The sequence below is a fragment of the Myotis myotis genome, unplaced genomic scaffold, assembly GCF_014108235.1.
Source record: "Myotis myotis isolate mMyoMyo1 unplaced genomic scaffold, mMyoMyo1.p scaffold_m19_p_7, whole genome shotgun sequence".
NCBI lineage: Eukaryota > Metazoa > Chordata > Mammalia > Chiroptera > Vespertilionidae > Myotis > Myotis myotis.
In genome coordinates, this window is record NW_023416379.1 from 28,775,940 (window position 1) to 29,038,293 (window position 262,354).

The 262,354-nt window shown below is 39.4% G+C and overlaps 1 protein-coding gene and 2 long non-coding RNA genes across 6 annotated transcripts; 2 read left to right on the forward strand and 1 right to left on the reverse strand.

Annotated features, from left to right (window-relative positions):
- Positions 1–17,007: 17,007 nt before the first annotated feature.
- On the reverse strand, positions 17,008–198,720 carry HIVEP2 (HIVEP zinc finger 2). Of its 4 annotated transcripts, none has more exons than XM_036316683.1 (10): positions 198,399–198,720; positions 97,946–98,056; positions 45,568–45,661; positions 41,806–41,850; positions 35,580–41,134; positions 33,751–33,905; positions 30,159–30,334; positions 26,477–26,578; positions 24,787–25,682; positions 17,008–19,488 (listed from the first exon to the last, which is right to left on the reverse strand). In XM_036316683.1, the coding sequence occupies exons 5-10, from the start codon at positions 40,746–40,748 to the stop codon at positions 18,664–18,666; spliced, it is 7,323 nt and encodes a 2,440-aa protein (XP_036172576.1). In that variant the 5' UTR covers positions 40,749–41,134; positions 41,806–41,850; positions 45,568–45,661; positions 97,946–98,056; positions 198,399–198,720; the 3' UTR covers positions 17,008–18,663. The 4 variants fall into 4 exon arrangements, with proteins under 4 accessions (XP_036172576.1, XP_036172573.1, XP_036172574.1 ...); XM_036316680.1 differs by lacking the exon at positions 198,399–198,720 and adding an exon at positions 198,013–198,081 and having other exon boundaries at positions 18,664–19,488; XM_036316681.1 differs by lacking the exon at positions 198,399–198,720 and adding an exon at positions 155,648–157,387 and having other exon boundaries at positions 18,664–19,488.
- On the forward strand, positions 198,720–208,257 carry LOC118659950. Its single transcript, XR_004968759.1, has 4 exons — positions 198,720–199,017; positions 200,889–200,969; positions 202,022–202,136; positions 208,202–208,257. It is a non-coding gene; the product is annotated as an uncharacterized LOC118659950 (long non-coding RNA).
- Positions 208,258–236,381: 28,124 nt separating this feature from the next.
- LOC118660051 lies at positions 236,382–237,782 on the forward strand. Its single transcript, XR_004968798.1, has 3 exons — positions 236,382–236,464; positions 237,425–237,546; positions 237,631–237,782. It is a non-coding gene; the product is annotated as an uncharacterized LOC118660051 (long non-coding RNA).
- The last annotated feature ends 24,572 nt before the right edge of the window (positions 237,783–262,354 follow it).

Sequence of the window (262,354 nt, forward strand, 5' to 3'; positions counted from 1 at the left end):
TTTAAACACAATTGGGTTTCAATTCTGTGCTGCTTCCCTTGCCTCAACTTCCTCCTCATTTCAGTAAACCCCTATCGGATTACTCAAGCGATCAAAGGTCAACATACCTACCCCCTCACCTAAAGAATCTTGCTTTACATGTTCTTGGTGAGCACATCATAGGTCTTAATGCTTCTCCCTAAACAGAGATCAACAGTCATGCAGACTGTCTGGGGCTTTGGCGATGCATGAGGTGTACCATGAAACAGCTAATATAAATCATATTTTCCGTGTTTCCTATTCCTGTAAGGCAGGAAGTGCTGGTTCCACAGGCCCTTGTGCTTTCAGAGATAAGAAAGGTTCTGCACCATTCAGAGTTTTTAGATAGCCCATTGGAATTTTGTAGGAGATACGGAGTTTGCAGTCCTGTACCAAATAGACAAGAAACTGTTCTTAAGGTGTCATCACCCACTGGAACTGTATTAGGTGCTAGGAAATGTGGATAGCTGCAATTCCTGGCTGGGCTTGCTACAGGCTATTGTGTATATGTACAGATAAACTTATATCTAAGTGCCTAGCCAGCCATTGCTATGGAATTTGGTTCCATTCATGGTAACAATGTCCAGAATAAAAGAAGCAGATCAACTGTGTATGGTAGGTTTGTAAAAGAAAGCAGGTGTAGATTTGACAGCCCAGATTCTGGTTAAGGATCAAATGAATCAGTCAATAAATTATTAATCATTTTTTTATGGAACTTGAAACACATTCCTGCCCTGAAGCAAAGTAGGATATAAGCCATGAGGTAAAGCATGATAATGAAAGCTCTGATGTCTGCATTCTGGGAGCTTTATTTATTTAGAGGGTTATGGGGGCGGGGTGTAGTGGGAATAGGGGTACAATAGTGAATATGTTATGAGAACATGACATGAATAATCTCAAACAGGGGATAGTCAGAAACATTAAAATGTTTCTCTTATAATCTTCAATGAAATAAGAGCAGTAAACAAAAGTGACACATGTTATAAAGCATGCAATGGTGACTTCAGTACTTCAGTGCAGCAATTATATCTATTAACATAGCTGATGGAAAACATCAAGAAAAAAAAGCATTTATATTCTTGATGGCCAGGGGGTCGGTCTTTTGTTCCCCGATTGTCTTACATATGGCACACAACTATTATAACAGTGGACAATGTAATTGCTGATTTTATATTGTTTTTGCATTTTTTTGGTATGTACATTGAATGTGTTCTGCTGTTAGTGAATTATTTAGAGAGCTGCTGTATAATGTTGTTCCTATAGGCAACAATACCACATTGTACACTTAAATTTGTTGAGAGGATAGACCTCGTGTTAAGTCTTACCACAATAATATACATATATATTAGAGGCCCGATACACGAAATTTGTGCAAGGGGCTTGGCCCTCACAGTCCCAACTGCCTCAGCCAGCCCTTGCAGACCTGGCTTCACCCAGAAGGTCATCCGGAAGGTCATTCAGCTGTTCAGTCTAATTAGCATATTAGCTCTTTATTATATAGGATATATTTAAATATTTTTTATTGATTTCAGAGAGGAAGAGAGAGAGAGAAAGAAACATCAACGATGAGAGAGAATCATTGATCAGCTGCTTCCTGCACACCCCCTGCTGGGGATTGAGCCCACAACCCAGGCATGTGCCCTGACCAGGAATCGAACTGTGACCTCGTAGTTCAGTGATGGCGAACCTATGACACGCGAACTCATTTTTTTGGTTGATTTTTCTTTGTTAAATGGCATTTAAATATATAAAATAAATATAAAAAATATAAATCTTTGTTTTACTATGGTTGCAAATATCAAAAAGTTTCTATATGTGACACGGCACCAGATTTAAGTTAGGGTTTTTCAAAATGCTGACATGCCGAGCTCAAAAGGTTCACCATCACTGTCCTAGTTCATAGGTCACTGCTTAACCCCTGAGACACACCGGCAGGGCTATCTCTCTATATATTTAAAAATATATATATATATTTATATATATGTAAATATTTATATAAATCTCTCTCTCTCTCTCTCTCTCTCTCTCTCTCTATATATATATATATATATATATATATATATATTTAAAAATAAGATAAAATTAAGGAATACCTAGAAAACAGGCTGGTTTTCTTACTTTTCTTCCAGAACTTGTTCGTATTGGAAATACTGACATATTTCCCTTGGCCATAGAGCCATCCCTCTAGGATTTCTGTATTCCAAATATTTCCCTAAAGTAAAGGAAATATTTAAATGTTGTACTTTTAAAATATTTTTCTAATAATAGAGACTGGGTTTCTGGGGACTTCATTGGCTATTTCAAACATGCGCACACTTCCACATTCTATAGGGATCTGACTGAAGAACACCATTTTTCTGGTCATTAATAGTATCTAATCAATTACACTAAAAATTTTGCCAATTAAATCATACTCATTGCTAAGGTTAAAATCCCAGGAGTAATATATGAGGTCTCTCCTTTTCTCCCACAGCATATCCTGCCCTTACAGTATTATCTATACCTTAAAAATACAAGTATGACCATTCCTCATGACTTCCACCATTATCCCTAAGTCCCAGTCACCATCATTTCTTCCCCCAACTGTTACAATGGTTCCAAGTTGGTCTCCCTGCTGCCACGGTTGCCCACCTAGTGTACATGGTCTATAGAATAGCAAGAAAGATCGTTCAGTATCCCATCACTACTCTGTTAAAGGCAAGAGAAAACTTTGAGAGAATAATTGGAATGAGAGGTATTGATATGCATTTATAATTTCTAAAATGTGTTCTTGAGTATATGTAAGTAGCCATATGCATGTATGCATACAAATACATACACACATACATTTCTTAGGTCTATCTGTTGAGTAAACCTTGGAGCAATTGATACCCCCAGTAACAAAATGAATACATTTAGCATTTAGATCTTGACTTCTATACCATCTCCACTAAAAGGGATTCTCAGAGAAATGATTGTTTTCCAGGCTGGGTTATGGTAAGTGCAACACGTAATGAAAAATTCCTTTAAGAAACAGCCTTATAGATACAGAGAACAAACTGATGGCTGCCAGATGGGAGGGGAGTTGGAGACCTGAGTGAAAAAGATGAAGGGATTAAAAAGTACAAATCGGTAGTTACAAAATAGTTATGGGATGTAAAGTACAGCATAGGAAATATAATCAGTTATATTGTAATAACTATGTATGGTGCCAGAAGGGTATTTGAAATATTGGGGATCACTCCATAAATTATACAAATGTCTATCAACTATGCTGTACATCTGAAACTAATATAAAATAATATTGAATGCCAACTGTAATTAATTTTTTAAATTAAAAATAATAAAAGGAAAAAAGATTGAGGATATATGCCCCAAACATGATGGGGACTTGTCACAAGGACAAAATGAACAGCTTGAAGGAGCTCCCACTGGAACAATTTGAGAAATAAAGTAATTAAGAGCAGTAATTAATCACAAGCCATTTTTAAAAAGCCACACGTGTGTACTAATAATAAGTAATGAAAGAAAAAATGGGGTGAACATTGAATTTGGAAAAGCATCATTTTGCAAACATCACAGTAAAGAGGAATTCAGGCAAAGATCAGAAAGAAATGTTAAATTTAGGGAGTAAATTTTGGTAAGGTCGGGCTATTTGCCTGATTGCTTATTAGTACTAAGGAGAAATTGAATAACACCTTGACTGGGTGATTAAAATTACTATAATGAACAGATGGACATTGTGTGTCTCCTGATGGGATATTCTAAGGACAAACATCAGTTCTATGTTGTTCTTGCCAAGAATGCATAACCTGATCATGAAGAAATGTTAGACAAACCCAAAATGGTGATTGAACTATAAAAAAGAGGTGGTAGGAGCAGGGATAGTGAGAGGGAAACAGCATGCTTCAAAACTGTCCATAGTCATAAAAGAAAAAATAAGGCTAAGGAACTGCTCCAGCTTAAAGGAATGAAAAGACCTAAAAACTAAATTCAATATGTCATCCTACACTGAATCTTATACTAAAAGAGGAAAAAATTGCTATAAAGGGCATTATTGATTCAACTGACACAACTGGAATACAGATGGTAGTTTGGATAGAAGAACTATATTAATGATAAATTCCACTTAACTTGATAAATATTCTGTGGTTGTGTAAGAAGTATTAGTCAGTGTTCTTCAGAGAAACAAAACCAGTAGGAGTAGGAGAGAGAGAGAGAGACAGAGAGAGACAGAGAGAGAGAGAGAGAGAATAAGAAATTGAAACACACAGTTGTGGAAGTTGGCAAGTCCCAAGAACTTCAGGATAAGTCATCAAGCTAAAGACCTAGGAGATCTGATGATGTAGTTGTAGGCTAAAGGACAACAAGGTTAATAAGACCCAGGAAGAGCCAGTGTTTCAGTTTGAATCTGAAAGCAGGAAAAAATAAATGATGTTCCAGTTCTAAGGCCATCAAGCAAATAATTTTCTCTTATTCAGGCAGGAGAAGATCAGCCTTTTTGTTTTATGCATGCCTTTAGCTGATTGGATGAGGCCCACCCACATTACAGAGGGCAATCTGCTTTACTCAGTATATTAATTTAAATGTTAATCTCATCCAAAACACCCTAATGGCAATGCTCAGAGTAATGTTTGACCAAATATCTGGGCACCCCAATGATCCAGTCAAACTAGCACACACAATTTACCTTTATACAAATGAATAACCTTTTAATCGGGAAATACACATTGGAGTGTTTAGAGTTTAAGAACCATGATGTATACAATTTACTCTCAAATGGCTCAGATACAAAAGTTTTTAAGAGACAAAGAGATATTAAATGATAAAGGAAATTAAGCCAAACATTAACAGTAAGTGAATCTGAGTAAAGAGTATAGAAATATTTTCATACTCTTTAACCTAAATTTTCTGTAAATTTGAAATTATTTCCAAAGTTTTCTTAAAAGCCTTCCAATGTTCTGCTAAAAGTACTCCTGCAGTTTCCCATGCATGAAAAGTGACTCCAACTGTCCTCACTTGGCCTTCTGGGCTGCCAAAGGCCCAGGGTTTGCCACTTCTAACCTCAGCTAGTCCTACTCACCTCCCTATATACCCCCAGTCACCCTGCATGCTTTCTGCTCCTGGAATAGGCCAAGTTCATTCTCTCCGTAGAACTTTGACGCTTCTGTTCTCTCCTCTGAAAGCTCTTCCCCAGGCTTCACATGGCCACTCCTTCTCATTGCTCAGGTGTTTTGTCAGCTATCACTTCCTCAGAGAGGTCTCTGCTTGAAGGAGCCATCTTCAATCATATCGCCTTATCTCACTTTACTCTCTGAACTTATCATGTTTACTTCCTCCTTCACTTGTCTATTATACTAGTACTCAAAACGGTCTGAATTTCAGAAAGGCAGTCTCCTCATCCATCCCGTCTGCTCCTATATCTTTGACACCTAAAACATTACTTGACATATGGTAACTTCTATGGAAATGTTTTGGGATCAATAAATAAATATTTAAGTGCTTATAGTGCGGAAAACCTTTGCAATTAAAACACAAATCTATTAGCTATTTGTCTTTCATTTATATATCGGCTTTTCTAGTTTATGACAAGAATTTAATGATTAATATTATGATGTTACAGGTGAGTATCAGATATAAAGTGTTATTATAGAGAATGTACAGGTAAGTACAAGTGGATGAATAGAAACATTTTAAAAGTAATCCTGATTATCTAAAAATTGTAGTTGGTGGACATAATGTAAAAAATCTCACAGACATAATAGTAATAAGAAAATCTTTGGTAGCAGATTTGAATTCCAAATATCTAGCACAATACCCAGGAAATAATAGAGGATTCATAAATGTTTAACAAATGCAAGAAATAGTCTATCAATAGCAGGTTGATCCAAGGAAAATAAAAAGAGAGAGATGGCTAGTTTTGCACCTTTAACAAACATTAAAACAAATATAGATTTTAGCTAGAAAAATAGTTCATGATAATAAGATGTAAGGTTTCCCCAATGAAATAGAAACAACATTAGAAATAATAATCACAGCATCTGCCTCAGGGTAGTTACCACCTTCTTCATATTTTTGTTTTGTTTTGTTTTGTTTTGTTATTTTGGCACATCTGGTTCAATTGATGACTCATACTTCCCAAGAAGCCATATGTTTCTGCACAAAGTATTCACTCTCTGCACTCAGTAGGGATGAGAGCCAAGCAAATATCATAAATCCTCTTTTTATCCATCAAAACTAAGAATGAAATTCCATCTGCAGCAAGATTTAATTAGCAGACCATAAGTCATTTTAGTATTGAAAGCATGAACTGTGTAGTGATGGTGTGTTTTACACCTCCATACTCCATCCCATTGTCACCACGTAAATGTGCTCTCATCGTTTTTACAAAAAAAAAATCTAGAATTTTCCAAATTCTATGCATTTAGGTAAAACTACAGTCTCTCAGTGGTCCTCTTTAGATGCTGTGCTTTGCACTTTCACCTCCCCTGTTCCCCACTTTCCAACATTCGGTTCACTGCCTCTGAGGCAAGGGCATTTACTTAAGAACAACTGAGCTATTTTGTAATTAGTTTTAAAACTTGATGGAGTTTTAGATTGTAGTTTTGTAAATGTACAAATATATTACTCTGACCTCTTCAGTAATGAAAAACCAATGTCATTATTAACATTTCCAAATCTTAAGAGAAAACGGAATTATTGACCCAATCTTTTCCCCCCCTGAAATTGAAGTGCAATTTGCATAGGGTAAAATCCACCTTTTTAATGTACTATTATTGGGGGGATGTCCTCCGTGTCCCCACCTGTCACTGGTGGAAGTGGCCTTTTTCGGGTGCTGAGGATGAGGTATTGTGGAAAGCTTTATTGATGATGTCACATTCAGGGAGTTCCCCTCCAAGGTCCCATCTCCCTCCGTCTGGCCATGGGGGAAGTCCCATTTTGTCTTCAGTAGAGCTAGGATTAAAGTTACTGCCCAGGTTCTTTGCTCCATATTAAAGCTAGCTCAGCTTGTGTTCCCGGTTGCAGTCCATTGCATGTGGAGTCTGCATGGCCATGAGCCATGCAGCTTATAGGGCCACATGGCATGGGCGAGTGTGGTCACACAGAGCCAGGAGAAACTGGGCACAAGAGCAAGCAAGTGAGGGAGAGAATTCTTTGTGGGGGGGATTTTACCCTTTCAGGATTTCACACCCTTGCAGTGGCTCCCCGCTCCCAGCCAATCCATGTTCCCCTGGCTGGACTGCCACAAGTACCTTCCCTCTGTCATCCTGACCTCACTGTGCATGTGCCCATCTTCCCTTTTGTTTAATCCCCTTTCCCCGGTGATTTGCAGGGAATAGACCCCTGGTTCCCTGGGGAATGTAAATTGGCAGCTTCCTGGTGAAGTTGCCCAGATGACCAGGCTTATAATGTCTAGTCTCTTTTTGCTTTCTTCCTATTATTAATATTAATAACTAGCTAGTTATAACGCTACCAGTACAACTCCATGAGTTTTGACAAATGCATGCAGTTATATAACCACCCCTACAATCAAGATTTAGAACACTTCTATCACCTTCCAAAATTCCCTCGTGGCCCTTTGTAGTTAAACCTCTCTGCTACCAACTCCTAGCAACCACTGATAAATACAATCTTTGTATATGAACATGTTCATCAGACTTTACTCTTTTACCCTAATAATAGGAAGGCTTTATTAGAAATTAAAGGTCAAAATGAAATTTCATCTACAGGGAAAAGGCAATTTAATAATGATACCCTTACATTTGCCTCTATCATATCTTATTTTTAATTATGTTCTCTTCATTATGTTACCAATATGTAGAATTCTTAGATAATAAAAAAGGATGATGTTATATATCATGGTAGGTAAGTAAAATAACCTTTTTTGGTGAACAGGGTGAGCAAATGTCATTTCCATAGCACTATGTAAATTATTAATTAGCTTACATTGACCTTCTGAAATGAGATAATTATTAACACACCATTATTCTAATCAGAAATGTGACAATAGTCTCAGTTTGAATTCTAATTGCTAGTAGCTGCCAAGAGTTCTGGGTGACAAACAATTATGAAACTTAATAGGAATAATTACATATATAACATTTAAGTCTTAGAAATTATTAAATATTACATATGCATTTTCCTATTTAATCATGACAAAATGCCCAGGAGAATATTCCTATTGATATCCCTATGCTATGAAAGGGGAAACTGAATCTTAGATAAAAAAAAATCTCATTCAAGGTCAAACAGGGGAAAAGTGATGAAGCTGACCCATGTAGTCTGGTTGTCAAGGCTCTGCTTACTGACAATGCATGAGGCTGACTTTGAGAAAGAGGACAAGTTTGATTATTGACCTTTGCTGAGGGGTGGGAAGAGGCTGAGGAGGCTCATGCATTTCATATTGTCATCCTAAATCTTCAGTTAGAAGATGCACAAAGGCAAGCAGTAATAATTCTACTTTAAGTTAACGGGTCTTGAAAACCCACTGGATATCCAATTTTGATCAAGGGGAACTCATTTAATAATGTCAAGAATAATGGCCTGTTACTGTTCCTTCAAAGAGTAGAACTAATATTTTGCATTTTATAATTACCCGTAAGTGCCATTTCTTCCAGCTCCAATTCTACCCAGCGCCTTCTCAGAGTCTGGAAGCATAATGGCTTTCTGCTGGAAGGAGTGGAGTGAAGATATGTTTAAGGCCTGGAACTGGGATCATTCCATACTTCCCAAAGTCTACCTCCCTTAGAGAGGTGTGACACCTTATTTAAAATGACTAAGGAAACAAACAATGTATTTGTTTCTGGAACTTTACAGGAAGTACAAATGAAAGGAGGAACCATGGATGTGACCATGTCCACATCCCAAATGTTGGATGATATATAGAGTACCTAAAAAACAAGCAGTTCTTAAATTTGGAAAGGAATAAATTGGCCTTCAAAAAAATACCTCTCCCGCTCATTCTTGCCATCTTTCCCCATCAGGCAGGATTTGTTTATACTGGTGTTTATAGTTACGGGTTGGCCTCAAAATAGATATTTTAATTCTGAGATCTCACTCATGGATAAAGAATGTGAAAAGAAGGTTTGTGTGGTGATGTTTGAATTTTTAAATTAAGGGTGCAGTTAATTAATCTCTACCACCCATCTCAGGAAAAAGAAGATGATTAATATGAAAACAAAGGTTGTTAGAAGAGAAAACAGTTCATAACTACTCATTTTGGAATTTTCCTTAGACTCTGTTCTTGTTTTTAGTTCATGAAGGTAGAAGAGAGCAGTTATTTTTATTTATCCTGAACCCAAGGTTACAAAGACAAACAAATGAGGATCTATATTTATATACTTTTCCCTATTTGTGAATAATCCATTATTAGTTGTGGTGGTTTGGTTCTATCATGCCAAATTCTAGAAGTTCAATACATAGTATAAGTTGTCTTACCCAATGCAAGCAGAACTAGTAATTGATTGGTTAATTTTAAAAAGCCAAATATAAAAATTTAATATATTCATCTTTAATTATTTTCTTATAACATAAAAGTTTAAACTGCCTGTAAATTTGTCATCATTTTGTGTAGTGTAGCACACCATCTTTTTTTTAAGCATGAGTTTGTGATTAGGATTTAGTCAGGTAGCTTAAATAAAACCAACTAAATCCCAATATCACTTTATTTAAAGAGGGGTGAGAATTTAAAGACATTCAAAAATCAATTAGAGGGCAGAATCATTTATTTTATTTTTGAATCTTTTACAGTTGTATCACCCACACATAATTCAATGGCCGATTTTAATGACTCATTTATTAAGTCTTTCTAAATCATTTAACTTAGTAGTCATAGATATAAATACTCTCTTTTAGCAATCATACTTCATAGGTTTACAGGATATTTAAATTATGTAGCTTAGACACAAAACTTGGGATTAAAGTCAACTGCATATAATTCAACTGGTAACAGCAAAAACGCACAGACGTATGGAGAGTGGCTTTGAGCATTCAGCCTTGTTTGTAAAGAGAAGGAAGAAATGCAATTACTCTTATGAATCTATTAGTAGAGGTCGATTTGAAGATCTTTGAATGTGTGTGTATGTAAGGTGATGTTTGCATGTTCATAGGTTTTACAAATCTCCTGTTGTAATTTAATAAAGATGGTAATAATGAGACTAAATGAACTATAACAGTGTAATACAAACAGTAATGATTTTGGTGTCTGACTTACTTGGATTTGAACTTGATCATCTTAATAATAATGGCAACACAGTAGCAAAAATGCAGTTATTGCCATCACTATTTTTAAATTGACTTAAAATAGCAGTAGTCTTCTTAACACACTATGGGTTTCCTTACGTTTCAACTACTCTATTCAGAATAAACTTCCAAAAACTGTCAAAGGCGTTGAAATATTTTCTCAGACATAAAACCAAAAATATTTGATTTTATAATATTAAGGATGAGCTTTTTAGGGTAAATACATTTTTGTCTGATGAATTTCTATTCATCTTTATCTCCTTCCCCCCAGCTTCAAACCTACCAGTAGTTCTCATCTGGGGCAGTATATTTCCAGGGCATTTTAGAAATTTATAAAATTTCTATGATTGATGCTATGATTGTAGGATGCCACTGACATTTATTGGATGGGGTTCTGGGGATGGGGTTCTGGTACTGGAGTTCCAGAAATGCTTAAGACAGTTTAGTCCATCTTTCTAATGACCCTTCAAACAAGACACCCCTGAAAGTGAACAATCTATTTAGATTGAAATGAACCTAGAACTGAACTCTGTGTCATTATAAAGACATATTTTTGATGGGGGGAGGTATAAAATTTAATAAGTAATTCTGCTATAAGAAGACATGTGCTTTCCTAAAAATCTCTGTGCTACCAAAATCATGTAATAAAATCTACAGGGCTTACGAGAAAAACAGAGTTGAGACATAATACTCAGAAATTTCATGGTGACACGTAAAGATAGGACCCCAGTAACAGTAGTCGCACAGTGTTGAATGGTTAAGAAATACACAAGTATTACAATAAATAGAGCACTTAATGTGAAAAAGACCTAAAGTTTGCTAGTAGAAGTGGTGATAGAGAGAAGCAATTAATGAGTTATTGTGAAGTAGTGGTAGGCGGGTTCTACGAAATGATCCAGAAAGTCAGGACACCATGCACTATGTGTGCGAACGTGGCTCATAATGCAGGTGGTGAAATGAGGTCTCTGGTAGGTGTTAGTGTGTGCAGCTGTATATTCCTACACACGTGTTCAGCTAAGTGCAGTTTTCTCGGTTCAAAAAAGTGTTTCTCACTGAAAAAGTCATCCAATAGAAATGTGGTATGAGCCACATATGCAACAGTCAATTTTCTGTAGCAATATTTAGAAAAGAAAACATGGGAAATCAATTGTAATAACATTTTATGTAACCTACTATATCCAAAATGGAATCTTTTCAACATGTTTTCAATATGAAAATTACTAATGAGATAGCTGGCATTCTCCTTGTGCTATGTCTTCAAAATCTGGCATATCCTTTGCATTTATAGGACATATAAACTTGAAGTAGCATTTAAAGTACAATTTGAAAGAATTTTATGCTGACCTGTGATACTAAAGGTATAATATCTGGTAAATCAGATGTGACAATGTGGCCGGGCTTGAGTTGAGGCGGGAAAGTATACTATGGCGCATCACTTCACCAATAGGATTCCATAAGAATAAGGAGGCTTGAGAAAATAGTTAAATCGTCTTTTGATGAGCTTAATTCTTTCCAGAAATGGCTGCGATGTCCAATTATTTACCTAAGTTGCAGTTATTTTATTTCTTTGTCCAGTTTGTGTCAGTTTAATATTACTTGATTTATAATCTCACTGATTTCAAGAGGATAACATGGAGACACAGAATGTGTTTTAGGGGGAGCAGTGGGTCCGTGGTGATGGTAGGTTTTCTACAAAAGGTGGAAGATTCCCAGTATGGTTGCCCTTGAGTGGCTAGTAAACCGATGGGGAATGTTTGAAAGAGAAGCCTTTTCCCCCAGGTTCCTCACTTAAGAGGAAGGAGCACTCTCCATTTCTTCCGAATCTCCACCCCTTTTGTTATTGTGGAAGGAGAGCTGTCCTATGAGTTCAAGACACCCCCCCCCCTCCAGCTGATTCTTTTCTTCTGCTTCCCTCCAGTTTACTTACGTGTGCTATTCAGAAATGCAAGGCGGGACTTCCAGGAGCACAGGGCAGACAGCTCTTTCCCACAGATCTCTGCTTCCTGGGCAGGAGCTGTAGGCTGTCAGGCCCTTCCTGGAGCCCAGTCCTGCCTCTCTCCTCATAGGCCTGCTGGAGCGTGTGCATTTACACCAAGGCAGGAAGTGGGGACCCACATCTGTCCTGTGACTATGATGTAGCCTTCACCCTAGCTTGTACGAGAGACTTCCAGCAGGGGAGGAGGAGTTGCATCAGGGGCTTGTTTACCTCTTCATAAAATCATGCTTTGGTTGTTGTTAATCCTTGGGTGAGTTCCAAGGTCTGAAACTCAACAGAAAGAGGAGCAATCAGTAGAACTGCATTACCAAAATCCTTAACTGGATGTTTAATGGTAAGCACTGAACACAAGTTTTATCATGGCATAGTTTTGTTCTATTTCTTGTTGTTCATTCCTATATACCCAGTACCAAGAAGGGAGCCTGGCACATAATAGGAGTTCAATATTTGTCAAATGACTGAACATATATAGAAATATGTGGTACAGCTTGTGTCAAAAGTAAGTATACAACCTCTCAAGCTGTGCAGTCCAATTCAGAAACCAGTGGCTACATATGGTCACTAAATTACATATCCTGTCTAATAAAAGAGAAACATGGTAATTAGCACATGTCCGCTACACTTCCCATTGGCTAATCAGTGAAATATGCAAATTAACTGCCAGCCAAGATGGCAGCCGGCAGCCAGGCAGCTTGAAGATAACATGAGGTTTGCTTGTTTCAGTGACGGAGGAAACCAACATTCCCCACCTGCCTTGCTGGCCTCTGAGTTTGCAGTTTGAAACATAGTTACAATTATAGAAGCTAAACAAAACCCCAGAAACCTGCTTTCAGCGAGCCGGGATCTCAGAGCTGGAGTTGATACAGTGTTTCGATTATAGAACCGAAACAAACCAGATACCTGCTTTCAGCAGCAGAGGCCTCAGAGCTGGAGTCAGAGCTAAAGCTGGCCCAGAATAAAAAAAAAAGAAAAAAAGGAGAAGTTGGGAGCTTCAGTAACCCGCCAGCCTGAAAACAGCCCTCAGCCCCTCACCCAGACTGGCCAGGCACCATGATCCAGGACACCCTTCAGGGCAAACCAGCCGGCCCCCACCCATGCACCAGGCCTCTATCCTATATAGTAAAAGGGTAATATGCCTCCCAGCACCGGAATCAGCGGAGCCAAGAGGCCTCCCGGCACCGGGATCAGCGTGACAGGGGGCAGCACCCAAACCCCCTGATTGCCCTGCGGCTCTGTGTGTGACGGGGTGGGGCCACAATCTCCCTATACGCCCTGCTCTGTTCGTGACAGGGGAAGGCGCCCCAACCCCCTGATCAGCCCTGCTCTGTGGGTGATAGAGAGTGGTGCCCCAACCCCCTGATCAGCCCTGCTCTGTGTGTGACAGGGGGCAGTGCCCCAACTCCCCTATCGGCCCCACTCTCTGAGTGACAGGGGGGAGCTCCTCAACCCCCTGATCGGCCATGCTCTGTGCGTGACAGGGGGGAGCTCCCCAACCCCCTGATGGGCCCTGCTCTGTGCGTGACACGGGGGAGCTCCCCAACCCCCTGATTGACCCTGCTCTGTGCATGACAGGGTACAGAGCCCCAACCCCCCTGATGGGCCCTGCTTTGTGCGTAACAGGGGGCAGCGCCCCAATCCCCTGATTGGCCCTACCCTGAGCGTGACTGAGGGTGGCATCGCAACCTCCCAATCCACCCTGCTCTGTGCATGACAGGGGGCGGCGCCCCAACTCCCCAATCGGCCCTGCTCTGAGCCCGACCAGGGGCTGCACCTAGGGATTGGGCCTGCCCTCTGCCACCCGGGAGCAGGCCTAAGCCAGCAGGTCGTTATCTCCCGAGGGGTCCCAGACTGCGAGAGGGCACAGGCCGGGCTGAGGGACCCCTCCCTCCCCCCCGAGTGCACAAATTTTTGTGCACTGGGCCTCTAGTCTATACTAATAAAAGGGTAATATGCTAATTAGACCAGGTCAACTGGCCATCTTCCAGACATCTGACTTCCTTCTGGACAAAGCCACGGTGGCGGGGGCTGAGGCAGAGGTGGTTAGGAGTGATCAGGCCAGCAGGGGAGAGCAGTTAGGCAGTTAGGGGGGTCAGGCTGGTAGGGGAGAGCAGTTAGGCAGTCAGGGGGATCAGGCCCTCAGGGGAGAACAGTTAGGCAGTTAGGGGGATCAGGCCAGCAGGAGAGGGCAGTTGGGGGCCTTTAGGCTGGCAGGGGAGGGCAGCTGGGGGCCATCAGGTCAACAGGGGAGCGGTTAGGAGGCAATCAGGCCAGCAGAGGTGGTTAGGGGTGATTCAGCAAGCAGGCAGGTGAGTGGTTAGCAGCCCGCTGTCCCAGATTGTGAGAGGGATGTCCCAGATTGGAAAGGATGCAAGCTGGGCTGAGGGACACCCCCTTCCCTCTGCTGCACGAATATCGTGCATTGGGCCTCTAGTAATTAAATAAAATTTTAAAAACCTGTCTCTCAATTACACTTGAACATCTCAGGTACTCAGTAGCCACAGGTAGCTAGAGAGGATTGTATTGGAAAAGGCAGATAGCAGGACATTTTTATCATTGCAGAACATTCTATTGGATAGTTTTCTCTAGAACTCAATTGCCTGCTCTCTGCTACATACTAGCTGTGTAAACACAAGCAATTAATTCTTTCAGTTTTGTGACCATTAAATGAGCGAATACTCTAAAGCACTGAAAACAGGGTTGGCATATAGTTCTTAATTGTTAGCTAAAAATGCTTTCATATTGGAATGCTGTCCCAATTCAAGGAACTGGCTCCCTAGACAATATACAGTGTGTGTATGGGGTATAATAATAAGGTGAGACTGACAAGGATAACAATTTTGAGTCCGCAAAATCTAAAGCCACCATCCACCCTTAAATCACGACAAGGGGTATTCATACAATTGAAGGTTATCTTATAATCAGACCTGCACCTCAAGACAAATTATTGCTAAGGGTAGAGATGCTCAAGACTAAAGGATTCACGTGGCCTTTGCCCTTCTTCACGCTGGGAACTTGGCTGTAAAATGCAATGCCTGTGAGGATTTAGATGTCGAGGGGCTTCGATAGACAGGCCAAGTGCTCAGAGTGAAGCGCCCCAGTCCACTGCTGCCGCCACACTTTCTGTTTGATCTACCACAGTTACTGAGGTAATCCCACATCTTGCTCTCCTTGGAGAAGTCCTGTTGCACCTTTTTAATTTTTCTCTTTTCATTATCCACAGGACTGCTTGAACTTTTCACTTTGCTTTGGAGATATGGCTTGATCACTGATATCATATAAGACTCCTTAGGAATTTTTTAATAGAAGTTATTATTTTTTAATATTTTATCCATTAACATAATGTTCAATGAATTACTAAAATGTATTAAGCATTATATTTTTTTTTGCCAAAAATAAATCTTGTTCACATCAAACCATAATTGTTAAATGTATACTTTAAGAAGATAACAAAGCTTGGCATCTGCTTGAAGTATAAAACACGCCAGTCATCTGTAGCCGAATTTAAAATACACTTTAGGTATTTAACAAACAGAGAGAGGACATCTGATGGTTTGGCTCATTTTGATGACCAACGTATATTTCTGAATGCGATCCTAGTTGTTGCTAAGCAATGGATGTGCACATATAAAATGATCCATAGTGTTCTGGAATATTGAAGATTTATACATTGTGCTTGTTATTCCTTGGCACTTTTAAATGCCAAATAAAGTATTTTCTGACATTTTCCCTGTGCTTCAGTACGTCTGCTACATGACCAAATGTGCTTTATTGCTGAATCTGGAGTATGGGTACGCAGAGGTTTCTCTACACTCAAGAATCAAGGGGAACATTTTCAAGCTCTGATGTCAAACAGCCTGGGGAGGGAGGGACAGTATACTGTGACAAAGTAGATGCCAACATCTTTAGTAATAATAACCTTGGTGGGCTTTCTGTTACTTTGAGATCATTCAACCCTAGCATTTTACTGTAAATTGTCATTATTGTAATATGGTCTAAATGAGAACAGCATACATAATCAGAAACTGTTCTTTAAGCAAATCTGGACAGGGAGATCTTGGTTTAGAGTAAGACACACATTACTCTAAGTAACTGAATGTTTCAAGGATTCTTCTCCATGACAGACAGATATTAGGCTGGCTGGCTTTGTTGACCTTTAATTCACCTTTGTAAAACATAGTTTAAAAAGACAGTCTAGCTCACAAAAGAAAATAGTTGAGTTGTAAATCCACCAATTTGAGATTTTTATAATGGCAATACTGATAGATTTTGACCTTTAATAAACTTCTACTTTCATTATTTAAAAGGTTCTACTCTTTTGTAATAAAAGAACTGTGATATGTAGATATTTTATGATGTACTTATTTCAGTTGGCTTTTTGCCTTCAGTCACTGACAAAATTTAAAAAAAGAGGTTTCCCCAGTGAAATTTCAGACATGTAAGCATACTGAGAGGAGGCCTAAGGGGAAATGATAATTTGCTTTACCCATGACTCTTTTCAGATACAATATACTCTGCAAGTGCCCATGCTGACATTCCGATGAGTCCATTTTTGGGCCCACACTGTGGTGACCACTATCTGTCTTAATGGAAGACATATGGAAGCCAATGACTGTCTTCTCACTTGTTAAGAGCATTCATATTAGCATTCTGCAAGATGGGCAGAGCCTGGCAATTAAAGGCACAGATGGTATGTTGGTAGCATCAAAATTTTTTTAGAAACCAAAATGGGCAAACTTAAAATGTAGAACAACACATAAAAACTAGACACCTCAAGCATGTAATTGTATATTTATTTCTCTTTTTAAAGAACACTCCTTAATGTAATTCAATATACAAACTTGGTTTCACAGAATTATAATCCACTATATAGCACAAAGATAACCCAGATTGTGTGTGTGTGTGTGTGTGTGTGTGCGCGCGTGTGCACACACAGGGGTGTGTGTGCACATGTGGTACCCTCCCTTTCTGCCATTCCTCTGGACCTACAAAGGCTCTGCCCACCTATGCCACCAACCAAAGCCCACTTTGAATGTCATATACAAAAAACATCCTGCTCCCACAAGTTCTTTCCCCTGGAAAGCTTCTTCCTCCCATTCCCCCTGAGATAGCCAGAAGTGTGACACTCTTCCCCTCTTCCAAAGGGTAAAGTGGCTTCTCCTAAAGCTGATGCCAACCCTGTTACCATGTGGACTGGCTGACAGGAAGGGCTGTGAGCAGGTAGGTCTCCATGCCTCTTCCCCGCTTCCACACCCACTCCTCAGAGTCCAAGAATAACCCTTCCATAGTAGCCTTAGCTCAGTCACCATCGTGTGCAGCAAGAACCAAGATTTCTAAGCCCAGGTCTTCTCCACAGGCAGCGCCCAGCACTACCTGCCAAGCCACCGGGCCGGCCGATAACCAAGCTCTACAAAGTTCCATGTGCTTTGTCACTTTAATTTTTAAAGACACCCTAGCATAGGTCTGTGGCAACCTAGTGTCCAACTGAGTTACATAAAATTGTACCAGTGATGCACTTGTACATATTTACATGGGGCGGAATGTTTTCCCATATTTTTCGATGAGTATATAGATCAACATGTTCACATAAGACCAAATACTTTTAATATTATTTATAACTGATTTATAAAGCTTTGAAAAAACTCACAATAGCACATTGTTTACTTTAATGCTTTACGGTACTATCAGTTTAAAATCACAATCAGCACTTAAGTTATAGTCAACCCAGCAAACAAGAGACAAAAAAATTTACAAGAGTTAAGAACTGACTGATACATCCTTTATCTTTTTTGTAACTAATGCATAAGTGCAGAATAAGATACTCTAGTTTAAATATCTTGTTTACAATATACATTTTTGTTCTAGTTATGCAACAGTAAATCCCATGCTTCACATAGAAAAGCAATCCACAACATTAAGAAAAAATGTACAATTTATGAAACAAGGTAAATAAATATTAGTATTACAGAATCAGAGCTGTACATAAAAGCTGTTCAGTTTTAATCATATAAAAATATGTTTTAGTGCAACCTCACATATATATTGATGCTGTTTTGCTTTACATCATTTAGATCCAAGTGTCCAAAAAAGGAAAGAAATTACATTTATTACAAAGCAGATACACAAATTCTAAAATATGTACAAATTACTGCTAAAAAATGCTTATAAGAATATAAGCAAAGTAAAGAAAAGGCACAAACATCTGTACAGTTTTAAAAGTACCAGACCCAATAGGTTAATTTCAAATTTTGTTTTGGTCAGGCTCATGATGACTTGTTAATTTACCTATTCTTTTGCTATAACAAAAGTATATATAATAGCAAACTACTGTAACTCAGGACAGGCATGCTATAAACTTGATTACCTCTATTTCTAGAAAAAACAAAACAAAATAAGAAAATGTGGAAATGAAAGTCTCCATGCATCTGAGATCAATGTAGCTGACTCTTTTCCGACGAAGGTTCTTTGCTTTCCTCTGTGCTTGAAGATAATTCTTTGCTGCCGTGAAAGCCCGACTGTTTGTCATCCATACAACTCTTGCTGTAAAATGTGGAGTGAGCTAATGCAGTCTGTGATGTACCAAAGTTGTCCTTTTCACCATCATGCAAGTCAGTGTGGGTAGCTGAGGAACAGGGCTGGCCTACCTCAGGTCCACTAAAGTGTCTAATGCTAACATGTGCACTTTCCGAGGGTTTCTGGAGGGGCTCCTGCACCCGTGCTGGCTGGTCTGCCCCAAGCAGAGCGGCCTCTTCTGTGGCAATCCGGAGAGAGGCAATGGCTTTTGTACAAGTCTGTATGTTTTCCTCCTGTTCCCTCTCTGTTGCATTTAAGCTGTCTTCCGAAGTGCTCTGTTTCATCAATAGCCGAGGAGAGGAGGGCATGCTGGGTGGACCAGATGACTGCAAAAGGTGAGGCGATGGCTTCTCGTGCTGCTTAGAAATAACGTAGGGATCCTTAGCGAAGGATTCCCCGGAAGCTCCTTTCTTCTCCTCAGAGCCCTCCATTGGCAGAGGCAATGTGGGTGGAGGATGTAAACCAGAGAGGAGCGGCGGCATGGAGTGAACCATCTGGATCCCACCAACGGGCACCATGGGGATAGGAGCTCGCACTTGTTGCTGAGAGTGGAGTGGAAGATGACTGAAGACATAGTCATTAGGTCCCTCAGGGAAGAGGCTGGAGCCCGGATGTTCATAAGCACCTTCTTGGTCTCCGTAGAGACTGAAGTAAGGAACCTGAGGTAATCCTCTTCTTAGATTCTGGTTGGAAACAGAGAGCACAACAGTTAGGACCCGCTGTTCTTCATGCTTAGGTCAAGCTTTTTCATCCATTCACGCTTTCACTGGTTCATTCAAAACACTTTAAAACTACCTGATCCTTTGATTAATTTTTCATTTTCAATCCAAAAGAGGTATCTCAGTTGTCATTTAGAATACTTGAATGAAGCTGCCCTTCTTTGGAAAGTTATTTTACTTTATAAACAGCAATGTGATAAAACATGCATGTGTTTTATACTAGGTTACAATTTTAACTCTGCTTTTTTTTTTTTTCATAAGAAAGAATGAAAAGGAAATAATGGAAAATTACTAGAAAAAGTTTTCCAAGCAAAATGACACAATTAATAGATTTTTAAATTCAAAAGAAATTAAAAATATTGCCATCCATTTATATACTATGTAGAATTTTAACATTTTTCTGAAGTGTTAATAAGTATAATCAAAGTAACAAGCCTGTTTACCAAGTAGATGACAAAATGATGGCAATACATAAACTGGTTGCTCCAAAGTGCAAGTTATTAGTCTAATGAAATACATTCCTGCTCAAGAGACACCCCAGACAGATGACCAGAGTCTTCACCAAATCAAGGGTGGGTTTTATAAGGAAACTATCAATCCATCAGATAAGCAATTAACTACACAGGTGGGAACCAAAGACAACTGCGTCTTAAGTCCTCTGTTTATATTATTACTTCCATTTACGTATCTTCTCATAAATTAATGAATTACAGATACTTAAAATTTTTGGCCAGAATTCCAGATTTCATGGTTTCCAGCCCAGAAAATGGAAAACTTATTTTCTACAAATGTTTCTGTAGCAAAACACAATTTAGACTGTGAGATTATCAGGTTTTAATGAGATTATGTGGTTTTAATGACTGAGATTCATTCTTTTAATGGATTATCATCAGTTAATTGTTATTTTTTTTAGAACTTAAAATCAAATGGAGATTAAACATGTCAAGTATGGTAGTAATCCAGGAGACAGACAAAAAAAATGTTTTCATTCATTTCATGAATGTTTCAGTTCTAAAACTCAAGGTATGCTTTATACCATTAATGATTCATCCAGTTCTATTTAGATTGTGAGATCGGCTCAGGAATGATAAATTATGCATCATCTCTACTACTCTGTGCCATACTTGGCCCTAACCCTGCTCCAGGCTCCAACTTATTCAAGCTAAAAACAAATGATTTGTCCTGGAAGTGCATGAGAAATCATGTAATCATCAACCCTATAATCACAAGGGCCTAATAAGTTAGATAAGGAGAGAATTTTATGGCATGAAAGAGTCATTATATGCTACCAAAAAAATCCTACTTGTATTTGCTTTGGTTCTGAAAAAGGCACATTTCCTTTATCAAACACCAATTAAGGTTGAAGAACTATAATGCCTACAATAATACTTGAAAATAATCAAATGAATCTTCTTTTAGTCACAGTTGTTACAGATTCGAAGTTTAAGGTGAAATGTGGTTGGTTATTTTTCCATTTTGCTTTGGGTTGCTATTCCGTGATGGCCACTGCATACCCCTAATCAGAATGGGGTCTGGGAGGGAGCCTGAGAGAGAGAGAGAGAGAGAGAGAGAGAGAGAGAGCGAGCTCCCATTGCATGAGGTCTCTCACTCAAGGCTCTTGAAGGGAATGATGAACTTGTAAAACTAAAATTTATTCATTGTGTTCAAACTCCAACAAAACTGGATTTGTGTTAAGAATAGAAGTGTCACATTTAGACCTTTACTGATCAGAAAATCAATGATTACAACCACAGAAGTTAGTACACAAGCAGAATTCCTATCAGGTAACCACACATCCTCTCTCTGCCTATTCACCCCTTCTTCACCCTCCTAATAAATTCTCAATAAGGTGTTTCTACTTCGGTTTTTACTCCATTTGCAGCCCTATTGTGTTCTGTAATTTATGTTTTGTTGTTGTGATATGTGAACAAACTCGCAACTTATTTAAATCAAAGTAAGAAAAATCTTGATGTGAAAATACAAATAATGAATTCCTGTGTGGGTTGTATTATATATATCTCCCATGTGCCAGATTATCCCACTCATCTTTTCAACAGTGTCAGTAGGCCCTCTGGAAACAAATGCTAAGAAGGAAGGATTGCAAGGTTTCACTGGTTGGTGTGTGTGTGGAGGTGGGGGCAGGAGCAGAGGAGCTAATGCAGGGGAAGATAAGGGGGAAAGGAAACAAGTGCTCAGCTTAGCTGTGACCCATCTGGGCTCAGGCATTGGCTGGGGGCTCCAGAACAAAGCATGGCCTTGGCTTAAAAACTGAGGTGTACCCTGAAGAAGCTAACAGCAGGAAGTTTTCAGTTGACTACATTCCTTACAGTTGAATGGTAAGTTCTTTCCAGGACCAAAATCTGCTTGGATCACCTCTCTGGCTGCCACAAACAGATTAGGAAACTATGACCAAAGAGGTTAATTGACTTGCCCAAGATCATAGAGACAGCAAAGGAAAGAACCGAATGTGGACTCTTTCACTGGACACAATGTTCATCTACACTATGTACTGAGGACCAAGACACTCTTTTGTCTCCTTGCTATTGATCTACCAAATCTTTAAAAATGGAAATGTTTTTTATTTGGAAAAGATGAGGACAGAAACATCAAACATTTCACCCTTATCTTTGAGCCTCATATAGTAGACTTTTAAGAAATATTTACTAACTGAAAAAAAGACTTACCTTCTTATTCTATGTATTATGTGTCTGTCTGTCTATCTATCTATCTAGTCATCCATTCATCCTAAAATTGAAACTAACCAGGGGGCATTAGGGCAGAAACAGCAGGGTAATAGAGTCCCAGTGATTGCATATCATCTCCTCCAAACCTGCTCCCTGGGGCCTACCACTCAGACTAATAATGAGTGTAATATGCTGGGCTACAAGGTCCTTTCACACCACAGTCACTGTCTTGTGAGCCCTTGGTCAAGGTTAAGCAACCACAAAGGTATTGCTAATAGCATTTCCATAAAAAACAAAACAAAACAAAAACACCAAAAACTATTTTAGGGGTAATGCAATTTAATATTTTCAAACATTACTCAGAAGGGTGAAGTACTCATCAAATACAGCAATCAGGAGAAATACTTCTCATAGTATTGCCAATTTTATTTTGTCTGGTAACAAGAAGCTAATGTATACATCACAGAAAGATGCAAATCCTCCTTTGCTCCTCAGAAACTGTGTGATAAAGCATAAAAGTGTTTGGGATCAAATGCTTCTCCTTCAGGGAGGATTCCCAGATCTGTTCCATCATATCATGTGACCAAAGAAGTGGGCTATCAATTCTCTCAAGATAGTTACACTGGGTAATAGACCAAAGGCTCAGCACTTGGGCTTCATAAATGGCAATGTTTAATAATGCTATTAAATATCTAGGTGAATTGGGCATTCTAGTATATGCAAAAGTTAGATGAACTCCCTTAGCCTACTTCTTCAGTTCCTTTGCCCCAGTTCATGGTGAGTGCTATTATTTTTTAATAACAAAACTGTGTCAGCACTAAAAGCTTATTTTTTGTTGTTGTTGTTAATCCTCATTCAAGGATATTTTTATATTGACATTTTAGAGAGAGTGGAAGGGAGGGGGAGAGACAGAGAGAGAGAAACATCGATGTGAGAGAGACACACATCTATTGGTTGTGCCTCAAACCAGGGCTAGGGATCGAGCCTACAATTGAGGTACATGCCCTTGACCAGAGTCAAACCTGAGTCTGAGGGCTTTATCCACTGAGCTAAACTGCATGAGCAAGGCTTATTTTTTGGGTGACTACAATTGATTGAATATGCGCCAACATCTTACTAATACCACAGTCTCAGTCCACCTGACCAATTCAGAACAGGAGAGTCATATCTCACACATACCACCAGCATCACTGGGTCTAAACCAGAGAAAGCATTTTACACCCAGATGCAGTGTCCTGGCACCTAAGGGCTTTATCACTCTTTATGCTGCAATGGCGTTAACTTCAGATTCCTCCTTTCTACTTAACAGCACCAAGACACAAACACCAGTAGAAACTTATCTCTTTTTTCTTAGCTAGCTAGTTTATTAGCCTGGCAAATAAATTCCATCCTATTTGCTTTACATGTTTCTGCAATAGTTACAGCTTGAAAACTAGGTTGATGGCAGGCTTGTGAAAAGAGGATGTTGGTGGCAGGGGACTAAAAAGCAACACCAGAGAGCTTTCCTAAAGTTGAAAAATTCAACAACCTAAGCTTATGATTCAGGCTGGTGAAATGGTAGTAACAGGGAGGCAGCTGGCCTCCCTCAGTGCATTTGCATTAAACCTTCTGCCTAAATTTAATTCATGATTGTACTATTGTTCTCTTAATTTACACTGAGGGCATATCCTAGAAATCTCCTCTGATACTTTCTCTTTTAGCTCTCCCAAATTCCCACTCTCTTTGGGCCCCCATCTCACTAAGCATGTGCCCTTGGTTAGCAGGAGATGGAAGTAATGGTAAAACACACACATATATGTTGATGCCTTTGATTTACAAACATACAGCAGGGATCATTCTCTTTTCTCCCAGTCCCTCATTAGTGCCACATGTTCACTCATTGTGAGCAAGGTCGTGCTCAAGGTAATGAGTTTATTTTTCAAAAAGTTATTGAAAGTCAAGACTAATACCTGAATCAGAATCCTTATCTAGCAAAGAGTTTTATAACTATGACAACCAAATACCCACAAGAGTGTCTGTCTAAGCCAGTGGTTCTCAACCTTGGCCCTTTACATACAGTTCCTCATGTTGTGACCCAACCATAAAATTATTTTCGTTGCTACTTCATAACTGTAATTTTTCTACTGTTATGAATCATAATGTAAATATCTGATATGCAGGATAGTCTTTGGGGACCCCCGTGAAAGGGTTGTTCGACCACCAAAAGGGTCGCGACCCACAGGTTGAGAACCGCTGGTCTAAGCATTCATGACAGTCCAAAGACTTTATCTTTTCTATTCATGTCGAAGTTTCAGCTCATGTTTATAATTAGTTAAGCTTAGAAAGCATTTAGGAAGGCCTCACCTGTTACCAGCTGGAATGCACCACTGCTCTGATGCAATACTACTACACTTGGGGTAATGCCACAGCCATGTTACTGACAATAGCTGTGATAAAAATGTCTTCCTGCTATTTTCAGTAACCGAGTTCACTCCTCCCCATAAGAGAGACTCATGTTATATTCCACACTACTGTGTTATCAAGAGATTCTCATGCGCTATGACTTATATATTAAAAAGAGAAAGCTACTCATACTCACAGGAGGCCCCAATACGATTGGCTCTGCTTGCAAATACTGCCCCATGGACAACGGTGGGTTGTGGTATAAAGCCCTTCTGGGAGATGGTGCTCTTATGGAAGTCATGTATCTTCTCTCTCTTCTGGGAGAGAGGTCTCTTCTTGCCATGATATCTTTCCCAGGTGACAATGGCCTCCTTGGGGACAGATGCCTTCTTGGTGAAACATCTCTTTGTGACATCTCTCTTCTCAATGCAGCTTCCTTTCTTGGTGAAAGATGTCTCATGGGTGATAGATCTCTCCTAGGTGATAAATGTCTTCTGGGTGATAAATCTCCTTTGGGTATCAGATACCTCTTTGGTGAATTATCCCGACAGGGTGAAGAATCATATCCCGGTGAGGAATGGTGGCTTGAGGGAGAGAAGTCCCTCGGAGAGGAGCTGGGCTCTGAAGACAGCATGCACTCTTCATCCATATAACTGGGTATGTCTAACCTGTCTTTGTCTGGTTCTGAGTCTGTACTTTTGCTCTGGAATAACCTCTGGTATTCTGTCATCTGGGTATCTTCACATGAGTCACTTGGTGTCATAAGCTGAGTAACCTGAATACTTGGCAAAGTAACCAAATAGCTGATCAATGAAGAATGTCCCAGGGAACTATCTGAGGGAACCCCATGGGGTACGGCACCAACATTCACAGGCAAGGAGGAGAATCTAGGGGGCTGAGGACTGGTGCTTCTTGATCTGGTTTTTGGTGTCAAATCTCCCTGGTCATCAAAGTCATCATCATCTTCATCATCATCATCATTATCATCTGCATCCTCACCATCCGATTCTTCAGCATCTGAGAACTGATGATCAGTTGAAATGCTGGACATGCTATGCTTTTCAGCTGCTTTGTGCAAATCTTCCATAGTTTCTGAAACAATTGAACAAAGATAGTGGAGTTCCAGATCCAAACATCAATATTAGGAGTTAATTTAGGCCCCATCTCTTTCCAAAAGCTTTCCTCAACCCTCCAGCCCCTGCAGATAGTTCCATCTCTGAACTCCTGTAACACTCACTGGACACATACCTCTGTAAACCTGCACTGGTTCTTATCTTTTAGGTACCTGTCCTATGTCAACCCACCTTATAGTAAAAACTCCAGAGTAGGACCTTATATCTCAGATATCACACCACTGATAGGAAACCCCCAACAAATATGTATGTAATGTTGTAAATGATAATGTTAGAAAAAATAAATAAAAGCAACAACCTATCTCTACAGGTATAAGCTTATGTGTAAGGAGAGTATCTCAGGAGGTTTGGCTGAGCCTCAGGCTTTCTATTGAGGTTAATGATGTTTTCTTTTCCTATTTTATTTCCTCTTAATAGGAAAAATAAGACATTCAAATTTTCAAATTTCCCAGAAAGTTTTATAAAATGTACATCCCTAACACAACAAAAGTACAGCTGGATTTCCTTTATGGTTCTAGATAGAAATATTTTCTTGGTAAGACCTTTCTCCCTTCCTACTTATAAAATGAAATGTATTTGCTTCTTCTTAGTAGGTTTCAAGCAATTCAATATGTCAGACTTCTTTTCTAAATTTGTATTTATAAAATAAAATGTGATCATTTTTAAAAAAACACACATCTAAACTTATTTTACCACTGGCCACAAAGCTGAAGCATATGTAGTGCAACAGTCCACCAACTAAATGATAAATACCTGCTTCCTCGGTTTCTGTATCATCCACTGAAGTCATTGAGACGCCCAACTCCAGGCATTTTTTCATGTGCGCTTTAGATTTCATATGCTTCGTCAGGTTTCCTAGAAAACACACACGGTAAAATAATTAATGCTACCAAAATGTGATGATTGTTCCAAAATTCACTTGAGATGACAGGGATTTGTTTCTACCCATGATCCCTTGATTCAAACAGAAGAGGGACAATCTGGTTTGTGAAGATATTAAGCCCTGATGGCTATAGCCCAATCTCAGGTTTTCTTCATTCTAGAGGATGTGTCGACACCTAGGGTCACATCTTTTCAAGGGTAGGCTCCAAGGAAAACTGGGAATCCCAAGCTTTCCTGGCTGAGAAGGGATCTAATATCTTTGGCCCAAATGGGTCAGCCTCCTAATCTACACTAATAAAAGAGAAATATGCAAATTGGTGTCACTCCGCTATGCCAACCAGCCAATCAGATGAGTATGCAAACTAACCCAACAAAGATGGCGGTTAATTTGCATACACAGGCGCAGAGTGAAGACTGAAGACAACGTAGAAGGAAGCCAACTGCTGCAGAAGGGAGTGAAGCTGCGGAGAAGCAAGCAGGGCGGCGGAGACGGGGGGTTGGGGGAAGCAAGCAGGGTGGCGGAGGCAGGAGTGAAGCCCACCTCAGCGGGTTTGGCTCCCTTCTCTGCTTCGCTCCAGCCACAGGAAGCCCTATTCTTTCAGGAATCTTCCTGCAACGGGCCTCTAGTACTTCATAAAAAGCCAAATTGGGTCACACATCTCAGAGAAACTTCCCAATGAAATATTATACAGTCAGCCTCCTGGCACTGATCTGATATAGATTAGACTTACAGGATCCTAACTAATCAGAAGAAAAAAAATCCAAACTAATGTTAGGGGCAACCCTGTAGTTAATTCAAAGAACAATATGAATATTTAGCTAACTCCTTATAGGGAATCGTATTCTCAGTATTGAGCATCTATCTGTCTGACATATGTTGGCATACTTTATGACAGCAGTTTCTTCTGGGGCAGCAATACTGCCTTTTTACCTATCTTGAAATTCCCATTATTCTTATAAAAAAAGAAAGAATTTTATGTCACATATGTATGATGATGACAGAGAGATATACAATTATGTATAAACATACAAATGTGTATGTAAGTTTCTGTAGATTTATATAATTGCTATATATAATGTGAAAAATTATGAAGACACTGATCTAATCACTCTTGACTTAGGATCTATGAAATGTCATATATAGCTTATCAAAAGAGATCCAGAAATTAATTGTTGTAAAGGCCATAATATTGTCTAAGCCCTTTGATGCTGCATTAGCAGTGTACCAGCAAATACCTTATTTTAAAGAATAGGCTCATTGAATCTAGGTGGAAACCCTCAGCCTGCTGACTTAGTTTGTTCCCCTTGTAAGGGTGTTTAGTTTGCTATTAATGTAATATATGAGTCACAATTCTAAGCTAGGACACTGTTGTTTATTATTTTACTTATATTATTATAATTTTTTAAAAAAGCTCAAACATTTTTGTAGACAAATCATCAAGAACTCTAAAATCTGAAAATTAATTAAATATAAGTATAAATTAATAAAACCATCTACTTCTGCAAGGGAGCTAGGAATCCTGTATGTGGATGGGTGTGGATGTTAAGTGGGTCAAGATAATTTATTTAGATCTTAATATGTGTTTCTTCTTCTGTATTTTTCTCTCCACCCGTTTCAAGCAGGTGGTCAGGCTCTGAGCTTTTATCTTTAGGGAAGGTGTGTTGTTAGAAATCTGGCTCTGAAACAACCCCACCTTGGCTTTGGTTTATGGGATTCTTGAACTTCTGAAGGGCTTAGAGCAAGAAGAGGGGAGCTGAGTGGCAGAGGGAGGGCACTGAAGGAGTGGCCCGGGCCTGGAGGAAGTATTGGTCCTATGAGTGTGCTCCTGATCTGAGCGCAGGTGTCTGGGGTTTGGATAAAAGGATCTCAGCAAGAGGTGAAAACTGGAAGGGATTCCCAGAATGTTTTGCTCATTTTAAGATTCTGAGAAATTTTCAAAGGATGCATAGTAAACTAAAATAATGACCAAGAATAAGTTATTTCCTTCTAAACTCCAAGACAATGGTTCAAAGTCAAATTTAATTTGATTTCAAAAATATCTTTAAAATGTTTCTTTCCCCAGTGTTTCACACAGCTGTACCTGCAGACAAATCATACGTCCAGTGAAGATATATCTGTTGTAATGACTGTCAGCTTTGCAGTATATTTTAAAACTAAAGTTTATATTTTCTTATCTCCCAGGAAGTCTCTTCGTGAAATTCTAAATGAAAGTCTTGATGGTGCAAAAGTGAATGATATTTAAAGGACCTTATGTGTATTTCTTTTGAAACGCAAATGAACATTCTCTTCCCCCTTTTCTGGCTTGTTAATAAAGAAGAAACAGGTATATTGAGAGGCTACACATTTATAGTTCTGACAAACCACTGAAACAATTCAGGAGTTTAACTATAAAAGAAAATAAGTACACATTTCTCTAGCAAAGACTATCTTTTCTCTGATATTTACTTTTCTTGATGTGGAGTGGAGCAGATCAATTGGAATGCAAATTTAAAGTTAAAACTTTGGAAAATGATGTGAGGCTCCTGAAGGGTGAGGGGTATCTAGAGCAGAGGTTCTCAATTTGTGGGTCGCGACCCCTTTGGCAGTCCAATGACCCTTTCACAGGGGTCGCCTAAGACCATCCTGCATATCAGATATTTACATTACGATTCATAACAGTAGCAAAATTACAGTTATAAAGTAGCAACGAAAATAATTTTATGGTTGGGTCACAACATGAGGAACTGTATTTAAAGGGCCAGAAGGTTGAGAACCACTGGTCTAGAGGATCCATTAGTACTTCTACAAAAAAACAGTAAAATGTGCTTCTACAAAAGTCAAACCACCTCTAATTCACTATTGTTTGTATTCTGAGAATACTGGGCTTATGAACACTTTCATGATTCTATAAAATGATAGAAACATAGTCAAAGCAACCTTCTCCTGTAAAATGCTTTCATATGAAACTACCTGTTAAAAACATATTTAGAAAACACACAGAATGTCATTTCAAGGCAAGTCCTAGTTATGACCCGAGAGTAAGAGATTGTCTCTGTGCTGATAAATACACAGATCCAAAAGCTATCAAATTTCTATGCATAATTAATGCTACTGTGGATGGAGAGGCCCACCTGGGAGTCTGTGGATTTCTACATTATTTATAATCTTGAAACTGACCATGGGCACATGTTTTTTCCCTAGCTGCTGCTTTGCTTTCCTAATGCCACTGCATGGATTGTCTCCTTGCAGTATTTCAATACTGGTGCAAAGGTTCTCTAGACCACATAACATTTCCAACATGAAGTAATAGCTATCCAGGCAATTCTGAGCCACTTCCTTCAGAGACTACTGGCCTGGGCCTCACTCTATATAGCTCTTAAGTCATAAAAGGAGTCTCACCGTCTCATACATCCTTTGATCACTTACATGAGAGAGGAAACACATTTCATGGGGTCATATTTTCACAAACAAAACCATCTTATTGTCGATGAAAGTTAGTTGTAAAATGGGATTTGGAATCCATGATAGTCATAAAATAGTGATTTTCCTCTAAAAAAAAAATCAGACCCATACCTTTTGTCTTGAAAGCGAAGTTACATAACTTGCACACATAAGGCCGGACATCAGTATGAGTGCGGATATGCTTTTTGAGCATGCTTGGCTTCTTGCAGCGAATCCCACATTCTTCACAAATGTACTTCCCACGTCCACGTCCTCTGACATATACATAATCTTCATTTGACTTATACCTGTTTAAAAAAGGGGAATCCAGTGTGTTTTCAAATAATTTAGCACGCGCTATATATAATCAAACCCAAAGCTAATTATTTGCATGGCAAAATTTTATGAGGGGCTTTTACAATTATTCAACCTTACTGCTACAAAACCTATGAAATTTATGCAATAAATGCCTGAAAGAGCTAGGTAATAGATTTGGTATTGTAAACAAAATGGACTTTCTTCTACATTTAGTTCAACATGGAATTTCCTCTTTTCTATTAAGTATAATATATGGACTTGCTATAGACGTTCAAATGGGCTTATAGAAGCCTAAAAGAGTTGCAGAGCTGTGCCTTACTACTTTTGGATTCTAGTAAAACTTCCAAACAAGAAACATCCAAAAAGTTCTCCCAACATATTCAAATCATCATATATCATTCAGTAATATTACATAATCTAAGATGTACATGCACAACACACATACCCCTCCAAATTTGCTAAAATTAATGTAACTGATAATAGAATTCTTCTTTGCAAGTTTCTACTCTATTTTTACAATCCTGGCACGAGAGTGCCTTGGAAATTTCTAGCTTACACAGGCTGAGCTGAGCTCACCAACTGTTGTCTACAGATTTTATCTGCTCTTCCCAAGGACTGAGAGTCTGTATACAAATGGAGTCTAAATTTCAAGTGGCTTCTGAGAGATAATGTCACATAATGAAAACTAGAGATTCAATTTTTCAATCAAATTTGCATTGGTGTCCTGGAGGATTTAGTTGAGAAGTTTGAAAGGATGTCTAATGAAATCAGTTCAATGAATAAAGTCTTAGGTATTCACTGTGATAATCTACAGAAGAAACCTACCCAGTGCTCAAACATCATATTTTGTGTAGAATACAAAGAAACATAATCTGCCATGGAGTAGGGTGACATTCTATTGAATAAATCTGTGAATATTATTACTTCCTTATTCTCTCCTAAATCACAGCGAGGCTAGAATTATGGTTCTAAATGTCATTCTTGGGAAGATATTCCTTTTGAAGTATTATTTATAACTTCAAAAGGTAAACTGACATAAAAATGCCCTTGTTCATTGGGGATTGACTTAAAGGCACTAGATTTCTAATTTTCTACATTCTCAGAGCACTGTAAACTTCTCTATTTGTCCCAGGTCCCAGCTAATCCATCGTCAGGAATAAAAGCAAGTTCAATTTCATTCATCCAATGCACTGAAGAATTTTTAGGAAAGAAAAATCCACACACGTATTTAAATACCAGATCTGCTATAGATACTATTTAATCTTAATATGATCTACTTTTTGGTTAGTGCCAATCCAGGTGAGATTTAAAAAATTATTGGTTAATTTTGCATGCTTTCTGCTCCTTTAAATCTGTCCTCTTTCACAAAAAATTTCCAGTATCAACGTGTTCTTCAAAACTGTTTTAGACCTTATCTTTTATCTCACATTGTGTTTTGTCATAAAGTAGATAAGAACCTACAGATGCAAAATACCTTTCACCTTTTAATTTCACTACTCTCTCCCACTAACTAGGTGAAATTATCTAAGAAATACAGAATAAAAGAATTTCATAGAAAGCTAATTTTCTTTGGAGAAGGGTACTTTAAACTTATTGTAGCCCATCATCATAGTGGATGGGAATACATTTTTCCTTCAAATAATATCATTTTATTTTTAATGTCTTAACTGATTAAGTTGACTCCAGAATGGAAATATAGTAAAGTTCTGTATAAACTATTATTCTATATTAGAAAAATCTATACAAGTAAAATATGTACCAACCTACCATTCTGCACACCCATGAATCTACTTGATGTGAGAATTAATAGATGTTTGAAAAAAATAATTAAAGGATATGTTTAATTAAATTCTAAATCTATAAATTAGATTAAAAAACACATACCCTTAAACAACTGGTCAGTAATACTTTTTTTAAGTTATCAGTTTGTAATCACCAAAATAAGAGTTGGTACTACACTGCTTGGAATGAACCTGGTCACCACCAAGCAGAAAATGGACCACAGATTAAGGAATGATTGGGACATAGCCTATAAAACTGGGCAATGAAAGGCAGAAGAAATGAAATATGGGCACAATCCTTTTGGATCATCAAAGCACAGCAATAAAATGTTCACATACGCTTTTTCATTCGTGTCCTTCGTTAGTGGAGATGGGCTCCCCAAAGCACACAGTAACTGTGAAGGTCTCTCTAATCTAGTACAAGTGCACTGCTATGAAGACTGCTGAATGTAATAGGGTTGATTCAGTCACAGGGACCTCTCAGTCTCTGAGGAAAGATGAAATCTATATTTCTCTCGTTTGTATTAAAGGATGAGGGATGTCAAAAAATAGCGAGACAAGCTTCATGACTATATATGCAACTACGGTTTTAGTGAAAATACTCGACATCCATCAAAAGAAGGCCAAACCTAAGAGGGAATCAATTTTAATCATCCATCTCCAAACTGGTAATCTATGTGAAAAATCAATATTTCATTTCACTAAACATTCAACATTTTATAGTCAAACAGATAACATTATTTTGTCCTGTAAATATAATTGGAATAAATTCACGCATATGGAAATATGTAAGTTATAGATCTGTTATACAGATAAGGCTGGTTACATCATAATCTCCTAAATGTGGTTAATGTGCTTTAAATATTTTTAAAATTTTTAAAGCAAAAATCTGGGCTTTTCTCCCTTTGACTGGATCAAAGATACATTTCCATCAAAATCTAAACCTAGACGTTACACATATGTGTACTTTTTATTAACTATACAGATAACAAAGTCATTGGGCCTTATAACATGTTTCTACCACTCAGAATTTAACATTTAAAAAGAAATTCCTAAAGACAGAGAACTGTCACAGACCAGAGGACTTTGGGGAAGCATGACAACTAAATGCAGTGTGGCCCCTGGCTTGGATCCTGGAGCAGAAAAAGGACATTGTGGAACTGGTGAAATCCCAATGAAATCTAGAGTGTAGGTAATAAAAGCAATAAAACAAACAAATTAACTAGTGCCTAGGATTATACGTGAGTGTGCAGGATTGCATTTCTGTAAGCATAGAATAAAAAATGCCCTCTAATAGCACACAAATGCCCATAAAAATAATATAGAATAATAAAACTTTGAAGATTCCACCAACTTAGTCAATTTCATACTAAATTAGAGGCATAAAGATTTAAAGCAGAGGCTCCAACCATTTACAATAGGGACATGTTCATCAAAAGCTAGTCATGAATGCAAGGACATGAACTCATTATCTATTACCAGCCAGGCTTCAGAAATGTCAATAGAAAAGGAATTCGCTTTACCCTTCCAACCCAAGTAGATACCACTTTTCCCATGCAGGCACTCAGGACCGTTTCCTCTGACTTAACACTGAATCTTTTCCATTTGCACTTATGTTTCCTTACCCTCCTTCAAAGATTTTAATTCGGATTGGCTCAGCTTGTTTGGATCCGATATCTTTATCTCCGTGAATATCTCCTTTCCCTCTTTCCTTTAAGATATTTCCCACTAGTTTCCTTTCTAGTTTGCTGCCAAATAAAAAGGACGCATCAGGCTTCATCTGTAGGACAAGAAGAGAGAATCATTTCATATGCTTTCTCTAAGACAAAGGGGAAGCCCACATTCTCTGCTCTTCTTTGATCTCTAAAAATTAGCCTCAATTCCACACTAAAAGGCCATGGGCTGGTTACATAAAATAAGGGATAAAATCAGAAAAGAATGACGTTGTCTACTGAATAAATTTAACATTTTGCTTTAAAAAAATACTCCTCGCCTGGCCAGTGTGGCTCAGTGGTTGAACATTGACCTATGAACCAAGAGGTCACAGTCCAATTCCTGGTCAGGGCTCATGCCTCGGATGTGGCTCGATCCCCAGTAGGGGGTGTGCAGGAGGCACTAGATCAATGATTCTGTCCCATCATTGATGTTTCTATCTCTCTCTCCCTTCTTCCTCTCTGCAATCAATAAAAACATATTTTTAAAAAACACTCCTGCCGAACTGGTTTGGCTCAGTGGATAGAGCATCGGCCTGCGGACTCAGGGGTCCCAGGTTCGATTCCGGTCAAGGGCATGTACCTTGGTTTCGGGCACATCCCCACTAGGGGGCGTGCAGGAGGCAGCTGATCAATCTCTCTCATCGATGTTTCTGGCTCTCTATCCCTCTCCTTTCTTCTCTGTAAAAAATCAATAAAATATATTAAAAAAAACAAACAAACAAACAAACAAACAAAAAAAACACTCCTTTGGTACTTAATATTGTGGAGCACTAAGAAAAACTTTAAAAACAAGTTTTATATTCCGAAGTAGCAATTAAAGCTATCTTTATTAATTAGGGAGATATTTTCAAAACTTAATGAAGGGAAATGGTAACTGAAATAACTAAAATATTTAAAAACCCCTATGTACTTCTTTAATAATTTAGCATTAAATTCCCAAATGTCCGTTGTTAATAATTTTTTTTTGTAATTTCACATGTAAGGCATTCATTGTTCATTTTTTAAACAAACCAGCTAGTCATTTGGGAAAATGAGATTTGAGAGAAATACATAGAAAAGAAATTTTAGTAACAAATATTGTCAGTGGGAACCAGTGCTCCGAAGTTTGCAAAGTTCAGTTCTGACAACCTGTCCATCTGCTGTTTGATCGCTCCTTCCACTCCCTGCTCTATGCCCCCATTTCACAATTTCCTGAATTCCTCGCATGAAAAGAAAAGTCAATCTGCTAGGTCAGTGGTCGGCAAACTCATTAGTCAACAGAGCCAAATATCAACAGTACAACGATTGAAATTTCTTTTGAGAGCCAGATTTTTTAAACTTAAACTATATAGGTAGGTACATTGTTATTAACTTAATTAGGGTACTCCTAAGGCTTAGGAAGAGCCACACTCAAGGGGCCAAAGAGCCGCATGTGGCTCGTGAGCTGCAGTTTGCCAGGTCATTAACACAAGTCATTAACACAAGTCAGAAGGGAGAAGAACCCAAAGGAATCAGTCTCGGAGGTAGAATTTCCTGGCACTTGGGTGGAGGGGATACTTGTGGTTTGGACTTTTCCTGGGATGCTTATAACTGAGCTCACACCAATGGTTTCTCTTACTCAGGGCCAAGCCTAATGCTGCACAGGACTCCCCCAACTCAAACCTTCATTTTATTTGCAATTTTTAGAATGCCCTTCACTATGTATCCTGCTCAGCAATCAAATCCACAATGCAGAATGCTTTCAGAACAACATCCATTACCTGAGCGAACTGCTTCCAAGCACTCGATGACGTCAGCTTGCCGGTTCCGGGCCTGTGCATAGCAGCCAGAGTATAAATTTCTGCGGTGATTTTTTGCTTGGACCTCAGAAGAGCCAGAGTGGTCTTGGTATTCAATCCTGATGGGTTTGGATTACAGGAACTAATGCACCATGAAGCATAAACCGAGGATTTGAAGGTGGCCTGTTGCACATAATTGGGTTTTGTATAATTCAAGAAGCACCAACTCACAGTAGTTGTTGTCCGCAGACTGGGGAACTGAAGAATCTGCTGGAAATCTGCCACATCGGTGAAAAGAAGTGTCGAGTTTGCTACTTTCCTGCTTGGGCCGGAGGCCATGTGGACCAGCATGCCAACGGGCAGCTTCTGGCCCCTTCCCTGCTCTTCGAGCTGACTGTCTCCCAGCGGCAATGAGGAACTCTGTGGGCTCAAGCTCATATCGGAGGCTGTCTCATCAATATCTAATTCATCTGAGGACTCTTTGCTCTCAGAAGGCCCACTGGACTTCTGTGAGAGAGAGGGCGCCCTGGAGCTGGGAGGGAATGGCTCCCTCAGGGGCGCACTAGCAGAGGGATGGTCTTGAGATGAGGAGGGGGACAGAGAGGAGAAGGAAGATGACCCCGACTGCAAGCCGTCCTTTGGCTCAGAAGCACAGCCTTGTCGAACCAGCTGGGGTTTCTGCGGGCGGGAGAGATCCTTTTTGATATCTGAGTTGGTTAGCTCCACAGCACTGAGCTCCTCCACAATCTGTCCGTACATCTTTTCTTCCTTGACCCTTTTCTGCTGCTTCGTTTCCATGAAGAGTTCTAAGCTGCTGGCTGGAGAGAGCATCCGCTTGCTCCCTCCCAGGGAGGCGGCACTGTCCGAGGTGGAAGGTAAGCACAAGGGGATTGAGGATTCTAACCCGAGGGGTAAGGTTTGAGGTACTTTCCAGATGGGGTATTTTTCCAAGCCTGCATGCTGCCCCAACACCTGGGCAATGTTAAACCCTATCCCTTGCATGGCCGCATTGGTTACCAGTGTTCTTTGGGTCATATTCTCGTCGACTTTGCATATGACAATCGCAGGACTGTTCTGCCCAAGTATCTGAGAGATGCTTGTGTACATGACACTCCCATAGGACGGGACGTGGGTCTGGATCCTAACAGGAACCACTGTTCCCGGTAAGGACTGCAAAGGCCCAGCGGCTGCCGAGGTGAAATCTTCTTGAAGAACCTGCTCGGAGGGAGTATCCACTGACTTGGTGCTCTGGTCCGATGGAAACTTTGGAAGGAGGTTCTTTGAGTGGAGGCCTGATGTTCCTGAATAACACGGGTAAGCTTGCTCTTTTGTGTGCGCATAATCAGCGGCTTTCTTTCCAGTGTGCTCTGCGGCGTGCTCCAGGGGGTAGCTAGGATGGATTTCTGCCTGGAAAGGAGGCTTGCCGTAGCTCTTCGGGGGGTGTGGCGCCAGGGGAGGTGGGAAATGGGCCTGCCACCAAGGAGGCTGCGGAGCAGGTAAGTGAACCATGCAGACGGTTGGATACTGGAACTGAAACAAGGCATTCTGGATGGGAGAAAACGGGATGGTCTCTTGGTGTGGAAATAAATGTGGCTGTTCAGACAAGTGCTTGCTTGTCAAATAGGATGTTGGTTGTAGCAAGGGATTCCTCAGAGCTTCTTGGCTGTCCATGTGCATGAGCTGTGGTTGGGCCAGGTGCAGTGGCCCTGAGCTCAGCTGGGCACAAGGACCCACCAGCTGCTTCCCTGGGTCCTCTGCCTGGAGAGGGGGCAGCACAGAGGACGGGGAGTGGGGCCACGTGGACCTCAGGCCGGCGTGTAGGTGCTCCATCTGCTCCTGCTTCACGCCCAGGTCCGCGCCCGCCTCGCCCTGGGCGATCTCGGGAGAGCCGCTGAAGGAAGCCTGCCGCACCAGGAAGCACTTCTTCCTCTCCCGGGACGGGGATAACGTGGAGGCCGGCGCCCCGGCTCCCGGGGCGTGGGACAGGTTCCCATAATCAAAGGATTTGCTCCGAATTTCTGGGACTTCCGTTGGGTGCGGGCAAGGCATCTGCTCGGAGGAGCAGCGCCGCATCTCTTTCTGGTGGTGGTGGCCGGGCACAGACAGCGAGTAGGAACCAGGGGGGACCGTCAGGAACTCCGAATGCTTCCCAAACTCATCCTGCTTCCCCGGGGCGGCAAGCTTCATGGCGTCTTCCCTCTCGAAAGACATGGAGAAGCTGGAGCTATGGGACAGGTTGCTTTCCTGGCTGGGGCTGCGAGAGAGGCCGGTGCCCGTGGACTCGAAGCTGGACTCCCCGGAGGAGTGCTCCATGTCCGCCAGGCGCAGCCGCTTCTTCTTGGGCGGCAGTTTCTCGGCGGGCAGCTGGGACAGCGTCTCGCTCCTCTGCGGCCACTGAAATTCCTCCACCGGCTTCTCCGGCTCCTTGCTCTGCGCTTCTTTATCCTTGTCCGGCTTATCGGGCTCCTCCGTCACGCGAATCTCCGGAACCTGGATGTTGTGCTGGCGGACCAGCCGGGGCTGCGCGTGGTAGGCCTGCGGGGGCGCCTGCTGGCCCGGGGACGGCTTCCCCCCACTTTCCGCGCCGTCCCCGGGGGGAGCCCACTCGGGACTCACCGGGGCCTCGGAAACCTCGCTGTCACCGGCCTCCGACGGCGAAGAGGCCTTCTCCTGGGCGCTGGCCACCAGCTCGGACGACTCGGACCTTTCGAAGGAATTGGGTCGGCTCAGAGAGTTGGTGTGCTGGATCACAGAAATCACGTTCCCCGGGGGCTTCCTGCCCCCGGGGTCTGACACCTTTTCTGGATCAGTGGCTGCAGGTAACTCCTCTGACCCGAGAGACGGGCTTCCTCCCGCTGGCAGGTGGGGCCGACCCGGGTCAAAGCGCTCGGCGTGGCCGTGGGGAGCGCCCTCGTGCCCAGCCAGGGCGAAGCCGCTTCGCGCGCCTTCCTGCACCTGCACCTTGGGGTCGTACTCTGCAGCCATGAGGCCCATGGGCGCGCTGACCACGCTGCTGCAGATCATGGGGGTGTCCTCCTCGTCTCCCACACTCTTCTCCTTCCGGCGCTTCCTGTTTTCACACGTGGTTCCGAACATGCTTGGCACGCCCTGCGACGGCCCCGAGGGATCCACGAAATACTCTCCGCCGTGCTTTAGGGAGCTCACGCAGGGCATGTCCCTGTAGCTTGGCTTTGGTGTTTCAGAGTCGTCCCACTTCTTGTAAGGTTTCCGGCCGACGTCGTAGTCATAGCCTCCCCTGTCCCCGGGAATCAGTTTCTTCTCCTTCAAGGATGAACCTGAGATGCTCTTCAGCATCCTGCCGTGGTGCTCCGCCTCCACGTGCCCCTCCTGGACCGAAGGCAGCTCGAACGCAGCTTGCCTGCGGAGCATGCGCTGAGGGGGGATTCCCACGGTCCCTGGGTAGAACACGTCATCGGAACCCGTCATCCTCTCATCGAATGAGTGGCTTCCTCTCAAAGAAGGGGGGACACTTAGATTCGTTGCTGAAGAAGTTGGCATCGAGTTGCTTCGAATTAGGGGTGAAGAGTCCACAGGAGCTTCCAAGAGAACCGGGTTGCTGCCTTGGAAGTTTGCAGGGTAAAGTTTTCCTTCATTCCTGACAGATGGGATAGCCTGGGATTGTCTGGACTCATGGTTGAATTTAGTGGATTTCAGCATGCTCGTCTGACTGGGATCCATCTCTCCTTTGCTGGGGATCAGCTGTGAAGCAGGATCTTCAAACATCGTGACGTCTAACCTGGTGTTGACGTGAGGTAATGGCTCCATCATCCCCTTCCTACCCATCGTGGCGCGCTCCTGACTTGTGGTTGTAACACTGAGTGTGTTTCTGGGACTAAGCCGACCGTATTTTCCAAAGATGATTTCTTCATAAGACTTCGCGTTTGTGTTTGGGGGGCTTATCTGCTGCTCTGCACTTTCTGAGCGAGAAAAATAACCAGAGTCAGTGCTTCCTTTACTGTGCGGGCTCAGAAGGTTTAGCGATGGCTCAGAATCTTGTCCTTTCTTCTCTGACAGCCTGAGTGCAAGTTTCTGTTTCACCGTGTGAGAGTCATCAGCCTTAGTATTTAAAGACAGATTGGGGAGCATATCAGAGCCAATATACTGAGAGCTTTCATTAGGCAAAGGAAGCCCGCTTTTAGGAATAATCAGAATCGGCACCTTCATGGGGCCTCCCAGTGACTCTTCCAATGACCCGTGGTAGCCCCCTCTGCTGGCAATGTCCAAAGGGAGGGGTGGGCCCGGACTCATTTTGTCAGAAGCCTCAACGAATAAAGAACTCTCCTCATCGGTGTCTGTACTCTGCTCACCATCTGAATGTATTTCTGCTTCTACATCAATAAAACCAGCCTCTAGGTCCAATTTAGAGACAGCTGACTCTGTGAAAGGGACCAAGCCTGCCTTAATTGCATGGGCATGCGACTTCCTGTGCTTGTACAAATTGCTCTTTGTCTTGAAAGAGAAGCCACACGGTATACATGGATAGGGCCGCTCCCCGGTATGGGACCTGATGTGCTTTTTCAGCACGCTGGGTTTGGCACATGCCCTGCTGCAGTAAGGGCAAATGTACTTGCCGGGCTTCTTGGGTTTGTGCTCTTTCTTGTGAGCATCTTCTGACTGTTCGATACTTTTCTGGGAGTACTGGCTAAAAGCAGGGTTCAAACTTGAGATCTTTTTTCTCGGATAACCGCCACTGTGGCCATGGATCGGAAAAGGAAATAAGTCCTCGGAGGCGACAGACGGCAAAGGGCCAGGGAAAAACCACGGAGGGCCTTCGAGGCTCTGGCGTGGCTTGCTGCTGTGCGTGACACCCTGTGGCACTGAGTGCTGAGGGAAGGAGAGTGAATGTTGGCATGAGTAAGGACTCGGACGGCGCAGCGGGTATTGCTTCTCTGTGACGTGCTGGGCCACCTCGCTAGGGGAGGCCAGTTTCCCAGAACCGAAGAGTTGTGCTGATGCTGTGTTTGCGATTTGCTCCGGATCTATTTGTGGTTGCCGCTGTCCTTCTTGACTGCCAAAAGTGCTCATCTTAATAACAGCTGATTGCTCCTGTCTCCATCTACCCGACGCTTTATCGGTTTCTCCAGACCTTGAGGTAGCTTTTTGTCCTAGAGCTGTGTCCCCAGTGTCCATTTTGTTACACAAGATCTTAAGGGCTAATTTGCGTGAAAGCCCTGCAGACTCATGGAGTGTCACCAAAGCTGTGCGTTTCAAAGCTTGCTTGCTTCCATGTTCCAGGGTGTCTGCAAACTTGCCAAATGCTCCTTCTCTTTGGAGACTTTCACCCTCACCCCACAGTCTATGGGCAATAAATGGTAATGTCCTTGGACCAGGGCTATAACACAGTTCTCTCCATTGTAGCAAAGTCCACCCAAAAGCTAATGTAAATCTCTAAAAATTTCTTATGGCATTTGAATATTTTCAACTAGGATGAAATTGGGATGGTGAATAGTCTAGGAGGAATTTTGCCCATCAACTAGAGCAAAGTTCAATTGTCAGTTTCACTGAGATAAAATGATCTGGGGGAAAAAGAAATACAAAGAGATTGTCAAAACAGTTATCAAGTAAAAAACACAACACAAAATCATTCCGAAATATCCAGACTGAAATTGCATAAATTGAAAATGGCTTTCACTTTAATAAATTCTTTTTATGGCTGCTACATAATTTCCACAATTAAAAGATATTAATAGGAAACTTAGCATTAAGTCATAAGCATAAATCTCTTCAATGCTTGAATTGTGGTCATTCTTTTAAATACACCTTAATTTTGTTAGAAAAGAATTTAAAGAAAAATTTTGATAAATATTATTTATGAAATCATAAAAATGTTTAAAGCCTCCATTAATATAAATTTATAGCTATTTCTAACCAAGTTCTTGTATGCTGGTGTACATAGTTCTCTATGTAGATGTATTTTATAGATTAATATAAAATGTATATTTATAAATATTTAATATAACACTATACATATGTATAAATATATAACATAATATATAATATATACTATAGATATAGTTATAGCTTAAAAACAGTGAATTAGTAGAGTTAGATGAAGTCTATAAGAATCAAATATTGTCACAGAACTTTAGAAAGAGCAGGTAAGTCAAGACAAATAAATAACTATAAAATGTTCATAATGTGGGAGACAAATCATATTTTTGGAACTGTTTAAAAAGGTAATGATTACCTGAATGGATTGGAGTTCTCATGGGCATGATTGTCTTGATGCTTCCTGTGTAGAAAATAAATGCAGTTAGGAAAGATTGTCCCATTAGACCACAACACTGCTGCAAACAAATGTCAATTTAAAGTTCATTATCTATAGAACTCACATGGCTATGTGCCTAAAGAATAAAAGCAAGTAACTTTTTAGAATACAGTGCATTAAAGCAGTAAACCTTATATTGACATGGTGTCCAAAAATATTTCAAAGAGAAGTTATAAAAACTTCAGAGTAACCTTTTCTAAGATATAAAATTATATGAAAAAAATTTAGTTTTTTGACACAATTAGCCTGGTTCCAATCCCTTAGATAGTAAAAAGTGGAGAATAGTAGGGGTTTTTATGAACCTAGAGGTTTGAACATTTAAAAGAATACATTTCCTTTTTAGGAAATTTACATCACAAGCAAGTAAAGGAGTCCTCCAGATGACTGTGAGAACTTGACAACTTAGAAACCAGTAAATTTTAAGTGATATTCAACTTTCAAATGGTCAATGTAGTACCCAGAGGATTCTGAGAACCTCAATGCTCAATTGTACCAGTTATGATGAAAGCTGAGAGAATTGTTGGGTAGGCAATGTGGCAGTGCTTATCAAAGTAAGAAAACATGCTGTTGTTTACTGTGCATCCAATATAATTTATTATCCAGAACATTTTTAAAATTCAAAACTTTGATCCCAGTAAAAACCACATTGACTCAATTATGCAAATAGCTTCTGTCAGAAAAATCTCTTCATTTTAAATTTCTAAGATTCCTACCTAATATGTCCTTCCATTTGATCACAAAATCAGATGGTCCCCCCAGCCATGTTCCCTTCTCCTGGACGTTCAGGAAAAGCTCTGTGTGTTTCTGAGCTGGAGGTCCCGGCAGTTCTGGGGGTACCTCTGGTCTACATTCATCTGAGCTGCAGTGTCTAAATTTGCACTTCAGTAAAAGGCTTAAGAATATTACTCAGGAAATGGAAATCATTCCTATTTCACAGGAACCTTTTACATTAGATTTTAAACATATTTGAGGATATTCTCTCCATCACCAACAAACTGTTACCCATAAAATCAGTTTCCTTCCTGCTGAGACATATAGAAAAAGGTTAAGTAGGAGAGAAAATGAGTGATGAGTCCTTTGGGGAATTTACTGATCATATTCATTAACCATGAAAAATGGGGATATTTTCATTAATCTCTTGTCTACCATTGCTTTCTCTTGGAAACTTAAAAAAACAAACAAACCAACAAAAAAACCCTCTGCCATGTACATTGTGTTCACAGATGTATGACTGTCTCTTCACCAAGCAGGAGCTGGGAGTGTTCAAAGTCTCTTTACTGCTTTCCTCAACTTACATTTAGGAAAGAAAATTCAACCTCAAAACCATAAGGCTTTCAAAGTTTAATCCAAGATTTGATAATGACATTTGTCATTTTTTTGTGAGGTGAAACTTTTTACTTAGTAATCTACCTCTACCAACAATGGTATAAATTCCCAAGCTTGTATTTTATTACTTAAGTGTGTAAAGATGCTTATAGGCTAGGAAACAGTTTCTTTGGACCTTATTAATATCATCACAAGCCATCAAATGTACCATTATACACACCTGCAGTTTTAGTTTAATTTCTCAATATGGAGCTCCCTAGTGCTGTAAAGACCTACAGTAATGTGGTTAGCTATATCTACCTAGATTCATTTCACTTTTCATCTCTAATTGCATGTTAAAAGTAAATTTCCAGTTTCCCCACTCATCTGATATGTTTAAAAGAAAAGCAGTATGAAAGCAATCCTCACATGAAAACAGCCAGCTATCATTTCATTCTCTGCGATTTCTTTTTATGGTAACCAAACCCATGCGAAGTCATTTTTTGGCACTCATCGCCAACAAAGAAGAGGTATTCCAAACATGGTTTCACATTCCCATTTAAAATTTTCCCGAATGTCTTTGAGTGCTACGGGAGGAGTAAGATGTTTTGCCAGAGGATATGACTTTTGGGTTTTCTGTGGAAGGTGCTCCAGCCCATAGGAGTCCACCAGTCAGTAAAGACAGGCGGTATCTAGCAGGCTCAGCACATTTTTCAGAGAGGTAGTGATGAAAAAGATACTACCCTCTGCATGGCTACTTCAGTGGTAATGGAACTAAAGGGACTGAGCAAAGGAAAAGAAAATGAGCCCAGCTGGCATGGCTCAGTGGTTGAGCGTTGACCTATGAACCAGGAGGTCATGGTCCAATTCCTGGCCAGGGCACATGCCTGGGTTGCAGGCTTGATCCCCAAAGCGGGTTGTGCAGGAGGCAGCCAATCAATGATTCTCTCTCATCATTGATGTTTCTATCTCTCTCTCCCCCTCTCCCTTCTTCACAGAAATCAATAAAAGCATTTAAAAAAAAAAAAGAAAGAAAAGAAAAGAAAATGATATACTTCATGGAAGAGTTGCCAATTTCCTAAAAGTGTGCCCTGTCCTTTGGCCCCTCTTCACAGTCCCACTCAAACAAATTTGGCAAGCAGTTCAATCATTTCCTCACACAGGGCCTGAAAGGAAAGGCACAGAACAGCCTCCCGTACAGACCCTGACAGAGGTCTCCTCAGGATAGCGGCTGGGTGGGATTGGCAGGAAGGCAGGCTCGCTCTGCAGATGAATAAAGGCCCACAGTGTCCAGGGTTGTCAATCTGGGATCTTTTGCTTAGAAAAACACTATCTTAGAAAAAAACTTCACCTCAGGAAATTAATCATTACTTGAGTGGTGGCAAAAGTCAAGTGAGCATTAAATAATAACATCTAGTATAAAATGACTGGCCACAGACACCACTTCAATACTTCCAATATTTTAATACTGAAACATTTAGAAAAATTAAAATGGTTATTTGGTCTTTTTTTGTGTGTGAGAATTTAGTGTTACCATTTCACTTGTAAACAAACATAGGTCTTATGATAATTAGTGAACAAAATTTTAGAGGCCATTTCTGCACATTTGCTTTTCAAATGCTAGAGATCAATCACAAAATATTTTAAGAAATAGATGAGTATCTCAGAGCACCGTTGCTTTAACAATGATAGCCCACAAGTCACTGCCACATATGAGGGGGAAAAGGATCTATTAAAAACTGTGACCAGTGCCAGAGTCCAGCTGAATACAGACTTATTTCCTCAGAAGGATTAAAAAAGGCACCTTCCTGAGAGCCAAAGTCATTACAAACGCTTCTTTTATTAGCAAAAATTCCCATAATAACCCAGTTCTCCCTAAAATGAGCAAGTCACCAATATGAGGAAGATACTGGATATTTCGTAAACCCTGCCAAGCAATTCAGATAACTTTTGGAGAAAAGAAAAAATATTATTATTTGACTGTGGCTTGCGAATCTTCATATTTTGTCATACATTTTTTGCAATATTTTTACATCTGCAATTTTGTTTTTCTAGTGAAATGTTTTCCCATTATAAAGCAAAAGTAATTAGGAGTTACTACTAAGTCGAATTTGACATGAAAATAAACTTTGCCAGAAAGAAATTCTCCTACATGAGGCTATCTCATTCAAAAATTATAATTAAACCTAGTCTCTCATGAAAAACAAAATAAAGTCAAACCTAATCTTCATGACACTTTTCTCTCTAAATAGCATATACATCATTCCCCCAGATTTGATGACAAAGTAAGTTTATATATGGATGCAACATAGCCAAACTGCTTTTTAAGTTAAATGTAAAAACAGTAGAATAAAAGAATAAATTTTAGTTATTAACCTGTTATCCTCATATCACCAAACTGCATCACAATTGTCTTTGCCTTCCACAGTTCCAACTCTCCCACAGCAACTCATGCACAACTTCTGGGAATCTAAAAGATGAACAAGAAGGTTTAAACAATGATGACACTTGTAGTGAACTCAATAGGCATGTTTATTCTTTACTCACAGAAACTGCCTTCCCTGAGGAGGGCGGGGAGAGGAATTGAACTGTATCTCTCAAGAAGACTTACTTTTTTCCCTAAGCAAAAGAAAATTCCTGTCTTTTAATATAGTTTAAATCTTTGGAATTATTACTTGTATTAAAAGAGAAGTTGCAGTAACAGCAAAAGTGGAGGCCGTTAGGAAAATAAGGCTAGAGTTAAAAGTTAACATAGAAATTATGCCACCAGAGTCCAGGATACAATTCTGCACTATAGCTGAGATTCTCACAAAACTAAACTCCACAGGATGAAGTCTCAGGTCCTTGTAGCAAATTCTTTTCTATAGTTTACATCAGCAATGTTATGTTCTGTGCTAAAATTAATTTCTAAAATAGGAAGCCAAAACCAACCAAAGTAAAATCCTGATACTTAACAAACCCTAGTAAGTAGCAAAGAAAGGGACTTTCTCATACTTAGAATTAATATTTATCCAAGTCTGACCCAAAGAAAGGCATGGAAGGTCACTCATACTATTTAATCCAAACAGATTAATCAGTTAAGCATCTTAAGATGGTTTAGCACCAAGTATGAAAGGCCTATATATATGTTTTAAACTCCCCTAGATGGTTATGTATATTTGCTCTTTTAAAAATATATATTTTTTTATTGATTTCAGAGAGAAAGGGAGAGGGATAGAGAGTTAGAAATATCAATAATAAGAGAGAGAATCATTGATATCTGCCTCCTGCACACCCACACCGGGGGTCAAGCCTGCAACCTGGGCATATGTCCCAACCAGGAATGTTTGAACGGTGACCTTCTGGTTCATAGGTCAATGCTCAACCACTGAGCCATGCTGGCTGGGCTTTTCTCATTTTTTAAAAATATTGCTCTTTCTTCCAGAAAAGCTACTGTCTCATAGGAAGGACTAAAGCATCAATACATGACAACTAAAATGGGCCTTAATCTAGTACCAGTTCATGAGAACATTCAAAGTGCTTAAAGGAAGAAGCTTGCTTAATTGTCCCCCTTCCATTCTGCTCATCACTGCAGTAGCACTTTGGGACACCCTGTACACATTGAGACATGAATCATTATAAGCAAGCAGGCCCACTCAGTTCCTCAAAAGACACAAAAGGTGCAAAAATAGCTTCTGCAATTGAAGCAAGAACCACATCAGCAACCAGATGAATGTGGGTGGTCAGATAAGATTGTGTTGCTGCAAAGGGCAAATTATTAAGCGAATGCTAGATTTATTTTCTTTCTTACACTTTGTTCTTCTTGCCTCAAATCAACCATTTGCTGGCACTTAAAATGACACTTGACAAGTTCTACTATTTTCAAAACTGAAAGCTTCATTGAACCAAAGAGCATGATTGATTAAACACCAAGGGAATAGTGGCAGTGTCCTAAAAAAAGAGAAAGAAAGGACATATATGTTCTATAAGATAATAAATAATTAACTATAAGTATATTTTTAACAAACCAAGTAGCACCTCTTTTTTGGAAAAAAAATCAAGTTATAAAACTTAAAAAATACACACCACAATTACACCTTGGCAATATGACTCGCTAAAGTAAAGCATGGCATCCTTCAGAAAACAAATAAGTCACCAAGCTACTTTACACTCTGAGCAAAATTCACCAGGACAAAAATGGGCCAAGATTCTATAAATAGTGCTCTATATATGGAACCATAACTTGCACTATTGAGTCACTACCTATGATTGGCAATCCTATAGTCACTGAACTAAGGGGTAAGAAGGGAAATGGAGAACATAATTCTCAGGATGCTAGCCCACAACTTCTAACTGTGGAGCAACTATAGACAGGCTCCCAACCATTCCCTAACCCAGAAATCATCATTCCCACTAACAAGCTCCACAGGCAAAGCAGAGCACGTGAGAACCCCCCATACAAGTGGTGACAGGGCGATGTTTTCAGTTTCTGACTCTGTTTTTCTAGCCCTACTCTCCAGGGCTCTGGTTACTGGCAACAGAAAACACTTGTCTCACAACATGCATATGTATCTGGAATTTTCTTTTTTATATCCTCACTAGAGGATATTTTTTCCATTGATTTTTGTTTTTAGAGAATGTGAAAGGGACAGGGAGAGGGAGGGGGGAGAGAGAGAGAAATATAGATGTGAGAGAGACACATCAAGTGGTTGCTTCCCAAAAGCACCCTGACTGGGGGAGGGGAACAAGTCCACAACCCAGGTACCTGCCTGTGAGGGGAATCAAACCCTCGACCCTTCAGTGTGCTGGCTGATGCTTTAACCACTGAGAAACACTGGCAAGGATTATTTCTGGAATTTTAGAATACAAAAAGTCCTTTTCACTCAAAAGAGGATCCAGAATTTGTTTCTGTCATATGACTTACAACTCATGACTTTGTCAATGTCTGATTTTCCCTTAATGAACTTAAAAAACAGTGATAATGATGTCCTTATATTTTACCTCATAGAAACTTCCAGGTAATTAGTGTGATTTTAAAGCAAAGATTTAGACAATATTTTATTTTATTATATTGTTTAATGTATTACATATGTGTACTTAGACAATATTAACATGAGAGATATGACAACAATTTCTGAGATTTTGCACAAATCATTTTGTTGCAAATTGGAATCAGTAATAGCCTCTCCAAGGGCGGTAATTATTGGTACTATTATAATAAAGACATGGTGATAATCATCATCTCAGAAAAGTATTTATGCATTAGTTTTAGATGAGTTTTTGTGCCTTAGTTTCTCTAACAAAATAAAAGAAAAATATTTCCCCCAACAGCTCCTGAGAATGTGGTATGACAACTCATGCTTCTGTTCCATAGAAATCAACAGTTCACACAGTACACTATTTAACAATGGAACAAAAGAAAGAGAAGAGATTTTCATTTCTTTAACTTTACTTTTAGCTTATTCAAAAAATCACCATGCAATGAAAATTTAATCTTCAATAAAACTAACAAGTTTTCAGGAAATAGTGTAAACAGATCTTGTTAAATATCCCCAGGCATTTAAAATCCATTCCTCAGTGTGAGGTGAAAATTACCTTTCAATTTAATAACCACATACAGCCTGAGTCTTCTGTTACCTGCAGTTTTGTGGAAGAGTTCCTTAAAAATATTTTCCAACCCTCTACCTCTTCTTTGTAACAAACACTTGAAAAGTTCGAGTATTCTTGTTTCTCAGTGGCTTCTCAGCCTTTCTACTTTAGAAAAAAATTCTTGGCACTAGATATTTATTCTTGGATTCTTAAAGGTTATTATCACTAAATCACTAAGCTAAGCAAGGGTCAGAGGTTATATTGCGCTATGATTAGATAGATGGATAGATGATAGGCAGGCAGAGAGAGGGATTTTTAAACTATCCATTGTTGGCAGTGTGCTTTATTATTTTAAGTCTTTATTACTTCAAATTATTTTAAGACAAGTTGTGGTTTAATAATTTAATATGACTTTTTGATGAATCTTGCAAGATATTGAAGTCTCATTAGCAAACTTCTCATGCAAATATAAGTACCTTGAGTCATTCTTATTTTTTTCTGAAGTTAAACAAATACACACTAGATAATAATTTTAATAGAAGAGCTGATAAGATAAACCAGTTACACTTTAGATGAGAGTTGTCACAATTAAAAATAATAATTATTTTGCATAACTCTATGAAAAATGGCATAGGAGCTGGAAACAAGATGGGATCCATATGTTTCTTGGTTAAAAGGAGTGTTTAAGTATTACATATAAAGGAATGAATGCTACTCTTCATACATTAGAGAAGAGCTATTTTTATTTTATAGAATATAGAAGAGATTTAAAAGTAGTAGGTAAAGATGGGTACTGAAAAATAAATCAATGCTCGAAGCATAACAAAATGCGGAGACAAAGAAACAGGACAAAATTGTCAATGGAAGATATAGAGTTCAGAACCACACTTTTAAGGTCTCTTAAGAACTGTCTAGAAGCCGCCGATAAATGTAGTGAGATCCTCAAGAAATCTAATGAGACCCTCGATCTTATATTGGGGAACCAACTAGAAATTAAGCATACACGGACTGAAATAACGAATATTATACAGACTCCCAACAGCAGACCAGAGGAGCGCAAGAATCAAGTCAATGATTTGAAATGCGAGGAAGCAAAAAACACCCAACCGGAAAAGCAAAATGAAAAAAGAATCCAAAAATGCGAGGATAGTGTAAGGAGCCTCTGGGACAGCTTCAAGCGTACCAACATCAGAATTATAGGGGTGCCAGAAGATGAGAGAGACCAAGATATTGAAAACCTATTTGAAGAAATAATGACAGAAAACTTCCCCCACCTGGTGAAAGAAATGGACTTACAGGTCCAAGAAGCGCGGAGAACCCCAAACAAAAGGAATCCAAAGAGGACCACACCAAGACACATCATCATTAAAATGCCAAGAGCAAAAGATAAAGAGAGAATCTTAAAAACAGCAAGAGAAAGAAACTCAGTTACCTACAAGGGAATACCCATACGACTGTCAGCTGATTTCTCAACAGAAACTTTGCAGGCCAGAAGGGAGTGGCAAGAAATATTCAAAGTGATGAATACCAAGAACCTACAACCAAGATTACTTTATCCAGCAAAGCTATCATTCAGAATTGAAGGTCAGATAAAGAGCTTCACAGATAAGGAAAAGCTAAAGGAGTTCATCACCACCAAACCAGGATTATATGAAATGCTGAAAGGTATCCTTTAAGAAGAGGAAGAGGAAGAAAAAGGTAAAGATACAAATTATGAACAACAAATATGCGTCTATCAACAAGTGAATCTAAGAATCAAGTGAATAAATAATCTGATGAACAGAATGAACTGTTGATTATAATAGAATCAGGGACATAGAAAGGGAATGGACTGACTATTCCTGGGGGGGAAAGGGGTGTGGGAGATGCGGGAAGAGACTGGACAAAAATCGTGCACCTATGGATGAGGACAGTGGGTGGGGAGTGAGGGCGGAGGGTGGGGCGGGAACTGGGAGGAGGGGAGTTATGGGGGGAAAAAAAGAGGAACAAATGTAATAATCTGAACAATAAAGATTTAATTAAAAAAAAAAAAAAAAAAAAAAAAAAAAAATAAATCAATGCTCAAGAATACACTTTATCAATTCCACCAGAAAAAGAAAAAGAAAAAAGGTTCTAAATTGGCCCATCGATCCACTTTGCAATGTCTAGAATGGTAAGGTAAGAGACACTTGGTAGGTGGCTCGACCCCTGAGCCACATCCGCCAGGCCTACTTCCTTTTATTTAAAGCTTATTAACCTGGCCTTATTGTAGGCACTGATTGAGTAAAGGAATGAGAAATGAATAATAAATGATATTGAACTTAAGATAAGCAAGACATTTACCATCCGTACTTTAAAGCTAATCATAGAAAATAACAGTAGCTAAAACCTGTGCTCCTTTGAACTGTTTGTCCATTTTTATAGAAAATAAAATGAAAATTTTATAAAATGAAATTTTTAATTTTTCAAAAATGAGTACATGGTAGCAAAATTAGCTGTCAAAGCAATCAATTTCTACAAGCAATAAATTATTTAGTATCCAAAACAAAACTATTTCATTCTCAACCATTTTTCAACATAACCTATTTTCCATTATCAAGCTTTTTTATGCTCAAATAATTAAAAACTTTTTAAAGTAAATATTTTAAGTCAAGTCATGAGATCATCTCCAAAGCAAGGGCAGTTCTTTTATTGACAGTCAATAGAGGCAAACACTTTGGATCATAATATCCAGAATTTACCACGGAGGTGATCACCTGGTCACCCCATCTCCACAGGCACTAGTTCTGCAGAATGATGTAAGCTGTCTTGTTTTTGCAAAAAGTCAAGGCCAATTAGACGTTTCATATAATTAAAAATATTTTCTGTTTTCTCATTTGTGATGCATCTTTATTTTTACATTCCCATTTTTATTTTTATTTTCCTTCCTTTCAATTCCCTCTACTCTATCCCTTAATGTTATTGTGGCAGGTAAATAACTACATCTTGCAAAGCTATCCTAAATATTTACTCTTTAATTAAATATCTGGAGGAGAAGACCAAAGGAGCGATATTTGACTACTACCCTAATGAGAAATATGCCATAACTAAGTCCTAACTCCAAAGTATTGTTTTCTCATGTTTTATCTTTTAAGTGCTTATGTTTACTATTTTGGTTGCTCCAGGTGTACGTAAACAAGGTCATGATTCTTTCTCCAATTTTTCTTTTACTCCTGGATATGCCAAATTAGCATAAAGAAAGGCCAAAGTTAACTTTGGATTATGTAAACAAAGAAAATAGAGAAATCAAATCATCAAATATGTATTATATTCATAAGAATACACAAAACAGGCTGACCTTGTCTGAAGAAAAATCCATCTCTTAGAAAATAGCAGCCTCCCACATCAATGTAAATAATACAAAAAGCAATAAAAGCACAGCTGAAACTTGGACTGCATTCCCTATTTCATGCTACAAGTGATTCTCAGATGTGATGAAAAAGAATTGCCCTCAGTCTTCCTACAGTAGGCCTACACACAATAAATATCCTTCAAAAAGAAATCAAGGTGAGGCCTATGACATATAATCTAACCAGATAGGCATAACCACCTGTAATAATTGAGCTTCTGAAATCATCAATTCTTTCTCCTCCGGTAAAAATTTTAACAGAGTTGGGAAACTGACCAGTATGCCTGCCAGTGAAGAGACATACAACCTTCGTAAATCAAAGAGAAAATCTTGATTCAACACCGGCCCAGGACTGGTGCAGCACAAAGAATAAATAAATGACAGGGTACTATCCTTCCAGACTTTAGAAATGGACATAAAGTTAGCACACAGCAAATAACCTGAACATCAGTTATTGTCAGAGTTTTAGAAAGCATATGATCAAACAGGGCTTGAACAACCAGGAAAGACCCAATAGGTAGTTCAAATGGAAGCCATACTTTACCCAAATGAAATAACCAGAAAAGCTGTATAATTACCTGTGCTTCCTGGTTATTCAGGGACTCCCTGGCATACTGATAAACTCTGAATGGCATTCATATTTTCAGACTCATCTTGGACTATATCATTGCCTACAAAGTTTAAGGCTAGAAAAATACTCATTTCAAGCAGGTGTTTATAAGATCCCACTGGACAAACTCTGTTAGACAATTCAGAATTCCATCTATTGGTCCATTCATTCATTCAAATCACATCTTTTCCAAAGCTCATATATTAACGAAATAAAGTCAAATATTATTAATATGCAAATTTCATTTTTATTTGAGTTTGAATCCAGATATTATTGTCTCATTTACCAAATGTATACATTTGTATAAGTTTATATGTAATTAAATATAAATATATGCAATTTAAGTCAATTTCAATGACACCAACTAGGACTTGAGAATAATGCACACACATGAAACTAAAATATAAATAAGATATAATTCATGCCTGTTAATGGGTGAAAAAACATATAAACAATCAGCTGTAAAAGCAATAGAGGCATAAATGGGAGTTCAAAAACAAGTGAAACAAGAGGTTGCTAGGGAATACTTCATTTTAGATCTTGAAAGAAGGCTAGGATTTGGCAACTAGAAATGCAGAGGAAAAGTATTTAATGTGAACATATCCTGCAATAAAGAGCAGCAGGGGATGTTGAAGAAACAGTCAGTGTGATTAAAACATTCAGCATACTCAGGCAACTTGAGTTAGGGTTGAGGAAGAAAGGAGGTGGCTTGATTTGGTTCATAATGAGAGCCACCAGAAGTTCTAAGCAAATGACTGCCACAGTCATAGAGACACATTAGAAAGTTTATGTTTATATCTCATCTCTTTCCATCCCCTTTTCGGGCCAGCTTCTGCAAATGTTTAGCCTGAAAAAGAATCAAATTGAGAGGACATTTGTTTTAAGAAAAAGAAAGCTTGAAGTTAAGAGGGAAAAGATACAAGTTATAATTAGTAAAAACCTCTTGTAAAAGTGAGAAAGAAAAGAGAACTCAAAAATATAGATTAAAGGATCAGTTTCAGAAGAAAGAATGAAAAATTTTCTGTTTTAGAATGGAAGGAAGAAAATAATAAAGCAAGATAACCTTTTCAATAGAAAATAAATTCAGAAGTTCTCTTAAGGTGTTCTGAATTAATTGAGTAAAGGGGCTAGAATTAATTGAGGGGCCTGATGAGTTTAAACAGTCATTGCCCTGAGTAATTAATGCATTTAACAGTTTTAGGTAGAACACTATTCTTATTGTGCTATTTAAAAAGGATATTTGTTGCCTGGTCGGGTGTGGCTCAGTGGTTGAGCACTGATCCAGGAACCAAGAAGTCACTGGTTTGATTCTGGGTCAGGACACATGCCTGGGTTGGGGGCTTGATCCCTAGTATGGGGCATGCAGGAGGCAGCGGTTCAATGATTCTCTCATCATTGATGTTTCTCTTACCCTCTCCTTTCCTATCTCCCTAAAACTCAATAAAAACATATTGAAAAAATAAATAAGTAAGAATACTTGCAAAATTTATCTAAGTTGATAAATATATGCAAATAATATATTATCATATCAAATAATACAATAAAATATATAAATTTACCTGTTTTTTAAATAAAACTCTGTAGATAATGAATTATAAACCAGTACATTTAAGACAATTTAAAAAATCTTTATATCCTGTATAAATATTCTTTGAAGCATAGTTGCAGAGGTTTCCTTTTTACTATAAATGTAAACAGTGATCTACACTAATTTTAGAAATGTTACTGAGTCTTGGAAGATCAAACTCTTAGTTAATATCCAAAATACAGATTCCTTACCTTACTGAATTAACTACTTATATTCATCACACACGAACTATATTGAAAGTTAAAACGCCAATTGAATGTCACATAGGACATAAGACAATGGCTGGCAGAGTAGAAAGTCAACAGATATTTGTCAGCTGAGTGATTGAATGAATAACATAAATGTGAATACATGAATCAATGAACTAAGAAATGAATGTGAATATACCATGTGTGTATGTCCAGAACCTGGGAAAACACTCTTTTGGCTTAATGACTGAGAAAGAGCATCATATATCTTCAGACATGGAGCTTGTAAGGGATCTAGTCAAGTCTAACACCATACCCAACAGTCAGGGATACTGAAACCCATCGGATCTAAGTGACTCATGTAAGTGAACTTCGGAAAACTTGAGCAACCCCAATCTCAAAAAGGATTCATTTTAGAATTTCTAGAACATTTTCAGCTACCAAACACAAAAGGAAACTTTTCATACATTTTAAATGCTATACACTTACGTAGAAAAAAAACACACAAAACAGAAGTATGTATTTTTTGTAACCAAATAATAAGTTTAAACATCCAAACACTTTACTCTTCGTTAAGGATCTCAGTTCAACACAGTAATTAAATTAAACAATTGAGAGTAGGCTTATATCTCTTTACCCAAAATGTGAACAATAAACTATTGATTTAACTTGGACTCTACAATTTCTCACGCTTTCTTTCCTGTCTCCTTATTGATTGGAGTGGTCATTTTAATTGCTAAAGACCAGTGATGTGTTTTACTGAGTCTATGTGCTTTACTTATTCCAAACATAGAAATGTGAAGATACTAGAAAACCAGGGAAAATGAAAGATGACTCCTGGATTAGAACTTGAAGCATCAGGGCAATGCTTCAGCCACAAACTTCTGCCTCTGCTCTCAGTGATGGTGAAGACAAGTAGGACAACGCTGACATCAATGGCTCACGAGATATAAAAAGCCATCCCTTGGGTTTGCTCATGAATATGCCTATCTTTTGCAGTCTTAGAGCACATTTACCTCACTGACTATCAAGATCCTGGCCTACTTGCTAGCTTGAAGGGCAGAATGGGGTAGTATTTAAGGCACCTAGGTTTAAATAAATCAGGAATCAAGCATTCACCAGCTACGTGACCATGAACTCTTAGTATAAAGGAAGTAACAATATCAAATATCACCTATCAATCTCATTCAATTGTGAGACTTCAATAAAACAATAAAACACATTAAATTCAAAGAACCCAAAACACTTAGCCGAAAGTAACTGGTACATGGCGATTGTTCAAGTATTATTGTGGTTGTTATTATTATGGGTTATAGCTGCCCTCAGAGATTTAGCCTGGGCCTTGGTCACTACAATTCCAGATAATACCAGGATATAGAGCCAACTTAGAGTTTGAGGCAACTGTACAAGATGACAATGGTTCACTCAAGCCTGGCTTAGAACAAACCTAAGCCCTTATATCTAGGTTGAGAGCCTCACCTACACCCCAGGCACAGGAATGAGGAAGGAGTGCCTGGTTGCATTCCTCGACATGCATTTTTCTCATAATTGATATGGGCTGAATGTTTGTGTTCTCCCAAAATTCAGATATGATGCCCTAGCCCCAATATGGCTATATTTGGATGGGGCTTCTAAGGAAGTAACTAAGGTTTAATGAGGTCATAAGAGTGGTGCCCTGATCGCACAGGTTTAGTATCTTCATAAGTAGAGACCTCAGAGAGCTCTCGCTCACTTTCTCCCTCTACATGCACACAGTGAGGTGGCGGCTGCCAGAAAGCCAAGTTAGGTTTCAGAATGGGACTATGAGAAATACTTTTCTGTTAAACCACCAAGTCTGTGGCTTTTTTAAAACGGCAGACTGAGAAGACTAATATAATAATTTAACACAATTTTGCAAAGGACATAAAATTGTTGGAATGAGGGAGAAAAGGTGCAAAGAAAAGAATATTGGATTTTGAGTCAGGAAATCCATACTCCTGTACTGGTTCTAATACCTTGGAGCTGTATAATCTTGGACAATTTATTTAATCTTTTTTACCCTTTTTTCTTCACTCAGAAATAAAAACAGTAATTTCTCCCAATCATGGTTGTTGTAACCAGGATGTCTACTGGTGTTTTTTTGTTTGTTTGTTTGTTTGTTTGTTTGTTTGTTTTTTAAAGATAATGGAATGAAGGGGGACTCCTGTGGGGGAAGAAATTACAACAATTAAAGATATTGTATCTCATAATTCTATATTACTACACCAAGGAAGACATTGTAATAGTCATGCTGTGCTAAATTCTATCAACACTTAAATATTTACTGATGGCCTGAATATTCACTTTTTATGGTATCATTAGTGAGCAAGGTGATTTTTTTCAGTGTTTTAGCAAATAATTTATCAAAAAAAATTGTTGATGATTCTATACCACATTCAGCCCGCTACCCCCAATTCAATGGTTATCAAAATATGCATTGATTGCTACTATGGTCAAGGTAATATAACTATTCTAGTTTATTTAGCATTAAAAAGGAGCCATGTGGCATACAATTTTTAATTGTCTATTTAAAATTAATCCTCATGGGAGAAATTTATCTGGTGTGTCAAATCAAGAATAATTTTATTCTAGCCCTAGCTGGTTTGGCTCAGTGGATACAAGAGTGTCGACCTGTGGACTGAAGGGTCCCAGGTTCGATTCCAGTCAAGAGCACATGCCCGAGTTGTGGGCTTAATCCCCAGTGTGGGATGTGCAGGAGGCAGCAGATCAATGATTCTCTCTCATCACTGATGTTTCTATCTCTCTCTCCCTCTCTCTACCTCTCTGAAATCAATAAAAATATATTTTTAAAAAGAATAATTTTATTCTAACTGAAAACTGGCTTTATAGGTCCGACATTTGAAGCCTTTTAAGTGTCCCCATTTAGGTTGGCTGCTGGAAAGCTAAGGTGTTTATTCCGAGCCTCCCTCTAGGACAGTGGTTCTCAACCTTAGCTGCACATTAGAATCACCTGGGAATCTTTTTAAAATCCTGATTTCTGGGCTTCATCCTCCAGAAATTCTGTTTCTTTGTTATGGGGTGGGGCCACAACATTAGTAACAAAGAAACAGAATTTCCGGAGGATGAGGCCCAGAAAACAGGATTTTAAAAAGATTCCCAGGTGATTCTAATGTGCAGCCAAGGTTGAGAACCACTGCTCTAGGAAGTACCCAGGCCTTCTTGGCATATATTTTGATCACTAACATCATTTCTAGTTTCAAGTACTATTCCTACTTTTGGTTCCCATCATATTCAGGCTTACTAATATGTATACATATATACCTCAAGAATGGGGACTGTTACAAAAAAACACACAACAAATGTTGCTGGAAACTGTTTTGAAAATTGAACATATATTTACATTTCAATCGTGATTGGGCAGCACAACTGTGAAAACTAATTGGTTCCAGGTATATAAAAGGAATGTGAAAACTCCCCAAATATTTGTCTTTTCTTTCAGCCTTCAACTGTATTGATTCCAAGGAAAGGGAGGATTTCATAAATATAACAGAAAAGGTACATACAATACAACTCAAGAGAAACTAATCATTTTCCTTCTCTAAGGAATTGCATATGAATAATATGGAAATAATAGGGTCAGATTATATTATCTTTGAGACATGGTCGAATTTTCAGTTACTGTCAAAGCTCAGCAGCACACATGGTAAATACACCTGACATATTCTTGGACACAGATAACTTATACTGGCAGATCCTACACACAAATCCAGTGAAGGGGTTGGATGAATATTTTTTATTTGTTAGCATCCATAGGGTATAAAATCAGATTTGGACATATGTATTTCAACAAGTTTAGAACCCATTTGCTCAGAAAGCATGTCAAGTCTCAAACCAACCTCTACTTTTAAGGTATAAGCATCAAATGTCCTAAATGTTACTAAAATTTTAAATAACAAATTAGTCTAAAAATCATTTTCAGTGCCATTTCAATGAGCCAGTTGCATGTGATTTAATTTGATCTTTATTTTCAAATAAACCCAAATGCTAGAGAATGTGTGTACAGGATTCATAATTTTGGATTTGTCAACATTGACCTATATCCAATATGGGCATATTGGCTTAATTCCTGTGTTCTTCACACCCATATAAATAACTTGAAGAACATAATTTAAACAATGTTACCAGAAATAATTCATCTTAAAAAAATTATAAGTAAATATACATATTTACTTAACTGGTTTATAGGATCCATGGGGTCCATGGCATGAAAATGGGCTTGCACAAGTATATATATTTACTTAATTTACACAATATTCGTTGATTCCACATTTACTGATGTTATTTGGAATCTCACTTTCATTCTCTCTGACATATTGATGGAAAAAGAATTTGCTTTAAAAATCTTGTTAAGAATTCTTCCTTAGCACATATTCTCATTAAAACAACAAAAATAGGGGGAAATAAGCAAAAGCACTTAAATAAACAAAAATGCAGAGAAGATGATAAAATTAAATATTTTGTCATATTGTCTTACTAGGCTTGCCCTGATTTCATTAAGGGTCTTAGATAAGGTTCCAGCACTAATTTTATTGCGGCATCTGCTCTCGGCTTTTAATACCAGTATAAATTATTTGAACAAGCAGATTATAACATTTCATTTACTCGATAACTAGCAATATAATACAGAGAAGAAAATGTTTTAATAATGTCTAGTGTAGGTGCATTATTTTATTTTCAAAACTTAATTCAGCCTCCTTCTAATGTAAGATGAGCATGGGGAAACTGAGGCTTAGAAACGTGAAGCAACTACCAAGACAAATCTGTCAAAGATTACACAATCAGCCCCCATCTCCTAGCACAAGGAAATGTCCATGGCATGGATCGCATGGATCCTATAAACCAGTTAAGAAAACCTGTGTGGGATGAGTGGTCAGGAGACATAGGGTTAAGATCCCCCCTGTCATGGACTGACCTTGGGTGATTCCCTTACTTTCTCTGAGCTTGAATTTCCTCATATGTAATTGGGAATAATGAAGGTGCTGGTCCCATTTTTATACCACTCTATTGGCGAGCCACAAATTGAGCTGACAGGTGAAAGGTGGCTGCCAATTTAAAATCACCATATAGTAGATATCCTTGTTCTTGTTAATACTAATACACAAAGCAATTCTGTTGCCAAAGACACTAACACGGAAGAAATGAAAAGGCCTGAGCCCTAACTAATACTTCCTACTTCACTGAGAACCCTTACAACGTTCAATTACCACAGTGACCGGTCAGAAAGCTTTTACACAGTAGTCATGGGGCTACTTTATAGTTAATCAAGGTCAGCCTAAACCTTCTGCACACACAGAGCAGCAGCAAACTTTCATTCATTTTGCTCATTAAATAGAAATCCTTTAGCATCAACCCAAAAGTGAGTTTCCTTTGACAAAGGACTATCGAAGGCCGGGAAGAACTCTAGTCATGGGAGTCCCGTTGAGCTACAGTGGACAGATGTATCAGCATTTGGGAAAAGGTTTACTGTTCCTCTAGTGTGGGCTTTCCGGCATCTCCAACCCAGAGGCTGATAAAGGCATTATTTCAGCTGGGCCTGGCACACTGTACATTAGATATTAACCTTTAGTTTAGGTTAGTGAGAGTGGAGGCATGGAGGAAAAAAATCCACCAAGAGTGTTTTCTTAATTTGGGGGCAGGGGAATCATTAATGCCCTTAAAATCCCTCAAACATTCACACTTGCTTGGTGATACCCAGTCTATAAAAACGAAGCGCTCTGACCTTGAAGACACATGGCATGTTCACTCTTAATGTTTTTCTACATTTTAACCACAGCCCAGTGGACAATTACGGTCCCTTTTCTTCACAATTGTTAACATTAAATTCCATATTTCAGAAACTGGAGATAAGTACATAGGAGGAAAGAAAGATTATAATATAGTATATGAGCCTGTGGAAACCTTACTTCATTACCTGCTATCATGACTTGTTCATAAAACAGACCTTCCTTTCTTTCTCCTTGTGGAGAAAGCGGAATAGAGGCTGGAGGTCCTTACTCACAAGAAAGAAAAGGCAAGAGAAAGGAAACAATTTAGATATGGTACTCAGAACCAAAAAATACAAGCACATCACAAGGAAACTATCAATGGAGGGTTTTCATATTGTCAGCTAATTTTCTCTGACAGAAACATCTCAAAGAAAATGTTAAGTGACTAAATTGCTATTTGATTTAATTTCTGTGGGTAAAAAGAGTGTAAAATAGTAACATTTAAAAGTTCTGAGTTGTAATTTTTTTATTTTTTTATGTTTAGGATTGAATTATCTGCACAAATATATCCAAATTGAATTAAAATATATAATTCTAAGTTGTTTCACAGCCTACATGTAACAAAGAAAATACTTATCAATAGTAAGTAAATAAAATACTTTTTTCAAGGAATTAGTAATTAGGATTTTAAGGTAAAATAGGTATAAATCATTCAGAAAGTAAATGGAGATGATGTCATTCAAAATTATAAACAAAGGCTGTTCTTAAATTACAGTTTTCGCATGTGTACGTAAGTTCTTGGTGTGCCCCAAAACATGTACACATATATCTGGAAAATTCTTCCCTTTGCTTCTAATGTAGTGATTTAATGTCAAGAAGAGTATCCTAAATAATAAAAGGCTAATATGCAAATCGACTGAATAGTGAAATGACCAGTCACTATGACACGCACTGACCACCAGGGGGCAGACGCTCAATGCAGGAGCTGCCCCTTGGTGGTCAGTGTGCTCCCATAGGGGGAGCACTGTTCAGCCAGAGGCCAGGCTCATGGATGGCGAGTGCAGCGCATGGGGATAGGCCTAAGCCATCAGTCGGACATCTCCCGGGGGCTCCTGGACTGTGAGAGGGTGCAGGCCAGGCTGAGGGACACCACCGCCCCCCCAGTGCACGAATTTCGTGCACCAGGCCTCTAGTTATGAATAATTGCAATGGGCTTCTTGGTAACAATAGGTAATGTCTGTCAAGCATGAAGGAAGAGTGTTTTCCTCCGGAGCAGCCACAAAAAATTCTCTTCCTTTGCTTTGTGTGGTAAGGAGAGGAAGATAGGAATCTTTTGTCACTGCTACTACCAGGAAAGGAGCCCACTTAGTGACAAATCTGATACACAGAAGGGACAGAGCCAAAAGAATCCCCACAAAAGTAAACAAAAAAACCAACAGATCCTGAAGACTTCACAGTCTCTGGATCAAGCCGAGCCTGAAAGCACACTACCTCTGGACTGTGAGGAGCATGAGCCAATCATGTTTCTGCTTTTGCTTTAGAGAGTTGAGTCAGGTTCTGTGCTCCCCCTATCAGAGATATCATACAAATGCTGATTAAGTGACATTGGTTGGTATTTCTCACTTCTGAGATCTACTGACATGTCCATGAAGAAGTCAGGCAGCCAAGAAGCAGGAACGTTGAACAGTCTTTCACCTGGGTGGCAATTTTACGCCTAACTCACTCTGTCCAAACAAAAAGTAATTCTGCTCCTGAGTGCTCAGGGTCAAGGATGACCCCAGGAAGACAGGGGAAGTGCATGCACTCTGAACTTAAGCTGAAACTGGGTCTCAATTCTCACAACCTTGATCCAATCACTGACATTTTTAACATCTGTTTACTGATCACAAAATGTTCAAGGTTGTTGTGAGTATTAAATGAGATACCACATGTAAATCATTCAGAATAATATCTGGATCAAATAAATATAAAGTATTAGCATTCTTTTTTTAAATACTAGCAGAGTTAAATTTCCAGCAGCTGTAAATAAAGGCAAATATTATATTTATAAAAGTAGGTAGGTACTTGACTTTTATTATTTGAACTATAAGAATAGCAGGCATATCAAATTAGCTGAAAATGGTTGTTTGATTTCACATGTATTCTAGGACATGTGAATATGTGTGTGTATGTCTGTAGGTTTTGTCTCAGTGCAGGTATCACTTAAAGCCTGAAAATATTAAAAAGGCAAATTGTTTTTAATTGTATTTCTTTCTTTTTTTAAAATATATTTTATTGATTTTTTACAGAGAGGAAGGGAGAGAGATAGAGAGTTAGAAACATCGATGAGAGAGAAACATCGATCAGCTGCCTCCTGCACATCTCCTACTCGGGATGTGCCCGCAACCCAGGTACATGCCCCTGACCGGAATCGAACCTGGGACTTTTCAGTCCGCAAGCCGACGCTCTATCCACTCAGCCAAACCGGTTTCGGCTTTTAATTGTATTTCATAAAATAAAAATTATTAAACGGAATATAAATATTATAAGTATTTCACATATTATAGATATTATATATGTAACATATGCATTACACACACACACACATACACACACTGACAGAATGACAAGCCATGAAATGTAACTCCTTTCTCAGCTTGTCAGCAGGAAAGCCATTCAGGCCTCCAGTGCAGCCCAGTGTCCCTGAAAGATAGATGAGAATATGAATCTTGTGCTATAATACTAAGAAAGGGGGGAGAGAGAACATCAGGCATCATTATGGGAAAGTTGGATACTCATACTGTAATTTGCTTCTTCTGATCCTATAGAAGAGTGACTAAATATTAGTGAATTTCTGGTCCTTAGCTGGTAGCTTCAAGATCAACAATTTGGAATATTAACATTTTCTAAAAGTGTTCCCTACTCCTAAACTTTATAAAAGTTCCAAACATCAGAGTTTGGTCAACTAATTTCTATAATGCATCCCAAAACTGTAATTAAAGTTCAAGGTGGTAAAGTAGCAAACTAGTGACATCAGAAAGCAAAGAAGCCTCTGGGCGGAGATCTAGTTAGTGGGAGAAAATGGTCCTTTTGCAAGCTAGCAAGGAACTATACATCAATACCAACTCCTTTCCCAGCACCATTGACTAGCTTGAACTTTACCTTACTCCCTTGTTCACGAAAATCCAGACATCACTTAATGCCAATGAATAACAGATTCTCTTCAAATGCAGGTCAAATTACTAAAGTCTATCACCATTTGTCTTTATCCCCACCCTGCAGAATGTTAAAAACCTTATTGTTGCCCAAGAAGTTTCCCAGAAATTGGATTAAGAAGCAAAGATTTTCCCATTATTTCAGATGAGTGTCTGTGCTACAGCACAGCATAAAAAACTCTAAGTGGCTTAAGATCTGAGGCATTAAACTCAGGACACAAAGCATCACAACATTCAGCTGCCGAAGTGTGTCTCTATTACTGCGATTTTTAGATACTCATCAACATTCAATTAGCATCCATGTCTCTATTACTGCGATTTTTAGATACTCATCAACATTCAATTAGCATCCATGATATAATATTAGTCACTACTGACACTTATTCACACCTCTGCCTCTGCTGTGCGAAGCGCAGAATTCAGGCTTAATAAGGTGGGACTCAAACTGCCAGGTGGCGTCTTCACGTGATTTATGTTTCCCTATTAGACGTTTGACTCCTTTCCAAGTGAATCACCGAAAGTTTTTCAGTTTGTCCTTCATTTTTATAAAAGCCCAGTATGCTTAGCGACAAGAGCATAATAAATAAATTCATGTATGAAAATTGATAAAGGAATGCATTTTCTATTAGAGGGTATCTATTAGATGAGAAAAGATTTAAATTTGTTGAGATTAACAGTTTAAGCCAGATGATAAAATCCTATAAATCACTTCCTTTTAGTATTCTGAGGGATGATAAGCGAAGCAAATGGGAAAATTTGGAAGATTTAGAAGGAGGAATTCCCCCAAATGCATGGAACGTATTAATGTCTGTGAAAATAATTTAAAGAACAGGCTATCTTTCTCAAAGCTGTGAACATTGTTTTGATACTGTTTCTTGCTGGACTAACTACAGGCACTTCAAATGACCCAGGAATTGTGACCTGTGCCAGGCAACAGCTGTAGAGGCACCGTAAGTCGATCCTTCGCTGCTTCTTGATGTTAAGGGGTACACTAGTATAATGGCATTTCTTGACCAAGCCCGACTCCATAATGGTCACTCTGCAGAACCCTCACTCTCCAGCATGGAGAACACTGAGCACTGCGTCTGCAGGGGGGTGGATGGCCACAGTGGCTTTGGTTCTGATTGGAAGGAAGAGTCTTCCCCCAGCCTCACCAGGTAGGAGGTCAAGCCAATGGTCAATATAAAAAAAAGAAACACCCTTGGGAACAAGGGGTCCAGAGAGTCACAGCTATAGGTAAGAGGTGCTATGGCAACACAAAAAGAATGCCAGATTCAAGCAAATACCAGTGCACTTTAAAATACTTTATTTCATTGAATTCTCATGAAAACACTGAAACATAACATTTTTACAGTTGAGAAGGTTAGATAAGACCAAAAGTTACAATAATAGTAAATGCCATGGACAGGATTCTGTGCTAATTTTTTTTTTAACCTAGAAACCCCAATATTTCCACTGATCTATGGCACTTCTCAATCAGCAAAAGAATTCAGCTCTCCTGCTTCTGTATGTGCATATATACACTTTCTACAGGCCTGGTGCATGAAATTCGTGCATAGGTAAGGTCCCTAAGACCTGGCCGGTGATCAGGGCCAATTAGGGCCTTCAGGCTGCTGGCCGGAGCCTTCCTTCATTTTGCACCGCCCCCTGTTGGTCAGTGCACGTCATAGCGAGTGATCAAACTCCCAATCTCCCAGTCGAACTCCCAAGAGGACACTTTGCATATTAGCCTTTTATATATAGATAGATATGTGTAATATGGTACATATATAATATGATATATTAAAATAAAAATATCTACATCATTGGAAAATATGAATGTTAAACCCAGGTCCCTTCTCAATTAACATTCTGGCTTCACCAACTCCAATGAGGATCCAAGGCCACCATGATTATCTGCCTCTAGCTGGCAAAAGGGGTGAAAAGACGGAGGGTCACCCAAGGGAAGGTTTTATTAGTCAGGCACTAAAGTTGCAGCTAACACTTCCACCCACATTACATTCACTAGAATTTAGCCACATGGCTCATCTAACTGCAGGAGAGGCTGGGAAATGCATTCTGTGAGTCCCGGAAGGACAGGACATGGGTTTGGTGAACAGCCAGCCAGTCTCTGCCACACTTGTATTAGAAACTGCAGAGATGCTTGCTGATCTATGGATGGACGGACCAGTCCACCCAAGTCTTGGCCACACAGTAAAAAAGGGGAAATATACTATATGTAAAGTATATAGGATTTAGATCTAATTCACTTAAAATTCACTGATTCACTGCTTGCCTTCCTTTTTCTAATATGCCCCAGCTCAGTATTAAGGATGAAAAACTAGATTACCAAGAGAAAAAAAGGTAAGTATCATAAAGCAAAGCCCAAAGTTTCAAAGAAAGAATTACCTCATAATAAGTCAATATTACAGAGAGGAGAGAATCATGAACATGGACAAAGTTTCCTAGCAATATGTAAAGAAAAAGTGAGAGAATAAGACAGAGTCTACTTTTGCAATTTATGTTAGAATTTCACATTTTTCTAATACTAAGAGGTAAAGCCCTGTCGTGTTTGTGCAACTAAACTAGACTTTACATTATAAAACTCTGATATTGTTGCTTTAATATCTAAGTAGCTTTAAAATCAGTTGAGATTAAAAATGGATCAGATGAAAAAGGCGCAAATTTTTTGTTTTAAGTAAAGTCATTAAATACACCAAGAATGAATGCATGGTCTTTTAAAGACATCATATAAAACTCTGTAGTATGCAAAGTACTTTGACAAATCTACATTTGACTAAGTCAAGATTGCCAGTATATTTAATCCTTATGAAAAGAAATGTATCAAGTATAAGTTTAAGCTCCATTAGGAAACTATGTGCATATGCCAGTATTTCATCACCACCAGAAATTTTAGGCGATGAAATGCTGCGGATAATGCACCAGCCCAGAGGATCTCTATACTTCAGTGGAAGTTATTTCAACACACAAGCTCTCAAAATAGGTTTATTTCTGCTATTTTTCTGACTATATTTTAAAAGAGAAATGACATGGGTTCTGCAGATGCTGGTAAAATAATTACAGTTGCATAGGCGAGGCATATAATTAGTTGAAGAAAAGGGTAAAAAAAGACCTCACCTACACTACGTGGGCACAGAGTTAGGATTAACCATGAAGCTACTGCTGCCTGTATCTTGCAGAGCTGTAACCAACACTGAGGCGGAAAAAAGAACTACACACACACACACACACACACACACACACACACACACGCACGTGGACACACATAATACAGAGAGAAGCTGCCCTTCCTAAATGCAGGGGAGCACAGACGCCTACACTGAAAATAAACTCAGTAGTTACCTTCCCCTCATAGGTGTGCAGCAAATATCAGGACAGAGCAAAAATCAGAAGGGGAACCATGAAATGATTCTCCCTTGCCTATCATCAAGGGCCGGAGTACCAGTACACTAGCCCAAGTCAGAGAGAAGAAACCTCTTTTCGTGTGATGTGTGTGTAAAAATGCTGTTCCATGTACCCGAGTCCTCAGGGATGGGAAGTTGGAAGTACTGGGAAAGGAACCACGTTCTCTCATTTTCATATAAAGCTTTGTTGAACTCATAAAGGTTTCAACTTTTAAAAAAATATATTTTGATTGATTTTTTAGAGACAGAGAAAGGGAAAGCAATAGAGAGATAGAAACACCAATTGGCTGCCTCCTGCACACCCCCTCCTAGGAGCCCCTAACCCGGGCACATGCCCTGACCAGGAATCAAATTGGTGACCTTTTGGTTCATGGGTCGATGCTCAACCACTGAGCCACACCAGTCAGGCTCAACTTTTAAGCTCAAGGAGCTCTTAAGTATGAATATCAGAAGCTATTTCTACCTGTTTTCACAATTTCCTTTAATTATTTTTATGACACTTGGAAGTTTCCAATGATACAGTGCAGCGAACTCCAGCTCAAACTTTAATTGCACATGGAAGCAAATAGTGGTTTATTTTTAACTAAGATGTATAAATTCTAATTGGAAGAATTTGCTCAAAGCTTAAACAATCACACCTTAGTGATAAAGAGCTCAACGGACTTGGAAATAATTATAAGGGAAGACTATACATGGTTGTGGCTTGGCCAGCACCACTCAATTTCAGTAAAAGGACCCAAGAAGAATTTAAGAGAAAGTAATGAAATACCAATCTGTGGGGTGCCAAGAACCACACCATTCATTCATTAGTTCTGCAAATATTTATTGAGCACATACTACGTTTTAGATGCTGTGCTTAGCTATAGTGGGGGAAGCAAATAAACTTGCTCTCTGCTCTAGAGAAATTCTGTCTAGTGGACATCTCTCCCATCAAGGTTTAGAATGACTGTTCTCCACTTACACACACACACACACACACACACATCACTTAATATATCTGTACACTAATGCTTTCATTAAAACCAGCATTTAAATCATGGTCAATATCAACACATCCTTAGCACCTCCTGGGTCACTGCCCTATAGATATGCCTGACCTCATTGCATTGTCAGTACTCCCAATACACTCAGTAGATTTTTAAGAAATAAGATATGAAATGGTTTATGTTCTCAAGTAGCTTACAATCTCCTTTAAGAGACAGTTCATCTACATGAAATGTAAATAACAATTGGGAAAGTAGCATAGATAATTTGAAGCTGCAAATATTCCATAAATAGGGTGCTTATAAAATTTATCATCCAAACCATTGCACCTTTCAGAGAAAAAGGGGGCACTGGCAAAACTTAATATTGGGACTTGGCCTGGTAAACCAGAACCTAAGATTACCTTTTCATAAATCCCTTTTTAGGGGGTGAATTTTGGAATTTAAAATCATATTTAGTTCCTTTCTCAAATCAATATTTTTGGAATGTTTGTTATATTTGATGATCTATGATAGGTTTTTTGAGGCTTTGAGCAGAAGATACTGTAAATAAGATATGTTACTTGACTTCAGAACTTATTCCCCGAGAAGGAAGACATAAAAATTGCTAATATGTTCTGAACACATCCCATGTGACAACCCTTTGCTGAGTCTTTTGTGTACATTATCTCATTTAATCAACAAAATAATCCTATTAGGTGGGTGGTTTTACTCCCATGTTACGTGAGGTTTAGTGTGGTTAATAACTTGTCCAGGGTCACACAGGCTGTAAGTAAGCAGCTGGCTTGGAAACCAGGTACATCCCACTGCAATGCCCCAGCTCTCAGTCTGTGACAAGTACTACAAGAATAATCCAGAGAAAATCAAAATGTATTTGTGGTTTAAGTAATCATGGATGGCTGAATGAAGGAGAATGATATTACACTTGGACCTGGAAGAGTTAGAAGGATTTTGAAGGCAGGGGTTAGAGCGAAAGGCAACTCAGGTTGGTAGAACAATGAACCAGCAGCCTAAAGATGGGAAAGGGTAAGTGAGCTGGGAGGAGTCCTCTTGTTTAGGAGTTCATAGTTTTGCATTGATAAATTGAGAACTGTAAGGTTGAAAAGTCAGCTGAGGCCAAAGCTGACTTAATGTTTAATTAAGCAAATATGAAACTCAGTTTGCATGCCCTGAGTACACTATATGCTCAATTTGCATGAAGGTCAACCAGTATAACCAGATAAAGATATCTTATAGGTAGAGTGTCTCATAAAACTGAAATGAAAGGAAGCAGCTAAAAGGAAGACAAGCAGACGTGTGTCATCCAAAGGAAGAAAGGATGCTAACTTGGGGCTGGACAAAGTCCTGGGAAATCCCTGTTGGTTAAAATAATGTAAATCAAATCTGTTTTTCCATAGAAACAAGTTATAACAAGGATGACATTTCATATCAATGTTGTAATAAAATCACCCCAAATATTGTAACTAACAGTACCATAACTTGTATTTGTTCAAGAATAATACCTTCAGCGTGTGCATATAAATTAAGAGTGGTGGTTGCCCAGCTGGCATGGCTTAGTGGTTGAGCTTCAACCTATGAACCAGGAGGTCATGGTTCAATTCCCAGTCAGGGCATATGCCTGAGTTGTGGGCTCAATTCCCAGTATGGGGCATGTAGGAGGCAGCCGATTAATGACTCACTCTCATCATTGATGTTTCTATCTCTCTTTCCCTCTCCCTTCCTCTCTGAAATAAATAAAAAATATATTTATAAAAATTAATAAAAAACAAATTAAGAGTGCTGACACAGTCATAATGTAAATGTACTGAACCTATCCCTAGAAGCAAAGCCTTTGAAGGTCTTGGAGGAACTGTGGGACTTGGTTCCAAAGTGACTCCCAGGAGAGAGATTATGCAGAAGGCCATAAAGCCTACCAGCTTGAGGCAAGTTGAATGGATAAATGGATGGATGGATAAATGGATGGATGGATGAATGGATGGATGGGTATATCTCATCATGAATCCATTACCTGGCAGAGATCATTCCCTTGTCAGTGTACCATAGCACACTTCTGTTCCTTTTATAAAGCTCTCTGCATGCTCCCTTTTTTCATTAACATCTGAATACCATTCTTATCTCAATGATTGAATGGAAGGATCTTGAAGTTTGAACTACATTCATCTTTGTGTCCCACACAAATTCCAGTACAAGGTCTTCCATAGAATGTGTGCTCAAGATATAAGAAATAAAGCAATATGGCACACTTGGCAGCAGATGACAAATGTGCATAATAGCAAGTTTAATCCAAGTAAGGTATAAAACCTGGTACAAATGAGTACCTGGATCAGTAAATGGGCCTAGCTTAGCCTTAACTACAGCACATAAAGGTTAGCTCTCTAGTTAACTTTTGACAGAAATAGTCAAGGTCATCACCTCCTACTCCTCCTGCAAGACTCCAATTTCCCCACTGCACTCCCCCAAGGATTCCAGGTCCCCTCTCTGTGCACTGGAGGCATCATGTGCATGCACCCTTCCGAAACAAGGCTGGCACACCGCTGTGTAACTCCTACTCCCTCCTCAGGGCAGAAGAGTCAGTTTTGCTCATCTCTATTAACCGTCACCCCTAGAACAGGATCGGGCACATACTGGGCTCTCAATAAAGTTTTCTTATAATATTATTTTAGAAGTATTTGGTTAACATTCTAATTTTTTTATCTACCAAGTACACTCAGCACTGTTAACAAATATGGGATATGTTACTGAATCTCTTAGGGTAGTGGAACTTAGCCTGGCATCAGCTCTTCTTCTTACTAGTGATATGATCTGTGACAAATCACTTACACCTCTGAGCTGATTTCCTCTTGAATCCCATGGGGATAACAGCATCTTCCCTGCAGCTCGTGTAAGGACTAGAGGTTAGGTAAGTAAATAAGATACCTAACAGTGTCCCTGCATTTGGTTAGGGCTCAATAATGATAGCAATTATAAGTACTACAATAAGAGGGCAGGCAAAGTAAATGTTGATACATATATAATTTTTTAAATGAATATATATAAATTTTTGTGTTTTTAAAAAATCAACATTAAAAAGTTAATTTGAAACCCCATACAGACATAACCAACATCATTTGGGGCTATAAATTATTTTTCATGTTTCCAATAAAAATCTTGATCCATACACACACACACACACACACACACACACACACACACACACACTGGAATATACATGGGCCATATTGAGTTGATAGAAAAATGTACAAAACATGGCACAAGAGGTAAGGTTATAGAGTCTGCCTTCAATCTGATTTCTGCTCTATGGTTTGTCAAGGAGAATTAAAAGAAAATTAGTGGGGAGGAAAGAGGATGTTTTCTAAGCATTAAATATTTAAAGTAGATCAATAAGAGCACTTCATATCAGAATTCTTCATCAGTCTCCATGCCTCCCAAACATTAAATATGTAAGTGGTACATATGTATGCCATATTGAGAAAAACCAATGTGGGAAATGTGTTTCTGACACAGTCTCCAAAGAAAAGAATCTAGTGTCTAGCTTCCTGTGTAAACAAATGTCATCACATTCAAAGAACAGTACATCAGAAAATTCTCTGGAAGATGTGTGTGTGTGTGTGTGTGTGTGTGTGTGTGTGTGTGTGTGTGTGTGAGAGAGAGAGAGAGAGAGAGAGAGAGAGAGAGAGAGAGAGAGAGAGAGAGAATGAGAATCTGACAACATTCCACCATAGAATAACCTCAGAAGCACTCTAAGACAAATCATTAAAAATGCAACACATGCAAACTGTCTTCCATTGTAGATGCAGAGCGGTTAGTGAAAGCAAAATGATCACTTAAGATCAATTTAAGAAACCTGGCTTCTTACAAATAGGAGTAAGTAGGTGGATTTGTCCAAACCACACTATTTACATCTTCTAAACCCTATCATTTGGTGCAATGGCTAAAATTTCATGCATGTCACAAGTCTTTCCCCTCCTCCGCTGCCACACAATGTGGCTGCTTTTCAGGATGTCAGATTGGAAATAAGGCAAAGAAAGAACCATTATTTTGAAATCTTACAAATTCACAACTAAATTTAAACCACACACAACTTTTAGTTCAGTATTTTAAAATGGATGGAAGGTTTCAGAAAGAAAGAGCCAACGATACTACTTTGCATTATGCTATGAAAGCACTTCCTAACACATTCTCTCAACACGGATTTCACAGACCTACCTCCCTACGTTAGGTGTGTACATTAAGTTAAATCCCTTATTTTGCAATTATCTCATAGCATCCTAAATTCTTCAGACTAAAATATATTATATAAATGAGGTAATGAACATTAAAATAGGCCTTAACTCAGCCTTATATCAGCATGGAGTAGCAGGAAGCAGACTGATTCTCCTGCCTGAAAAGCACTGTAAAGGTAGGTAGTAAATATGAAATAACAGCTCTCAAGATACTGGACAGCAGGCAGCAAAGGGCAGTGATCCCTGAGAGAAGGGAAACAAATGAGCTGATACCTAAAATTGCTCCAGATTGCTACCTGGAGAAAATTTTTCACCATGGTTACAAAGGAGAAAGTCAGGAAGAGACAAGTGGTCTCCCAGAGTTGAAAACATGGATATAGAAATAGAGGGAACCAAGAGCATGGTGAGGACAGCACCACACAGAGAACTCTGAAGATCTGCAGAAAAACTATTGAGCCGTACATATGAGGAAACCACCCACAGTCAGAAAAACACAACTGAAACTCAGTGAGAACAATGCCCAGTATTCACATGGGGCCAAGAAGAGCGCCTGTTCCCAAGAGCCAGAGTGGATAGCCTCATTATTTATGGGGCACAAGTTAGAATATCAAGAAAGGTATTGCTTGCATAGTGGGGAAGGTTAACTTAAATAAATGCTACCCTGGTCCTGCCTGACAAAGCTTAAAAGCAAGATCTGAAAGGATCAGACTATTTCCAAGTATATTAACTGTGCCCAATAGCAAAGCTCACGAATATTTATAGGAATACAAAACTCTCTGTTACCCAACTAGGTAAAATTCTAGTTTCCAATAAAATATTACCAAGCATGGCCAAGAAATAGAAAAATCTCACCGATAAAGAAGAGAAAAGTTAATAGAGCAAAACAGATCCAAATGTGACACAGGTGACAGAATTGGTAGAAAAGCCATTAAAAGTTGTTTTATCTGTATTCCATATGTCCAAGAAACTAGAATAAAGAATAAATATGCTGCCCTGGCTGGTTTGGCTCAGTGGATAGAGTGTTGGCCTGCAGACTGAATGGTCCCGGGTTTGATTCTGGTCAAGGGCACATGCCCGGGTTGTGGGCTTGATCCCCAATAGGGGGCATGCAAGAGGCGGCTGATGGATGATTTTTTTTCTCATCATTGATGTTTCTCATCATTGATCTCTCTCTCCTTCTCCCTTCCTCTCTGAAATCAATAAAAATATATTTTTTAAAAAAAGAATAAATATGGAAGATATAAAAGGTCCACATTGAACTCCCAGAGGGACTACCTCAAAATCTGAGAGAAAATATACACTAGATGGCAGATTAGACCTTGCAGAAAAAAAGACTGCTGAACTTGAAGACAGCAATAGATATTATGCAAAACGAAACAGAGAGACAGACCAAATACTTGGCCATATTCAGTCTAAACTTTTAAAAGTGAAATGAGGCCAGTTGCCCTGAGGCTGAGACATTCACAATGTAGTTTAAGACCCATTTAACACAATGAAAAAAAAAAAGTTTATTTTTTCTATTGATAGAAGTGCATGACTTTATAGACTTGTCTCACTTTTAAATCTTTCTAATGATAATTCTATATACTATTTCTAAAACCTGTCACTGCTACAGAGCCTTAAATGAGGACCAACAAAACTTATAAATAACTTCACAGTTTTAAAAAACTAGTTTGACTTTATCAGCTATATACATTAATATGTTATACAATAATTAAAACCCGTTAGGCCATTAGTTTTCAATAATTGTAGATAATTCTATTAATGCAATCAAACTTGTTAGGAGAGTTTATTTCACTTGAAGGATTAATGTTCTTTGTTATGGTGATCTAGTTTCTAATTAAACCATCTTTTGGATCATCTACATCTCCCAGTTCCTGTTGTTGATCTTCTGGATTCTGAAAATACCATTCATACTCAAGATTACATGACCCTATATATATATATATGGATGAACACACATCCTATCTAATAAAAGACAAAAAGGGTAATTAACTGTACCTCCACTATGCTTCCCATTGGCTAATCATCGAGATATGCAAATTAACTGCCAACAAAGATGGTGGCCAGCAGCCATGCAGCTAAAGCGAACATGAGGCTTGCTTGCTCCAGTGATGGAGGAAGCCAAGGTTCCCCGCCTGCTGTGGCCCGGCTCTGAGCTCCGAAAGCAACAGCTCCAAAGGCAACAAAGTTTCAATTATAGAAGCTAAACAAATCCCAGATACCTGCTTTCAGCCAGCCGCAGCCTCAGAGCTGGAGTGAGCAGGACGGTAACAAAGATTCAATTATAGAAGGTAAATAAATCCCAGAATAAAAAAAAAAGAAAAAAAAGGAGAGGCTGGGAGCTTCAGTCGCAGGCCAGCCTGAAAACAGCCCTCAGCCCCTCACCCAGACTGGCCAGGCACCCCAGTGGGGACCCCCACCCCGAAGAGGTTGTGGCCAGCCTGAAAACAGCCATCAGCCCCTCACCCAGGCTGGCCAGGCACCCAAGCGGGACCCCCATCCTGATCCGGGACACCCTTCAGGGCAAACCAGCCGGCCTCCACCCGTGCACCAGGCCTCTATTCTATATAGTAAAAGGGTAATATGCAAACTGACCCTAACAGCAGAAAGACTGGGAATGACTGGTTACTATGACACACACTGACCACCAGGGGGCAGACGCTTAATGCAGGAGCTGCCCTCTGGTGGTCAGGCCGCTCTCACATGGGAGGAGCTCTGCTCAGCCACAAGCCAGGCTGACGGCTGCCAGTACAGTGGTGGTAGTGGGAGCTTCTCCTGCCTCTTCAGCAGCGCTAAGGATGTCTGACTGTAGCTTAGGTCTGCTCCCCGCTGGCAAGTGGACATCCCCGAGGGCTGCCAGGCTGCCAGAGGGATGTCTGATTACCAGCTTAGGCCCAATCCCCCAGGGAGCGGGCCTAAGCCAGCAGGTGGTCATCCACCGAGGTGTCCCGGATTATGAGAGGGCACAGGCCGGGCTGAGGGACCCCCCCCCCACCCCCGCAAGTGCACAAATTTTTGTGTACTGAGCCTCTAGTATTTAATAATTTTCTTTAGTGTAGTAAGAAATTGCATATTGTTAAATCATTTAAATTCAATCATTTATAAACCACAAGACATTTAAATATAGATGCTTCAACATCAATTCCAATCTATATATATAAAAGGCTAAGTGACCAGCTGACCAGCTGGTAGGTATGATGCACACTGACCACCAGGGGTCAGATGCTCAATGCAGGAGCTGCTGAGGGACAGCAACTTTGTAGAGTCCCCTCTCACACTTTGGGACCCCTCAGATGATGTCAGATTGTGGGTTTCGGCCTGATCCCTGCAGGCAGGCCAAGGGACCCCACCTGCTGGAGGGACCCTGCTTACTTTGCAGATGCCCTTTGAGCCCCAGCGCCACCCCGAGTGCAACCCGCTGGGGAGGAACTGTGGGAGGTTGGCTCCAGGGCATGTCCAGCCCATCTCGCCCAGTCCCACCCTGCTGGCCACCTTCTAATTAATTTCCTTTCAATGTGCATGAATCCATGCACTGGGCCTCTAGTGTTTTATAATAGAACATATATTCAGCTTCTTTTCACAATCTGTCCTTTTTAATTTTATTGAATGCCTAGCAGGTCCATATGAGTCACTGGAAATATAATAATGAATGAGACACAACGCTCAAGGTGAAAAGAAATTTACACCAAATATGTGGTCAAGTATGGACAAAGGTCTATGGGAACAGAAGTGAAAAGGTGAGTACTGCTGTGGTGAAGGATGAGGGAAAGGAGGAGTAAGAAAAACTTCACAGTGGAGGTGACCTTTATGTCTTGAAGTATCTGTGGAAGTTCATGTAATGGAGAAATTCGAAATTATTTTAGAAACAGAGTAAACAGCAACTGAAAATGCACAGAAGCATGAAGAAACAAGATATATTCTGGGAATAAATAAATTTGGGTATTACTGAAGATAAGTTATGTGAGGAATAATAATAAGATGAGAGAAATGATGTAGGAATTAAAAAGTAGGTTGAGACAATAAAGTACCCAGTGTAATATGGTGAGGATTTTGAACTTTATCTGAAAGCAGAAGGAAGATTTCTTTTTTAGTAATATAGCTTTGGAAGCAGTGTGGAGAGATCAACGTGGAGGTGGGTGGAGCTTAAGGCAAGGGCATCAGTCAAGAGTCTATTGCAATAGTTCAAGGACCTACATTGAAAAACTGAAGGGGACAAAGGTAGAAGGCACTGATTAAAGAGACACTTAGGAAGAAGAATGAACAGAATATGGGGATTGGTTGTGTGACATGAAGATCAGGAAGGAATGAGGGGTAACTCCAGGGTTCTAGCTTGAAATGACTACAGGGATGGTGGGCTTCTAATGAATAGAGGGAACGAGGATCAAATCTTGAGGAAGAAATAAAATTCTGGGCATGTTGAAATTGAAGTTTATTTAGGCTACTTAAGCAGAGATATCCAGTGTACAGGATGGGGCAAAATTTGGCTTACAGTTGTGAGTTTGCAAACAGAGTTTATTCGTGTACTACTATTTATTAACTAGAGGCCTAGTGCACAAAATTCGTGCACGGGGGTGGGGTCCCTCAGCCGGGCCTGCACACTCTCACAATCCAGGACTGCTGGCTCCTAACCACTGGCCTGCCTGCTTGCCTGATCGCCCCTAACCACTCTGCATGCCTGCCTCATCACCCCTAACCATTCGCCTGCCTGCCTGATTGCCCCTAACTGCTCGTCTGCCTGCCTGATCGCCCCTAACTGCTCACCTGCCTGCCTGATCACCCCTAACTGCTTGCCTGTCTGCCTGATCACCCCTAACCACTCTGCTACCTACCTGATTGCCCCTAGCCACTTGCCTGCCTGCCTGATCACCCCTAACTGCTCGCCTGCCTGCCTGATTGCCCCTAACCACCTCTGCCTCAGCCCCCGTTGCCACGGCTTCATCCGGAAAGTCGTTTGGCTGTCTGGTCTAATTAGCATATTACACTTTTATTATTATAGACTAGAGGCCCAATGCACGAAATTCGAGCAAGGGGTTTGGCCCTCAAAGCCCTGGCTGCCTCGGCCAGCCCTCACAGCCCCGGCTTCATCCGGAAGATTGTCCATTCTGCTGTTTGGTCTAATTAGCATATTAGCTCTTTATTATATAGGATTATTGTATTGTTTTACATATGAACAACTGCAAAGCCACTTTTGCCCCAACCTCTATAGTTGGAAGCACGGAGTAGGAAACTAGAGCTTCTACTACAGATTAGTAATTGAAGAAATAAAAAAAGATAAAAACACTCAATCCTTGTAAGCATGAAGAATAAAATGGAAGTGAGAAATCCTGTGACAGAACTCTCCAGTGCAACAGTTGGGCTGATGGAGAGACAGAACCAATGATGGCGATATAGAGAAGGAATAATCAGAGAGGCAGTGGAGAACACAGGAGTCAGTAGGGTCAAGAAAACCAATGGAGAAGACTATGTCAAGGAGGAGAGAGTTCAAATGCAAAAGGCAAGTCATGTTAAGTAAGAAATAAGAAATGTCCACTAGAGCTGCAGATTACAAGATCACTGGAGTCTTTAACATGAATAACTGCAGTCAAGTTGAGGTGTTAAAGCCAGATTCCTATTAGATAAGAGGTAAAGAACCTGACATTGTTAATAGAGATTAATCTTTAAGAATTTCAGTTATGGAAGGCCCAGTCAACAGATTATATTAATATTAATAATAAACTTGATTCTAAAAAATGATTATGGAATAATGTCAGATACTGGACTAAGAAATTTACATGGATTGTATTGATTAATTCTAGACAATTTAGATGACTCCAAAATAGTCTTTCTTTAATGCCAAATTTCCATTAAATTGCTAAACTTCTAAACAAAACATCCAGCTTGATCATTTATGCTATAAGAATAAGGACTGTATTATGCTTCCTTTCTTTTGTCCCTTCCAGTTTAAGGGATGTAGTAAAAACCTAATATTAGTTAAAAATAGAAAGAATATATTGAGTGATTGCTACATGCAATACTTTGTATTAGACGATAGAAAAATTTTTTTACATCATCTAATTCTACAAAAGTTTGGAAGCTCATTGAAGAGATAAGCCATGCAGGTGAAAATTTAAATTGTAGCTTTAAGCATCAATTAAGTGCCACTACATTTATAATAGCACTGTATGAGCTCAGTAAAGGAGAGATTGCTATGAACTAGTGTTGTGCAAGAAATACTTATGCAGCTGGTTAAAGTTAAATAAGGGCTTGAAAATTCTGACAGGCATAGACAAGGCTTTCCAGGAGGTGGAAATGCCTGAGCAAAGGAATAGCTGTGCAACTCATGAGAGCCAAGAATTCGCCGCCAACAATTTATTGAGCAAAATCTTCAACCCTACTGTTCTTTGTCCCCAATTCTGCCCATTTCCAATGTGTATTTTTTCCATCCTTATATGTCCTAAATGTATCTCTTTACCTATATTTCATAACCACACACTTATGTTCATACTGTATTTCAACTATGACAACCCCTAACTCATTAACATCTCAATGGGTCCTCAGTTCTACTGTTGAAGCTCCTTCCATGAGTCTGGTTTGCATATCACCTCAGCCAGTGTTGTACTCATGATTTCCTGTGCTCTGTATACTGGGACTAACAGCTTCTCTCTATATGTCAAAACCTTCCACAGACTACCAGACATCATTCTCTATGTCCCACATTTTTATTTTTCCCCTCTTCACTCTCCTTGCTTTCTCCTTTCTAACTCACTGCTGTTTTTCCCATACTAATTTGCTCTAATGCCTCCGGCAACACAACTATCCATTGCCCCCTTCCAAGCCTCTCCTGGCTTAAAGTCACTCTTATACTCAAGGCTCCAAATCATAACTTATGAGTTGGAAATCATTAATCATGTACAGAAAGAACAGAGCTGACTGCCACTGAGTTGTTCAAGTATGAAGACAATCTGGTTTCATGTACATTTTTTATTGAAGTTGCTTATAAAACATTTGTAAGAGCTGCAGGCCATATGTATATACACACAGGGTGGGGCAAAAATAGGTTTACAGTTGTGCATATGGAAAATAATGCAATAATAATGATACAAGAATAAACTGTTTCATGTACTCACAACTGTAAATATCTATGTATCTCTCTCTCTCTCTCTCTCTCTCTCTCTCTCTCTCTCTCTACATATATATATATATATATATGCCCAGTGCATGACATTTGTGCACTGGGAGAGGGGTCCCCTCAGCCCAGCCTGCGCCCTTTAGAGTCCAAGAGCCCTCAGGGGATGTCTGACTGATGGCTTAGGCCACTCCCCATGGGGAGCACACCTAAGCCGCAGTCGGACATCCTTAGCACTGCTGCTGAGGCAGGAGAGGCTCCCGCCACCGCCGCTGGACTCACCAGCCATCAGCCCCATGGGAGCACACTCACCACCAAGGGGCAGCTCCTGCGTTGAGTGTCTGCCCCCTGGTGGTGCACTTCATAGCAACTGGTCATTCGGCCGTTCGGTCGATTTGCATATAACTTGAGTCTAACACAGCCATGGGCAAACTACGGCCCGCGGGCCGGATCCGGCCCGTTTGAAATGAATAAAACTAAAAAAAAAAAAAAAAGACTATACCCTTTTATGTAATGATGTTTACTTTGAATTTATATTAGTTCACACAGACACTCCATCCATGCTTTTGTTCCGGCCCTCTGGTCCAGTTTAAGAACCCATTGTGGCCCTGGAGTCAAAAAGTTTGCCCACCCCTGGTCTAACATCATTAGCAAAAGCATGTATGGACTTAATGCAAAGAGAGGAAGATAAGTATATCCTTCAATCTATCATTTGACTGCAGATCCTAAAAAATAAAGAATGAATTAAGACTTCAAGGGCCCAAATTTTCTTCTGAGGCTCTGATAACGTGTAGGTCTATACATTTTAGATATTTAATGGTACCTTTTAAATCACTTTGGTAATTGATCTGACTGCAAACTCTAGCCAAAATTCTATGGCTCTACTTTAGGATACCGTCTGGTTGTAGTCAAACCTAGAAAAGACACACTTGCAGTTCCAGGCTCTGTTCTTTCACTAGATCCAACTTTGGCTGTACACTGATTATTTGACCCCTCTTCTGAGATGACTAGGAGTCACATAAACACAATCCAGAGACAATTAGAAGCCCAAATACAAATCATTTCATTTCTAATAATCATTACACTATTACAAGCGATTTAACAAACAGAAAATGCCTATGTGTCTTAAGCACTTTGCTGGACAGAGCATGCATAGAGATACATGAAACATAATAAGACACAACATTCTTAAAGCTCACACCTTGAGATGTAACCAAGGAGACATAACACAACCCTAAGAGTAAAGAAATTTACAAAGCAATAGAGGAACACTGGGGCAGAGATTTGCCTTGAGGAGTCTCAAAAAGATGTGCAAGAAAGTGACATTTAAGCTAGATCTCAAAGGAAGAAGGAAAGAAGACAATCCAAGAAGACATGGATTGTTTGCCAGACAAAAGTGGCACATTACCTTTGTTGCCACCATTTTAGAGATGGTAAAACTGAGGCAGGACACCTAAAGCCACTTGCTAAACTATCATACAGTCAGCTTCAAACCCAACTTTTGTATGTTCTGTTCAATGTGCAAGGCTTTTTCAAGCAAAAAAGGGAAATAATTATTATTGCTACAGTTAAAGTTTAGGAAGTGCCTCTTATAAAATCTTTACTCATAATGAGCTAACATTTTATGGTTGTAACTAATTTTCTACCTGTCCGTGCTTTAAAAACCTAGTTCTACGATAAATGCCTGGGTCCAAGGTCACTTAAATGGTCTGTGAAACTTTATTATATGTATGCAAAATGTGGTATATATGCATTTTTCTGGGGGAAGGGGTCAGGGCCTTTTAACTGAGTCTTAAACAGGCCTATGAACCCCTCCCCCAAAAGGCTAAGAACCATTGATCTATAGAGAATTTTGGTAAGCTTTTTAATGATTTCAAAAAAGGAAAAAATATGTAAAATTTAGTTTTATATATAAGGAAATACACTTCATATATAATAGGAAGACTGTTAATATATTCTATTAATAATGTAACGGCTTGATAATGAGTCACTGAAGTAACCCTTTCCCATATTTCTAATAACTACTCAGGATGTTAGCAGTGAAAGGATCATTTAGAAAGCTAATTTCCTTTTCATCATGCTTGTTAAGTGTTTACTTTAATTCACATCCTGTGTGACCCTATGGGAAAATTTTTAACTAATACTGGGGAAAATCCCATAGGGTTACACAGGATGTGAACTGGGCCTGTACTGAACTACCTTTGGCTTGGAAAATAAAATTAGATAGGTGAGTTTCACTTTCTATTTGTCATACATTCCACTTTCTGGTTCCCGAAGTTTAAATTCATAGCACAGCTGTGTTTCTGAAATGGCAGCTCAATAGAATCCCCAAATTCTTCCTCTCTTTTTAAGGAATGATTTCTCAGTGTTGTACAGCAAAATCCCTTCTGCAGAAAATGCAGATCTGTAGTGCCAATCACAGACAGCCTGGTGGCGTGCTCCCGGGGTGCTCCTCCGTACCTGCGCTCACACAGTTAGGCTGTCGTTTTCCATTTCCTGTGGAGAACACACATCATACCACTTCCCCTATAGAAAAAAGAAAGCAGCCCAGCCTAATTGCTGATGGAAACACTGTCATAGTTTCCACTGGCCAAGCTTGAAGCCATTACTGATCTAACCTTCATTAATTTTTCCACAACAATTTGCAGAAATGTCAGGAAGCAGCTGCATGAAACTGATTAATTGTCGTTATCACCGCTACTTCACCAGGCTATACTAGTATATATATATATATATATTTTTTTTTCAGTTTAAAAATAAAATTTGGGATTTTTCTGTTTTGATTGGTACTGGTGGTGGTCTGTCTTATTCTGAAAGACCCATATCTATTTTTGACAACTTCCAATGGCCCAAACATTTTCAAATCTGGAGGAGGTCTCATGAAGTTTGGGACAGCATCCATGAAGGAAAAGATTGCTTCCTGCCGATTACTCAGTTATATCTGTTTAAAAGGATGTTAATGAATTCAACTCTTATAGCAACGCTGCATTTATTAGTCAATCACAGAAACTAAAATTCACTTCCGAAATGAAAATCAAGTCCCCCTTTCTATTTTTTTTCACTTTCTTTTCCCCCTCATCATTTTAGTTTGAGCTATACCATCTGTCTCAACCTTTCAAATAATGTACTGTGCATGGCTGGCAAAAACAAGTGGAACAGTACACCTCATAGCCCCAAGTACACAGCCAGTGAGCATCTATAAAAGTGGTACACAACAAAATCTGGCCATCTGGGGATAACTGGCTACAGCCAACTTCCCAGCCAGCACTCAGATTTGCAGACTTTTAACTAGTTGGCAAAATATCAACTAGTGTTCAAGAAGAGAAACACTAACAAACATTTTTTTTTCAAAAACACAAAAATTCAGACAGAAATTTTCAAAGGTGTACTTGCCAACGTTGCTGACGAGAAGGCTTCAAAGGCAAAGATCAAGGCACTGTCAATGTCCTTGAAATAGAGAGAAAGTCAACCCAAATGTACCATTTTGCAGCACTCCTAAACTTTTGGGGGATGAACATGTTTTTCCTTCTCCATATTGCCTCGAATACTTACAAGCAAGGGGTGAAAGCTGAACAGACTGAATCACGTGATGAAGTAGCGTTCAGAGACAGCGCTAAAGACACTGGAAAGAGTTCCTCGTAGGACTGTTATCAAAATATCCCAAGGTGCTGTTCACCCCAGATATGTAGGTTCCTAGTCAAACTCCAAATCAAAGGAAAACAGCATCTGGACAATGGTGCTGAAAGTCACTTAAGTAATAACTGGACATGCAGCATAATGGCCTACATCATGGACACTGGAGCCAGAACACCTCTTTCAAATCCTATCTCTGACACTTACTAGGAGTAGACATATACATCAGGCAAGTCACCTAACCTTCCTGTGCCTTAGTTTTCCCATCTGTAAAATGGGGATAATAATAATGTTTTTAGAATTGTTTAAAAAAATTATAGTGCTTAGAAATGGCACTAATAAGTGAAATATGAATGTTAGTTATTAATTCTATATTTTTCTATTGATTTTTGAGGCATGCGTTAGTCCAAAATGAGAAGGGGACAATGGGTCAAGAGTCCCTAAATGAATTTAAGAAAGCCCACTGGGTTGGATGAAAGAGTCCACCTGCGCATACAGGGACCAATATCACCTGAAGTACCATTAACATTGGGTCAAGCAATCAGGGTTAAATTTTTTATTCTTCCTGTTGACCATTCAGGTGTCTTAGGACAACATGCTTTGTGATGCTGTGGGACCCAAGGGCAAGCACTGCTGGAGCTGACCACACCTCACCAGCAGCAGCACCAGGCCGGGAAAGGAGAGGAGGGAGGGAGAAAGGCCACCACAGGCCAGGGAAGTGCGAACAAAGAGGGAAGCTGCCTGGGCCTTCATCATGGTCACAGGGCTTGCTAAATAAGACAAAATGCTCATTACCCTGCCACTGAGTTCAGGGTTGAGGCACCAGGAGGCCACACAGTGCAGGAAGGGCAGTGTTTTTAATCCCTGTTCCACCACGGGACCTTAAGGAACGCTGCACTCTCCAAGGCCTTAATGGTCTGCAGTAAAAGATGGTTTTTCATCTACATTGGAGCTTCTCAACCTTCTTGATGCCATGAGCCCCTCTGGCAGTCTGATGAAGCCAGCGGGTCCCTTCTTAAAATGTTTTAAACTATGTAAAATAAAATGTGTAAGGTTATAAAGGACACCAGTTGTAATGAAAAACAGTTATCTCAAAAAAAATTAAAACAAACTTGTTGACAGTAAATATGTGATTCTTTATTAAAATTAGAAAATTAACTAGATAAAATTATCTCTTTATTAAAATGAAATATTATCCACAACAGTAATGTGATATAAAAATATCTGTGATTTATACTGCTGGCAACGACACAAATAGGACTGAAACCACTGTCATTATTGCCTACATTAATTATAAAGGAAGTGCTGAAGTTCAGTTACAGGTTAGTGAAAAGATAGTTGAAATTCAGACCCTCCCTCTGAATTCTATCCTTTGTGGTTCAGATCCCCAATCTAAGTAAATAAATAATTTCTTTCTAATTCCAGTGATCGAGGATCAGTGGTGACATTGTGTCCCTGGCTCCCTCCTAGAAAACATTCACAAAGGAGAATGGAACTATCCTCTCCTTTGCAAGCGTGTGGAGAAAAAACAGATTTACAAGATGGAAGTGCCTTTCCCCATCAATACTCAAGTGAAGAAGGAGCATTTATTGACTTGGAAATGAGTTACCCAGGCACACCCAGCCTATAGGCATTACAGATGAAGGGCATCAACACCAGTAACCCACAGCTTCTGCCCCACCTGCTCACACAGGACCTCCAGTCCCCTTGAAAAGTCCCCACCAAGTATTTCTAGGATGCCAGCAAGGGAGATATGTATGAGCCCACAGGCATTCTGACAAACAGTCACAACACCATCTGCCATTTCTTCCTTCCTGCGCCAGTTCCCCCTAGAGATGGTGGCCCTCGTGAGAATGCTAATGCCCACATGCTCTCACAGCTAGTGGAGCCCATGCATGGAGGCAAGAGGGGCTCTTGCCTTGGGCCCCATGCTTTAGAAGGCCCCAGAACCACAAGTACACACAAAAGAATAAATAGGCACCTTTGTCACTGGCATCCAGATGTCCTGTAGCCCTAATGTCCCTGCTCCTCACTACAGCTGTTTAGGCCTCAGGGAAATGTTTCTCAACATCCCCTGACCAACCTCTTTGCGCCAATCAAAAAGTGACTGAGTTCAGATGCCCCGAAGGTTTGTGAGTGTGGTATTGCAGAGTGTGGAGTTAGATACCATTTCAAAAGCAGAAAAGGTGTGGGCACCATTCATGCTTATGTTAAAGAAAAGACAGTTACCCAGGTATTTCTCTCAGATGGCAGCAATGCCACACACACTAGTGGAACAAGGTATAATAGTGCCAATCATCTCTTTTCTTGTTTCTCTCATGCTCTGATCACTGTTCTAGAATAATTAATGAATTAGTGTTGAATGTGGAAGAACCACACATGGCATGTGAGGAACATTTTGCAATGAAACAATTCTTATTCTTATATTTGTGAATATGTAAACTGCATGATGCTAATTCTTTACATTATCACTTAAATGAACATTGAACACTAAACCCGGATATGGATTTGCTTCTATTAAAATATCTAAGTAAATAAAATTTCCAAAAAAAAAATATTTATAAGCTTCAGCTTTGCTTGAATAATTGTGGACTTAAAATGCTTTATACAATCATTATAACATAGGTTTGCCTTTTGATTTTAACATGTAATTTTGAATATTTAATTAAAAAACTTTTTCAAAAATACTTTAGCATTTTTACTTAGTCTAATTTAGATTATTGTTGAAAATATATTGATATTTTGTATACTTTGTATACAATTACATTTTATTTTTTTAACTCCTTCAGGTCACCCAGAATAAATACAAGTAGAGATCTTGGTATATGTAGCTTCCTTTTCGTAGTTCAGAAACTTAAAAAGCCGGGGGGGCGGGGGGGCGCAATAGAATATCTAAAATTAGTTAGTCTGCTTAATTTTTAAAGCTGGAAACAATGAAAGTAAGCAGACTTTTGTCAAGCATGACCCATATAAAATTCACTAATAGGACATTACAAATTCTTTACTTAATGAAGATTTAATTACCATTCCAAACAATAAAAATGAGCCAGAAAATTATCCTCATCCAGAAATCCCTGCAACTGCATGTTCTTTACAAATAAAAAATTTATCACTGATCAAATGAAGAAGAATGTATGTGGGCCTCCATCTGAACTCTTGCCTTGGAGGCCCCACAAGCATTGGCAGCAACAGCTAAATCCCCCTTTGTGTATTCTTAAAGTCCAACCAGGCTTGGCTTCTAACCAATTCTCCTTCAAGACTGTCTTGAAAGCAGTTCCACCAAGTTTTGGCCTCCACTCTTCTTAATCTCACAAAGTTTACTGCAAAGGCCTTGTCACTATGTTACACGATGGCTCAGGTCCAGTCTAAGGAGCTGGAAAGACAACAGTTATGCCCTTCATTGCCCACCTTGGGAATCCTCTGCCCCACCTCAGCCAGATGCACCAGCAGAGCTGTGGTGATAACACATACTAGAAGTGAGAGAGTAGTTCTGCAGTTTGAACCCAATAGCTTCCATACATTTATAGACAGAGCCGTGTACTGGGTTTATCCCTCTTTCCTCTTATTCTTCTTCTCCCTGCCTCCAAGGCTCTTTGGACTGCCATGAGCTCCACCATCTCCACACCGCATGTTCATCTCCCTATCAGAATAATTAAAATTAAGATCTAGTAGGAGAAAGCATGGCAGAGAAGGCCAAAGAGAATGAACAGGCCTCTCAAAGCCCCCTTTCACATTTTTGCTCATTATCCAGATCTTAAACTGGAAAGGTAAATCTTGCAGCATTTTTTTTCAACAATTTACATGAGCACTATGAGTGTTTTTAATAGAGTTGTCCCTTTGTACTTGGAAGTTTAGAAGAATATTTCCTATACATCTGGATTAAGGGACTGAATCTTGCAATAATTCATATCTATTTTTATTTAAAGACTAGAGGCCTGGTGCACGAATTCGTGCACCAGTGAGGTCCCTCAGCTTGGCCTGCGGGATCGGGCCAAAACCGGTTCTCCAACATCCCCCGAGGGGTTCCAGATTGTGAGAAGGTGCAGGCCAGGCCGAGGGACCCCACCAATGCATGATCAGGGCCAGGGAGGGACATGAGGGGTTGGCCAGCTGGGGAGGTTATCACGGGAGGGCTCTAGGGTGTGTCCAGCCCATCTTGCTCAGTCCTGATCGGCCAGATCCCAGCAGCAAGCTAACCTACCCATCGGAGCATCTGCCCCCTGGTGGTTAGTGCACGTCATGGCGAGCGGTTCAGCGGCCTTAACATATCATTAGCATATTATGCTTTGATTGGTTGAAAGGCCAACTAGATGACTGGACACTTAGCATATTAGGCTTTTATTATATAGGATGTGCATGAAGTCTTGATTTTCATGTTTTAAACAGAGAAAGAATTTTAGGGATTTTGCAGACATATACAGAAGTCTATATATGTATCTTCAAAATCAAGGGTTGAGAGACTTGCCCAAAGACTGTATATTCTGTGCCATCTAGGGCAAGAACCTCTGTGGTTCCTTGGCATTTCAACCAATGACCTTTCCAGTTAATCACTGTTCCCTCCCCGTTAGAATTAACTACCCTCACTAGGTTAGCTAACTATTTTCTCTCTAATTTTTTTTTTTAAATCCACATGAACATTTTATCTTTGTCAAATATAATTTCCAAATTTGGGTTAAGGCATTCTTAAAATCTGCATTATAGCCCTAGCTGGTTTGGCTCAGTGGATAGAGTGTTGGCCTGCGGACTGAAGGGTCCCAGGTTCGATTCAAGTCAATGGCGCATGCCCAGGTTGTGGGCTCAGTCCCCAGTAGGGGGCGTGCAAGAGGCAGACAATCAATGATTCTCTCTCATCATTGATGTTTCTATCTCCCTCTCCCTTCCTCTCTGAAATCAATAAAAATACATTTTAAAAAATCTGTATTACAAACTTCCAAATTAACATAGAGTTTAATTTGAATATTTTAGTAACTCTACAAAACATGTTAATATGTTCATCAATTCCAAAAACTCACAATTTATATTTTGACATAATAAAAATTGCCTTAATGCATATATCATCCATATATATTTTTAATTTGCTTTGGAAACAAAAGAATTCAAGAATAATTCTATGGCAAAGGTCCCATAGGTTTACCAGTTCAATTTGAATTTTTGACTATTTAAAATAGAGGTAAACATGGTGGCATGTTACATCTGACCCTAGTATTCATGAGTGTGGACTGCAAAGCAAATAGGTAGAAAAAAATGAAGGCCTTGTTTGTTCATAAGCATAACCAAGGTGAAATTAAAATAGGATAACTACTGCGAGACACAAACCTCCCAGCCACATTTCCCAGTTGTGAGAAAAATTGGATTATTAAAATGAAGCAAGGAGAGATAATTTAAAAAAGAATAAAAATTGAAAGTATCATCTATCAGGGTGACATATTGCTACATTCTCAGATTTACTCTGCCTTATCTGTCTCAATGGTCCTTCCCACTTCTGAGCTTGATTGCTGATTGAAAAGATCATGACAGTGCTTTCCAACGGTAGAAGATATCCCTACATTTGGGGAATTCCCTGAGAATATTTACCTGTGCACACAAATAAATATACTTGCCCTATTGATAAGACGGGGGGAAAGCAGCCTGATGAAACATCTTGCCAATTTGATTCTTAAGGAAAAAGAATACCGATTCTGTAGTAGGGCAAATCTGACGAGAATATATGGCGATTTCTTTAGAAGTTCTGAAGAATCCCACTATCATTAATCAAACAACTGGATTCCTGGATTCTAGCAGGTTGAACACGTTTTAGGGTTCACAAAGGTAGGCATCGCTTTGAGAGGTAAAAGCAGTAGTAAATGTACTTCCATCAATTCATCTACCTATAAAACAGGCAAACTTATTTATATTGGTCAGTTTCCTATAAGAAGAATGTATTTTATTTAAAATGTCATATATCTTTTCTCTACCTAGCTATATTTCCCAGCCCCCCGCCTGGAATACAACAGGAAATCAGTAAATGTTTACTGATTGAGTGATCACGTAAGTGAATGGATGAATGGATGGATGAATGGATGAATGGATGGATGGATGGATGGATGGATGGATGGATGGATGGATGGATTATAGCACACTCACACATACCATGTTCATGTACTATCATGCATTTGTGGGGTTAAGGAGCAATTGCTTCTTCCTCCATCCCACTACTCTTTTTAATTGCTCTCCCTTTATCCCTTTTAAATTATAGGGTGGTCTGTTTTAATTTTAAATTGCTCCGTAATAATATGGGTACCTCTGAGAAAGTTTCTTTTATTTGCCCAGTTTGCTGTAGTAACTGATTTTTAAAAAAACACAACAAAAATCAACTAAACATAACCATGATATAAATCTCATCCCTTTACATTCTATAATAATATGTTATTCATCTTAACAAAGCAATTTAAAATTTTTTTCTCTAATTTCTATTTTTCCCAAATGTTAAATTGTTAATAATATCTCTACAGCTTCCTGTTAGATGACTGCATTCATGCCCTGTTTCCTTAGGGTGCATGTGACACGATGTGTCTATGTATGACTGTATGTCTGGTTATTGGCACATAAATATCCTTGAGGACAGGAAAAGAACTGGTGTGTGTGTGTAACTGTGTGTCTATGTGTACATGCACTTCCTTGGATTGTTCTCCATGGAAATCTCCTTCCACATGGGAAAAGAGCCAAGGAGAGCCCGAGGACTTCCCTGACTCTGAGCCAAGGGTGTGGCAAATGCCTGCACCCTAAACAGCTGGGTGTTTTAAAGAAAAGAGTGAGAAGAAGGAAAGAGGAAGCAGGAAGGAAGAGGGAAGTTGGAATAATTGTTGAAATCTTTTACTTGTGAGAAAATAATCTAGGAACCTAACAATTTTGAAATAGTTTGAAGTTTGCAAAGACTTTTCAGGACTAACAAACGCAGTCCCAAGTGATACCTCTACATCCAGCCAAAGCACTAAGACCCACTGAGGTTTATATAAACTTGACCCATCGAGGAGAAACCCCTGAGGAAAGCTTAGCCTTTTCTCTGGCTGATATAGTTTAATCATATCTTCAAGATAAGTAATAAGTTTCAGAATGTTCCCACCTCTAACCTACTGAAACCTCTTCAAAAGCCATCCTGTAATCCTTACCTTGTGAAATACAGTGGCCCTTTCTTAGGTCATAACATTGGTGACGACTTTGCAGCACTTGACACTGTTGAAGTTATATTCTTTAACTACAGAGTGCCCAGCTCAGGATCTGACACGTAGTAGGCAGTAAGTAAGAGCTCTTCTCTCCCTAAAGTTCCTCTCCTCAGCACTGGTACTTGCCCCTCTTGAATTTTCAGGGGCATCTGAGAGCTAACCTACTTTGGAGTTCTCTACCTGATCTTTAAGGTTGAAGGGTCATCTCGTCCATAAGCTGCCCCGCTTTACAGTCAGAATTAAGGCCTCTCTCCTTGTGTTCATAACCCTTTGCTTAACCCCTGTTATCTCACTGATCATAATCTGCTTTAAATGTTAGTTGAGTACATGTTTTATATCCCCAACTACATTTTCAGTTACTTGGGAACAGGGCCATTCTCATTTTTCTCTAGCACCAAGCACAGTGCCTTGCACATGGCTGGTTTTCCATAAACATTGATTGGATTCAAAAGTTTACTAAGATTGTTGACTGGAATTTTAAATTCCTTCCTGTTTCCCACCTCTCATGTAGCCAATCACATGCCACAACCTGTAGACAATTAATGACAGTGTCTCTCCCATCTGTCCCCTCCTTTGTAATCCCATTACAGCCAACCTAGTTCAGAATCTTATTACCTCTCATGGCGACTATGACTGTCACAGTAGCTTCCTAACTTGTCTGCCTCCAAGTTTTTTACTTCTTATTGGTGAGGTGAGGTGAGATATATTTCAAAAATATAATCCAATCATGTTACTCCTGAGCTCAAAAATGGGTTAAAGCTCTCAAATGTCTAACTAACTGATGTGTTAATTACACATTCAAGGTCCTCTATCCTTTGTAGATCTCTTGGTATGTTTCTTTCCTCTTCTTTAAGGTCTTATCTTCACTTACCAAAGCTGTTCCCATCCTGTTACTTTTCATTCCATGATAACACCCCTATTATCCATCCCATCTCTTTGCTTATGTGGTTGTAATTCTCTCCACCTGTCAAAACCTTGCCCATCTTTAAAGACTTCTTCAGGAAACACTTCCTGGTCCCCACGCCCTTTCCCCCACCTTATACCACAAGAAACTGCATAATGCCTTTCTCCTCTGAATTTGCAACACATTTTACTTAATGCATTTCTGAGGGTGCTGCTTAGGCTCCTTTCATCCAAGTTTGGTGTACAGTGGTATTATCTCTCTTTTAGGTTAATAAGCAACTTGAAGGCTAACATTCGGACTTGCTGATCATTGTATTTCTCCAACCACCAGAACGCTAAAATTCATACGTCAGAAATGCCATAAGTATTCATTGAATTTAACCGAACTAAAGCTTTTACAAATAGCCAAAAAAGTTCAGGTTCCGTGTAAGAGGGATGAGGGCTCAAGCCAACTTACTGTTGGCATCTGTGATGATTGGTGTTCTCAAAATTTCCACTTAAGGCTGATGACAGAATCAAGCTCTGCTACAGTCAATGAATAATTTATTTGTGCACAAAACATTCTGTTAATGGAAATCTTTTTATGGTTGAAGAACTGAAATATATTTACTGCCCTATAGCTATTAAATGTTTGCTTTAATCATTAATACGCAAGGTAATGACATGATAATTACAGGACCATTACATGCTCTTAAACTGATTTAATTAAGAGTATCTCTTCTACAGTTCAAAACTGCTCAGTGGATGGGAAAAGGGGTGGTGGTCCCACTGGGACTAGCCAACTCACTGCTACCCCCAAACTTAAGAGCCTAAGGATCCTGTTGTTAGAAACACCACCGATTGAGAAAATAACTTTAGAGTTTAATGACATACATTTTTTCGATTTTAGCGTTCAAATAAAAATTGTCCTGCTGCCCTGAACTAGACTGCCTCAATCGGAAACATAGCAAAGGAGAAGTGCATGTGTTTGCGAATTCCCTAGATTTCCCAGCCTGCCAAAAAAATGTTCCTGGGCTGTGCTATATCTGCAAGTCGTGAGATGACAATGACCATGCCCCTCAAAAGGAAAAGAGAGCTGTTCTGCTCGTATGTTTTTATTTGAGGAGGCTGAAAGGCACACTTCTGGCTGCTGTGAGTACTCTGACAAGTACACATGTTCCTGAGGAGGTGAGTTTGTGGGGGATTTTGGCAGGAGAAAAGTTGATAAAACCTAAAACCATCCTCAGCTCTTGAGAAAATTATAAGGAGCTGGAAGAACAGCAAAAAGAGGAAGAAGACTCATGTCTTCCAGTGAATTCCCATTTCCAAAGATAAATCCGCTTGAAAAAAAAATCAAGTGTGTTTTATATCTACTTTTATCTCAAACTCAAAACTCACAGTCATCATCCTACTACCCAAACCAGCTTCTCTCTTTATCTCCGTTTTTCTATAAAGTCATATTTAAACTTCCAGGCTCAAAACCTGGTGACATCATTGACAGTATCCCCAGAAGAACACGCACAAGCGCACATGCAGCATACACACACACACACACACACACACACACACACACCCCTCCTGTTTCTAATCAGATAGTCCTATGTTGGCTTCCTGCACACTCTCCCTCCTATTGTCTGTGTCCTGTCAATCGTTACTGCCACCACTCCAACTCAGGCCCTCAGCACCCACCTGATCTCCCAGCACAAAGTCAGGAGAGCAGAAGGTTCTCTGGATCCAAGCGGCAAACTTTCCAAGGACAAGTCTAGGCACTGTATCCTCAGAAATCCATGGACAATTATTAGAGGCAGCGACCCATGGAAATATCAGGAGAGTCTTAAGAAAAACAATTTGAGCTGAAAAAAACACACAAAACAATTTGGGCTCTATGATGCAAAACCTGAGACATGAGTAACTAAGGAAGGGATTGCAGGAAGTTAAGTTAGAAAGAATTTCCTAAACCTGGGATTCAAATGTTCACTAAAGTTTTCCAAACAGTGCTTTCATCTGTGATGTCAGTGTGGGAGGAGAGGTAAAGGGCACAACACGAGGTGACAGCTCTTGTATGAATTAATCTAAGTGCCTCCTAAATGGCTTCCGTGCCCACTCACCCCACCCTCACCTCTACCCCCACACCATCCAACACAATCCAGCAGCATCTATGTTCGTAAAGTGCAGCTCTGATTACATCACTCTGCAGCTCAAACAATTTCAGGGGCTTCTCACCACTACAGGCCAAATTAAATGTACTGTATAGCCTTAGTCCTGAAGTCAGAGAGCTGTGCTCCACACCTGCCTTAAAGTGCCACCTGGATCTCCCAGGAAGCTTTATATTCAGAAAGTCTTACTTTTTCTCATAAATCTTTTCAGAGGTCAATTGTTTTTGTTCCCATGGTCAAGACAAAGACAATAAAACATTCTTGTAAGAAGAATGTAGGGATTTTTGTTCTGTTTTATTTAGGGGGGGAGGGATTGTTGTTATTTTATTTTAAGAAGAATTTTTTGCATTCAAAATAACACTAATAAAGCACATAAATGTGTCCTTATGGCTCTGCTCTGGATGTTTAATACATATCAGACTTGCTGATTCAGCTCACTAATATGATTAAAATTAAATCTGTGTCCAGGTATCAATTTGCAGTCCTCAAATAAATTATAAAAGGAAACACACAACCAAACATTTCTATTAAATTTAACAATTATTTATTGAATAGCTACTGTTTTTTCAATCATCGTTTTCAAGATTGAAGAGGACACCAATAAAATGAATACATAGTCTTTGCCTTTGAGAAGCTTACAGTGCAGCATGAGCATGTGAAGTATAGACCTCACAAAAGCCACTTGACTATAAATATATGCACAAGAAATGACATGGGAGAAACGTAAAGTGTCAAAATGATTCAGAGAGAAAAAAGAAAACACATGAAGGTCTCTAAGTGGGTGCTTTTGTTCAATATCCAATTTAGTAATTTATGATAAAACCTATAATTGCCAAAGAACTAAGAATTCTGAAGGCCATTCTTGATGTACGAAGATGTTGCTTGGAGATTAAGATTCTCAGAGCAGGGGAGTGATTGGGTGAACTTCACAGTTAATATCATCAAGGAAGGTAAAGGTGTGCTGCCTCCAAAATTCCTTACAATTATGAACTATGATTCTTTCTCCAAATTCCAACATGGCTTCTATTTCGTTATATGATTGGTTACTAAATATAATATAGTGGCCACATCAACAAAGCTCTAATATTTGAACACTGCCAGTCAACTAGGCCAGTGATCTGGCAGTGAATGCCACACCATCTGAAATTAGAAAAACAGAATTCTGGTTCTATGACTCACTTATACTATGGCTTTGAGCAATTCATTAAATTGTAACCCCATGAGCCTCCATTTCTTCATAAACAAAGCAAAAAGTGAGTGATAGCTACATGCTACCTATTGCCTTTAGTGAGATAATGTTACACGGAAGCCCTTTGTAAGCTGTTAAGCTCTACCCAAATGGTAATTCAGGCCATCACAGAAACAAGGCATACAATCACTCAGTTGCGCTTGTGTGGTGAGAAAAAGATGAGAGGTTCCCTCACACAGCCATCCTACACAGTAAGCTAAAGTAAGGAGACAGGAAGAAGGACAGGCAGAAGGTAATACTATGAAAAGAAACAAAAGCAACCCACAGTCAGTTTTTCAGATGGCTACAGAATGCCCATGCAACATAATGTGCTTTGCTTGTACCACTGGTTTCATTAATGCTTGCTGGCTGAATGATGAATACATAAACAGGTAAAGTATTGAATGTAGGAATAAATCAAAGTATAGCTGAGTGACATTCTTGAAAACACAGCAGGAAGAGTTAAGTTTTACAGAAGAGGGTAAGAAAAAAATTTTGGAAAGATGAAACCATGTGGCTAACAGTAAGGGGCTCCATTCACTCAGGTTGTAATGGAGAAATATATAGATGTCCTTGTAAGTGGGCATAAGAGTCCTGATGTTCCACATCAGTTTAGTAATAATAAGACACACTGAGACACTCTCAAGTTATCTTAAAACATAGAAGACCTGAACAGAAGAATGTATGCATCTGAAAAGCTATAAAAATGATCCTATATAAAATGAAATATCTTGAAGGTCACAACTACCTTGAAGCTTACTAGGTTTACTCTGAATTATATGTAATAGCAGGAAAAGTTCTATCACACCATAGAAAGCAAATAGCAGATCTTATTTGCAACCTTATCAATTCTTTCTGAGACCTGCTAAGATGTGTCCAAGTAGAAAGGATTAGAAGTGTCCTTCACTATTATCTTCCATATTGGTGTAAGTAATTACTCCCTCTCCCACCAAAAAACAAAAACAAAACATATAAAGGCATAACAGAAGAAAGACAGATGGATGAACAATGAGTCTGGGAAATCACAAAATACAGTAATTTTCACAGAAAGTAGAATGACATATTTCAGATATCCTAATTTAAAGTAAGATTTCAATAACTCTGACTCCAAAAATTACTGTCATAATTATGTAATACTCAGCAAAGTAATTACTGCTTTGAAACCCGATTTCCTCAAATGAATAAATCTTACTTTTAAACAATTAAGCAGCTACAGCAAAGAACCTGACTCCGTGGAACATGCCCAGTGAGTGTTAACAGTTTTCATCTTCCTTCTTACCTTTCCTCAGCTTAAAGAAGAAATATCACTTACATAATTCATAAAAGTCACTTCCAATGCAATGAGAGCATATAAATCTGTGCATGTACTGGTAGTGAAAGGTTCACAGTTCAACTAATATGACCTTAAAATGAATAAGGTCAAGGCAAGTCCAAAGTACTGGCTATTTGAAGGGAAACAGCAGGATATGAAAAGACACATTACTTTATAAATAAAATAATTTGTATTTGCAATCTTTAAAAAAGACCACAAAAGAAAAAGCATTCTAATGGCGAGGGTTTTCCGTCTTGCAAACAGTTTTCTATTTAGTATCAACTTGGAATGGAGAAAGTTGGACAAATTTTTAAAATTTATTATTTAAAAAAGTAAATCCTCATTTGGGCTAATGGTCAAGGCCAGGTAAACAGATAAAGTCCCTGAGGGGTTGCTGATTGTGCAAGGCATACACATCATGAAAAAAAGCTTACCAATTTCATAAAATGTTTCCTTACCAAAATAAGTGCTTGGTTTGAGAAAATATACTCATCTCTATGGGTTATGCCCATGATGATAGGCTAAAGCAGCAGTCACATGATTCATAAAACATAAGTATTGTTTTGAGTGTGACCATTACCACTATTAATCACTATCATCAATAATCACTACCAGTTACTGAGTGTCTACTACTTTCCAAGAGTTTAATCCTTGCATAGTCTTATGAATTCAGTAGCATCCTTCTTTAATTCAAAGAAATAATGATTTTAGAACACAGTGACCTCAGGGGACTGACTTAACCAAAGGCTTCCACGCATAGTGCAATAAGCAAAGAGAAGGCCAGCTGGACTCAAGGCCATGTCCATCCTCAGGAGGCATGAATAGAACAGTCTCCTAAACACAACTTAACATTAGGTCCTGCCAACTAAAATTTAACTGTACCACTGTAGGGTACTGGGGAATAACTGTAAAAGCCAACCTTGTGAGTAGGTAGAAAATTAGATGTGGCAGACAAAGACATTGAAGTTAGTGGCTCAGAGTATTAATTTTCATCTTCGAACATCTATTATAGCTATTGAAGAAATTAAGCCTTTGCTTTGGAAACTCTTTTTAACATTTCTCTTCCTGATGGGTTTTTCATCTAACTGACTTATATCCCTTTAATTATCCAAAAATGTTTCCGAATGGCACCATTTGCCCAAAACAATGGAAATAATTGGTCACAAATGAATCTTGGGTCATGAACCTTACAGGCAAAAAGAAAAGTTACCCGGGGTTTCCACACTTGATATTTCTACACTCACGGAATGTTCAGAGGCTACACTAACAAATCAATTTCCGGGGCAATCGCTTCAGGGGAGATTATTTTAGACAACACAAAGGCAGTTGTTAGCATTGTACAAACAATGCAACCACCTCCCTGAAAAACCACCTGACCTCAAATGTCTTAATATGTCCACAGGTAAAACAGACACTATTAGTTTGGTTGCAAAGTCTGCTCCCCACATGGTTAGACACTTGCCTCTCTTATTCATTATATTTCATCAGCTTTTAGAATAGCTCTAGTTTCTCCAGAGGAAAATTGCGTAACAAGCTGCACAGTTTAGAAATATGAATAAAATTTAGTATTTCAGAAGCGCATATCTTGGGACTTTAGACTAGAAATACTTTTTTTTTGCCCCAAATTGCTATTACTCTGTAAAGGGTTAATTAAAACATGAGTTTGTCTGGGCTTAAAAAAAATTTACCAACCTTAAAAATCAGTATCATAAAGACTTCTGATGCCAAAAATCTGTTTGACAGAGCAGGTTTTACTATACTGACATTTTAACAGTAGCCAAAGTCCTGTTCCCGCTGAATTCTGTCTTGGCAGCACCAATAATTTGCGAAAAGCCTAAACTCCTCCTGGCTTAGAGTTTTCTACCTTGTGAATTTTCTGCAGAAACTGTGCAACTGGGAAGTTGAATTAAGATCTTAAGGTATTTTTACTCTCATCACAGAAACCAAGATTTCTGTAAAATGATGATGACTTAAAAGAAAAAGAGCTACTGATTTATTTATTTTACCTTAGGTTTGACTCTAATATAATACAGTATAGTTACACATAAATATCTCACTAAAAGAAAAATCTCACATTACCTCAAGATTACAAGCAAATAATCATTGATAAAGTAAGTTTTAAAATCTGGTTCCAAACTATAAATGACAACATTTTCTAATCTTCTCATCCTTTGAATCCGGATATTTCCAGAAATACAGAAAAACTTACAAGTATGTTTATTTAGATAGCATTGCAGACATCTTTTATAGGGTTTGAGGGCCTCAAATCATTACTGACAAAATTTTACATAAAGCTTAGTATTTTGCTTGAGCGATCTTTCCAATAATTTTTAAATCAAGCCACATAGAAAACACTTAACTTACCCTGCTGTTGGATGTTAAAGAATTGGAAAGATTGTTCCAGCCAAGTCAATTCACTTAATTTTCCAAGTAGATCTGATTACTATCGTCTTTTTAAAAATTCAAAGACTCCACCTAATGAGAAAAGAACAACAAACAATAGTGTTTAAATCAGAGTAGCATTATAAGATCTACACATTAATAATACAGAAATCAAACCAAGATAATTGTGGTAGCATGCTACTTAAAGCTATAAAACAACAAAAGCATCTGCCAACTAAATTAAATTTTCAAGTTTGGGATAAAATTAATGTTCAAGCATAGAGAAAACAATAAAATAGCACAATAGAATGTGAGAGCAGAAGAGTTTATTTTCAGGACTGATTGGCACATGGAAATGATGACTATATACTGTCAGTTAGGATATGTAAAATTAGACACGAGAGAAAGATGCAGCTGACTGCTTTGGAATTTTACTTATTGAATCTTATTAATTTGCGAATGCAATGAAAATGTGTAGGTTGCAGTTCCTTAAACCTGTTAAGGTATATAAACTAATACTCAGATCATTTGGAGAGAACTCACTAACATGAATTTCCAAATCACTCTTAAAATGTTACACCTTGTCTCTCACAGAAAGAGTTTATTAAAAATCCATAAGCAGCTTATTTGTGATTTATAAACAATATCAGTTAATTCTATTCATTTTACTAGTAAATACACTTTTTTCAGAAGCCCAAATATTCAATTATCATCTCAGCTCCATAAGAAAGTCTGAGAGGAAGCAAGCTGGAGCTCAACTGGTGAGAGCCTAAAATAAATAGGATGCTGGAGGGTTGACCAGAAGATGGAAATAGAAAACTGGACAGCTTCCAGCCTCTCCTGAATCAGGTTTCCCCAGGGCAGACTTAGTCTGTTTTAAAGTCCCAGAACATCAAATACAACTATACTAATGCGAAAGTTCAAAAACCGACTCCAACGCCATAAATACATGATTGTTTTACTATACAACTTGGAATTAACCTCATGCTGTCACTCCCCAAATCCCACTACACATGCTAGAAAAATTAATTGACAGTTATCTCATTTTTTTTAAAAAGGCTGAAATGGATTTGCTCTCTACTATTGGAAGGTACATGCTGAAAAAAAAGTGAAACAAAACAAAAATGTTCCTGACAATGAAGACAAATAGCAATAATTATACATACTAAGCCCAAATGCAGAGTAGTCATGGGAACTAGGTTTCCACTGCCAAGGCAACCTATGTCTGAACTTCTGTCTTATTGCTATTCAAGAAGTAGTTATCTAGGAAACATTTCGATATGGTCTCAAAAGATGTATTTATTCCAGAGATAAATAGTCTTAATTATTATTCTAGGATTCTTGCCATTAATATGACAAGATAAATGTCAAATGACTTGGTTATTTTAAACTACACTGTCTCAACAGATGTAGGCACCTAAACAATGAATTGCAATATCATACAAAATTATACAGTCATTTTTCACATTTGAACATCTAGAGCTGTGAAAATAATTTATTTTTCCAGCCCTTTCATGAAAGAATTAGCAAGGCTCCTTCAAATAATATTTGGTATTTATTTTCATAATATCATTGCTGGATTCTTGTCATGATAGTTTTGTGTTAGTACATATGTTTAGCAACATATCTTTGTGAAAGTCTCTTTCCAAGAAAAAGTAATGGTGCTTCCTCTCATGGTATGGAATGGACTTGAAGATTCTTAAGAATCCTTTCTCACTAAAGTAAATCCTTGTGTATTATTGGAGGACTATAAATTGGTGTAGCCACTATGGAAAACAATATGGAGTTTCTTAAAAAATTAAAAATAGAACTATCTTATGACCCCAAAATTTCACTTCTGGGTATTTATTTGAAGAAATCTAAAACATTAATTTGAAAAGATATATGTATCCCAATGTGCACTGCAGCATAATTTACAATAGCCAAGACATGAAAGCAAACTAGGTGTCCATTGATAGATAAATGGACAAAGAAGATGAGCTATACACATAATGAAATATTACTCAGCCATAAAAAAGAAAGAAATCTTGCTATTTGCAAATGGATGAAACTTGAGGGTATTATGCTAAGTGAAATAAGTCAGACAGAAAAAGACAAATACTGCATGATTTCACTTATATGTGGAATCTAAAACACAAAATAAATGAGCAAACAATACAGAAACAAATTCATAGATAAAGAGCATGAACTGATGGTTGCCAGATGGGAGGGTAGATAGGAGGATGGGCAAAAATAGATGAAAGGGATTAAGAAATACAAACTTCCAGTTATAAAAATAGTCATAGGGATATCAAGTATAGCACAGGGAACATACTTAATAATCCTTTATAATAAAAGGCTAATATGCAAATCAACCCAACGGCGGAACAACCAGTCACTATGACATGCACTAACTACCAGGGGGCAGACGATCAATGCAGGATCTGCCCCGTGGTGGTCAGTGCACTCCCACAGGGGGAGCGTCACTCAGCCAGAAGCTGGGCTCACGACTGGTGAGCGCAGCAGCGGTGGCAGGAGCCTCTCCCACCTCCGCAGCTGTGCTAGGGATGTCTGACTAGTGGCTTAGGCTGGTTCCTCACGGGGAGGGGCCTAAGCCACCAGTTGGACATCCCTGGAGGGCTCCTGGACTGCAAGAGGGCGCAGGCCAGGCTGAGGGACCCGCCCCCAAAAGTGCACGAACTTCGTGCAGTGGGCCTCTAGTAGTGTAATAACTATGTACATTGCCAGATGAGTACTAGACTCTGTAAGGTATACAAATGTATAATCACTATGTTGTACACTTGAAACTAATATAATATTGCATGTCAACTATAATAAAAAAAGAAAATTTTAAAAAAATTCCTTTTTCACTAATTTTTCAATGTATAATATGAAATTGACCTGTACAACAGTCTAGATCTACCATTTTGTCCTTTATAATTTCTTATGTTAAGTATTATTTTCTTAAACTATGTAGTTCTTGCCTCAAATGAGGGCTTAAGTTACTTGAGCGTGGCCAGTCATTAAGCTAGTATTTTAAAAGGCTGCTCACCTATAATACAACAAATATGCTCGTTTCAATCTAACTACGGTTATCCGAGTGGCCAGTGATTTCAAATTACCTAGGAATTTGTCAATGTTGATATGCACCTCATATCCCACTTCAAAAGCAGTAAGTACAAAATATATTAGTCACCTGTTTGGAGGATTCCGTTATATGACTGCCACTAATTAGCACGAGAGATACAGATCTGTGGCCTGTTGAACAGATAAGCCTCATGTGTACAAACCACAATGCAACATTCTTCAGAAATGCCCATTTCCTCAGGAGCGAACAGGACACCTGAGATATGATCATGGGTTCTCTTCAATTTCTACACGACACTGCAGTGCAACACCTAAAATAATTTTATAACCTGATGAAAGCAGCTGAGTCTAAACCTCCTCACCTTTGATTTATTTTTATTGCCTGTCTCACCACACTAAGAAAACAAAACAAACTCCACCTCAGTCAGTGGTATCTGAGTTCCATCAGAAAATCTAAACACATGTGAACTTTGTATTTCAGCCAGTTACATGGTGTACACAATGGAGTACTTTATCTTTAGGTAATATTTGATTGTGTGGTCACCAATTGGTCTCTTTCAGTTATTTGAGTATAATACATCAGGAGTACCTACAGTGACAGAGTGGAGTAACTTTCTCTAGCTGAGTGGTGTCCCCCGTGCAGTATACATGGGCCATGCTTCCCGAGTTGACCAGGATGCTCTGGGAGCACTTCAGCCCCCGGTGCTATGGTAACGTGTGGGGGAACACCCATGAACCAGAAGACAAGTCCTATCTAAAATAAAACATCTTAATTGCCTCAACAAAAGATGTAAATGACACAACCACGAAATAATATCCCAAGTAACCAGTATATTTTCTTAGTATATTTACATGACAAAGCCCTGAGTCCATTTAAAACATAGCTGAATGGTTGAGCTTACCTAATACCCTTCCCCTGTCCCTCCATCCCAACCAGTGTCTCTCATTTCTGTTACCTGTGAAATAGGTTTGGATTCAAAGAAACAGAAATACTAACAGAGAAATGTAAATGACTTAAAACGTAAGCTAAAATTTGACTGAGAATAGTCTACATATTGTTGCACATGCTAATTGCATCGATGTGTTATCTCCCTTGATTTAACAAACCTAAGTACTCTCAAAGAATCTTATATTTTACAAAACCTATGCTGACCTGAAGAATTCCAGACACTCCGGTGAAAGGGAAGGAAAGGACAAATAGAAATGGGAGGGGAAAAAGCCAGGAATATCTGTGTGAAGTTGGGCAAATAAGGACAGAAGCTGTTTTCCATCCACACTTTGAAAGTCACACTGTGTGCCAAGCGGAGTGAAAGCATGAGTGGTGTGCTGCTCCACCTTCCCGAAGAAAGAAGCACAGGGAAAATGTGGCAAGTACTTAATCTAAGGCTCGTTTCCTGAAAAACTGCAAGATGCCCACAAATTTTCTTTCCCAGAGTTCAAAATAGCAAGTTGAGTGGGTGTAAACATTTCAAGTGAAAAAAAAAAAAAAGTAACTAAGGAAAAGGAAATCATACTTTTTGCTTCTCAGTTTGAGAATTTTAAAAGAAGCCATTTAGAGGGATGCTTTTAATGATTTGGATCTGGAGGTTGTTCTGAATCAGAATACAAATACAGTCCTGATGATTTAATGGGGCCCTCTGGCCACTTTAAAACCTTGTCTTGCCTTTTTTATGTTAGGACTAAATTTACAACCTCACTGTCACAGTGAAAGTGGCAGGTTCAGTACGTTACAACCAGATCCCTACATCTATACAGTACAACACTGGCAAAAAGGGAAGTTGAAGGTTCATGGGGTCTCCACCCTGCCCAGGAAAAGAGACCTTCCTCAACAGGGCTATGAAAACTTTGCCTGTGAGTCACCCTAGGAGCTCATTAGCATGATGAGTGTGATTCTGCATGTCTGGATGGGGACCAGGCTGCTAAAGCTTCCAGGTGATGCTGATGCATGGGTCTGGAGTCCGCACCTTGAGAAGCAAGGCTCTAGTCTACAACAATGGTTTACTAACAGCCAGACAACAGAAACCACAATCAACCAATGACGACTTTTGCAAGGTACCTAACACAGTGCTAGTTGCTATGGAGATGATAAAATGCATAATAACATAAGCCCTGAGCCAACACACAAAAATTACTTTAAAAATGTAAGTGCCAAATGCTAAGCTGTTTGGTAATGATTCTAAGTAAAATGGAAATTGAGAACAGGAAGAGCTCAGTAGGGGCTAGAATAGTGGCAAATGACTTCATAGGCAGGTCAAACTCATCAGGCTCCAGGCTGTGGGGGATGTGGACAGAAAAAGAGCAGCAGACCAAAAAAGGAATTCTAGAAGGGAGTGCCTAGAGTTCCAATGGGCAAAAAACTACAGTGCACTTGCTCTGTGGTTGTAGATATTATCATTTGAAAATTTTAGCCAGAATTCACTTTTTTAAAAAAATATATATTTTATTGATTTTTTTACAGACAGAAAGGGAGAGAGACAGAGAGTTAGAAACATCAATGAGAGAGAAACATCGATCAGCTGCCTCCTGCACACTCCCTACTGAGGATGTGCCCGAAACCAAGGTACATGCCCCTGACCGGAATCGAACCTGGGACCCTTAGTCCGCAGGCCGACGCTCTATCCACTGAGCCAAACCGGTTTTGGCCAGAATTCACTTTTAACCAGGTGAAGAAAATTTCCGACCTAGTTTAAAATGTGTAGGCTTGGGAATTATAATGCTGTTGCCTTAGACTTATGCAAATTCTCTCCATTGTCAACAACTACAGCCTTCTTGTTTTTAATGCATTTTTACTGATTTCAGAGAGAAAGGGAGAAGAGAGAAATAGGAACATCAATGATGAGAGAGAATTATTGATTGGCTGCCTCCTGCATGCCCCACACTGGGGATTGAGCTTGCAACCCTGGCATGTGCCCTGACCGGGAATTGAACCGTGACCTCCTGATTCATAGGTTAACGCTCAACCACTGAGCCACGCCCACCAGACAACAATAGCCTTCTTAATGACATTTTAGGTGTAAGCCTGGTAGCAGAGAATTACCATTTTGTATATATATTTATGCCTTTGATTAACATATGTCTTTAATGATTAATAATTTTAATAGCATTGGACTACAAATTTTCACTACAATAGAATTAATGATCTTCTGCTATTTAGTGTTTTAATTTTATAATAAGAACATTCTTTCTCCTATAAGATACTTTTGGATTGCACATACCCACACAACACCGTGGGCTCCAACATTATTCTTCCCTTTCCTCCCACACTGGCTGACAACGGAAAGAAAACACACCCAGAAACAGAATGAAATTATTAATGAATGATGCCTTAGTTTTTTTAAATCTCTTTAATTTTTCCTGTCAATCCACAATATATTGCCCAGTGGATTCAACAGACATGAAACAGAGGATTGCAAAGATCAATATAAATATGAAAATACAATCTCCAAACTTCTTTTACTGAAGAAAATTATAGGGAGGTGAGGGAACCTATAAGCTGCAGGAGGGGAGGGTCACATTTGAAAGAGAAATGGCACATTTTAGCATTCTTAGGTCGGGTGGACAATCTCCTTGAGTTCCAGTTTCATCATCAGAACTACCAACTTCACCCCCTAGTGTAAGCAGTAAGAAATGATGGGTGGAATTCTTGCAAATATTACCTTTCCTGTAAATGCTAAGTGCCAGGACTATCAGCTACTGTCCCTTCCATGCTCCTATCCTACAGAAATCCCCAGTGTTTGCTGGAAGACAAGATTTAACCAAATGGGTTATGGGAAACCTCTGCAATTTCAAAGAATCTAAACTTGGACATTATAAGATACCTGCATCACTAAAGCTGTGCTAAACAAGGCCCTAGGGTTCAGGATGGACCAATGAAGTTATCTACCATCAATATAATACACACACGACACACAGCAACGACTCATTAATGACAAGAAAAGGATACTGATATGAGAATGCTAAAGTGTTACCCATGAATGGCTGCAAAGCACTAAACAGAATGCAAATAGGCATGCCCTAAAAAGACCCTGAAGTTTGTCTTCTACTAATCTCTTCCCCTTTCTATTCTGAAGCCTTTCAGGAGTCCTCTCCTAACAAGGTCATGGGCTCCTGCAGGCTGCCCTCTCCAATCTACTGCAAAAGAGAGCTAACAGTCTCTTTCATGCTAGCTGCCAAAAAAATGTAACGTGCTCCCATTAGAAACTTTACCTACAGAACCTAACAAGACAACTTTGGACATTATAAAACTTAATACAAATAAATAAAGAATGGTTGGTGATTGGATTCTGCTATAATAAACTCCTCCTCTGTGGGATATGATATTATTAAGCCTATTAAGATACAGTGCAAGGTACTAGGACTAAACAAAACAAGATATGATCTGCTTTCAGTCTGCCCAGGCAATCTGAATCAAATTGGCCGTGCTGAAGACAGCTCATCACGAGAAACTCTCTCCCACCCCCACCCCTCTGGCATGATCTCACCTTTGGTTAGTTATAAAGCACAGTCCCATTTCTTTCTTCCCCAGCATCTCTCATTACAATCCCCTGTGTTCGTATCCACCTGCTTTTAGAATTGCCAATAGAAATTACCAGAAGTTGTAAGAGTTAGATTTGCAACAGCACAGACATCTAACTGCAAGCCTGGAACCATGGTGGAAATAGGTTCAGTTAAGAAAGATTCCCCCAGCCAGAATTATTCTCCTCACTAACCAGACTGCCAGGCTCAGATCAAATGAAGGTCGATGCAATGTCCCCAGAGGAAGCTGTTTAACCCGATGGGTCGGTTCCCCTGAGCCCTGCCAAGGAGGCCCTTCAGACTGACAGCTGACCTGGCAGGGCTGCTGTCTCCCCCCAGGGGGAGAGGACCTCCCTTGGAGGACAGGCCCGGAAAGCCAGCAAAGCAAGCTGAGCAGCTGGGGCAGCCACTTGTGGCCAACACCAAGGCAGGCTGACTCAGCCACTGAGTGTTAGAAACCTCTGAGGGTGACGGGGGCCCTCGAAATGTATAGTGCATAGTGCAAGACAGGACATCCCTCCTGGCATTCTGGAGAGTAAAGCCCAGGCCAGGGCAATAACAGCCTGCCAGAGGACAGCCTGCTCCTCACATCAAAGCCGGAGGCCTTGGGAGGCTGGCCAACTGCCAAAGATGCAAAGAGCAGCAGGGGAGTGTGTTGCCTCAGGACAATAGCAAACTGGGACAAGGAAGAGTCTGTAAATTCCAAGCACTGGGGAGGTCTGCTAGAGATTTTACCCTCTCCTGTCAGGGCTCTGATTTAATTTCCTTTGAAGGGGAAAAGAAAAGAAAAAAGGGGGGGAAGAAAGAATATACATTCCCAAACCTTCTGTCTGCAAAAGCAGACACCACAATGCACACGAACGCCCTCTGGTCCTTTCAGCTCACCCCCACTGTCTAAAACAATACAGCTAAGCCAGACGTGATCCTCTCCGGTTCATCTTAATAGGGCATTAAGTCCAAGGAGTAATTAAGACCATTTAAATGCAAACATCGCCTTCCCATTGCTAATATCCTCCCAGATATTTCTCATCAATTCTGTTTAACTGGAGAAGAATCGCCCATTAATTATAACCTGACAGTTTTATTTATTTGACAGCGCACAGTACACAGTCTCATTTCGGGGAACAAGAACTTAAGAGAGGCATCAAACTCTCACTCACCCTGATGACTCAGCTCTCAGACCTCCCTAAGAGGTTCTACCCAGAAAAGCTTACCCACTGGCTCAACAGAAATGGAGGTAGTTCAGGAATCATCTTCCAGCCTCCTCGTTTAATTTTACAGGGTTTTGCATAAAAACATACAGAAAACAAAGTAATGGAAACAAATCTGTAAGAGAGTAAAGGAAAAATCAATCACTCTCCCTTCCATGGTCTTAGAATGAGATACCTAAGGCCCAGGATAAATGCTGCCAGTGTCCCCAAGGCCTTTCAGGGAAGCGAGCATCAAAGGGAAACGGGGCACTTGAGCCACTGGAGGTGACTGGGTGCCATCGTGAGAACCCAGGCTACGTAAACTCTCGCGCGGTGGAACAGGGAGAGCCTTGTTGAGTTTTCCTTTTAGAGGAAATGAATATGAGTTGAGGTCACTCAACTCTAATCCACCCTGTGCATCAGGGTTATCCTTCTAACAACACGTGCTCCATTTAGGCACCGGTTTGTCCTAAGCCCAGCGTGTCATCCGTGGTGGCATGCCGGGGGTGGAATGACTTCCAATTCTCAGCTAATCCTGTGTGGGGAAGGCCAAGGTACAGAGCTTACTTGATTGCATAAAATGGAGAGCTATTTTCAGCCTCTGAATCATCCGTCTGGCTCTTTTACCAGTCCTAAAGCCATATTACAATCCTGTAAAAATCTCTTTTCTATTCAACTTCACTTATTTTAACCTAAGCCAAAAGTTAAAAGAATCCTGCGGTTTCAAAACGATGAAACCATGAAATGGAAGCAAAAAAAAAAAAAAGAGAGAGAGATTTACAAATATTTTCAATTTAAAACAGACACCATTTCAATGGTAGAGGGTCAGGCCCTATGTTTTCTTCAGTTATCTTTAAACTCTTTATAAAAATCCTGCACAATTAACACTTAGCATGACATTAGGGCCTAAGGATACAAATCAATTTTGTTTTAGTCATACTTCTAAAATTTCGAAGAGAAACATTAAATAATCGAAATTTAAAAAAACCTGCTTCTATAGGAAGAAACTTAGCTACTTCTGAAATAATTTCCCTGGGATTTATGCTGGTTATTATGAAAACAGGATGCTTGTATGTAGTTCCTCATACAGTCTACCAAATCAGCATAAGACTACAAAATAGATCAAAACAACAAATCTACATGAAGTTGGCTAATGTTGAAAAAGCAAAATGAAATTTTTATTCACATATTTTAAATTTTTTTTCCATGTGAGCTGATCTCTGGAAACATGTTTTCTGTTTTCGGGGATGCCAAAGGGAAACAGGTACATAATACAATCTGTGATAGTCCAGCATCATAGTGCCAGGAACTTAATCTTCAATATGGGAGGGTCAAAGATGAATCTTCATTGCTAAGACTTCTTATTAAAAAAATTAACATGGATTAACCCATGGTCACTACATACCTGCTAAAGATTCACCTCAACAACATAAGGATTCCAATAACAAACTTTTTCTAATGTTCCACAATGAAATGTTATGAAGCTACTGGCACCCAAGGATGGACTTGATATTAGTGAATTTAGAGATAATGCTAAATGGGTATGACTAGCACACCCAGGCATGCAATCTTACCTGGGTGCGGGGAAGGGTAGAGCAGGGTAATCACCTCTAGAAATGAAATCATTATTTTTTTTTTCCACTCCTTTCTGCCTATGTAAATGGAAGCATATATATGATCCTCTTATCCTGACCCTCATAGCCCTATTTGGGAATGTAGACTAAATGGGGGGAAAGTGTATCTAAGAAATAATTGCACCTAAATAGTCTCCCAAGCAGATAGTTCAGCTGTCTTCTGTCCATCAGGTACTTATTGAAAAAGCTGGAAAAGTCATTCAAAAAAGTGCACCTGCTGCCACAATTCCATGAATGTGTCTCCACTGAAACCACTGCAAGCACCAGGGCAACTATGCATCGAGGAAGGACACAGAGGTTTCTCTTCCCTCCTGACATCCTAGGGGCCACATCTAATCAATAAGGCTGATGGTTTCATTTTTTATAAAACTATAAAATAGATCTTTTTAATATCTCACCACTTACAAACTTTTCTGCCTGGTGAAATAAAAATGTTGCTTCCTTTCTCTATATCTATCATTTGCCATTAACATCCAACAATCACTTACTAAGCACCTATCACACACCAGGCACTTGGCTGCATCAGAAGGACACATATGTGATTCTGGTCTCAGTGAATTCCTGGCTTGCAAGTCAGATGGAAAGTGCTACAGTACAAGTTACAGTAGGCCCCATAGGAGAGTGAGGGGTCGCTATGAAGGAAGGGCTGAGAGGGGAGACACTTGAAAGGGGTCTGGAATAATCTGCAGAAGCTTGTCAGGCAGACAAGGAGAAAACTGACTTCGAAAGGAAATATAGTATGTTTGGTTTTAGAATGAACTAGGTTTATGGTAACTTAGAAACATTCAAGTAGAAATGCCCATGCAGACAGCTGGACATATAGCTATAGAACCATCCAGGAATATGTGAGCTGAAAATCCATTATTGTCATCAGCATCTATGGTGATACTTAAAGCAATGGGTCTGTGTAAAGAGTTTGGGAAGTTACAGGAGGAAAAGGCCTAACTTAGGACTGCACTTTGGGGAAAACTACAAAGCCAGAGGATTATGACAAGGGGCTGAGATGAGAGGTGGGGTACCAGGCCTCAGCATCATAAAGTCTACTGGTCTTCCTTTCTTAAGCAGGTGGTCAAAACTGTGATACAGCCGAGATAGGTAATGCAGGAGCTGGAACAGCTATTAGGATTATTAGTTTGAGTTTGTTTGTTTGTTTACTTTCAAAATGGAAGATATTTAAGCATGTTTAATTTTTCAAGCTGAGAGATATTTAATAGCCAGGGCCCTGAAAAGAAATGACGGAATAAGATTTTACTAAATTAAATTTTTGCCACAGCAGAGAGGCATAATTATTTGGCCGTGTTAATATTTCACTTGACTGTTTTTAAAGAATGCAGAGTGAGGCAAAGGAAAGTTTACAGTTGTGCCTATAGAAAAGAATGCAATAATTAATAAGTAATAATACAATAATAAACTGTTTTCACGTACTCACAACTGTAAACCTACTTTTGCCCCACCCTGTAATTTCAAATTCTCAACGATCATTAATATTGGGAAATCCAAAAGAAATAAGAAAGCAATCACACAAAACTGGGGGGGGGGGGGGGGATCTTAAAAGTAAAACCCTAAAAGGCAAAGGTAAACTTTGGTCAGAGAATTTTCAAGGTGAACCAAACTTTCCAGGTCATCCATTTAAACCCTTATTTTAAAAAAGATCTTAAATCTATGCAATAATAAGAGCTTCCGTTGGGAAATACCAAATCCAAATTTAAAGTGCGTATGATGACATTGCTTGTGACAAAGAGGCTGAACAAACCACCCAGTTCCAGAAACTTGAAAACATTTTATTCAGCCTGGACCTGGCAAACGCATTACAAGTGAGACCTTATGAAGAGGCACCCTAAAAGAATCCACTGATTGCCCTAACTGGTTTGGCTCAGTGGATAGAGTGTCGGCCTGCGGACTGAAGGGTCCCGGGTTCGATTCTAGTCAAGGGCATGTACCTTGGTTGCAGGCACATCCCCAGTAGGGGGCATGCAGGAGGCAGCTGATCAATGTTTCTAACTCTCTATCCCTCTCCCTTCCTCTCTGTAAAAAATCAATAAAATATATTTTTAAAAAATCCACTGACTGCTCACACTCTCAGCCCCTAATGACTGATTTATCCTGCTCATGCTGGGGTCATGCCCAGCTGTGGTTCTCACCCTGAACGTGACAACACAACAAGGAAATACTTGAATTGAGAAGAGTAAATATGAAATTAAACTAAGTGAAAAACATTAGTTTTATAGTGTGACAATTTTATCATATGATTATAACTGAAAACCCAGTTTTATTCCTGTGATGAAAAATTCAGGGGAAAAGTGCTTCTTTAGAAGTTAGAAAATTACTTACAAACTCAGTTTCTAAGAAATACAAAAAATAATACAAGCACTTTCTTACTTCTTTTACAAGTTTATAGTTTTCCAATTTCTTTTGGTCTTTATGTTTTAAATAAGAGATGGGGGGCGGGGATCAGCAAGTGGAAGCATCTTTATCAGGCCTGAAATAAATAAGTCCTGGTGATAGGATTTGGCTCCCAGACAAGAGGGTGTCCACCTGCCCTAAGTCTGGCAAGACTTAGGGTTGTGACTCTTTCTTATGTAGACACACACACATATACACCAAGCATTATCTACTTTCATTATAAGACATAGCAGATAGTTTTGGCAGCGTAGACTTTGTTTTGACTACTCTGCTTTCCATTAAAAAAAAAAAAAGGAAGCTTAAAAGTTTGGGTTTACCACTGAAAACAAGAAAGAAAATGAAAGACGAAATATTAGTGGAGTCTGGAACAATCAACAAGAAAAATATAAATATAATCAACATTGACTGAGTCCTTGTGTTACAGCAACATGCTAAGTGATTTATGTGTATTTTCTCATTAAAGGTTTTATGAGGCAGGTACTATTATTACCACCCTTACAGAGGACTTAAAGCCCTAAGAGTTTAAGGAACGAACGTGTCCATGGCCTGACAGTTAGGGCTGAAAATGTGTGTTGTTTTCTTTAATCCAGTGAGTTCGACTCTAAACCATTGCTCTTGAAAACATACACATAGCAGCAATATAGAAAGATCCTTGGGTGGAAGGAGTTCAAGAACCTGGTAGTTGCCTGCACTCAATTTTCAGTTCCACTCATGATTTCAATCTGGCAAATGGACCACCAGTGTCAAACCAAAGAAAGTTTAATATATTGAACCATCCCTGATGACTCACTGTCTATGCTGGTATGGCTGAACCACATGGCGACAGAGTTGCAGGTGGGTCAACCAGGTCTGTATACAACAGTGATGGAATGCTTTCCCACTTAGAAATGAGGGTCATTGCTCTAACTCCGGCAGCCAAATCAAAATCTTTCTCAAACAGCTCAAGAATATGCTTTTATCCAGATCATTGTCCTAATTTACTTTGGCACTGAAAAATGTTTACTACTATAAAGTAAGATTAAAATTGATGGGCTTGGAGGACTTTATATTTCCATGTTCCACTAGATTAATTTTAGAGGGCATGCCATGCTTTCCTTCTGTAGAAAATACAATATTTCATTGTCCTTAAATAAAAGTCATACATTTCACAAAAAATCACAACATGATATTTCTCTAAATTTTGTTTTAACTTCATTATTAGAAAATGTCTTTTTTTTTTAATCCAAAGAGCATTATGCTTTTCTTATTCAGTGTTCATGATGAACTGTTTCTCTCTCTCTCATTTATTCAATTATTCATTCAGCAAACAACTACTGTGTATTCCCAAAGCCATGGTTCTGGTCTTCATGGAACATAGGGGCTAGTGAAGGACAAACGTTGAAAACAGATTATTATTACATAGATCCCTTAATAAAATGCATGCTATCTAATCAGAAAGCTATATAATAGTATTTGAGAAAGGCAACATTGTAAAGGTACATGATTTTAAATTTGGAAGCTAAGTATCCCGCCTATCATGATCTGAAGCCTCAAATTTAGAGGTCATTTAAAGAGACAAAGTTAACTCCACCACAATTTTACTTTCTTTGAAAACTGCTAGATGTTCCAGGGCATCCTGAATCCAATTTGAAAATCATCGGAATGAATGTCCTAGAAACTTCCCCAAAAGAAGTCACTGGTCACCATGAGCATATTCTAGCTTGCACAGATTTATCTGTCAGTCTCACATGTCAATTTGTGCAACTGATAAATTTTGAGGGAAAGATGAAAAAACAGTATCAGAATTGGAAGACCCTTTCACATCTTGGAGGAGTAGTCCTTTCCATTGTATGTTTCCAGTCTAAAATGATGAACATTCCTATCAGTGACAAATTTGATGTAAACATTTGTTATCTGATGTAGAAACAAAGAGTATGGTATTTTTGTTCTTATCTTTTCATTAACCTAAACTCCCCTTAGTTTAACTGCATCCTCTTACAACATATATCTTTTCTCTTTCTAGAACATGCTAAGAGACAGTTGTTTTCTTATTGATTTCCCTCAATGGTATCTCAACCTACAGATGAAGATACTCTTGTTTTCCTTTTTGCAGACTTAGTATATTTGGCAAAGATTATACAGAAGGGTGCATCTAAATGGAATCCAAGGAGACTGCCAGAGTCCTGTTTTCCCCATAGCTGGCTGGGCCTGTTTGCCGTCCAGGTCTGGGACTTCGGGTTGGTTGGTGCAGTCCAATGAAAAGAGGGGTCTAAGCTGCCTACCTGCAGGTCTCTTTGTGGTTTTGGTGAAGAATTCACTTGGAACAGGTACAAGCGGGACTATTACAGCTCATCTTCCAGCTGGCCAAAGAGGTTCCTCCTTAAAATTTAAGTCATGTTGCTAAGTCTACTATTTGAAATTTGGAACATGTCTCTCTAGAACCAGAGTCACAAATAGTGAGTGTCATGCCAGGTTAGTTAAAGGCAAAGTAACAAGTACTACAGAGCCTAGTCACTTTATGTGGCATAGCTTCCATTAGGAAAAATAGTCACACTGAGGACTTGAGTCAGTAGGATATGAAACTGTCCCTCACCTTTTCCTGCAGGGGCCATAAAAGCCTAAGCAGAACTCTAAGACGTTAATAATGAAGGATAGCAAGACACATGATCCTGGGCCAGAGTTCTGGGCACGGGCATCAGCAGAAAGAATCTCAGTGGCCCTAGACTTTTGCCAAGGCAGTAGTGGTGGCCCAGTCACTGGTAGCAACAGCAGAAATGTGGGGGGAAAAAGAGCAGAGAAAATAAGTGAATCAGAAGCTAGGTCAGTCATGAAAAGGGAGTGTCCTAATGTTGAGGGCAAGAGGAAGAGAAAGGGAATTCCTGCCACAAGCCAGCAGGGGAAATCCCCTGGTTTGGGTTGCTGTCCACCCTGTCACTGACCAGAAATGTTCATTATTTCGTAATTGAACACTCCCAATCCTACTGACTTACTCTGGCTTCTTAAAGTCAAGTTTTGTGTTAATAATGAAAATCTGGCTTCAGGATGGTTGATGTTCCATCCTTCTCAGATTTATTGTTAGTCTACAGAGGTTCTCGACCAGGGTGATTTTGTTCTTCCAATAGATACTGGGCAACATCTGGTGTTATTTCTAGTTGTCAGGAGTAGGGAGTAGGGGAGGGGATGGCATTTTCTTCTACTGGGTAGAGACCATGGGTGCCAGTAAATATCCCACAATGCACAGGACAGTGCCCCCTTTACCCCAACAAAGAATTATTCAGCCTCAAATGCCAATATAGCCAAGTTGAGAAACACTCCAACAGTATAACTGCTGAGCAACATTTTGTTTCATGTTACTGTACTCATGATGGGTCCAAGCAAGTGCTTATAACACAGATCCTCCAGACTACTGCATCACTCAAACTCCATTGTGAAGTTCATACTCAACTAGGAGACTTTCCACAAACAACCAAGGCTATTCTTCAGAATGAGAAAGTCTGACATTTATTTTTTAATTAAAGTAATTAAATCAAGAGAGCTAAACTTTGGAAGGCTGGTGCCAAGGGTATGGCATGAACGTGGTATCACCTGAATCGTACTGATTCAGGGGGTTGTGCAAGCTTTTAATGTGAATGTAAACCCTGCCACCGATGCCACATCCTGCTTCTTAATCATTTCCATAAACAGCAGCTGCGTTGTTTAAGCCTCCCTTTAATAAGCCTAACAGGGCTGTATATGTGCAAAAGAACGCAAGCAGGGCTACTAAAGAGGCCACAAAAAGTTCCATGACCCGGGCAGGGAACACAACCTCTTTCTGGCCCTCTCTTTCTTCAACTAAAAAGTGAAAGAGTTGAACTGAGTCATCTCCTACTTCCCTTTCAATTCTCACCACCATGATGGTTTTCTTCCCAGATGGTAATGAGAAGTGGGGCTGCTCCAAAGGAAGTAGGTATCAGCGACCTTCTGAAACCCTCTACAGTGAGGGCTCTGTGAACACAGGGACAAGCCACCCAGCCCCTAAGCAGCCCCACAAAGAGGGATGTGTTTGAACACAAATAAAAATGGCTCCTCATGTGATAGAGCAGGACCCCGCTTAGCCCCAGGCTGCATTAGAAATGGTGAAGGGAAGAGATCAAGGCACCCTCTCCATGTGTGCACAACAGGAAAGGACTAACCAATATATATCGGCCTGTCAGCCATAGCCTCCTGCACAGAAAGTCATCACCTCCCAACCACCATCTTCTCATTAGGAGGGACAGAGGAACAGGACAGTGTGTTTTTAACTCTGTCTTTGTAATAAAAATCCCAAATGATAACAAAATGGGAGGGCAACAACAAAACAAATTTGAGGAGCTTACAGTTGTCAAAAATACATATTTGTAACCATTTGCTAGAGACTCAAATTAGTTCTAGGGAACCACTCAGCAATACTGCATGGCCGACTTCGAGAGTTTTCATTCATTGTTCTACCATGAGAATGGGTATTGCTTTCTCGAGTCTCCCCCTGAGATGTCTGTACTGTGGTTCTGTTCACAAGCCTAGTGTGGCCAGTTAAAAGTAACAGTGTCAAAGATATACTCAGGCTCTACCAAGTAGAAGTAAAAGATTGTATTTCCTGACCTCAAGATTTTAAAAAATCTGACTAGGGAAATACTAGTAAATTAAAACACACCATGGTCGGGGCATATACAAGAAGTGAAAATAATAGAAATCCATTTTTTTGCCATTTCAACCTTTATCACAATTTTCCAGGACTATGTTTTCCCAGCTGAAAGGCCAGGATTTTAATATGTGTTTGAAATATGAAGCCTTCTGATGAGACATGTTTGCTAAGTTTGTTTGTTGTTTTGTTTTGTTTCAGCAAGAACAGGTTCTTCTTAAAACACCTGTCATTTGCGGGTATTTGACAGCTTGTCTCCTTACTTTTTGTCACAGCCAGGGGTTAAAAACAGGAGACCTGCAGGCACCCCAGTTCCGCCTGCTGTTGGATTGTAATCTCCAGGATTCTCCCCAAACCACCCCCAGAGAAAGGAGTGAAAAGAATCTCCTTTGTCGCATGTTACAACCACCTAGAGCAGCGGTTCTCAACCTGTGGGTCGCGACCCCTTTGGCGGTCGAATGACCCTTTCACAGGGGTCGCCTAAGACCATCCTGCATATCAGATATTTACATGACGATTCGTAACAGTAGCAACATTACAGCTATGAAGTAGCAACGAACATAATTTTATGGTTGGGTCACAACATGAGGAACTGTATTTAAAGGGCCAGAAGGTTGAGAACCACTGAATTCTGAAGACTCCATATACAGCACGTTTGTGGTGCAACAAAAAGACAGATGCAAGGAGTTGACTTGCCTCTCAATTTCGAGTAACTCTAACAAGACCAATGTGCTAGGAAAATCAGTAGCAGTAATGGCTGCCTTTTTTGGATGGGCGTGGGCAGTCAGCTGGATGGGGCCACTGCTAAGCCCGGGTCAAGCACTGCAGACAAGCTTCACAGCAGAGAAGCGTGAGTAATTTACTTATTAAAGAGGTAACTGTAAGGTCCCATAAAAACAGAGACGTGTAAATCCTTACGCACAGGCCAGATGCTGGGCTTGGCAACCAGAACGTGCAGTAAACAATGCAGTCTAGGTTACACTGCTCAACTTCCAAAGTCTAAGGCTCCTTTTTGTCCTTAAATGGGTGACATCTCCAGGTGCACAAAGAAACGGCCTGCAAGGGAGTGCTCTGGTGTAGAGGGGCTCCCCGGATCCACTGAACCCACACAGGAAGTGGAGGGAAACCTCTGTGACTAGTCTCTTCTAACCTGGCCTTCCGTACACGAATACAGTGCAGACAAAGGGAGTCACTCTATTTCAATCTGGTTCTAGAGCCGATTACATTATTCAGAAGAAGATAACTCTCATCAGTAATTGTCCAAACAATCCCTTCTGTGATCCTTTTCCCTGCGTTGGTCACAAATGCAGTGATGAAGGTACATTTCTGAGATTCTGAGAACAAGAGACAACATCTCAGTGACCTCAATTTTACTTTTTAACTCATTTCATTGCCACCAGTCATCAAGTCGGAGCAAAAAAAAAAAAAAAAAAAAAAAAGATGCAAAATGTTAAAAAGTGGAGCTTGAGTTACTGAGAGAAAAAAAAAATTATGTCACTTGTCAGCAAATGTTGCCTTGTCAACTTAACCAAAATAAAGAGAGAATTCAAACAGTCCTTCTACAATAAGCTATTGTATGGCTCATAGGTCTGGGTCATTCACAACTCCCGGAAAGACCTACCTATTCCCCAAAAACTCTTATTTCGTATGTTCTCACGGGCTTTCAGGACTTGTGCAAATTGTTTTCCAAGCGCCACCCGGTCATAATGACCAGGTTCCTAGTGATAATTATGCTTGACTGTCTATAGGTCTGTCAGCTAAAGAAATCCACAGACGGCTGTCAGAAGGAGCAGAAATCGACTCTGGCACAGCTGCGCTGACCACAAGGCATTAAAAAAACAACCCTCTTTGCAATAACCAGTTCTGGGCATCACTGGTTAAAAAAGACTAGTTTCCTGTTTTTCTCAAAAACTTCAGAGTGTGGGTATTGCTATTTTTTACCCCACCCACTCCTTTTCTCTTTAATTGTTGAAGATTCAGTGCTGTAAACACCTAATCATGGGTATTTTTTATATTATAGCTGCGGGTTTAATTTTAGGTCAGATCTGTCTTTTCCAAGCGAGGGCCTCCCTTGAGCCAAGACTCGCACGTAGGAGGAAGAACTGGGAGCTGCTAGGTGGGCCCTTGGGAGGGAGGGGGGCTGTTTCCCTGGAAAGGAATCTTAGCCTGGGTATGGGCAACACCCAGCTGCTCCACACCCTGCCCAGGAGCAGGTCACTGGCACCTCCAGGCTGTCTGAACCCCAGAGATGGAGTCTGGTGGTCTTCATGTGGCCTAAGGCATCAAGTGCCCAGCCTGACATATCTCGCTTATTCTAAGCTGTTTCTCTTCCTTGCTTTGAAATGTTAATTCCTTTCTTTCAAGGGGAGTTCTAAGTATATGTATGCAACACCCACTATCATAAAGGCAGCTGTTCCTTCTGCCTGACCCATCAAGGTCCCTGTCCTAATGTCACCTCCTCCCACCCCACCCCCCAATTAATAGAAACACACACAGCATATGTCCTGGGAAGGATGATATATGAATTTGTCTCCCAAAGTAGGATAGAAGCTTCTCAGGGGAGACACTACTGTTTTGTTCACGTCTATAGACCCCCTGCACCTTAAATAGTGCCTGGAAAATAGCAGGTGACTGTTCAGAACAAATTCCCCCCCCCCCCCCACTCCATTGCTTTCATGACAGCCTTGAGGGCACCTCCTACCCTCTGTGCCTACCTCTGTGAAAGCCCTCATCAACTGTATAGTAATTTGTTTACATGGACCTTTCTTATAAACCCAGAGCCCCTGGAGGTGAGAACTGCTCTTTGCACACTGCTCAGGACCTATCACATAACAGGTGCTCAATAAACATCTGCTGAATATTGTTAAATGAATCACTTGTGATGGCCTACTTTGGGGCCAAGGACTATGTAGACACTGTAGAAATATAAAAAGGAGTAAAAAATAGATTTCTGTCTACAATTTTTTTCTTTTGCCAGTACTATATCTTTTGGACACTACAAGAAAAGTTTGAGGCATTTCCTAAGCCAACAGCATCTGCTCAAAGGCGAGGCAGTAAGACTTAATTCACATGCACTTGTCAAAACAAGGACCAGAGAAAGAATTGTTAAGAGGAAGTTGAAAATAAAATGTTTATTGCTGTTCTGCTAAGCAAGAATTGAGGTAATATCCTTTGAAAGTCACTGGAAAGGAAGGATTCTAACCAAAATAAAAATCTTTGTTTTGTTTAAACTTCACAATAAGGACAGTGTAAACATTTCTTTTTTTCATCCCATAAGTCCTCCTTCTAAGAGAAAGGCAGAAATTCAACAAAGGCGTTGATCCCCTCACACCTTCTAAGGCTTTCTACACTATGAAAGGAACAAGAAAAACTCCAAGCCACAGTGATATCAGTAATATTTTATTATTAAGCAGCGAAGTCTTTCCCTACTCATTGATAGATCAATGATCAATGAAAATAGCCTTCTCCAGTGCTAATACTCACACGATGGAGCCTTAAGAAGCAATTCAGGAATAGGACCAGCTCTAATCTATGTACTACAGATTTGACATGAGCAAACCACAGTTGCTATATATGAAAAATAGAGATGGAATTCCATGTAAACCAAAGATATAATACAATAACATTTCATGAACTATGAGCGACATGTCCAGTCCCAAGGAAATAATTCTGTTTCTTGCAGGTGTCCTTAGATAAAGTAGAATAGCACTATACAAATAATAGGAATTTATAAAAGGCACACACATACACATGTTGCAGTCAGGCTGATGCAACACTGCTCAGGACCTATCATTTTTTTTAATATTAAAAAAATAGAAGTTCTGTATTGGCTTTCTTTCCAAGTCTTCCATAAATGCCCTTGAAATTAGCCCTCTTCCTCTAAACAATTTAATGTCGCCTTAGGTCCTAAGTTGTCAGGCCCACACACTCAAATTACAAATAGATAAAATTCAGTGTATGGAACTTCTATTTTAGAAAGGATCCCCTTTCAAAGTGGACTCCTAAGAAAGCAGTGGTAAGCAGACCAGACAGCGTGGCCGCCTTCCTGGAGCTGAGCATTTGGTCCACCTGTAGGAGCAGATGCTTGCCCAGGACAGCTGCAGCAAGCTGGGGAAAACAGCTGGGGAGCCATTGATTTCTCTAATGATGAAAAGCAGCAACAACAATGAAACAGCATTTAGATTTTTGTGATGTTACTTGAAAAAAATTTTCAAGAAATTTTAGGTCTATAAATATCAGCCTGGCAAACTCTGTAAGGCTCTGCTGTCAATGTTTTATACCTGAATCTTTCTGCCACCACTACATAAATCTCCATAAATAGAGAAGAAATGCTAATAATTGAAATGACTAACATAACTACAACAAGAATGAAGTTTATTGTACTAGATTCCAGACAAGGGTTACTTCTTCCTCAAACAATTTTTACTACTTTCCATTACTATTAAAACGTTATTAATTTTTATTTACTAACTTACCATTAAAAATAATTTTTACTACTTTCAACAGTCAAAAATATTGATTAATTGATTTGATACAGTAACAAATGATATATATAAAATGACAAAAATAGATTTGGTGGCATTTCTCTTATAAGTTCTCTATCATAGCTCCATACATAATACACCACAAAACTTAACATGAGACCTCAGATAGCAGAACTATATGTATAAATAAACTTTGAAATATAGTAGTTTGGGTTTCTTTCATATAAATCCTGAATACAAGCCAAATCTTTTCTAAGCCTTATCAATGCTCTGGACATTAACACATAACAGTGTTTTTATTTTATAACCTCATATCCTTTTTGAAATGATGAATTAACTTCTTTAGATTGTCAATGGCTATTAATAGTTACTATGCAGAAAATAACTTTCTAAAATATTGCTTTCAGAAGAATCAGAAAGCATATAAGATATGATGGCAACATATGCAAAGGCAGTGCTTGGCAAATACCAAGCTATGGATCTTCCTACAGACTTAATTGAGTTCTCAGGAGTAAAGAGGAGATACAGTAAGTTTAGAAAGTCTTTCCCCAAAGAAGTCATATTCAATCGTAAATGTCATGCCAGATTTAAGGTAAATGAAAAATGTCAAATCAAGGTTTTTCATAGTATCTCACTTCTACCTTCACCTAACCCGGACTTTACATATTACACATTTTCAGGGCCTGCTCTATATCAAACCTGGGACAGGTGCTGGAACCTTATGAGGGATAAGATGCATGTTTTTTCTATGAAGAAGCTCACAGTCAAGAAAGATTTCTCATCCACAGGTCCCTAAAACACAGTTATAAGCAAAATCTGTATTTAAAGCCCATCCTTATTATTTGATCTGGCTTTTGTTCCAGTATGAAGAAATGTTTTATACTGCTATAAACAAAGACTAAAAGGATGTGTGTGTGTGTGTGTGTGTGTGTGTGTGTGTGTGTGTGTGTGTGTGTTAGCAATTTTCAAATTCATGTGCACAATTTACCTTTCCCTCTTCCACTGGAAAGACCACCCAGTAAGTAAGCAGTCAGACCAGCAACAGGGTTAGAGGGGATCCCTTTGCTCCCTCTCTGCTACCTACACTGAGGATCACTCTCTAGTCTCCCTCTTCCCCTCTGTCCTGCAGTCTGTACTGGAACCTACTTTCACTGGCCCTCTCCCCTACTCTCGAGCCTGCAGGAGCCCGAGCAGGAACCTCACCCAGATCCTCCAACCAAGAACTCCTAGAGTGGGAAAATGCTGTTTCCACAATAGACGAAACACAACACCTCGGTTTATCATTCAGAATGCATTTTCCAGAGAAACTGACACCAGGTTTATAGCTCCTTAACTATTACTAATGCTTCAAGTACATTACAGGTCAACTCAACTTTTGTGACTTTGCAAAGAAACGTAAGTATTATCCAAGAAAACTGTCTATAAGTTGAAGATATCTTATATGCACACACAGGGGTAAAGAACCTGGAACCTTCACATGACACTTGTTCATCCAATATTTTTTGAGCACCTAGTAACTTTTACCTCAGTTAAATGCCTTTAATCAGCTCTCTGTTGCCCTTCTTTTAAAGGATTGCCTACTTTGGAATTGCAGCCTTCAGTTCAATCTACATCTCCTCTTCCCTGCCCCCCTCCCGCCCCTCCCCCGCCCCAGAAATCAATAAAAGGAGGGGAAAAATTCACTGAACAAAATCTGTCATTCACATGGATGACACTTGGTCATGTCCCTCAATATTTTCCTTTTTCTGAACCCCAATAGAACAGATTCAGCGACTGCGTTACAAACTGCAATTACCTCCCAGAGGGCTGAAACACCTAACCAAGCTATCAATTCTCACCTCACATAATGAATAGGGTGTCCCCCAAAATATGTATATACACTTTAACAGCTGATAGCTTCAATTTGGAAAATGAAATGCATTTTAATAAGCACTACTTTTATAATTATTCTGTGTGTATACACTTTTGGGGATAACCTATAAATGTGCCTGAGTTCAGAATTGAAAAAGAGACTCTTCAAAAATGGTTCCTCCATCCAAAGTTTTATTACAGCCTCTGTGGTTTTGGTTTCTGTTGTAGTTTTTTATTCTCTAATAAGAAAATAAGTGTCTTGACAGACACAGTTGCTCCAGGAAACCAGACCTCCTCTGAATGATTCCAGGTATCTCACATGCTGTCATTTTTATAATTCAAGATAGAATGTAGACTGCTATCTATAACCCATGGATTCACATTTTGTTTTCTATTATATTTCTAATTGCTTATTCAGTTAGGATGTGGGATGGTGTGCATTAATGTTGTCAGGAGCATTACAAGAAAATACTGAGTAGAAAACATAAAAATCCTAATTTCATTAAAAATTAACCAAAAAATGACATTGGGGTTATGTTACTAACTAGAGAGGGTCTCAAATTATTATACTAAGAAGAGAAGAAATGGAAAAACTTTTAAAGGCTAATGTTACCATTATTTTTCTCTTTTATTTGCTTCAAAATCCTTGCATAATTAATACACTAATACTTAATAAATGCAAATAAACCTACCACCTCTCTCCTCTTGCAATTTAATTAGGTGATTGACTTCAGGCATACTATAAATTATGATGACAATTTAATTACTTCTTTAATGTGCACACTTAAAAGATTTATAACCAGGAATGGAACAGCCCAGCACATTGAGAAGAGGCACACCCAAGGGAGCGAGCACAGCCCAGGACGAGGGCACAGAGGGCAATTTCTACAAGACAGTGCTGCAGCAGACGGGGTTTCCATGCTTCAGCAAACCACCCCTTTACTGCATCATGGTGAATTGCAAATGACCTGTATACGCTTCTTTAGAGCCTTAACTGTCTTCATAAGGAAGGAGCTGGACCTCCCATGTCGTTCTGTCAGCTGTGCCTCTGAGCCTTCCCAAGGTTTCCTTTTGCAGCGAAAAAGCACAGACTTTTGAGAGAGAGTCAGACCTTGGTTCAGATCCTCCCTCTACCATTGGCCACCTGGGACCTTGACAAGTTAACCTCTCTGGACTTTAATTTCTTCATTTGTAAAGCAAAGAAAATGCCTACCTTGCAGGGCTGTGATGGAAATTAAATTCGATGACAGCCTGGCACATATTCTGCCTCTTACTTTCTCTGGAACCTCAGCCACGTTGTTTATTCTCCTTGTGCCCAGGATTATGGTCAGTGACTTCTCCACAGCCAACACTTACTGAGTACTTGTGTGGCAAGCAGGACCGCTTAACGTGTGTTAACTTATTTAGTTCTCCATCAAAGCTTCTGAGGCAGTTGCTGTTATTATCTCCATTTTCTATATGAGGAAACTAAGGCACAAGGAGAATAAACAACTTGGCCCAGGTTCCAGAGAAAGGTTCCTTTTAAAAATAAAAACCTCCATCCACACAGATATTTCCAACAATAAACAGTGCCTGAAATTCCATCTCTGCTGTGAAGTTTTACGTTAAGAGCTAATGTCTCCATTACCTCCCTGTCCTCTGTATGTAAATCCATATTGAAGTGCCTATCTTTAACTTTCTAGAACACGGGTATTTAGTCTGGGAGGTTCTCTTCATAAGGCACCTGTAAGCCTGATGAGCTTGTATATTGCTCTCAGTCAGAAAATTAGTGGGCAATCTCAAAAGCCATATGTATTTTGAAGTTAATGATAAGGAGAATTATTGGGAGGACTAATATGTAAAGCTGTGTAAAGGGTTTCTTTTTATCTTTAAGATAAGTCTCCCCCTTAGTTTATTTGGCCGAATCAGGATTTCATTTTACCCCAATAGGGTTCAAGTGTAAGGAGACCCAACCCAATATAACTAATTAGCCCTGTCTAACTGCTAAACAATTGCCCTTTCTCTTGAACTGTCTTTATAAAACAGTGAAAAAGAAGGTAAAAATTGAGCTATAATTTTTTGGTGGAGATTTTTGTTTCTCTTCTCTGCCCCCATGGTCCATGGTAAACTGGACAATGAGGAAAGAGGGAAGATAGGGAATGATGAGATCTGTGGGTTAGGAGAAAACTTAGTCATGGGTATACTGACTCCAGTTTTTCTAACTAGTGCTGGTGAGTGTGGTGTTAGTATTCTTCCAATCAGCAACTAGATATGTACTTGGTATCAATATTTATTTTAATCAAAATACATACACTTAATTCGAAAGCATCATTGCCTGCTTTTTTACTCTTTTACAAACATTTTACTCTTTTACTATTATGTATTTTCACTTGCCTTTTTAAAAACTTTGCAACCCTACTAAGCATCAAGATTTATGTTAATGACTTTACAGAATGGCTGCAGCCAAATCTAAAGAGCACTGCTCACTAATGAATATTTCTTACTGTATAATACCCTCCACAAATTTCCATTCACTATCAGTGGTATCTATGACTATGGCAGCCAATCTGCTAAATATCTGATCAAAGATAAAAACAAGTATCTGGCTTGCCCTGCCTTCTACAAACCAGTTGTTATCATCACAGATTGATTGCAACAGGTATGCTTTTGATACACAGAATCTGAACACACCATCTCTGATTCTTCCTCCACCCACTCCGTGACAGCTTTGGTCAGCAACAGCTGCAGCTGATATATTACTCTACTTGTTTAAGAGCATGGCATAAATAGAGAGATTGGGTGACATAAAGCTGCGAATGCTGGGCATAGCTCTTATAAAGTTTTCCTGAGCTAGTCAGAAAAATAAATAAGGTATGTGATCAAAGAATTTGCATGTGCCATCAGTTACTTAGAAAACACATGGGCAAGGGTGTGCTTTTGGTAATTAATACATTCATAGTGGGGGAGCAGCATGCAAGAGTTGGAAAGCACTCTGGTGATCTTAAGACAGTAAGAATCCCAACAGGATCCCATGTGAAATTCTTGAAACTATGTGCTAGCATAAGTTTATTTTTGTATATGTTCTTCCTTTTAAAAATAAAAAGAAATTTCCAACAGTCTCAGGGTCACTCATCTGAATAACCCAACTTCAAGTCTCACATATTATCATTTCATACCTCTAACCTGGCACAGATTAGCAACAGAAAGGAAACATATGTCTATAATCTTAAAAATAGAAAGACATCACATTGCAAGACTGCTGTGTCAGTTATTTCCGTTTTCAAGAGTAACACAGTGCTCAAACAATAGTTACCCTACCAAGCTACAGTTCATGTAACCTCACAGTCTGGCTGATGATTGATGAAGGGTCAAGAGGATAGCAGACTTTGGTGTACGACACATCAATCCTTAATCGACGATGGCAAGAGGCCACGTACTATAATAACGGAACAAATACTTCCTTTTACTGTACAGTAAATTCCTTCCTCTGATTGGCTAAAGCTTCAGCCATGATTCACAAGAATAAAAATTTGTTCTATGGTTAGCAAAACACATTTTAAAAAGCAATCAATTTCTGGGCCAAGTGAAATGTCTGTAGCCTATGGTTGTTAATAACCAGGTATATCTCTCTGCCTCTTTATGCTAAAACATCCACTAAAAAGTCCATAAAAGGACTTCTGAAAACCAACTTCAGCATCTTTTACACAACTATTTCATGGAGGCACACACCCATCTCTGAAGGCAATTAAAATCTTTCAGTATACACGTGAGGAACACGAATGTTCTAATCAGAGAGAGCATTTAATATGTGGCAAATCATTTAATGATGTCCACTTATTTGAAGTTTTAAAAAACACTATCAACTCAATGTGATAAATTAATTCAGAATCAAGGGGACATATCTAGTTTGAAAGAAAATGAGATAAAATATTCATCCAAATGTTGGGAATTCTGGTTAACTGGCTTTGTAATGGTAACTGTTAATCAGAAAACATTTCAAACCATATTGTTGCAAAATCTTATTTCTTCATTATTCATGTGTACAGTTTATTGCCTCTAGAATATTTTCTCCTTCTTGTTGTGATTCTGAACATCTATTCAAAATTACAGAGAAACACAGATTAGGCAGGGTAGAAGATTTGAATATATACTGCAAATCCTAGATCAATGGTTAAAAAACCCAGGATATTGTGCTCCCTCAGAGACAACTGGCGATGTCTGGTGACATTTTTATTGTCACGAATGGGGACAGGGAATTCTACTGATATCTACTGGATAGAAGCCAGGGATGCTGCTAAACATTCTACAATGCACAAGACAGCAAAGAATTGTCCAGACCCAAATGTCAACAGTACCAAGACTGAGGAAGCCTGACCTAAAATAAGTCATCGTTACCTACATCTTCTCTAAAAAACAAAGTCCATATACACAACAACATGTTTTTGTATTATGGCTAATCAAAAATTTAATGCATATAAATAAATTTATTTATTTGACAAAAATATATTGTACCAACTATATACAAATCTTTTTATTCAGAGTAAAAAATGCTTTCATAAAAATCATGCACTCCAATGTAATATAAAAAGCAATTCACTCTTTAATCGTTAACAAGTATGGAATAATTCTTCCAATTTTAAAATTTGTTCTCAATATTTTTAAAATTCTGAAGCAGGACAACGAATTTTATTTGATCATTTGATCTTTAATATGCCAAACAGGACCACCATGATAAGGAGAAAATCAAACTTTCAAGCTGTGTTTAATCTTAGAACAAAACAAACAAAAAAATTATCTTATATAACAACCAGCATTTTAAAATGTACAATTGAACCACAATCAGAAGACTTACTTAAACTAAGGTTTAGATTATATTCCTTAGTAATTTTGCTTAATAATTTCAACACAGTGACCCAAAAATGGCGTGGGTTAAAAGTGTATTCGTGCTACTAATTTGTATCGTATGTGTGCAACCACTGAATGGGTGTTCATTACCGTCCTTCCTGGCACGAAGGAAAGACTGAAAATTTCTCCCACAGAACCCTGATCCTAAATGGCCCTTTGGAGAGATGAAAGACAATCTTCACTCAGAGGCCAGGAGAGGGGGGATGGGTGAAACCTTCCCAGACAGTGTCAAGGGCAGCCCTGAACAGCTGCGGGTTAGCACACACACTCAGTGTCACAGAAGGAGGTCACCGGGATCCCCACCAATACCACCCCTCCGGGTCTGTGACAGCACATGACCCTCTCCGCTCCTTTAGAATTCGGCACGGAGGTTACTATACATGTAAACATGTTTATAGAGCAGAGAAGAACCAGAAAGGAAATAACCACTCAAGTCCAGATACCTTCTTCTCTGACCTCACTGTGCCACTCATAGGCCACCGTCTGTGAGACAGGCATTGAGTGCCTCGGAGGTACAATTCCCAAATCTAAGATATAATGTAAAAGAACTCTGTAACCTGCCAAGCACCGTAAAGCATGTGAGTGTTTTCATGATGGGCCACCACAGCACTGCACCTTCTCTCTTTCCCACGCATCCTCTGCTCTCTCTAACCCCCCCTCCCTTTTCTCTTCCTCTCAAGAGACATATCATCAAACTCCACCAAATTCCATCAAACAGAACCTACAACAGCATAGGAAGTGGTGCATTCTGTCACTTCCGCACAAAAGTTTATTTCTTCTTTTAATCTATATTGAGTATGAACTGCTTTAGATGCATTATTCCCTTTGAGCTTCACAACAACCCTACCACATAATAAAATTGCCCCTATTTTATAGCTTAGAAAACTGAGGTACAAAGAGATTAAACATTTGTCCAATTTTCACCCAATCAAAAGTGAAGGAATTAGGACAGAAGTATGATGATTTAAGTCCAGAGTCCACACTCTTAACCACTACCCAGAACAGACTCTCATTTTAAAAGTAATGGTATTTGTAAAACCAAATATCAGTTTTTGTAAAGTGAGCCTTATACTATGCAGATAGACAAACAATGCACAATTACACCCAATATATAAATATACGGAATGTTTCTCATTCATAAACCTCCCCATTATCCTCTTAATCTCTATGGGACTTTGATAGCAGGACTGGTGAAATCAACATTTTGCTTAAGACAGGGTCTCATCAGTGAGCCAAATTTTCATAAGCTTACAAGGAAAGTAGCTTCTCCATTGAAATAGTCACAGTCATCTCTGACACCTGAGAAGTAATTACCAGTATCTTTGATGGAACAATGCAAAGCAGTGAATACATGAAAACAATAAAAATGATAATAATAATACCTGCTCTTTAAGACCCTCTTGCTTATAGAATGTTTCCATATACATATTTCATTAGATTTGGATCATCCAGCCATGAAGACAGGAGACTTGAAAGCAGTATTGGAAGGAAAAGGCAAGCTAAGTGTCAGAATAACCAAGAAAAGAACTAGTGTCCTAAATTCCCAAGGTTCTTATTTATGGCCAAAAATGCAATTTTGGAGTTCCTAAAGGGCTGGAAAAGAATATACATCTTGTGATTCCAAAATAATTTTGAAAATTCTAATTTTCTTTTTAAGGAAGCTAATAAGACAAGTCAAAAACTTTATAAACATAATCCCATCTGCATTTTTATACTATAAATGAAATCCTAAAAATACAAAATTTACCTTTTGAAGACACTAGGCAAATAGATTCAAAAACTAAAATCACAGACATCCGTATTTATAAAAAGACAATAGAATATTTTTGCATTAGCACCCTATTTGCCTCCCATCCATTTTTACCTCTCAGCTCCGCACTTACTACTACCCTTCAAAGGCATCTACAAGTGATTTACCTTTGCCTGTCTTCCCACCCCCACACCCCCCAGCCTGCCATAGGACTTTGTACATTGTGGGGCATGGATTAGTTAATTGATGGAAATTAGGTTTTTAGTCCACCACTATAAAGTCAATGGATATATATATATATATATATATATATATATATATATATATATCCATATTTGAAAACACACAGACAAGCAACCCTAAATTCAGCTGAAATGCAACTATAAGCAAAAGTGAATTGCGGGTTGCATGGCACTGCAACAGAATAACTCTCTTTTAATTTGACAGCTCCCAGTCATTCAGGCCCAGAGTAACAACACACAGGGTGTGTTCCCCTAGCTTCAGCGGTATCTTCTGAATCGCTGCCATTACCCGAGAAAACCCCAGGAAGTGGTTTGAGTAGCTGGACCAGTGCGCAGGTGTCAGCTGATGCCTCTCACACATACACACACGCCCGTAACAATGGGAACACTGTGAAACCAGGAGTAGCCTTCCCTTATCTTCAGAAGTTTGGGAAATCATTTCTAACCCAGTGAGTATATAACTTGGGAACAAGTCAAATGGTTAATTATTCACTGAGAGTTTAGTAATTAAGCTGTTTTAGACCAAGTACTGTAGGACCTGAATAGCATAAGGATGTCCGATGTCGGGAACAATGAGTCTTTGGAACCACTTCCGAAAGGCAGCAATCTTCCCTAAACAGTTATGACCAAGCAAGAACAAAGCCAAAGTGCAGGCAGTTGCCAGCAAAAACTAATCAAAATGAACGGTGATTTCATTTTTTCAGACTCATTTTATTTTAAAATATAAATCAATGCCATCTTTTTCTGTTCAAGCAAAAGGCTGGTGAAAATCACAGCACTACTCAGTGAAATACCAGCTGCCCATGAGTCTAGGGGCTGGCAAGCCAGTGAGTTCACCAGGAAGAAAAACCATAGAATATCACAGAGACAGTCCTCATTTAAACAGCATTCACATCCTTACCTAAAAACAAAAGAAAAAACTCTGTCATCCTACCACACCAAATCTAAGGAAATACAAAAATTTGAATTAAATATTTACCCTTCTCCTACAATTGAAGTTAATGCTTGTATGGCCATTTTTGAGGGCTGAAGTAAGGTTTCATGCAGTATTGGGTTTCGAGCTCATAAATTTCCCATTTAACATGGTCATTGTATTATTCTAATAGTCCCTACCCTTTTTAATGGAAACACCCTGAATCCACTGCTTCTTTACATTCTCAGTCCCCTCAACCTCTATAGGTATTAATTCTCCAAGGGATCTAAAAGGTCACCAGCAGCCACAGGACACAACTTCTCGACTACCTATATTGGCAGTGTTCCCCTAACAGAAAGAATTTGCAATGTCAATCCTAATGCATTACATAGAAAACCTTTTTCACAGGCACCACACAGCTTAGACCGAGGTGTGAGGCTTCTACACAAGAACACAGAACAAGATTCATCTGCCTTCAACACCCAGCAGTACAGCCAACAAGTGCTCTCCGAGCTCTCTCATGCAAAACTATAGCAACCTTTTGGAAAAGCCTTTGAATCTATTCAATAGAGAAAATAAATGGCTATTTACCCTAAACAAGATATTTATAGGAGCAGACTTTTTTTTATCATCTAAACTTTTCCAAAATCGATGCCTTGAAAATAAGCTATTTAATCAAAACAGCAAATTCTGAGATGGACAGAGAATTAATCCAATCACCAGCATTATTTAGAATGAGGATACTATTTGTAAGTAATTGATGTACACAATGACCACCACAAGTCACTGAGTGCCTTTACTATTATTAAACATAAAAAAATACTAAAAGTGTATTTGACTGGACCCTTTGAAAACAGTTAATCCATGAATGAAATATATGCTTACTCCTCATTTTGAGCACACATTTCCCAGCCACTCTGGATTAAGAGGAATTTAGCATTCGTGTACACTGAATTAAGCATGATCATACACAGCATTGATTCACAAACTGAGTAAAAGAAATAAGCCCATGATTCTTTATAACGTGATTATTAAACAAATAGATGAGGTGTTCCCTAGTTTCCAATTTTTGTTAAAATTGACCAGTAATTTCTCTACTTGTATAGGAAATGAGTAACATCCTCCTGAGTTATCAAGGATCTGACCAACAGCAAAAAGAAAAAAAGAAAAAAAAGGAAGAGGAAGAAAACCAATTTGCACCAATCCCTGAGCAGTTAGCATGACTTCTGCTTGGAATGGGAAGGACATACTGTACTTAAATTTACCCACTACAAATGGTTCCCCTCCACTCAACCATTTGCTATTAAAAGAACCAAGCTGTTCTGGAGATAAGCAGGAAGAGGATATTGAAAATGTGTAGGTGGGATATTTTCATCGAGCTCTCTAAATTCCAAATACCCGAACAAACTGATCCAAATTAAAAACCCAACTCAAGTATTAACCTGAGTTAATAATAAAAAACAATGCCCATTTATTTATCTTTTCAACTATTTATGAGTAAATTTTTATAGAAAACTTTTGGTCAGATTGCTTACAACTGTTTGCAAAATACCATGTTATCCTAAATCTAAATTTGCATATTTCCCCCTTCTATTTCACGCTTAATGAAGGTACACTTAGTTGGCTGCTTTTTAAAAATCTATTTTGTCCCGTGTAAATTTGTAGAACAGTCCAAATATTCTTATTGCTCTGAAATCAGTGTTTTTGGAAGACACAATGTCCTTATTTTGCATTACAAGGCATGTACTGGGTGTGCCCTCTATGCTAGCACCATAATAGCTGCCAGGGGGATTCAAAAGTGTTAGAACTATAATTCAATTATAGCCCCACATTTAGGAGCTAACCATATAGTAGGACAGGCAAGACAAGATTACATAAAACAATTACATTCCTCTCTGAGGGTATAGACAAAAAGAGAAAAATAAAAATCCCCCAAAAATCCTGGAACAGAAGAGAGGAAGGACCCTCAGAAAGGGATTGAGCAGAGGCCTGAAGACCTGAACAAATATGGCCCATTTACAGGACATTAAGGAGGTGAACTGAACTCCATCAGAAGGCTGGAGACATGATGAGAACTAAAGCTATGTAGGTAGGGCAGCTTCGGAGGTCACCTGTCCTACCAACTTTGTTTTATAGATAAGGAAACCAGGCTCAAGGTGATGAATGAGTCAACAAATAATTCCACGTGTCCACTATAGATGCAGAAGTGAGATGCAAAATGCCATTGACCTCAGGGAGTCCATAGTAGAAGAGACAAAAAACAAACAAACAAACAAAAAAACACATAAACAATTACATTGTTCATTTCAGGTTCTGATAAGTTCTATGAAGACAATAAGGTAACATAAAGCAAACTGGAGATAGAGGGAAGAAACTGTTCAAACTTGGATCACTGATGACCTGTTCAAAGAAGTGACATTTGTTTTAAGACTTGAATAAGGAGAAGAAGCCATACCTCAGATATGGGTTAATAGCATTCTATACAGGAAAAGCATAAATGCAAAGACCAAGAGAGGAATAGCTTAGCAAGTTTAAGGAATAGAATGAAAGCTAGTATGGTTGAGCCTAACAGGGAGTGGGGAGTGTGGAGGGAGATGTGCTCAGAGAGGCAGAGCCCTGCAAGCCATGGTGAATGGCTTAGATTTTATGCTAAGAGTAATAAAAGTCTATTAAAGAAATTTTAGCAAGGGAAAGCAGTATATGATTTATACTTAAAATGCTATTCTAGGGACTGTAGTCAGGAAGGCTAGTTAAGAGCTTTTGCAACAGAGTAGGCCAGAAGCTGGTGGCGTGTACTGAGGCTATGGCAGAGGAAACAGCAAGAAGACCTCACATTCCCCATTTGTTTTGGAGAGCGCTCCAAAGGACTTTCTGGACTAAATGTGAGGCCAGGGGGAAGGAGATGAAGTCTGGAATTTTGGCCTGAGCAACGAGGAGCATGGTGGTTCTATTTACTGAAATGGAGGTGGGGGGTGGGGCACAGTTGTAGCCAGAGAACATCAGTAGTTTGTTCCCCTTTGACTGTCTTAACTTTGATAATATCCCTCAACAGCCAGGGGCACATATTGAGGAAGTATTTAGTTTGGGAACTTAGGAGAAGATACATCCATGCATATAAAACTGAAAATTATCAGCATATAGATGATATCTGAAACCATGAGATCATTCATATCTGCTAGAAAGATATTTTAGATAAAGAAGATAAAGGGATTTAGCCAACAAAGAAGACTGAGAAAGCAATGTGGCAGAAAAGCCTTACAGTGTAGTGTCAGGGAAGCTTGAAAAATCAAGCCTTTCACTAAGCAGGTCCTGATGGTCACTGTTCTCAATTCTGTTAAGAGTTGAAAATACAAAGGTAAAGAGCAAACATTGCCTTTGACATAATTTATTGGAGGTGAGGAGCTTGAGACCCTTAGTAGGGATATGTAAATTTGAGGAGTCTTGATAAACACTGATGTTTCCAGGCCAAACAATTTACAAGCAGATCTCTGGGTCCACTTATGGTGCTCTTTTGTTTCTTGGTTTGTTTGTTTTTTACTTTAAGTTGCCTCACATCCTATGGACAATGAAGGCCCCATGATGAATTTTGAGCAAGGAAGAGGAGTGCTGAAAGAGAGTTAGTGTAAAGTTAATTTGGTCATAGTGCACAAGATCAATTCGAGGTGGAAGATGCCCTGGTCCTAGTCTCCAGTGGTTGGGTGATGGGAGCCTGCATTTGTGAGGGCAGAAATGGAGGTGACTGGGCTATGGGGAAGCTCTAGGGAACACAGAGCACCAGAACAAGTTAGAATGACTTTAAACTGAGTGCCACTGACACTAAAAGTCATTCAACAAGGTTGGAGAAAATAATGTTGTGAAATACAAAAAGGCTAAGCACTTCAGAAAATTTCTATTACAGAATATATCACATGACATCTGTATTTTTTAAGATGGCATAAAGATGGCTACAAAAATATCAACTTTCCATATTTTTGCTCTCTTTATTATCATATACTATATGCAGGCTTTGTTAATTATTGCTAATACTTTGAATAAAACATAAGCTAACCATTATTGTACTAACAAGCTCATGAACTACATATATGTCTAATTATTTTCAATAAAGAATGTCCTCTTTAATTATTCAATTTTTTAAAAAAATATATTTTATTGATTTTTTACAGAGAGGAAGGGAGAGAGATAGAGAGTTAGAAACATCGATGAGAGAGAAACATCGATCAGCTGCCTCCTGCACATCTCCTACTGGGGATGTGCCCGCAACCCAGGTACATGCCCTTGACCGGAATCGAACCTGGGACCTTTCAGTCCGCAGGCCTACGATCTATCCACTGAGCCAAACTGGTTTCGGCTAATTATTCAATTTTTATTAGCCAGCCAGCTAATTGTTACTAAGACCCAATGAAGACTATAAGATAACAATACAATTCAATATTTCTAATGAGTACCCCAATAAATATTTTTAATTACCTAGGAGATAAATAATATAATATTGACAATTTGGAAGTGCAATCCTATTTCAGAAACATTTCCATTTAATGTTATTTAGAAATTACATATCATGTCTCTCTAAAATGCATTACTATCAAAGTCTAAATCATATTTCATTCCAATATATTGTATATCATTACATTCCAATATATTATATATCATTACACTTTTGATAAAATTGGAGAAATTAAAGGAGAAAATCAGAGTTTGGTACTTGAGTCCTTCATACTCCTTTCCCAAACATTTACTGGCCTTTTAATTCCAACACATGAAAAGCACTCGAAAAATTACAAGTTATGTATCCCAGCCTCCTGAGAAACTATACTATTGTCCCCAGGAGGAATGCATACTTACAAAGGCATGGAAAACAATCAGGATTATAAAATACTGTTTTGTGTTATTTTGTTTGTTTTTTTACAAAAAGGTATTGCAACTATGCCTCCTTATTTTGCTCCTTAGAAAGATGCACCTGTTAATCATGGAAACCCAACTTTAAGGATGCAGGGTTCACAACTTCCAAGCAGATGGGATTGTGTGTGTGTGTGTGTGTGTGTGTGTGTGTGTGTGTGTGGCTTAAAGTGGAGCCCACAGGCAATGCAGCACTCCTGCAATACATTATTGAACTAACCTTCATGCACATATTTCCTTCATCAATTTTTATAGGAGTAGAGGCAGTTCTTGATATTTAGACAATTGTCAGGCATGCTTTTTATATCACTTAAACTTCTGATACAGTAAATTGTAGCCAAAAACTCTGTCAAAATTGAAATCATACTGGCTTCAGTACAATGAGAAAATGATGGAAACAGAGTGTACTCTAAAATCATGTCAACACAAACTCATTAATCATTGCATTGCTAACAAATGTTCCTGATTTTAACATGTAGTTCAAAGCACAGCTCTATAGCCTTCTGTATAAAATATTTTCTCAAACTCTTCATGTCTAAATGGTAGTAAATCTATGCATTCATTAAGATAACAAATGAGAATACACATTTAAACAACTTCTCAGACCATTAATTCCTCTAGGTCAGGGGTGGGGAATGTCCGGCCCACGGGCCATATAAAGCCCTCGAAATCATTTGGTCTTGCCTGGCAAGACATTAGGGGTGAGTTAATTAAATGTTTGACCAAATATAGCAGGCTAATTTTTAAGTTGATAATTTTGTATGGCCTGCAAATGATGTTATAAATATCTAAATGACCCTTGGCAGGAAAAATGTTCCCCACTTTGAATATTCTAGGTGAATATCCAAAGCATGTTTCAGAGGTATACTTTATTAGAGAGAGCATTTGGAGGAGGAAGAGACGGCCCTGTCAGCTGTCAAAAGCCATCCCATAAATCAATGCAAAGTCAGGGGCAACCCTCTCTAAGTTCCATCTGAGACAAGCAGGCACTGAGGATGACATCAGGGAAGTACAGAGTGTTTTCTGTGCCTCCCCAGATGTCCTGGCAGGAGACAGAGTTTCCCTATCTAAGGAAAAATCTGCCAGGAAATGTGTCTTGGTTGACAGCTCTAGATCACAATTTCTGAGTGGTGATCACAACTTCTAGTGGTGATGCTGAAAGGCCCCTCTGCAATCCTGCTGGAACTGAAGGCACATCCCCTTATCATCCTAATTACAGAAATCGTAGGGTTAGAATGGAGATAGGGTTCGACAGGCAAGGTGAGGCCATGGTGTAGTACAAAGCACCTGATCTTAAACTCAGAAGACCTTATTTTTATTCCTGGCTCAGCTATTTATACATTGTGTGGCCCTGGGCATGTCATTTAACCTGCCTGGCCCTTGGTGTCACTTAGAAACTTGGGAATAGAGCAACATCTGTCCTGTCCACCACACAGGTTTTGCAAGAACTCATTGACACTATGTATATAAAAGTCCTTGGTAAACTATGAAGTCTTATGAAAATGAAGATTTCTCATTTTAGGGAGGAGCACATCCTTTAAACTGTAGGCAATAGGTAGCCAGTGAAGGTTTTAGATCACAGAAACCTGTTAAAAATGGTATTTTAAGAAGATGCACCTTGCAGTCGGCTGAGGAATTGATCACAGGTAGAGTAAATTGAGTCAGAAACACCACCTAAAAAGCTATTGTAGACCAGGTATACATAGCAAAATCTTTCTAGGGTATTGGTGATTGAAATAAGAGTGTTTTCCTTTTAGAAGAATGTGATGTTGAGCATAACATATAATAATGTCAGGTTAATATTACATGAGCTAGCATTAAAATCAACTCAATCACTCAATCTTTTCAAGTCGTCCTCTAACACCCCAAATTTAATCCTATTACCCTCTTGGATCTTTTCACTCTCTTCCATCTCAAACTCAGATCTCCACTTGCTAACATCAGACTCCTTTCTCCATATGTTTTTCACTTCCTCATAGCTGCTGAGAGGGCTCTTTGTCCTCATGTTGACTTCTGGTCCCTTAATTCCTCCCTTCCCAGGCCATCGGACTTCTGTTTTAGCAACCATGGATCACATAGACATTTCAGTATCACCCTCACCAGCTTTCTACTGTTTCGCCTCAAGGCCTTCCATATGTCCCTCCCATACCCCTCTCCAAACAAGCTGTTGTTTCCCTGGATTACATTACAACACGAGCAAAAACCAATCAATAGTGTCACCTGGGCTTGATCTCTGCCTTCCAATGAATTTTTTTAGAATAAGGACAGTGCCTGGTTCACTACTGTATCCACAGAAGCTAACACAGGGCCTGGCTTATAGAACATCCTCAATATATATTGAATGAGTAAAATTAGTAGTATTTGGAAGTTCTACAATCCATCTCTCCTATTGCTGCCCTTTTCTTGGCTTCCACCTACTCCCTCACTGCTTCTCTTTATTAGATTCTATTTTTCTTTCTGTCCACAAAATGAGAATATATCCCATTGTTCTAAACTGAGCTCTTTTATATTCCCCTTTTATTCTCTCTCCAATAAAGATTGGTTCCCACCCACAAGCACAGTAGAATGTTGATATATTTCAGACAATCATTCTCACTAAATCACAAATTTAATACTTCTGCCAAGATTCCCACAACTTGAACGCTGCTCCAGGAGGTAAAGCCTCACCAAAAAAACAAAGAAAAGAAAAGACCTCAGTGAGAAGGAACGAAGGTCACAGAGGAATTAAACCCTCCCAGTGGGGACAACTGAGCCTCAAGTGGGACTGACAGGCAAGCCTTAGCCACTAGACACAGTCACCAACGGTGTCCTACATTAATGACAAAGAAGCCTCTTTTCTCAGGAACCATTATTTGCCTTTAAAGTCCAGGTTCCCTGAGGCCTGAGTGCTTTATACCTTTAGAGGTATTTGGTGGCCTTCCTTTAAGACAATATTCCACATAAAAGAGAAAAGTTGGCTTCAGTGCTTCCTTACAAATGGGGAAAACTGGCCCACTTCACTGAGACCCTCTCTCCAAAGTGCCCCTTCGGCCTGCACCTCGCCTCTGTCGTGATTCCTGCCACCCATCAATGCCCAAGCACAAATCAGAGCCACAATCATAACCACAGGGTCCTCAAACCCCTATCTGGACAAAGCAGTTATATAAAATCACATTTGTCTTCTCCCCAGTGCTTTTGCCTTTCTTTGGTCTGCTCTTGGGACAGCCATTCCTTGGACTACTGGGGCTCAAACCTCAGTCATCCTTAGTACCTCTCATGCTCAGCTGGGATTAAGCATGCAGCACACACCATTTTTCTCCCCATACTAGCCTCAAGTTTCTTTAGGGCAGAGGTTTTTGTCTTATGCTTTATAGCTTAAAAGGCATAGGTCCTTTTTCATGATTGGTAATATATACTAGTATTTTCCTGGTCTTTCATAAACGTATTCCCTCAGTAGGAAGATAAATTCTTTATTGGGCTATGCTATGTGGTGTTATAAATAGCTCTCCACTCATATAAAACTAACCCAAATAACAGAAGGAAACCACTTTCATATGGCCTTACCTAGTTCACACAGAAGTCAGGCTGTGATTTTATAGAAAATAAGGCACTTGTGGGCAATTAGTTATTTAAGCATCCGTAAATCTCCATGTTGAGAATTTTAAATGTCTAGTAAAATATCTAAAGGTTTGAAAAGGGGGATATTTTTTAAATGAAATTCTACAGCAAGTGTATATTGAGAAGATGAGTGCAGATAATTATAGCAACCTGTTTGAAACATAGCAAGAATTCCCCTACACATGTTCTTAGACTTAGAGGCGATCCCTCTCTATCCTTTAGTTTAGGCAATCAGATAGCATCATCCAACTTTAGCCAGTGAAAGAATGCCTTGGATGAAAATTCTTCGACCTGAGTGCCATCATTTGTGTTAAAAATATGGTATCTGAGGTTCTTTGTTTTATAGAGAATAGATCTTCTTCCACAGTAAGTGAAAAGAGGAGGGCAAAATATTCTCACTAGAAATCCGTTTATCTCCAGTCCACTGTCGTCTACACAGTGATTTGTACCCATCTCGGAGCTCCCAGGCTCCTGCTCCATGAAAGCCCTTCCCTTTGCCACCATGCAACAGGAACTCTCCCCTGCTGACTCAAATGATGACATCGTGTTGTAGAAATCTGAGTACCTCACAGTGGATCCACCCATCAGTCACCAAGGGACGCCTGCCAACCTCTGTCACAAGAAGATTAAGACAACACATTGAAGGCTGCAAGCACTGCCCTAGCTAATGAGAGGTTCGTTACTATCATGGGGGCTGCAGGAGGACTGGGTCAGAGTCACCATGCTCTCCCCTGATATTGCATACATGAGGTAGGTCCAAGGCTTCCAGCTAAGTCCCAAGCAAAGACGCTCCAACGGGGAGGGCTTATCCCTTAACCACTGACAATGCAAGGTGTAATTCAGAGTCTAAAGCCCATCAGTTTCTGAGACCTCATATTCCTCATCTGCAAAATGAGGACCATAAAGCTTCTTAAAACTTGAATAATCACTGAGAAGAATTTATAAAACTAAGGAGTTCCTTCAACACGGGTTACCTACTAATTACATAGTAAGAAGTGGAAGAATCATTTACCAAGTGATATATTTTTACCCCCTCCCAGAATGAGCTCTGTAAGTGGGTCATTCCATTGTTCTGACACTGTCATTTAGGTATCATCTTAATTGTAGGTAATTTTGAGGGCTTCTTTTTTTCCTTATGTAATACTGGAGCAATGTACATTCAAGAAGGTAAAATAAAGAATCACATCACCTCAATGTTTTAGGTGGTTCTGGCATTTGCATCCTTCTCCTAGCCCCTGCAACATAATAGAAACCTTAGATAAAGCATCACATACTAACCAGGAAACCCCATCAGCTGCATTGACCAAAGCCAATACACCAATCACTTCTACTACATTTGAACAACCTGACCATCCAGAAGTAATAAAAGTGTCTCCATAGAAACCAACTATACAGTGGAATCTGCTCACAGTGAAGGATCTGCTTTAACAAAAAGATCTCACTTCAAGCCAAGATTTTGCTTTAACTTAGGTTTACACGTCACCCTACACTGAGATCATTAGATATTACACCTTTGGGATTTCAGTCTTAAAGATTACAAAAAGCTCTGCACAGGGTGAGAAGGAGGGAAATAAGGTTTGGAAGAAAAGATGTGCATATGCAGTTATAAAAATACCAAAGCAGATTCCATGCAAAGCTCTGCCAGAAAGAGAATAATTACTGTTGCCCATCAGCAGGCAGCCTCAAAATTATATTCTCTTCTCTGAGCAGAAGCAGTCATCAGATTATCAAAATGAGGTTATCCTGCCTAAACTCAAATAGTGCTTATACGGAATAAGTACAATGCACTCAACAGACAAGCAGCTATTTCCCTCCCACACAAACTATAATCTTTTGTGAAATATATTTTTAATGAAGAATACATAACCCTCCTACATGGTTTGGTTCTGCTCTCACACTCCTCCACATGAAACCATACATTCATTTTAAAGAGAGGGAGAATTTTATAGCTTCTAATAACTTCCTGTGCAAGGTAGGGAAAAAAAGAATGCTAGCATCTGAACTCACCCCCAAATGTATCTTTTCCACCTAATGTTACTCTTATGAAAGTAAATCTAGCTAGCAATGGCTCCTGGGGGACAGTACAATGAAATAAACATAAACAATAGGTCTCAACAATATTTTAATGGTTTCTTCCTAATTAGATGCATTCCGAAGGCTTAATTCATTCAACTACTTCTCACTCAAAACTCATGGAGCTCTGAATTTTAATCTTTCACAAATTTCAAATTATAAAATGCTTGTCATGAGTCATATTGCTTATTCAAGAAGCAATTATTTTACAGAAAAGTTTTTTAGGTTTACAAGTATAATGGCACTCATTTTTCCTTCTCCTTCAATCATCTGGTTTTAAATGTCTAAAATTAAAACAATATGACTGGACAGGTAGATAGATTTTTAGCATATTGATAGCTAACTGGAAATGAGGCTATAAAAATAATTGGGAATGCTGTTGCCCACTTAGTGAAATTATAAGAGGTAAAGTAAACACAGATAAAAATATTTCTCTACTGGGGCTTTTCTACCCCACACAGCACCTGTTTGAAGGCACTAGGCTCTGATATTTACCTCAGAATTTGGTTTCTAGGAGACTAGCCATTAAGAAATTAGTTACAAAAAAAAAAAAAAAAGAAATTAGTTACAGTGACAAGCACCCTTAAGAATCTGTTACACTAAGGGGATATATCTTTATAATACATAATTTAAAAAAAAAACACACACACACTTGGTAACCCAAATCAACAAATGTTATGTTTCCATAATGAAAATAGTCTTAAAAGATTAGAAAACCAATTTTGCCTAAATGCTTAAAAGATGGAATTGCATTACACTAAAAGGAGTGTTTTAATCTTATTTGTCTTGTTTAATAGTCAGCAAACATGGGCAAACTAGAATCTGTCTACAACCTGATCTTCTTCAGCACAGCAAAAAGTCAAGAACTACCTTTGCAAACAAAGTGACATCCAGGAAAGGTAGAGAAAAGAGGTTAAAAAAGAGAATGAGGAATGTGAGGAGATAGAAAGACAGATTAGGAAAAAAGTTTAGGAGATAGATACGCTTCTATGAAAGCAACTGTAATCTGCTAAAATACTGGTGTCTAAATCTCCCTACAGCTCAGGCACCGTATTCACAATTTATGTGAGTTATCATTCATTTTCACATGCATACATCCATGCACGGCTTTAGTCCCCAACGCTTGTCCAAGTGAGGTGCAAGGTAACTTTCAGAATCACCTCCAAACACATCCAGATTAAAGACAACAGTAGATTCCTATGTTATCTCTAGGAATGACTGCACACCTTTCCATTCAAAGCCCTTTTCTATACAGGATCATAATAGTCCCATCGCTCGTGGATAAATCCAGCTGATTTCAGAAACAAAACCTTAGCTAATTAAAGAGAACTCGGTGCCTTCGCCGGCGACCCCACAGAGTGCCTGGGTGCCTCCTTGGCAAGGTCCTGACTGTCGGTGTTCTCAGGTCCAGGAAATGCACCCTTCCCCACACACAGCCTCCAAGGGCTAAGGAACCAGCGGAGGCAGAGCTGCCCTGCTCACAAAAGGAATTCCCCCTCCCTTCCCCTCCTCCTCCCTCCCCTTTCTTCTCTTGTCCCTCCTCCCATCATCCGCTGGTGAATAATATCACTCTGCTACCTGCCTGGGTCAACACCGGGAGTCCCGGTCTTCAAGCATTCAGAGAATTTAACAGCCTGGAAATTCCTGTTGTCGGTTCGCTGAGGTCACAGATAAAGCTAAACAACAGCCGTGGTCCCCATCAATCATAAGTCACTCACTGATAGAATGTATGGTAGGAGACCTGATGTAAGCAAGTCACCAGAGAAAATACCCACTGATGACGCATATCCAGGCATAAAAATAGTTACAGGGCCCTCAAAGGGATTATTCAACAGCCTACATTTAGACTTTCTTACAAGAGACCTGAAGACAACGTGCTGCAGTTCAATGGCTGGAGAGAGTTGACGTTTAAGCTTCCTCAACAGGCATAACCACAAATAACTGGTTCAAATAAGCTCCTGCAATAATGAGCTGTTTAGTAAATTTTAACACAATTTTATAAGCATTAAACAGTACCACCAACTATCTTATAAAATGCCACATAATCTTCTCTTTTATTCATGTTCTCCCATAGAACAATGCCTCTGTTTTTAAAGCATGCTCCCCAAACATCATTACTTACTCAGTCTGAAAAAAAAAAAAAAAAAGGCATTGGTTGCCTTAAAAAGAAATGTTAGGAAAAGAACAAAAATTGCAGTTTGTATCTATTAAGTAGAGTTAGGCTTAATTATAAGTTTTACCAAAGAAATTGGACATTTTGCTTACTGTATTTGCAATTATATTTTTCCTGAATTCGTTTGATCATTTATAGAAAGAATTATTACATGAATTAGATATACCTACTATGATATCTTACACATAGGAGGCTTTACTATTTTATGCCCAAAAATTAATGTATCAATCAATTAATCAATGAAATATGATGTGCAAATATTTTAATTAAGTGACAAGATGGTATGAAGACTGAATTCCTGGTTATTCTATGAGAAGGAAAATAACTTTTTACATGTGTAACAATTTTATTAGTTTTCAAGTCATCTGCTCTCTTTTTCCTCCCACTCAAACATATGCACAGCTACCCTACAGAGGAAGGTCTTTCACACAGCTTTCATGTTAGAAAATGCTGGATTTTTGCACATTTTAATATTTGAATATCTAAAAAATGTTCCCTTCCCAGTTTCCTTTAAGTAACAGTACACAAATAAAGGCAACTGGCTATGATAGAACCCAAACTTTTGCTGAAGAACTTGAACACTTCCTACTTGGATGCCCTATACTAGTATGTTAGTTTTAATTACCAATCCTAATAGTGGGTAGATTTTTATTGTTACCTGGTTAATTATTAACCACAGGCCATTTCTCTGTGATAGGATTTTTCTCAGTGCTTAATGATATTAACTATGCTGCCCACACAACTGGCAAAGACCTATTAGCAACCTTGCTAAAACTTTGAACAAACTTAAGATCTTTATTCTAGAGGGTAACTCTCCAGCAGCAGGAAAAAGACATTTTCTTCCTACACTTGTAGGCTCTACCTCACTTCCCTCAAGTATGAGAACACTGCTATAAATATAGGTGGAATTTATTTTAAGATTTGCAAAGCACTCACGTTTCTCTCCTATGCACGTGTCAACAATATATGGCCTACTTTAAAGAATCAAAACGGAAACGTTCGCTGGTGCCCTCTAGTTGATCATTGCCACATGACTTTGAAGAAACAGTGGTGTACAGACATCACTTCACTCATAAATGTTGCTAAGCTCCCAATCATCAACAGTTCAGCAATTAATTCCTGCCATCAAATGTGAGATAATAAAGCAAATTCAATCTACAGTCTATTTTATTTCATAAGGTTGCATTATTCCTTTTTGAAAATGAATAAGGGAAAAAAATTAAGAAACCAGAAAAAACAAAAAAAATATGAGATAATGAGACATATTTTCATTTGCTAATGAAGAAAGAATGTACTTAAAGTTAACTGGTTCAGAAACCAAAATTGTTTCACGAATTTTACAGAAGCTCATGTTTTTAAATAGCTCAAAACTAGGCAAAGCACCCAGAAATAATCACGTTTCACCCTGCATCAGACACCTGACAGCCTTCTGCCATGGTGGTCTGTGCTGGTCAAGTCTGAATTGAGAATCCTCAGGTAATTGTAAAACAATGTCAGTCCCCAAAGCAGGCACTATTTCAAAATGCACAGACATGACTCTCAATGCAGAGATTACAGATTGATTTCCATAAGAAATTATTTCCACGAGTGCTCCTGGTTTTACTCATTTCATGCCTGTTAACTTTACTATCAGCAAAACAACTGATTTTTTTTAAAAAATAAAATAAAACTTCTTTACCCTAGATTAGAACCTTCGATATCATTATAATTATTTAAACTTGTGAGACAATTGTCTGCTCTAATGCAATTAAACAAACCACTGCTTAAAATTTAAAAATGCTAAAAATAATGTCAGAAAATACCTCTTAACTTTTTAAAAAAATGTCAAACAAATTATCTGGTCACTAAATTAAGACCAGATTATTTAATTATCTGGACAGAATGGGGGAGGGAAAGAGGGAGGGAAGCACATACCAAAGAAAATGTAGCAAAAAATCTGCTTTATCCACATTAGGCTTTCTGGACGCCATCTTTAAATTCATCCTCTAGGCCATGAATAGAATCCCATGATAATAACCCCTTTTACTGGTTGTGACTATGTAAAAAGGGGGAAAATACATCTCCAATTCACCATCCTGTGTCCAGCCTAGGGCAGATCCCTCATATTTAGACTTTAAGTTTAGTTCTCCCTTTCAGTCTCAGTATTATGTCAGGATTCTGTTTTATTTTTAATGTTTTGCCTCTTTTTAAAAATTCACCTTTATTACTGAAAGTACTACAGACGTCCCCCTTTTTTTCCCAATGACCCCCTCCACCCGGCACCTGTCCCCTATCCCCCAGGCCAGCCGTGGGCAAACTACGGCCCGCAGGCCGGATCCGGCCCATTTGAAATGAATAAAACTAAAAAAAAAAAAAAAAAGACCGTACCCTTTTATGTAATGATGTTTCCTTTGAATTTATATTAGTTCACACAAACACTCCATCCATGCTTTTGTTCCGGCCCTCTGGTCCAGTTTAAGAACCCATTGTGGCCCTCCAGTCAAAAAGTTTGCCCACCCCTGCCCCAGACCTTCCCCAATTACCTCCTTAAAATGTCTCATTGCTTAATATGCCCTTTTTCTCTAGCAAACAAGATTTCTTTCTGGACATTTTATGGCTTCTGGTCAATGAGGTCATTGTCTTCACACTTTCACACCATGCAATTCACTTACATGAGCACACACACGTGCGCGTGCGTGTGAGCGCGCGCACACACACACACACACACACACACACACACACACACACACACATTTGCACAACCTTTTCCTCATACCCAATCATGAGGCCAAACATTCACCAAATAACTCAAGGTAATTACATGGGAGTCATCTTTAACTGCTCCTTTCTCTCAGGCCTAATACTCAAAGCTTGACAATTTTACCAAGTTAACTCTCTCTCTCTTGTCCATCTTCTCTCTAACTCCATCACCGTGACCTCAGCTTCAGCCTTCAACATTTCCTCACTTAGCTAAATAAAGTAATTATCCTACATTCTCTTTCTCCTCCCAACAATGCTCTTCGTGACCCAAAGGGAGTTTTATAAAACATAAATCTGACTATGGCATTCACTGAATTAAATCTTTCCATGGATCCTGAATGCATCATACAAAGTCTTGGGTCAGAGATAAGGCTACACTGTCACAATTGCTAATTATATGTCTGAACTCCCTCTTTGATTTGGAGCTCCTTGAGGTCAGAGACTGTGCTGTGTTGACTGCTGCATCTCCAGCTCCCAGCAGAGTCACTTCCTGGCTCATCTGTTGAACAAAAGTGGACTGAATGATACAACAATGCACTGATGATTTTAGCTCCCAATATTGTCCAACCAGACTAGAAAGACAGCATGGTAGAGCAAAAGAGCATTCTCTTTTACATCAAAGAAGACTGTTCAATGCATAGCCCTATCATGCCTTATGCAGTTACATAACTTCTCTGAACCTCAGGTTCCCAATCTACAAAATGATATTAGGATAAAACGGAGTAACATGCATTATGCATCTACTCCAATAGCTGACATTACTGAGAAGGTGCTCAATAAATGGTACCTATTATTATGTCTTAGGTGGAAATGTATAACAGAATTAATTTCATTTCCAATATGCAATTATATATACATATATAAGACAGCAAAATTATCTATTTCAGCCCTGTTGAACTAGATATATATTTATATACAGGGTGGGGCAAAAGTAGTTCTACAGTTGTGAGTACATAAAACATAGAGTTTATTCTTATATTATTATTTATTATATTATATTATTTTCATACAAACAACTGTAAACCTGCTTTTGCCCCACCCTGTATATTTGTATTGCCTAGAACAGTAGACACTGGAACCATATGTGGCCATTGACACTTGGAATGTGGCTCGTATGAGTGAGGACGATTTTTAAATTTTAAATAATTTAAAAGTAAATAGCCCTATAAGATGGGTGAGGGAGGCTATCTTACTGGACAGTGAAGATTTATTTCAACTCTGACATCACTGGTTCCCCCTTTAAGCACCTGTCTCCTCCCCTTCCCCCCCATTTGCAAGGTTCAAGTGTGAGTGTCAATACTTCGTCTCTTAAAGAAATCAGACATAAAACAACCCATTCTATCCAAAGAGATTTAGTCCTGGAAGTCTGAGAATATCATATGACAGAGTTCCACATACACTATTCAGATTAAATGAATGACTATAACAATGAAAGAAACTAATAAAGAATACAGTCCATAGGATGGAACCCCCAATACAACATAGAGAGGCACATTACAGTAGCCAGTGCACAGGATTTGGGGTCAGAAGAGCCCTGCCATTCACATTCTGTGAGGTTTTTGGAAAATCTTTTGACCTCTCATCTTTCAAATAATGGTAATATTCATTATAACTCACAAATGTTTTATAATAATCAAATAAGTTAGATTAAATATTAGTGCAAATTACATAACTAAAAAGTTGTAAAAATAACATTTCAATCTCTACCTTCTATATTATTTATTATAGTAAATTAAGTCCTATAAATATGAGGTACCCTATGCACATGTCTTGACAATTTGGGTAAAGGGAAAGATTAATAATTATAGGGAAAGATTAATAATTACAAGGATAATTACATTTCCATTTGTAAACTATAATAAAAGGATTCATTAATTCATTCAAATCATCATCTGTAGTATACAGTCTTTATCTGACACCAAGGTCAGATAATGTTGAATTTGCTCTTGAATGTATTACCTTAATTATACCATATGTGCTGTGTGGACAGGGTCTGTGGCCCTCAGCAATATTTGGCAATAGTTCACGTCTGTGCTTTACATTTCAAAAAGCACTTCCCCATATATTCTTAAGGTTATCATCAGGACAACTCAAGACAGGGCAATAATTTTATTTTTTCTAGTTTTCAGAAAGGTAAAGTAATAAGAGTTAGTAGATATAATGATCAAGTTAATAAGTCTAGAGTTCTTGCCATAACACTCCTGGGGATTTCATGGTGTTTCACATTTCCAAAAGAGAATCCAAATTTCTTCTAATGAGTTCCCACAAGGACAATTTTAACAAAATATCAGGTGTCACACTGTACATACTAGTATATCTCATCATATATATGTATAGATAATTTATTATTAATTAATATTAATATATAATTGAATAGATTTTAAGTGTTTTTATCCACAGTCACTTAGCATATTCTTACAATTCTTTACCAAGAAGGCATGCCAGGTAGTACAACACCCATTTATAGTTAAGGAAATAGGGGCTTGGAAAGACCCTGACTCTGGACCCTGTCTTTGCAGTATGATGGACTGCAATGATGTGTATACTGGGGCTGTGGGTGCAGATCTACTACCAACCAGCTGAGTAACTTTAGGTAAGTCACTCAACCTCTCTGGGTCCCACCTTCCTCCCACAGAAATTGAGTGAAGGTGAGTCACTCACAGATACCACCACATTGTTAAAATTCTGTTATTCTGCAACTCGGCTAATTCAGTAATATCGCTGAGACAAGGCGCCAGATGTCTGTTTTGCTGGTTCTTTGTCCCCTCTCACACATTGAACTGCTTCTTAAGTTATCTCACTGGTTTTCCATAATTGAACAAACTGGACCTACATAAGGAGTTCATTCCTTTTGTTTATTGTTTGTTTATCTTTATAGAGCATTAGACCTTGATTTTGGTTTGTTTCCTTGGCTTAGGTACAGTCAGTAAAAACATTCCTCTCCAAGAAAGGCTAGCAAGACAGACAGGTGCAGGCACAAGGGGTCTGGAGAAAAGGGTGTGTTCTCCCATGACCTTCCCTCACACACCACACTTTCACTTTTGGGATGAGAGGTACATGTTTGTTTTGATGACTTTTGATATCCTTTTCATTTTTATTTTTCAGAGAAACAGTACAAAACCCATGGATGATGGGAAAGATAGACTCCAGCATCCAGGCCCAGGGACGGGGTCACAATTACTTTAAAGTACTTTAAGTGGCCCCAACCTGAAGCCTTTCCACCCTGAAGAAGCAGGCAAGTCCAGAAGAAGTCAGAGCTGCAGGTGCCTTGCTAAGAGTGGACTCTGGTGCACACATCCACAGGGACCCCCTCTGCTGGCGGAGCTAAAGCTCTTCCTCCATCTCTGCTGAGGTAGCTGCCAAAGAAATAAGCAACCTGACCCCCTGAAGAGTCTGGAGCCTGGCAGTAACACGAGCTGCTCTAGGTTATTTTTGCTGAAGGCTAGTGGTTCTTAAAGGGACTGTGAGCTAAGTGCACATAGCCAGACACAGAAGGCAAATCGATGAAAAGACTGATGTGATATACCTATCTTCATTGAACGCAGTCTATCCAACGTATAAAACTGATCAATGAACAGATGTGGGCAATACTTTAATGCAATCAATGGTTATATCCTACGAAATAACATCACTGCTTTTAAAAATGGAATTGCTGCATAACACAGAACCCCACTGGTTTAAATGTAAAAGGAAAGCAGGCGTCCCCAAGGCTCTGTCCTCAGCGTTAGTCTGCTACTTAAGAAGGGAGCAGGAGGAGAGATTTGAGAAGACATGGCTACCAGGGATGTGCTCTATGGCTATTACCCCATTTAAATGCTCGCTACAAGCCTTACAAGGTATAATAACTGCACTCCAAAAGGGAAGTGGAGCTCCGTGAGGCTTCGTGACACACTCAGAGGTTACATGATGGGTGAGTGCAGGCCCCTTCCAATATTGTCTACCCGAACGGGGAAGGTTCTGAAAGCAAACACTCACCCCATTCACAAAACAACTCTCCTGAAACAACTAGTCCTTTCATTCTTTGTCCCACATCCCTAAACTGGCCAGGGAGGAACAGGAATAACCCAGTAACTAGGGAAGTGGGATCTGGAGTCACAAGTGGCCAGGTTCGTAAACCTGCTCCACCACACTCTCTGGGTGACCTTAGGCAAGTTGGTTCCCCTCCCAGAGCTTTGGTGGCAACTACAGTAACACCTACCTCATCAGGATGTTTTGGAAATTAATCATACATGTACTGTATCAAGAACAGGACCTGGCACACGGAACCCTTCAGTTCAACAACGGCCATTATTAGTTGTATTACTATTCCTATTCAGTAAGCGTGTAATCCAAGTGTTGCAATTGGGCAATATATAGTCACAAGAAAAAGAATGCATCAGCTAGTTGCTGGGCAGGTAGTTTACAGACATGATCTCCTGTGCTCACAAGTTCGCCAGGCAAGTCATTCTACTCCCTTCTCAAATGAGGGAAGAGGCTCACAGAGGTTTAGTAATTGTCGGAGTTACAAGTAGTAAGTGACAGAGCAGGGATTTTAACTCAGATCTGACTTCAAAGCCTATACTCCGTCCACTCAATTGAGAAATAGTCAGGGAGAAGCATGGAGAGCAGTGGTAAGAACCCTGAGGTTCCTATTTCACAGCTTATTAATTGTTCCCTTAGATCAGTCATGTAACCTCTGCCCTCTGTGACCTTCCAGCTATGATTCTTTTCTTCTTGGTCCTACTTCTGCAGCAAGTTGCTCATCTATTATTGATCTACAGGTAATTCAACAGAGAATAATATAGTTTTCTGTAACCTTATTAAAACTACATTATTCTAAGTGTTTGTTTTAGAGTCATAGATCTTCAGAAATCCACAAGCCCTATATAATATAAATCATAAAAAAACATACAAATGCCCAAGTTCTTAGAATGTCTTCATAAACATTAGCTCATTTAATCAACCTATTCAGCAAGAAAGAACAAAATTAAGACATAGGTAGGTTAAGTCAATTGCCTATGGCCACATAATTTGAAAACAGTAGAGTCACCTCTTGAATATACAGCTTTTCTAATATTTTCATTCCATCCATATTTTCTTGAGTGATCTGCTATACTTCAAAATATAGCAAGATATAATCTAGTATTACCATTCCCTTCTGTCCTTCATGAACTGACTTTTACTTGTGCTGAAAATATAGTTTCGAGTAACTTCCATGCTATTTCCCAACACAGCATAATATCTACTCAAAAAAACTAAGTCAATAGGATAACTGTCCAAAGTTGAGCATCTTACACATGATTGTAGATCACCAGGTGTTCTTATTGCACGTAGTAGATGTTCAATGATTCCACTGAATAGCCATGAACTGTAACTTTATAAATGTATTTGTATGTCCCTACTTTGAATAATCCTATTTTTAATTTATGTACTTTTACTTTTAACAGAGAACTTGACAATAGACGTTATGTTTCAGGATAACATGTATTGAATGTTTACAATGTGCCTTGTACTATTGCAAGGGCTTCACATTTTCTAATTTACTTATTCCTGGAAACAATTCTGTGGGGTCAGTACTACTATTATTCCTGTTTCACAGCTGAGTAAAGTGAGTTGCATTACCTTGCCCAGAGTTAGTGAAAAGGCAATAATTTGAACCCAGGGGCTCTGGCATCCAGAATCCTGACCTTGTTTAATCTCCAAAACAACCTTAGGCAGCAGTAGTACTAGTAAACCATGTTGGAGACTGAACGTTGCCTTGATAATTCACTGGCATGACTTGATATTCAGAAGAAAAATAAAATAATCCGATTAAATTGTTTATAATGATGGCTCTGTTCCATGACCAAAACTTATCACAAGTAGTACAGCCATCACATTACAATTTAAAAGGTTGCTGAAAAAAAAAACTATAACTACATTTTAATGTTAATGCTTAAGAGTTTGAATTCATAGCCAGAGGTCTTAATGGAACGCTTCATGGATTTTTCATGTTTTTCCTATGCAATCTTGTATACCTCATGTTGTTTTTCATTTGTAATGCTAAAATTATTTTGATTCTATCTAGCATCCTTAAGTTTTGCCTTTTAAAACATAGAAGTTTGTAGGGATTTCTTCAGGACTTAAATTTTTGTCTCTTTTCTTGCCTTCATTTATCTTATTTTCTTCTAGCTTTTTCTTTTCTATTTTCCCTTCCTTGTTTATTTGTCACAATGACTTAGGGTGGTGCCCAATACTGTAGCAATTTTCCAAAGCTAGAAGCTCTACTGTAAGTTTTTCAAAGTTGAATCTATAGACAACCTACATCATCACCTCCAGGGATGGGCCCCAAAATCTACATATTCAGTAAGCTGCCCAGGTGAATTCTATACATACTGGAATAAATCATAGCATTTTCAATCTGCCAATTCCTATAAACACTTGTTCTATGAAGCCTTCTTCATTTAGCAATATGTATATGCCAATCTTATGAAAACATAAACTTCACTCTCTAGAATTCCTATTTAAACCAAGTTTAAACCAAAAATTTTAACAGACTCTATTATTTATTTCAGTGTATAGAAATGAGAAAACACAACAAATGTGCTTTGGATCAAATGAGGACTCCAAATAGATCAAATGAAGACACCAAATGTAATCGCCCATAAAGAGACATGTCCAACCTGCTTCAGCTAAGGGTGCTGATGCAACAGATTATTATCTTCATCATTTTAGTTTTGCTTCAAGCCTGACCCTTTGGGTCTCTATATTTACCCTCATTATCTGAAATCAATCTTATTGGATCACATAAGAACCAATGGCTGATATTAGATAAAAATGCTCAAATAAAACTTATTCAGAAGTCTTCATTTAATAAAAAAATAGTTATTGACAAATAATGTAGGAGATAAGCTAAAACTCAAAATACAATCTCTTTTAAAAGGTTAGTTTCTAAAATATTTGATTATTTTCCATTAAACCTTACAGGGAAATCAGATCTATTTGGCAATATGCCGGTCAGCTACTTTAATCAATCTTGTCACATCACCTAACCTGTCACATCCACACTCTATTGTTAGCAGCCACAAAGAGACACCCAATTCCTCAACCCCTCCCTTCCAATAGTTCACCCTCGTCCTCCTCCTCCTGGCTTCTTTCACTTCTTTCACTAGATCCCACTATGAATCACTTCACCCTTCCCTTTGCCAGCATTCCAAATCATTTGTCAGCTGTCCTTCAGTTTATCCATCCTAAAAACCACTGCCCTCTCTGTTCCTCTATCACCTACTCAAAGTGTCTGAGGAAGATCAACTACAAAGATAGAGCTACTTCTGCTGAGCCATCTGAAGGTTATCATTATTACCTCCCAAGGCTATGGTCAGTTTATTCTTCTTCACTATTTCTTGCAAAGAATTTTGCACACACTGGCTTTCAACCAATGATTCTGGACAAATGAGTGCAAATGAATGTGCATGCTGCCTCAGCCCCACTGATGCATTCTGTACTTGTCTATGCTCTTGACTCTAGACTAGAGTCTGCATTTTCAGCCTCTCTGCTGGGCTCCAGGCCTGGTCATCTGCCCACAGGACATTGCAATGATAGCAATCTGCCCTTTATTTGATAACAGGCTATGAGTCTGGAGGTTTGCACAAATGATCTCGTTTACCACTTATCAGTGGCCTGCAAGCTAATAATTATTACCCCCATTTTACAGATCAGGAAACTAAGGATCCCAGAGGTTAAGTAATGTACCTGAAAATACACAGGTTATAAGTTGGAGAAGTAATTGAACTCATGTTTTTCTTACCCCAAACCAGTGACCTTTCCACAGACCACATATGACCACAGATACAACAAATCTAAAACGTAAGTCATTCCTTCTCTCCAAAGCCTGCTCATCTTCCTGTGTTTCCCATCCTGGACAGTGTCTTCCTTATTCACCTTGTCATCCAACTGCAGTCCTGAGAATTTCCTTCTCTTCCCTCAATCTCCTATGGACTCAGTCAGTAGTACTGTTTCCTAAGCTTAACCATCCATCCTGTGCTCACTATTCTGAATATCACAGCATTAGTTCGGGCCTCTCTGTTTTTCTTTTGAAGATGACTATAACTGTCTGCAAACCATGTCTCCCACGGCAGGTTTGGGTCCTTCTAATTCATTCTTATTATGCTGCCTGAGAGTCCCTTGTAAAATACAAACCTCAATATGTCTCTCCTCATTGCCTACAAAACAAAGTTCCAACATACCAGACTGGCATGCCCTCCTTGACCCAGTTCTTGCCAAGCATTCCAGATCCTTCCCTTGGAGCCTCCACTCCTCCTCTAGTATGCCTTATAATCCAGCCACACAAAGATGTATTGCTCACAAAAGCACCTTGCTGTTTTCCTTTGGGCCTTTGTATGTCAGGCCTCTATGCCCTAGAAAGCCATTCCTAGGGCTGTGTACCAGGCAAACTCCTACTCTAAGGCCCTCAGCAGAGCTAACTGCATCCTTTTTGTGTCACAGCCAGGCTTTATGGGGCCTTCTCTCAAGCCCATTTCACAACCTATCGCCATGTTTTGCTGTCTGCACTTGATTTCCAGAACATTAGCTCTTCAGAGGTAGACACACACCCATTTTTCCCCCATGGTCAGACCAGCACACAAAAGTAAGTAAAAAACAGCTGAACAAGTTAATTAATCAATGAAACTGATGGTATGTGGGTATAAATAATCTTAATCACAGATCATTTAATTTTAAGAGTAAATCCAAAGAGTGTTCCAAGCAGAAAAAAAAAATGGGAGAAATGTATCATTTCTTTGTGTGAAGAAATGATGATTGTAGTCCAAAGTATAAGCAGAAAGCAACCCTTAGCTGTTGTGTAAGTAGAAACATAAAAATCTTGGGCCTCTCATCAATAATTTTCTCCTACCCTCACTGGAGCCATCTATGATGCTGGGCAGGGATTATGTTCAGGGGTAAAAGCAAAGGGTAAAGATTCTATCAAAAAGGACATTCCTTAGATCCTTAATCTCTGAACCTAGTGTAGCTAACCATTCTTATACAACCTCAAATTTTAGATGGTACAAAAATGGTCTCAGACTTTTTAGTTTCTTCTCAGAAGTAACCAGGGTAAAGCAAAACATGTGAATTATCCACTGGATCAACTAAATTGGAGCACAGCAAAAATAAACACTTTTTCCGATTGTTCTACATTCCTATAATGCAGGACAGGAACATTGACATATAATATATAGTCAAGCCATGAGGTTATCTCTTCAAAGTCATAAAACTAAGCAAAGGACTGATGGAGACGGGCATAGCTCTGAAGCATAAGGGAGACAAGGAACCTTAACTGTCAGAGTTGAGTCAGAGGCCAAGTCATTGTGGGCAGGAATACTTAATTCACCAATCATTCCACGCCACCCTGGGTCCTTAAGTAGAAGGCAGGATGCCAGATGACCAACAGAAGGCACTCCTTCCCCCAGAGGAGGAAGCTCATTACAGCTTTCAGGAGCCCCCACAATACATGAAGGCTACAATTAAAAGGCCTTCCCTAGAAAAAGACTGTGGAAAGAAGCAGCCAAATCCCCCTAGAGACACACAGAAGAGCAACATTTTGAAATGCTGACATTTCAAAAAAGAGAAAGGGGCAACAGCATTTTCCTAATACCAGCATTCTTTAATTGCCCTTTCTTGCTTCCTTTCTGGAGAGAGAAGGGAGGTGGGTGATGCAGCTAGATCATGTAAAAGACCAGAGGGCAGCTGACATGAACTCCTATCTGGCCTCCATGCACAAAGGCCTTATTATAATCCACAAATAAAAATGTGTGGGCAAGACTTGGAGAGTTGGTCCACGCCCCTCCACCCCACCCCATCCAACTCACTTCCAACCCCGTGCTTTGAATGCATTTGTGTATACACACCCTCTGACAGAATAGGTTCTTCATGTTGCCATGGAGCTGAAACCTCTGTAGATTAGATGAAGGGATCACACTGCTTCTATACTTCCAACAGCAGAGGTAAGAATCACTGCATGATATTAACTCCACTGTATTTCAGATTTTCAGTTGCTTGCCTTTGTGTTCACATAGACTTTTTTTTTTTTTTTTGAGACTTACTCTTTGTAAGATTACCACAGTGGAAGCTGCTGGCAAACTGATTCTTATTGTTGTAAAATCAGAATGCAGAAACTTGAGGACATGTGTGCTCTGTGAGCTTCCTCTCCCGGGGCCCCTCCCTGCTTACAGAGAGTTTGTGACCTTATCACATCTTAGAGGAGTTCATGAGAAATGCAAAAATATAAATCAATCCATACTTAGTAAATATTTTGTGAAACAAATAAAACATCCTATGACCAGTAGCTGTTTTCTCTAGCATGATAAATCTTAATGGTATTTATACTCTGATGAATACTTTTTCAAATAGGCCTCAACAATCAAAATCATATCTACAATACTTTTGGAAATATAGATATACTTCTGTAAGTTCCTCTGAGGTTTTATTTCAAAGCTCAGCTATTATCTTATTGTTTAAAATCAAGTAAAAGAATCTAAAAAGTAACACAAAGGGATTTCCTAATGCAACCTCAATCTTGTTGCCAACCCTCCTTTTTGGATTGTCCACTCCTAAGAAAATGGTGATTGTATTTCTACAAAATCAAGTGCAAAGGAGTTAAAGAAAAAGATTTTGATTTCCTACCTGGAAATCTGTTTTCGTTCCTAGTCACACATTCTCATAATCTTGAGTCTCAATTTTTCAGGTCAATTCACCAATCTGCTAACAAGAAGTTTTGTATTATGACTTCTCCTTGCACAGTGCATTAAAACTTGACCATAAAAATGACCTTAAGTGCTCATCGGAAGAGCAAAAGTAAATCTCATAATTTGAAGAATGAGAATGCAAACACATAGAGGAGGAAGAGGCCAAAAAGATAAGTAATGCACCCTGCACCAAACTCCATGTAATATGAGAAAGAAAAGCAAGATAAAATTTAAAAAATTAGTTTGAGTGACAAAATAAATAGTCACTCAAGGATAACCCAAAGAAGAAAATAAATATCCATGTGTCCACATAAAAAAATACTTAATTTGGTAAGTACTCTCTCCCTCAAGGGGTAAAGCTTCATTATTCTCCCTTTAAATGTGAGCTGACTTCCAACGTACAGAATATGGAAAGAGAAAAGTAGTAACTTCACAGTAGGAAAAGCAGACTCTACCTTAATAACCAAGTGACCCAAGTTAACATCACCAATGGTCAATTATATTGACAGAACATATCCCACAATACAAGGCAATGAGAAGGACATCTCATCTTTGTGGTCTTCTTCCCTAAAGCCCATAACTCCAGTCTACAAAATTCCTGGCCAATACTCTTCAAAAATACCTACCCCTTCTGAAAGTGAGTGGAATATGTCACAGCACACTATGTTATTATATACCATACTGTATTTTGTGTTATATTACATTAAATATTTTTCAAGTGAGCAGCCAATTAATATTAACTGAACATCTCCGTAAAACCAGATGATCCTTTAAAACCATTAATTAAGCACTCAAACAGACCAGATTTTGTAGGTAACAATTTTGTTTATACAGTCATGTTTCTTTTCCTTTGATTTTGAAGCTTCCAAAACTCATCAGAATGACATCTCCAAATGCTGTAGAATTCTTTTTTTTTTCTTACCACAAATAGTATGTATATTTTCACTATGACTAGCCACAACTTTCCTGTTATTGATGATTCTGGCAATTGTTTAAATAGGCTTATTCTATATCTATTTCATGGCACAACAATGCCGACAGCAAGTGTTAGCTGGTTACAGGACCTTGTGAGCACCCTGGGCAGATGCCCCACGCCGCTTGTGGATACGCATTCCCCAGCCTCTTGGCTGGGTGACAGCAACCACAACAGCCCACAGGCGGGTAGAGAATGATGAGTAAAATGATAAATATTTGTGATGAAACAGGATGTTAGAGAGGGGGGAGAAGGGGTGGAATATCTAAACTACTGAACCACTGAAGCTACTTTGGAACTTGTAACAGTATTCCCTTGTTGTAAAACTGGGATCAGAAAACAGCTCTTTTCTCCAGTGTTTCCCTCTTGATTGTAAATAATGTGTAGAATTTTACTACTGTACAACACAACATCTCCCAGGCACAGAATTTAAGGCACTGGGCTATTAAACCATAAGCCTATACCCCCAATGAATGCTGAAATCATCCATTGGAGACAGTTCAAACAATGATGTGAAAATATACTTTTTTTTTTTTTTTAGTCCAGAGAAGACATTTTCAACAGATCTGCCCTTGCTGTTGACTGATGATGTAATTTAAACAATTACTTATGAGGTTAAACCTCTCATCTGTGCCACTTAGTAACAATAATAACAATAATTTTTTTTTTTAATTTTTTTTTTAAATATATTTTATTGATTTTTTACAGAGAGAAAGGAAGAGAGATAGAAGAGTTAGAAACATCGATGAGAGAGAAACATCGATCAGCTGCCTCCTGCACACCTCCCACTGGGGATGTGCTCACAACCCAGGTACATGCCCTTGACCAGAATCGAACCTGGGACCTTTCAGTCCGCAGGCCGACGCTCTATCCACTGAGCCAAACTGGTTTCGGCAATAATAACAATAATTTACAGACTCAGGAGCTTTCTTACTTTTTGTCAAAAGTAAATTCAAAAAATTCTGAAATTAAAGATTGTCCTTCACATACAGAGTACCAAGACTCAGAGACTTCTCTTATCTGGAGTCTCAATACTCAGTTCAGGTCAACTGACTCCAGTGATTCCCACTCATTCACATACTGATTCTGATATCTGAAATTAAGGGAACAAAACAAAAGGTGAAATCGATGCTATGGTGGTACTCGTTTTTAAATAAAGTGTTATCGGTAACAACACCTTCTTTGAGTCCACAAACCCATTTCTCTCATCTATTTTACTCCTTTCTTGCTTTATTACTGACTATTCCACCAAAACAAAGTGAAAAAGAGCTAACAACGAATCATGTCTGAGTGACACTTCACTACTTTAAATGAATCTCTAACTATCTGTTCCACTGAAATGTCCTGACACTGATAAGTCATTTTGCTATATTACAACGAGACAAGAGTGACAGCACAGTGTTGGGGAATGAGGACAGAGACAAGAGCTGAGCAAAACACTGTTCAAGCTCCTTCACTTGAGAATAAATATAAATGTAAAAGCTCAGATCAATACAAAGCTTAGACTTCTACTAGTTTTTAGACTTACAAGCTTGATTGGCCCTGTCTGAGTTTCAAATAGTATATCTGACAAGTATCTCCAAATGAAGAAAGAGGAAATTATATACATGAATTTGAAGGCACATGTTCTACTTTTGTTTTCCATCTGTTATGTACTAATTACTCCCAAATATGACTTGTCAATCCCCTTTATGCACTTCTCTTTAAAAATAATTTCCTGGAAAACTTGGTAATTGACATTTTGAAAGCAAATGCTAAAGTAAAAAGATCACAGTGCCCCATATACTTTCATTTAGTACTGTATTTGATATGTTTCTGTAAATCTATTATTCAGCTGGCACCAAACTTGAAATACAAAATAAAACCTATGAGAAAATACAGTAGGTGCATAATCAGAAATGAATGACATATTTCATTCCAAACCCCATCAAAACAGATATATTTCCTAATAGTGTATTTAGTTTTAAATAGTAACTCACTATAGATTTGAGTTACCTACCTTCTTTCTTATAGAAGTAAAGGAACTCAATGAAACTGATCATGTGATCAAAGTAGAGAAAATACCCTTTCTTATCTCTCAAAAGAAAAAGATATATACAAGAACTCTCTAGCAATACTGGAGACATTTTAAGTGTAAAGTCAAATTCATAAACATTCTGTAAAAATAGTTTGTTATTCATTTGTTCTCATTTGTCAATCCTAACTTGCCCCAAACTTCATTCTTAGCGTCTCGAATTGGACCAGTGCAATTTCGTCTCCCATAGCGTTATTTATCAGTTCGGTAACCATCAGCAAACTGTGGTTTTCATATCTTCTAACCTGAGATAAGAGTAGGCTGATGTGTCATAAGCATACAACTGGCTTGACTCCGCCTCCTCTATGATTTATTAAAACCAATTTAATTCTCTTTTCTTAATAACTTTTATTTTGCTTACCCATTTATTTGATAATATGTTGATATAACAATTTATCTTCTAAAATTACTTAACAAAAACAATCTTTTATTAGCTTGTAAATTTTTTCTTCCCCTGTGTGAAATATTAGAAGGTATACTGAATTCCTGCCTCTAAATACATTTGAGAAATATACTGCTCAACTACCTACCAATAAACTAAATATTTATCAGCTAACTTAGATTATTTTTAATGATTATAAGATCAATTAAACCAATAAAAAGAGAATGTTGAAATGCTTTATAAATTCCAAAAGTATATACCCAGTTATATAACAGAATCTGAGCATCAGAAGAAGAAAATCAACAAGGCAAAATTTAGAGAATCAATAAGAGGCTGCTAAAATGATTTTTTTCAAATGAATAATAATTTGAAAACAGTTCTGAAATTATATTTAAATTTTAAAATTTAGACACTGGAAGGCAGTGTCATGAGGGTTCAAAAACACATGAAAATTTTTATTTCCAAACATAGAGTGTTTTTAAAGTGCTTTATAAGTATAAGATATAACAATTTTTATATTAAAACTGAAAGTTAAATACATTTACCAACCAGATTCACTGTATTCAGAAGGTCTCGAATGTAGTTTCCATCTGCATTCTAAACTCTTAATCTATAAATGTACATTTACCTGTAAATATCATTTACTAGATCCTCTAAATATTAAAAATAAAACTGATAATTCCCTTCTAGTTTGATCACTCCATGATTCTGGAATATACACGTCTATACACACACAGACCACTTGATAGTAGACCAAGAAGCAGCAATATTAATGATAACAAGCAGAGCACCACACTACCCTTATGACAGCTACTTTTAAGTAACTGAAAGTACCCTTCAAAAACTGATCAGAAATTGATAAACCAGATGAGACTAAGCTAAAATGGTTAAACATGAAATAACAAAACAAAAATGAAATCACATTGAGAAATAGTAGAACTACTATTAAGTATAAATAACAATATTTATAATATATAAAGAGCTTACAGAAACTTCAAAAAATAGAAAAAATATGACAAGCCAATTCAGAAAAAGAAACATAATTAATAAAGAACCCCAGTAATTGTTAAAGAAATGTGAACCAAAACAACAATGCAGGCCTGTCTAGTATGGATCAGTGGTTGAGCATCTACCTGTAAACCAGGAGGTCATGGTTCGATTCCTGGTCAGGGCACATGCCCGGGTTGCGGGCTTGATCCCCAGTGTGGGGTGTGCAGGGGGAAACCCATCAATGATTCTCTCATCATTGATGTTTCTATCTCTCTCTTTCCTTTCCTCTCTGAAATCAACAAAAATAAAAATAAAAAACAATGCAGTGAAGATTTTTAGTTTGGCACATTTTTTTTTTACTTTGGCACAATTGTAATGAAAATGGAAACTGACCTGAAAATAGAGACCATGCATAATAAAAAATAATTTCATATCCTTAACAATCCAATGGGAGAAAAACTGAATAGTAGACATAATGAAATTTTAGGAAAATTGTGACCATTTAGATCCAAATCACATGGCCACTAAAATTAGAATATCGAAATCCTTTTAACTGTGCCACATCCATTATTTCTACAGGAGTTCATGACATACTACAAGTCATGTTGTTTGAATACAGTCACTTCTCAACTTACAAACACCTGACTGTCGAAAACCAAAAATAAAACCAGCTGCCGCTGTCCCCGGGTTGTCGCCTTCTAACACTACCACAGAGGTCTTGCTGATACTCCCAGAGAGACTCAGCTGTTGTGAACAAAATCTTAAAATTTTAGAGAATTTGAAAGGAGAAAGGCTCAAAGCAATGAAAGCAGGACCAGCCAGGGAAACCACACCAAGTTGGTGCTTAACCTGGAGCGCACTCAATAAACATTTAATGAATGAATGAATGTTCACTCCCGTAGTTTGAGCCTGATTACTCTGCCCCTATCCTGTTCCAACAGACTGATAACAGGCCTCCTTCTTGGGCTCCTGATTCCTAGCGCTGTACCTAAGAAGGGAATCGAAACCCCAAAACAAACAGCTGTGATCAACAGGCAGTTCACAGGACAAGTCCAAGCCCATGGCCCATCCAAAAAGGTCAATTTCCCAAAGGGCAGGCAGACAGTATGTGATATAGAGAGAAGACAAGACTCGAGTGGCGAAAGAAGTCAGAAGTTGAAAAGTCTAGCAAAGCTTATTAATAAGGATGTCCCATGAGAGATCAAAGAAATGAAGTCTCAGTGTGATGTAGGAAATGTGAAGCTGGTAACACGGTGAGAGTGGACTGGGCCTGGTTTGGGGCCAAGCCTGTGACGCCTTAAAGCACCAGATAAGATATTACTCAACTCCCTTTGGATGGCCTTTAAGAAGCAGAATCATGCTATACACATCAGAAGTCTATTAACTTCCCAATTCATGTCACCCTATGTATGATCGTCTTCTGAAATTCTGAGCCACTCCACTGCTCAAAGATCTTCCTCCTTTTCTCTTACCAACTGAATCAGAGAAAATAGAATCTCGGCATTTGAGAGGGTTCAAAAGCCTTTTAATTCAACAACCCAATGAAAGGGGTAAAACAATCTCACTCATTCAAGATCCATCACAATATGGTCCAGGCTATACTCGCTTAAGATTCTCTGATCATATCCCTGCAGGTTTCTTGCCTCCTGGCTTTCACTCAATGGTCACTATGCTACACAACTACAGGGGGCACCATTTATGTCACAGTCTACGTGGATGGTGCCTCAAAAATTTAGTAATATTCAGTGCTAAGGCAGCCATATGGGATGCTCCTACATTCATCTGTAACATTCTCTCCAGTGGACTGCCAACTCCCAACCCCATCTCTGCTTCTCAAGATGCTAACCATTCTTTAAGGACCATGTCTTCAAATAAAACCTTCCCTGGTTCCTATAATTTGTTGTACTCTTTTTTTCTGAATTTTCATCTCATTTGGTTTATTCCTCTTTTAATGCATATTCTCTCTTCTAGTATAATGAGTTAGTTATGCGTGTCTTCCTACCAACACCAGATTGTACGTACTGTGTACTCCATGAGAATGTGAATGCCCATTGTGAAAATCAGAGCAGCTATTTTTGGGACTTTTGATGATTGGGGAACTAGAAAACTTTGAGGGAACAGTTTTATGGCATCTGTTAATAAAGATTTCATATATTCTATGGGGAAAAAAATAAAAATAAAAAAATAAAATGTAGTGATAGGAGACATAGGACTAAATTTTGATGACTGAATTTGAGAGAGTGCTAAGTGATAGGATGTCACCGTCAAAGACACACTTGTCCTTATTTCACAATTTTGCCTAAGACCAAACATGCACTCTTGAAAAAAGAAAACTTCCTCCTCAACCCTTCCGCCCTCCAGGAAAAGGACTCAGCCCACTGAGAAAATGAATTCCAAATCCTACACAGCCTATTAAAAACACAGTTTTGAAACAAAGTACAAAGTAACCACACACTATTTAACCTTTTTTATATAATGTCAAAAAATAGTTTTCCTTTTTCAGTTAACTAATGTCTACTAAAGGGCAAGTTTAAAGGACACAAATGTGAGACACTTGGAGAGAAGGTACACTATTCTAAATATGGCTTTCTCTACTAGATCGAGCCCACATGTCTTCTTGGCATTTCTTAATATGCATTTTCTTAATTAATATACATGCTAAAATATTTATTTTAATAGATGTAGCATGCTCAAAGGAAACCATTATGATCTATAAAAAATAATTAACCATATGAAATATGATTCAGCTTAGCTATATAAAAAGAGACACCTTCAAATTGATGTAGACTGGTCTCTATCTATATACAGAAATATATTTGAATATTTTTGAAAACATTAAAATGTGCTGTTTTCATGTGGCATTTGTATAGTGTACATTGGTTGATGATTCAAAATATTTTATTTTACATCTACATATACGGGCATCGATAATCTGAAAAATAAATCACGTGCATTTTAAGAATTTAAATATAAACAAGGCAGGGGAAAGGACAACAACACTAAAGAGTAGAGAGCAGGGCGATGAATTACATACTAAGCATGTATAATAAGCCTTCACATAACAAAAATTTGTGAATTTTTTATGTATCTATGTAAAAGGTTAAAAGTACTTAGTTCTCTTTTTAGCCAGAAAATTTTCAGGGTGGTTATCATGAACATAGATTACCACGGCAAAACTATTTATTTATTTACTTACTAGAGGCCTAGTGCACGAAATTCATGTACACGGTTGGAGGGGTCCCCCTCAGCCCAGATTGCGAGAGAGTGCAGGCCAGGCCAAGGGACCCCACCGGTGCATGATTGGGGCCAGCCAGAGAGGGACTGCAGGAGGGCTCCAGGGCATGTCCGGCCCATCTCGCTCAGTCCCTATCAGCCAGACCCCAGCAGCAAGCTAACCTACTGGTCAGAGTGTCTGTCCCCTGATAGTCAGTGTACGTCATAGCGACTGGTCGACTGGTCGACTGTCTGCCTCCAGGTGGTCAGTGCATGTCATAGCGAGCGGTTGAGCAGCCTTAGCATATATTAGCATATTATGCTTTGATTGGTTGAATGGCCGACTGGACAACTGGACATTTAGCATATTAGGCTTTTATTATATAGGATTGATTTATATTGATTTGCTACAAAAATGCTAGGGCCATTATCATGAACATAGATTGCCATACCAAATATATCCTATACAGTGGGACCTTGACTTACGAGTGACCCGACTAATGAGTTTTTCGAGATACGAGCCGTCTCTCGGCCGATTTTTTGCTTTGAGTCGCAAGCTAAAATTCGGGTTACAAGCCAGCTTCAGATACCCCACTGCTAGTTGACACAGCGAATGTCACAGTGAACGCCACAACATCAGGCCAGCATCACGTGTCTCACTCGTTCACAACTGATTTGACATACGAGTAATTTGAGTTACGAGCTCCATCACGGAACGAATTAAACTCGTAAGTCAAGGCCCCACTGTATAATAAAAGGCTAATATGCAAATTGTCCCCTCCAACTGCCTGGGTCCCTCCCCCCAGCCAGCCCCTCCCCCAATCAGCCCCTCCATCCCGATTGGGGGCGAGGTCAGCCGGCCAACCACCCGCGGCCACTGATTGGCCCCTACCACCCTGATCTGGGGGTGGGCCAGCCAGCCAACCACCTGTGCCTCTTCCCCCTGGCCAGCTTGGCCCGATTGGCCCCAATTGGGGCAGGCCAGCCCCACCTGACCCATGCATGGAGCCTCTCCTACAAGAGAAGCAGTCCATTAAGCCCTGGAAATTCTGTAAACTGAGTAATTCAGTGATGCCTTCTGTAGCTACTGAGATACATGCATTTACTTACCCCTTCAATCTTCAGCTTCCCCATTGGGCCACATTTTGTTCCACCATTTAAAGATCTTATTTCTGACTTTTATGGTTTGTCTATTTTCTTCTTCCCCTTCAGACTATCAGCTATCACTTTTGCAATCAATGTGTCACCCTTTACCAATGACACTACTCTCTTTCCATCTAATATACACTTTGTAACCTTCTTTAGAAGATTGAATCATCAAGCCCATTAAAACTGAGACTAAAATAGGGACAAACAAGCTCTGGGTAAAGACTTCATAAGTGCTTTGTATCATTGTAGTTTCATGAAATTATCCAGTTCTTTCTGATGTGTTATTTCAATTATTTCACTGACTGAAGCATACATTTGAGAAGACAATTTGAACAAATGTTTTACCCACAAAATGTTCCACCCCTTCTTTAAAAAATGTCCCATTCTCTTCTTAAAAAAAAAAAATCATAGAAAAGCAACACTTCTGCTCAGAAGAAAAGTTTCTTTAAGCAGAGTGCTGAGACATGGTATCATGATGTATAGCCCACAGTTCTCAGAGTCATCCTCCAATCACCTGCATCAGAATGACCAAATTTGAAAACTCAGCTTTTCTATGGCCCACCTCAGACCTAGTGAATAATATTTATAAAACCTAAAAACTTGAATTTTGTTAAAGCACCTTGGGAGCCTATTGAGCATGATATAGCTTGAAACCACTGACCTAAATAACCAGAATGCTGATTAAAAATGCCAGTCTGAGACCTAAAGACCCAAGTCCTCTGTTTTACTATCATATCAGTCTGCAACATTTACTAAGTGCCGCCATCTACAAGGCACTGGATAAAATTGTTTAAAAAATAAAGTTTAAAAGTTCCTTCTGAATGCAGGAAGCTTCCTTTCTAACCAGGAAGATAAAACACAGACATATGAAATAGGACTTTAAAACATACACACATCACTTAGGGGGAGCAGACGGGTGCTCAGGGGCAGTCCTGTGGAGGGGGGTCTGGGGGGAAAATACATTCTGAGAGGGACAGAGGCAGGGACTGAGCAGAGTCTTGTTGAAACTCATAAAGGAAGAACTTCCAAAACAAGTGTGGGGCAAAATTTCAAAGAAGAGATTTTCAAGTGTGGATCTCAGAAGAGGTCAGAGATGGCCAGAGGCTATTTCAGATAAAGGGGGGAAATACGCGTAATCATATCTCTTGGTACCACAGGCAACACAGAGAGAAAGAGAAATGTCCTAATGCAGGATAATAAAAACGCTGAGATACTGGTTTGAACAAATCGCCCTGAAAAGAAGCTTTTACAAATATGTATCATCTCAATAGGCAGAGGAGGCATTGTTATGCTCAGTTTGTAGATGAGGAAGGTAAGAATCATCTGGGACCCTTTGCCAGAGTTCTTATTGTAGGGCCAAGCTGGTCCCTTTCGTCCATCAGGGACTCTTTTTTGCCCAACCTGACACTACTTCCAGTAGAAGGATCATTAATCCATTACCTGTCCTTCAAAACAGCTGGCCATTCAAAAACATATTCTCCCTCTTTCATTTCAGGAAGACAGGAAAAAGACTGTGTGTGGATGTGTGCTGTGTGGATGTGTGTGCATGCGAGTACACGTCCACATGAGCGTATACGTATTAACAAGAGTGTGCATGGAGGGGATGTCAATGACTAATTTAACTAGCCATTCGTTGTTTCTTTATAAAGAGTCACTGCATTTCTGTATGCTCGCGGAGGTTCCAGTGCTAGCATTTATGGCAAATTATGTTGAAAAGTAAAAAATCAATTAAAGCCTCTTGCATGTGTTTTCAAAAAGCATCCTCTGAAATCACCATTCTGGGTTAGTGATACATGTTTTCTCTGACTCTACTGTCCAGTAGGATAGCCACATGTGGCTGCTCACATTTAAATTTAAAATCAGCATTAAATAAAATTTAAAATTTAGCAACTCAGGTGCACCAGCCACACTGCAAGTGTTCCAAAGCCACATGTGGTTAGTGGCTACCAGGGCAGACAGAGGGCACTCCCATCGCTGCAGAGTTCACCCGGACAGCACTGCTCTGGAGCATCATTCTCTCCGAAAATACAACTACAGATCCCAGGATGCACAACTGTCATTTACATCTAGTTCTAAACATGAGCTAACAACAGGGATCAAACTGTTCGCCCTTCCACCAACCTTCTCCAAGCCCCTCCAGTCGAAATTCATATCTTCCTCTTCAGAAATCCCTTGGCTCCTTCTGTTCATCACCTCTCTTTCCATGGCTGCCTACATCCTGGTTTGAGAAATATGTGTGCACCCATCTCCCCCACAGTTAGCTCCTCAAGACCAGTGGAGTCATATTCATTTGCACACACTCTAACAAGGTAATACAGTAAGAGTTGCACTAATATAGAATATACTCTTAATTAAAAGGTTACTAGGTAGAACATATGTCTCATGGGACCATCCGAGGGATAAAAATGTAGATATGAAAGAGAGAAAGAAAGAAGTCTGAAAGAGTCTGAAACATGGTAAGGTTTCATAATCATTCCTAAGAGGCAACTGCTTAGATGGAAATATTGTCTGGACTGCATATTTAGAAGGAGAAAGATCAAATTATTTTTAAAAGTGGGTCCAAAGAATACTTAGCTGCAAAAATCAGAAGAGCTTTGGCTATGTATCCACTGACACTGTCACCAGGCAGCACACAGAGATGGGCCCCCACCACTGTGCAGGGTGGCAACACAGTGCTCACGGAGACGTATGGGAACTGGACTGCACAGCTTAGAAGGAGCTTTTCAAAAAATGTGTATCAATTCAATTCTTACTCATGCAATTCCACCTTCAGAAACTCAAGCCTTGGGTTCCAAATGAGCACTTCTACTTTCAATCTCAGAACTTCTTCTAGGCCACTAAAAAGAAGGTAAATTTCCTTTGTGTTATCATTTGGATAGTTTCAAGTCATCTAAAAGATAAATAAAATCTGATTTTTTTTTAAAAAAGAAACATTTGAGGGTAAAACCCCATATATCAGAACACACTGAATGTGTCTAAGAAGATGGGGGTAAAATGTAAAGAAGTTATCACATTTGTACTTCACTGCTTAGTGTTTTGTTTAGCCAACTTTAATGCAGTTTTCCATCCTTCACTAAGCATGTGGACACTTTCCCACAAGCTGTGGAAGCTGTAGATATCTATGGGGCCACCTTAGATCAGAGGAAAGGTAACTTCACAGGAAACAAAACCAACCAGAACAGTGAGAGCACAACTGATGACAACCAAAGAGATCACGATAAGGATTGGAGGGGGTGCTGGGGGTGGCCTGCAGAGGAAGTGAAACCTAAAACAGAGTTGAAGACGCATCATTTTCCACAGAAAAGTCACCCACTCTTGCCCCATCCTCTCCTTCACCCCCATCTCTTTCTTCATTCTATTACATTTTAGATTGAGAAGAAGTGGCCAACCAAAAGACCTACCCTGAAAAGTTCAGGATCAGTCAGATGCCAACCAGTAAATTGCACCTCTGCACATACCTTTCCCACCACCAAACCCTTCCCAAACTTGGGGCACTGGGGATGTGCTTACAGATTCTTCAGTCCTGGTACAGGCACTGGAGCAGGAAGGCTAAGTGCTCAGGCTCTGGCACCAACCCCCTGCATTAGAATCTTGGCTTCACTGCACATCTTTCTGTAATCCCAGCCAAGCTATTTATCTTCTTGTTGCTTCCATTGCATCATCTGTCAATACAGGTATACTATACCATCAAGCTTAAATTGTTCACCAATACTAAGATATGCATATTTTCCATTTTTCAACATTTCTGAAAGCAGACTATGTCTTACTATCAATGGCCTCTTTCAATTATTTGGAACGTGTATTGCTCTTTCTTAAAGGTACATCAAATGCTATCAAACACTACTTGATGACACCTTATCACCCATGAAATATGGTAGAGCCTACTCCATAAGGTTTTGATGATAAAGATGAAATTCATTAATGTAGTTTAAGTTTTTAGAACAGTGCTTGGCCCTGAGTAAGATGCTTAATTATTACTAGTTACTATTATTAAATTCGTGACTCTGAAAATGCACACAGTCATAAAATAAAATCCTCCTATTATTACCCATGAACTCTTGTTAAAATGATGGTTAATGCAAAGGTGTTGGGAGAAATGGTTAAATATGTAACCAAAATTTGATTTATCCCTAGTCCTTGGCACTGTGCCCAACACATAGTAAGTTCTAATAAATAACTGTTGAGCAAAGCGATTGAATGTGACATCCAGCCCAATGCATGCCAAACAGCTCCCCATAGCACACAAAGCATTTACTATTCCTTTATATAAAGGGAGACCAGTAAATACATGGCTCTTTAAACCTCAATTACATATAACTTATTCCTACTTTTTTAAAATATATTTTTATTGATTTCAGAGAGAAAGGGAAAGGGAGAGAAAATCACTGATCAGCTGCTTCCTGTACATCCCCGATTGGGGACTGAGCATGAAACCTGGGCATGGGCCCTGACAGGGAATCAAACTATGACATCCTGGTTCACAGGTCGACGTCCAACCACTGAGCAACACTAGCCAGGCAACAGATTCCTACTTTTCAAAGGCTAGGAACATTTGTCCAGATCGAGACTTTATGCAGATTCTCTCCTCTTATGCTCCCTCTACCTCAACTGCTCACAACCTCAACTGCCCACAAATTTAAATCCTGAGCCCCATCTGTCAAGGCTCAATTCAAATTTCATTTCCTCTAAGAAGTTTTGTTCCTATCTTATCCTGCCCCTTTTGGGCTGTTTTCTATCCCTACCCTCATATTCACCTCAGCTACCATACACAATTTATTTTCACCTCATTGGACAGAATATTACTACCTTGTGTTAAAATATAAGAATGGGAACAGTCTTGATTGTCACTGATTCCTAGGAAGGCCTTACAAGAGGCAGTCAGCCTGTATCCTCTTGTTATACATTGAATTGTGTCTGTCACCACCTCACCCTACCTCCAAAAGATATATTGCAGTCCTAACCTCAGTACCTCAAAATGTAACCTTATTTGGAAATAGAGTCATCCTCAGACATATAATTAGTTTAGATGAGGTTATGCTTATGATGAGTGCAACATGACCAGTGTTGTTACAAGAAGAATGTCACATGAAGGCACAGAGACACAGACAGAACGCCATGGGAAGATGGAGGCCGATATTGGAGCGATGCATCTACAAGCCATGGAATGACAAGGATGATAGACCATCACCAGAAGCTAGGAGAGAAGCATGGAGGGGATTCTTCCTCATCACCCTCAGAAAGAACCAACCCTGCCGATACTCTGATTTCAGACTTCTGACATCCAGAACTGTGAGAAAACAAGTCTCTGCTGTTTTCAGCCACCTAATTTCTGGCACTTAGTCACAGAAGCCCTAGGAAACTAACATCTCCCCTCACTTCGATGCTATGAGTCTCTTTATTGTTGTCCTTCTCCAGTTAGCCTTTCCTAATCTTCTTGGTAGGCTCACTCACTTGGTTCAGGCCTTTAATAGTCAGTTTCTCTAGGGTCAGCCCCAAGGCATCTCTTTTTTTCCAACTATGTATTCTCCTTTCATCTTCTCATTTACCCCAATTCAGTTACTACCCTATATGCTGATGGCTGCAAAATTTCTGTCTCTAGTCTGTCCTCTCCTCTAGAACCACAGGTTCAACTATTTGACATCTCCACTCAGATTCAAAACCACTCTAACCTCAACAAGTCAAAAAAACAAAAGTCACCACTCCCTTAAACCAAGCTTTTCTATAGTGAATTGCATTCCAATGAATGACATTTCTGCCCATTCCGGTGCACAGGCCACACATAGGATTCATTCTGGGCTATTTCCTCTTCTTTACTCTTCATACCAAATCCCCATAAAATCCTATATATTTCTCCTCCAAGAAATCTCTCAAATTTCTCAAATCTCCCCATTTTTCTCCTTTCTCCACCTGCACCACCCCACAGTAGTGGATTAATCCAGTGTAGTAATCTAGTTCCACTCTTGGCACTCTCAAGTTTTTTCCCCAGCAGACAGAGGGATATTCAAAATTCAAATCTGACCTTTTCAACAATTTATATGGCTTTCCATTGCACTCATTTTAAGATAAAGACCCAAATCCTAAACCAGATTTACAAGTCTGCATGCAATGGCCCTGCCGACTCTGTGAGGTTCCCTCCCTTGCACTTAGAGCTCAGCCACAGTAGTGATCCTTTATGTCTTTGATGGGGCCATGATCCCGTCCATCACAGGGCCTAGAGCAAGCTGCTCTCTCAAGCTGAAGAACCCACCAACTGCCTTCATGTAATTAATGTTTTCTTATCAATCACTCTGGGCTCCACATACCCCTGCTTCAGAAAATCTTTTTTTGACTTTGAAAAGACTTTTTAACATTTTTGGTTTTCCAAACAAAGCTGCCCTATTCTCCTCTCTAGCACTAGGCATAATTTGTAATATATATCTGTATTATTAGATGAATGTGGATGAGTGTCTCTCACATAGATTGAAACCATGCCTATCTTGTTCCTGTTCTATCCCTTAGAAGAGCTCTTAGAACAGTGCCTGGCACATAACACATATTCAATAAATATTTGTTAATTTAATGAATAGTAGGCAAGCTTCTTCATGTGTTGAAAGAAGCTGTTTTGTTTTAATTGTCTATTATATTGCAATGCAAATTCTTTTTCCAGATATAGATACATATATATATATATATATATATATATATATATATATATAATATACAGTATTTTTAATTTCTACTCTAGCATAATGGACATACAATAAATGTTATAGATTATAATTTAGTTAAAGTTAACTAGATTTTAAATACATTTCTTCTGATATGGTATTGTTAACAGTTATGCTGCCATAAATAACTATTAACATATGTCACTGAAAATTTCAAATCTCAATTAGCTGATAATTTCTTTCCCACTCTTATTCTATTGTCCACATATGAGTAAGTGAAAATCAAGTAACAGTTTCACATGTGATGTACTGTTGGTTTTAGCACCAATTCATCCTTTTTCAGGATTACCAATCTACTTGATATGAAAAAAAAAACAACCCGCTAATAATAGAAAAATAAAGTACTGATGTTACATCACCAAAATGAGAAATTCACTTATCCTGGCCCTATTATAAAATTTTACTAGTGCATATCATGGTGTGATGTCGAGAAGAGAACAGCAATAGCCAGCAGAAGCCTCACATGTGACTTCCATGTACAATACAACTGCACACACTGCAGATGGCAGCAACTGTGAGTGCATGTGATCTTCAAATTAAAAAATCTTATTCTCATTAACAATGATGATAAAAGACAGTGTAACATCTTTTCTAAATGATGGGAAAATGTTAGTATTTCTGAATTTAATTTACTAAATAAGAATCTTATAAACAGGAAATTGCTGGAACCAAGATGGCGGCATAGGTTAATGCCGGAGTTTGTTGCCTTGAACAACTACTTCAAAAGTGAAACTAAAAGACGGAACGGACATCACCCAGAACCACAGGAACGCTGGCTGAGTGGAAGTCCTACAACTAGGAGGAAAGAGAAACACATACGGACACTCAGAGGAGGCGCAGTGCTGAAGTCAAATTCTGAGGTGTGGAGTGCACGAAGCAGGCTGGCGGCGGAGGGTGCGGTTGGCGTTTTCAATCAGGAGGGAGTCGCAGACTCTGAGCTCCAGATCCGGGCGAGTCTTTAGGGACCCAGACTCAAACGGGAGAAGCGGGACTGTCTGGCATCGGTCAGAACGCGAGGGCAGCTTTCTCTCTGAGGTTTGCAGCAGTTGCTGGGACTCAGAGAGGTAGAGCCCCTGGGGACAGGACTGAGAGCCGCCATAACTGCTCTCTCCGGCCCACCCTGTTGATCCTGTGCGACCCGCCCCGCCCAAGCCCTGCACAGAGGCATTTGCCGGATAGCCTCAGGCAAAGGCTAGATAAGCACCTCCCTAGAGGACAGAAGTTCTCTCACTGCAGACACAGCTGATTCTCACAGCCACTTGGCCTGGAGGTCAAACCCTCCCTGGTATTAGCTACAACAATCAAGGCTTAACTACAAGACTGCGCACAAAGACCACTAGGGGGTGCACCAAGGAAGCATAACAAAATGTGGAGACAAAGAAACAGGACAAAATTGTCAATGGAAGATATGGAGTTCAGAACCACACTTTTAAGGTCTCTCAAGAACTGTTTAGAAGCCGCCGATAAACTTAATGAGATCTACAAGAAAACTAATGAGACCCTCGATGTTATGATGGGGAACCAACTAGAAATTAAGCATACACGGACTGAAATAACGAATATTATACAGACTCCCGACAGCAGACCAGAGGAGCGCAAGAATCAAGTCAATGATTTGAAATGCGAGGAAGCAAAAAACACCCAACCGGAAAAGCAAAATGAAAAAAGAATCCAAAAATGCGAGGATAGTGTAAGGAGCCTCTCGGACAGCTTCAAGCGTACCAACATCAGAATTATAGGGGTGCCAGAAGATGAGAGAGAGCACGATATTGAAAACCTATTTGAAGAAATAATGACAGAAAACTTCCCCCACCTGGTGAAAGAAATGGACTTACAGGTCCAAGAAGTGCGGAGAACCCCAAACAAAAGGAATTCAAACAGGACCACACCAAGACACATCATAATTAAAATGCCAAGAGCAAAAGACAAAGAGAGAATCTTAAAAGCAGCAAGAGAAAGAAACTCAGTTACCTACAAGGGAATACCCATACGACTGTCAGCTGATTTCTCAACAGAAACTTTGCAGGCCAGAAGGGAGTGGCAAGAAATATTCAAAGTGATGAATACCAAGAACCTACAACCAAGATTACTTTATCCAGCAAAGCTATCATTCAGAACGGAAGGTCAGATAAAGAGCTTCACAGATAAGGAAAAGCTAAAGGAGTTCATCACCACCAAACCAGGATTATATGAAATGCTGAAAGGTATCCTTTAAGAAGAGGAAGAGGAAGAAAAAGGTAAAGATACAAATTATGAACAACAAATATGCATCTATCAACAAGTGAATCTAAGAATCAAGTAAATAAATAATCTGATGAACAGAATGAACTGGTGATTATAATAGAATCAGGGACATAGAAAGGGAATGGACTGACTATTCTTGGGGGGGGGAAAGGGGTGTGGGAGATTCGGGAAGAGACTGGACAAAAATCATGCACCTATGGATGAGGACAGTGGGTGGGGAGTGAGGGCGGAGGGTGGGGCGGGAACTGGGAGAAGGGGAGTGATGGGCGGGGAAAGAGGAACAAATGTAATAATCTGAACAATGAAGATTTAATTTTAAAAAAATTAAAAATAAATAAATAAAATAAAATTATGAAATTGAAAAAAAAAAAAAAAAGAATCTTATAAACAACTTCCAATGATATGTGTACCCAACAGCTGCCACAAACCTTGGGCATGATTGTACGAAGGACAGTAATGTTCACCAGTACCCATAAATAATCATATCTGTACATCAGATAAACAAGTTTTATTTCTCTAGTAGCTTCCCACACATGCTCAAAACCATACTATTTTTCTATAGTTTTACCAAGAATAGTGTTATAATGAAAGTACCACAGTAGTCTCTCTACTACCCTTTTCAATACCTTCTTCCTTCCTTCAACACCCCGTCTTTACTTCCTATTTATACTTCCTATTAAAAAAACTCAGTGTTAAAAATGTGACAGAACCAGGGAGTGTTCATGAATGCAAATGCTGCTTCCTACTAACTACATCCTCCAGGGCCTTATACCCTACCCGGTCCTCTTATCTTTGGATTCAATTCTGAATTTAGATGCTACTAAGAAAAATGTCATAAGCATTAACAGACTAGATACCTCCTCTTACAGCATTTGGAGGTTCTGCCTTGGCTTTTAACTCTACAGGCCGGTGGCAATTTCAGAATTATCTCCCCAAGATTCATGCCCATGAGGTCATGCCCAGCTGACCTCTTTGGAACATGATACCCTGAAGCACAGCTGTAAAAATAGAGCACTCTATACTGACTTCTTGTTCACCAATGAACATACTGATACTGTCCTTTCATTTTAGAGAACTAACACAGTCAAATAATTATATAAATACAAGGTGTAATAAATGAACGGAAGAGCCTTAACTTATATAAATGTGTTTTCCCATGACCAAGCAGTGTAAAAATAAGCTCTGACACCAGGTTCCAATAATTTAAGAAATGATGCTGGCATAGAAACAATCTAACTGAGAGAGCTCAGCATCTCAAATTAAATCATTCCCACCATGATTTTTTAAAAATATATTAATATCTGTAGTTAACACAGTCATGTGTTTCTTCATAGCACATAATTCCCGACATATTATTTTACTTATAAGTAATAAAATTTAGATTGTTTTATTTTTAAAACATATTCTTCTGCTTGATTTAAATGTCTTTGTTAGTTCCTAGTCACCCATCTATCCCATAACTCTATCTAGTTTAATGACATTTTCATTCCCTCTCACTGGCTTTCTTAATCCCAGGATGTTGTCAATGTGTTTTTACTTTAAGTCTATAAAAACATAAGCAAAAACAACCCTCAAAAATTACAAAGATCTTTGAAGTAATTCCCTTTTTTTCATGAGACAAGATCTTAATGAAGTAAATAAAAGGAAAATTAGAAAACAATACTTAATGCCTTTTGTGTAAAACACCCTTTGCCCTCTTTCTGATAACAGTGGTTTGTTTGCTTTCTAGGGTGTCAGAGCTTTATATCTTTATATTGACTCATAATTGTGCATTGAAAATAAAAAAAAAAAAAAGGAATCCTACTAGATTCTCATTGTTCAGGTCAGGACTGTGCTTGACCAGCTGCAGCTCAAATCAGGAACTGTCTACAAATATCTAGGTTCACAGCAATCTTCTCACATGGAGGCCTTTTGTCCAGAATTGCATTGCTCTCAATGAAACACACGTCATGGCACAGAGTAGAGAAGTTTATCATCATTCACTCAAAGACCCCCTTGTATGAATATTATCTTATTTGCCTTCTACAAGTAAATCCCATGTTCAAACCTATTAAGCTTTAGGAAATAAAATGCAGTATACATTATCTACGCAAGAATAATAAAATGGCATTTTTAAATATTGATAATTATAAGTACATTTAGTTTTTTTTTTAAAAAAAGGATACCCTGACCTGGCTCTAACTCTGTTCCTTTCACATTAGTGTGATGTGTGACTATTCTTAAGTAATACTAGTAAACTGTAAATAAATATATGCCAACTCCACATTAGTCACTAATGTTAAATAGCAAAGAATCTTGGTTCTCAACAGAGGCAGGAATGTCTCAAAGAAATATCTGTTCACCAGATGTAACTACAGAAGTTAGATACTCTTCATAGTCTTTACTGTAGGTAAAAACACAGAGCTTAAGTACATTTTATGTCTTTAGACATAAAGTTTTTTTAAAAGTATTTCTATGGTAGAACATGAGTTTCATCATATAAAGCAATTCTGCATTGTAAAGACACAGTAGTTCAGTCTTTCTATAAGCCCAGCAAACATTTTCTTTCATATTCATTTCCTCTCTCAAGATAAGATGATAGTCCCATTTTGCATAACTGCTACCGAAGGACAAAGAGTTACAGCTAAAAAGAAAGTCACAAACATAAGAATAATGTCCCTATTGACATATTCTGCTACTTATTTGTCACTTAGTTATCTTGGTATCTCCTAAGTGCTGGCTCCCAAAGGTCAGGGCACTCTGAGCTGGCCTTGGTCCACTGGCTCAGACTTTACCAGTGACGTCCCAGCGGCAGTCCACTCCTGCACCATCCAGACTCCCCCACACACTAAGACCCCAGGACCCACACCGGAAGGTGAGTCTATTTAACTACCAAGAAACAAATCCCCAAATATACCTTAAAGCTTCAAGAATTCAGAAGCTGGATTGTTGCTTAATATAATAAAACAACAAATTCCCTTAGAAAAATAAAAGGAACCTACCACCCAGAGGGAGAAAATTTTTTTAAAATCAGATTTACGGATTGGGATAAAGTAATTATAAACACACCTAGTAAGTGAGTGTGTGGGGGGGTAAGGGGGCAACATTCGAACTCAGAACTCAGGCCGCCGTGCTCTGAAACCCACATTCCTTGTCATGCCCTGAACTCTACATTTCCCATTACATTAGCTTCAGTCTTCCACATTCTAACAGCACCTCCATTAAACCCAATCCAACTAAGAGAATATACTGAACACTTCAGAGATTTGGAGAAGTCTTTTTTTTTTTTTAAGGTCATCCATCCTCAGTTCCAAATAATATTCTAGTTGAGATATTTTCTTGGATTGAACCCAAACAGTCTGTATTTCATTTTGTTATACCTCAGAGAAACAGAGAAACTAAGGCCTGTGATCAAACCAATATTTTCAGAAGTAAAATCTAAGTTTCTAAGTTCTGTAGTTGTCACTAATTTTGCCACAAATATTTATTGAGCAACAAGATCAGCTACAAAATTTGCAGAGCCCAGTGAAAAACAAAAATACAGAACCCCCTTGTCCAAAATTAAGAATTTCAAGACAGTAGGACGTTAAATAAAGCTCGAGGTGCTTCTGAACAGATCACATGACTGCCCACCCAGGAAGCTGGCTCTGTTGAGCCTCTAAATTCCTTGGGACACCATTCTAGGCACGGAAAATACAGCAGTGTCTTTTAATCCACAATCCCAATTTCCAGAAAGACACAAATGTAGCATCAACGATCCTGTAAGGCAATCAATGATAAAATATAAATTGTTTAAGAGCTCAAAGAACCTTTGGATCTCAAACTGCCATGCAGAATCTTAAGGTTAAGTGCTAGAAAAGGAAAGATTCAGCCCTAGCTGGTTTGGCTCGGTGGATAGAGCATAGGCCAAAGGGTCCCAGGTTCAATTCTGCTAAACGGCGCATGCCCAGGGTTGCCAGCTGGATCCCCAGTAGGGGGCCTGCAGGAGGCAGCCAATCAATGATTCTCTCTCATCATTGATGTTTCTATCTCTCTCTCTCCCTCTCCTTTTCTCTCTGATATCAATAAAAAAAAAGACTCAAATTCAACTGCATTGTTCTTTAGCCTCCCTATATGTCTTCTTTTGTAAATCAATAGGTCAATATGCTTTAAAAAAAAAAAAAAAAAGACTCTCCTTAGATGAAAAAAAAACAAACAAAAAGGTTCCAAATTATTAGAATAGTAAATAAAGCACCCAGGATGGCAATATTGCTAAATATCATGCTTCTCTGAATATTTTTCAATGTAATAAGTGCCTATTGTGCACCTACTATATGTCTACATTTTATTTTAAAAAATCAAATAATGTCTTATATTTGCTGAATTCAAACAATTCAGAGAATTCTGAAGCAATAGTCCAGGCACAAAAAATATCATCTGAAATATAAGAGACAGTGGCGTCGCCTTTTAATTTCTCCACTCAGCACCAGCGCCCTGCGCCTCTGCTCCAAGTGGAGCACTGTTCTAGGCACTGGGGATTCAGTGAGGACAAAACATATTCTGCCCCAGCTTGTGGGATTAATTGGAAAAGACAGACAGTACACAACCAATTCCTTCAAAACACTTTCTTAAATATTCCCAATTATGGTTGCAAGATATAACAGAGAATTGCATTTATTCTAGGATTTTCTTTCAAGAAGCACAAACTTCTTAGCTGAGAAATAAAAGATTTTTTCTACTCATCCTTATCAGAACTGTAATTTTAGTTACTTCAAAGGCACAAAATGCTCCTGCAAAACACACACACACACACACACACACATAGAATATATCCCCAAAAGTAGATAGATCTGTAACTCACATATTAATCAAATTACATGTTTGGACTATAATTGCAAATGAGGTCTGGGTTGGGTCTGGGTTGATGTTATAAAGTTTTAAATTCTAAGTATAGTCCATAAAAACTCTCCACACAGTGGTTTTCATAGAACAGCATGCTAATCTCCTGGTTGTTATGAGATTTAATTAATGTTTCTAAAGATCCTACTTAGCACCTCCAACAAGATGCTGCACAAAAACTAAGGATTACTGCTAATACAGATCTGGAGTAATTGATCCCTATATTAATGCTGCTAAATAAATACTTTCATAATACTTTCATAATGGCCAAGCTGGGTTTAAAAGTGGTTAAATCTAATTATAGAGCAAATAAACATGGTGCAGGGGACCCAACTATAATGTGGCCACAAAGAATAAAACCAGCATCCACTTTAAGAGTTTTCCTTGTTGTTTCAGATGTACATTCTGTATAATTTTACTGTAGGAGGGGAGAAGGAACAGGAGAGTCATACAGAAAACTTATCTGCATTAGCATAGTGCTTTCCGGTTTTACAAAACATTTTCACTTGCACCATCCCATGTGCCCCTTGAATCCATGAAACTGCTGAGGCTACTATAATGGAGTCTGCTCTCTTGGGCATAGCACCAATGAGCTACAGCTTCCTCTCTGTTCTTCACTTCTAACTTTATTTCCTTTAGTGGTCCACTGAGAATACCAGTACAAATATTTCTGTGCCGGTCATAATCAAGTAAGAGTGCTACCAAAGCAACCTGAGTGAGGCTCAGATGGTGAAAAGAGAGGATCTTTGTTGTATATTCTGTCAAAGGAAAAAGCAATCTAAAAGAGATATGTTTAAATCTATAGCTCTTCTAAATGTACTCAAATAATCTTCAATTTCTTTATTGCCAAAATCAGCTGAAAGTGTCCCAAGGGAAATGACATTGTACTATATACACATCTAATGATGGGGGGGGGGGGGGGGAGCACTTATTTTAAAGGAAAATTCTTAGGCAACAATTATAAAAGCATCGGTCAGTGATTAATTAGCTTGATGACTCGGCTTAACGTAAACATGTAAACAGTGTATGTTCCAATTTAGAATAATTTCTAAGTTTACTATGAACAACTAAAAAAATATTTTCATCTATGAAATCCTTTTTCTGTCAAGTCTTTGATATAAGAAACCTTAGCAGACCTCCCAGTGAACTTTGGCATTTTGGCTGTGTGGCCCAAAGAACAATCGACCATTACAAAGCCTATTCATGAGGCAACCAGAGACCTTATCACAAGGATGACTGCCCGGCTGATGCTACTCTTCTGTATCATCCTCGGGAGTACATAAAACACACAAGATCCACGTTACTAAATGATGTCATGAGCTCTAAACAGTCTAAACTGTAACTTGAAAGATTACAAATGCAAACGAAAACACCTATCTACTTAAAAGGCTGGATTAACTTGTTGGTTTCAATTTCCTAAGCCTATCTCTAGCTAAAAACTAAAAATGTCGAAAAAACAGTAAAAATCCATCTATAATTTGAGGATAGTCCATCCAAAGGCAAGGACCATAGTACTGTTCTCAAATTTACAAAACCATTAGCATTTTTAAAAACTAGATTCACTACCTGAATCACAACGGTTAAATCATAAACAATGCAATAATGTGCATGTAATGACTCTGTCTCAAAGTGTACACCAGCGCGATGTCGGTGCTTTGCGCTGAACATGCACATCTTTCTTTCCACAGCCTAGTAAAAGGTGACAGTTAGAAGGAGGGTTTAACAAGAGGTTTCCAGCCAGGGCTTTGTGAAAAGAGAAACTGTACATTCTATCAAGGTGACTAAAAGTCTACTCAGGCCCTCTGCAGTCAGCATTATTCAGCACTATTCGCTCGATTTCAGGAGCCTGCCAATGCTTTTGGCCCACCTGACCGGGTGTTCTCTCTATTATGCAAGCGATGTGGTCTCCCCAAGGCCAGTGATCGCCGGGCATTCCTGCCTGTCTGTTCAGCACAGAGGCGTCCCCTGGCACGCTGGGAAAGTGAGCCATTGCAAAGGAAGTGCAATCTCCTCGGCGTCCCCGCCCAGGGCTCCGGGGCCCCGCCGACCCACAGCGAGCAGCCCGCGAGGCGCCCCGAAACTAGGTCTGGGGCAGCGCCTCGGAGGCCTCCTGGAGAAGCAAGCCCCACTTTCTCCGAGCAGGAGGGGGAGGCGGAGAGCATTTCCTGTTGTGCAGCTGAACTGAGCGGAGACGTCATTGCATTCAAATTCCCTCGGGTGTCAGCGGACGGGGGCCAAAGTTCAGGCCCTTCCAGGGCGGGCCAAGCGCAGCAGCGGGCGAGGGCAGGGCGGTCAGGGCTCCCGGCTCCTGGAAGGAGTCCCAGCGCCTGGTGCCCGCACAGCGCGGCGCAGGGACTCGGCTGAGCTGCGGGGGGGAGCCCCTTTTCCTCCCAGAATGAACCAAGCCGGGCGACTGCTGTGGGCTGGCCTCTCCGTCCCGCGTGCTGCCCAGGGTGAAGGCGAAGGCATGTGTTTCCAGGGGTCTGGAGGAAGCACTTTCCTTGCGCAAGCTTCTTCGCCTAATTTTTAACGTAGGTGACTCTTTTTCCCACCAGGATTGATTTTACATAATCAAAAGTGAAAATCTTTTCAGTGTTGTTGCAATTATGTCTCTTCGATTTCTGTCTCCTATTGTGGATTCCTCTTAACTGTCAGATAAAGAGGAAAAAGAAGGTATCTGTACTGCACAGCTTCCCTGAGGCCAAAGGCAAGGAGACTTCCTTACACATCTCTGAAGCATATGTTTTCATTATTCACCCACCCATTACACAACCTAGAATGCCCTTTTACTTATGAAGTCCTTAATTTATCATATCTCAAATGTCTAATATAAAAAGGAAGTCTCTTAAAAACCTTTCAATCTTGTACTTACTCATTCTAATAGCACACAAAACTTTTGGCCAGAATGTTTTAAAATGGAAATTACCCAGTCTTATAAAAATAATGGTGATTGTTAAAATTTCCTTTATCCAAAATTCCCAGCCTTCCCTTTAGTTTCAAACCATAAAGCAGATTATAACCATATGTAACTTGAGAGAAGGTGGTTTCAGGTTCAGAAGGGTTAAAAATAAGACCATAAGGTATTGTATAACCATTTTTAGATTAAAAACTGAAAGATATAATGTGAAAATGACCCTGTCAATTAAAAAACAAACTATAGATTCTGTTTTTCTCAAGGTGAATCAATGTTACAGATGTTATATTGTGCCAACATCTCTAACATTTGCACTAAACAATGTTTCACATCATTACATGGAATTAAAATATTTAGAGTTTCACACAATGTAAACTACAGACTTTGGGTGGTAATGATATGTCAACAGAGATTCATCAGTTGTAATAGATGTATCACTTTGGTACAAAATTTTGAAATTGGGGGATAATGGGGAGGGAGGATATGGGGAATCTCTGTTCCACTTAGTTTTGCTGTGAACCTAAAACTGCTCTAAAAAATAAATTCTATTTTAAAAAATGTATGTTTAGGGTGTTGTAAGTATCATGGTATTTAAATATGTACTGCACGATAACTTACAGATTTACAAGTAAATGATGAATCCTAAGAATTGACAAAGAAATAATCATTTTGATGCTTTCATGAAGTTCATCATGTGGGTCTATCCCTCCTTGATAAAGAAGTTTTTTTTAAAATTATTGAAAAAATTATATTTTAAATGTACATAAAAGATATTACAATTTAATATTTGTTAGTTGTCCTATATAGTCATTTACTACCTTAGGACAATATAAAGGTAACCTTGGCTTCCACTTAAAGTGATCCAAAGCCCCTGAGAACTTTTGTTGTCTTATTTTCTAAACATCTGAATAAAACATTTCAGTATTTTATCACACAATATCTTAAACCTGCATAGTTTATTATTGTTTACCATTTGTTTTACATATTTTCCTATCCCCATTTTATCAAGAAACTGGCTCAGAACACAGGGATAGCATAGGTGTATGGATCTCAGAAGGGCCCCTTTAAATCTTGTTGAAAAGGAATGCCACACCCTTCCCCTTTCCATACTCCACAAACTCCAAACTAAAACCACACCCTCTGTACTTCCTAGGATGCTCTAGGCTAGCTTGGTAGCCAGTGCCTCTGCCTATGAGTGCTGGGAGGGGCCTAAAAAAATCACATCCAACTGCTTTACCTGCCTAGTTTGAAGACAGCAATTGTTAAACAACTTCTGTGAGCTTCTCAAACTACTATCAAAGGATTCTTGATTGTAAAAGTGATACCTATGTGTCCAATCCTGGGAAACACTGCAGAGGTTGATCCTCTTCAGCGCGATCTCATATCAACATTTTTCAGTGTCTTTTTTCCCTTCATATCAATCACCAATTTATCCATTAAATCTTTGCAGTGATTCCTGAGTTTTTTTATTAGAACATACTTACACCTACTCCTTTATATCATCTACCAATGGTATGTAACTAACACTCCACAAACTGCAAGTGACTGTCCAAAAACTGTCTAAGCTCACTGAAGGTTTTATTCAAAGTTCATGTGTTCTGGTTTATACTTAATTGCTAGTGATGGCACTTGGAAAGGACAAAAGAGGGATGACTAAATATTATCCTATTTTATAATCCTAATTTCAAACTAAATGAAATCAGTATTTCCATAAATTTAGCACAGACTGAGATATAGACACCAGTACAATAGCAATGAAATAAATCAACTTGTGAATAAATACATAATTGAAAATATAAACTATAATAATAAACTATGAACTCTTCATGTTCCTGGTGCTATTTTCAAATGCATCTCTGTTTTATCATGAAAGAGAACAAATAAACTGTGAGGATAAAAGGATGCTTTGCAAGGTAACGTGTTTTTACACTCTTTAGAAACTGCCAGAAAAAAAAACCACACATTTTTTTAAATGTTCCAATTTTATGCTTTCAAGAACATTATGAGAATACACAATTCCAAAGCAGGAAAATATACTCATTTCATCCAATGGAAAAAGATTGAGACTTGACATTTCCCAACTTAACTCTTTAAAAAACTCATTATTTAATTCAGGATTGGTCTCATTTACATGTGTAGTTATGACATGAAAGTAGTGGTTTGCGGCAGTAATGATTTGGGTCTCCATGTTCCTGAGATCCCGGTTCTCTACGACAGAGCCTCCACAGGTTCTTGGATGCTGAATAGTCTTTGATATAACTTGTCTGTGAGAGGCTGACTGCTCTCACAAGCTGACATCGCTGAAAATATTCAGAAGGGCATACTAAGTTCTTATTCTTCTCTCATGATATCCAATATTGAGAAGTCTTCTTCTCAAATGAGCATTCACCAATCATGTGTTGTTTTTCCAGAAAACTGGCTCCCAAGAAATGCAAGGACAAAACCATCGGGACGCTCTTCTTGCCTAGGTCTATTTCCATTACACACTGTAGGACGGCAGTGCTTCAAGAAGCCAGTTCTCTCTGAAATCAGAGCCCAGCTCGAAGTTAACTGTATGCCGCAGAGTCAGATGAAGATTATGGCTCATTGTGTGAACAGGAATGGGCAGGCACGAAGACAGAGTGTATTATACAGACACACACATGCACACACATGAATGAAGAAGCCTTTTATGAAAAACCCATCTACCTACATGCTTCACAATCATGGGTTCCAGTAAGACCCTTCAGCATTTTCAAGCCCCATGATTTTTTTTCTTACAAACTGGCCCCAAAATGACAACCTTCTCTTTATTAAAGGGCCCTTAGCACAAATTACTAGTTCTTGATCCCTTCAAAGCTGGGTAACTATACAAAGTACAGCACCTGTCTCTAAGACAGTCCCCAGACCTATAGGTGGTTCCAACACTGTCCATTCCCTCCTTCAGACAATAACAAGAAGAGGTATCATTACCTCATACCTTTCAGGCTCTTGGTAAAAGCCATTATGTTCTTCAAATGGAAATATATATGTAGTACTTCCTTTTGTCAGCCTCCATCTATATTTAATATTTCAGAATAGACCCTCAATAAAGTCTAAATAATAGTAAATGCTCAGATGGCCTATAATCAACTGTTATTGAAACATCAGTGTTCCCACATGCATTACAGTGTAATTAAAAATTAATGAACTGTATGTTATTTTATTACAATAAACTATTTTCTATTCTCTCCTAGTCCTACAAAGCTCTGTGTACTTCTCCAGAGACTAAAATAATAACCAAATCTAAAATAAGTTACTTTCCACAGTGGTTAAAGGTTCCAAAATCAAAGTACTCAGTGAGGAAATGATAACTTTTGTTTTGGAAACATACAGTAATTAACATTGTTATTGTCTAATGTATTGAATGCTTCTGCATATACATACACTTGTACTATGAAATATTTGTCCATTTAGGTATTCACCATCTCTACTATTCATTATGTGGATTAATAAGCAATCTATGAAGATAAATTAAAAGAAGAGAGCTTTCTCATAGATACTAAAGATAGTCAACCCAAAGTAAGAATATTTTTTCAAAATTATTAAGATGCAATAAAACTAATTGTATATGTAAGGTACTTTATAGGTGACAATCTTATAAGTAACACACCTACATAGAAGTATTTCCCAACATTCTGTATAACCATTTTTTTAAATATGTTTTTATTGATTTGAGAGAGAGAGAGAGAGAGAGAGAGAGAGAGAGAGAGAGAGAAACATTTATGTGAGAGAGAAGCATCAATTGGTTACCTTCCACATATGCCCCAACTGGGATCACACCCACAACCTGGGTATGTGCCCTGACCAGGAATCGAATCTACGATCTTTCAGTGCACAGGACGATGCTCAACCAACTAAGCCACACAGGCCAGGGCTGTGTCTCCCTTGTTAATTACTAAAAATTGAAAAAAAGGTTAATTTATTTTATACTAAAATGGCAACCATTTGAACTAACCTTGGTGTCAGTATGGCATGTCATTTATATGGCCAAAGAGTAGTAAATAGAAAAGGTACTAATAACTTACACAGGTGTGAATATAGTAACATGTCTATCAGCAATGTATTTACTTTACCTTTATGATTAGTAAGTGTCCTTGAAATTGCTGGGCTTCTGGGACAAAGAGAGTAATAATAATATCTAATTCAAAGCCAATATGTCTTAAATGCAAAACACACATAATTCATACTCTTTATAAATGAAATAGAATTTCTGCATAGAAATTTTCACATATATTTTATTTCATTTAAATGTGTTTGTAAAGTTATGGAACTGCCGAAATCGGGGACCAAATTTTCAATGTGTTATAGTACGTGTGCCCACCGTTCATTCTTATTTTTGGTATAAACTCTAAGCTGGAATACAAGCCTTTACCCAACATACTCCAAACATTCTAACTTTTTTACCACTATTCACTTGATATGCATTTTATGCTGCCCTTAAATCAGATGCTCCTCTGAAAACACACTTGATACTTTCCCACATTGGTGCCCATCAAAATCAAGGCCTATCTGAAGCATCCTTTTCTCCCATGAAACCTCTTGGGAATATCATGGGCCAGGGATAATTTTATACCTTAACACTTCATATATGCCTCTCTTTTGGTAGTTAAACTGCTTCTTTTAATTATAGCTCCCTTAGCAAAGTTATTTCCCATAATATAATAGATTATAAAGTTTTGATGATGAAAACAGTGAAACACTCTTCTTTGTATCTTACATTCTATTTCTATATCTACTGTATTTTATATTCCCATGCACCTTACACATGCCAGAACCTCAATAATTACATTTATGAAAATAGATTTGTATTACATTAGTATACATTCCAACTCTGTAAAAGTCTTAGCAAGCATGTCTAGTAGGCCTTTTCCATAAAATGTTTCTAAACCAGTTGGCAAGAGGCTACATTCTGAAGAGTAACTGGAGACAAGCAATTTATTTTTCGGGATTCATAACAAGCATAGCCTGGAGTACATTTCAGACATGAACAGCCTGATCCCTGAAGAAATTAATAAAATAAAAATGAAAACTACATTATAAAAGGTCTTTTTGAAGGAACCAGTAATATTTAGTCTGGATAAAAGAATACTTCGGGTGAACACAATCACGAGCTTTAAATAACTGTAGGATCGTCATTCAAGTCAATGAGTAAACTTGTTCTGGATGGCTGCAGAGGGTCAACTGCTGATAAACTGAAGCGTCTAAGAGAGCAACAGGCCTCTCTAAGAAAGGAAGAGGTATTTTAGCAGAGATCGAATGCCAGCAGTCCTTGGTGATTTGTTCTGAGTGATTTCTCCTTGCTCAGTTAGGGATTAAATGATGCCTCCAAAGGTTTTATCTAAACCTGAAATTCTAGGAAAGACATAACAGTGAAAGTGTCCTGTCACCATTTGACATATCAATACATCAGATTCTATACCTAAGCAAGTTAATCAGCATAATTTAAATTGGACCCTTTAAGAGATGCCCTAAATAAGTCACCACTGCAGGCTACAAATGGTATCACAGTGGTAGGAACAAGTAAAACTTCTCCCAAATGCTAAATGGATAGTGCAGATGCAGCCTGCTCAAAACCAAGGTCTGACCCACCTGGAAAAACGCACGTGGAAAGGTTATATTGACTAAGGAAGCAGGCCATTTGCATATTCCTCATTTTCTCCCAAACGTCTGTATTTCTCCCAACATAGACCTCAGAATCCCACTTCTATACCCTTTCCTTCTCCCTACTTCCTTTTTTTTTAGAAATACTTGCACATCAGACATAAAAACAGTAGTTTGATTTATACAACTGTGTATTATAAAAATTTCTTATGAAATTTAAGCCAAAACCAATTGCCTTCAAGTTGATCACAAATGTTGGGTATAGTGTTAGGCACTGCTTGCTTTTACAGCCATCAGAAGGGTTAATATAATCATAGCAGACATCAAAACCAGGGAAAATTTGTTATTAATTTCAAAATGTCCTCTGATTCTCATTGCTCCCATCCTATATAACCCATAAGGATATATATATTTTAAAAAAGACTACTTATCAGGACATTTTTCCTCAAATATAAATTGTTGGGATTATTAGCTAAAATGCTAAATTTTTCAGATAAGCTAGTATTATCCATGATAATTATTTTCAGACATTAGGTTTAACATTAGCAAACTCCTACCAAACATGGCCAACAATCAACCAATGACTCAATGACTGAACAAATTTGGAGTTTGTCCATTAGAAAATCTAACCTCCACACTTAGCATCCAATTATTTGCTATAGTCCATACTGCCAGGTGATTTATTTTAAAAGGTCATTTTGAATATCTTCAGCCACTTAGCCCTTTTAAAAAGCTACATTTGATTATATCTGGGCACCAAGTCCTTCACGAATATTCTGAGGTCATTGTACAAGTAAACAGATGACAAATTCAAAAACAAATGTTTTTGGATTCCTTTTCTTTTGCTTGAATATGGGTCTAACTATCTCAAAATGCTGTTACACATGTGCATTAGTGACCTACACAAAATGTGAATGCATCAGAGGATATTACAACAAGCCATGGAGCTGCTGACTATTATCTTTCTGAAAACAATTACGTATGCCTGCAATAAGTTGCATCAATAGCAGTCAATTGTCGCAAGAACACTCTACTAACCCTTGTCACAAATGTATTGCTGTGTATCACATTTATTTTCACCTGAATTATTCTCAAAACTTAGTGTTGCTTCATATCCTAAAAATAGCCACTCCAATTCTCTTGTGTGTTACCTTGCTCTGTTCCCAGGAGGTAGGACAGTGCTATAAACAATGCTTCATTTTTACAGACAAAGAAATAATGAAATATAACAGAGGTACAGCCACTTTGCCTGAATCCTTTTGAAAATCAATAATGAGGCAAGCAATAAATTACTGGGGTCAAGTTTTACTGTCAGCTGTCTGGTGGCCTCTGCAGCCCTGATGTGGCCCCTAATGAGCACATCCTCACAACAAGGACAAAAAAGACATGTGAAATCCTCATTTTCTCCCCAAAGTCTGTATTCCTCCCAACATAAACTTTGACACATAGCAAACAAACTGAATGACAAGAAAATGCATTGAATGTTTATAACCCTGGATTTTTCCCTTGCTTAGAGAAATAGAGATTATTCAAAATGTGAGCACCAGGAGAAGAAGAAATGGGTAATTAGAAGCTGAACTTTCCATGACCTGTCCACAAAGTGTTGGGTCAGCCATCAGCATTGTCCCATAGGGCACTGCTGATTTACAAAGACAGATTTCCTCACTGAAGGAAAATGATTCACACCCAAGCCTTCACTCCTCCATTTTTCTTTACCTTCACAACCAAGGATATGTAATGGAAGAAAGAAATATACATTCCCTTTTTCTGCTGAATTTATCCAACCAGGCCCACCAAGAAACAACTCTTCCTCAACCCCACAGTGACCCACTTCACACAGCTTTCCTTCTCGGAACACCCTGAACAAAATATGGCCAGAGAAGACTGTCCTACATGGAAGAATCCCAGTTCAACTACAGACTTCCCTACCCAACTGCAGGAAAAAAATTACCTCAAGATGGTCCCATCTGTTCACATGTTAGAAAATTCAAGGGGAAGTGCAGAGCCCAGGGTGACCTTGACTATGACTGTCAGAGCGTTTGTGACTGCTGGATGGGTAGGTAGGACAGTTGTTTCTTGGACAACTTCTTATAAAGTTGAAGAAACTCATAAGAGTAAGCAGACTGGTGGACTATAGCTATAGGAGTGCAGACTAGCCAAGACTTCTTCCCTCACTAGGTTCTGACGACCACCCCTCCATCTTACAGTGAGTCAAATTTTTCTTACCAGACTGTTAGCTGCTTGAGAATTATGACTTTAAACATTCACCAAATGTCTATCGCATGCCTACTGCATACCATGCACATTGTTTACATGTTTGTGAATCCACTAGAAATTTTAGAACAAAAATTATCAGTAAAAAAATGAAAAATTCATTTAAATAAGATTAACAATATACACGCCAATATAAGCGGTGGCAATCGCCTCGCTTTAACAAGCTTATAAATTCATTTTACAATAGAATGCATCATTTGTAAATTATGTTTTCTCCCTTAAAAAACAATAATCAGGACCCGATTCTACAGGTTATGAAAATCCATAATCCTGAACCATAAGGGAATTTAAAACAAAACAAAACAAAAAAACCCACGATGCTACGATATTGAGATCTGTCAAAACAGCACCTCTTTGAAAACTCCCTTACTAGGAAAATATATAGATATAATAAATGAAATATTTCCATCAGTGATTTAGTAAGTCTTTCAGTGCTTCTTCAACTGCTATTTGGCTTGAGAGGCCCAATATAAAATTAGATTCCTAAAAACACTGGAAAGTAGTAAAAGGACCGAATTTGGCATAAAAAGTTAGCCTAACAGAATGTAAATGCTATGAGGGCCCAGGTTTTTTATGTTTGTTTGTTTTTGCTATTTTGTTCACTGACAAGCCTCTAATGTCTAGAATAGCACCTTTTCCAGCGCAGGTGCTTAATAGTAAATCTTGATTTAGTTAGTAATTTAAAAAAATCAGCAGTCCCATGAAATGCTCCAGTTGTGTCTCCTAAGCACACCCAAGGTCCCACAAGGAGACACTGGTTAGCCTGCTCTGGCGATTGATATAGTTCAAGTTGGGTAATTCAGGCCCCAAAGACTAATTTTTAGACCAAAAACTCCAGAAGGATGACTCCCAGAGAATCAGAGAATATAGTTCACTTAACTACTATAGCACTGGTTGAGCTCAATAAGAAATACCCCAAACTTTAACTGATATTTCCATTTGTTAACTGTTGCAAAAATGTGCATTCTGATATCATTTCTTAATCCATTTCAATCAATAGATTAATAGGCCATTTGAAAATGTGTACAATAATTTGAATTCTTGTATGTTTTTCTTTTGGTCTAATCCCTTCTCAATAATAACCACAGCTACCAGATATTATACATATACTATGTGCTCATTAAGATTTGTACACACATTTGCATAAAAATGTTGAAGTGATCCTTAAACAGATATTATCTTCCTCACTTTGTAATCTCCAGTGGTTAAGTGACTTTCCTAAATTCACCTAGCTGATGGTAGACTTGGAATTCACCCTGTTCTGTCTTACTTCAAATCTAGGCTCTTAGCCCCTAGGTTACCTGTATATGTCACCAGCAGATGTGCATCAACTACTGGGGGAAAATATTGTGCAAAGTGATGAAAATGGTTAATAATATAATCTTGATGTTTAACATTTGCTTAAGCTGCATGGAATGGTGGAAAAACGAAATGATTTGAGAGCCGAATAGTCCTGAGTTCTAGTCCTGCTTCACTATTATCAGAGTATCCCTGCAAAAACCATTTAACCTTTCTGAATCTCGATTCCCTTACATGTAAACATGAAAATAATAATACCAAATATTCTTGGGGGTTGTTACTGAGAGTTCCTGCTATGAACCTGGCACAGAGTAAGTGTTCCTTAAGCCTAAATTCCCTTCCCTCTAACGGATTTGCTAAATTGGCACTGTGCTGATTTTTTTAAGTGTTTAGTTCATCCTTGTAATACCATAATTACTGAATATAATGACACTGCATTCTCTAGAACTACAAAGTAGAATTTATAAACTGATAGGATATGAGTTGGAAGAGGCTTTAGAGGCCATCTGTTCCAATCTTTTCCATTTCCAAATGAAGTCCAGAGTGTTTAAAAGACATGCTTCCAAGTTTTTACAGAAAGCTCAATGCAAAGACACACTAGACCTTATGTCCCTCCACCCCAATTCCCACTCTATCCCCAGTTTTTGCCTCACATTACACAGGCATGGCAATGCATGTAATTTTCAGACAATTAAGCAGTATAAAATAACCTCAGTTTAATTGCATCCAATTAACAAGCCAAATTAGTGTTTCATATGTACACTATTAAATGAGTTGTCTGGCTTCCAAAAGAAATAAAACACTGTTTCAAACGAATCTAGCATTTCAGTGAGCAAAGCTACTTACAATTTAAATTACCTTTCCTATAATCTTCTTTATATGGAGTTAGACCTAATTTTAAAATAAATACTTTCTGCACTATCAGGATGCGAATTCAGGCTATATTTCAAGTATCAAAATTTTCTTTCTCACAGAACACATACGATTTTCTAAGATTAGTATATGTGGGTATGCAGTTGTGCATGCCTACCCACATATGCATGCTACAGATCACTAACAAAATACAAATGAGGGTCTGTCTTTATTTATCTATTGCCTGGTTTCAAAAGTCCCACCTTTTTATTGGGCTTCTGAAATCAAATGAATCTGCCACAGTGTAAATAAAAACAGCTTCCCTGAAATACTGCTTATTTTTTTTTTTCAGAGAAAATCAAACAATTAAATAAATCTTTGTTAAAAAAAAAAAAAAGCATTCCTTTTCATTACATTGCACTACACTATATGTCCAGTATTGTCGTGATTTAGGTAAAAATGGACATCAGTTAAAAAGTGGTGTTCTAATGAAGCATGAAATGAATCATCTATGCGTTCCTTAAAATATTTATACCTAAAAAATACAAATAGCTTATAACCTTAAAAATAACCATCTTTATAAGCTGGTGTTTGATGATCAATTTACTATTAATATTTATAAATATTGTCTGGAGTAAGAAGTTTTATAGTAGGTTAAAATAATGATTCAGTACTGTACTTAAAATGTACTGCAAATTGACAATCTATCATACTTACTTGACCATGTTTAGGAAAACATTTTTATCACTTTTGTTATTTATTATTTTTAAGATGTCTGTTCATAAGATGGAAGAACTCAAATTGTCATACAATAATGTCAACCTTTATTATTTCTCTTTAGGGCATTATAGCAATGTAACTGCCTCCTTGCTGCCAGTATACCCATCCTATATATGCTTATAATCTTCCTAAACACACACATGACCACACCATTCCTCTGTTCAAAAACTTTAAGTGATGCCAGCTTTCTCACACAATCAGGAACCAATGTACCTTTGCAGGTACTCCTTCTCCCTCCTGGTACTTTAACTATGCCCTACCCTTCCCTCTTAGTAGAATTTGTTGGAATTCTACTCAACCCTCAAGGCTCCCAGTCAAAAAAATCACTTCTTCCCACAAAAGCCCTCTAGTCTTTCTGGCTGGAAGAAAACATGCTCATTCATACTCTACTTTCACTTGTAAGTTTTAAAGTAGCCACATGTCTTCTCTAGATTGTGAAATTCTTAGAGTCAGAGATCACCATCCTTTTACCTCTCAGTTACTCATTCTGAGCCCCGAGTCTGACTCCAGAGCCCAAGGTTGGAACTCCTACCTAAGCTGATTCCTTTTGCCATCTAAAGTGAGTTTTATACATTATATAAATTTTAAAACAGGGAACAAATGAATTAAATGACACAGTTGACAAAATGGAACATGAGTCCAAAAGTACATAAAGGAATAACTTATTTTTCTGTTCTTTTTCTTCATATTCTTTTGTTATTCCTCTAATCATATGGAGAGTTAAGAAATAAGATCTAAACTTTTCCAAAGGTCCTGATATTTGCAGTCCTGTAGAGAAATTATCTGAGGAATTGAATGTTTCACTAGCTGTTTATAAACATAGAGATCCAGCTCATGCAGGGCTTCAAAGATTAATCAGTTACTTCCCTCAACGACTTGTAAGGACTTCTCAATTGTTAATTATTCATTAATTAAATCAATGGTGCTGGCCAATTAACTGGAGCCTCAAATAAGTGGGGTTTTTTTAATGTAAATGATTTATTCTTTAAAAACTTATCTGCAAATAATAATAGCTAGCCAATCCCTCCAACTGAAGTCAGCAACTGAATTGTAACAAATTTCCACCAGGCTGGGGACCACTGATCAGAAAGAAATATGATGAGACGTGTTATATACAACAGCCTACTCAAACTTCTAGTCCCTGCCTCCCAAATCGCCCTCCAATGATCAGTCTCTAACCCCTAACATGGCCAAAGCAGGGTCATCATACATCCTGATATGCCAAGGACAGCCCCCTCCCCATTTATGCCAGGTTAGATAATCATTCTAGTGATCAACCTGCCCACATGGTCTGGCCTCACCTTGCATCACCTCTCTTCTTAGCTGTGCTCCAGCATCACTGGCTTGCTATCAACTCCTCAAAACACTGTACATCCCCCAACCTGAGGTCATTTACATTATTCCTTCTTGATACAATGCTCTTCCCCTCTTCACACCTACCTTTTTCTACTTGACTCTTATCTTTCAGTCTTATCCCAAACATCACCTCCTCAGAGAGGTGGCTTGTTCAGCTGCAAGACAGGGAGGGATATACCCCTTGTTACACACTTCTTTATATTTCTTCCATAGCACTCATAGTAAACGGGCATTACATATATTGGTCCACCATATTATTAATATTTGTCAACCTCACTAGATTAGAAGTTACTTTTCTAGCCTAGATCATTATATCCTTGGTGTCTCACACAAAGCCTGACCCATAGTAAATACTTGTGGAATGAATAGATGAAAAATTGTATTGCCCAATGATGGCTGAGGCACTGTCATAGTACTCTGAAGACTGGATTAAGATTACACATGAGTTAAAAGTCAAAAATGCTGGTTGGCCCTGAGTACCTCCTGACTTACATCCAACCACCTGGTGACTCAGAAGTGGTAGGACAAACCCCACCTGCTTCCTACCTACATTAATCTTTAGGCACACAAACATCATTTTCATCTCTCCAAAGCATTTTCTTCAAATAGGCCTAAATAGGCCTAAATATGACTGACTAATCTTCAAATTTTAAATTGATAGGAAATCTAAAGTTATAAATACTTGTAGAATAGATCACATAATAGTTAATAACAAATGATTTGTGACACCATTTATCAAGCAGTTCAGATTCTATTCCAAATGCAGTCATGAAGACAGGATAGTCCTATGTCTCTCTTCATGTTAGTTCCATGGTCCACCTCAGAGAAGCCAAAGACTGCACAGACCAAGTAAACTATGATATCCCCTTGCACATGAGGACTTGGGAGTTGTGTCACAATAATAGATAAAGTGCTGAAACGTTTTTCCAAATTGCTCAGAGCCATCTCACAGCTACAAAATCTGATTTATAACCTCCTTTTTGTTAGCATTACCATAAATAGCACATAGTAAGCAATACTTTTGATTGTGATCAAGTAGCAGGAACCAACAGAAAAGTATATCACTTATACAATTTCCTTTAAATACATTCTTATTTCCATAAAGTTTTCCCATTTTCTCTCAACCCTCTGCATTTATCCATAGCTTCAAACACTGAGAAGCCTCATTAGAACATCCACTAAAGTTTTACTCAAGATTAATTAAGTCTCTGCCTGTATGGTTATAGTCAACCCATACATACTGGATGGTTGGACAGTTCTTGAAACCTGAAGTCCGCTGAGTTGAGTTAGTAAACTTCCTCTGGTCCTTTTTAAATATCACTTAAAAAGTTGAAATACTTACATACCAGTATTAGCCAAAAGATGGATTCACAAAGAATTCATTAAAGAATGTGAATCCATTAACTGGAAGTACATCATTTAAATTGTGAAATATTTCTCCACCTACAGGACTACTGCATACACCAACAGAGAGTTCTGCTGATGCTGACTATGAATCAAAATGTGAAAACAATGTTTATTTTTAAGAGACTTAGGTGATTAGCGGCCTGCCTGATCAACAATCATCCATCCACTAGATTTCAGCCACTTTTCCCTTATTATAATAGTTACCAAATCAAGTATTAAATTATTCCACATCCTAATGGATAACACTTTCACTCATGCCAAATAACATTTTCAATAGGTCTTTAAAACTACTTTTCCTATGTTGAAGCTTTCCGGTTAACTTCAACTAATAATTGATAACTCAAAAATCTAAAACCAACACAAATAGAGTACTTGTTATTTGTTAATGCTGCTATTAAAATAAGCCCTACTTTTTTTAAAAAATAGGCAACTTCTTAAAGATTTTTCATTCTAAATTGAAGAAGCATAAAAGTTTCAACCTGGTTTTCTGAATCATGACAAAGTGCCAAAGGCTCAAGCAGACACATGTACCATTATTCCACAAGGAACGCCTGCATACATGTTGTCTCTGTTTTGTTGTCATAGTAACAAGAACATTTGTAAACACATCCCAGGTAAAAGGAACCTGATCAATCAAAACATTCTACTGGCTAATCTTTCATTGTAGTTAAACAGCATGATTTTATTACATAATAATATACACATAGTAAATCCCTTTAAGTTCCATGTTTAATAGAAATATAGAAATATTTTATCTACTTTAATGGTATTTGTCCAAAGGCCTCCATAAGGATCTAACCATTTAAGAATCAGTTACATTTGAAATTTGTAATATCATTAATATACTTACATTCCTAAAATTGTCCCTGAATCAATTTCACATCAATTTAATCATAAATATCCTCATATGAATATATGTAGTCTTTGATAAAGCCAAACACATAAAATAAAGTCACCATAACAGGAATATTTATGCCAATAAGCAAATTTTGTTTTATACCTGACCTATTTTCAAAGCAAGAAACACGGACCATTTTCAAAAGGTTCATCATTGTAATATAACATTTTTCTACACATAAGAAATATACTGAATATTTCAAACCTAGTGGTGAAAAAGGATTATGACACTTGAAGCACACTATCAGTATTAAGTGGATGCTGGCAAATCCTTTTCATCTTAAAATAAAAATGGACCATTCTCATCATGACTCCCTAGTGTCCCACAGAAATTCTGTCTTAATAATGAAAATGATATCGATTTTACTCATGTGGAGGGCATTTCTGTCTTGATAAATTATTTGATCTATATCCTAAAAATCAAACCAAATCTACCCATTACACAATCTACTTAGTTAAAATTTTGCTTTGGCAGTCTTATAAAGTGAAAAAGTACAAGACATTTAAATTATAATATGTATGCAATATATGTAAAGTATATATTATTTTTATCTATGTAATATAATATATATGCAAATATTTCAAATAATTTGCTTTGCTCAAGGACAAACATCACCAAACATTACTATATCACTGGAGGAAATGTTTCTAATAAAGTTAAATGGTCCTTTTCTATGAGACTAGATCATTGTAAATTTAATTAAAATTGATCTTATTAATATTTCAAGTAATTTCTGGGCTTGATTATGCACTACAAAGAAAAACTGTACTGAAGAGGAAAGTCAATAGCCTTTGACTAGAGCTCAGAGCATGCTTTAAAACAAAACAAAACAAAACCGACAGTTCTCTTGCAAATTACCGAGGTCTAGCCTTTGGGGGTAGGAAAGAGTACCAATATTTATTTGGAGGTAAACTGAGTTATTTTTAAAATGGAAAAAAAAAAAAAGGAAGGAGAAAAAATCAGTTCAGATTTTCCATTCTAAATGTAAGTACCGGAAACAAGCCTTTTTATGTTCATTTTAGGCCTAAGTAACTGTGCAGAGAATAAGGCTTTCACAATGTCAGTTGCACACACTGCTTCCTGTGCGAATTCTAAGCCATTACAGGTGTCCTAAAGGCCTCCGGTGAAACCTATTATCAGGGGATTCCTCTGGTCCCCCGAAAGCTATCCTACTGCCCTCCACCCGGCAGGTATTATTGCTCATCTCCTACAACTCTCTTTATTAAGGACCCTCTTCATTTCTCTGCGCCGCCTGGGTTAAAGTGCCCAGCTGCCCTCAGCAGAGCAGGTAAAAGCTTTCTCATTAGAGAGGACTAGTTCCTGCAGTCCTTTTTAGTTGGATGCTTTCAAGTCAGAGAGAGGAGCCACTTGAAGAAAACCCTCCTTCCCTGCTTTTCCCCACTGGGAGCCACGTCCCCGAAGGACAACACCAAGGGGTCTCTTCCTGACCTTCGATCCCCTCATCCCATTTGCTTGGAGGGCTGGGGTCTCGTTTTCTGCTGTCCTCCGCGGCACTGGATGTTATGTAAGAGGGACAGGACGCGGAGGCACATGCGTATAGAGCGCACCGATCTGCGATAACAGCTGGGGTGGCAGCGCCGATCTGGAGTCTCCCCCACCAAATACCACAGGCACCATCCACACCCTTCTCCCCTTCCCACCCACCCACCCAGCCACCCCCACAGCAATGTTTTCCTGTCTCACCCCTTCCAGTACCAGACGCACAGAATGGAAAGGCGGGAGGAGGGGTGAAGGGAGGTGAAAGAGGAGGAGAGGCAGCAGCAGCACATCTGCTTTGATAGCAGCCGGCAGAGCCGCCGCGGCAGAGCCCCTCGTTAACCCCCTTCCTGTGGCTGCACCACGTCATGGAACATTCCCGGAACGGGCCAACGTTCCACCCACTTCAGGGAACAGACATAAAGGCGCAGACCCAGCTCCCCACCGTGCACAGCCCCAACACACATGTCCCTGCCCGGTCCCCGGACAGGCGCACAGACCAACACGCATGCAAACCGCCCCCACCCGGCTCCACGCGTCCCCTGTCAGCCCGCGCCGCCGGGAACCGCGCCACGGCCGGTGCACCCGCAAGGCGAGGGCGCCTCCGCCTGAACCTTCCATAGAGACAGTCCCCTCCTTCCTCGCTTCCTTCCTTCGCTCCTTCCTTCCTTCCTCGCTGGGCAGGAGAAAGGAGTCACTGAAATGCCGACAGCCGGCGCCTCCGCTGCGCTCCCTCGGCCGCAGGCCGGCGGCCCGGCCCTCGCGCCGCCCGCCCCCTCCCCGCGCGGCTCGGCCGCGGCCCCCTCCCCCGCTACCTGGTGACGGGGCCAGCGGCGCGGCAGCCGCAGCGGTGGCCCGGCGGTGCGCGCCGGTGCACGTCCCTCATTAGTAACCAGGCACATTCCTGCCTCCAGCGCTCGCGCGCGGCCCCCTCCCCCCCAGGACATTACGCAAAGCAGCCTCCCCTCATCTGCATAGGTCCGCGGCCAGGGTATTCCCCGCACTTCCCCACGCGCCGGACCCCCCTCCCGAGGTCTCCCCCATCCCTGCCCCCTCCGACCCTCACCCCCGGGAAACCGGGAAGCGCCGCGGACGCGCCGGGAGGGGCGATGGAGCCCGGCGGAGGCTATTTCGGTGTAAAGTGAAACAAGCTCCCCCGCGCTACCGGAGGCAGGAAAAACACAGCGCCCGGGCCACTTACCGAGCCGTGGAACCTATATTTCTGCCGCTCTGTTCTCCCAAAGGTCCAGTCCGCCCTCCACGCGCCCCCAGGCTGCACCCAGCGCCCCAAAGTCCAGATGCGTAGGGATATTGTCAACGAGCCAGGAGACCCTTCAAGTTGCTCCGGGGTCCTGGGAGCCTCGGCGTCCAACGCGCAACTTGGCCGAGACTTGTGCCACCGTCCGCGGAGACGTGGTGGTGGAGACCCTCCTCGGGTGGGAGAGACAGCGCGCCCGGCTCCCGCTCGCCGGCTCTCCACCCCCTCACCTCCAGCCCGCCCCCCGCCGGCCGCCCGCCTCCGGGCCGCGAGCCCCTCGGACGGCTGTCAAACCTCGGCTGCCGCCGGGTGACAGGGGCGGGAGGAGGGCGCGACGCGGCGGCCAGAGCCCGAGCGGTCGAGGGGGATCCTCGCAGCAGCAGCAGCAGCGGCGGCGGCGGTGGCGGCCGCTCACCTGGAAAGTCACCGCTGAGTAGGAGAAGGAGGAGGAGGACGGAGAGAACGAGGAAGAGGAGGGAGAGGAGGAGGGGGAGGAAACCCCCCTGGTGCCCTTGTTCTTGCTGCCGCGGCGGCCGCTCCTCGCCGAGGCTGAGCGTGTCTGGTAGGGGGTGTCTGGTAGCATTTCCTTAAGGACAGAGGGAGGGCGGGCGCGGAGGGAGGGGAGAGATCCCGACCGCCTGCCCGGGCTCCTCTTGCCTTTATTTATTTTTCTGACACTGTACGGAGATGGGCCCGGGGCAGGGGCCGCCGGGCTCCGGAGGGAGCCGCGAGGACGGGCCGCAGCCGTCTGCCCGTGGGAGCCGCAGCGGCCGCCTCCCCTCCCGGTCTGTGGACGCACCGGGTTATTCCTGGCAGCGCCTCCCCGAACAGAAGTTACTAGGAGGAGTGCGCGGCGAGGGCGCGCGGGGGGAGAAGCGGACGCGGGGAGGGAGGAAGGGAAGAGGGAGAGACTCAGCCAGCGACGTCATCGGATCCCCCTGCGCGTCCCAGGGAGGGAGGCTGAACCAGAAAAACCAGTCTGGAGCGAGCTCGGGAGAGAGGGATGTGCCGTGCGCCGGGCGCCGGGGGAGGGAGGCGGCCGGGAGCGCTGGGCCGGGCCCCGCCGCGGCCGCCGGGGCGGGAAGATCGCGGCTGCGCTCCCGCTGGCCGGGATCCGGGAACTCCCTGGAGAGCGGGTCTCTACTTGTCATGCAAAAACACTTGGGTGTCTCTAGGAGCCTGAGAATTTCCTTTCGGGTTCTGGAAACCTCCTCCTCCCCCCTCCCCCATCTTCCCCGTTTCCCATAGAATCGTTCCCTGTCTTGATAACAAACGGAATTACATAATAATTAGTATTGCCATTATTACTTGGTCCGTGTACCTCGGATCCTTTGCCTCTCCCTCGCCCCCGCCTCTCCTCGCGATCCAGTTATCAGTCAAGATAAACACAATCAGGTAGCCCCTGGCTGCGTTTCTGGAGCTTGGCAAAGTGTTGGGCGCTTTCCGTGCCCCTGCGGAAGCATGAACTTTTCACGCGCTCAAAAGGCCCCGATTGCCTTCCCTGGGGTCACTCACCAGGGCGCCCTGGGCGCACCCAGCTCGGGAACCGCCGCTCCACCTCGCCGGGATATTCAAATCATTTGGGGCTGTGGCGACAGGAGCCGGTGCGGGTGTCCCGGTGGGCCGTGCCGGGACCCGGGCGAGCCGCCGCCTCCAGCCGGCGCGCTCCTCTCCTCGGAAGGGAAGCGAGTGAAATCACACCCAGCGCCCGGGGACCAGGGCCGAGGAGTGGGGGAATCCCAGGCGAGTGGAGACCGGAGCTCTGGGCTTCCTCCCCGGCCGGGCGACACCCGGGGGACACCGGGGCTCCCTCCAGCCGGTTAACCCGACTGGTGTGGACTCGTGTGAACCCTCGGGGGGAGGTTCCCAGGAGGCCGCAGCGGCCGAAGAGCTGCAGAGCGGCAGCCAGGCCGGGCTGGCGCCGGGAGCGCCTCCTCGGGGTGGTCTTCCCGCCGGGCGGGAGCCGCCCGCCACCCTTCCCGGGAGTCCGAGCCGCTTGCCAAGGCGAGCGGAACCCAGTGCCCCCGGGCGCCGCGGCCCGGGCGGCCCTACCCACCCCAGGCCTCGCCGCCGCCCTGCCAGGGGCGGAGTAAACAAGAGACGCAAGATTTGACCTGGCGCGACCCGGATTTCTGGCCGGGGTTCCCCCTGAGCAGGTGACTCTGTGGGAGGGGTGGAAGTTCGCCTCTGGAATTCCGGGCCAAAGACGTTAGCTGTGCTTCTGCTCTTAGGGCAGGTATTTCACCAACCCCGGAATTTTTCGCGTCTCAAGTTTCAGATTTCGCGGAAAGGAACCAAATGTCAACGCATATCAAATAGTCCCTTACTTTTTCATTAAAAAAACAACAACACACGAATACATTAAAAGGGAAGGCAGCCTCTTTAATGACTGTGAGGCTAGCACTGCTAGTTTCGTTTTTGTTTTTCATTTAGACCTACAATCAGTGTATTTCTGAGGACCCTATCCAAAGGCGACATTGCCCTGAAGAATGACTCTGCAAAATAAAGCAGTTGGTACGTTTTTTATGAATTTTTTTTTTCCAAAGGAGAAACATCTGAATGATTTGAAGTAAGTTTCACTGTGTCCTTTCAGGTTGATCTCATTTAAATTCAGAGCCTATTTCCACTTAACCAGCCTTTTCTTTCATTAAGTTCTTTACTATTCAGCCCTTCTTAACTTGATGCACTTAATAAAAACTCCCCCAATCATCACCTTCTCTTAAATGTATGCCTTAGCATTTTTAAACACCCATTTAAATGCAAAACGTAATTTTCAACATGTTTATTTCACTTCCAAACCCACCTGCTAAGTACGACCAGAGTCCATTTTATTTAATTGGCTAATAGAGAAGATTAAGCAGGTTCTTTAAGAACCCAATATCCCTTCAGCACACACAACAGCAGCTGCCCAAGCTCCCAGAAACTAAGCAAAGAAAGTAGCCAGCAGCGTTTTGCTTTGCTAAAATGAATGTTAGTTGGAATCTTAATTGCCTCTTTGAAATATTAGATAAAGTGGCTTAGTGTGAATATTAGAATACTCATTTAATTGGACAAATAAAATATTTTTTAAAAAGCAAATATACATCAATTTTGATTACCTGATCCTACCCCCAAAGAGGAACCCCCCCCCAAAGATATTCGTTAGTCAAAGTTGGATTCTCCTTACCGTGTTCCAACATCATCAAGCTCTAAAGAAGATAACGGAAGTGAGTTGAAGCAGAAGTAAAAATATTTGTAAGTATGTATAAACTAGGTGACATTTCCTTTGCTGGGTGGAATTGCTATGTTTAAGTAAATGCATTCCTCTCACCTGCCCCTAATGTTGCAACATGTCTGTCCAACCGCTTACTTGTAAGTGTAATAGATTAACAAAAGAACTCCTCTTCCCAGAAATCTTCAGAAGACAAAACCAGCATCGGTAAACCCTGCACTAAGCCCAAGGAAGCTCTCAGGAAAGCAAGGCTGGGTGGGTGGAGCTGGTTCCTCCTAGGCAACCATAGGGTATATCAACAACAGTGTAGCCACTTCTGTTTATTACTCATCTTTCTTATCACTTCTCATTCCAGAGGAAAGAATCATCTAATAATCTTGATTCTGAGGTATTAAGAGAGCCACATAATTTCCACGTGGCATTTTCACAGTCAGAAATCACTTCAAACTGAAAGCACTTTCATTCACAAGGTAGGTATGGAGTGCCTGCGATGTGCTGAAGATACTTAGGGTACCTCAGTGAACAAATCCTTGATTCCTGGAGCTGGCATTCGAGGGGCTGGGGCGGGGGAGGGGGGGGGAGTGTGGTGGTGGAGTAGGAACAGGATAGAAAATAAACATAAGACAAACAGTATAGAACTTTGGAAAGTAAAAAGAGTTACGGGAGGGGGACATAAAATAGGGTAAAGGATGTCTGTGGGGTGGGGTGTTGTGTTGCTGTATTAAATACAGAGGCCAGAATAGGACGGGTCAGGAAGTGACATTTCTGCCGAGGCTTGAAGGGAATGCTTCAGCAGTGGAGATAATCTGGAGTAAAGAGCTTTGCAGGTGGAGGAAACAGCCAAGATAAAGCTCTAAGACCAGAGCAGGCCTGGCATGTTTGTGGACCTCAGGGGGAATAGTACAGCTAGAACAGAATGTGACAGCCGTGAGCAGAACCACCCAGGCCTCCCTGAGGACTTTCCCCACTCAGGAAAAAGCTTGATAATGGGCAGGTTTATGACCTTTGTCACCCAGTTCCTCTGAATCTGAATCTTTGTGGGCCCAGGAATCTGCATTTTAACAGATATTGCAGTTGATTCTTAAGCAATCTAAAGCTCAAAATCGACTGCCACTGAGCATGCAGGCTGATACTCCTGGCAGGAGAACTGGGTGTCAGGAGACATGGTACATAACGCTGCTAGAACCAGGCACATCTGTATTCCCAATAGCACTCTTTCAGTTTCAAATTTAAATCCTCAACTCAAACTAACTCTAAAGGGACTTCATTGACTCACTCAACTAGAAGTCAAGGGCTAAATATCAACTCAGCTGGATCCTGGGCTCAAATGATGTAACCCTGATTCAGTCTTCCTCCCTCTCTCAGCTCTTCTTATCTTTCTGTTTCATTTGCTCTTCAGACAACCTTTCTTCAGGGTGGTGGCAGAAGTCCTAGATTTTTTTTTTTTTTTTTTAATTTAGCAACTCCAATTGGAAATGGTCTTTTTCCCAGATAGCTCAAGCAGCCTTAGTCCTGTCCTTGCACATGAAACAATCATGGGGATTGGGTGATGGGGTGATCTGATTGGTCAGACATAGATCTGGAGTGAAGGATGGGCCTCATGGGTTCCCCCCAAAAAAAGAAGAGGAGCTGTCAGAAGGTATAAGGGGGTGTACACTCTATCCCTTAAGTTTTGGCCTTGGTTTCTAAATTTTTAAAATTAAGGAGTTGGTTAAGATGATGTGCCTGATTCATTATGGCTGAAAACTCTTTATAAATCTCTGTAATAAATCCCTTCACAAAACTGTGCTAAATAAATTAACTGGCATGCCATACCCACAAATAAATTTAAAGTACTATATATAAAATATTAAAGGGGTTACCTGCTGGGGGGTTCTGATGAATAAATGGAATATATAGCCTTGGGTCTTAATAAAGAGGGATAATTTAGAACTTCTGATGGAGCTCCCACTTCCTATTCATCTGCTTTAATTGGCATATAGAGGAAAATTAAGCAGTGTCATGATTTTGTGGTAAAGAATACATAGGTCTCCAAAAAGCAGTTGAGGAAAAGAATTTGAAGGAAAATCTGCCTGTCTATTAAGTTGTTATTAGGATATAAGCCAAGCATTATAATGTAGACCAGGTTCTTTATCCCACTGTAACCTCCTTTAATTGAGGAGTCGAGGGAGGGGTGGTAATTAAGGACCAATCAGCCAATCAAGGTGACATCTGTTAGAATTGAGAATGAAGCTCTCATCTTCCTGGCTTCCACAGGGTGGGCGGAGCTCAAAGACATCCAACCAACCACATATTACCTCTTACTCCAGAGCTTCTGTAGGCATATTCTAAGGATCACCTGTAGCAATGTCTCTTGAAAAAAATTAAAAATTTTAAAAATTAGCCCAGCTGGTGTTGTTCAGTGGTTGAGCATCAACCTATGAACCAGGAGTAGGGACAAAGGCATCCTGGCACACACAATTAGGAATGCACAGGGGACAGAAAGGTGAGGGAGAGGGTAGTGGGTGGGGATTAACAGGGTGCAAACAAACTTTTATGATTTTCTGATTTAGCTTTTTAGGTTTCCTGGACTAGCCATGTCCACAGTTTATGGAAAGAAACTGTACATTTCAGCAATCCAAGCTGCTAGTAAAACTAGCTTCTTACATTCTAGACAGCACTCAAGAAGTGCCCACTTCAGGTCTTTATCCTAAGGAAGACTAATTCACTGGTGTCTCATGGAAAACCTTCTTAGAGTAAAGAACAAAAATCAGATTAGGAAACAGCAGTAGTAGGAATAAGACTCTGTTCAAGATTACTGAAGCCTGAACTGACCCCCTTAGGTATAGGGGAACATGGGCTTATAATAGCATCCTTACAATTTAACTGCATCACATTAGCCCTCCACCATCCTATTCTCTTCCACCATCATCCCCTAACTCCAAAATGGGTACTAGTAGAAATTTGTCCACTTACTAGTAACAGTCACTGCTTGCGGTTAAGCCTTTGATTTATATTTCAACAGATCTTCCATTGCAATCCAAATACAAGTAGTGAGTTCCTAATATCCTAAACTCTTAATAAGTCATTAGCTTCTTATGAGAGATTAATTTATTAGATTTCTTTTCAGAGTGCCAACTAGCTTAGGACTCAAACTGATTTATCTTGACAAAGTATAGGATGAGGATGATAAGGAGCTTGGGAGGGAGTGAGACAGAGAGGTCCAAAGCTTGGGTTACACTAGAGGTCTAAGAATTGGACACAACTGAAGGGGAAAGGGTGTGGAAATATGAAGTGAGAGACAGACAAAGCAGAAGCAAGGTTTTTCACCAACTGAGGATGCCTCTGCCCAGGGCCTGTGGAGAGGGCATATAATGATCTAGGCTTCTTAGGTCATCATCCGAGATGGGTGGCTCTGTGAGCCCAGAATACAGGTCCAAGCTCTGACCTTGAACTAATAAGAGACTTACCTCTTCATTCTGGGCCTTGACTCCCTCCTCCGAACTACAGTGGGGTTTCCTGATAGCCAAAGACTGAAAACTAAATTCCTTACAATCTAGCAGAGTCACAAAAAAAGGAAAGTCAGAAAAAAGTGAGCAGAAAGGAGAAAAATGGGGTAGAAAGTTTATCAGGGCCCTCACTTTCTTCCCAAGCTCTTGTAGTGGTTTCTTAGGGCAAAACTTCAATTTCCAGTTTTAAAGAAATTGATGTATGTGGAAGGGTAGATAAATAATGAATAAGAATGAGGTGATAGAGTGCCTTATAAATTTGACATGCTATATGCTCAGAAACAAGAAGAGTTGTTTATCATTATCAGACTTCTTGGGGGAAAATGTAGTTTTCTTTAATTTAGCCAATGAATTCTTTTATCGCTACTGTGTACTTTTAGGATTTCTGAGAACAGTGACTTGACCCACTCACAATCTATAGCTTTAAACCTTGAGTTAGAGAGCAGAGTGGTACAGTGGAAGCGTGCTGGGCCCATAAACCTTAAGTTAAGAGGAGAGAGGGAAAAAAAAAAAAAAGCACAAAGTCAAATAGTTGTCACAAAGCTTTTGCAGTGATTCACCCTTAGGCAGAAAGTTTATGTAAAATAAGGTCACAAGTTAAAAGCATTACATCCAAGAGAAGATGTGCTGATAGAGGATATTATCTCAGACCCAAAGGAGAATGCTCTCAAACAGGGAAAGAGATACTAAAATCGCATAGATGTGCAGCCGAGTAGGTTCACTCACTGTTACTGTGATCACAACACAATAACTGCTGAGGTGGTTTTATGCAACCGTCAACATACATGATGAACCCAAACCACAAAGAGTGGAGTGTGTCACAGCCATACATTGTGTATAAGAGAAAAAGAAATCTGCAATTGTTTAGAATGATTTTCAAATAGAAAATTAACATCATTTAAAAAATATTTTGTACTCAGAAGGGTTAAGGATTCAGTTACTTGAAAAGTCCCCTTATATAGATGAGACTATTCTTATTGATTTTTCAGTCATATTTGTTATATAGAGTAAAATTAACTATTTTTTTATATCTTTTTGAAAAAGATTTTCATAAAGAAACCAGATCTTCAGCATATAATTTCCCAATGACATTCTGTATATACAGATGGATATGTACAAACCTTCTGCTCTGGCAAACTGATATACTCATGCTCTCAATTTTATCTATTATTATTTTATGATCATTTCTCTTGACTGTGGAATCCTCAATGTGCAAAGACTGTGTCAACTATGTATTGTGGTGAATAAATACTCTGAGTTTCAAAGTTAGTATTTTACTCATGCCTTCTTATCTTTTCCTGGGCTCTGTGCACAGACCATGACATGGCCACTAAAAAGTAGGAGACTCCCTTAGCTCAATCAAGTCTTACATAATGACATTGGTAGGGTCATAGTTAAAACAGATCCATGTTAAAGGAACAATAAGTGTCTTTGAGAAGGCAACCTGCTCCGTTGTTGATCTTAGATCTGTCCTTTAAGACAAATATTATTTTCCAACAATCAAAGATTTTGTCTGGGCATTTAGGGATGCCTGACCCAAGCACCAGTGGTACCAAGCTTACCAAATGCCATGCATATAAACCAGCCCTTGATGGACTGACATAATTTTTTTTAATTTAGGAGCACAAAATAAACATATCATAAGTATACAGCTAGATTAACTTTTGCAAATCTATGTGTGTTTGTATAACCATTACTCTGATCCAGAGGGAGAATATTTTTAACAGCCTGGAATGATCCCTTGTGTCCCTACCCAGTGAATATACCCCTGAGATAGTCAGTATTCTAACTTCTCTTTCCATAGATTAGTTATTAGGTGACGATATCTAGCTACTTATCTATCTACCCATCTATCTATTATCTATCTATCTGTCCACCTATCTATCTATCTTTTCCAAAAAAACAATGTATGGAGTGCCCACATCCTAGGCACTGTTTGGTAGCTAGAGATACAGAGGTAAACAAAGCAGATGAGGCCTCTGGGCTCTGTGAAGCTCTGTTGGGGGACTGATAGTAATCAAATTAACAAGTAAGACCATTTCAAATCATGAAAAATAAGACAAGATCATTGATAAACAGTAAGTAGGTAAAGTAGAGCAATATTAGAGGGGTTGGGGGTATCTGCAGAGTTGACCTTTGGGCTTAGAACTGGCTGATGAAGACCAGGGAAAAGAGTGGCCCCAGGAAGAGAGAACTGAAAGTGTAAAATCCCTGAGACAAAAAGTTCAGAGCCATGAGGAACTGAAAAGCAGGGTGGTTGGACATGGAAGGTGAAGTATGAGCAAGAAAGTCACAAGAGACAATGTAAGAGAAGCCACCAGGAGCCAGAGGAAAATTTCTTTATGGGGAATGAATTTGCAAAAAGGGGATAGACATTGGAGATAAAAAAATATATATATATGTTTGGCATACTCAATTAATTTCTAAAACTCTTCCCAGAGAGAATTTTCCATAAATTAGTAGTGGCTTCTACATACGCCTAACAATGGAGTGGCAGGTCAGCAAAGAAATAATTTCAAAGCTTCCTGAAAGCATAATTATACATATTAAACATCACAAAAGGAAAATAGTTTTTAAGGTAGCAAATCCTAAAGAGAATTTGGATATGCAGGTGCTATTCTTCACATTTTTCTATGGCTAATTAGAACTGGGAAACACACAATGCTGCCCACAGCCCTACCTACCCATTATGGGCACTTCTAATTTCAGATAAATGAAGCCTTGGTTACCACCCCCAGCTTGTCTTGGAACATGCTTTGTATTAGCAGAGTAGATCAGTAAAAATAATAGCCTCTGAATAGCTATAAAGGGTACCTTTCTCTTATTAGCAGATATTTAAGTTCAGTCATGTCTCCATCTTAAGGAAGCAACTCCCAAATTTATTTTGCTCTTGAAAACCTAAGTTTTCAATTTTTCCCTTTTACAAAGAAAATGTGATATTTAGGCAGCTCAGAGCACCATGGTTTTATGACCATGTAACTAGAAATAATTCGTGATTATGTAAAAATCTCATATCTATAATAATAAAAGCATAATATGTTAATTAGACCAGACAGCCGAACGACCTTCTGGATGTCCTTCCAGATGACCTTCAGGACAACCTTCCGGACAACCACGCTATGACACCCACTGGTGCCAGGCCAGCCAAGGTGAGTGCGATGCAATTGGTCGGCCATCGCCCCATGACTGCCCTGCAGAGGGAGGCCCAGGCCACTGGCCAGCAGGGTGATCAATCAATTGAGGGGGCTCCAGATAACCCCAAAGAGGGAGGCCTGGCGGCACTGGGGTGGGCGGGTGGGGCCTCTCCCTATGGGGGTGATCCATCACAGAGCACCGGACAGGTGGTCAGGGCCTACCTCTTTGGGGTGATCAACCACAGGGCTCCCAGATTGTAAGAGGATACAGGCTGGGCTGAGGGACCCCCCCACTCCAGTGGACAAATTTTGTGCATCAGAGGCCCGATGCACAAAATTTGTACAAGAGTAGGCCTTTCTTCCCCTGGCTGCCTGCAGTGACTTCACTCTGGTACCCGGGACCTGGGCTTCCCTCACAGCCCGGCTTCGTCCGGAAGGATGTCCAGTCTAATTAGCATATTACGCTTTTATTATTATAGATAAATCACATACATGTTGTCAAAACGGCTTCAAATTATTTTAAATAATACATAATTTCTTTAAGTAACTCAAGCATGCTAACGTTTAATTGGCACATGAAGGAAAGTTTTGATTTACCCAGAACTGTGATTTGCATAGGTCATTTCCTAGCTCTTACTAAGCTTTTTGTGAAACACTACACACAATTAAGTCAGCCAGTCAAGCCAAATGAACTGGTGAGTATGTTATAAATAGCATCCCAAATTATACTTCAGATGTTAACTGGTTTGTCCTGATTTAATAATGAATTACATCTTTTGACAAATGAGATCAGACCTTCACCTTTAGCTTTCTGATCCAAACTTCTAATAGTTGAAATGTATTATTACCATCTGGTGTCTGGCCTTTGAAATGCTCTGGTGATGTCTGCCTCATTTCAAATAGTCAGGGCTGGTCTGCCAAAAAAGAACTCTCCTAAGTGTCTTGATTGGCAGGCCCAGTGAGAAGGCTAAGAACCTAGTGAACCATGAAGATACAGCTTGAGCTCTGTAGAAGTTTTTTCTAGTTCAAGGCTGATTCATTTTCTTAGTTTGTGCTTCAAGAAATTGTGACAAAATCAAAATTATTTTTATTTTGGATCTCAATCCCGAAGGATGCAATTCCTATATTTTAAAAAAAGTTTGGATATCTTTTAAGGTCTTTAGCACACTTTACAGAAAGGTGAAAATTTTAGCACCTTTTATTCTCAGGTAAAATAATTTGAGAATAAAGCTGAGAATGCTCTATTGCCTAGAATTTTAAATCAGAGAAGCACATCAATCTGACAGTTCTTTATTGTTCTTCATGGTACTCTAGGTTCTGAGAAAGTCAAAATGAGTCTTATTGTGGGGGCTGGAGGGCTGGGTAAAAAGGAGAGGGGATTAAGAAGTATAAATTAGTGGAGAACCAAGATGGCGGCATAGGTTAACGCCGGAGTTTGCTGCCTTGAACAACTACTTCAAAAGTGAAACCAAAAAACGGAAGGGACATCACCCAGAACCACAGGAACGCTGGCTGAGTGGAAGTCCTACAACTAGGAGGAAAGAGAAACGCATATGGACACCCAGAGGAGGCACAGTGCTGAAGTCAAATTCTGAGGTGCGGAGTGCGCGGAGCGGGCTGGCGGCGGAGGGCGCGGTTGGCGTTTTCAATCGGGAGGGAGTGGCAGACTCTGAGCTCCAGATCCGGGCGAGTCTTTGGGGACCCAGACTCAAACGGGAGCCGCCATAACTGCTCTCTCCGGCCCACCCTGTTGATCCTGTGCGACCCGCCCCGCCCAAGCCCTGCACAGAGGCTTTTGCCGGATAGCCTCAGGCAAAGGCTAGATTAGCACCTCCCTAGAGGACAGAAGCTCTCTCACTGCTGACACAGCTGATTCTCATAGCCACTTGGCCTGGAGGTCAAACCCTCCCTGGAATTAGCTACAACAATCAAGATTTAACTATAAGACTTCGAACAAAGACCAATAGGGGGTGCACCAAGGAAGCATAACAAAATGCGGAGACAAAGAAACAGGACAAAATTGTCAATGGAAGATATAGAGTTCAGAACCACACTTTTAAGGTCTCTCAAGAACTGTTTAGAAGCCGCCGATAAACTTAATGAGATCTACAAGAAAACTAATGAGACCCTTGATCTTATATTGGGGAACCAACTAGAAATTAAGCATACACGGACTGAAATAACGAATATTATACAGACTCCCGACAGCAGACCAGAGGAGCGCAAGAATCAAGTCAATGATTTGAAATGCGAGGAAGCAAAAAACACCCAACCGGAAAAGCAAAATGAAAAAAGAATCCAAAAATGCGAGGATAGTGTAAGGAGCCTCTGGGACAGCTTCAAGCGTACCAACATCAGAATTATAGGGGTGCCATAAGATGAGAGAGAGCAAGATATTGAAAACCTATTTGAAGAAATAATTACAGAAAACTTCCCCCACCTGGTGAAAGAAATGGACTTACAGGTCCAAGAAGCGAGGAGAACCCCAAACAAAAGGAATCCAAAGAGGACCACACCAAGACACATCATAATTAAAATGCCAAGAGCAAAAGATAAAGAGAGAATCTTAAAAACAGCAAGAGAAAGAAACTCAGTTACCTACAAGGGAATACCCATATGACTGTCAGCTGATTTCTCAACAGAAACTTTGCAGGCCAGAAGGGAGTGGCAAGAAATATTCAAAGTGATGAATACCAAGAACCTACAACCAAGATTACTTTATCCAGCAAAGCTATCATTCAGAATTGAAGGTCAGATAAAGAGCTTCACAGATAAGGAAAAGCTAAAGGAGTTCATCACCACCAAACCAGGATTATATGAAATGCTGAAAGGTGTCCTTTAAGAAGAGGAAGAGGAAGAAAAAGGTAAAGATACAAATTATGAACAACAAATATGCATCTATCAACAAGTGAATCTAAGAATCAAGTGAATAAATAATCTGATGAACAGAATGAACTGTTGATTATAATAGAATCAGGGACATAGAAAGGGAATGGACTGACTATTCCTGGGGGGGAAAGGGGTGTGGGAGATGCGGGAAGAGACTGGACAAAAATCATGCACCTATGGATGAGGACAGTGGGTGGGGAGTGAGGGCGGAGGGTGGGGCGGGAACTGGGAGGAGGGGAGTTATGGGGGGGAAAAAAAGAGGAACAAATGTAATAATCTGAACAATAAAGATAAAAAAAAATAAAAAAAAAGAAGTATAAATTAGTAGTTATAAAGTCCAAGGGATGTAAAGTACACCATAGGCAATATAGTCAATCCTATCTAATAAAGAGGGATATGCTAATTGACCCTCATGCCGTTGCAAAGATGGTGGCGCCCATAGCCAATAAGGAGGGAATATACTGATTGACTGCCCTGCCCTCAAAGATGGTGGCGCCCACAGCCACAAGATGGCTGGCAGGGGAGGGCAGTTGTGGGCAATCAGGCCAGCAGGGGACAGCAGTTAGGGGTGACCAGGCCAGCAGGGGAGGGCAGTTGGGGGGACCAGGCCTGCAGGGGAGGGCAGTTAAGGGTGACCAGGCTGGCAGAGGAGGGCAGTTGGGGGGACCAGACCTGCAAGGGAGGGCAGTTGGGGGCAATCTGGCCTGCAGGGGAGGGCAGTTGGGGGTGACTGGGCCAGCAGGGGAGGGCAGTTAGGGGCAACTGGGCAGGCAGAGGAGGGCAGTTGGGGGTGACTGAGCCAGCAGAGGAGCAGTTACACATCGATCAGGCTAGCAGGGAAGTGGTTAGGGGGTGATCAGGCTAGCAGGGAAGTGGTTAGGGGGTGATCAGGCTGGCAGGCAGAAGTGGTTAGGGGCAATCAGGCAGGCAGACATGTGAGCAGTTGGGAGCCAGCAGTTCCGGATGCCAGTCGTACATCCCCTGAGGGGTCCCAGATTGGAGAGGGTGCAGCCTGGGCTGAGGACACCCTCCCCAGTGCACAAATTTTTGCACCTAGTAGTATTATAATAATTGTGTATGGTGCCAGGTGGATACTGGAATTATCAGGACAATCACTTCAAAAATTACAGGAATGTCTAACCACTATACTGTATTCCTGAAACTAATATAAAGTAATATTGAATGTGAACTGTAATTGCAAAGTAAAAAAATAAAATTCATGTTCCTTTGGTATATAAAAAAGATATCATTTCTTTCAAGGAACTTGTAATATAATAGAAAGGACAGAGTTAACACACAGAAGCATAGACAATAACAGATGAAGATGAAAATAAGTGCTAAACAGCAGTGCAGATTATAAGTATGATCAAATATATATATATATATATATATATATATATATATATATATATATATTTTTTTTTTTAAATTGATTTCAGAGAGGAAGGGAGAGGGAGAGAGAGAATCATTGATTGGCTGCTTCCTGCATGCCCCACCCTGGGGATCAAGCCTGCAACCTGGGCATGTGTTCTCATCTGACTGGGAATCAAAACGTGACCACCTGGTTCATAGGTTGATGCTCAATGACTGAGTCACGCCAGCTGGGCAGTATAATCAATTTTTTTGGTGTATAAAAAGAAAATGTTAGCCCTGACTGGTTTGGCTCAATGGATAGAGCATCAGTCTGTGGACTGAAGGGTCCCAGGTTCGATTCCAGCCAAGGGCACATGCCCAGGTTGTGGGCTTGATCCCCAGTAGTGGGAGTGCAGGAGGCAGCCAATCAATGATTCTCTCTCATCATTGATGTTTCTCTCTCTCTCTCTCCATCTCCCTTCCTCTCTGAAATCAATAAAATATATTTAAAAAAATGTTAAAGGATAAAATTTAGGAAAATAATTAGAAATGAAATGCAAATAGCAAGATAGAGAGTGACTCAAGCATCGAAAACTATCTGTATGTTAGTAAATTTTAATAGTTTAGAACCCTGGGCAAAACAGGAATCTATAATAATAAAAGCATAATATGCTAATTAGACCGGACAGCCAAACGACCTTCCAGACATCATTCTGGACATCCTTCTGAATGACCTTCTGGACAAAAATGCGGCAGCGGGGACTGAGGCAAAGGCAGTTAGGGGTGATCAGGCAGGCAGGCGAGCAGTTAGGGGCAATCAGGCAGGCATGCAGAGTGGTTAGGGGCAATCAGGCAGGTAGGCAGGCCAGCAGTCCTGGATTGCGAGAGGGATGTTCTACTGCCGGTTTAGGCCCGATCCTTCCTGCAAGGATCGGGCCTAAACCGGCAATCAGACATCTCCCAAGGGGTCCTGGATTGCGAGAGGGTGCAGCCCAGGTTGAAGGACTTCCTCCCCCCCCCCCCCCCGCATGCATGAGTTTCATGCACTGAGCCTCTAGTTTTTAATAATAATGACTGCATCATTATTAGATATAGCCAAAAGATAGGTAATATCAAGTCCGTGCTTATCCATGAGGAAGCTGAGAGTTTGAGAAATTAAATAATCCAACCATTATCACCAGCTGGCAAGTGAAAGAGCAGAAATTCAAGTCCAGATTTATGGGCCCTAAAGCTAAGCCCCAGATTCCTCCAACTGCACTTAGTAACCATTTCCTCTTTGGTTGATTCTACTAAGGTGACTGTACATTTTGGAGTGAAAGGAGAAGCTATCTATAATAATAAAAGTATAATATGCTAATTAGATTGGATGTCCTTCCAGACGTCCTTCCAGATGACCTTCCAGATGAAGCCAAGGCTGTGAGGGAAGCCCGGGTCCCGGGTGCCTGCCAGTGGCCGGAGGGAAGGAGGCCTACTCTTGTATGAATTTGGTGCATAAATAAGCCTGGGCAATTGGTATAAACCAAGATAGTACAGGGCCAATTGGAATGTATGGTCACCCTCTCTCTATGCCCAGCCTTTTACCAGTGCTTCCTACCACTTGCTGATTTCTTGGAGAAAATTGATTTAAGTATTGTAATTTTAGAAAGTTCTTCCATTTTAAAATGAAATGAGTCACTAACAGTGGAATTTTGAGTAGTGAGATACCTGATAAGAACTATTTCAAAACACCACCATTTTCCTGGCACCTATCAAATCACACCTCGCACATGAGACTTGGCCACCTGGGTGTTTAAGTCTATTGCTCAGCTACAGGGGTGAATTGATAGATTCATAGGCAAACACTATAAATTAATGAAGATATCCTGTCTAACATGCTCAGCACTACTCAGACCACTATTAGATTTTCATATCCAGTTCAGAACTCATCAATTTAAGAAAAAAAAATAGGAAAATTTGGAGATCATTCAGAAGAGACTAAAGTAAAACAAATATATAAATATTTTTAAATGGTTAAAGCTACCAAAATGTAATGTGTCTCAATAAAATGATATATAGCCTCAACTCACCCAAGGGTACAAATGTCTGCTAGATGCAGATAGGGACAGAAAATCAAATGCCCGTGTACCATTTGTTTTTTAAAAAAATATGTTTTATTGATTTTTTACAGAGAGGAAGGGAGAGGGATAGAGAGTTAGAAACATTGATGAGAGAGAAACATCGATGAGCTGCCTCCTGTACACCCCTTACTGGGATGTGCCCGCAACCAAGGTACATGCCCTTGACTGGAATCAAACCTGGGACCCTTCAGTCTGCAGGCCGACGCTCTATCCACTGAGCCAAACTGGGTAGGGCGCCCGTGTACCATTTGTATAAAATGTAAGCTATAATGCTTTTCCATCCCAATATGAATAACAAATAAACTGATATGTGACCCATTGTGCTTGTATTTTAGTTTTTGTTAATTTAAAATTTTATTTTTACTTGAAAAAAAATGATGTATATTAGCAAAATTAATGGGGATTGGGGGAGTCAAAGGAGTGAGGGGATAAAATAAATATTAAATGAGGAAATAGGAACAAGACAAAACACCAGCACATAGAAACATATAAAAATACTCTAGCCAGGCTCAGAGGACCAGCATCCCTGGCAGCAAGTGTTGTTAAACATTGGAACGGGTTGCTAAGGGAGGTTAGGGAATCTCCCTTTCCCAGAAGTCTTTAAAAATAGAATCACATCTGTTGGGATGGGTTAATAGTAGTATTGCCTGAGTAGACAGCATCTAAAGCAAACCTATAGTCTGGTAATCCTACCATTGCTATTTCTGATTGTGCAAAGTGATAACTTCAGTTCACCTGGCAAACTGGGACTTACATGTCCATCATTTTATTATTTTTAAAATATATATTTTTATTGATTTCAGAGAGAGGAGGGGAGAGGGAGAGAGAGATAGAAACATCAATGGTGAAAGAGAATCATTGATTGGCTGCCTCCTGCACCTCCCTTCCCCTTTTTTACTGGGGATTGAGCCTGAAACCCAGCATGTGCCCTAACTGAGAATGGAAGCGTGACCTCCTGGTTCATGGGTCAATGCTCAACCACTGAGCAATATTGGCTGGGCACAATGCCAATCATTTTAATTGTTATAAAACTATTTTCATTGGTTTTTGCAATGCAGTGATAGGTAACTAAATTATTCAGGATCTAGTTGAGTTTATAGCAAAGGTTCAAACCTAACTTACCCATTTGTAATATTTCATTGAAATATCATGAAACCAGAAAGGTACTGAGTTTAGGTCCTTACAAGAAAGTTATAAATGAGGCAACAGACAGAATCCTACATTCAATGTTTAATTTTAACTAAGTAATACTTGTATCCTGGGGGGTTCAGTTACAGGAGGGCTAGATTGGATAAACTTTATTTGGGTCTGCCAGACCAATACCCCAAGAGGTAAAAGGGTATTTGTGCCCTGGAGAGAACTGAGGCTGTGATTTGGTGTATCTGCACTGCTCCCCCCATCATTGACATTTTGCTTTATACTAAACTGTCAGACTATTTGCCCCACTCCATTTCTTTGTACATATATTTGCTAGGCTCCTATTTTTCATTAGTCATCATCCAGGAATACAAAGAAAAAAGGACCTTGACGAAGACACAATCTAAAACAAAGCAGAAGAATCTAATGTAGTGGGGGTTTACACTAATGTAATTTTGGAGCTTCATTTTAAGAAGAAGAATTCAAAATTACAAATACAAAATGGGGAATTGAATATTTATTGCAGAGAGAAAAGAAATCACAACAAATTACAAGTTGTAAAATTCTGACAAATTCCAGAAGCATCATAAAATCTAGAAGAAAAAACTATATTTTGTTAATAATTAACTACTCTTCCACAATTATAATTCTATTTGTCCTACATTTTGGTTACATATGGCTGGCCACATGACAAGAATTTTATTTTATTATTTCCTATAAAAAGAATAGAATGATAATGTAGTCATTCCTCTGGTATGATTGATCAAAATTTGTATTCTTCTGGTTCATAACTTATTCATAATTATAAGTAAATTTTCAGGATAGTTGTCAAGTACAGAAACACCTTAATTAAGTTTCTTTCACATATGAGCTCTAAGAGCTTTCACATGTCAGGGAATCTCAAATTTTCTTGTACGTGAATAATTTTAAGTACTCTTTCAATTGACAATATTCATGAATCAGCTTGCCATTAGTGTCCTTGTTGTAATGGTATATTGTGAATTTTATTTCATCTTTTTCAATGTCAGCATTTTATATCCATTTGAAAGAAATTTAAATATTTTTTCAATGTAATTCACTCCTCTTCATTAATTTACCAAAAATTACCAACGAATAAAGAACCTATTTTATACTTTAACTTAAAACTTCTCTTCCTCTTATTGAATTATTGCTCTTTGCATTATCAGAAAATGTTGTGCTCAATTTACTTCTTGATGTCAAAATAATTTCTATTGATTTTATCACTCAATTTTTTCATATTCCATTAATTTTTATCTGGATATCTTCTACTGAGAAGAAATTAATAAATTAATTCATAGGTTGACAAAAGAAATGCCCTTTATACATGTCCAAATCAGACATTATTAATTTATCAGGTTTTTTTAATTGCAAAGTTCCAAAGCATCTATCTAAGTTGCAATTGCCACAAAGTATTCATGCTTTATCATTTTTTTAAAATATATTTTATTGATTTTTTACAGAGAGGAAGGGAGAAGGATAGAGAGTTAGAAACATCGATGAGAGAGAAACATTGACCAGCTGCCTCGTGCACACTCCCTACTGAGGATGTGCCGGCAACCAAGGTTCATGCTCTTGACCGGAATCAAACCTGGGACCTTTCAATCCGCAGGCCGACACTCTATCTACTGAGCCAAACTGGTTAGGGCGATTTTTTAAATAACCTTTCATATCTTATTTATGTTTGTGTTTCTCATCCACACCTTTGAAAATGTACTTTAGAGTCATTATATTATGAATATATCAGGTTATTGGACTTGAGCAGCTTTAGTATGGACAAGTCATGTTGCTACCCTTAGATTCTTGAAAGAAATAACCTTGTTGGCATTTTTTAAAAATGAAGTATAATTACCCTTCAATAGAATGCACAGATATAGTGCTTGACTCAATGTGATTTGAATAAACCCATGTAACTACCATCTAAAACAACAGAGAGAACATTTCCACCATGCAGGAAGTTCCCTTTGTTCCTTTTCTGTCAATACTCCCTTCCCCATCCATCCTGACACCCAGAGCAACCGTTTTCTGATTTCTATCAACACAATACATTTTGCCTGTCTTGGACTTCATATGAATGGATTCAAACAGTAGGTGTGATCTGTTTGTCTTGTTTTGCTCAGAATAATGATTTTGAGGTGTCTTGGTGGCATGCCTTGCTTTATTACTGTTATTCCATTGTATAATATACTGAAATTTGTTTATTCATCCTCCCATAGATGGACATTTGGGTTCTTTCCAGTTTAGAGCTATTATGAATAAGGTTACTTTGAACAAGTCTTCGTGTGGACATAATATGTTTTCCTTTATCTTGGGTAAATATCTGAGACTAAAACTGCTGGATTACAAGGTAAGTAACGTGTTTATCTTTATTAGAAACATGACATACGCATTTGAAATATTCCAACTACAAGTAAAACATAAAAAGAAAACATAAGTCTTACACAATCTCAAAGTGTTCATTGAATTTAGGTTCTATCAAGGCAGCTCTTCCTCCACCTGCTCTGCTCACCTGTGGCTTCTTGTCCACTGTCATTCACTGATCAAGCCGTGCAGAATGACTTGCTGTTCTGTGAGTATGTGATTCAGTCTCTTCCCTAAGAGTCTCCCTACAAGGCACTTCCTCTGGCTACCTTCTTTTCTCTTCCCCTAAACATTCCCTATGTGTTCTTAAAGACTGGACTTAGTCATTTTTATCTCTGAGGTCCTTTATACCACCCTCCTCCAACTCTACCATAACCACTATCAAGGATAAATGAAGGTTTTCCCCTTGGTGCTCCTATAGGAAGTCATGCTTTCCCCTGTAAGTGTTTGGTTATTTACCTGTCTCTACTACTGAATCATACACTCTCAAGGGTGGAGTCTTGATCATTGTTAGAATATATTGCTTAGCAAACTTCTTGACCCAGTGTAGGTGCTCAAAAAATGAATAAGTACTTGATCAGTTTTGATATTGTTGTTGGACAGATTCAGGTAGAAATAAGCAGTTGGCAATATAAGTCTGGAATGTGAGTATTGGGCTCTTGGTATGGGCAAGAGGCAGGCTGGTGTAAAAATATAAAAACACTCCTTACTCTCAGTCATGTTGTACATAGGTAAGCATTGAAAGTTTGGGATTGGATGAGAACTATTGAGAAAAGATGTCATTTTTTTAAGTAACTGAGAGTGAGAGCAGGGGCAAAATTGCAATAGATTGTAGAGAACATGAGAAAAGAGAGGAGAAATGCCAACTGTATGGACAAGTAATTCAAGATGTTTGGTACTGAGATGTCAAGTAGGGCAATTAAGATAATATCTTGAGTAAATGAGATTGGGTGGCAATATGTTGTTTTTAATTTTATTTTTATTAGTTTAAGAAAGAAAAGCCTATATATATCTATATTCAAATTGAGGGACCAGAGTCACTGAAGAGATGAAATTATTTTGAAATATAACAAATGAGACAGGTTCCATTTATATAAAGATTTTGCTGAGTTCTCATCCCATTAAATCAGATATGGGTGCCCTTACTTTCATTTAAATCATCCATTAGTATTGGAGATGAAAAGTATTTAGATGTCTCAAAGCAGAAGCCTTTATCCATAATGAGAAGAACTGAGGGAAGGCTGTATGAGAGGTTTGGATATCCCCCAGGAACTCCATGTGCCTGCTCTACTTCATGTATTAGGTAGCTAAGAGAGGCCATTCCATAATGGATTCTATATAATTACATTTTGGAACTGGAAATAAGCTTGGAGACAATCTTGTCCAGAATCTCCTAGACTTTATTTCTCAGTCCGGATAGAGCTTAGACATCATATTTTCTGGGAATCCTTCCTTGGGATATGGATATATACACCTTAAAAAAAAGCCACAGGCAAACTTTATATTTCCCTTTTGAAGTTTCATAATGTTGATTTTTAAAATATTTAAAACCTCTGAAAAGTTCTTCAGTAAATAAACCTATTTACTTTTAATTCAAAAAATAGTTTCCAATATTATTTGAATATGAAACCCTTGTGCTCTTATTTTGTGGACAGCTATATGCATCTCATAGAACCTACTTTAAGAATTACTACTAATCTACTCTAATCCTTTAATTCATACAGAGGTCTCATTCAATGTTGTTATCTCCTTGGTTCAGCTATCTAAACTTAGTAGCCTAAAACAATTTTATTATTTTGGTTGATTGGAGTAACCTGGACAATTCTTCTGTTCCACATGGTGTTAGCTGAGTCTGCAGTTACCTGAGGCATTGACTTGGCTGGAACATCTAAGGTGGCTCATGGTGATGCCTTGATAAGGATGGCTAAGAGACTGAACTTAACTTTGGATGCTGGCATGGCTAGGCTTCTCTCTCCATCTAGCTCCTCTCATGGGTTAACTATATTATATCCCCTTGTGGTATCTTCATGGGTTAGGTAGGCAACCTACATAGTAGCTCAGAGCTCTCAAAGTACAAAATCAGAAGCTTCTAAGGCCTTTTTAAGGTTTAAGTGCAGAACATGTATACCATCATGTTCGTCACATTTATTGGACTGACAGGGTCCGTCCAGATTCAAGGGGAACAGAAGTAACCTCCACCTCTCCATGGCAGTGACAAAGAATTTTCAGCCATATTTACTCCACCACACTTTTCATAGGCTTTTGGCATCTTTTGAAATAAAGAACCTGCTCACTGACCCTGAAAAGGTCCCTAGATAACTCTAAGTATCCAGGCTAAGATCCCTGATATCCAGGATCAATAGGTTAGTACATGACCAATAGGATCTAGGTCCAACATATCAGATAGAAGGAAAGTTGAAAGACATGTACCAGATCTAATAGTCTAAACCAGAGGTTGACAAACTACACCTTGTGGATCAAATCCACCCACTGTTTGCTTGTGTAAATAAAGTTTTGTTGGGACACTGTCACACACATACCTGTTTATGTATTGTCTTTGGCTCTTTTTGTGCTACAAGGTCAGGATTGGTTGTAACAGAGGTCATCTGGCATGCTGAACTTAAAATATTTACTATCTAGTTCTTTACATAAAAAGTTTGCCAACACCTTGTCTAGACTTTATAAATATGTATTACAAAATGGCAGTCATGATATGGTGAGATGATTCTATCCACATATCTTAGTCAGTTCAGGCTGCTATAACAAAAACACCACATACTAGAAAATCTCTTCTCACAGTTTTGGATGCTGGGAAGTCCAAGATCAAAGTGTTGCCTGATTTGGTTTCTGGCTCACCCTCTTACTGGTTTGCTTTCTTATTGTATCATCACACAGCCGAAAGAAAGATCATATATCTAATGTGTCTCTTCTTATAAGGGCACTAATTCCATTAATAAGGGTTCCACCTGCATGATTTAATTACCCCCAAAGTTCTCCCACTTCCAAATACCATCACATTGGGAAGTAGGGCTTCAATATATTTCTTTGAGGGGATATACAAACATTCATTCTATAACACCATATTTTAGGAAATGTTGAATATTGGCCAGCTGTAAAACACTTTCCATAGAGATAAAGAATTGTTTTGAGTTGTTGCATACATCAAATATTTCCTTTGTCATGCTGATTATATTCTATTTTTTATCTATCCATCTGTTGATAAACATGTTTTTTATCATTACAAATAAAACATGTATGAACATTCATGTACAGGTTTCTGAATAGATATATGCTTTTATTTCTCTTGATTGTGTTTTATTTCTGCACTCTATTCTGGTCCATTGATTGTAGCCATCCCTCCTCACATTACTGTCACACTTCAGTATTACTGAAGAACCTGAGAATTCAAAATTGAAACCTGACATACAGGTTATTATGAGTACATTTGATAAGATAGGAGGATAGAATATATATTTATTTAACAGTCTGTGAGTTCGATTGATAACTTTTTGATATTTAGATGTAAAGTATATAAGCTTTTTATGGGGGCCCCACAAATATAAGCTAGGCAGGAAGGTAGAATGAAGAACACCAAATAGATATAACTTACTTTTAATATTCTAACGTCTGTAAACTTAAAAAAAATACCATATTAGAAGAATTAGTAATGAATTCATAGTAATTAATAGTTGTATTACAAGTGTTGGGGAAAATATGAAGAGATAAACTGCGGAGAGAAACAAGGGCTCGATCATAAATAGTCATGTAAACCATATTATGAGGTTTGGACTGTTCTTAGAGTAATATGGATATACTGAAGGATTTTAATAATGAGGCTGACACAATCAGAATGGCCTTTTAAAGCGATTAATCTAGCTTCAAAGTGAATTTAGGATAAGGGACACATCAGGATAAGAACAAGTAATTTTAATAATTACTAGAACAGTGGTGATGATGGTGAAGAGAAATATATAAAGAATTATGTAAGAGCAATATAGGGCCTAGGTAAAGAGAAATAGGAATTAAGGATAATTCTCAAGTTTTTGGCCTGGCAGTTGGGTAGATGACAATGTCATTCAATGAGCTAGGGAACTGAGGTGGAGGTTTGGGAGCCATTTAGGGAGAGATAATGGATGAAATTTGGATATGTTGTACTTGAGAGCCTGTAGGCAAATAGTAAGCTTTTTTACACAACCTTGGGATATAGTAATTGTATAATAAATAAATAAATAAATAAATAAATAAATATTCAAACTACTTAGTTATTTCTTCAACTGTTTTTATCCTGAAATGGAAAAGATAGAAACAACTTCCTTTGAGGTCTAGGGAAGCCTGAATTAATTGGTGCTCTCATTAATTTATAGACTTCTATGTAGATTTGTCTAGAAATGAAAGAATGCTATTATTAGTAAAATTTTATTTTATTCTATACTTGCTTTTTGTATGCAGCAAGTCATAATGAACAATTCAAAACCAGAGACTTAGCATAATAAAAATTTACTCATTTTTGTAACATTTCAAAGTGGGTTTTGTAGCATTTCAAATTTCCCTTTGGGAAATTTTCTGCTAGCTCAGGGATTCAGGTTCCTGTAATATTATACATCCTTCTAAATCTTAAATGTGATTTCTGAAGGTCATATTATAGGACTAATGAATCACCTAAAATATTATAAGGGCCAGGCCTAGAAATAGCTTAAATCACCTCTGCCCACATTCCATTGACCAGGCAGAATCACGTGGTCTCAACCCAATGCAGTGAGACTGGTAAATACACACCCCACATGTGCCCAGGAATAGGAACTAAAATTGATGCCCTGTCTGTACAACAGCTGAAAATCAAAGAGCTAGTTACCAGTTAAATGCTCAAATAACAAACATACAATACCAGTAGTCAAAATTTGTGCTCCCATGCAGATGAGATGTTCTGGTCAAAGAATGATCATTTATTTTGAAATTGCAAAATAAGACCATACTATTATATCTACTCATTTTAAACACTTCTTATTTGGATGCCAAAGGTTTGCTTAGTTCTTTTAGAGGAATTCAAACCCTTATGTTGAAGATAATACTTAGTGGTTCTTTTCTCCTACAAGTCAGCTCTGTGAGAATTTGCCACCATAACTACAAAGAATAATTTGGTAAACTGAAAGAGACCGCCAAGAGATATATAACTCAGAAGCTTCAAGTTAAAAAAATGTGTAATGTCAATAATGAAAAAATAGTATTTAAGAAATACTCAAATTAAATAACATTTGGCATAATAAATAAAAAATTTCTTATGTTTGCTTAATGTCTTATGTTCATGTATTATGTTACTTGATTATTATGATTACCCTAGAGTATTCTCTTTATTTGTCATAACAGCACCCAGATTTTCTATGGGGAGCTAGTACTCCTCATATACTCTCAAATTCCCACTGTTTGGATGAAACTAAATCTATTTCCAGTTATGGAGTGGGCATATGACCTAAACCAGGCCAAGCAAACTTCACATCTGCCTGATCACAAAGAGTGATTCGGAGATTAACACAACATCCAATTTATGCTAATTGGAGTCATTGCCAGTCAATGATTGGACAGCTGTTGTAACAGTTGACAAGTAGACCTTCTCTCTAAAGCTAGTTGGATATGAGCTGGAGTTATTGGAGGTCATCTTGCCCTATGAGGAGAGCCTATCTGAGAGTTGGGTCAAAAAAAAAAAAAAAAAAGAAAAATAAAAATAAAAAGAAAGAAGAACCCAGCCTGAATACTAATTCCATTCATGAAGTTTCCATCTTCATGATCAAATCACCTCTCAAAGGCCCAACCTCCAAATATCATCACATTGGAGTTTATGTTTTAGTATATGAATTTGGGGGGAAGCAAACATTCAGTCTACTGCTATGACTGAGTTCTTGTGACAGTGTTTGAACGAGGATCCAGCAGCACTAATGTAGAGTTACCTTTGGACTTCTCACCGAGGAGTCAATACATTAGTTTTCTTTCCTTTCCCCATTTTGAGTTGAGTATCTCTTTTTTGCAACCAAAAAAGTCCTATGCTTTTGGTTGGGCTGTTAACATTTTCCCAATTTTATAGAAAAATAAACTGAGGTTTAGAGAGGTTAAGCAACTTGCTGTAGCTTGGTCCACACTTAATAGGGCAAAACAGAAAAGAAAACTTACTTAAAAGGCAGGGTTTTAATTATATTTTATTTAATTAAAATTCTTTTTAAGTTTTAAAGCATTTTTCTCTTTCATTTTTATCAACACTTAAGAAAACGTTGTCAGGATAGAGTTATTACTGCTCTTTATCTAATATTATAAATATGAATGTTGAGTCATTCTCAAGAAGTAAATAGTAAATTTAAACATTTTGATGAGCCATATGATGGATGCCTCTGTTTCTGTTCTGTTCTGTACTTCAAGTGAATTTTTCCTGAAGTTGACCTCCAGGTCTGATCTAAAATCAACAGAGATTTGAAATACTCAAATGTGTACCTCTTGTGAAATCTAGTGGTTTTAGAAAAAAGCGCGTATGTACTGTATACTTCAAAATAACTAAATAACAGTATCTTAATGGGGAAAAAATCCCATTTTTTTCCTGGAACTGTGAACGGAAAACTCAACTGCATACCATTCCAATACAAGGATCTGTAATCTTAGACCATTGAAGAGTTCCTCTTTCCAAGGAATGCTTCTCTGTGTGGTTTCTAAACCTCCTGACTTTTTGAAAAAATTTAGCATACACTGGGAAACTTTAGAGAAATAACAATGTAGCATATTATAGGTTCTTTTCTTTAAATATATTTTTTATTGATTTCAGAGAAGAAGGGAGAGGGAGAGAGAGACAGAAACATCAGGGATGAGAGAGAATCATTGATTGGCTGCCTCCCGCATGCCTCCTACTGGGGATCGAGCCTGAAATCCAGCACGTGTCCTGACTGGAATTGAACTGCGACTTCCTGGGTCATATGCTGATGCTCAATCACTGAGCCACTCCAGTTCTTTTTGAGTTTTCAGTCTGACACATAATTCTCCCACTTTTATCTATCATATTTAGACACACTTTACTTCATTTAATTTTACTTCATCTTGAGAACAAAACAGAGACCAATAAGGTACTGATAAAGATTTCTCCTCTCACAGCAAACAGAAGACAAAATTTGGTAGGTAGGACTAAGTCCTAGGTATGACAAAAACATGTGAGCAACCAAGTTGTTAGGAATCTGAGGTTCTACCTCACTTTTTTAAAAGTCAATAGTCATAATGTTAACCAAATTCTGTGGCATTCTATATAGTGTTCACCTTAATAAGATTATCTACTAACTGTATGCCAACTGATGCCCTCTGAGCAAAACCGCATGTGAATAAATAGCTGAAACAGAGTCACAAACAGGGGAGAGAAGGAAATTGTTCTCCCCTTCATGCAGTGTTGAGAACGTCCTGAAGCACAACAGAAGAATGTCCTGACACCAGTGCCCAGATCTTTGGCTCAGAGGTTAGCACTGTAGTTGGGGTTAGGCAACGAAATTATTTAACCTCTCTGAGCCTGTTTCCTTAGCTATGAAATAGAAATACTAATGCCTTCTTCAGAGGATGTGTGAGGACTGAAAGGTAAAATGTTCTCTTAAACTTTATTTCGTGTTTTTTTTTTAAGCACTGTACATCTCTGTGTGAATATAAGATATTGAAGATACTTGAGCACTAGTTTTTTTTAACTCCTCCCCTGACATCTGAATTATGGAAAATATATTCAAAACCCAATAACTAACACAACTACAGTCACACACACAAAAATAACCTGTGATAAAGTCAAGTGACTGACAAGTAAGAGTAATTATACAATTAAATTGTATTAGCTATTACTAGTGTGTATATATATATATATATATATGCATATACCCATACACAGTTTTAATTTAAGTTTAGCCAAATGAAGAAATTAGATTTGAAAAAAAAAATCTCTGTCTAGTAGATGAAGATATTCAAAGTGATTTCTATGGTGGTGCTCTGATGATTCATCTCTCAACTACCATGGTTTCTTAATTAATTTGAGCTATTTTAATTAGATTCTTCCTCATTTTTATTTCAGCCCAGTATCTCAGCATCTTTGGGTTAAATACCCCTCCCCCACTATCAGCATCCCTCTCTAGCCCCAGCCTCAGAAGCTGCCAGCTAAATTGCCACCAGGAAAAGCACTTCATCAGCTAACAACAGGGAGACTCAACAGTGGCAATAGAATGTAAATAAAATTTGTCTTTGATACCCACCATTTTACCTCAATTTCTTGGTTCTCATTATCCTCTTCTTCCTAACCCTCTCATTATTCAGAGACCCTCCTACCTTGCTCCCCAGGAGTCTGATGTCTTCATGCTGGCAGGTCAGCTGACCACTCCTCCCTAAAGACTCTCCAGTTCCAAAATGATCACCATCTTGTTTTATTTCTAGTTTCTTTTTTCATCAAATTCACATCGTCTCAAACCTGCTGATCTTGAAGATGTTTAAACAGAAAAGCCAACTAATCAAGTCTTAAATGTGAATGACTGCTTTTCCTTTGTAAAATTTTGCATCTTAAGCCTGTTGACCCATATTCATCTACAATTAGTGAAATCCCACAAAACTTAAAGAGGATTGAAGTTATAGGATGGGAATATCTATGGGAACAGAAGTATCCCTTCATTCCTCTAACTTTCAATTCATATATGAAGCTTTCTTCACCCTTGGTTAGGGCCAGTCTTTAAAGATTCCACATGTATTTCCTGAGAGGAGTTACTGCTTAGGGATTAGCAGTCACTCCTGGCTGCTATCTCAAAGCTTGACACCAAGAATGCAGCTCTGTTCCTGGATCCTGAAAGCAGCTTGCAGAGTCCTGCTGACTGGCATTAACCCATGAGGAAATAAAGCGTTTCATTCATGTGCACACACACACACACACACACACACACCCCTCACACACACACATGAAGCAGCACTTCTTCCTCCTTCATAAGTAAACACAATTTCAATTACATTGGACATTTTTTCATTTTTCAGGTCTCAGAACATAGAAAAAGATACAGGTTTGATTGGAGCCTGATTAAATCCTGAATTATCAATTGATAAGTGTAGATGCTGCAGGCTTCAAGTGCCTTGACCTTTGATTAACTTATTCTCTGGAAGTCTCAGAGATTTTTGGGAAGAGTGAGTTCTTTGTATAAATCTTATTATTTTTGCTAAATATGTTAAGTTGTAGTGACTCTTTTTAGGGCAGTGTTCCCAAATTTTTGCAAGGTTTTATTTTTGGTAATTGCTTTCTATAAATTCACACATAACTTATGTATAGAAATAAGCTGCACTCATGGTTTATTTGCTATATTTTGTTTGCACTCTCTAAAACCCAGGAACCAGGAAGATCAGAGTGTTCTGGGAACAGAGAACCACATATTCCCTCAACCCAAGCACAGAGCCATGAAGTGAAGAAGAAATGTACATTGTGTTCTCAAGAGTTAAAACTAAGTTAGTAAACTACTTACATAAAAAAGATATATTTATGAGACAAGTCTTGAAAGAATAGTCTCAATTTTCTTCAATATGCATAATCCACCTTTTGCCTCCACCATACTACTAAAGCAAAGCACAGACTGATTCATCAATCAACTTTTAATGGTCATATTTCAAGGCCTCATTTTAGTTCTTATTTTACTCAGTTGACATAGTCTCTTATTGACCCTTAAATGTCAGGGTTCCCAGAGTTCCATCCATTGTCTTTTATTCTCCCTTTTCTTCAAAGTTCTTAAGATGGGTAGGTACAGAGCAGATACAGTCCCCAGATATGTACAATTTTGGCTAAACAGTATTTCAGGTTAATTTAAGAAACAGAATTCAAAACTTGAACTTTTCACTTATGGAAAGATTGGACTACACTAGACCAATATTTATAATTCCAATAATTAGAATTAAATTGATGTTGCTTTATAGAGATTGAACATCTGCTCTCCAGTTGCTACAGTCCTTACCACTCCTTATTTCCTTAAATCCCTGACCTAATTCTTTAATTCATTTACATGAATGAGCATTTGCAAATGCTCACTCTGTATAATCTAATCCCTACTTATGGTTTAAACTACCTCACTCTAAACTTCTAATTCAGAATACGTTCTTCAACACTGAACAGTATTTCAGTTCCCCATAGATGTACCATAGGTTTCTCACTCTCAACTTGTCCGAAACCAAACATATTCTTTTTTCACGTTAGTCCCCACATGTGTTTCTTCTCTAGGCCCTACACAGTTGATAGTGTCACCATCTGCTATGGTTAGTTTTATGTGTCAACTTGCCTGAGAATACAGCACTCAGTTATTTAAATAAACACTAATCTAGGTTTTGCTGAGAAGATAATTTGTACATGTGGTTAATATTTAGAATCAGTTGACTTTAAGTAAAGAAGATTATCTTTGATAATCTGAGTGGGCTTCATCAAATCAATTATAAAGCCTCAAGAGCAAAACTGAGGTTTTCCTGAAGAAGAAATTTGGGCTCAAAACTGCAGCATCAGCTCCTCCCAAGAGTTTTCAGCCTGCTGGTCTGTCCTAATCCTTCAGACTTGTCAGTATTCACAATACTACTGGTTCTGTTTCTCTGGAGAACTCTGGCTGATGCCCCATCCATATAGAACTCCATGCTAAGAATCTAAGAGACTTCCTAAACACTTTCTCCTTCTTATAGCTTTCATCCAGTCATTACCACTTTCAAATTACTCCTTAAAGTAATTGTCAGATATGATTTTGTAATTCTATAACTCAGATCTGGTCTGCATTATTAATGATTAAAGTCCAAACTCCTAAGCAGGGTATACATAGCCATTCATTTTCTGGTCCCTGCCTCCTTCTCCCCACTTATTTCTTACCACAGTGGTCACTTGTCTTATGCCTACCAGCTAGATGGAGCTGCTTTTATATTTTTGAAGGCACCCTCATATTTTATTCCTCAATGCCTGAGCTGCTCCTACAACCTCAAATATCCTTCCTTATAGAGAACCTGGCAAAACTACTCAACCTCAAAAACATAGTTGAAACCTGTAAAACCTCCACATCCGCTCCTTGTCAAGTAGAATTGATCAATGTTTTCCTTTACGCCAGCCTCCTTTTGTATACCTCAATCAGGTATAACCATAAGATAAGAATAATGCCATTTTTTTATTCATACATCTGTCTTCCTCTGTATGACCTCTCAATATCAATTCTCCCTTTCTTCTACATTAATAAGACTTAGCTAGGAAGATTGCCACGTAGAACAAAGGCTACCTTTTCAGCCTCCCTTACAACTTGGTGTGATTATGTGACTGAATTCTGACCAGTGGAATCTAAGTGAAAGTGTCTCATGCCAGCATCCAAGACCTTTCATCAGAGGCAGCTGCTATAGGCTCTTTGCCCCTTCTTCCTCCCTTCTTCCAACCTATCCCTTGGAACATATCTGAAGTTCCATCTTGGTGCTTGAGGAAGGGGTTATTCTTGGCACGGTCAAGTGCAAGTCTACAAGAAGCCGAGGTCCCTGAGAACTTCATAGAGCAAAGTCACTATACCAGCCCTAGATCACTTACCTGTGCACTTTTACTAAGGAAAGACATAAATTTTCACCACACTTAAGCTACTGTTTCAGGGAAAGCAGTTCTATAACTCACAACCAAATGTAATCCTAACTAATATCTGAGTAGTTATGTTAATGTCTTTCCTTGGCACTTTTTAAAATTTAAGCTTTGAAATCAGCTATGATGCATAAAGATTTGTTACTGGGTCCAAGTCAGAGAAGGGGTGATAATCTCAAATGTAAGCTGGCTGTGTTTGAGTTTTAAAGCTTAAATCCAGTGTTTGCATGTAGTCTCTGTTGTTTGTGTGGGGTATCTTCTGCATTTCAACCTATGGACTTTGACTCAGTTCCAGCTCCAATCCCTGGGAACCCACTCTTTGATGTATTTTGCTCCACTTGATCAGTATCTAACTGAGCGGGCTGGCTTCATCTTGTGCAAGTAGGGGTGAGTTAACAAATCAAACAAGAGGGAGGAATGGGTAAGTTAGAGCCAAGATCAAGGTGAGATAGGAGACTGAGCTGAGTGGAATAAGTGCCAGCAGCAGAGCAAAGAATTTGAGCCCATAGATGGGGCACTGGGAAAGCAAGACCTGGAAAGAAATATGACAAACTATTGTGAGGGCGATCTGTTTTACTCTCTCAAAGACCATGTTCCTGCTCAGATGAAGCATGACACATTATGTCCCTTCTCCACAGTGGCATAAGAAATAGTCTTAGATACTCTCATGGGAGTATAAATTGGGAAAAAATTTAGGAGGACAACTTGAAAAGTCCCTTAAGTATTTTAAATGGGCATTTAATAGAAGCCAAATATTTTTTAAAGGGGGAAAGGGGCTCAGCAGAAACACTAGAAACCCATGTTTTATTATTTAATACTAGAGGCCCGGTGCACAAAAATTTGTGCACTCGGGGGGGGGGGGGAGGTCCCTCAGCCCGGCCTGTGCCCTCTTGCAGTCTGAGACCCCTTGGGAGATAACGACCTGCTGGCTTAGGCCTGTTCCCGGGTGGCAGAGGGCAGGCCCAATCCCTAGGTGCAGCCCCTGGTTGGCCTCAGAGCAGGGCCGATTGGGGAGTTGGGGCGTCAACCCCTGTCATGCACAGAACAGGGTGGATTGGGAGGTTGCAATGCCACCCTCGGTCACACTCAGGGTAGGGCCAATTGGGGGGTTGGGGCACCACCCCCTGTCACACTCAAGGCAGGGTCGATGGGGAGGTTGCGGCACCACCCCAGGCATGCACAGAGCAGGGCCGATCAGGGGGTTGGGGAGCTCCCCCCTGTCACGCACAGAGCAGGGCCCATCAGGGGGTTGGGGAGCTCCCCCCTGTCACTCACAGAGTAGGGCCAATAGGGGAGTTGGGGCACCGCCCTCTATCACCCACAGAGCAGGGCCGATCAGGGGGTTGGGGCGCCGCCACTCTCACACTCAGGGCAGGGCCGATGGGGAGGTTATGGCTCTACCCCGTCACACACAGAGCAGGGCCCGTGGGGTGGGGGGGTTGGGGCGCCGCACCCTGTCACACACAGAGCTGCAGGGCGATCAGGGGATTGGGGAGCTACCCCCTATCAGGCACAGAGCAGGGCCGATCAGGGGGTAGGGGCGCCTTCCCCTGTCAGGAACAGAGCAGGGCCGATAGGGAGGTTGTGGCCCCCGCTGTCACACACAGAGCTGCAGGGCAATCAGGGGGGTTGGGTGCTGCCCCTGTCATGCTGATCCCGGTGCTGGGAGGCCTCGCGGCTCCGCTGACCCCAGTGCTGGGAGGCATATTACCCTTTTACTATATACAATAGAGGCCTGGTGCATGGGTGGGGGCTGGCTGGTTTGCCCTAGAGGGTGTCCTGGATCAGGGTGGGGGTCCCCACTGGGGTGCCTGGCCAGCCTGGATGAGGGGATGATGGCTGTTTGCAGCTGGTCACACACCCTTGAGGGTGGGGGTCCCCACTGGGGTGCCTGGCCAGCCTGGGTGAGGGGATGATGGCTGTTTGCAGCTGGTCACACACCCTTGAGGGTGGGGGTCCCCACTGGGGTGCCTGGCCAGTCTGGGTGAGGGGCTGAGGGCTGTTTTCAGGCTGGGACTGAAGCTCCCAATACTGGACTGAAGCTCCCAACTGCTCCTTTTTGTCTTTTTTTTTTTTTATTCTGGGCCAGCTTTAGCCTGGCTCCAGCTCTAAGGCCTCAGCTGCTGATAGCAGGTATCTGGTTTGTTTAAGTTCTATAATCGAAACAATGTATCAACTCCAGCTCTGAGATCCCAGCTCGCTGAAAGCTGGTTTCTGGGGTTTTGTTTAGCTTCTATATTTGTTACTATGTTTCAAACTGCAGGCTCAGAGGCCTGCAAGGCAGGCGGGGAACGTTGGAGTCCTTCGTCACTGAAGCAAGCAAGCCTCATGTTCAGTTTAAGCTGCCTGGCTGCCTGCCGCCATCTTGGCTGGCAGTTAATTTGCATATCGCCCTGATTAGCCAATGGGAAGGGTAGCGGTCGTACACCAATTACCATGTTTCTCTTTTATTATATAGTATTATTCAAGATGTCCTACTTATGCGATAAGAAAAAGAAACCACACTCACATATCAACTCTATTTCCAACAATAAGAACTAAATTTAACAATAAATATATAAAACCCATATGAAGAAAACTGTACAACTTCATTGAAGTTTATATGAGGACTAAACCTAACTCTCTTACATGGAGATATTAAAATTAAAGTTCAGTAAGGTGGCTAGAAATAATGGAAATACATAGAATTAATTAAACCTAACTCTCTTACATGGAGATATTAAAATTAAAGTTCAGTAAGGTGGCTAGAAATAATGGAAATACATAGAATTAATTATCAGCAGAACTAATTAGAAAATGTAATGGGGGAAAAGGAATCAATTCAAATCAGTGACTGACAAATTAATCAATAAAGAGTTTTGTTAAATTTTTATGGCCAAAATTAAAAAAAAATTATATTCTTTCTTCGTACTATGCACATACAATCCAGGTGGTTAAATATGCAAATGAAGAATGTCAACAGTAAAATATGGTAGCACTAAAACAAAATATAAGACATTATATCTTGGTCTGGAAAATGTCTATTGTGGCCGTCAGTAAAAAGTCCAAAATCTACATACAGAAATATTGACAGTTGGTTACATAAAACTGGAAACTTAAAAACCACAGGAAATTTGACCGGCAAATGACAGACTAAGAGAAAATACTTGCAATAAATTTGAAGAGTTGAACATCTTTGTTATAAAGAGTGCATACACATCAATAAGAAAAAGTCAAACACTCATTAGGAAATGGACAAAGAAAACAGAGGCAATTTGCAGAATGAAATCATAAATGAGCAGCGAACATTGGTAAAATTGACCAATATCACTAAATAAAATACATAGGAAATAAAACAAGGTGACTTATAATCTAATACCAATTCGATTCACAAAAATGAAAAAGATTTATTATCAATGTAAAAGACATTGATATAAATATGAGCAAAGAAGAAATAAATTTTGTGTGTCAGATTAACAGATAAAAATGATGAACATATATAATGAAGCAGAATAATTAGAGCAACTAATATGTGTGTGTTCTCCCTGTAAGCATGTTCTACCCACACTCCAGCCTTTCTGATTTCTTATCTCATTGATTTTTCCAGAATTTGCAGGCAAAATCCTGGCTCTCCTGTCATTTGTCTACAACTGAATTTATGGATGTTACTGTGTCTGGCTTCATAGAGAGGTGGGAAGAAGGTGGAAAGAGAGAGAGAAACAGAGATAGAGGAGGAGACTGATTTACAGGGAAAAGGAAGAAGGCAGAGGGTCAAAGCATCCTGAGGGCAGCATGAGCCCTACTAGAGGTAGCACCCTGGGAGTCTGGACACCAGAGCCAGGTTACAACTTTTTAAAAGTCCCCAGGTATGATGTGGAAACTGCAGAATCATCAGATACCAAGGGACTGAAGGCTTTGGAGAATAAGCATCTCTGTGGTAGCCCTGTGGATGGAGGCTAGAGGGAGCTCTCCGCTGCACTGCAACAGTTTAAGAATCCCCAGGGACTTTATATGACCTTGGGGGTGGGGGGGAAGGGCAGGTTTGGGAGAGATCCTCAATTAGGGCTGTAAGTGAATCCCTTCTCCTATGACATCAGGATAGACCACTAGGTCCAATTTAAGTTTAAGTAATTAAGGAAATATGACATATCTTGTGCACCTAGGTTCATACATACTGGCTTAGTTTTGATATTGTTAACCATCGTGGGGAGAAACAAACACCACCAGAAATATGTGTTAAAATGTAAAATGGGTGAGTCTTTCACTATCAATCTTAATCCTAGTACTTTACACTAAAAAACTGTATTTATTAGGCAAAGTAGATAGATACATTGCAAAATTGCTTATAATTGCAAAAATTTGGGGAAAATGTACATGCCTATCAGTAGGAAATTACTTAAATTTTGAAATAAATCCTGGTACATACATACAATGGAATGTTCACAAACATTAACAGTGATTATGGGTTCAAAATCAGTCATTAAGAAAATACAGAACCTCAATGAGATACCACTTCATACCCAGTAGGCTGACTATAGTAATGGAAAAAGAAAGAACATAAAAAGTATGAGGATGTGGAGAAATTAGAATCCTCGTGTGTTGTTGGGGAGACGGTTAAATGGTGCAGTCACTGTGAAAAACAATGGCAATTCCTCAAAAATTAAAAATTAAATTATCACATGATCCAGCCATTCCACTTTAGTTATATACTCAAAAGAATGAAAACACATGTTTATACAAAAATGTATATGCATGTTTACAGCAGCATTATTCGCAATAACCAAAGAGTTGAAACAACCTGAATATCCACCTATTGATAAATAAACAAATCTGGTGTATCCATACAATAAGCAACTATTGAACCATAAAAGGGAATAAAGTAACGATACAACCATAGAAAGGAACAAAGTACTGTGATGGTTAATTTATGTGTCAGCTGGACTGGACTAAGGATGCCCAGATAGCTGGTAAAACATTTCTGAATGTGTCTGTGAGGTGTCTCTGGAAGAATGAGCATTTATGTTAGTAGACTGAGCAGAGAAGGTCACCCTCACCAACTGCTCTGCTGGTTCTCAGGCGTTCAGTTCTGTTTCTGTGGGGAACCCTGACTAATATGGGTACTGACACTGACGCATTTTTTAAGTAGGTCACATTCACAGGTCTGCACTGGGACATATTTATTTTATATATTTATATATTTCAGAGAGGAAGGGAGAGGGAGAGAGAGATAGAAACATCAATGATGAGAGAGAATCACTGATTGGCTGCCTCCTGCATGCCCCACACTGGGGATTGAGCCCCCAACCCGGGCATGTGCCCTGACAGGTAATGGAACTGTGACTTCCTGGTTTATAGGTCGAAGCCCAACCACTGAGCCATGCCAGCCAAGCACAGTGGGACATATTTCAACGGAAATTTTTGAAAGGTCTGATTTCAAAAGATTATTTCTTTTTTATATACATATAAATGTATTTTAAAAATAAGAAATGTGCATTGTTTTGGTGCCAGATGGGTACTGGAAATATCAGGGGGATCACTTTTTAAAGTATATGATTATCTAACCACTGTGCTGTATGCCTGAAACTAATGTAAAATAATATTAAATGTAAATTGCAATTGAAAAATAAAATTAAAAAAATTTGACATGAAAATAAAATTAAAAAATAAGTTAAAAAAATAAGTTGAAAAATTTGTTAACAGCTAGAGTTTGTTGGGGTGCTGTGAATTGAGGTTTTCATGGGTCATTGGTATAATTGTAAATTGGTGAAGCCTTTTAGAGGGCAATTTAACAATTCAATTTCTAGGAATTTATCCTATGAAGAATTTATACCTTTGACAAAGATATATGCCCAATGATGCTCATTATAGCATTATGATAGCAGAGGTATAAAAAAAATTACCTTTTGTGGCCTATTTCCTTTAGGCAAAGTTCTCTTATAAGCCTAGTGCAAGAGTAGTCAAACAATTCTATTTAATCTACCATTAAAAATAAAGACAAGAGATCATTTTCTGTATATAGACAAGGGTATAAAGTCACAAAAATTATTAAATAAGAATAATAAGTTAAAAACAATCTATATAGTATACATTTAAAATAACTAGTTTTATATGCTCAGGAGAAAAATCCCAATAAATATATACCAATTGGTTAGCAACAATGATCTTTGAGGGATGGAATTATAAAATTTTCACTTCCTGTTTTAAACATTTCTGCATGGTCGGGAACATTATATAATGGGCATCCATTATTTCTATTATAAAGGAGAAAACAATGAAGTTGGTTTTTTTTAAGAGAAAAAGAAAAATCCCACAGAGAGCGGCATTGTTCCAGGGCTGGGTCTTGGGCCAAGATTTAGACTTTGCTGCACAGCGGTGGACAGGACCTCGCTCAGCTAGAGCTTGTGAATAACTTGATTGACATTCCCTGCCTGGCTTGGGGTTTCATGCATCTGCCATAGCCCAGCTGGGAACCCCCCTGAAATTTCCATGAAGGGGCCTCTCCCGCTTTGTGTGTGATACGGACCATTTCTTAGTCTTCTGTACAGCCAGAAAGCCAAGAATGCTGCCAGCTATGGAATCAGCTCTGCCCAGATCTTTACTTCCCAGCTGTGTGACCTTGCCTCATTATTTAACCTCTCTAGGTTGCCTACCTCAAAGGTCAATTTTGAAGTGACATTAAAGAACATGCAAAATTCCTTCACAGCTATTGCAGGATAGGAGGTATGTAACATCATTTTACAACCGCCCACACCTCTGCCATTTCTTCTTTCTCCCTGTCCACATTCCCTGGCTGATGGCTCTTTTAGAGCAGTGGTTCTCGACAGGTACTCTACCATCCTCTTGGTGGCATTTTACAAATGGAGGGAGGAACATTCTTTGGTTGTCACTATGATAAAGAAGCTACTGGTTTTGAGTAGATCTATAAGCTGGATCCAGGAATGCCAGATGTCTTAGAATAGATGAGATAGTCCTGGCAATAAATAATTATCTCACACCCACATAACTTTTTAATGTGCCACAAGATATTCTTATAAGTTAAAAACCTGTTTAAATTACCTGAGCCTAGAATTAATTGAATGTTATATAGCAACACTACATTTCCCAGAGGAAAGATTATACTGTTTTTGTTTAAATATTTTTTATTGATTTTTTACAGAGAGGAAGGGAGAGGGATAGAGAGTTAGAAACATCAATGAGAGAGAAACATTGATCAGCTGCCTCCTGCACACCCCCTACCAGGGATGTGCCCGCAACCAAGGTACATGCCCTTGACCAGAATCGAACCTAGGACCCTTCAGTCCACAGGCCAACGCTCTATCCACTGAGCCACATCAGTTAGGGCAGATTATACTGTTTTATTTGGACTCTGCCACTTTTTAAAAAAAATCACATCCTGACAATAGCACCATTTATGTATTCCATTGAATCTCCAAGTAAAACACACCTCTAACCACCTGTTTTTGTAGTTGTCACAAGTTGGTTTGGTGCACAAGTGTACCCATTCTGTTTTCTAGATGACCCATTCCTAACCATTTACATAATAAGATGCCTACTAATCTATCATAAATTATTTTCTTCTTATTTCTCTTTTATATTCATTTACATCTTATATTGATTTTTTTGAAACCATGTGCAGGTTAATAACTTTTACTTTAATGACTTTTATTTTGGAATCATAAGATGGCATTACAAAATAGTTATTACAAAAAGAAGACAGGACAGAGGTGACTGGTCTAGAAGATCATACCATTTTTAAGTTGCAGCAAAAACCATAGAGGAGAACATCTCTCCTGTAAAATAAGGTGGGCTCAATAATGGCATGCTTTCAATTGTAGAGTAGTGACATTGACAAAAATTCAAGTATCTCACTATTTTTATTTCCACAGGGGTATAAGCATTCAAGATAATAGCCAACACTGGTCCTTCTGGGATCAGAATCAGGGAGGCAATAGGGCCCAGAATAACTCTTACACAATGGAATACTACGCTGCAGTAAAAAAGAAGGAATTCTTACCATTTGCAACAGCATGGATGGAACTGGAGAACATTATGCTAAGCGAAATAAGCCAGTCAGAGAAAGATAAATATCACATGATCTCACTCATTTGTGGAATATAATGAACAACAAAAGCTGATGAACAAAAACAGATCCAGAGACAGAGAAGCATCGATCAGACCATCAAACCTCAGAGGGAAGGCAGGGGAGGGTGGGGGTAAGGGGGAGAGATCAACCAAAGGACTTGTATGCATGCATACAAGCCTAACCAATGGACACAGACACCAGGGGGGTGAGGGGGGTAGGGGGAGCAATGGAGAGATAAGGACACATATGTAATACCTTAATCAATAAAAAAAGGTCCTTCGTCCAGTAAAATAAATCAAATACTTTTGCTATCCTTTATAGTTTATCAAACCAGAAGGCAAGAGATATGTCATGAGCCTGTAGATACAGTAAAAGATAAGAAGCCAGAGATGCTAGTACATTGAGAGTGGCAGGGGTGGGTACAGTTGTTGGACAGGAAGTGGGGGAAGTGAGGTAAAGAATGTGGAACTCTATTTTAGCCACAGCGTCATATATATATATATATATATATATATATATATATATATATATATATATATATATATATAGAGAGAGAGAGAGAGAGAGAGAGAGAGAGAGAGAGAGAGAGAGAGAGACTGGGCTGCAGCTGGACTCCTAGATTTGCATGCTTCCACTGAACATTGAATACTTGTTGCATGGATTCTTGAAGGTGTCATCCAGCATTTGAAAGTTAAGGAACTAAGATACCTAACTTTTTCAAGTGTCTATGCGAACAGGCCAGAAGATGGAAGAAAAGCATCAAAAATAATAACTCATTATTGTCAATAGATAAATCATATTTCAGAATACCTTGTTACTTTTCTTTTAGTTTGTATCTGCTGGTGATAGAAAGTCTTCCTTTGCAGACTCACTGACAACATCAACATAGGATGAGCCGTGGTGACCCTGGTTTAGTTTCCACACTTTTCCTCTTCCGACCGGGACTGAATTATACCACCAGCTTTCTTGTTCTCCAGTTTGCAGATAGCAGATTAGGGGAATTCTCGGCCTCCATACCTGCATGACACAATTCCTACACTAAACCTCCTCCTAGGTATATCTATATACATCATATTGATTCTGCTTTTCTGGAGAACCCTTACTAATGCAATGTCATAGCAAATTAAATGGAAAATAAGTGGAATTTGGGATTTTTTTAGTGCCTGAAAAAGTGAAAGAAAAAAAACACACGTGGTTACAAAAGACATTTTAGATAAAGAGGAACCATAATGTGACACTGCCACATGTGAGAATGCGGATTGGGCTAAGAGACGTGTGGAAATAGTGCTGAGAACAGATTGGAGTAAACAGCAAGGCCAATAATTAGTGTTAAGGCCAGTACAGGGCAACTAAATTAGGAAATGCTAGGCCTACTGGATTTACATAAAATCTCTCTTTAATCTCAAATGGATATCCAATTAGAGGATAGCCAAAAGGGAGTAAGAAGTGTTAATAGAAAGCAAAGTAACAATGACATTACAATGAGAGACAGAAAGGAATGAAGCAACAAAATGTGTCCGGAGACCTCAGAAGACAATGAAGGATGTAGATGAAAAGATGAATTAAACTTAAGAAGCGTGAGTAAAGGCCAGAATCACTCTGGTAGTTTGAGAACTCCTGCTACTTCTTATGCTCTATGAAGTATAAATTGTAGAGTCTTAAAATTGTTTTGAACATAGCATAATAGATGGGGGCGTACACGCTCTCAGCACACAGTGTCTCTGCCTTGTCATCCATCCACGAGAAGGACAACAGCGGCGCCATGAACGCAGGGGAGCAGGAGAAGCAGATGAATGAAAGATATCACGGGAAAGACGAGTACAGTGATGGAATAATGATTAAAGTAACAGAGAAAATTAGTGTAGGGAGGGAAAACCATTTATTTCCTAATATGAACCAGATGTTCTAAATACACTATCCCATTCAACCTTCACTGCCCTGAGGAGCACACATCACCATTGCCCTTTTATGATTGAAGACACAGGAGGTTAAGTAACTTGTTCAAGAACATATAACTACATTGAAGCTGAGACTAGATTTGGAGCCAAAACATCTGTCTCCTTGATATGGGAAAAATGGCATTTGTAGTTCAGAAGCAACAGGAGGTGGGCAAGTAAGGTGAAAATTATTGCATAGGAGAAATCCTATAGATGTGATGTTAAAAACATTATCACAAGTCACCAATGGTTAAAGTCAAAGGTGTCATTGGACTGTGTTAAAAAATGATGCTGGACTCTTAAGGAAATGATAATTATTTAAGAAAACTTAATTTTAGTATATGGAATGGGAAGAGACTTGATAATCAACTGAGACGGAATATGAAAGTTGTAAATAACGAAGAGAATGTCATGTTTCCTCTGGCATAAAAATATGGCCAGATTGTGGCAACAGTTCAAACATTTTATGAAAGGGACCCCCTGGAGAAGAGTCATCTTTCCTCTCCCTTCCCCCATTTCCTTCTATCAGCAACTCAGATTTTGGGAAATAAAAACGGCAGGAAATTCAACGTCTGTTCTTGGCAGCACTTCTTTTCAGACCACCCCCCACATTTCCCATTTGATGCATCTATTATAATATGTATCCACATCTCATGTCCTCCATAAATACTTTCAAATAAAAAAAATCACTAGCTATTAGTATAAAAATATCTCCTTCATATGCAATTTTCTTAAACATCATTACATGAAGCTTACATAGAATGAATAAATCAATAAAATGTAAAGTGCCTCTTTCCTGGACAAAACATTTCTGAAAACTGTTTATTTCATGAGAAATGCATGACAGATGGCATGAGTAGTGGTGAGGCATTCAAAACAGTACAAAGTTTCCTACTGTTCAGTCAGATGTTTCCACTCTCTGTGCCATCCATTAAACGCTGACTTATTTTTCCTCCACAAACTTCAGTTTGGCTTTTGAAAAATAAATAATGCTCTTGGTATTCACTTCAGATTTTCTTAAACTATTGCCGGAAACCTCCATCTGAAATGTAACTTTCACATGATATGGAATAAGTGATTAGAAGCATCTACAATAATGTAAATATCACCACACACAGAATATGATGCTCATGCTCCAGGAGCATGACTTGAATTGCTTAAAAATGTAATAATTTAAATCACGTGAATTATTAAATTCAATGTATAGATTGATACATAAGTAATACTTAAATGTATTTGGTTTAAGATTACTGTTAAAATTCTAAACATCCAATCAGTCAGTAACAGATTCTTGAAAACAATACTGAGAAAAAAAATTTATTACCTCAAGAATAGTTTTATTAGGCTATGTTTGGTAAACAGTGAATGGTATTTTCACTGAGACCCACTGTGTTGTCTGACTGTGAATTGATAGACACATAAAATTGAAGTAGTTGCATGCCTACACACACATACAACTTTCAACAAGATTTTGTTTAAATATGGTCCTACATGAGCCACACATTACAAGTCTACATACTCTCTCTCGTACAGTTTATTTTGTTCATTTCCCCTTTTGGAATCTATCTTTTAAAAAACAATTTTGGATTGTTTTCTGGAAGAAAATTTTTAGAGCTGTGGACAGTGCTTTTTCAATGGGCAGGCAGATGACAAGTCTGTGCTGTATTTTTCATTTGCTGAGTCAGACCCTTTATAGAAATAAGTAACTCAATGATTCTTCATATGCTCGTCTACAATAGAAATTGAGATTTGCATTACTCTATCAAAAAGACTGTAATCTGGACTATTATAAATAACTAGAGGCCCGTTGCATGAAGATTCGTGCAATAGGCCTTCTTTCCCCTGGTTGCTGGCACCGGTTTTCCTCCAGCACCCAGGACCCAGGCCTTGGCTCTGGCCACCACCTTCCATCTTCGCTCCAGCCAGAGTCTTCGCTCAGGCTGGAACCTTTTTCTCCACTCCAGCCAGAGTGCCGCTTCTGTAGCTCCCTCCCCCCTTCCCCTCATAGCAGGCATCCCGCCCCACCCGGCAGCTCTGCACCTGCATATGCTAATTAACCTGCCATCTCTGTTGGGTTGATTTGCATATTCCCTCCTGATTGGCTGGTGGGTGTCACAAAGGTACAGCTAATTTGCATATTTCTCTTTTATTCGTGTAGATGCTGCAATGGACCTCATGTTCACTGAAATATTATTTACAATAGCCAAGATATGTAATAAAACAAAACAAAGGAACAAACAAAATAAAACAGAAACAAACTCATAGAGACAGAGAACAAATTGATGTTACCAGAGGGGAGGGAAATGGGAGGTGAGTGGAAAAGGAGAAGGGGATTATGAAGTATAAACTGCCAGTTATAAAATATACAAGTCATGGGGAAGTGTACAGTACAATGAATATAGTAAAAAATATCAGAATAACTTTGTACCGTGACAGATGGTTACTAGACTTTTCATGGTGATCACGTTGTAAAGCAAATAAATGTTGAATCACTATGTTGTACACCTGAAACTAATATAATATTGTATGTCAACTATATGTTAATTTTAAAAAGACTATAGTCTCCAAAAAAAAAAAACATGAAATGAGAATTATATTTAAATGAAAGACCCCAATTAAAGGCCAAAAACTTTTCAGCAAAACCATATCCCCTGAAAATTAGATCGTTTTTAAGGTTATTCTGGAAATAAATTGACTCTATTTGGCAACCTTCACAAAATGGAAAGTACTGCATTTTCTCCTGCCAGTTTTCTTGTGTGCAACTGACCAATGCTAAATGAGAACCAAACCCCAAACCCCTTTGCTTTAATTTTTTGTCTGACCAGCAAACCAACTTAACGAATTATTTTATTTTTATAGGAGAGATTTGCAGAGTAGATTGCCATCTGTAATGGTTCTTTTTTAAACACAGCACTTAGTAGCATAATTGGCTACACTTTTGTTGTTGGTAGAAACCTAATGGTAATTACAAACTGAAGAGAAAACTAGGATATTGAAATCTGAGTAATCTGAAACAGCATTTTTAAAGGAGCAGCAGAATAATTGTGCTATGCAGACTTGCCTCTTAGGTTTCTTTGCTCCCAGAATTCAAATATGAGATGGGCACAGGTTGGTATTTCAGCTTTACAGTTTTAACTTTCGTTAGGAGATTAATAAGGAGGGACATTGGCAGGGGTGGGAGAGAAGCTAACTGGCAATTCAAGTGTGCTTCTTCATGTGGCCTCCAGTTCAGAGTAGACATCTCAGTCACATTGTCCCAATTTCCATGGTGTATTCTAAACCTCTCAGTAGAAGGGGGAAAAGTGCCATTCCTTCTTCTGAAGCTACCTAGCTACTGTCTTGCATCCATTTAAGAAATATGTAGTGAGCATTTATTTGCCAATATTAGCAAAGTTAATATTAGCCAGAAACAGCAATTTCATGACCAGTGGTGAATACCATCACTAAAACATGGCATTCTTAGGTTCTGAGCCTTTTTCTGATACAAAGATTAAGATGAGATTCTGCTGAGACTAAATGCTCCCCTAAAGCAGGGAGATAGGACTATCAGTAATTATATTTTATTCTTTTTGATCAGATATACTAGTTAGCATTGAGATTTAGCTCAGCCACTCCATTCCCTATTTCAACCAGATGTTTAGCTCAAATTGCAAAATATCACTAAATTCTTAGGTGCTTTGCATCTGATCATGATTCTTATTGCCTTTAGAATAAAACACAAATGCCTTTCCAGGGCACAGGAAGGCTTCCGCAATCTGATTCCTTCCGCAATCTGACTGATTTCATCTCATACAAAGTTCCTCTCTTATTCTCTTCTAGACACAAGACCAAAGAGGAGGCGCATTCTAAACAGAGGCAAGAACATTTCCAAAAGCAGAGAGGTACAGTTCTAACTAACCAGAAGATGGCAAATAGTAGCTTTCCCACTAACTGGTTTTAAGTGTAGCTTAGAACCATTTTCATAGACCCAAAATTGAGGGTTTAATCACTACATCTAGAGTTTTGCATCATGTTCCCAAACTTCTTGTGCATTTGACACTCAACCCAGTTCCCCCAGGGACTACCTGTCCCCATCTAGTGGATCTTGTTTTCTTTTTGACAGATGATGGCAGATGCATAATATATTTGACCCATGTTTTGGCAGGGGACTTTCTTGACATCACCGTACTTATGTTACAATTTTAATTCAAATGCCACTTAAAAACTGAAGAAGTCTTCCTTTTCTCATGGGCTCCTGAGCATCTTGCTGGAGGAGCCCCTTAGCGCTGATCACTTTGTTCCTTGAAGTAATCCAGTGCCTGAAAAAAGACACAGAGCTACACTCAGGTTCTGGAGTTGCGTTCTATTATCTATGGGTTGTTTAAAGTATGGCCACAATCATCTTCTTTGACTTTCCAAATTGTTTCCTCTTTGTGATGCTAGTAATGTAGGCACTGGGATGCTGTAAGCATTTAATGAAGTAAAGTAAAGTAGTCCAGAACCTGAAATAAAAGAAGTGCTTAATAAATGTTTTATATTATTCTCAAGAATAAATGTCTTCCTAAGAGGAAAACTGTCTTACTTATCTTGGGATCTCCCAGAACACAGTGCTTGATGCCCATCAGGCTGAATTCTCTTATGAAAAGACAAACAACCTGAAGCAGGGGGTCCCTCGGGGGTGAGGACGATGGAGCCCCAACGCGCTAGGGCGTCTGCATGCACACTCCGGAGACCAGGTTCATTGACGCAGATCCGTTTAATTGAGGAACTACAGGGGTATATATAGCATGAGGGGACCAATCAGAGGGAGACACGTTGCTATAGGTGACCAATCAGAGGGAGACACGTTGCTATAGGCGACCAATCAGAGGGAGACACATTGCTATAGGCGACCAATGGCTGAAAGGCTGGGGTACTATGCATGTGGCTCTAGGAGTTAGTTCAGGCGGGCGTTGCTACTTCCTGGTGTGCCGAGGAAGCATGTCATGGTGGAGTGTGCTCACACCATTGCAACAGCCACAGCGCTGAGACATACTTCCTGAGCTCTACTACAACACTTGAGAATTATACTGCATTGCTAATTTTTAGTATATAAAAATTTCAATGTTTTGTACTATAGATATCTCAGCATTAAAAGGCTCTTCTTGTATAAATTTTACATTAAGAAAGTAAAGATCAAAGATTTGCTCAAGAGTATACAAGCAGGCTAATGGCCATGTTATTCCTATGAGTTATTTCCTATTTCATAAAAAGTAAGCCAACATATATTAAGTATTTACTCTCTGTCCATCACTATCATGGGTACTTTCATATAAAGATTTTTAAGTCAGCACAAAGAGAGAATTTTAAAATATGATCTTGATATTTAGGTAGTTCTTCCTGCATCCTGCCAATTTCTACTCTGACTACTGAATTGTGTTTTGATTATGAGCAGTTACAGTTGGATACCCCTATCTAAGAGTGGATTGGGGTCCATTTTAGTTCACTGCTTAATCTAATCAAATTCCCAAGGTCACATGACAAGTTTTAAATTACTAATTGAGTCTCCTTTTCTTACTATAGTTCTTTCCTTTACCCATATCTGCTTTCTCTGCTAAACTATGACCATCAACAAACTCAGCATAAGATAACCCCAGTCATATTTGGTGAATGATATCATTCAGATAAAAAAACCAAAAAATAAAAAACACCTGTTTCCTTAATCTAGGTAAAAATTTTACCTAATTCAGACAAGATACAATGTCATGATATATATTAAGTGTGATAACATATGGTAAAGGAACAAAAAATTTCCCTAATGCTGTTAATGCAAAATTATGTGATGCTGGCTTCATTTTTATAATTAGGGGTACAAATTTGTCATATATATTGAGAGAGAACTTACATTATATGTATGCTTATCATATCCTATATAATAAAAGCCTAATATGCAAATTGACCAAATGGCAGAATGACCAGTGGAACGATCAGCTACTATGACACACACTGACCATGAGGGGGCAGATGCTCAATGCAGGAGCTTCTCCCAGCCCTCAGGCCCCAGGCCAGCCAAGGCAGGTGTGAGGGAGAGGGCCCCTGATCACCCCACAGAGGGAGGCGACCAGTGGTGGCTGTGGGGGGTGAGGTTGGTGAGTGGACAGAGCCAGGCTGGCCAAGGCAGGTGCCAGCAGGGGCCTCCTGATTGCCCCATTGGTCACCCCACAGATGGGCCCTGATCGCCAGCCAGGCCGAGGGACCTTACCCATGCATGAATTTCATGCACCGGCCTCTAGTATATAATCCTATTTAATAAAAGACATATAGGGTAATTAACCGTACCTCTGATTCGCTTCCCATTGGCTAATCAGGGTGATATACAAATTAACTGCCAACCAAGATGGCAGCCTGCAGCCACGCAGCTGAAGCGAACATGAGGCTTGGTTGCCCCAGCAATGGAGGAAGCAAAGTCTCGCCACCTGCTGTGGCCTGGCTCTGAGCCTGAAAGCAACAGCTCCGAAAGCAACTATGTTTCAATTATAGAAGCTAAACAAACCCCAGATACTGCTTTCAGCAGCCGAGGCCTCAAGTTGGAGCTGGGCCTCAGAGCTGGAGCTAGCTCTCAGCTCCAGTGACAGCCACAGAAGGTAAATAAATCCCAGAATAAAAAATAAATAAAAAAGGAGAGGTTGGGAGCTTCAGTCGCCCACCAGCCTGAAAATGGCCCTCAGCCCCTCACCCAGACTGGCCAGGCACCCCAGTGGGGACCCTCACCCTGAAGAGGGTGTGACCAGATGCAAACAGCCATCATTCCCTCATCCAGGCTGGCCAAGCACCCAAGAGGGACCCCCACCCTGATCCAGGACACCCTTCAGGGCAAACCAGCCCGCCCCCACCCTTGCACCAGGCCTCTATCCTCCTATATAATAAAAGGGTAATATGCAAATTGACCCTAACAGCAGAAGGACTGGGAATGACTGGTCACTATGACACACACTGACCACCAGGGGGCAGATGCTCAATGCAGGAGCTGCCCTCTGGTGGTCAGGGCGCTCTCACATGGGGAGCTCTGCCCAGCCACAAGCCAGACTGATGGCTGCCAGTACAGGGGTGGTGGTGGGAGCCTCTCCTGCCTCCTCAGCAGTGCTAAGGATGTCCGACTGCAGTTTAGGCCTGCTCCCCGCTGGCAAGTGGACATCCCCTGAGGGCTGCCGGGCTGCCAGAGGGATGTCTGATTGCCATCTTAGGCCCAATCCCCCGGGCAGTGGGCCTAAGCCAGCAGGTGGTCATCCCCCGAGGGGTCCCAGACTGCGAGAGGGCACAGGCCTGGCTGAGGGACCCCCCCCTCCCCCCGAGTGCACAAATTTTTGTGCACTAGGCCTCTAGTATATATATATATAAGCTTACCATAACTGAGCTTTTTCTTATTTGTAAACATTAAAAATATAAACAAAGCTTGACATGTAAGTCACAATATTGAAATCATTGAAATGAGTGTCTTTATTTTTTATCATATTGTAAATTAACAATGTTTTATAACACATATTTTTATTTAAATAATATAAAATAGCACTTGGAGTTGAGATAAAGTAGATTTGAATTTGGTGAAAAGCTATATTAAGATATTTTTAAGAACAGTTTCTGACAATGTTTTATATAATTTAGGGCTTGTCATATGTGTGCATGAAGTTAACTATTAATACCTAGTAATTTAATAATTATGGACTTCCCTTTTTATATTTTAAGAACTATATGAATGGTTTGGTGTAAAAGATGTACAGCAAAGATCTCTTCTTTCTGTGCAAGCCCGGTGCTGTTACAGGCTCAGGTTCTTCCTTTTCATCAAGGTAAAAACTATTTGTTCAGAGCCTCCTTTCTTCTCCTGAAGAGTTATGGTGTTGTTGTTTTTTTTTTCAATGAATTTATTACAAATATTTATTTTATGCTTGATAATTTTCTATTTGTCTAGTACTGCTTTTTCTTTGGCCTATTGGGTTCTCTATGGATGTTAGGGTGGATGGGTAGATAGAGATATTTCTTGAATTTTGAGCCTTTCTATATTTCCTAAGAATGTCGTTTATTAGTCTTCTGCATAACAGTTTTATCCTTTGAATCGTGGGCAGCTTACTGAACAAAAAACTAGGGATAAAGAGTAAGAAAACACTATTTTTTGAAACCAATATTCTTAAATGTATGAATGTCTTCTATTGAATCATGCCATGCATAATTGGTATCCCAAAATATTCTAATATAACTTCAAAAGAATTGCCTACTGTAATTTGTTTCCTAATTTGGATACATACAATTGTCTGCCTAATCTTTTGTTCCTACAATAATAACAAAGTTCTGTAAATTCCATGTTTTCCACAAATATTCCTTTGACAAAATTGACTCTTGAAAAGAAGAGACCTCCTTCAATAAGGCAGCCAATTAAAGTCTCCATTAGGTCAAGATATAGGCTCCTGCATCCTTTTGGCACTTTTTTAGCACTTCCTTATTTTCTGGTACCACAACATTTATTTTGCACTTTTTTATTTTGTCTCAGCCCTGAAATCAGCCATTTCTCTTTAGACCTCTGTTTTTTTTTATTATTATTATTAAGAAATAAATGTGATATTAATGAAAAGGACAGCTCATACTCCAGTACTTGAAGTCATTCCTAAAATATTAGTCTATGAAACAGTGTGAGTACTAGATGGTAGTAAAAAGATGAGAAAAGAATGTGGAAGTTTGGGTACTCATCAAGAGATTGGCTTTGCAGTAAAAATTGTTCTTGGTTTTCAGTTTTACCCGCTGAAACACACCGTGGTTTCTGATACTGGATTCAGAAAGTGATGATGGGAGGCGGGGTGTTAAGCTGCCATGTGAGATCTTGCTGGTGCTGCACAGAATGCCTCAGACAGGGGTCATAAGCAGGGCCACTTGGCTAATAATATCTGAGTCATACAAAAATTCTGGGCTAGGAGCATGGTGAAGAGGAACTCAATTTTGAGAGTCAATGAATGCGCATCCTGATGCCCCAAATGACTAGATAGTTAAGGAATAGCGTACAAAAAGACCTGGCTGAGCCCTGGATGAAGCTCAGCCACCTCTACGAGGTAATCCAAAAGAGAACTTCAGTCTCTTCTCACTGAAAAGTGGGATTGAGACACTCAAAGGCACTTTCCACTGGAATTTCTGTGAAAAGGGGGAATTCTGTCACAGTTTTACAGAAATCACTATCATATGGGCCATTTCCAGTATGAAACTGGAATGATAATACTTGAAGAATGCCTACATCATGAAGGTAAAATTCCAGGCTTATATAGAAATGAAGAAAACCCTCAGAAAGTGTGCACTGCCACTTTTCCCACCCACATTGTTGGCATAAATATATAAAAAGAGAGAGAACACACCAGAGAGAGAGAGAAAGATCCTGACATTTATTTTAGGTGTATATTATATCATTTCTACATGCCCATGTTTTTTTCTCTAGTCTAAATGTTTTTCTTGAAATACCTTAATTTCTTTTTAAGAGATGGAAGAAATCTGCTCTATGCCCTTCCCAGTCAGGTTGGAATGAACTCAGACTTGCCAGGGGTAAAAAACCCCCCAGACCCCTGCACTGTGTTGATGCTAATTCCTTCTTAAATGGGAAGCCTAAGAAATCTCTAAAGTGCATGAGAAGGTGCTAGTATGGATCTCTTCTGGGTTTTTCTCCAATTGGCATGTCACTTCTACCTCATAAAGTAGACATGGGGGCCGCAGTCTCTCATTCCACCCCAGAAGTTGGCCTTGAATAGCCTCGAGAAGTCAGGAGGAGTTCCCTCTTTGGAATATTCAACATGTACATTTTTACCTGATATTGCCTCCCTGGATTCATCCTCGGCTCTGAAAGCTTCTCCTCGTACATGGTCTGCAAATCAACTTATCCGCATTCCACTAGGAATGTTTATTCCACTACTTCATCTGATGACTGTTTGTAACAGTAACATCTGTTGCTTATCTGCCTTTGAGGAAATCATGGAGATGAGTGAGGTAATATGTGTTAAAATGAAAGAAAAACACTCAGTTGCACCCTTTGCCAGGGCATGGTATCATAGAGCACATCAGTTCCCCAGAATGTCTCATGGTTTCATAATAAAAGGTGTCCTTTTACATCCAGGAAAATTCCCAATGAGTGAAGAGGCTTAAATACACAACTGAAGATGCAAAGAATCTAAATTTAGATTTTAAATTTCTAGATTCCAAGGGCTATGTATAAAACACTAGATCCCTCTAATCTATCCAATATGTGCAAGGCTCAGCTTCTACTATGTAAAAATTGTGAAATGCAAAAAAGTAAAGATCACTGCTAAAAACAGTCACTATTATCATTTTAGTTAGTAAAATTCCCACAAATTTTTTTCTTTTATTTTTTTATTGAGGTATAACTGACATATAACATTGAGTAAATTCAAATGTACATGTTGATATACTACATTTCTTCAGGGAGCCTTTGTATTGTGAATAGTATTAGAAACCAAGATCTAGACACTGGGATTATTACTTTACATTCTGTAATCATGGCCATATTTTCTCCAGTTTTAATCTAGTTCTCATTACAATTGAATATACATATAATTATACATTATATAAATATGCCTTCAACTCAAGCCCATTCTTTGTGTCCTGTTCTCAGTAGAATTTTCTCAAGCATATGCTAGTTCTCTTTTAATATTAATATGAATAAGTGGTGCATGGATATTTGTCTGATGGGCAAAAGGCCTTTTCACACTTCCTGAGGTCTTGCTGAAATTCTCAGCCTCAGAGTTAGAGTCACCTTCATATGCTCCGTGAACTTTCAGGGGAGGAAGGAGAAGCTCCACCCTGTCGTTTTGCATTACCTGGGTAAACCCAGCCACAAAAAAAATACTTCTAACCTAGTTTCTCTTCCCTCACACTTCTCACTAAACAGCCTCAAGATTCTGCCTCTGAAAAATCAACTTCATGTAGCAAAGTGGTAATAGAACAGAAAGATTCTGAGTTGAAGCTCCATTGTAACATCATTTTTTTTTTTTGTAAAATTACAAAACAAAAAGAACAAATTTAAGAAACATGAGGAGCCCCATTAATTGGTATGCAGGTATGTAGGCATTGGACAATGGCAGAGATAATTTGCATCAGAGCTAAAATAAGAACAGAGAAGTATCAAGCACATTACCAGCAAATAGCACACTAATCATGTATTTATTATTTACCATACAAATAAGAGTATCCTGTCTAGACTGCAAAAGCACTTAAATACAAAGGTGCCAATATTTACAAAGAGTTAGAGAACTTCATTAAATAATAATAAACATTCATTATAAATTAGCATGAATGGAATGTTAGGATAAACACCTTCTAGATTGTGTTTATCAGCATAACCTATTCTTGAAAATTGTTACAGAAATTATCGTTTATGTTAGCTACTACATCTGATTTTGGGAATTGGGTAAAAAAAAAATACTTGTTCAAATTTTTCAAATAAAAAAACAAACATTTTTTTTTACTAGAAAAATGGTCTGTAATTGAATAGAATTTAAAATCTACATAACTAGTGGTTTGGGGATTTCCAAATAATTTTATTTGATTTCCACATTTTTATTATGTCAATTTCATGCCCAATAAAAAGAGCTAAAGCAAATGGTTTACCTTAACCAAATTTACTAGCCATGACTTCTGTAGCCTTAATCAAGAAAAGATCACTGTTAAAGACAATCACTATTACTATTTTGTTAGTAAAATCACAAAATATATTGTAGAATTTAATAAATACTTAAATAAAGTCAGGAAATAGCCCCTAAATCTTCATAAGTTGTTTTTTGTGTTTTTTTGTTTTTGTTTTTTTTCATTCAAAGACTGAGTTTCCCCTTTTGCTGAGTTGTTCAGTTAAAAGGATATTTCATTTGGAGAGTGTGGCCAGTGACTCACAGTGAGCCAGGCAGGGACTGGGGAGCCAGGCCTGATAGAAGGGCACACTCTGTCCCCTGGGGAAGCTGACCCAGGTTCTAAAACTTACAGCCTGGACTTATTTAATAACTATAAACCTCTGCTCCAAGAACATCTTTTGATAAAGAAAGGGAGCTTCATGGGCATTTATTCAGAGAAAATAAATTGATTGAATACATCTTCTGTGCCAGGAACCATAGGGGCCCCCTGGTAATCATTACATACATCTAGGGAGTCTGTGGCACGTATATTAGAGGACTGGACTGAGAAAGAAGATCCATGGGACATTTCCAGTGTCTCAGTGAATGTGCAGGTACTTCGCTGCTGGAGATCCAAGTGTCCTGGAGTCGGGGGGCAGGGAGACAGAGGAGGGTAAGGCTTAGCTGGTGGACTGGATTTCAAGGACTCCAATAGCTGGTAGGGGTTTTGCCAGGGGCTTGTTTTATCCTGGCAAATCCTAAAGGGAACCCTACTGCGTTGTTGGTGGGAATGCAGATTGGTGCAGCCACTGTGGAAAGCAGTATGGAGTTTCTCAAAAATTTAAAAATGGAACTGCCTTATAACCCAGTGATTCCTCTTCTGGGAATTTATCTGAAAGAACTGGAAACATTAATTTGAAAGAATATATGCACCCCTATGTTCAGAGCAGCATTATTTACAATAGGCAAAATGTGGAAGCAGCCCAAGTGCCCATCCGTAGATGAATGGATTAAAAAGCTGTGGTACATTTACACTTGGTCCTAAAAAAGAAGGAAATCATACCTTTTTCAACAGCATGGATGGACCTGGAGGGTATTATGCTAAGTGAAATAAACCAGTCAGAGAAAAACAAGTACCACATGATTTCACTCATATGTGGAATCTAATGAATAAAATAAACTAACAAGCAAAATAATGACAGACTGATAGAGAGCAGGCTAGCAGCTGTTGGGGCCAAGGAGGCTGGATGATGGTGGGTGGTGGGGGAATTGAACAAAAAAGAGAAAGAAGAGACAGAGGAATTATGGACATGGACAAGTGTGGTGATTGCCGGGGGTGGAGGAGGGAGAGGGAGGTGGAAGAGAGTATAGGGGAATAAATGGTGATGGACAAAGACTTGACTTGGGGTGGTGAACACACAGTGAAGTGAACAGATGATCTGTTGAAAAATTGGGCACCTGAAACCTATATAATTTTTTAACCAGTGTCCCCCTGATAAATTCAATAAAAAGTGGAAAAATAAAATAAAACTCTGTGAATTAGTAACCTGTGTGTGTGTGTGTGTGTGTGTGTGTGTGTGTGTGTGTGTATATATATATATAGTAGTATTTTGTTGAAAGCCTATAATTATATTTAACTAGTGGCCCAGTGCACAGATTCTTGCACATTGAAAGGAAATCAGGAGTCTGTGCCTGCATGCCCTGGGAGTTTCCACATCCCTGTGAGCCACTGTGAAGTTGTGTGGGGAGTCTGTCCTCCTCCCCACAGCTTCCTGAAAATATATTTCCAAATGTTCCTTCTGCGGCCAGGGTTGTGCCTTGTTGGCCGAGAAGTCCCCAGTAGATGCCTTAGGCCATGCTGGACGCTTTCCACCTCTCAGAGCTGGATAAGAGATGCTCCAAGGTGAACAATACAAAGTTGGGGATCTTGGGGGGCAGGGGTGCTCTGTTGCCCATGCCCCCACCCTTCAGATCTATCTCTCTTTGACTTTTACCCCAATTGTCAATCACTATCTTGTAGACACTGTTGTATTGCTGCCTTCCTCTGTAGCTCCAGGGCAATTGGTAAGGGATGACATTTGATCTTGATGCCCGAGGCAGGGTTACAGGAGCTGGGCGGCAATATCAGGCTCATCCTATTTACTCCAAGTGTCCGCGCTTCAACTATTTTCCAGAGATTGTAACTGTAGGCTTATGGGATACGAAGGATGTAGCAGTGCGCTAAGCAGCAAGTGGCCAAGGAGGAGCCTGAGCTGGGGCCAGGCACCATGCCTCTCCCACTCACACCAGCCTTGCCATGCCTGCCGCTACCAAAGCTGTGCTCACCAGTCGTGAGCTCGGCTTCTAGCTGAGCAGTGCTTCCACTGTGGGAGTGCACTAACCACCAGGGGCAGCTCCTTCATAGAGCATCTGCTCCCTGGTAGCCAGTGTGCATCATAGCAACTGGTCGACCAGGACTTCTGGTTGGTTGTTCTAGTCGTTCAGTCGTAAAGGTCACTTAGGCTTTTATATATATAGATAACTATAAACATCTACTCTAAGCCCATCTTTTGATTAAGAAATGGATGTTGATGGTTTGGAAAGGCTGACAATGAGCTATGCAATTCCATCCTATCTAATAATAGACAAACATGGTAATTAACCATACCTCCGACATGCTTTCCATTGGCTAATCAGGGCGATATGCAAATTAACTGCCAACCAAGATGGTGGCTGGCAGCCAGGCCCCTGAAGTGAACAGGAGGCTTGCTTGCTCCAGTGATGGAGGAAGCCAAGGTTCCCCGCCTGCCGCTGCACTCTAAGAAACAATGTTGCAATTATAGAAGCTAAATAAACCCCAGAAACCTGCTTTCAGCCAGCCGGGCCTCAAACCTAGAGCTGCAACAGTGTTTCAATTATAGAACCCAAACAAACCCAGATACCTGCTTTCAGCAGCTGAGGTCTCAGAGCTGGAGGCGAGCCTCAGAGCTAAAGCTGGCTCTCAGTTCCAGTGACAGCCATAGAAGGTAAATAAATCCCAGAATAAAAAAAGAAAAAAGAAAAAAAGAGAGGTTGGGAGCTTCAGTCACCTGCAGCCTAAAAACGCCCCTCAGCCCCTCACCCAGACTGGCCAGGCACCCCAGTGGGGACCCCCACCCTGAAGGGGGTGTGACCAGCTGCAAACAGCCATCATCCCCTCATCCAGGCTGGCCAGGCACCCAAGCGGGACCCCCACCCTGATCCGGGACACCCGTCAGGGCAAACCAGCTGGCCCCCACCCTTGCACCAGGCCTCTATCCTCCTATATAATAAAAGGGTAATATGCAAACTGACCCTAACAGCAGAATGACTGGGAATGACTGGTCACTATGACACACACTGACCACCAGGGGGGAGACGCTCAATGCAGGAGCTGCCCTCTGGTGGTCAGGGCGCTCTCACATGGGAGGAGCTCTGCTCAGCCACAAGCCAGGCTGATGGCTGCCAGTACAGCAGTGGTGGTGGGAGCCTCTCCTGCCTCCTCAGCAGTGCTGTCCAACTGCAATTTAGGCCTGCTCCTCACTGGCAAGTGGACATCCCCTGAGGGCTGCCTGGCTGCCAGAGGGATGTCTGATTGCCATCTTAGGCCCAATCCCCCGGGCAGTGGGCCTAAGCCAGCAGGTGGTCATCCCCTGAGGGGTCTCAGACTGCGAGAGGGCAGAGGCGGGGCTGAGGGACTCCCCCTCCCCGCTGAGTACACAAATTTTTGTGCACCGGGCCTCTAGTCTATATATATAAAAGCCTAAGCAACCATTAAGACCGAATGACCTGAACAACTGGAACATCCAGTCGACCAGTCGCTATCATGTGCACTAACCACCAGGAGGCAGACTCTCAATGCAGGAGCTGCCCCCTGGTGGTAAGAGTGCTCCCATAGCCAACCTCCCATGGCCAGCTAACCTTCCCTGGTTCCTCCCCCTGGCCGGCAGGCCTGTCCTGCAGGCCCCAGCTGGCCCAACCCCCACTGGGACTGGGCAAGATAGCCCCAATAGGCCATGATCGCTGGCCAGGCCTAGGGACCCCACCCATGCAAGAATTTCATGTACCAGGCCTCTAGTGTATTAATGAATAGCAGGACTGGGCCTAAATCCAGGAGTTTACCTCCCTGTCAATGGAGTGTTGCCTTCACTCTATAAAAATTACTTTATTTGCAGAGTTATTCTTGCAATTTCCCTCCCTTTAAGGAGAAAGACAAGTTTGTGCCAATAACTATTTTCCTGGACTTTATCATCTATTGTCCCAGCAGGGTGTTGTGACTTCTTTTACAGCCTGGCTTTATTATCTCTCTGAAAGGCAATGCTGAGAAAAATTCATGATTCTCTTATTTAGATGAAACCCCAGCTAGTTAATAATTTATGAAATAATTTTACTGCCACATGGATTTTTCTCCCATCTAATCCCATTGTACAAGTACATGTATGTACTAAAATTTTAACAGTGTAAACAGTGGTGTTGTTTTAAATCTTTGCTCCAAAGAGTTATAAAGCTGTACGGGAAATGAAATGTTAGCCTTGAAGGCGATGCTATAAAGATACACAATTATTTGTAGAAAGAGACATGTTCATTTGCATATTCTGGGCTGGTCTTTATTTTGTGGCTGCAATGTTCTCCTTGTAGCATCATTTAGCTTCATGTGACACAACACTTGACTACATTACTTTGACCAAACAGAGAGGTATTTTTCTCACATCACAAGAAATCTGGAAGGAGGCCATAGAAGGTATTGGTTCAGCTGGTGTATTGATGTCCAGACAAATTTGAGATTCTCTGGTTATTTTCATCATGCTTACAAGATGGCTACTGCAGCTCCAGCCATCATATACACAGTGAAGCAGGAAAAATAGGGACAGAGGAGGCCTGCTCTGGCAAAATCTTCCTCAGTAGTCTTTCCAGCAGTTTTCAACTTTACTCAGAACTGTGGCTTGGCCCAGCCAGATCACTACAATCCAAGGTAAGCTTCAAAACATCCTGTGGGCCTGATATCTTCTATGTTCAGAGTCTAGCTGTCAGTGATGTAAGCAATTCATCTGGTATTTTTGACAGATGAATTTTTGAGATAAATGGAAACTGGATGCTCAGGTCCTGGAGGACAAGGTGTCAGAACTAGCCTTGGCTCCAGCTGGTCTGCTTGGGTACCAGGGCCTTCTCTCAAGATGAGACGACCGAGAGCTCTCTCAGCTCTCAGTAGGCCAACTTCACAGATAATTTAAATTGGCTTTTTACACTTTAGGAGGAGGACTGCTTGACAGTGCCATCTGTTATGAAAAACCACGTTTCCTGAAAACAAAATGATGGTGTTTGGTTTCATTTTGTTGAAACTTTCTTTTGTGCTGGGTACTTATTTTACATTTGTATCACACAGTTTTTAAAAGAGACTTTTAACTAGCTCTGAGGCTAACTAACACAAAATGGACTACAGACATTTTATCTGCCCTTAATTCTGGGGAAAATTGCTTAATATGGTCAGAAGTAGCAACCCATGCTGGCATTCCACATATCTGTGCTGTCACTTACTGCAGAAGCTACCAGTTCCCCCAAGTCTTGCCTTAGATGGGCAAAGAGTCTGGTCCCAGGGGAATAGTTTAATTAGCTGTTTCACATAATCTCAGTCCATTGAAGAATATACTTCCTATTTTACAAGAGAGAGAGAATGCTCTCTGACAAGTGTGTCCCCTATGGATTAGCTAGTTCCATAGGAAGGGTATCTCAGGGCAATCCCTTGTGAGAAGGTGATGGTGGTCGTGCCAGGGACGTTCACCAGCTGCCCCATTAGGAGAAGATGCCACAATCATCTCTTACTATAATGTGAAAGTGCTACCTCGTTGGTAAAAAATTTGCAATTGTAGGTATTATTAGAGAATTTCTGTCTGAGTTGGGCCTTCAGAGATAAGTAGACTTTTGACAGATGGAGAAGATGATATAAATTATTAGTACCCAAGAGGCATGAAAGAGAAAAAGTAAATGTTGAGTTTGGGGGGGGGTGGGGAATAAGTATTCCTATGATAATTCATAATTCTTTCAAAAGGTGCAATAATGGAAGCTGAAGCACTGGGTAAAGGTCAGACAAACCATGGAAGATGTTGAGGGCCATGCTAAGGAAGTGAGAGTCACTGACTAGTTTTTAGTAGAGGAGTGATCAATCTGACTTAAAAAGTCTCAGGAAGATCATTCTAGGGGCAGTGCTAAGGGTGACATGGAGATGCAGTTACAGAGCTTATTCTAAAAGGCAACAACAGAAGAAATAAAAACGAAGGCTCAGATTTGAGAAATGTTACAGAGAGCAGGTCACTAGAATTTAACTATTGACTGGATAGTGATCTCTCCAGATATCTGTTTTCTCCCCCGAGTCAGTTTCCTAGAAATGCCATTAACAAAGTGCCACAGGCTTCAAACATTTATTGTCTCATAGTTCTGGAGGCTAGAAATCAAGGTGTCAGCAGGATCGATCACTTTTGAGGCCCATGAAGGAGAATCCATTCCTGGCTTCTCTCCTAGCTTCTGGTGACAATCTGCAATCCTTGGCATTCCCTGGCTTGTCATTACTCCAGTCTCTCCCCCATCTTCACATGGCATTCTCTGTTTTCTTATAAGGACCTCAGTCATCTTGGATTAGGGGCCAACTCTATGCCTCTATGACATCATTTCTTAACTAATTATATCTGCAATGACCTTATTTCCAAATAAGGCCACTTTCTGAGGAATTAGAACTTCAACATATCTTTTTGAGGAACACAATTCAACCCATAATATCCCTCTTACCTAAAAATAGAGGCCTGATTTTGGGCTGACCAGCCCCAGGATGGAGACTGCTTTTCCTAGCTTTGGCTACATGGAAGGATACTGTTCAATGAGGTGAAGGTAGAATAGTTGTATGGTAGTTTCTTCTGCGAACTTTTCTTAAGAAACAGTGTACATGTACCCTTTTGACCTGTCTTCATGATTTCCACCATCCTGCTTCCAGAATAGAGTTGTCAGCTACAACCGAAGCAATCTTCACTCTTACAGATTTACAGATGATGATGACTGGGCCTTTTGGACACCCTGGATAAGGTGTTCACGTAGCTCTCTTTCCAAAGGATAGTACAGAAGTTCCTACCTGCAGCTGACTCTAACACACAGGTGTGCTTTTTTTTGGATGACACAATTTTTTAAAATCTGAATTAAAAAGCATTTCGGTAGGGCATTTACACCAGTTCGGTAGGGCATTTACAACCATGCCCATTACATCTAGCTTTACTTAGCTATGATACATGCCTGTTCTCTGAAGGAATTGAGTTTAAGACCTCTGAAATATCTTTTCATTATGTTGAACATTTATTTAGACTAGAGGCTGAAGGCTGTGGGGAGGAAAGGCCCCCTGGTGGTGGTGGTCCACCTTTTCTCTACCACCCAGAGCAAGTGAGTTCTAGAACCAAGCTCCTACATAGACTCGACACAGCAAAATAGAAATTCTGCAATTACCCTGACACCCACTGGGGAGAAGAACTTTAGCAATGATTTATGTTATTCTTGAATGTTTTGGAGATCTCTCTTCACCAGTAACCCCCATCTACCAAAGCAGTTGATGAACATGTTTCTTCTAAAAGCACAATCTCTTTCCTGAGAATTCTGGTCAGTGGATTACCTTCAACTGGCCACACTTCCAGGGATATTTTAGGACCTTTAAGAGACTGACGCTTCCAGGACATCTAGCTCTGTCCAATGCTTCTAATGTAGAGGTGGTGCAGTTTCCAGAGATTGGGGACACTGCAGAGGGGACAGTTTTTAAAAGGAAATAATGAGTACAGTGAGTACATATAGAATATGAATCACCAGTAAGCCATCCACATGGATCGTTCAGAACAGGCAAACCGCATTCTATGTCCTAGAGCAGTGGTTCTCAACCTTCTGGCCCTTTAAATACAGTTGCTCATGTTGTGACCCAACCATAAAATTATTTTTGTTGCTACTTCATAACTGTAATGTTGCTACTGTTATGAATCATAATGTAAATATCTGATATGCAGGATGGTCTTAGGCGACCCCTGTGAAAGGGTCATTCGACCACCAAAGGGGTTGCGACCCACAGGTTGAGAACCGCCATCCTAGAGGGACTGTCAAAGCAGACTCTCACCTGTCCTGACGGATGTGCTGGGCCTGGATATACGCCCAAGGAAGAGAGAGCATTCAAGCAGGATGAGTAGCATTGGCAATGCACAGAAAGATTTGGGGGAGTAAGGGTATGTTTCAGATCTGTATGAGATCTAAATGGTGACTCTCACCTCATCTCCACACTACTTTTTCTAAAGCTTTTCAATGATTCTCCATTGAATCCTTGGTATTTAGAAATCTCCTTACTTAGTAGACTTCCCTGTAGTAAATACAATCCATTTGTAAATCAGGGGAAAATATACATACTAGGTTATAAAAGGGTGGTTTCTTAACTGGTGTTAAGCTACAAATAATCTTTTAAAAAGTGGCGTTCTCAGCTCAAAATGCAGACATTACAGTGTATTTATAGCAATAAAAAGCTGGAAATAACCTAATATCTAAAACGATAGAAAAATTTAAGCAAAATATGATATGTTCATATTATGCCATGTTATGTAATCATTGAACACAATTTTATAAAGAATTTTAAATAATAATAATAATAATAAATCTAAAGCAAAAGAAATCTGTTTGATATGAATTGTTACACAGTATGTCACAACAAGCTAAGTATACAGGAGTGGGCAAAAGTAGGTTAATAATAATTATTATTATAATTAATTAATAATAATGTAAGAATAAAATGTGTTTCACATATTCATAACTGTAAACCTACTTTTGCCGAGTCTATATATTGTAAAAAGACTTGCAGGTATATGATAAAATGTTCCCAGTGTTTTCTCTGCTTGATGAGAGAATTCCTATTTAATACCATAAATGTGCTATTTTTTCTTAACAAAGAAAAGCAACTCAAAGCTGTCATTTTTTGTGATTCCAAAGGGGTTTTTCTCATGCCCCAACCTCTAAAAGGAACACATCCCAACTTCTACCCTTGTGGTGCTGACAAATGTGAAGAGGGAAAAATGATTTGCTCAAACATTGATATTGCTAGAAAATGCTTATCTAATATAAACACAGCATTGAAGAAAATGCATAAACATTGATTATTATGAGATTAGGCATAAACAATTCTTCCTCCTGCATTTTTAAGTAAAGGCCCATGGCTATATGAAGTTGGCTTCTTGGAATACAACATAAGGAAGACACAGGGGTCCCTGTCATGTCCAAAATTAGCAAGGATTATCATGACTAACATGTCAGACACCCTTCCCTGCAAAAAAGAAAAGAATATCAGTTTTTAGAAGTACTCAAGAAAGTTTACCTTCAGCCAATATACAGAGTAAGATTTAGAGCTATAACAATAATACACAGTTATCAAGAAGTTCCCAAAATTGTGGACTGACATTCTCCACAAAATATCTGAGTCAAGGTTTATGCAAATGTTTTAGTAAAAACTGCCATAGAACTCACTATCTTACCATGATTAGACAGTCACCAAATAACAAAGGAAAATCCTTTGTTTAGGAAAGATTCAAAACACTTCTTTGAGTGCTATAGTTATTTATTTAAAAGAGAACTGAGTGCAGAATAAAATTTTAAATGACTTTATGAAACTATTTTTATGTTTTACAATGATGGGGACAGGGAGTCTTATTAATTATTTTTCTAAACTGTAAAGTAGGAAGGCATATCAAACTAAAAGGATATCACATGAACTCATAAAACTTTAAGGACCTAGCAAGATATATCTTCAGTAGTTCAACTTTTTAAGAAAACATTTTAAAATTTTGGACAGAGAGGAAACGTTTGGATGTATGAGACAATGTTCCAACTAACTGAGCCACAGTGGCCAGGGCAGTAGGTCTACTTTTAAATTTTCTAATCTTATGAACACGTGGCATGGACAAACAATTAAAAAAATAAACTCAACTTTTACATGAAGATAAAGCTATATAAATCATCAATAATGAGTAGTTTCAGGCTGGTAGAATCATCTTGAAATTATCTTTATTTTTTTATGACATCATTTCTGTTAGCATAAGGCCAATTTTAAAAATCTACTGACTTTCTTAATTTTGGTTTAGAGCTTGACTGGAAAATTTCCAGCTAACATTTGTGAGTTGTAACTTTCTCTTTCTCTCTCCCAGTGGCTTACCCTGCCCCTCCGTCCACGGTCTCTGACTCAGAGACTATTTGGAGAGGACACCTGTTTAAAATGGATCCACAGGAAATACCTATGCTGTCTTTTCATAATTTGCCCCTGCATCTGGTTGGCTGAAATGCGATCACGCTGCCCACAGACTGATGAAACTCCAATGTGACAACATTTACTGGAAGGCAAGGAGAATCCAGTTTATATTTATTTTCCTTCCATTAAGGCCTGGATGTGTAGTGTAGGAAAAAACTAAATAAGCAAAAGGGCAAAACCAGTTTAACCCTGAGAAGATCAGTATTAAATTACACATACGGGTTTTACATCCTAATTCAGAATTTGTTTTTAAGCAGTATGCAACCTTCCAGCATAAACAGTTATCTGACACTTTCTCTTTTTATAACTTTTTATCCATAAACCTCTTTGTCCAAAGTTCACAGTCTGTCTTCTTATGTATTAACAGGATATTGATAAACCTCCTGTGGAAAGTGCAGGGAAGTCTATCTACTGGGATGGCATTTATAAGTGAGTTTTATAGTGACGAATAGTAGTCTGACCCTAAAAATCCAATTGGGTCCAAAATAAAGCAAGCCCATCTACCCGTGCTCAGGTCGACACCCCACGTTCACGCCTCCACCAAGCCCCCAACAGGAACCACCACAAGGACCCGCGCAGAGACCCCCCAGCTGGAAGCCTGGTGGACCCTGGGCTCCCCAATTCCAGGCCGGGTTTCTGACCTCCCGCCCGCCTCGCTGTCGTCACCTGCAACCGTCCCAACAGCTC

What these genes read in the sequence shown, in the direction of transcription:
- HIVEP2 (XM_036316683.1), bottom strand. Translation starts at nt 40,748, where the DNA reads ATGGACACTGGGGACACAGCTCTAGGACAAAAAGCTACCTCAAGGTCT. An exon ending in CTTGGAAGCAGTTCGCTCAG is followed by an intron (nt 33,906 to 35,579) that starts GTAATGGATGTT and finishes CTTGTCCTACAG; the next exon opens with ATGAAGCCTGATGCGTCCTT. An exon ending in ATTAAAATCTTTGAAGGAGG is followed by an intron (nt 30,335 to 33,750) that starts GTAAGGAAACAT and finishes TTTTTTAAACAG; the next exon opens with GTATAAGTCAAATGAAGATT.